Raw genomic sequence first — 250341 nt, 5'->3', positions numbered from 1 at the left:
AAAAGAGGACTGGATATAAGCATAGTGGAAAGTCCAAGAGGTGTCATCCCCAAAAGACATTGTTTGATAGATACTCCAAGGAAAAACCAAAGGTGGGAAAATAACAGTTTTTCAGGGTTTCAAAGAAACCCAGGTGAAATAGGTAAAAGCTTAGATATAGATAGAGAAATTAGATATAGTAATGCATTAAGAAATCGCGAAGTGAATGACTTAAGGGGACCGGCTGATCAAAAGATGAAAATCTTTATTAATTGGGTTATTGCACAGAAATTTATGCCAGGAGTTAAGGACACCATATACATCTTTCCTAACCCAAAAAACTGATCTGCAACCCTTTCATGTTTTGCCCCCCCCCATCTCCCTTTCAAAAAATTGATAATTTTGAAATGACGACTACTCCTATAATAATTGCTCTACATGAATGAAATTAATATGGTGGAAGGAACTTATCCAGACCTTCAAACTAATAGAGAGAAATTTTAGTTAAAGTAATTAGTTTGTGGAATTTTAATTTTTATATCTTTTCCCACCCCGTCCCCCTTGAAATAGGAGGAAAAAAAATTGGCAAAAATTAACCCTTTCAGATATTAAAAAAAACGTTCTATTTCATCAATTAGGCAGATTTAGACATATTATGTGTGAATTTTCATTGAAATTTATTAAGAAGTTATGGAGGAGTAGAAGTTTGAAGGTATAAAACTTAGGTTTTGAGATACGGGCCGTCAAAGTTTTCACTAACTTTGAACCCCTACATACTAATATATAAATAAGAGATATCATGGCATTTCCTTATTTATCTTTTTAGGCTTGAATGTTGATGATATTTAGAATAAAATTTATTCATATTCAGTCATATATGTTGATGTCCAGTCATATAATCCTCTGTCTTCTGGCTCATGGTCCCCACCTGCATTTTAGGCAGGTTATTACATGAGGGTGTCATAGCTTGCTTACTTTGTAATTCTTGCCTTTTCCTAGCTTCTTGAAGGTGTTTGGTTTGCTTGCGAGGACATGGCATCTCAAAAATAGTATAACAGCTTGTCAAATGACAAAAGGATTGATGGTGGCTTGCAGTGGAACGTATCACTCAATTTTTGTCTACTGTTTATCGCTTTCTGAGGCATCTACCCATTCTGGGGTCTATATATAACCTCTGGTACAGAGACAGAGTTGCCAGAAGTCACTAGGAATAGCACTCAATCATTACAAATTATTATTATTTATTGCAATAATATATATATTGTAGTGAACAATACGTATCATAGGGCCGAGATGGGGTCGAGTTGGGGGGAGGAGGGGGTTTATTTGCCATAACTACGATAATAAGGCGAATTTTGATTAAATACTCCACATACAGACTGTTGATTGCCATACGCAGATGTAGAATTTTTTTCCCAGTTTTTCATTTTTTCCCAATTTTCATCGATTCTTGACCAGCTGGTCCCCTTAATGGAAGAAATCATAGATTTAAAATTGGATTACCGAGCTGTACATAGGGAATTGATTACTTTGCATAAGAGTAATGAGCAAACGTTTAAAGAATTAAGTGACCTAAAGAGAGAAATTGAAATCCTCAAAAGAGAAAACGAAAGAATGAAAAATGAGGACAAAAATAAAAATGAAAAAGGAGTTCAAAGAGCAATTACAAGTAGTGACCGGAAAGGTGGAAGAGTCAATCAAAGAAACAGACCTTATTGAAATAAAAAATCAGTGGAAACAAGAACAGGAAAATAAAAAAAATTCCTTTAGAGAAATTTTACAAAAGCAGATGGAGGAAAATACAAAAGAAACAGTTATGAAAGTAATTAAAGAAAAGGAAAATTGGGTGAGAGGTACAGTTGACAAAGGTAAGTGCATTGTGGTCCATGGTATCCAGGAAAAACATGATATGTATAGATACCAGAGGGAAAAAGAGGAGAAGGAAATAACTAAGGAAATTTTGAAAGAAATAAAGGATAAAGGGCAAAATTTTGATAAATCGACAAAATCCACAGGATAGGCAAATATTAAAAAAAAAAAAACATGACCTCTAAAGATAAAACTAAAAACTCAAATGATAGCCGAGGGGGTATTATCGAAAGCAGTTAAATAGGCAAACAGTGAGAAATTCAAACATACTGTATATGGAAACAAAAGGAAATGAGTGATGAGGAAAAAGAGAAAGACAGAGCTCTCAGAATTGAAGCCAATGATAGAAATGAAAAAAGAACAGAGATGGAAAAAATGAGATTTTTTGGAGAGTGCTGGACTTGAGAATGAAGAAATAGTACATAAAAAAATGGAAACTTAAACCAATAAAGAAAAAAAATATGAAACTAAAAGTGGCATACACAGATATCGATGGCATGATCTCTGGAATCAATTAACTAATGACTATCTAGAAATAGAAAAACCTGACATCATGGTAATTGTAGAGACAAAACTGAAAGGACCTCTATCAACAAGCATAGTGGGACAAGGTCTGTACAACCACTGGGTGAAAAATAGAACAGACAAGCAGGGAGGTGTCATGGTATTGACCACAAAGGGTCTAAATGTGACAAAGATTAATGAAGCTCAAGGCAATGTAGAATTAATTACGATCAAAATTGTAAACAAAAAGATGAAAAGCAGAAAATTTGTAGCAGTGTATGTACCACCAAACACACAGGCTTGGTCGTATAGCGAACATTTTAAATTACTGGAAGACACAATGAATGTGCTAAACGAGTTACTGAAAGAGGGTGGAAACATAGTAATCATGGGCAATTTTAATGCAAAAGATATAATCTGGGAAGAAATGATAGTAAAAGGGGAGAAAAACTTTGGAGCAACATTCTACTGGATATGACCATCGAATATACCCTAAAACAATGGGTTAAAGGAAAATACTAGACATAGAAACAATGAGGAACCGTCAAACCTAGACTTAATATTAACTTCTGAACCAGATATTGTGAACAAAATGGAGTATAAAACACCAATTGGAAAGAGTGACCATATACTAATAGAGTTTGAATTAAAAGAACAGAACAATATGGGTAGGAATGATAAACATAGAGAAGGAAGATTAACCCCTTCCATACGGTGCCGCACACGTAGGCGTCATGGACTTAGATCTCGGTGGCAGCAGCCAATGCCAGCCGTACGACGTGTCGTAATAATACTCGCATCATAAAATATAGTCACCGCTTATATTGATCGTTCTCTCTTCACCCGTGAATTCTGATAACCATAGAAAATGCGATTACAAAAGAATTAGAAAGAATGTCATTATGGAGGGGCGACTACAATATATATAATCAAGACGCCGATATGGCAGCCTCGCGAATACACTCGCTCCCCATGACGCCTACGTGTGCGGCACCGTATGGAAGGGGTTAATGTACAACAAAACAGACTTTGTAAAACTAAGAAATTTTTCCAAAACACAAACTGTGATAAATTCTCTAAAGAGGAAACAAAGATGGAAGACTAATGGAACATATTCAAAGAAAAGTACAAGGAAGGAATTGACAAATATGTACCAAAAAAGAAACAAAAAGAGATTTATATAAAGTGTTGGTATAACAAAAGGTATAGTGATGCTAGAGACAGAAGAGACAAAGCCTGGAAAAAATTAAAAAAGACAAAAAAAATCCAAGTGGCAAACATATATAAAACTTAGGAATGAATATGTGAATATACACAGGAAAGAAAAAAGAAATTACAAAAAAGATATTTCAGACAACCTAAACTCTTTTACAGATATATAAATGATAAACATGAAATAGTGAAATTGCATGAAGGAGATAAAGAATATATAGATGACACAGAAATGGGAGAAGTTATGATCAGACATTTCAGGTCTGCAATTGAGAGCTCACAATTTTGGGAAGATGGATAACAAGAAAGATCACCCAAAATGAAAGAAATAAAGGTAACACAAAAAGAAATATGAGACCAAATAAAAAAACCTAGATGTCAGGAAATCACGTGGACAGGATGGAATTACAAATTGGATACTGAAAGAGTGTGTAGACGAACTGACAGACAAATTATACAAGATGATAGAGTTCTCACTCAAAGAGGGAAAGGTACCGCAAGATTGGAAAGATGCAAACATAGTACCAATATATAAAGGAGGAAATAGGGAAGATCCTACAAACTCCAGACCGGTATACCTTACAAGCACAGTAGCAAAAATATACAAAAAAGTCATCAGAAACAGATGGACCAAACACTTGGAAGAAAATAAAATAGTAAACCCTAAACAATTTGGAATTAGAAGTGAAAGATTGTGTACCACAAACCTATTTTGCTTTTACTCGAGATTAACCCCTTCCATACGGTGCCGCACACGTAGGCGTCATGAGGAGCAAGTGGATTCACGACGCTGCCATATCGGCGTCTTGATTATATTTATTGTAGTTGCCCCTGTGTTTTTACATTCTCCCAAATGCGCCCTGAATCCCATTCTCTGTGGTTTTCAAAATTCGCGGGTGAAAGAGAGAACGATCGATATAAGCGGCGACTATATTTTATGATGCGAATATTATTACGTGACGTCATACGGCTGGCATTGGCTGCTGCCCGCGAGATTTAAGTCCCGTACTGAAGTGGTTAATTGAGATAATACAAGAAAAGATGGCTGGGCAGATTGCGCCTTCTTGGATTTGCAGAAGGCATTCAACAAAGTACCACATAAAAAGTTAATAAGAAAAATTGAAATAATAGGAGGAATACAAGGTAAGCTGCTGGATTTGATGAAGGATTTCTTAATTGGGAAAATGTGAAAAGTGTGAAAAATGTGAAAAGTGGCATCCCGCAAGGCTCTTTATTGGCTCCTTTAATATTTGCCATATATATAAATGATATGGATGAGGGAGTAAATTGTTACATGAACTTCTTTGCTGACGATGCCAAATTACTCAAGAGAGTAACCACAGAAGAAGATTGCAGATCACTACAAGAAGACCTAGACAAAATATGGGAATGGAGTCAGAGATGAGCGATGAACTTCAACATTAAGAAATGTAGCATAATGGAATTTGGAAAAAGCAAAAATAGAGTATCAGGTCAATATAGAATTGGAAACAAGTCAAAAAATGTAAATTCAGAAAGGGACCTGGGAGTAATCATCTCAAGTGACTTGACACCTGATAAACATGTCAACAAATCATTTGGAGAGACTTTTAACTTATTAAGATCAATGAAAGTGGCCTTCGACTACATAGATGAGGAGATGGTTAAAAAAATAGTGGTTACACTGATAAGACCTAAACTACAATATGCTGCAACATTGTGGGCACCTAGCACAAAGAAGAGCATAAGAAAATTAGAAAGAATCCAAAGAGCAGTGACAAAAATGATACCAACACTGTCAAATCTGACATACAAACAAAGATTGGAGAAATTACATCTGTCAACACTGGTACAGAGAAGAGAAAGAGGTGATTTGTTGACCATTGACAGAATTAAGAAAGGGATGGAAATTCTCAATAGAGATGGCTTGTTAAAGAGGGACAGAAGAGAAACAAGACATGAAAAGAAACTAAAGAAGGACAGTTACAGAAGAGACCTGAAAAAGAATAGCTTCCCACACAGTGATTGATGTCTGGAACAAACTAAACAGAGAAACAGTGAGTGTCAAAACTATACAGGATTTTAAGAATAAACTGAATGAGATACTAGATGGGTCACTACTAGCATATCTCTCATCCCGTAAAATACAACTAGGTAAAACTAAGTAAATACACACACACACACACACCATACAAGAATTTAAGAACAAACTACATGCTGAGAGATACCAAGATGGGGCACTACAAGCATAGCTCCCTTCCCGTATAATACAACTAGGTAAGTACATACATATATATATATACATATATATAACTGAGAGCTGTGGGTCTCGTTTAAGAGAGCCGTGGAGCAATAGACTGATGGAAAGCACTCCCACTGTAGGAAACCAAAGTGTGGTACAGTATGGTTACGTATCCAAGTGGGCAGGCCTCCACCTGTATGCCATGTGGAGGTCTCAGTACAATGATGTAATGTATGCACAGTACTTTTCCATTATTGACAGGGATTAGGTACTAGAGGTACCTATCAGTATCTGAGAATGTTGATAATGATTTATGTTTGTTAATTTTTTTCTTCCCCTTTTCTATCCTGTCATTCACTCATATGTTATGTGTAATCTATTTAATGTTGATAAGAAATAGATTGGTTTAATGATTAAAAAATTGAATACTTAAATAAATTTTTAAGACAATATTTCTCTCATTTTATCAACACAGTGCAATTGATCAGCATTCAAGTCGATTTTGCTGCAAAAACAATTATCTCCATTGCTATCACAAATAACACTGGTATCTACATTGCTATGTAGTTTTCTAAGACCTTTGATTAAGTTAGGATAAGGATTGCCAAATATTCGATGGGATTTTTAGAATGTTACTATACCAGTGGCAATACCAATTAAATGCATGTACAGTAGAATGATGACAATAGCATGTTAGTGGCAACACTCCCATCTTAGTTTAGCAGAAATTCAAGATGAAAGTATCACTGCTGCCTTGTAAACAAAGTGCATTTAGTTAGTAGCACTGTCACTATTGCCATTAACACATTTTGTACCAGAAACACTGGACTTGTTCATATCACACTGGCATTTGTGGAATAGCTCACTCAACTTTTAAGTTTCTTTGATATTTTGTTCTTTACTTTCAAGATATTTTTCATTTCCTCATAGGTGAACCATTTCTAATTGCAATATCACAGGGGCATGGAGCCATACCAGACATTAAAGCTGAGAAAGTTCAGAATGACAAAAATAGACTAATATTATTGTCAAGAAAATGGGAACATGACATCAGCAACCAGTGATATGGTGCATACTTGCTATGAGGTGGCAAATGCAAATCTTACCAAATGAAAAAAATGTCTATAATTAAATCTGTCAACAAAAACTACAGTCAACCTTTAACATTTGCAGATTTAATACACAGGTTTGATTATTCATGAGTAAGCCAAATATGATGAAGTAAAAGGATTGGTTATTTGCTGGTAAGGCCAGGAATATGAATAAGTGATAGATTTGGCTATTTATGGGTTGACTTGCCCTACACTGCCTGCACATGTTTCTGTGGCACTACCACACACTAGAATTTATTCACAAACATTTAGCTACAGCTATAGAAATAACTGAACTTGGTGACAGCAGGGAAAAGAGAAATAAAGGAATGTAGGTGAGAGGAGGGAGAGAAGGGAAAAAGTAGGGTGAGCCTCTGTATTTACTTAATTATAATTATCTTATTGTGATGCACGAGCAGATCTACTGTATATTCATAAAATCTTGTCCCCTGAATTCTATTTATCATACTTTGCTTTAAATGCATTTATATTTACTTGTACTATATAAACTTTTAGGCCATTCCACTGGTCTATGCATCTGTGCAGAAAATTGTATTTCTTTATATCCTTGGAACATGTAAAAAAAAATTTGTTTGTGACTATGCCCTCTTTAGGTTGTGTTCCTATACCAAGAAATTATCTCAGTCTGACTTATTCTCCCCTTTTAGGACTCTAAAAGCTGCAATCATGTTCCCTTATTTTTTCTTTGGTCATTCAAAGTTGGTAATCCCATTTTTCTAGTCTTTCATTATCTGGTTTATATAACAGGATTGGGATCATTTTGATTTTTTCTAGTTTGATTATATCCTTTTTCTTGTGTGGAGATGATACCATTACTGCATATTCAAGCCTAGGCCTGATTAAGATTTCTAAGAGTTTTTTCATCATTGCTTCATCCATGTAGTGCTTTTTAACAAATTATGTGATTCCCTCATACCACGTGAGAACAAGGGTGATGGGAGAGAATAGAAGGAAAGGTAGTGAGTGTTGGGATGATGAATTGAAGATGGTAGTAAAAGAGAAGAAGCAAGCATTTAGGGATTGGTTGTAAAGTAGGAACCAGGAAACATATGAGAGGTACAAAAAAAAAAGAGAAAGAGAGAGAGAGAAGGCAGAGGAAAGCAGATGTAAAATGGAGTATAATGGAAAATTATGAAATAGAAAAATACTTTAGAATTATACAGGCACTCCTCTAGTCCTCTGGCACTCTCCCCTCCCTTAGGCACACATTAAACAACCTCACTAGCCAATTCACTATAACCATACTTCCTTTTTCAGACACTCCACATGACACCCATCCAACCTAGGTGCTTTAGCAACTTTCATCATCTTCAAAGGTCCTTATACCTCATCTTTTTCTATATCTCTCTCATTTTTCTCTCTCATCACAGTCATTTTCATAGCTCCACCCACTGCCACATTTGACCCCTCTCTATCCTCCACATTCAACAACTCTCTAAATTACTCTACCCATGTTCCTCTTACCACCTGCACTTCCATTAATATGCGTCCATCTGCTCCCTATACCTTTTCCTCTTTATCTGACTACCCCCTCACTCTCATAGTTTCCTTCTAAAACATCTTTTTATTACTTTCAAAGTTTTCTGTCATACACCCTATTTTAAATTTGCTCTTTGCCTCCTTTGTCTTATGTTTCCTTCTCTTCGTCATACCTGTCATATGTTTCCCGAGTCTTACTTTGCAAACAATCCCCTTATGCTTGCTTCTTACCGTCTATTACCCTGTTTGCTTTATCATCCCACCCCTCACTACCCTTCCTTCTATTCCCTTCCATCCTCCTTGTTCCACATGCCATCATTGCACACCATGCTACTACCTCCTTAAAACAAACCCATTCCTCTTTTGCTCCCACCTCTACTCTACCCTTCACCACCTCCCACACATTTCTCAGCCTCTGGTATTCCTTCCCCTTTTCCTTCTCATTATTATTTTTTTTACTTTATGCATCTCTATTTTCAACCTTTTTCTTTTTTCTCCACCTATCCTCCACTCTCAACTTACCTTCCACCAAAAAATTATCTGACACCCCCATTTTCTCCCCTAAGAACATGGATATACAGAACTTTTACAATCTTTCCTTTGGATACCACTACATAGCCCATTAATGCCATATCAACCACATTTCCCTCCACCACCCTTTCCCATGTATACTTACGATTGGCTTTCTTCTTAAACACTGTATTTGTTATCACCAGTGCTCTAAACATCACCATTTCTCTACTATAATATTTACCTGGTATTCCAAACTTCCCTACCACTCCATCTGTTGGTTCATCCCCTACCCTAGAACTTAAATTTTCCCAACATACATTGTCATTCCTCCTGAAACTTTCTAAGCCATCCAAAAAGCCTCCCTTTCCTCTACACTCATCTCACCACCATGCCCATATGCACTTACAAAAACCCAAATCTCCTATCCCAGTTTCACCTTCATCCACATTAACCTTGAAGAAACTTTCTTCCACTCGACATGCTTTCCTATCTCATCACTTACCAGCAGAGCCCCATTCTCATTCCCAACACTCTCCCCACCACACTACCAAAATTAAAATCACCCCTCCCTTTCAACTTGATTCACTCAATGCTGACACATCCATCTTCCTACTCACAAACATACTGCCTATCTCTTCCCTTTTACTCACATCTGTACCACACCCACGCACATTTAATGACCCAAATTTTAGGGTTCTGGTTGGAAATCTCCACCAAACCCTTGTATGCCTTGACTTCTCACAGGATAAGTATACAGAAAGCAGAGTACATAGTCCCATCACTGTCCCACTTTGTCACCTTTTAAAACTTGCATGGGAATCATGATGGCAGAATTCTTTTTTCCCCTTACCACAGGGGACAAGGGAAAAGAAAAAGTATAGTCAAAGAAGTGGTAAGGGGCAATTTCAAAGGAACAGAATAATATAGTACAAAAGTAGCATCATTTCTCATAGACAAATGATGTGAGGCTCTAGTCCGTAGGTGTGTCCTAAAATAGTCCATAAAGCATTGACTGCATGCTACTGTGCAATTAATACTGCAAAATAACATACACTTAATAACCCAGTACAAGGAATATAGATAAGAAACATTATTGTCGCAAGCACTGAAACTTGTGGAACTCCATTGTTTACTGCTCTCTATCCTGACATTATCCTTCACTACTGTCCTTATGTATATTTCTTTCCTCGTATGGTTTGCCAGGCTGTGTGGCAACCATAACATGGATGCACCAGTTCTGGACAAATCAAGATTTTGATGAGTTTTTCATCATCTCTTCATCCACATAGTGAAAAGTCATTTTAATCTTTTGCAGTAGTCTGTACATCTCTCTCACAATCCTGCTGAAGTGTGTGTGTATTTACCTAATTGTAGTATACAGGAAAGGAACAATGTGCATTGGATCTTGTCTCTTCCTCCCCAATTTTTTTCATACATAGCCTCATATTCATGTACAGTTTCAACTTAATCTATATCTTTGATTTCCCGTTTTCATATTTATATTTGAATTCATGTATTGTATGAGCTTTGGCTATATCAATTTCTAAGCTATTCCAAGTATTTATCCATTTGTATGGAAAATGTATTTTTTCACATCCTTTAGGCACATGGTCATTCTTAATTTGTTTCCATGACCTCTCAAAGCCCCCCCATCCTATATCAAGAGATCTCTTCTGTCAGTGCAATCTATCCCCTTTAGTGACCCGAGTAATGTAATCATATCACCTCTTTCTCTTCAACTTTTTAAGTTTGGCAGACCCAGTGCTGTCTTTCCTCATATGGTTTATCTGTCAAGCTAGGGACCAGTTGGTTGCTGCTCTTTGTATTCTCTCAATCTTGCTTATATCCTTCACTCTATGTAGGAACCATATTACTGATTCATATTCCAGTTATGGACAGATAGGGTTTCAATGAGTTTTTTCATCATCTCTTCATCTTTATAGTGAAAAACCACTTTAATCTTCTGCAGCAGTTTGTGCTTCTCTCCCACAATCCTGCTGATATGTCTGTCTGTCAGTGATAATTTAGCCTATAATTAAGTGGCATTTCCTTACTTCCACCTTTGTGAATTGGTACCACATTAGCACTTTTCCAATCAAGCATCGCTATTCCTTCTTCCAATGAACATACAAGACTAAATCTTTACTGCCTTGTTCCCTTCATTCTTTGATTATCTAGTTCGAGATCTCATCAGGTCCTGGAGCATTTGTTACATCCGAGATTGAGCACTTCCCCCACTTCTACATTAATATCTAGCTATGGAATATTTCTTGGTTTTTTGCTCCCCACACTTTCCTCTAAAAAAAAAGTACTCTCTTTTGTGAAGTCCAATTAGAAACTTTCATTCATTATTTCTGCCTGAGCTGACGCCTCTTGAATGACCTCACCACCCATTATTAGCTTGTTGATGACTTCCCTGTTTCATTGTACCATTTATAGACCTGTATAATGGATACTACAAAAACAAGGTAGAATTTCTTTTTGTATTTATTAAGAATAGTTAAAATTCTTTAATGACAGAACTATTAAAAATTACAAATTAGTTTAAACTAAACTTAAAACTATAAATTGGTTTACTCAAAATTAGAAAGCTAGGTTATGGGCTATTGCCGGCAAATAATCAATGATGTTGCTATATGAAGGATATCTTTCTACAATGTTTTTTTATCCATTCAGAAGAGTCAAGATATTTCTTTCTTTGTGGTTGAGATGAAGTACCAGCCAAGTATTGATCTACTTAGACTTCATTATAGTTTTGTTCTTTCTTTGGGCAATCTAAAAACTTCCAAATATTAGGGTGGTGTCCAGCAACCTGTGTCTCAAATGTCCTATGCCATCCTTCAAGCGAATCCTTTGTTTTTGGTAAAGAATGTAAAACTGTTTTTGTAAACATCAATTATAATGAGAACATAGAAAATGAGAACTACTGATGTAGGGTCGATATATTGTCAGGTTATCCAGGACTGACTGAACCGTCCGCTACTGTTTGAACTGTCCGTGTGAGGTTCTGCTCATGTTACATCCTCTGGGTCTCCATTCCTTGATTGCGTATGAAGATGTGGTTCTGGTCCAGTTGTTTTCATTTTTTATATCATCAATATCAACAAGAGGATGGGAGACATAAAATGGACCAGAACCACGTCTTCATATGCAATCAAGGAATGGAGACCCAGAGGATGTAGACATGAGCAGAACCTCCCATGGACAGTTCAGACAGTAGCAGACAGTTCAATGAGTCCTGGATAACCTGACAACAATATATCGACCCTACATCAGTGGTTCTCATTTTTTATGTTTTCATTATAATTGGTGATATTATCATTGTTGAGATTTATTTATATTTTTATTCATTCATCTGTTGTTTTCATTTTCTATGTCATTATTTCTATCATTATAATTGGTGTCAATATTTTTCTTGTTAATTCATCGATATACACAATTCAGCAGTAGTTCTCATTCTCTATGTTTTCATTATAATTGGTGATGTTTACGAAAACCATTTTACATTCTTTACCAAAAACAAATACACTCCTCCCTCGATTTACGAACTAGTTACGTTCTTGAAAAACCGTTTGTGTATCGAATATACTTAAATCAAGCACTTTTTTCCCATATAAACCCATTATATTATGCGAGATAGGTTCTTACAAACAAATTTCATGTCCCTATAAAGTCATCACAACATTAAATATGCATAATCTTGAATACTGTTCTCTGCTAATTACATACAGACACATAAAATATTAATATGCAAAGTAGATAATAATGCTTAGGAGGCACAATGTCACTTGAAATAATGCTAATAATCCACGATTAACCGAGACCAAATGAGTAGACCGAGCAGTACACAACGTTGTTTTGAAAACAATAATAAACTGGGTGGTTGGTTCTTTCTCAGTACGTACGTATCTATTTTCACTTCTTTTTTTCTTTTTTTAACGACATATGGCAGTTGTTTTTTTGTTTTGTTTTTGTAATATTTATGATGTAAAAATAATTTTCTTTTTTAATATTTATGAGCTGAAAATACAGTAATTTTTTTCAACAGGATTTTATTCGTTATGGCAAATTTTTAGTTCGTATTTCGATTTTTGGGACAATTTTTTTGTTTGTTATAGCGAAAATTCGTATATGGAGCATTCTTAAATCGAGGGAGGAGTGTACAATAATTCGCTTGAAGGATGGCATAGGACATTTGAGACACAGGTTGCTGGACACCACCCTAATATTTGGAAGTTTTTTGACTGCCTGAAGAAAGAACATATCATAAAAGTCAAAGTCTATCAATACTTGGCTGGTAGGAGAGAAGGCAAATGCAGAATATGGGATCCAATGTATTTAACATTTCATCCAGCAGGGCTTCTTCACAAATTTCTGAAGAAGCACTGCTATGGGATCCAATGTATTTAACGTTTCACCCAGCAGGGCTTCTTCAGAAATTTCTGAAGCCCTGCTGGGCAAAACGTTAAATACATTGGATCCCATACTCTGCATTTGGCTTCTCTCCTATAGTGCTGTTGCAGTCGCTGCCGCTTTTACACAATACTTGGCTGGTACTTCATCTCAACCACAAAGAAATATCATGGCTCTTCTGAACGGATAAAAAACATTGTAGAAAGATATCCTTCATATAGCAACATCATTATTTGCGGGCAATAGTCATAACCTAGCTTTCTAATTTTAAGTAAACCAATTTATAGTTTTAAATTTAGCTTATACTAATTTGTCATTTTCAATAGTTCTGTCATTACAGAATCTTAACTATCCTTGATAAATACTACAAAAAGAAAATTGACCTTGTTTTTGTAGTATCCTAAATAAAGGCTATGAAAGTAATTATTTCATTATCAAAGATAAAAGTATGCTAAATCAAGGATGAAAACACAACTGAGTTATGTATTTCAAATTAGAATATTTTTGTTTTCTATTTTTCGATGAATTGTCGATGAATTCACCGGATCCCAATTTGCTCTTAAATTCTTGTATTGTTTTTTCACACACTATTGTCTCATCTAGTATGTTCCATACATCCACCACTCTGTGGGGAAAGCTGTTCTTTTTCAGGTCTCTTCTATAACTCTCCTTTTTGAACTTCCTTCCATATCCTCTTGTGTTTCTCTTATACCAATTTAGTAAGTCTTCTCTATCAAGGATTTCTATATCTCTCAAAATTCTGTAGATGGTCAACAAGTCACCTCCTTGTCTTCTTTGTTCCAGAGTCTGTAATTCTAGTTTTGGCAATCTTTCTTCATATGACAGGTTTGATTGTTGGGGCCATCTTTGTAGTTGCCATACTTTAGTGAGATCACTCTGCAGTGACTCACAATCTTCTACAGTGTTCACTTTTTTCAACAATTTTGCATCGTCCACAAAGAAGCTCATATAACTTTCAATTCCTTTATCTATATCATTAATGTATATAGCAAACATTACTGGGGCCAGAACTATTCCTTGTGGAACTCAACTAATCACTTCATCCCAATTAGAGTGTCTCTTATCACCACTCTCATTTTTCTTTCATGCAAGAAGTCTTCCATCCACTTCAGCAGTTTGCCCTGTATTCCTCCTGCAGTTTCCAATTTCATTAGCAATTTTTTATGTGGCACCTTATCAAAAGCTTTTTTCAGGTCTAGAAATACACAATCAGTCCATCCATCTCTTTCTTGTATTACATCTATTAGCCTTGAATAGAAACACATTAAGTTTGTGATGCATGATCATCCTTGTCTAAATCCAAATTGCCTTGGATTTAGTACATTGTTTCTTTCCAGACGCCTTACCCATCTAGTTTTGATGATTCACAAATTTTAGTTATTGTACCTGTAAGAGAGATAGGTCTATAGTTAGTGGGGTCTTCCTTGTTTCCCCCATTATATATTGGTACTCTATTTGCTCTTTTCCAATTTTCTGGAACTTTTCCTTCTTTCAATGAACTGCTTATTAGACTATGTATTTTGTCTGTTAGTTCATTCCTGCATTCTCTCAAAATCCAGTTTGCCATTTCATCTGGTCCATGTGATTTTCTGACATCGAGATTACTCAAGTGATTCATTATTTCATTCCTTGTTACTTCTATCTCTTTCATAGGGGGGACTTTCTCCTCCCACTCGATATCTCTGGGTTGTATGTTCTCCCTCGTAAACACCAATTTAAAATGCTTGTTCATAATTTCTGCCATTTCTATTTCCTCTGTGTATTCAACTTCCTCCTTGCCATAGTTTCTCTAATTCTTGTTTGTTTTTCAGTTTGTTGTTTACATATCTTTACATTTTTCTATGCTATCTTTTTCATACTTTCTCTTTTCTGCTCTGCACACTTGTACATATTCATTTCTATAACTAGTATATATTTTCCATTTTTCAGGTCTTTTGTATTTTTTTCCATTTTATCCAAGCTTTATCCCTTTTGTCTTTTAACTCCCTACATCTTTTGTTGTACCAACACTTTACATATCCTTTTTCTTGTTTTTGTCTTGGAACATACTTTTCCACTCCTTTATAAATTTTTGTCAAAATATTCCATTGCTCTTCTACTGTTGTTTCCTCCTTGTGTATCCTTTCCCAGTCTGCTTTTTTTTTTTAAAGAATTCTCTTATTTAAAAAAAAAAAAAAAAAAAAAATCCATACATCCATCTTCCCTTTCTATATTGTTCCCTTTTTACCATGTATTTTTCCTCATTTACTGTAGTTCCAGTTCAACCAATATGTGGTCACTTTTACTTAATGGCGTCTTATATTCAATCTTGTCCATTATTTCGAGTTCTGATGTAATTGTTAGGCCCAGTCTCGATGGTCCTTCCTCTTTTCTATACCTAGTATTCTCTTGTATCCATTGCATCTTTGTATGTTCTATTATCATATGAAGTAGTACATTCCCCCATAGGTCATCTCCACTTTTTTTTTTTTTTTTTTTTTTTTAAGTTTCTTCTCTAGATTTACTAGTCCGGGGAGGTTGTCATCTCCTCCCTCATTAAATCCATAAAAGCAGTTATCTTCTCTTTCCATTGAGCTGCTATTATCTATATTTCTGCTCTTGACACCTCTGCTTCCTTGTTGTTCCTCATCTGTGTATTCTGCCCCCCGTTTGTTTACACCTCTCCTAAGATCCAGGGCCCGTTTGTCCCCTTCCACATCATCCATTTTCCTCAATAATCCCTCCTATTTCTTCACCTTCCCACTACACCACGAGCTTTCCCCCTTCCCTACTAATACAACAAGGTACTCCCTCGTTGAGATCCACAAAAATTGCACTTCTTTTCCGGAGTTCCAATCATCGCCATGTATCCGACATACGTGTGTGTGTGTGTGTGTGTGTTTACATAATTGTAGTAGTATACAGGAAAGAAGCAATGCTCATTGGGTCCCATCTCCTATTCTCTAATTTCTTTTATTATACCTAGCCTCAAATTCATGTACAGTTCCATATTAATATATATCCATGATTTCCAACTATCATATTTAGCTTTGAACTCATATATTGTTTGAGCTTGGGCTGTATCACTTCCTAAGCTATTCCAAGTATTTATGCATCTACATAGAAAACTATATTTCTTCACATCCTTTAGACATTTAGTTTTAATTTGCTCCCTTGACCTCTTAAGGCCCTCCCATCTTTCATCAGGAGATATCTTCTGTCAGTGTTATCTATTCCCTTTATTAACCTGAATACTGTAATCATATCACCTCTTTCTCATTGATCTTTCAAAGTTGGCAGACCCAGTGCTATTATTCTTTCCTCTTATGGTTTATCTGCCAGGCTGGGGACCAGTTTGGTTGCTGTCCTTTGTATTCTCTCGATCTTGCTTATATCCTTCACTCTGTGTGGGGACCATACTACTGATGCATATTCCAATTTTTTATGGATCAGGGTTTCAATTAGTTTTTTCATCATCTCTTCATCTATATAGTAAGAAACAACTTTGATCTACTGCAATAGTCCATATGTCTCTCCCACAATCGTGCTGATATGTCTGGCAGGTGACAGGTTGACTTTTATCATTGCTCACAAATCTTTCTACTCTTTTGCTTTTGTAATGGATTCACTTCCAAGCAATAGTTTAAAGATGGTCTTTACCACTATTGCGCATTTCAAGTACTTTGCATTTTTTTGTATTGAACTTCATTTCTCATTCTTGGCTCCACACAAAAATAGTGTTTAGATATTTTTGCAATAGTCTACCATCCTCCTCATTTTCCACTCTTCTCTTGATTTTTACATCATCTGCAAATATGTTGGCATAGCTTGTTCCTTCCATCATGTTGTTAACCCCTTCAATACGATGACGCCTACGTAGGCGTCATGAGGAGCAAGTGGATATGCAAGGATGCCGATGTCGGCGTCTTGATTATATATATTGTAGTTGTACCTGCGTGACCCCATACTCTGTAAACTGGCTTCATCATATTTTCTATGGTTATCAAAATTCACGGGTGAAAGAGAACAAGCAATACAGCGGTAACTTTATTTTTTATAATGCGAGTATTATGACGCAACATGGCACGTCTGGCAGCTAATGCTGCCTGCGAGATTTTGGCCCGTATTGAAGGGGTTAATATAGACAAAAAACATTATTGGTGCAAGCATTGAACCTTGTGGAACTCCACTCTTTACTGCTCTACATCTTGACATATTATCCTTTACTACTGTTCTCATGTATCATTCCTTCAAAAACTCTTTCATCAATTCTAGTAGTTTGAATGGATGAATTTTTTTTGTGTGTATGCATGTGGATTGGCAAAGAGCAAGTTTGGAATTTTTAGTTTATTAGAAAATTAAGTTAAGAATAAGTTAACAAACAATTGCCTATAGCAACAAAAAAGACCATGCCATATAGGAAAGTGTGTGGATTGGAGGTAAGCAGGGAAAAACAAAAGGTGATGGGTAGACTGTACTCAACCAACTTCCAAGATAACATTCATGTTACCACCACATCATCTTTGTAATGTTGATCTATTTTCACAAATAAAAAGTTTTAAAGGATTCACATAGTGTTTTCTTTAGTTATACACCTTGAATATATAAATAAAATGGATCCAGGGTGTTGTTTAGAGGAGCAGCAATTATTCTTGTTTTTTTAACATTCACAGGGAGGTCTTCCCCCTAACCTTCATGAGTATTAAAGATTGTATATTTAAAATGAGGGAGCATAGTTCTTAAGAAGCATAAGGAAATTTGCTGGTAAGGCTGGCACAGTTTTATGACTAGTTTTTACTAACTCAACTTTCTAATTTTTCTGAACCACTGTACTCCCAAATCAAGAAGAACTTTTCCTGGAAGTGGGGAGAATCATAACAAAAGGCTTTTGAACACCTCAAGGAACTGCTGTCATCAGATGTCTGGTTTATTAAAATTTGAAAATGTCCATTGGCAAAGTATGTGATGTCTCCAATATAGGAATTGGTGCCATCCTATTTCACATTTTTCCAAATAGAAATGAGTCCCCAGCTTTCAATATATCTAAGATTCTTAGTGAATCATAGCAAAACTATTGTCTGATTCAGAAGGAAGCACTGGTTATCATCTTCAGCCTGAAGAAATTGTACAAATACATCTAGGTCTCTTAATCCAATACTAACCAACAGCCACTTGTGCAGGAGTTTGGGCCCAGGACATAAACCCTCTTCAAGAATTGGCCCAGGACATAAACCCTCTTCAAGAATTGGCCCAGGACATCAAACACCACCAATGCCTGTGGTGGGATTATGTCCTGGGCCCAAATGTCTGCACAAGTGATGGTTGGCAACTGTTGGATTAAGGGACTTTGGTGTAATGCCTAGTGTTATGGGCATACTCAACAAGAGCATATGCTGTTGTCATTATTCAGGATAACTAAGATTCAAATTTTCAAGCTTGCTTTACTCACCAGTCTGGCTGTATGGCGGAGACATGGACAATGAAGAAGAGCCTCTGCATCTTTGGCACCAAATACACTTGAAAAAATCATGGGATATTGCTTGGATGACTATGTACCAAACCAGCAATTGTTATTAGGATAATTTGTGAATGTTAAGTCTAGTTGTAATGGTATGTGGAACCTTTTCCTAATGTTGATCCCAGTTACAGGACCCTTACAGAACTCAAGGCTTAGGCAAGTTGACTTGGCGTTCCGTTATGGCATGAGCATGTGTTTACCCAATTGCATTTACCTAATTGATTAATGTTTTTTTTTTTTTCATTTATCATACCTACCTTGAGTGAAGCGATGTGCCTGCCAACATATGCTCATAACTGATGATGAGTTACTCAAACATATGTTACCCAAACAAAACAATCATTGTTATCAAGGGAGACCCTCATTCATAAAGTCACATCCTTCTTACTACGACATAGTTGTCTAAAAACATCACAAGGCTTTCTGAGTAAGTCGGGTTCAGATGTACACATTAGTACATGTTTCATTAAATGATAGTGTTAGGGTAATTTCATTATCCTGTGCAGCTAGATAAACACGGTTGTAATGAAATATTTTTCCATAAATAGGTTACTGTGTTTACTATGTAGCACTAGGAGACAAAAGCTTATTAAAAGAAAATATCTAGAGGTAGACTGATACACATATTTTCCCATATTTCTATGTTCATTTAATTGGAAACTGATTAATTGTGCATACATTGAATCCTGTCAAAATTGTATTATATTCAGTTTCACTTGACAGCTGAATGTTCACCAACTCTTACTTCTTTTTCCTCTTTCCTTTCTTCCCCTTCCCTTTCTTGCTCTTTTCACTTGCTTTTTTACCCTTGCCCTTTCCTAGTCCTCCCTCCATTTCTTCTTCCAAGTTTCGCAACCGTTTCTTTATTACAGGTGTCTTCAGGAACCAGGTCTTCAGTGCCTCTTCCTCCTCCCTATGGGATAGAAGAAAAGAACAATTTTTATATGTATAGAGTTAGTGTATATCAGTGGGGCTGCAATGCCAGAGCTGCATCTTTTACTGTTATCTAGGCAGAAATAACTTTTATCATAATCTCAGGAATACCATGTATACATTATTTGTATAGATATAACAGAGATTCATCATGCAATAGTTTCTCTTAATTCTTATATACGTGAAAATTAAATTAACAATTGTATTTCCATTGATCTAAGCATATGCTGACAATTTCAGCACCTAAAAGGTGGTACTGTAATCCTGGTGAATATATTTGATGGTAATACAAAATGTAAGGGACAGAAAAATGTAACAAACTGACAGAAAATTTATCATAAAACAACTGTAGGAGTGTGATATGCATACCAAGTTACCAAATGAAATAAGATGGAAGGCCAAAGCTACTCTATATTGAGAGCTAGTGCTGATTAGTGAAAAAGTAAAATTAGAAAAAGGACATACACTCAAAGATGGGAAGAAATAAGAAATGCAAAAACAGGAAACTATCTTGGAATAACTTTCAACAAGAACTTAGATCCTAAGGATTACATAAATGATCTAACAATGAGTGTTCAGTACGGTCAGTGGGCAAATCTGTAAATTGTTGTTAAAGTGAATATTATTTTGTGGAAATAAATATCAGATGTGCTGCTCAGAATGTGCCAAAATGAAATTATATAGACCTCATGCAACAAGGAGAAAATGAAACTGGCGATAGCTAGACAACGAACGAACATATATTCTGAACCCACAATATTTGTCATATATAGAAAACAGAAACATTAGGGAAAAGGTAAGTGATAGGTAGGACTTCGTCAGGGATACGTTATGTCACCCTGGCTGTTCAATTCTTACATGGATTGGGTGGTGTGAGAGGTAAATGCAAGGCTAGTGGGTCAGGGATTACATACATATATATACCAAGGCTTTTTTCCCCCTTACAAGGGAGGTAGCCAAAAAGATTGGAGATGGTTAAAGAAAATGGAGAAAAGTGGGAGATAAGCCAGTTGTTGTTTACTGATGACACTGCGCTTGTGGCAGGATCGGAAGAGGGATTGAGGAAGTTAGTGACAGAGTTTGGGAAGGTGTGCAAAAGGGAGAAGTTGAAGATAAATATGGGTAAAAGTAAGGTGATGAGATGTACAAGGGGAGAAAGTGGCAGCAGACTGGAAGTGAGTATTAAGGGAGAGAGACTGGAGGAAGTGGATAGTTTTAAATACCTGGGTGCGAATGTGGCAGGAAAGGGAGGAGTGGAGGTGGAGGTAGAATGTAGATTGAGAGAAGCGAGTAAATGCCTTGGTGGATTAAAAAGTGTAATGAGAAATAGACATTTGGGAATGTATGCTAATAGGAGATTGTATGAAGGAGTGATTGTGCCGACAGCACTGTACTGGGCAGAACCATGGAACATAAGGGAGGAAGAGAGGAGGAGTTTGAATGTATTTAAGATGAGGTGCCTGAGATATATGATAGGCATTACTAGGCTGGATATAGTGAGAAATGGGGAGGTGAGGAGGAGAACAGGGGTAGAAAGGGAGTTGGGAGATAGGGTTGATGAAAGAGTATTGGGATATTTTGGACACATGGAAAAAATGGGTGAAGAAAGACTAGTAAAAGAGGTGTGGAAGGCAGGTGGAAGGAGTGAACATGAGGGGGCAACCTAGGAAGAGTTGGATGGATGAGGTAAAAGGGGCATTGGGAAAGAGGGGAGTGTCTGTTGAGGAAGGACAGAAGATAGAGGTGAATGGAGAATGGTTGTGCATGGATGATGCTGTGATGCATGAGGTGGAGTGGGTGGGGAATGGGGGGTGAGGGAGTATGTACAAGAAATAAATTGATGCAGCCCAAAGCGATTTCTCCCCATCTTCTCCTTTTCTGCATGAGGGGGGGGGGGTGTCGCCGATTTAATAAAGCGGCCTTGATGTGGATGTTCTGTGTCTTGCGACACTGCTACTGACCCAGGGCAGTGGACAAGATGCAGAGATGAACCGTCATCCAGGAGGTACTAAGATAAGAGGGAAGGAAGAGGGTAGATGGGAGTGGAGTATGTAGGGGATTGAATGGGTGGGAGCGGCTTCTATGTTTTTTTTTTTTGTTTTTTTTTCTTCCCCAGATCATGGAGCAAGCTCAAATTCCTTCAAAACCAAGCTCTCTGCACTGACCCTCCATGAGTCAGTGTGATGAGTCTTGAACAGGTGGGAATTACCTCCCTTCGACTATGGGCAGAGAGGCTATCTTCTGGGAATTGGTTCAGCAATGTGCTCTAGATGGCCCTTATCCAGATTATACACTCCCTATCCCCTGGCAATCTCTATGAACTAGCCTCCAACTTTTCCACCTCAACGGAAGGAAGGCTGGCTGCGACCCAGCACAGTTCCATCACCTCCCAACGAACATGTAATATATGAACAGCCCTGTGAACCCCCTCATGGGAAAGTGTGACGCGGATTTTACAACTGCTGATAGGGTCACCGCGCTATAAAGAGTGACTGACGGAAGCTGCACCTTTTGGACCAGCATGAAAGTTTCATCACCTCCCAACATATACAGGTAGTTCTCGATATATGCGACTTCGATATATGCAAATTGGCGTATATGCGATTCAAGAATTTGCACCACTTTTCGAAATGTGCGGGGATATATTCGAAGATATGCGATTTGACCTAAAAAAAAAATAATAATAAAAATAGTCGCGGCCGATTATTTTTTTCAAAATACCTATTATATATTTGAAGTTGGTGCGCATAAAGCCGTGTGGTAACACTGGCTGCATCAGCTAGGTAGAGCTGGCATCACTGCGGCGTTATCACAACAACAACACCGGCAGCTGTACAGACGGCATCGTCTTAGGCATCCTTCCTGTTTCATAGGCCAAACCATTGTCTTTCTGCAGGTAATTAAGCTTTTTTGATACACAAATTAATTATTTTTTTCACAAACAAATTAATTTTTGATACTTATTACTGCCCCAATTAATTTCGTCAATTTTCACTCTCTGCAAGAATTATCGTTTATTCTCCGCACTGGATAAACTCTAAGCAGTAAGCCTGCCTGTGTATCTCCAGAGCACATCAACAGTCAGTTTAAGCGTAGCAAGCAGTCTGAAATGTGAATTGTAAACAGACTGATTTTTCAAACAGCTGAAGAAAATACGCTTGGCGAAATAAGTGATGTTTACGGTAGCGTCTTTTCCCGAGGTTAATACTTACATGTCAGAGAGTGTTAATGTTGCAGAATATCATGCTCGCTTTGCTCACTCACTCTGTTCTATAAATAAATAAATAAATAAAAAATTAAAAAAAAATCAATCCGAGTTGAGAACGTATCCCCCTTTTTCCCATAGGTTCAATAGTTCGATATATGCGAATTCGTTATATGCGGGGGGTCCGCGGAACGGAACCCCCGCATATAACGAGAACTACCTGTCAATACACAGACGGAGCTGTGAACCCCCTCATGGGGGGAGGGTTGATGGGCGGTCTTTGCCAGGATCTGCTTCCGGACGTTGCAGTTGGCATTCTGTAGCTTGTGTTCTTCCTGACAGTTAGGCTTTTTTGGAGTAACTTCCTTTCTTTCCCTGTGGTTCTGGAAGCATTCCCTTGATTTGTGTGGCCTGCGCAGGCAATACACTTGACTTGGTCACAACAGCACAACTGGTGCTGTCCAAACTGTTGGGACTGGAAGCAAGGAAGCGGTTCTGGGAGGAGGGGAATTAGCTTGAACTTGCCTCAGTTCCCCAGGTTTATCTTTGCAGGGAGCGTTCACTGCATTTCTACTCTGACATGGTTCAGTGCTTTCTTCTTCAGGGCAAGACATTTCCTGGCAGACATAACTTGCTGATGCCGCTTCACTTTGTCCAGCGGGAGCTCCATGGGATAGCCTACCAGGATTGCCCTTACTGGCTTTTCTTCCGTGTTGAGACTGATAAGGAAGATGTGTTTCCCACTAAACATATGTATGCCCTTTAGATATTTGTGTGTCCTCCGGTTGAGGGGAATCAATACATGTTCCTTTTGGAGGATTTGGCCGGACACTGAATCTGGATGCATTGTTATCTATCTCGATGGCCATGGCCACCTTGTAGGCATTGTTGAACTCAACTCTGGTGCTCGGGAGTGAGTAGAGGGAGGAGGGAGGGACACATGAGCCGAGGTCGGATCGAAAGTCGCAGGACTTGAGGGGGGTGTTCGGGGGGAGGGGGTACAGCGGTCTTGGCGCATTCTGCGATGGTCCATGGGTGGGGGAGGGTGTGTGTGAGTAACTTGCATCATTGGAGGTTGAATGGCCGATGCCAGCGGGGCTTTGATACGATCTGTGGTTGGGAGAGAACCTTGGGACACAGTAGCATCTGTGGAAGGAGTGGCCTTCTTTGCCTGTCAGGAATGCTGTGTCATCATCCGTTGGCCCCCATGAGAAACAACCCTTGCACTTATGACTGCATGGTGCTTTAAGTAAGAAATTAACCCATAGTAGTATTCTAATTAATCACCAGCAACAACATGCCCCCAGTACCCCACAATATGTCTATATAAACGACACACACAGATCACAAAACACACTACAATAAACTTCCAAATTACACAAGTCACTAAACTCCCCCAAAATCAAGCCAACACATAAATCAACTGCACTGGTATTTCTACGTTCAGGTCACCACCCTGCCTTAAAACGATACCAACTCAGAATTAGTCTGGGAAAAGACAAGTCTCCCAGATGCAATCACAACACAGAAGACAGATCACCTTATTCTACATAGCTCTATACTTGACCCTTCTAGACAGCAACACAAAATCTCTTCACTGAGTGACTTTTGGTGTGAATCAGTAGCTGCAAGGAGAGCCGAGACAATAGATTGATCATAATGATTTTTCACCAATTACCTACTCACTACTACGGTTGTAATAGACCTCACCTGTAGATAGGTTCAATTTTACTAAGAGGTTCTATGAATTCAGCAGCACACAATGGCATGCGATCAAGTCTTGCAAAGCGTTGTTCTACCAACACCTGCCAAAAGATGAAAAATTGGTAACTGTGGATGTAATAGATTGATCAATATCTACATGAGCTTTAGGACAAAGGATAACTACATGTTAGTGAGATGGATATCAGGGAGATCTACCACCCTAACACCCACCTTCAAAACCTACTAATGCCCATATCTTGGTCTGGAGATGCAGCCCTCGGTAGTTGACATTCTCTGGACCGGACTCAAGATTCCTTTCCCAATCGTCATCAGTTATCCCACCCCAACCCGGTTTTTCTTTATAAGAGCTGATAAATGGTGGTCACTTTGCTCCTCTTCCTCTTGTTAGCTGATGACAAGAAATATAGACATACTAATGCCAAACAAACAATAGTCCAAAACTTCATACCAGACAGTTCTGTGAGGGGTCCAAGGATTGTTTCTAACTACTGTGAGGATCTGGGTTTTTAGTGAAACTTTATCTAACCTGTATACCAAAAGGCTTCTCCATTATAATGGACATGCAACCAACCCCAATCCCTTCCCACACCCATCCAACACCCATTCACCTTACCTTACCGGGGTGCCGTATCGACTTGGACGTTGGCCACCATGGAGCTCCATTCCTGTCTGCACATGGCTCTTCTTAACAATATGGCAATTGTTATTTCTTTTCCTACAGACAGATGTCCTTAATCCATCTATATATTTTCTGCGTGGTCTTCCTCTTGCCCTATTTCTTTCTATTTTTCCCTCTATTAACGTATGTCCTAATTGTTGTTTAATTTCTCATGGCGTGTCCTACAAATTGTAACTGTGTTCTTGATAGGTGTTATCATTTCCCTCTGTGTTCCTATTTGCTGCAGTATTTCTTCGTTTGTATTAAATTCTGTCCATGAAATTTTCAGCATCCTTCACCAAATTCAAATTTCTACTGGGTTTTATGCTGTCTTGCATTTGTTTACTAATTGTCCAAGTTTCACATCCATATAATAATACTGACCAAGTGTAACATTTACAAATATTTCTCCTATTCTCATGTTCATTTTATTGTTAGTTACTAAGTGTTTAATTTTGTTTAGATTATTTTTCGTTATCACTATCCTTCTCTTTATCTCTTCCTCACTTTCCCCATCCCAAGTTAACATGCTTGCTAGGTCATTGAAATGTTACACCTGTGTCAATATTCTTCCTTCTACTTGCATTCTTATCCTTGGACATTCTTGTTTTTTCATTACTATCACTTTTGTTTTCTTTTCATTCACTTTTAGACCTCTGTTTCTACTTGCTTCTACTAGTGCTGTAACTAATTCCTGTAACTGAGCTTCCGATTCTGCGAGTAACACAGTATCGTCTGCGTATCTAATATTATTGAGATTTCTTTCTCCTATTGTTACTCCTTTTAGATGGTAAACATCTTTCATGATTATCTCACTGTATAAATGGGGCAGAAACGTGGAACATAAGAGAAGAAGAGAGAAGGAGTTTGAATGTGTTTGAGATGAGGTGTCTGAGAAGTATGGTGGGGGTTACTAGGCTAGATAGAGTGAGAAATGAGGAGGTGAGGAGGAGAACAGGGGTGAAAAAGGATTTGGGAGATAGGGTTGATGAAAGAATATTAGGATGGTTTGGACACATGGAAAGAATGAGTGAAGAAAGACTAGTAAAAGAGGTATGGAAGGCAGATGTGGAGGGAGTGAACATGAGGGGACGTCCTAGGATGAGGTGGATGGATGGGGTGAAGGGGGCTTTGGGGAAGAGGGGAATGTCTGTTGAGGAAGGAAGGGAGAGGACGGAAGACAGAGGTGAGTGGAGAATGGTTGTATATGGATGATGATGTGACTGCATGAGGAGGAATGGGCAGGGAAGTGGGGGGTGGGGTAGTATGTGTGAGTAAATTTTGACGCAGCCCGAAGGGATTTCTCCCCGTCCTCGCCTTATATGCAAAGGGGGACGGAGAGGGGGGGTCGCCGATTAAATGAAGCGGCCTCGCTGTGGATGTACTGTGTCTTGCGACACTGCTTCTGACCCAGGGCGGTGGGCAGGGTGCAGGGATGACCCGTCATCCAGGAGGTGCTCAGATGAGAGGAAGGGTGGGAGGGGTGTGGAGTGTATTTAGGGATGAAATGGGTGGGAGTGTTTTTATGCCTTTCCCTTTTTGGCTACCTCCCTTGGAAGGGGGAAAAAGCCTTGGTATATGTATGTATGTGATAAATTAAACAGGTCTGGCGACATTACACATCCCTGTCTTACGCCTCTTTTAATCTTTTGCCAATCAGACAATTCTTCTCCTATTTTCACTGCTTCTTCTTTCTTCCAATGGAGATTTGCGATTAACCTTAAATCCTTCCTTCCACTCCTATTTTCTTCAATATCTCCATTAATTCATTGTGTCTTACTTTGTCAAATGCCTTTTCGTAGTCCACGAAACAGGCATACAGATCTTTTTGTATCTCTAACATATTTTCAGCTAGTATTCTTACAACAAAAATTGCATTCCTTGTTCCCTTATCTGGTACAAACCCATATTGTTCATCAGCTATTTCTGGCCTTATTTTGTTTCTTATTCTGTTAGTAATGACTCTTAAGATTATTTTTGTTAAGTGGTTTATGATACTAACTGTTCTATGTTAGCTACATTCTAAAGTCCTAAGTATTTTTGGTATACCTATGAAAACTGACTGGCACATTTGTTCTGTTAATTCCCCAGTTCTATAGACTTTATTGGCTACTTCTGTAATAATTAAGTTAAGGTTAGGAATTGCTAGAGTGACAGGTTTGTGGTGAAGCCAGGGCTATATTATATCACCATGGCTATTGAATTTATACATAGATGGAATACATACATACATATACCAAGGCTCTTTCCCCCTTCCAAGGGAGGTAGCCAAAAAGGGAAAGGCATAAAAACACTCCCACCCACCCCATCCCTAAATACACTCCACACCCCTCCCACCCCCCCTCTCACCTGAGCACCTCCTGGATGACGGGCCATCCCTGCACCCTGCCCACCGCCCTGGGTCAGAAGCAGTGTCGCAAGACACAGTACATCCACAGCAAGGCCGCTTCATTTAATCGGCGACCCCCCCTCTCCGTCCCCCTTTGCATATAAGGCGAGGACGGGGAGAAATCCCTTCGGGCTGCGTCAAAATTTACTCACACATACTACCCCACCCCCCACCCCCCCCGCCCATTCCTCCTCATGCAGTCACAACATCATCCATATACAACCATTCTCCACTCACCTCTGTCTTCCGTCCTCTCCCTTCCTTCCTCAACAGACATTCCCCTCTTCCCCAAAGCCCCCTTCACCCCATCCATCCACCTCATCCTAGGACGTCCCCTCATGTTCACTCCCTCCACATCTGCCTTCCATACCTCTTTTACTAGTCTTTCTTCACTCATTCTTTCCATGTGTCCAAACCATCCTAATATTCTTTCATCAACCCTATCTCCCAAATCCTTTTTCACCCCTGTTCTCCTCCTCACCTCCTCATTTCTCACTCTATCTAGCCTAGTAACCCCCACCATACTTCTCAGACACCTCATCTCAAACACAATGGTTCGGGAAATAAATGCGAGAGTGATGGAAAATGGTTGGAGAGAATGGAAGGAAGTGGGAAGTGAACCAGTTGTTGTTTATTGATCACACTGTGCTTGTGGCTGGGTCAGAGGAGGGTCAAAGGCAGATCGTGACTAAATTTGGAAAGCTATGTGAAAGGTGGAAGTTGAAAGTAAATGTAATTAAAAGCAAGTGTTGGGATGTGCATCAAAGACTCCATTCCCTCCACTCCATCACACCCTTCCCTATTATTATTCCCGACACCCTCTCCACCATCCTCACAAACTAAAAGTTACCCCTCCTTTCAACTTAGTTTCAATAAATCCTAACACACCCATACTCCCTCTCACAAACAAATCACCAATCCGTTCCCATCTAATACCATATGTACCACACCCACGCACATTTAATAACCCAATTATTAGGATTCTGGCTGGAGTCTTACTCCCATATCCTATTATGCCTTGACTTTTCATAGGAGAACCATATAGATAGCAGGATGCATAGTCCCATCAGTCCATCCCAGTTAGTCACCTATAATGACATGTATAGGGAATGGGGGGATTCAGAAGTGGTAGAGTCAGAGTAGTGGTAAAGGATTTTTTCAAGGAAACAGCACAATGGAAGGGCAGCTGTAGTACAAAATTATCATCATTCCTCTATGAATAGAGATTTTGATTCTAACATAGACAAATTATGTGTGGCTGAAGTCCATAGAGGCACCCCAAAAATCCTATATTTCAGATAATTTTGTTAATATAATTTTATTTACCTTGTCAGCTGCATTACATATATGCCCATTTGTATATCCTTCACTGATCCTTGCAAGAGCAGCCACATCCATGGATGGTGTAATTGGAACCTTTGCCTTTGTTATTAAGTGACGCCACAGGTCAGCTCGTTCGCCAAACCCCGGTCGATATACCATTAACATCTTCTGGTATAATGTGGAGAGTGCCTGTAGAAAGAGGTTACAGTCATCCATAAAACACTTAATGAGAGAGCTTAGCACTGATTGCCAATGGGATGGGGACATGCCAGATAAAAGAACTAAATTTCCATCAGGCAATCTTGAGGGTCCCAGCTCTGATTCTATAACAGGCACCAATCAATACAACCACTTTTATACTTTTATGAAACATTTTTGTAATGTGATCAATTTATTACAAACGAAAATCAAGAAATAATGTAAAAATGTTCAGACCGTGCCTATATTTACTGAATATTGGCCAAAATTGTGTTTTTTTTTTATCTATTTTCTAAGAATGGTTGCTCATTATCTGGTCCATTTGGGGTATTTATGATTAAATCATACAATATAGTCATACTAAGTACAAAAATTAAGTAGCAGAGCAAAGCATGAACGTTAATTCAAAAGTTTTAATGGAGACACCTGCTAACAACTAACATTAATGCATGGAAATATGCAGTGCTCATTTTTTAATCCATTCTCTGCACAAAACATTTGTTTTATACATTTTATACTAAACCTGCTAACAATTGGCTTTAAAACATGGAAACATGCAGTGTTAATGTTTTATCCATTCTAATCACAAAATTCAACTATTACACTTCACAACCGGCTTGGAGCCGGCAAAACTACTTTTCACATCGGCAGCTGCATAGTTTGGTACACCTCCACTGTGCCTTCTTGAATGAACATTGTCTTATAGCAATTCTGCAGCCACATTTGACCATTTAACTTAACCATGCTACAGGCAGGTTGGACCACACAGGATGTGCAGTGTGTGATGAGGGCTTTTTGGATTGGAGGAATATTCTCTTGTTTTTTTTTTGTTTGTTTTTTTATGAAGAGTTCAATGAATGCCTCATTTGTAGAGTCCAAGTTGCTCGTCTTATTGTAGATAATCACGGTGAAGCCCTCGAGTAACTGGTATTGCTTGCAATTCATTATTAAAGTTATAAATGGGTGGTTTATGTTGTTGTTGAAGGGCTCTGTGACCTCCACAAAGGCATTCCAAACTTTTCATGCTGATTCCTTTCCCTTGCCAAAGAAAGCAGAAGTTGTGTCTCAGCACGTGAAACTGTGGAACATAGGTAATGCCGTTGACCTATCTTTTTCCTGAGTATGGCATATGGCATGGATATTCATATACATAAAAGTTTTTCCAGTTCCAAAAGTTACCCAGATGGCTACCATCTGATGCTGAGTGGTCAGGAAATGGTACTTTCCTATCTAAATGACAACGACATCTGTGTCGACATTGCGCACCATAGAGGTGGTGCATCCCTTGTCGAGTGCATCTTTCAGGTGAATGACAATCCTTGTGTTAGTTTCTTCACGGTCACATTATGGCACAGAGTGGTCTGAGCATCTGCTGATCACATCTGTGCCTGATATTATGAAGATCTCATTTCTGTCATTTCAGTTTTTGTAGCCTATTTGGTCTGAAAGGAACTGGAAAAGCTCTTCCTTGTTTATGGGATCCCAAATGAAGTTGGGACAGATGCTGGGCACCTTGATTTCTCAAAGACTAAGTGTCAGCACATTGAGGATGCACCTCGGATGGAGGTAAGGGTGTTGACAGGGTTTGAAGGTGAGTAGCAGGGAGATGATTATTTTTCATTTCCATCTTGCAGGGTAATCAATAGCAGGTATCTTTCACTGAATTACATAAATATGAGGAAATCTCTCATATGATAAAATATGTACAGGAAGATTTCAGCGTGTGTATGAAGGAAAAGAGTGGTACGGAACTTATGAGTTTGCTAGGAAAATGGTAAACATAAATGATGCCACCTTTCAACCACCGTCTTTATCACTCTCTTTTTGAAGTAGATACTAAAACATATGTTCACACATTGAATATACATAACCTTAATGTCACAATTCCAAGGAGAATTGGTGAGCCCTAGAAATAAAATTCTGTCATCTGCTCCAATAGTTTTGAGTATCCTAGGAAGCTCTTTGCGCATGCGCCTTGGGTCAGACCGATCTGTTTTTGGTACCTGAAAGTAGAGGCAGGAGATAGGGTTGAGTGGAGAGTGTATATAGATGATACTGTTATACAAAGAAGGGAGAGGTGAAGATGGGGGTACGGGGTGTTCATGTGTGAATGATATTTTGACGCAGCCCGAAGGGATTTCTCCCCGTCTTTTCTTTTTCTGCATGAGGAGACAGAGGGGGGGGAGGGGGTAGTCGATCAAATGAAGTGGCTTTGCTGTGGATATACTGTCTTGCTACATTGCTTCTGACCTAGGGCAATGGGCAGAATACAGGAATGGCCCGTCATCCATGAGGAGCTAAGATGAAACGGGGGAAAGGGTGGTGGATGGGAGTGGAATGGGTTGGAGTAGGCACATGCCTTTGACTTGGCTACCTCCCTTATAAAAGGAAAAAGATCTTGGTATATAGATATAGATAGAAAATAGAGTAGGCAGCAAGCAGCCCCACACTCTCATCACTTTCGTATATAGGTTCATCACCGGCACTATTTGTTTTCTCTTTAGACATACTAGACTTGGGATCATTAAACATATTTAAAAACAAATAGCAGTTTTCTATAATGTACCTTTCCTTACCGCACAGTCAGATTTTTTCTTATATTTCTTAGCATTATACCTAACTATATATATATATATATATATATATATATATATATATATATATTTTTTTTTTTTTTTTTTTTTTACACTTACACTGCTACCATTTTCTGCACTGACAATTTTCTTTCCTTATGCAACCACTTTTCAGAATTTTGGAACTTCAAGATTTGCTTCCAAATCAGTTACTAGCATACTATAAGAATCTGGCAGACTTGCTAACAAATAAACTATCCGATCTTCTTCACTTAGTGGTCACCTATCACATTTAATTCTTCGAAGATTTCAGTTATTAACTTTAAATTATCCTAATAGTTGCAGTATGTTACACCAGGTTTTCTTCCAAACCACCTGTGGATCATTTGGATCTAACCAATACAGCAACAACTTGTCGGTAGCTAACACTATAATGGCCAAGGCCTTGTGCTTCCTAACAACATTCTGTTAAAATTCTCTTAATTTGATTTGTCAGGGGTAGGCTAGGAAAAGGGAAGGATATTTTGGGAGATTTGGAAAAGGCTTATGACTGGGTATACAAGAAGACACTGGAAGGTATTGCAGGTATATGGGATAGGAGAAAAGATGTTAAGAGCAGTCAAGAGTTTTTACGAGAGTAGTAGAGCCTGTGTTAGAATTAGAAATGGAGAGAGTGAGTGGTTTGAGGTAAAGGTGGGACTTCGTCAGGGATGTGTTATGTCACCTTGGCTGTTCAATTTATACATGGATGGGGTGGTGCGAGAGGTAAACACAAGGGTAATGGGCCGGGGATTGGAGATGGTTAAAGAAAATGGAGAAAAGTGGGAGATAAGTCAGTTGTTTTTTTTTTTTTCTGATGACACTGCACTTGTAGCAGGATCAGAGGAGGGATATTAAGGAAGTTAGTGGAGTGAAAGATATTGTGGAGGTGGTAAAAGAGAGGAAGTGGAAGTGAACAGGTAAGCTTGCGCGAACGACTGATGAGCAATGGAGCAAGTGTGTTACTGAATGAAAGCCGGGAGATGAGAAGCATGCAAGAGGAGACCAGACAGAAAGATAGAGAAGTTTGTAGGAGTGACATGGCAGAGGTTATCCAAAACTTGCAAGTCATGGAATGCTATGAAATAGACCTTTGTATTTACCTGGTTGTATTTACCTAATTGTATTTTACGGGAAGGGGAGCTATGCTCTTGGGCTCCTGTCTTCATATCTCGTTTGATCTAGACTGTTTTAAAATTCATGTATTGTTTTTGCACACATTATCTACCTTCTCATCTAACTTGTTCCAAATGTCTATTACCCTGTGGGGAAAGCTGTTCTTTTTTAGGTCTCTTCTATAACTGTCTTTCTTGATTTTCTTTCCGTGTCCTCTTGTATCTCTACTATCCCATTTTATTAGATCCTCTCTATCAATAGTTTCTATGCCTTTCATGATTCTATAAATAGTTATCAAGTCTCTCTTCTTTGCTCTAATGTCTGTAGCTCAAGTTTTGCTAGTCTCTCTTCATATGATAGTTCTGAGAGTGTTGGTGCCACTTTCGTAATTGCTCTTTGTATTCTTTCAAGATCAGTTATACGTTTTTTTTGTACTTGGTGGCTACATTGTCGCTGCATATTTCAATCTTAGTCTTATGAAAGTGACTAGTATTTTCTTCACCATTTCTTCGTCCAGGTATGTAAATGCCACTTTGATTGTTCTTAGTAAATTATAAGTGTCTCCAATTTTTATTAATGTATTTTTCAGGGGACATATTATTCATAATAATGACTCCCAGGTCCTTCTCATTTTCTACCTTTTTAATTTCTTCCTCTCCCAATTTATATGATCCCAATATTCTTTTGTTGCTTCTTCCAAATTCCATTATACTACACTTCTTAATACTGAATTCCATCTCCCTCTTCCTACTCCATTCCCATACATTATTGAGATCACTCTGTAGCGACTCAATATCTTCTACAGTGATCACTTTTTCGAAAATTTTGCATGGTCCACAAAGAAGCTCATATAAATTTCAATTCCTTTATCCATATCATTAATATATATAGCAAACATTATTGGGGCCAGAACCGTTCCTTGTGGAACTCCACTAATCACTTCATCCCAATTAGAGTGTTTGTCTCTTATCACCACTCTCATTTTTCTTTCATGCAAGAAGTCTTCCATCCACTTCAGCAATTTGCCCTGTATTCCTCCTGCAGTTTCTAATTTCTTTCGTATTTTTTTATGTGGCACCTTATCAAAAGCTTTTTTCAGGTCTAGAAATGCACAATCAGCCCATCCATCTCTTTCTTGTATTACATCTATTAGCCTTGAATAGAAACACATTAAGTTTGTGACGCATGATCATCCTTGTCTAAATCCAAATTGCCTTGGATTTAGTACTTTGTTTTTTCCAGATGCCTTACCCATCTAATTTTGATGATTCTTTCACAGATTTTAGCTATCGTACTTGTAAGAGAAACCGGTCTATAGTTAGTAGGGTCTTCCTTGTTTCCCCCTTTATATATTGTTACTAAATTGGTTTTTTTTTTAAATCTTTTTGAACTTTTCCTTCTTTCAATGAACTACTTATCAGACTATGTATTTTGTCTTTTAGTTAATTCCTGCATTCTATCAAAATCAAGTTTACCATTTCATCCAGTCCATGCGATTTTCTGACATCGAGTTTACTCAAGTGATTCACTATTTCATTTCTTGTCACTTCTTTCTCTTTTATAGGGGGGGCTTTCTCCTCCCACTTGATATCTCTGGGTTGTATGTTCTCCGTTGTAAACACCGATTTAAAATGCTTATTCATCATTTCTGCCATTTCTATTTCCTCTGTGTATTCAATTTCTCCTTGTCGTAGTTTCTATAATTCTTGTTTTTTTGTTTGTTATTTACGAATCTTTAAAATAGTTTTGGTTGATCTTTACATTTTTCTATGACATATTTTTCGTATTTTCTCTTTTCTTCTCTGCACACTTGTACATGTTAATTTCTGTAACTGGTATATATCTTCCATTTTTCAGGTATTTTTTCCATTTTATCCAAGCTTTATTCCTCTTGTCTTATAACTCCCTACATCTTTTGCTGTACCAACACTTTACATATTCTTTTTCTTGTTTTTGTCTTGGAACATATTTTTCCACTCCTTTATAAATTTTGTCAAAATATTCCATTTCTCTTCTACTGTTGTTTCCTCCTTGTGTATTCTTTCCCAGTCTGCTTTTTGAAAGAATTCTCTTAATTTTTAAAAAAAAAAATCCACACATCATTCTTCCATTTCGATATATTTTTTTTTTCTTATGTATTTTTCCTCATTTAGTTCCTGTTCAACCAATATGTGGTCACTTTTACTTATTAGTGTCTTATATTCAATCTTGTTCACAACATCATGTTCTGATGTGATTATTAGGTCCAGTCTCGATGGTTCTTTCTCATTTCTATATCTAGTATTCTCTTGTATCCATTGCGTTATTGTATGTTCAATAATCATATCAAGTATTACATTTCCTCATAGGTCGTCTCCACCCTTCACTGTCATCTCTTCCTAGCAGATTTCTTTACAATTAATGTCACCCATTATAACTATTCTTCCTCCATCTTCCAGTATCTTATTTAGTGTTATCCTTGTGTCTTCTAACATATTTTTGTGTTCTTTCTCTTCCCACGAAGCCGTTTTAGGAGGCACATTATTTACTACAAACTTGATGGGATTGAAGAGTGTTTAGTAGGGGAAGGTAAGGACCCTGTAGTTTCCTTAAGTGCCGAGGGCAATGATATAGGTAAGTTAGAGAGTGAGGAATTGTTTGCGCGGTTCCGGGATGCGCTAGACAAGATTAGAAATAGGGGAAGTGTGTTCCGAGGCATAGAGTTGGAGGCATGTGGTATTCCAGGGCTATTGCAATGAATTGTAGGCTGGCAAAACATTGTAAGGCCAATGGGTGGGCATTTGTCAACAACTGGGACCGCTTTTACGGTAGGAATCATCTATTTACAAGGGACGGGGTGCATTTGTCGCCCAGAGAATTTCGGCTCCTTGCTGAGTCCCTTGATCGAGAAGTAGGCATCCTACAGAGTTTTTTCGGGTAGATTACGTGGGAGTAGGGGGGGGGAGTATCGGAATATAGTTTAGACAATAGAAACAACTTAGAGAGGAGCTGTGAAAAGAATCACCAAAGTAGGTGTAGGGAAGATAAACTAAAAGTTTACTATACAAATTGCAGAAGCATAATTAACAAAATTGTTTTGCTGCGAGGTAAAGCATGCGTAGAGAATTTCGATATTATAGTCACAATTTTTGAAATTGTGACACCCGGCTCGCTGTCTCCCCTTCCCATTTTCTCGTCTGATTTACCACCGTTTCGGGCCTTCATTCCCCATACTCGGGGGAATTACCAGAGTCCTTAAGACTTCTAGTAGCTACATCCTGTCCTTTCTCCTCCTCGTTATCCTCTTCAACTGTCATGCCATTTTTGACAATCAATTTCAGTGCCTTAACGAAGGGAGAGACTTCTAATTATCTAGAAACACCCCCCTTTTGATTTGTGTTCTCAGAGCCAAGCTCAACGGTTTTCGCGCCCAAACAAAGCGCCCAAACACACCCCCTGCGCGCTGCCACATATTTGTTTTAAGCTAGGCAATTAGAATAATTAGGATTGTGTCTAACCCGCTCGTGAACAGTGTCTACCTCATGGAACAAATGGAACTGTGTCATCTCCCACATGAACATTATTCGTAGTACCCTTCGCAACTAGGGACGGAGACATAGAACTATTGGCAACGTCGGAAGCCGGCTAGCGGGCATCACGACCTCACATGCCGCGAGACATAGGTCAGTCTACCCATTAAAGTCAATCAGGGAGGTTCGGGCCGCTCACGTCCTGGAGAGCCCAATCGCGCCCTATCCTCCCTCATGTGGTTATTAAGGATTTACATCCTTAAGTGAGCGCTTACGCACTGTGGACTTTCAAGGAGTAATAGCGGGTCAAATCCCCCTCCGAAACTTATCAGGTGGAGTGCTGTGTGTGACATCCCGACCATCATAGTGACTAGAGGCATCCAGCCTCCAGTGAACAAAACATTCGTGTATCAAGGGGTCACGTACGTATCTGTACCCCTTTCCTCGGGACACTGACCTGAAAGGAACTGGATAGCGTACACGAGAAGCCCCCTACGTGTTCAATCCCGCTCCCCCTCCACGAGGCTAATCACAAAGGATGACCCGGGTTCCCGCCGTGATCGACAACAACGATATCCTTCAATAGCAAAAGCATCCTGCCAGAACGAGGAACAGTACCCCATGGAAGTCATCCCCTCACCCAGCAGAGACCCTCTAAGGATAATAGCAAGTAACAAAGAGTATTTAATAGATAGGACCCCTAGATAGGCGCGCAGGGAGATAGGATAGATAGGATGTATGTGTGAATCCAACTGTTAAAACCCTTATTTAATGTCAAGATATATTTCTAGTGTTTAATTATTTAATTCATTAAAACTCACAATAGGAGTTCTGGGTTTCATTAGCCTAGGACGGTTCACTTAATGAGTTGTCCCATCATACCCCTCCCCCCTCTTTGATTTACTCTCACGCTTGCCTTGGAGGGAAGGCGAGTGGTCCCGAGATGTGATACAAATCGCCTGGACTTCGGTTCCCCAACTGCAGCTATCTTCCCCCTCCCTTCATCAATCACTTAAGGTACGTGTTACCCACACCACCTCATCTACCACCTTCTTCCACTGTCCAGGAATTTGCATCAATTATAGCTATTACTGAGTCCTGGATCAACATGGATGATAAACATTTCCTTCAGGAAATCGAAAAAGGAAATAAATTTTTTCACAAGGATAGGGTTGGCAGGAATGGGGGAGGTATAGCATTTTTCGTTAAAAATACAATAAACTGTATTATCAACAATTCGATTAAGGAAGAGGACTGTACGGAATCCATTATTGGCGACTTGTATAGCCCTCCTAACCTCAGCATTGAGCAGACTGATCCCCTGATTTGTGAAATTCACAGAGCATCCCAGTACAAAAACGTTGTGATCATGGGAGATTTTAATTATAGAAACATTGACTGGGAGATAGTCTAGGCTCTAGCGATCATCAAGAAATAATATTTAATATTATCTGGGAAGAATTAAAAAGTACGAATAACGTCCAAGTACCAGACTTCAGGAGAGCAAACTTTGACAATATAAAAACCTATTTGAAATTGAATATGAAATGTCATACGGACATCGCGGACGTTTCGGACATTGTCGAGTCTCGGTGCGTGACCGGGGGTCAGGTTATGGTCAGGGGTCGGGTCACGGAGGGTAATATGCATACCTTGGGTCAGGTCATTTGGGGGCGAGGGCTCAACAGACAGGTCAGCGATTTGGATGAAATGTATAGCAATCTAACTGATTTAATCATTAATGCACAAAATACATTTATCCCCCTGAAGTCAATACGGAAAAATAGTAATACTCCCAAATGGATGATGGACAGATTGAAACATGAGATCGGAATGAAAAGAGGATTTTACGTAAAAATAAAAAACGGGGAAACATGCCTTAGATCAAGATATAACGAAATGGCAAAGCTGGTTAAAAAGAATACACGTGTAGCGAAACGTAATTATGAAATCAAGCAAGATCCAACCCAAAGAGTTTCTTTCATCTCTATAGAACAAGAAATAAAGAAAGAATAGGACCAATTAAAAACTATGAAAATGTCATGAGAGAATCGGAGGATAAAATGAGTGAGGAGTTTAACAATTATTTTCTATCGGTGTTTACTTATGATAAAGTACCTGAATGCGACCCGATTTTCAGAGGGGATGAAGAAAGTAGTCTATCTAATATCAGCATTAGTAAAGTAGAAGTAGTCAAGCAGATTGAAAGACTTAAAACTACAAAATCCCCGGTCCAGACGAAATTTTTCCGAGAATGCTAAAGGTGTGTAAATTTGAAATCTGCGACCAGTTAACTAAAACATTTAATAAATCAGTAGACAATGATTTTATGCCTACTGCTTGGAGGCAAGCAAACATTCCTGTTATTAAGAAGGGAGATAGATCGTCTGTATGCAACTACAGGCCAATCAGTTTGCATCGGTTATAGGAAAAATGCTTGAATCAGTAATAGTAAATAGACTCGGAGAACACATCGAAAGACATAATTCAATTCGTGATTCACAGCATAGTTTCTCTAAGAGTAAGTCATGTGTGACTAATCTTCTATCCTTTTACACTAAAGTATATAAGGCGTCAGATAACAATGATAATTACGATGTTATTTACCTTGACTTTAGCAAAGCGTTCGACAAGGTGCTACACCAGAGACTACTAAATAAAATCAAAGCCCATGACATAGGAGGAAAAGTGTTAGAATGGATTAGAGCTTGGATTAGTAACAGAAAACAGCGGGTCACCTTAAATGGAGTAAAATCTAGGTGGGGCAATGTTAATAGTGGCGTCCCCCAGGATTAAAAGGTCTCCTGTCGGCATGCTCCGCCTTTGTAATCCTTTGTAATCTGTGATGGGAGAGACGACAGAGGTCACTCCAAATCACGCTCCACAGTCCTTATGATATGTCTGTCAGGTGACATATTGTCTTTTATCAACATTCCCAAATATTTCTCCTTTTTCATTTTGTAATTCCATGGAATGATTTATAAGTGTTTTTGCCCCTGTTGTCCATTTATAGTATTTTGCATGTTTTGTGTTAAACTTCATTTCCCATTCTTGGCTCCATGCAAAAATATATCTTTTTGTAATAGCCTACAGTCCTCTTCGTTTTTCACTCTTCTCATTCTGGCATAGCTTGTTGTACCTTCCAACATGTCATTGACATAGACAAGATACATTATTAGTGCAAACACTGAACCTTGTGGAACTCCACTCGTTATTGCCCTCCATCTTGATATCTTATCTTTTATTACTGTCCTCATGTATCTTCCCTTCATCCACTCGAATAGTTTACCTCTTAGTCCTCCAATATGCTTCAATTTTCACATAAGTGACTGTGAGGTGCAGTGTAAAAAAAAATTCTCTATGTCAACGAACACATTACACCCACCTCCTGTTGCACGCCAATCACTCTTGAGTAAAACCTTAAAAGGTTTGACACATGACCTTCCAGAGCTGAAACCAAACAATCTGCCAAATTGTTCATCTTTTCACATAATGTCACTATAACTTAGTGGTGTCTCCTTACTTTCACTTTTATGAATTGGTGTAACATTAGCCCTTTACCAATTGAGCGACGTCTCGCCTCCTTTTAACGAATGTACAATATGACTGTGAATCTTGTCCGCCATTTGTTCCTTACATTCATGTCAAATCCTTAAGCTTTTGTTGTATCCAATTATCTCAGAAGATTGAGGACTCCAATCACTTCTACATTAATATATTCTTATATCTTTATATTTCACTGCTTCCTTTTCCTTAAAAAAAAAAAAAAGAGAGAGAGAGTGAGAAAACTCCCTTGTGAAGACAGATCAGAAACTTTAATTAATTATTCCTGCCAGAACTGAGGCCTCCTCAAAGACCTCACTACCCACTATTAGCTGTTGATTACTTCCGTGCTTCAATTTACCATTGATTAACCTGCAAAACGTTTCCGGTTCATCTTTGCATTTATTTGCAAAATCTCTTTCAAAATCACTTTCTTCCTGTGGGTTCTTATATGGACGTTTCTAGCTTATTAGTAAGATTCTTTTGTTTTCTTGCTTTTTTCTCCAAGCCATATCACTAGCTTTTCTGTTTGTTTGTTTTTTATTATCTATTTATCTATTTCTTTATTAATTAATTTAATTCCTGTATTTATTCATTTATTTATTTACTTATTTATTTATGCAAAAGGGAAGAAATTGGCTGTATTTTTCTGAAAAGAAACATAGTTTGCTGGTGCTGAGTGAAACTAAAATAAAAGGGAAGGGTGATTTTTAATTCATGAGTGTGGTAAGGTGTCAGGAGTGATGAGTGGGCAAGGAAGAGTAAGTGAAAATTGTTAAGAGTGGCGTCTTTGAGGATGTGGGCCAAGTTACAACTGGATGGAAGATACCGGTTTTTGTGAGTGCATACGGACCTGGTAATGAGACAAAGGGAGAAGATTTTTCTTAAACTGGTCTAAATGAGTGTATAAAGGAATGTAAAACTCAATATATGGGGGGGGGGGGCAATCTACATCACCAAAAAGCTAGTCATTTCCTGTCAATGTCGTCGACAACTACACGAGATCACCAAAATCAGAAGACGTCACAGGAACATGGTCACTTTGGTGACCTGCTTTGGTGACCCTGCTCCTGGTAGAACAGTTGTCAAGGAGCTGATCTCTCCAGTCAGGGAAGGTTGAGCCAACAATTATTGTTATTGTCATACATCCTACATTCTACACTGCTTTGGTGACCTGCTTTGGTGACCCTGCTCCTGGTAGAACAGATGTCAAGGAGCTGATCTTCTCTCCAATCAGGGAAGGTTGAGCCAACAATTATTGTTATTGTCATACATCCTACATACTACACACGTACCTTCTTAAGAAACATCCTGTCTGCATTATCAACTAAGACGATGGTGGGTTGAAGTAGACGACCAACCTAAAAGAATTGGTTCACATGAACATTACAAAAGTTAAAAGTAGGATAAAAAAAAAAAAAAGTGAAAATTAGAATGCCAGTGTGCTTATCTTCACGGTGAAATATGAGTATTACTTGTGCTCTTATGTTCTCAGTGTTATCTACAGAGATATGTTTTTCAGCTGTGCAAGCTCTTTTGAACAATACTTATCAAATTAATATTCATGTGGATTCATTTATTTTATGCTATGAACACAAACAACACAGTATACAATCTGAACAATTGTTGCGCCACTATTTAATATCCATTTTTTATTTAGCAAACAAATATTCTGACTTGAACAAGACTATTTCACTCCTAGCTGTTACTAAGTTTGTATGCATAGTCAACAAGTTATAGTCATATGGATTTAGAATATATGGAAGTGTATATATATATATATATATATATATATATATATATATATATATAATAAATATATTATATATATATATATATTATATATATATTATATATATATATATATATATATATACAGGTCGTCGACTTACGACCGAGTTCGATTCCGACAGACAGGTCGTAAGTCGATCTGGACGCAAGTCGGACTTTATATATATACAGTATATATTACCCTTTATATATTATTTTTGTTACTGTATATATATTGTATATTTTGCATACTGAAATAATCTTAGCATATTTGAACTATGTTGTATAATATTTATAACCTTTTCATAATTTTTTCTGATTTTCTTTGGGAAACGTAGCTTAGGCCTAAGCATACTGAATAAAATCCTATCATCTCTGACCTATGATACTAGATACTGTATTTTTTAACATTTTTATTATTTTACCACCAGACCTTCTTTAGGAAACGTATGCATACTGAATAAAATCGTATTATCTTTGAGCTACGTTCTTTAATATTCCTTAACTTTTTTATAATTTTCGTTCGGAAACGTAGCCTAGGCCAACGCATACTGAATAAAGTCCTGTCATCTTTGACCTACAAATACTTTATTGTTTGTTAAAATTAGAATCATTGCAAGGCACAATTAGGAAAATTTCTATTTCAAAACACATTCTTTTCGGTTACGTAGTATACCGAAAATATCGTTATCGACAATAGACTAGGCATAAACAAAGTTTACTGTTACATTTTATAATCGGAACACATAAAAATACAAAATGCTGTACCGAACATATTATTATCGACAACAGACTAAGCATAAAAAAATTACTGTTACATTTTATTAATTGCAAAACAAAAAATAAAATAAATGTAAGGTAAAATTTTATTTAAAAACACATTCTTTTCGTTTACGTACTGTACCGAACATATTTTATCGGCAACAAACTAGCCTAGGCATAAGAAAAAAAAAATTTGCTGTTACATTTTATTAATTGCAAAATATATGAAAATACAAAATGCAATGCAAAATTAGGAAACATTTTACTTCAAACAAACAAAATGAAAGAATATTTAGCTGGCTGAAATGCTGACGCTGCCGGCAGCCTGCCAATACTATCGCACTTGCGTCTCGCGGCGTGCAAAGTAATTGTACTGCACTGCCAGGCATAACATTAAAATTCTGTTACTCTATTAAATGTTAAATATTATTGCACTATCTCGTGGTCGTAAAGTCGATCAGTCGTAAGTCGCATAGGTCGTAAGTCGACGACTACCTGTGTGTATATATATATATATATATATATATATATATATATCGCAGAAGAAATCACTTGAATGCGTGATTCTAGTATGCCGAAAAACCACTTGGAAAATAACAGAAATGAGACCGAGCGCTTTCGTCTATTCAGACATTGTCTATATGGACGAAAACGCTCGGTCTCATTTCTGTTGTTTTCCTAGTGGTATTTATGCATATATATGAGTCTTAGCCTCAGTTTATTTCTGACACTTGCTTCGCAGGTATGCTTGTTCAAAGGAAAAGCCATACCTCCGTAACTAGTAAGGAATAAACTCAGACTAAGTCTCCTGTGTTTCCTACCCCACTTACGTCAACCTGTCAGAATGTCTCAATAATATATATATATATATATACAGTATATATATATATATATATATATATTATAGTATTTCAATCCTTATACATGTACATAGATACAAAGGTGGAGCCCTGGGTATATCAAGGATATGATTTTTTTTTTTTTTTTTTTTTTTTTTTTTTTTTTTTTTTTTTTTTTTTTTTTTTTTTTTTTTTTTTTTTACACGAGTTCAAATTTACGAAAAGAACACACCTTTACACAGATTTCAACTCAGTTTATTTTTCAATAAAACAAAATTTCTATCCCTGATACACCCTGGGCTCCACCTCTACAGTATATCCATGTTCTTGTAATGGAGACTGAAATAATATAAACAAAAAATACTTTCAAGGATTCAAAATTCATAAGACTGTATAACTTGTTGACTATACATAGATGCTAGTAATGACACTTCATACATAAAACACTGCATATTTGCATTCTGTCTAGCTTGCTTGCTTTAGACAAAACACACACACGCACACACACTTTAAACGAACGGACGGCTTAGAGGACGTTCTGAAGAAAAAGTGAAATTTCGTGGATCCCGAAGCAAAGGAAGTACCTATTGTATTTACAGGGTGGGGGGGGAATTGCTCGTGGTGTAGGGGAAAGTGAGGAAAAAGGAGAAGGGGAGGGATTACTGAGGGAAATGGAAGGAAATGAGGAAGGAGAGGACTTGGCCCAGGCAGGCAGACGCCATGTAAACAAAAGAGGTCCCGACCAATTTAGTGACGACGAAATGTCTAACAAAAATGTAAAGATTAGAAACATAGATAAGAACAATTCAATGGAAGGTGAGGATAACAATTTCCAAGGATTTAAAGAGGGGGAGGCGGATACCAACCTCCCCCGACTAGCAAAACTGGAGGAAAGGCTTGAACAAATGACTGAACATTGGGAGGTTAGCTTCGGTAAAATATCAAAACTTGCAGAAAAGTTTGAAAGATTGGAAGAACTAGAGAAGGCGAACAAAAACTTAACTGATGAAATAGAAGAACTAAAAAGACATTTAAGAGAAGTAAAAGAGGAGAATAAAGAATTAAAAAGGAACAATAAAGAAACAATAGCAAAAGAGGCACAGGGGTGGAGAAAGATACAGGAAAATAGTAAAGTTGCATTTACTGATATAATTAAACAGCAAATGAAAGAACAAACTGAAGACTCAGTTATCAAAGTGATGAGACAGAAGGAGAATATTGTAAGAGACTTAGCAGACAAAAAGAAATGTATAATTATATTAGGAATGGAAGAGAAACATAACCCAGATAGAACCTCAAGAATCAAAGAGGAAAATGAAAAAGTAAGCAGTTTACTACAATTAGTTCAGGAAGATGAACCAGAAATAATGAAACAAATCGAAGAGAAGTTCAGACTCGGAAAGTATAGTACAGATAAGACCAGACCAATTAAGATTAAATTCAGGTCACAAACGACGGCAGAGAATATCTTATCCAAAACAGGGAAACTAGCAACAAGTGAACAATATAAAAAGGTATGGATAAAAAGGGAAATGAATAAAGAAGAAAGAGAGGAAGAAAAAAAGAAAAGACTTGAAGCTAAGGAAAAAAACGAGAACAGAACAGAGTCAGAAAAAGAGAGATTCTATTGGAGAGTAGTGAATATGAAACTAAGGAAATTCGACACACAAGAGAAAAACAAAAGGGAAACAGAGAACACAATGGAAGTGGCAGAAAACTAAGAGTGTCTTACACAAATATAGATGGATTAATAACAGGATTGAATGAGCTGAATGATTATTTGAAGGAAAAAGAACCGGACATAATGGAAATTGTAGAGACAAAATTAAAAGGTCCACTACCACCCAACAGTGTAGGACATGATGCATATAATTATTGGATTAGAAACAGAGAGACAAAGCAAGGGGGTGGAGTTATGTTCCTGACTAAGAAGAATATAAACGTGAGGTGTGTCACATATGGAAAGAATACAGTAGAGATGATTATGATCGAAGTGGAAGACAGAGATAAGAAGAGCAGAAAGTTTGTGATAAATTATGTGCCTCCGAAAACAGCTTCGTGGGAAGAGAGTGAACATAAAAGTATGTTAGAGGACACAAAGATAACATTAAATAAGATAATGGAAGATGGAGGAAGAATAGTTATGATGGGCGACTATAATTGCAAAGAAGTCTGCTGGGAAGAGATGACAGTAAAGGGTGGAGACGGCTCATGGGGAAACGCTCTACTTGAGATGATTACTGACAATACAATGACACAGTGGATACAGGAGAACACTAGGTACAGAAATGAGGAAGAACCATCGAGACTAGACCTAATAATTACATCTGAACCTAGAATAGTGAACATGATTGAATATAAAACACCAATAAGTAAAAGTGACCACATATTGATTGAACTGGAACTTAATGAAGAAAAATACATGAAAAGAAATGAACAATATAGAAAAGGAAGAATGATGTATGAAAAAACAAATTTGATGATATAAGAGAATTCTTTCAAAAAGAAAACTGGGAAGAAATATACAAAGAAGAAACAACAGTGGAAGAGAAATGGAATATTTTGACAAAAATTTACAAAAATGGAGTGGAAAAGTATGTCCCAAGACAAAAACAAGAAAAAGAATATGTAAAATGCTGGTACAATAGAAGTTGTAGGGAGTTAAAAGACAAAAGAGACAAAGCTTGGACCAGATGGAAAAAAGACAGAAGGCCTGAAAAATGGAAAATATATACTTGTTATAGAAATGAATATGTACAAGCATGCAGAGAGGAAGAGAGAAAATATGAAAAAGATGTCATAGAAAAGTGTAAAGATCAACCAAAACTATTTTACAGATTTGTAAACAACAAATTGAAAAACAAACAAGACTTGGAGAAATTAAGACAAGGAGGAGTTGAATACACAGAGGAAATTGAAATGGCGGAAATTATGAACAAACATTTTAAATCAGTGTTTACAAGGGAGAACATACAACCTGAAGAGATCGAATGGAAAGAGAAAGTCCCTCCCATGAAAGAAATAGAAGTAACAAAGAACGAAATATTGAAACACTTGAGTAATCTTGATGTCAGAAAATCGCATGGACCAGATGAAATAGCAAACTGGATTTTGAAAGAATGCAGGAATGAACTGGCAGACAAAATACATAGCATAATAAACAGTTCCTTGAAAGAAGGAAAAGTTCCAGAAGATTGGAAAAAAGCAAATATAGTACCCATATATAAAGGAGGAAATAAAGAAGACCCTAACAACTATAGACCAGTCTCCCTAACAAGTACAATAGCAAAAATTTGTGAAAGAATGATCAAAAGTAGATGGGTAAAATATTTAGAAAAAAACAACGTGTTAAATCCAAGGCAATTTGGATTCAGACAAGGACGATCATGCGTCACCAATTTAATATGTTTCTATTCAAGGCTAATAGATATAATACAAGAAAGAGATGGATGGGCTGATTGTGCATTTCTAGACCTAAAAAAAGCTTTTGACAAAGTACCACATAAGAAGTTGCTTAAGAAATTAGAAAATGAAGGAGAAATACAGGACAAACTGCCTAATTGGATGGAAGATGTTTTGCAAAAAAGGAAAATGAGAGTAGTGATAAGAGACAAACACTCAAAATGGGATGAAGTAATAAGCGGTGTTCCGCAAGGAACAGTTCTGTCCCCAATAATGTTTGCTATATATATTAATGATATGGATGAAGGAATTGAAAGCTATATGAGCTTCTTTGCAGATGTTGCAAAACTACTGAAAAGAGTGAACACGGAAGGAGATTGTGAATCACTACAGAGTGATCTAAATAAAGTACAGAATTGGAGTAGGAAGTGGGAGATGGAGTTCAATACAAAAAAGTGTAGTATAATGGAATTTGAAAAAAGCAAAAACAGAATAACAGGAGCATATAAATTGGGAGAAGAAGGAATAAAAAAAGTAGAAAATGAGAAGGACCTGGGAGTCATTGTTATGAATAATATGTCACCTGAGAAACATATAAATAAGATTTTTGGAGAAACTTATAATTTAATAAGAACAATCAAAGTTGCATTTACATACCTGGATGAAGAAATGGTGAAGAAAATTCTAATCACCCTGATAAGACCAAGATTGGAATATGCAGCAACGATATGGTCACCAAGTACAAAAAAATGTATAAAAAAAAATTGAAAGAATACAAAGAGCAATTACAAAATTGGCACCAACACTCTCAAAACTATCATATGAAGAAAGACTGGCAAAACTTGAACTACAGACACTAGAGCAAAGAAGAGAGAGAGGAGATTTGATTGCTATTTACAGAATCATGAAAGGCATAGAAATTACTGATAGAGAGAACCTGATAAAATGGGATGATAGAAATACAAGAGGACACGGAAAGAAAATAAAAAAAGACAGCTATAGAAGAGATCTGAAAAAGAACAGCTTTCCTCACAGAGTAATAGACAGTTGGAACAAGTTAGATGAGAAAGTGGTGTGTGCAAAAACAATACATGAATTTAAAAATAGTTTAGATAAAATGAGATATGAAGACGGGACACCACGAGCATAGCTCCCCTTCCCGTAATATACAACTAGGTAAATACAACTAGGTAAATACACACACGTAGACCGATTGACAGCGAAGATTGGAGTTCCGAAGAAGAAGGGAAATTTTCGTGGATCTCAACAACGAGGAAGTACCTTTTTGCATTTATAGGGAAGGGGAAAGCTCGTGGTGTAGTGGGAAGGTGATGAAAAAGGAGAGGGAGGGATTACTGAGGGAAATGGAAGGAAAAGAGGAAGGAAGCGCACGGGCTCCACCTGACGGGAAAAAAATGTCAACAAAAGGTCCTCAGCTGACGCAGGAGAAATGAATAATTTCAGTAAAATCATTAAGTTTAGAAATATGAATAAGAACAACAAAATGGAAAGTGAAGATAATTTCAATGGATTTAATGAAGGGGGGGATACCAACCTCCCCCGATTAGCAAGGTTAGAGGAAAGACTAGAAAAAATGGCTCAACACTGGGAAAGTAGGCTAGGTCAACTCACACAGATTGCACAGCGAGTTGATAAATTGGAACAATTAAAGAAGGAAAACCAAAACCTAACTAAAGAAGTAGAAGAATTAAAAAACAGTTAAAGGAAGTAAAAGATGAGATTGAGGAATTAAAGAGAAATAATAGAGAGAATAAAGAGTCCATAGCAAAAGGAGCACAGGGTAAGAAGAAAGTCCAAGAGGACAATAAAATTGTATTTAAAGACATAGTGACACAGCAGATGAAAGAACAAACTGAAAATACAGTTATTAAAGTAATGAGGGAGAAGGAGAATATAGTAAGAGACTTAGCAGATAAAAAGAAATGTATAATTATATTAGGGATGGAAGAGAAGTATAACTTAAAAAGGACTACGAGAATTAAGGAGAAAAAAGAAAAGTAAACAATATATTAGAATTAGTTCAGGAAGATGAACCTGAAATAGGGAAACAAATTGAAGAGATGTTTAGGCTCGGAAAATATAGTACAGATAAGACCAGACCAATTAAGATTAAATTCAGGTCACAAACGACAGCAGAGAATATCTTAGCAAAAACAGGGAAACTAACAGACAGTGAACAATATAAAAAGGTATGGATAAAAAGAGAAATGAATAAAGAAAAAAGAGAGGAAAAAATAAAGACAAGAAACTAAGGAAAAAAACGAGAAAAGAACAGAAAAAGAGGAATTCTATTGGAGAGTAGTGAATATGAAAGTGAAGAAATGGATCATAACAGAGAAAAACAAAAGATAATCAGAAAATACAATGGAAGTAGCAGAAAATTAAGAGTGTCTTACACAAATATAGATGGATTAATAACAGGATTGAATGAACTGAATGATTATCTGAAGGAAAAAGGACCGGACATAATGGAAATTGTAGAGACAAAATTAAAAGGTCCACTACCACCCAACAGTGAAGGACATGGTGCATATAATTATTGGATTAGAAACAGACAAAACAAGGGGGTGGAGTTATGTTCCTGACTAAGAAGGATATAAACGTGAGGAATGTCACATATGGAAAGAATAGAGTAGAGATGATTATGATGGAAGTGGAAGACAGAGATAGGAAGAGCAGAAAGTTTGTAATAAATTATGTGCCTCCAAAAACGGCCTCGTGGGAAGAGAGAGAACATAAAAGTATGTTAGAAGACACAAGGATAACATTAAATAAGATAATGGAAGATGGAGGAAGAATAGTTATAATGGGCGACTTTAATTGCAAAGAAGTCTGCTGGGAAGAGATGACAGTAAAGGGTGGAGACGACTCATGGGGAAATGTTCTACTCGAGATGATTATTGACCATACAATGACGCAATGGATTCAAGAGAACACTATGTATAGAAATTAAGAACCATCGAGACTGGACCTAATAATCACATCAGAACCTGAAATAGTGGAAAAAATTGAATATAAGACACCAATAAGTAAAAGTAACCACATATTAATTGAACTGGAACTAAATGAGGGAAAATACATGAAAAGAAATGAACAATATAGAAAAGGAAGAATGATGTATGAAAAAACAAACTTTGATGAAATAAGAGAATACTTTCAAAAAGAAAACTGGGAAAGAATATACAAAGAGGAAACAACAGTGGAAGAGAAATGGAATATTTTGGCAAAATTCTATATAAAAAAAAAGGAGTGGAAAAGTATGTCTCAAGACAAAAGCAAGAAAAAGAATATGTAAAGTGCTGGTACAACAAAAGTTGTAGGTGGTTAAAAGACAAAGGAGATAAAACTTGGACAAAATGGAAAAAAAATACAAAATACCTGAAAAATGAAAAATATATACTAGTTATAGAAATGAATATGTACAAGTGTGCAGAGAAGAAAAGAGAAAATACGAAAAGATGTCATAGAAAAATGTAAAGATCAACCAAAACTATTTTACAGATTTGTAAACAACAAATTGAAAAACAAACAAGAATTAGAGAAACTACGACAAGGAGGAGTTGAATACACAGAGGAAATAGAAATGGCAGAAATTATGAACAAACATTTTAAATCGGTGTTTACAAGGGAGAACATACAACCTAGAGATATCGAGTGGGAGGAGAAAGTCCCCCTATGAAAGAAATAGAACAAGGAATGAAATAATGAAACACTTGAGTAATCTTGATGCCAGAAAATCGCATGGACCAGATGAAATAGCAAACTGGATTTTGAAAGAATGCAGGAATGAACTGGCAGACAAAATACATAGCATAATAAACAGTTCCTTGAAAGAAGGAAAAGTTCGAAAAGATTGGAGGAGAGCAAATATAGTACCTATATATAAAGGGGTAAATAAAGACCCTACTAACTATAGACCAGTCTCTCTAATAAGTACAATAGCACAAATTTGTGAACGAATTATCAAAAGTAGATGGGTAAGGTATTTAGAAAAAAAAACAGCGTGCTAAATCCAAGGCAATTTGGATTCGGACAAGGACGACCATGCGTCACAAACTTAATGTGTTTCTATTCAAGGCTAATAGATATAATACAAGAAAGAGATGGATGGGCTGATTGTGCATTTCTAGACCTAAAAAGAGCTTTTGACAAAGTACCACATAAGAAGTTGCTTAAGAAATTAGAAACTGAAGGAGGAATACAGGGCAAACTGCTTAAATGGATGGAAGACTTTTTGCAAGAAAGAAAAATGAGAGTAGTGATAAGAGACAAACACTCTAATTGGGATGAAGTAATATGAGGTGTTCCACAAGGAACAGTTCTGGCACCAATAATGTTTGCTATATATATTAATGACATGGATAAAGGAATTGAAAGATATATGAGCTTCTTTGCGGATGATGCAAATCTGTTGAAAAAAGTGAACACTGAAGAAGATTGTGAGTCGCTACAGAGTGATGTCAATAAATTATGGGAATGGAGTAGGAAGTGGGAGATGGAATTCAATACTAAGAAGTGTAGTATAATGGAATTTGGAAAAAGCAAAAACAGAATAGTAGGATCATATAAATTGGGAGAAGAAGGAATAAAAAAGTAGAAAATGAGAAGGACCTGGGAGTCATTATTATGAATAATATGTCACCTGAAAAACATATAAACAAGATTTTTGGAGAAACTTATAATTTAATAAGAACAATCAAAGTGGCATTTACGTACCTGGATGAAGAAAGGGTGAAGAAAATACTAATCACTTTGATAAGACCAAGATTGGAATATGCAGCGACGATGTGGTCACCAAATACAATTTTTTTTATAACAAAACTTGAAAGAATGCAAAGAGCAATTACAAAATTGGCACCAACACTCTCAAAACTATCATATGAAGAGAGACTAGCAAAACTTGAGCTACAGATATTAGAGCAAAGAGGAGAGTGAGAGGAGATTTGATAACTATTTATAGAATCATGAAAGGCATAGAAACTATTGATAGAGAAGACCTAATAAAATGGAATGATAGAAATACAAGAGGACATGGAAAGAAAATCAAGAAGGACAGTTATAGAAGAGATCTGAAAAAGAACAGCTTTCGACACAGAGTAATAGACATTTGGAACAAGCTAGATGTGAAAGTGGTGTGTCCAAAAACAATACTTGAATTTAAAAACAGTTTAGATGAAATAAGATATGAAGACGGGACTCCACGAACATAGCTCACCTTCCCGTAAAATACAACTAGGTAAATACAATTAGGTAAATACACACACACACAAATACAAGGAGGGAACTGATGTGTACCAAAGAAGAAAAAAATTGTTTACATAAAGTGTTGGTATAACAAAAAGTGTAGTGATGCTAAAGATAGACGAAAAAAAGCCTGGAAAAGATGGGGGGGGGGAGACAAAAAATTACCAAATGGCAAACATACATAAAACTGAGAAACGAATATGTAGAGATGCGCAGGGAGGAAAAAAGAAACTGAAAAATATATAAAATAGATAAATGCAAAGACTAACCTAAACTATTTTACAGATATATAAATGATAAACTAAAAGACAAACACGAAATAGTGAAACTACGCGAAGGAAATAAAAAAATATATAGATGATGTAGAAATGGCTGAAGTTATGATCAGCCATTTTAGGTCTGTATTTACAATTGAAATCTCACAAAATTGTGATGAAGGACAGCCAGGAAGATCCCCGAAATGAAAGAAATAACGGTGACACAGAATAAAATAAGGGACCAAATAAAAAATCTTGACATCAGAAAGTCACACGAGCCGAATGGAATTGCGAACTGGACACTGAGAGAATATATAGTTGAACTAACGGACAAAATACATAAGATAATTGACTTCTCACTCAAAGAAGGAAAAGTACCACAAGATTAGAAAAATGCAAATATTGTACCAATATACAAAGGAGACAAAGAAAATCCAACAAACTATAGACTGGTATCCCTTACAAGCACAGTAGTAAAAATACGTGAAAAAATATTAGGAATAAATGGATTAAACAGTTGGAAGAGAACAAAATACTAAATCCTAAACAATTTTGTTTTAGAAGTGGAATATCATATACCACAAACTTGATATGCTTTTTCTCAAGATTAATAGAAATAATACAAAAAAGAGGCGGATGGGTGGATTGTGCTTTCTTGGACTTACAAAAGGCTTTTGACAAAGTACCACACAAAAAGCTACTAAGAAATTTTGAAATAATAGATGGAATACAAGGAAAGTTATTGGAATGGATGAAAGATTTCTTGAACAGGAGAAAAATGAGGGTGGTACTCAGAGACAAGAACTCAAATTGGGAATATATAAGTGGAGTCCCGATAATGTTTGCTATCTATACAAATGATATGGATAAAGGTGTGGAATGTTACATGAACTTCTTTGCAGACGATGCGACACTACTAAAGAGAGTAAGTACAGAGGAAGATTACAAATCTTTTCAAGAAGACCTGGACAAAGTCTGGAAATGGAGTCAGAAATGTAAAGTGAACTTCAATGTTAAGAAATGTACCATAATGGAATTTGAAAAAAGCAAAAATAAAAATTCGTGTCAATATAAAATTGGTACAAAGGAAGTTAAAAAAGTCACCTCGGAAAGGGACCTAGGAGTAACTATCTCAAATGACATGACAGCAGACAAACATGTCAACAAATTAGTTGGAGAAACTTTTAACTTCGTAAGATCAATGAAAGTAGCCTTTGACTACATAGATGAAGAAATGGTAAAGAAAATACCAGTTACACTGATAAGACCAAAATTAGAGCACGCTGCGACACTATGGACACCTAGTACACACAGACTTACCTTGCTCACCAGGTGTGTGAGCATGTTAAGGCCTCCCCTTCCTGGATACCGACCCACAATATTGCTCGCTGTCAAATCCATCAGAGTCGCTCCTGCTTCATAGCAGAGAGCCTTTACTAACATACTCTTTCCACATCCCCTGGGTCCACACAATAGAACACTTTTAACTAGAGGTGCCTGGGCATGAACAGCATCAATTCCTGTCGGTGAAATAAAATGTTCATTAAAAATATATGCAGTACTTATCACCAAAACAATAAAAAGAACCTCTGCAAAGTTATGAAGACATCTAAAGATCTTGTTTAGGATAGCACTAGATGATTTTATTAAACATAGATAAAAGGTTCCCAGCATTTTTTTCATTTTTTATACAATGTACAATAATCTACAATTTTCATTTTACTTTATTTGTTTATTTATTTATTCATTTATTATATATATATATATATATATATATATATATATATATATGTATGTATATATATATATATATGTATATATATATATATATATATATATATATATATTTTTTTTTTTTTTTTTTTTTTTTTTTTTGTCATGTAGCTATTAAACCATATATGTTAGATACAGCTCCGATGTGTGTGGAATGTTGACCGAGGGTGTAACAGTGTAAGTGGAATGAGTGGTGTAAAAAAAAAGTGGAAATCCCAAAAAGTGTCACAAGATAACTTATAATATAAGATAATATAAAGATAACATATCCAGACAAAAAGAAATAGAATAAAATAAAATTAAAACAATGTGATAATTTAAAGTGACGTGACATCACATCACATATTGTTGTATGACATAATATGTTATCAAAAATATATATATACGGTATAATTTTACATAAAAATCAAAATAATTGTATTGACTGGATTTCCATGTGCCAAATTTGTGAAGGAACCATGCGGGCATGTATGCTTCCCGCCAAGCCAGGCATTCACGCAACGCCGTTTCTATTACGCTCTCAAAGCGTACGCACGTCTTTGTTGTAGTGCTTTAATTAATAAAAATTAATATATATTTTCCATTGTAATACACTCTCATTAGCCATCCGCCTACACACTTCCGGATTCAGCGCCGATCTGTCTCTGTCTTTCTGAATGACTTTGGTCTTTACGTTCTTCCCTTGGGCGCAGAGTAGATGGCCTCCGACATAGAGACTCCTATGTCCTGGGGTTCATCTGCCTCCTCCGAACAGGTTTCATGCTAGGGAGGAGGGTGAAGTCATTTACCTGCCTATTGATGGCAGGTTGCAGCTCCTTTATTCAGATGGTCTCCAGGATGGCCAGGCGCTGTGGGTCCTTTTCTTTTGCCACAGCTTCGGTGTTATTAACCATATCAAGGTGGCGTCGGTACTAGTTCTAGTGGTGTTGTTTCGGTCCTCCATGTTGCAAGTGCATGGAGATTCATCTAGATAATGTGGTGGTCGTCCGTCTCACGTAGACTGAAAGGGGCTTACAGTCTTCCTCTGCGCATATGGATTTAATTACTGTGTATGATTGAAGGAACTACTGTGGTTCTGGAGCAGAGTTGTTCTTTAAAAGTAAAGAAGAGGTCTTCCTACTCCTGTAAAATATTGTAAAGGATAAGTTGTCACCTTCTTTTCTTGGGATCACATTTATGTGGAATATAATTTTGATCATTTTCTCTTCTTTCTTGTATTTGGTAGATATGCATGTTTTGTAGAAAAAAAAATGTATGGCCCTTCTTGTTCTAATGTAGTGGGATGTGTTTGTACTAGTTGTCGATCACTCCGCGGAGAATGAATTGGACCTCGTGGCTCGAATAGCCGTGGTTGGGGACAAAAAGGGTTAACAATTCATTTAGTCATTTTGCTAATTGGTATGTTGGGCTAGGTATCTGGCTGATGATGGGTCTGAGGGAGTTGTTGGGCTTATATGTTTTTACATTTCCATAACAATAACCAGGTTTCTACCTGGAGAAGAATGACACCATTCTAGAGGATAAGACAAAGCTCTAGCCCATTTAAAAGAACCCTATTCCCAAAATAACCTCGAAGGCAATAACATAATAAATGTCATCAATGCGGTTGCAGGTGGTACAAAAGTTTGCAAATTGTCTGGCAAGTGTAAACCTGGTTATTGTTATGGCAGAGTGCAAATACATGCACCCAACACCCCCTCAGACCCATTATCAGCCAGATACCTACCCCAACATACCAGTCAGCAAAAACAAAACTAAATTAGCTTTTAACCTCCTTTCGTCCCCAACAGATTTAGACTGGCATCTTCTCGCGTGTTCATTGAACTGCGAAAGATGCTCCCAGACAGGGAATCTTAGCTCCTCTGGATGCTGAATACTTGTTTATCAATGTTCCTGTGGATAAGACGATAGATTTTATATACAATAAAGTTTACAGGAGTGGGTCAGCCCCCATTCTTGACATACTCGAAAAAAACTTCTGACCCTGCTTCAGATATGCACCAATGAAGCTCCATTTTGCTCTCCCCATGGGACGCTCTACCACCAGACCGACGGAGTTGCTATGGAATCCCCCTTTGGTGTTCTGTTTGCCTTTTTTCCATGGGAACTGTAGAGGAACTGATTTTTAGCCAACTTGAAAAACCTACCCCTTATTGCAGGTATGTAGATGATATATTTGTAAAAAAAAAAAAATTATTACCCTTCAGAAACTGATATCTTGAAGAGGAGGTTCATGTGTGCGCAGTGTCTGTGTTTCGGCGTGTCGTGGTCTCGTCCACTTCCGTACGGTCTGACTCGAGTGACCGTTGGATCGGTAAACATCACATAGGTGTTTTCTCTCCTTCCTACAGGGTCCAATCCCTTATATCAAAGGTACTTCAGAGGAAACAGCCAGGATAATCCGAGACAATAACATACAGGTGACACACAAACCACTCAAAATTCTGCATCACAACCTAACCAAGGTCAAGGACACGGAAGCTCCCATACAACAGGCGGGAGAGGTGTACCGCCTTAGCTATATGGATTGTGAAGCAGATTACATTGGAAAAATGGAGAAGAAGCTCGCTACCAGGCTAGAAGAACACAAACGGGCAGTTAGACGTAAAGATCCAATTTCGGCCCTTTTCAAACACATCACCGACCACCAACACGACATAGACTGGGAAGGAGCGCAAGTAATACACAGAGACAGTTCCAAGAAAAGAAGATTATTCTTAGAAGCGTGGACGACGAAAGAGGCCAGCATAAACAGGTGCATTGACTTGAACCCAATATACCTAGGCACAAGGAACACGACGACAAACTCAACGTAGGGTGTAATCAGTCATTACTACTTGCGTGAGTGAATTGAAGTACACGCCTAAGTGTTTATAAGGTTGAGTTTATAAGAGTGTGTGACCGTGACTTGTTTGATTCCTTTTTGTCGCATGCGTGTATATTTTATCATGTATTTCATTTCATTGTGAGTTAAGATGTACGGGTGAACAATTGTGACCAGTTGTCCACGTTTTTAAATACACATAAATACGATATGATTGGTTTTCTTTGGTAGTACGTGCGTGTACGTCCGAGTTAATTTTTGTGGCAGTTTAATGTCATTATGGCTTTAAGTTTTATGTGAGGATTGTGAACAGATGTCTTTGTTATGTCACATGTACCTGATACTCGTTGACACGAAACGATTAGGGGGACCCTGGACAGCTCCGGCTGCACTGGCTACCTCTCCCAGTTCCAGCATTGGCCAGTATACTGAATATTTAATCACTGTACCCCCATCACATCCCTCAGGACGGTCCTAGGAGTCTCGTGTTTCAGCTTCTCCCCTTCAACATGGATCCCAAACTTCATATATATATATATATATATATATATATATATATATATATATATATATATATACATATATATATATATATATATGTATGTATGTTAAAGACAGATTGAAAATTTTTAGAAGTTCTGCCATGGGATTAGAACCCTGACCCGTGCGTCCGTAATCACGAGGTCAAGACGCTACCAACCGTGCTACATGTGATGGAGATGGTAGAATATAGATTGAGAGAAGCAATTAAATGCCTTGGGGGATTAAAATTGTAATAAGAAATAGACATTTGGGAATAGATGATAAGAGGAGATTGTATAAAAGGGCTGTTGTGCCGACAACACTGTATGGGACAGAAACATGGAACATAAGTGAGAAATAGTTAATTTATTATTTTTTTAAGGTGAGATGTCTAAGAAATATGGTAGGGGTTACTAGGCTAGGTAGAGTGAGAAACAAGGAAGTGAGGAGGAGAGCCGGGGTGGAAAGGTAGTTGGGAGATAGGGTGGATGAAAAAGTATTAGGATGGTTTGGACACATGTAATGAATGAGTGAAGAAAAATTAGTAAAAGAGGTGTGGAAGGCAGGGGTGGTTGGAGTGAACATGAGGGGGCGACCGAGGATGAGATGGATGGATGAGGTAAAAGAGGCGTTCAGAAAGAGGGAGATATCTGTTGAGGAAGGAAGGGAGAATGATTGTAAATTATATGGATGACGCTGTGATGCATAGAAATAAGTGGGATGGGATGTTAGAGAGTAGTTATCTGTGAATGATATTTTAACGCAGCCCGAAGGGATTTCTCATCATCTATTTTTGTGCATGGCGGGACAGAGAAGGGGGGTCGCCGATTAAATGAAGCGTTCTTGCTATGGAAGTGCTATATCTTGATGCATTTCATCTGACCTAGGGCAATGGACGAGATGCGGGAATGGCCTGTCATCCATGGGGAGCCAAGAAAAGAGGAAGGGAGCGGGGGGTGGTGAATGGGAGTGGAGTGAGTGGAGATGAAATGGGTGGGAGTGGAATTACGCCTTTTGACTTTGGCTACCTCCCTTGTAAGGGGGAAAAATCCTTTTGTGTATATATATATATATATATATATATATATATATATATATATATATATATATACATATATATATATACATACATACATACATACATACATACATACATACATACATACATACAGTGGTGCAGTGCTGCCGAGGCGCTGCTAGGTTGTGGATTTTTTTTTTTTTTTTTTTTCATATTGATTTTCATATTAGATTTTACTTTGGAAATTCGTATGTTTACTGTTGTATTTTAAATGTAATATATTGCAAAGATTATGAAACAGAAGCAAAAAATTTCGAGGACTAAAAAGTAAAATTAAGCAATTCCCTCGTATATATTGCCCTAATGCCAATCTTATGTGTATCGAACCTCTGAAGGGCCTGACAAGAGCTTGCCATCCCTATCATGTTTCTGTATACAGTGAGGAGAAATCGAAGATTTTATTTTGCCATAAAAACGAGATAAAATTGTCCAGATGTATATAATGTGAATAAATAGATTTGTTATAAAATATTTCAAGTATTTGTGGGTAGCATTAAGCCTTAAATGGGTGGAAAGTGTTTAATTTCACAGTGACATGAAAAAATAAAGGATGTCAAGAAATATAGCTTTTTAAGCTGATGAATCTCGGAATAGCTTAGAAGCTGATATGGTCAAGCTAAAATATTAACTGAATTCCAAACTAAGTGTGGCAGTTGAAAAAAAAGAGAGGGAATTATATGTTTAACAACTATCCTGAATATTATATTTTGGTAAATACATTTAGGAATATACTACTAAAATTGTCTATAGTAAGACATTTCGCAGCATATAGAGCAGTGGTTCTTAACCCCTGGGTCGCGACCCAAATTTGGGTCGCCAAGCCATTTTATTGGGTCGCTAAGGGTTTGCAGAAAATAATTATTTTCCCACTACAAATATATTATAATTATATACTGTAATAATTAAAATACATGATGCCTAGTTTTAGAATTCTAAGCAGACCATGATTAAATAATTTTGTTTCTGTAACCCGCTTTTAAAAGCATAATCATATTACTTATAAAGACAATTCGTATATCTATGTAGGCTTGGGTCGCGATGCTTGATTTGTGCAAAAATTTGGGTCGCTGCCAAAAAAGGTTAAGAATCACTGATATAGAGGAAACAAAGCCATACATCTCCTTGGGTTAATAAAAAATAATTCCCAAATTATTCTAAGGATTCTGGATGTAAATAACATAATTAGGGTGCGTCAGCATGGGCAATTGAAAAAATTCAAACTAGTGTAAACTTACCTAAGGGTAGTATTACATATTCTGTCAGGATGTTCTTAATGTCCCCCATGCAGGGCTTCGGCAGTTTTGTTCGAAACACCGTTTCACATCCAATGACATTTATTTGGCCCATCACTTCAGCTAGTTGCACCTGTGGTACCTTCTTGATAATACCTAGAGTGTGTAAAGATAGTCATTTACTAATGCTTACAAAAAAGATAAAACAAATTCTTGTACATACAAATAGAAAATGTATATGAATAAAACTAGTTAAATTTACTCATGAGCATAATGCCATAGATCTCCTTTATAGGAAACCTGCAACCGTCAGAAATCTGGACATAGTCATCGGGCTGGCCCATAGTTCAGTCAATAAATCCATTATCCTGGAATTCTTATGTAGGTGACTTGCAGCCACCAGGAAATTAGACATGGCCATTGTTTAGCCCTTAATTTACTCAATGAAGATATTTTATGTTGTCTGGAAATAGTATAATATAATAAAATACAATGTGTCTCTTCTGTGTGGTGATTCCATCTAAGGAAATTTGTGTCTTTTGCAATGCCAATTCTGTACTGGTACTATTTTAGTATGGGGTGATGGCTTGAACAATGGCATGCTAGTAAAATTCTTGCTTGTCTTAGGAGTGATTTCTCTGGTGAGCTGATTTTTTTTTTTTTTTTTTTTTCTTTTATGGTAAACTATAGACTTTGGCAGACCTTTATGAAGTGCTTGTGCTGTGATCTTATTGCTTATCTAATTGTAGTATACAGGAAAGTGGTTATGCTCATGGGATATTGTTTTCTCTCTCTCTCTCTCTCTCTCTCGCTCTCTCTCTCTCTCTCTCTCATACCTAATCATTTATTTATGGTTCTGGCTTGGACTATATTATATACTTGGTTATTCCAATTTATACATATATACAGTAAACTATATTTCCTTCAAACTTATGGCTTTTTACATTTCCTCATAATGTTTTTCAGTCACAAATCAAGACATTTTCTTTATTAATTCTTTCCATACTCTTCAACTAACACATTGCAATCAAGTTACTCGTCCCCCACCTCTACCTTCATTCCTTCAGTAATGACAAGCCCAATGCTTCCAGCCTTTCTTTGTATGGTTTATCTACAAGTCTGCACTTTGACTTTTCTTGGTCTTTTTATATATATATATATATATATATATATATATATATATATATATATATATATATATCTTTAATTTCACATTCCAATCTAGGGCAGATTATTATTATTATTGTTTCTCTCTCTCTCTCTCTCTCTCTCTCTACGCATGAAGTAAAAAACTGCCTTTATGTTCTTTAATAATCCATTATGCTTTAGTGAGAAAATTTAGGTAAATATTATTAGACAATTTTTTATATTGAAAGGTACCGTACCATACATACATATATATACCAAGGTTTTTTCCCCATACAAAGGAGGTAGCCAAAAAGAAAAAGGCGTAAAATCGTTCCCACCTATTCCATCCCTAAATACACTCCACCCCTTCCATACCTCTTTTACTAGTCTTTCTTCACTCATTCTTTCCATGTGTCCAAACTATCCTAATACTCTTTCATCAACCCTATCTCCCAACTCCCTTTCTACCCCTGTTCTCCTCCTCACCTCCTCATTTCTCACTATATCTAGCCTAGTAACTCCCATCATACTTCTCAGACACCTCATCTCAAACACATTCAAAGTCCTTCTTTCTTCTTCTCTTATGTTCCATATTTCTGCCCCATACAGTGCTGTTGGCACAATCACTCCTTCATACAGTCTCCTCTTAGCATCCATTCCCAAATGTCTATTCCTCATTACACTCTTTAATCCACCAAGACATTTACTCGTTTCTCTCAATCTACATTCTACCTCCACCTCCACTCCACCTTTTCCTGCCACATTTGCACCCAAGTATCTAAAACTATCCACTTCCTCCAGTTGCTCTCCCTTAATGCTCACTTCCAGTCTACTGCCACTTTCACCCCTTGTACATCTCATCACCTTACTTTTACCCACATTTATCTTCAGCTTTCTTCTATCACACACTCTCCCAAACTCTGTCACCAACTTCCTCAGTCCCTCCTCTGATCCTGCCACAAACGCAGTGTCGTCCGCAAACAACAGCTGGCTCACCTCCCACTTTCCTCCTATCCCGTATATCTGCAAAACCTCCCACAGTGCCTTCCTGTCTACCCTGTCATAAGCCTTTTCCAGATCCATAAAAGCCCAAAAAACATCCTTCCCCTTTCCTATAGCTTTCTCACATATCTGTCTTACCACAAAAATCTGATCTACACAACCTCTACCCGTCCTAAATCCTCACTGTTCCTCACCAATTACTCCCTCTCTTCCTCTCCTAATCCTCTCAATCAAAGATCCTCCCATAAGCCTCTTTTCTCTTGTAAAGTGGAACTATGCAGGCACTCCTCCAGTCCTCCGACACTCTACCCTCTCTCCAGCAAACATTAAATAACCTCACCAGCCAGTCCACCATCACTGTACCTCCTTCTTTTAGACATTCTGCGTGGCATCCATCCAGACCAGGTGCTTTACCTGCTTTCATCATCTTAACAACCGTCTTCACTTCATCCTTCCTTATTTCTCCTCCATTTTCCTCACTCATCACTCATTTTCTTAGCATTTCCCACTGCAACTATCTTTCCCTCCCTATCCTCCTTCACATTTAGTAACTCCCTAAAATATTCTGCCCATCTTCCCCTTACTGCCTTCTCTTCCATTATCATCTCTCCATCTGCACCTTTTACCTTTTCTTCTCTACTTGATTCGCCTCCTCTTCCTCTCTTAATTTCTTTCCAAAACATCTTTTTATTACTTTCAATTTTTTTTTTGTCATACTCTTACCCCATTTCACATCTGCTCTCCTCTTTGCCTCCTTTACCTTGTGCTTTACTTCTCTTTTCTTTTCTTTGTACCTCTCATATGACTCCCTCGTCCTATTTTGTAACCAATCTGTGAAAGCTCGCTTCTTCTCTTCTACGACCTTCTTTGTTTCCTCATCCCACCATTCACTACCCCTCCTTCTATTTCCTCCCATCCTTCTTGTTCCACACACCATCTTTGCACACTTTGTGACTCCCTCCTTGAACCATCCCCATTCCTCCTCCACTCCTAGCTTTACTCTATCCTTCACTCCCTCCCACTCCTCTCTCAGCTTCTTCTTGTACTCCTCCTTTTCATTTTCATTTAAAGAGTTCACTCTAAGCACCTCCCTACCTTTTGTCCTTTTCCCCTTTTTCCATCTATCCTCCACTCTCAACTTACCTTCCACCAAAAAATGATCTGATATTCCCCCACCCTCCCCCCTTAGCACATGTACATCCTTAACTCTTCCTATTATACTCCTATCTACCACTACATAGTCCATTAACGCTCTATCTACCACCCTTCCATCCACCACCCTCTCCCATGTGTACTTATGCTTGACTTTCTTCCGAAACACTGTATTTGCTATTACCAACTCTCTTTCTAGACACATCTCCACCATCAACTCTCCACTACGATTCTTTCCTGGAACTCCACATTTCCCAACCACTCCGTCAATTGGTTCATTTCCTACCCTAGCATTAAGGTCTCCCAGTACTATTACAGTGACATTTCTCCCTAATCCCTCTATGCACTCATGAGAGTGCATAACCATGAATATTTTACTGTCATAGGACATTCCCATTTACATGCGGGTTACCATATTCCAACAACAAGAGTAGTTTGAGTCTGATCGGTACCCACCATTAAGAATGAGCTCTTCAAAAAGTGACTCGGTGGAACGGTCAGGTGTCAGGTCCTTCTCTTTCCGCTTGCGCCCCTTTTTTCCTCCTTTCTTAACACGCTTCCTTTTTTTGGCCCCTTTTTTCTCTCCTTCAATATCCTGTAGATAAACAATCATTACTATATGATAGAACATATGAAGTGGATGATTAGGGTTTAGCTGAGTCAAGTGAAAAGGAGGCATCCTATGGAAAAGAGAAAATGTGGTTTTAACTATGAGTCAAGCAATGGTGATGGTGAGGAACAACAGATGTGTAAAATTGAGGGAGAAAATAAAATTGTGTGTGAAGTTAAGAAATTAAGGATAGAGAACAGAAAAGAAGAGAAATAATGTAAAGTGATGGATGAGATCAAAAAGTAATTTTATCGTGTGACATTGAAAGATCATCACCTTAATGGTAGACACAATGTGTGTGCACTTGCCTCTTTAAGTCTCTGTAGTTCATTTCTCATAAGGATGTCCACCTGACGTCTCACCTCATTCTCCACTTCAATTCGCTTTTCAGTCTCAATCATACTGCGGTCAGGGTTTTCCTGCGGGTTGGAGGACAGAGCTCGCGAACTCCATATGTCTGCAAAAAATAGGTTTCTGCCTTAAGAGTATTACATCCAATACTCATTTGCCTGTGACATGCAGTGTTCGTGCTTTATCAATGTGCTGTATCACAATGCAGGTATGTGTGTGTGTTTGTTTTTATTTAACTACCTGATTGTAATTACTTTAGTGTGTATGTGTACGCGCGCACGCGTGTGTGTGTGTATTTAACTAGTTTATTTACCTAGTTTTATTATACGGGAAGGGAGCTATGCTCATGGTGACCCGTCTTTGTATCTCTCAGTATCAAGTATGTGTGTGTGTATATACCTAGTTGTATTTTACGGGAAGGGGAGCTATGCTCGTGATGTCCCGTCTTCATATCTTATTTTATCTATACTGTTTTTAAATTCATGTATTGTTTTTGCACACACCACTTTCTCATCTAACTTGTTCCAAATGTCTATTACTCTATGGGGAAAGCTGTTCTTTTTCAGATCTCTTCTATAACTTTCTTGATTTTCTTTCCGTGTCCTCTTGTATTTCTATCATTCCATTTTATTAGATCCTCTCTATCAATAGTTTCTATGCCTTTCATGATTCTATAAATAGTTATCAAGTCTCCTCTCTCTCTTCTTTGTTCTAATGTCTGTAGCTCAAGTTTTGTTAGTCTCTCTTCATATGATAGTTCTGAGAGTGTTGGTGCTAGTTTTGTAATTGCTCTTTGTATTCTTTCAAGTTTTGTTGTACATTTTTTTGCACTTGGTGACCACATCGTCGCTGCATATTCCAATCTTGGTCTTATCAAAGTGATTAGTATTTTCTTCACCATTTCTTCGTCCAGGTTTGTAAAAGCCACTTTGATTGTTCTTATTAAATTATGTTTCACAAAAAAAAAAAAAAAAAAAAAAAAAAAATGATATGCTTCTCAGGTAACATACTATTCATAATAATGACTCCTAGGTCCTCATTTTCTATTTTTTTTTTCTCCCAATTTATATGATCCCACTATTCTTTTTTTGCTTCTTCCAAATTCCATTATACTACACTTCTTGATATTGAATTCCATCTCCCACTTCCTACTCCATTCCCATACTTTATTGAGATCACTCTGTAGTGACTCACAATCTTCTTCAATGTTCACTTTTTTCAACAATTTTGCATCATCCGCAAAGAAGCTCATATAACTTTCAATTCCTTCATCCATATCATTAATATATATAGCAAACATTATTGGGGCCAGATCTGTTCCTTGTGGAACACTAATTATCACTTCATCCCAATTAGAGTGTTTGTCTCTTATCACCACTCTCATTTTTCTTTCATGCAAGAAGTCTTCCATCCCCTTCAGTAGTTTAGCCTGTATTCCTCCTGCAGTTTCTAATTTCTTAAGCAACTTCTTATGTGGCACCTTATCAAAAGCTTTTTTCGGGTCTAGAAATGCACAATCAGCCCATCCATCTCTTTCTTGTATTACATCTATTAGCCTTGAATAGAAACACATTAAGTTTGTGACGCATGATTGTCCTTGTCTAAATCCAAATTGTCTTGGATTGAGTATGTTGTTGTTTTTTTCCAAATGCTTTACCCATCTAGTTTTGATGATTCTTTCACAGATTTTAGCTATTGTACTTGTAAGTAATTATGTGTGTGCGTGTTTGTGTGCTAACCTACCTAATTACCTACATTAGTTATAGTATACAGGATTGGAGCAATATCTATCATCTAACGCCACTCTAATATTCAAAAAAGGTGACAAAAAGAAACGGAATAACTACAGGCCTATAAGCTTGACTTCAATCGTAGGAAAAATTATGTAAACTATCATCAGAGATGCTATCGAACATCATTTAGAAAGTGTTTGATAAATGATAGCCAGCATGGATTCAGACAAACGTTCTTGCGTGACTAACTCAAACTCTACAACACAGTCATCTCGAGTTATGACATAAGAAACAATATAGATTTAATATTTTTAGACTTTGCAAAAGCTTTTGATACCGTCCCCCACGAAAGACTACTTACTAAATTAGCTTCTAGTTGGACTAGAAATTGGTTGAATGATTGAAAACAGAGAGTTGTTTTAAATGGCAAAACTTCTAGATGGAAAAATGTTACAAGTGGAGTTCCTCAGGGTTCCGTTCTTGGACCACTTTTATTCATAGTATATATAAATGATATACAGTAGACCACGGACTAAAATCTATTGTCTCCAAATTTGCTGATGATACAAAATTGCTCGGAATGGCAAATGATCACTTCAATCAATTTGATATTCAAGAACATTTAAATAAATGACAGCAATGGTATGAAAGTGGATAATGAAACTTAACACAAGTAAATGCAAGGTAATGCACATAGGTAAAAATATAAGTAAGTACAATTACAAGTTATTTGCAAATTCGTTAACAAAAGTGGATTATAAGAGGAATCTAGGGGTAATTATCAGTAACGATCTCAAATCATCTAAGCAGTGTATTTCAGCCTCTGAGAAAGCAAATAAGATTCTAGGACTGATTGTGCGATATTTTGACTTCAAAAGTTCATCTCTCATTAACAAGCTATATAAATCGTTAGTTCGTCCACATTTGGAATATGCTGTTTCCGTATAGTCACCGAATCTCATTAAAGACATTGACAGATTGAAAAAAGTACAAAAGAGAGCCACAAAACTGATTCCAATTATCAAAAATAAATCATACAAAAATAGACTAAAACATATGAATCTGTTTTCCCTAAAAAAGCGTAGACTCAGAGGTGACTTGATACAGGTATTTAAGATTCTAAAGGGGATTGACAACATCATAAGTGACAAAAGGAATGAGAATCCGACAAGAAATAATAGTCTCAAACTGTCAGGAAATAGATTTAGTTTGAAAGTGGGTAGAAACAACTTCGTCAACCGTGTAGTTAATGAATGGAATAAACTTCCTGCAGAGGCAGTGCGATGTAGTTCAGTTCGAAGCTTTAATATTCGTTTAGATAAACATTTAAGCAAGATGCTGTAATGACTGCCATTTATTTTATATTCTTTGATTATTTGTTTGTTATTATTTGTCTGTTTATTTATTATTTGCTTGATTTCCATGCACTATTATTTATCCGCCAGTTTATTATTATTTACTATTTACCTGTTTGTTTATTTTTTTACTATACCTATGTATTATTTATTTTATTTATTATTTTCTTTTATTATTATAATTTATATTCTATTTTATCTATCTTTTTATCATTTATATTTTTTTTCGCATCCTACCTAGTTATGGACTAAAAGGTCTCCTGTCGGCATGCTCCTCCTTTGTAATCCTTTGTAGTCCTTCGTAATCTAACTTATTTCCCAAATAAACACTTCTGTGTACAAATTTATACTACTTGACATATTTTAAGGCTTTTTTTTTTCCGACCTTTTGACAATCTTGTAATGGTAGCATTGAATATTCCTTGTATTTTATACATACGTACTTGTAGAATTGTATATTTATCATTGTATATTGATTTTATTATTGTCATTGTATATTTCTGTGTGCCTTTTTTTTCGTAATCGAACCATACGATTCGTGTATGTTTTCCCGCGAATCTTGACGTCTCTACACCAGTTTTGGTCTTGTCTCCAAGGTAAAAGCACGTATTATCTATGTAGTGCTGTACAACTCTTAATTTATTCACATTCAGTGTTTCATTGGCCACCCCTATATCATGAAATGGTGGTAACATTAAAAACATTTGCTATTGTGTAAACTTGGTGTTTTGAACATTCAAAAGTATTCCAAACGCAAATTTGAACTTTGCAGTGTTGTGAACTTGGAGCCGGCCGGCATATTGCGCTTGTATTTGTGTGTGTGTTTTTTTTTCTAGGTTCTAGGGTTGCAGGATTTAGTAACTTATAAGAAATGATGGTGCTCAGGAACAGTGCATTGGCAAGGTCCGCCACGTGATTTTATTGAAAGACGAATGCCTCGTGGTTCTTCGTGTTCTAGCTTCGTTTGAACTTTTATTTATCGTCATCGTCTTCAGCATTAGTGGAACGCTTGCCTATGGTTGTTGTTTATGGCGATTAACTTGGAGACTGGATGAGGACGGATTACTGTTCGTGCATCTATTAGGAATTTTGCTTCAATTGCTTCCTCACTAACACGTCTCCTCAAGAAGGATACTTCCAATGGCGTGATGTTCATCAGAATTTTTTTTATTCCTTGAAATTTGCACTTACTGAAGCCCCTGTGTTGGCATTACCAGACTATAGCCTTCCCTTTACTATTTGTACAGATGCTTTTGGTACAGGTATTGGATCTGCACTTATGCAGCAAGTAGATGGATGTAGACCCCATATACTTGCATATGCTAGTCACATTCTTAACAAGCCAGAGTCTCGTTACTCTGTTAATCATTTGGAGGCCATGGCAGTGGTGTAGGCTTTAAAGTATTTTCGTGGTATAATTTATCAATTTTTTATATACTATTACAGTCTACACGGACCACACTGCTGTCGCACACATTATCAAAGGCAAAAAGTTTTCAGGTCGCCTAGGTAGATGGTTTCTCACGATTGAAGGAATTTAGCCCAATCCTTAGGCATATTTCAGGAGGTGCAAACAATGTTGCTGACGCACTTTCACGTAATATTCCTGTTGTTTGACCTGTTGTAGTGTGTGATGTAATGCGATAGGTAAACAGGTACTTTTGGATAACAACTTTTGTAACTTGTCTCAATACTTCTACTTGTGTCAAAGCTGATTTAAGCATTTGCACCACCCTTTCAGTTTGTCCGTTTGTAGAAGGTTTGTATGCTGCAGAAGTACGGTGTAGGATTCAATTTTTTCTGGCAAAACTCAAAGCTCTTGCAGTAAACTGAGGCCCGTTTTCTGTAACTGGTATTCCTGGTATTCCTCTTGGGGGACTTTTATAGTTGCAATTGCAGTAGAACTTTTTAATAGGAAGACTTCAGGATATCTGTTGTATGAACCAACTAGTACAAGGTAGGTTTTTCCAGAAACTGGGCCTGTAAAATCATCATGTAATCTTGACCAAGGTTTAGAAGGGAAAGTCCAAGGGTGTACAGGTGTAGCTGGAGGATCAGATCTGAGTGACTCTCATACTTGACAAGAAGAGACAACACCTTCAATCTGCTTGTCCATGCTAAGCTTTCATTTTTGTCATGCCAAGGTGGGTCTCGTGTAGTTCTCGAAGTATATCTCCTTGTAAAACAGGGGGAATGACAACAAAGAGTTCTCACAGCAAACACCATTGTTCAACACTCAGTTCATCTTTACATTGGGAAAATGGTTTTAAGTCTTGGTCATTCTCAGAAGCATTTGGCCATCCCTTTATAGTATAGTGAAGTACCTTGATTAACACAGAGTAGGTAGCAGTTTTCTTTTAAATTTGCTTTTGTGTTACAGTAGTTAATATATCACTCTCTAAGAAGTAGCAGTCAACAAGTTCTCAATCACAAATTACAGCATTACTCAAAGGAAGCCTAGACATCTGTAAGAGGTTGGTAGACAAGTGGGTAGAAAGAAAGGCGAGAAGGCGAAGGGAGTTGCACAAGCTCGCTCTTTGTCTAATGTTTGCAAACAGTTGCTGAGGACCCGATTTCATTGCTGTATGATGTTTATTTTTATTGTGATGTAACAATATGTAAAATAAGTCAGTGTGTGCATTGATTTCAAGATTGCTTGAGTAAGCAGAATTGCATTGGGTTTGTAACAGCTTTTCTGATTGGAGAAAGGGTGGAAGAGAAAATTCAATTGGTTCACGACTGTAAAATCACGCTCTTAGGGGAAGTTCTTATATCTAACAGCAAAGGTCATTGGACTAAAGAAATAATGTCATTGCAGAACTGACCTAGTACCAAAATTGAGTATTCCAGACGGGGGTCCCTTGGCATAACTTAAGGAACAAAGTGTAATAGTATTCAGGAAGAAAAATAAAAATTAAGTTCCGTTCCCCCCCCCCCCCCTTCTTATACAGGGCAATACTAAGTGGAACTTCATTAAGTCGGATGATCGGAAGCAAAGGGGCTTCCTACAGGTGAAAATAGTGACTAATCATACCTAACAAAGACAACAGTGAAATGAAAACATAAAGTAAAAGCACAAAAAGATGGCCCATAAAAGTATTAGTCAACAAGTTATCTATCACAAATTACAGTATTACCCAAAGCAAGCCTGGACAAAATATCAGCATCACTGTGAGCAGCAGTATTTCTGCATTTAATCTTATAATTGAATGAAGCGAACTTCAGAATCCATCTTTGTAACCTGACCGATACCTGTGCTGGAACCGGCTTCTCGGAACTAAATATGGACACTAGAGGGCGATGATCAGTAATGAGAGTAAATGGGCGGCCATAGAGAAATTGTCTGAACCTTTCAACGTCATAAACAATCATGCTACCATTAAAACATAATTGATTCAGGTGACAATCTGTACAGCTAATAAGAGTAAAGGCTAATTCATTAGAAACTAACAGACCTGTGACATACCTTGGTAAACCTCGCAGGTTTGGTGAAGGTTACATAAGAAAGCTGAAGGTCGTAGGGTTACCACCTTGTCTTCCTCCTCTTTCCTCCCCCGTCGCTGTTTAGCTTGTTCCCGTGCTTTCTCACGGTCAGATGCCTGTATATAAAAGGTGGATATGTAATACACACACACACACAAAGAATGAAGCCAAAATAAAAAGTCATGACAGTTCAGGCTTAGATGTTTTTAATTAAAAGGAAAATTAATAAAGTGATGACAATAAAAGTTAGCATGAAATTCTAGATTTAGGTTATGTTTATCTAATTTATTCAATTGCATTTTCATAATTGTAATTTACAGGAAAGGAGCCACACCTGTGTGGTCACGATTCTTTTCCTCTAACTTCATAACTAGTAACGCGGTGAGCCAGCTTTGGCAGTCGAGCCTTGCTGTGGGAGTGCTGTGTTTCGCTGCATTCCTTCTGACTCAGGGTAGGCAGGAAGCAGGGAAGGCTCTTCCCTCAAAAGTTGATAAGATCAAAGAGAAAACAAATGGGTGTTTGATAGATATCGGATGGGTGAAGTGTGGGTGCATGCCTTGGCTAGCTACCTCCCTTATAGTGGAGAAGAGGCCTTTTGGTATATAGACAGATGGCTAGACAAGTTTAGAATTCATTTCTAGTTTTATATTGAGCTATATAATATTCTATTTTTTCCAGAAGTCGATGCATCCATGGCAAGTGGCTGAAGCCGGCAAGCTAGTTAGGCTAAAGATAGCATGACTAGACTATGGTCACATTTTGTGGCCAAGTAGTGGCCAACATGCTGTTTGGCATCTATGACCAGACACTGCACCTGATGTCAAACAACGCGTTGGCCACGGTTGACCCACGCTCACTGACCACTGTTCAGACCCTCGCTACTATGGACCTAACCTGGATTGCCAGCTTCAATACCTCACCAACTAAACCTCCCACAGAAATAGCGTGTCCCATAAGCAATAAATAAATATATAGAATAAAATAAATGAAATTAATAAATAAATAAAAGTAATGTGTGGATAGGAAAATGTCATGTATGCGTCCAGTGTGATTTTTTTTTTTTTTTTTACGCCGTATCCACCTCCACACATCAGGTTGCATACAATAAAAACACCCTGCTCAACAAAATAGAATAAAATCAAGCAAAATTACATATATATTTGAGTCAAGTGAGCATTTTGTTGAGCTACAAGAGTAGTAGAGCCTGAAGTGGAGAGAGCGAGTGGTTTGAGGTAAAGGTGGGATTGCGTCAGGAATGTGTCAGGTCGCCATGGCTGTTCAAAGTGTGCATGCACGAGGTGGTGCGGGAGGTAAAGGCGAGGGTAACGGGTAGGGGACTGGAGATGATTAAAGAAAGTGGAGAAAAGTGGGAGGTGAGCCAGTTGTTTGCTAAGGACACCGCGTTTATGGCAGGGTCAGAAGGGGGATTAATGGAGTTAGTGTCGGAGTTTGGGAAAGTATGTGATAAGAGAAATGTAAAGGTAAATGCGGGTAAAAGTCAGGTGCTGAGATGTACAAGGGAAGAGGATGGCAGTGAATTGGAAGTAAGTCTTAAGGGAGCGTCGCATCGCTTTATAGAGCAGGTGAAATTAAATTTTCAAATACGAGGGTCGTTCCAAAAGTATTGCCTCCCATCTTTTTATTCCGCCCGAGGGGATTGCAAATTGCATTTTTATGATGACTGAACTTATGCACTCATGACCTGAAAGTTTCATCTCTCTGTTGCAGATATAGATGGTGTGACACTCCAAGAAAGCAATCCCTATCATGGACGTGTTTGATGCCTCCATGTTTGGACACATGGAGGCATTACTTTTGGAATGACCCTCGTATGTATTTAATGAACTTAGGTATAATAACCCCTTACATTAGTGTATAATTCCTCAGGGTATAGTGTTCCTCCTATGTATATATAAAGCATGGTGAAGATATAGTGAAGCTCTAATTACCTAATGGGAAATCCTTCCACATCATTCAGCTTGGTATGAAATGAAAGCTTAGAGTCTAGGGAACAAAAATTACTTAATACATTTTATCACACTAATACTTCTGATTTATTATTATTATTATTATTAATTTGTTTCTCTGAATAATTAAAAAATGCTGCAAAATTTTTGTTTCATAAAAAAAAAATTTACTGTAGAAAATAAAGAGCATTATGTTTTCTTTCAAATGAAACAAAAATTACAAAAATCCATAAAGAACAACCGGAAATATTACAACAGAAAGAACAAAAATATAAAATTTACAGGACGGGGGATTTAAATTTTCGCGACCATTTGTTTGATGGTTGCGATGTATAGCAAATCTCCAATTTCCTCTTTGCTGATGAGGTGAGAGTGAGTAGTGTGAGTGGAGGAGGTGTAAGGTGGGCGTGGCTAGTAGATGCTTGCGGAGTGCTGGGTGTAGCTGTGATGCTTTCCTCCTCTTCCTTTTTCCTTCTTGTTTCTTTTTCAGGCACTCATGGGCCTTCTCTATATTCTGTCGCTTCACTCTCTTGTTTCTTGTGAATTTCCCCATGATCACAGCAACAATACAGGGCGAGGAATCAAAATTGTGGCGTACGGTGAGAGCGCCAGGAGCGACGTTACCTTTGACCTTCTCAAGAGTACTGATGCCCTGTCCACTGTCTTTGTCGGGTATGCTGGTGGGAGGAGTTGCCAAATATCTCCATAAACAATTCTGTAGCAAAAAACAAAATAGCTATAGAAATGTTGACGCAATGGGTCTGCTAGAGGTTGCCAACATTTTATCTATTTTATTCTGTATAAAAATAGAAACGAAATACAGCTGTATAACTTTGTATGAGTGTTGCCACATAGAGATTCTTTTGAAATATTTACCTAAAATTCGCTCATGTACCAGATTATTTCGAACGATCGCTGGCGACGCTCCCTTAGAGGAGAGAGGCCAGAGGAAGTAGGGTAGCTTTAGGTACTTGGAGTCGCATGTGGCACGAAACGAAGTGATGGTAGAGGAAAATTGTAGATTGAGAGGAGCAAGTAAGTTCCTTTGGGGATTAAAATGTGTGATGAGAAATAGGCATTTAGGGATGAGTGCTAAGAGGAGATTATATGAAGGGGTGGCTGTGCCAACGGCACTATATGAGACGAGACATAGAATTTAAGAGAGGAAAAATTTAAATCTGTTTATGATGACATGCCTGAGAAGTATGGTAGGGGTTACAAGGTTGGATAGAGTGAGAAATGAGGTTAGAAGGAAATGGGAGATAAAGTTGATGAAAGAGTAGAGATGGTTTGGACACATGGAAAGAAGGAATGAAGAAAGATTAGTAAAAGGTGTGGAAGGCAGAGGTGGGGGAAATGAACATGAGACGGCGACAGAGGATGGAATGGGGTGAAAGAAGCATTGAGCAAGAGTGGGATGTCTATTTAGCAGGAAAGGGAGAAGGCGGGAGTAGGGGTGAGTGGAGAATGGCTTTGTATAGATGATACTGTGATGCAAGGAAGAGAGTGGGTTGTGGATGAGGGGTTAGGTGGTGGTTATGTATAGAATAATATTCTGACGCAGCTCGAAGGAATTTTTCCCTGTCTTCTCTTTTTTCTGCATAAGGGGACGGTACCATTGCCCCCCTGTGCATCCATCCATCTGGAACATATGTATAAAAATGTTTCCAAGAGCAATAAATTTTGAGCAGCCAGTCACGGAAACAATTCCTTAGTGAAGTATTTCCCAAGTGACTTGATAGGCAATACTCTTATGAAGTCCTACTAATCCAACAGCCAAGCCTATCTTGCACTATTCTCCTTATTCCGTTGTAAATAGTGTCTCTGCCTATAAACAGAGTACAAGTAGCTGATAATGTGCATTTGCTTTTCCTCTCTCCCTTCTTGAGTGAACTGAAATTTCTTTAGGTAGTGTGTATTTATGAGGTAAAAACAACACCTGGTTATATAAAGAAACACTTTTCATAATCTCGATTATTTTGTTTTATATTGTGAGCAACGTTGAAATTTTACTATTTTTCCTCCGAAAGTTAAAGCCTTCACTAGGTGGTGATTCAACAGTTACCCTGAATATCACCCCCACCCCCCGCTGTATCCATCAATGTAGAGTAAACTTTGTTAGTCCCACTTTCTCCCATCCTGAATACACTGAAAATCTTTTCAAGGAGGGTATTTTTGAAAGAAGTCATTAATCCTTGGTGAATGGTGGTATAATAAAAGAGATTCCCATTATGTATACACCAAAGTTCGTTTACATGCTTCCTCATCTACCTTACACAAAATTATAGACTGACACACCTACAGTATGGGATACTTACTTTTTTCTCCTCTGCTTTGGCGACGTCTCCTGCCACATTTGGCAGTGCCATAACATCTGGTAAAGCATCTTGGCCTATGCCCAGAACTGTCGCTGAGCCACCGTCATCTTCATCAGGCAAATCTGGAAATTTTCCTGTCAAATTCCTGAAGTAGAGTAGCAAAAAAGAAACGTAAATATATGGTGATGTAGGAGGAAAGGAACGAAATTTGTATGCGCATATGTGTTTTGAAATTCTAAAGGTAATTTTTCATGGTGTGGGGTGTTTTAGTGGTAGTGCTTTTTTCCAGTTGTAGGGTGAGCTAATACAAGATCTCCATAGTTCTCCATTTGATATTATCGAGCTTTCGTCTTCAAAGAGACATCATCACGATTGACAAAATTTCTTCAATATTTAATACAAATGTTGGTACATATAAATTACAAAAATAATAATACAAATATACAGGTATAACAAAAGATATTTAACAAGAGTGTTATTACTTACGTCTAAAAGGGAAGTACAAATGTTAGAGAGAAAGGTTTAAATACATAAACTCCTGTCCGATTTCCCACTGCGGAGTCTAGCTGATCGTCTGAGTGGTGGGGGAGTGGTGGGTGGGAGGGGAGGGGGAGAGGGGACCTCGATATAGTGATGTCTCAGGTTAGCGTTACTATACAACTTAATACTGGATGTTATGTCCGACTGTATGTTTATAGTGGGGGCAGAATCCCTGATGTGGAATGACTAGAGGAGTTTCAACCTTCTGGGGTCCTCGTTGTACGCAATAATTTTAGTACATTGAATTAAGGTGTCTCTGTCAATATTCCGATTATGATATTTTAAGTAAAGGCCCTTGATCGCTCCGTCCTGTTAGTGGAAAGTTAGTCTTCGGCTGAGAGTACATCTGGTGTGCCCGACGTATGTGACATTGCGAGGCGTACAATCCTCGGCTGGACATTTAAATAAGTACACCACGTTGGTTTTAGATGTAAAATCAGCTCGACTATTACAGTTGTTTTTCATCACCATTGAGCAGGTTCTAGGGTTACGGTAGTATATAAGGACTCGGATCTCACAGTTCTCAACTGTCAGAATGCTGTCGTATTTAATTCAACATGCATCAAAGAAAACCTGCTTCCTTACTTCACGAATATATACATATATATATATATATACATATATATATATATATATATATATATATATATGTATATTTCGTTTCTGTTTCCTATCATGACCGACCTCAGAGACGATAACCACTATTTTCCTTCCCTGTGTGGCAGGTGGGTGAGACTGGAAACGTGCCGAGGTACTCATCGTGCAGGCGTCAGGTCAAGACTATGGTCACCCTTTAACACGTCAATAGTCTTAATTCATTTTGTATATTCATATAGGTATATTTTCAATCCAACAAATTCCAATTCTTTTCTAAATAAAACAAAAAATATTTCTATATATCCCATAACAAGAATATATATGTATTGTACAAAGATTATAAATTATTGTATACTAAAAGCAAAGAATTAAGAATTTCGTCACCATTGTTGTACCTAGTATCGGCATTTTCAACCTCCGACCATAACAGGCGTCAACAATAATTAGCAGAAAGCAATACTTAAATAATGATACATGCATGCAAAGGCTATTCTACAGAGTTTAATAAATCTCATCTTCCAACGTGAAGTTTGATGGTTTTCATCTTGGCAGGTAACACTGCTACCCGCTTCTGAGCATTTCCTAACTCTTCCTCTCCTTGACCGTTCCGTCTTTTCGTAGCTCTCCGGGATCCGCACGAATCCTTGCTGGCTCGTGAGATTCCTCGGTCGTCCGGCCCGGCGAAATCTAGTATAAATCTGTCGTTGTTTTGAGTAGTGTAGACCCCGTCCCCACTGGACATACAGCGTGTCATTCCACGCGGCTGTCGCCAGTCGCCAAGGAACTGTGTGACCCCAATAGTTTTGTCCCTTTTGGCTCTTCTGAGCACATATCTTGTGTACCAGGTTGCTTGTCCCCCACCCAGACGTGCAGAATAGAGTCTTCTACTCTGCAAACGAAAAACACTTCCCCTGACGACCCTAATATCGACGCGGATAAGGCTAGGCATGTTTTTCTCCACTCTGACCCAACCCAATTAGACGAACACAATCCCTTTATTCTGAAGAAATCTATGTCTTTTTATACTGATGATATCAACCAGGTTAGGGAAACTTAGAAGCGGAGATCTACAAGTTACCACCAACTCTGGGAAAGCTACACGCGACTTACTTAAGGCCATGAAGTTTCATACCTTCGATATTGCTGCCTCCCTCCATAGGTCACTCAACTCCTACAGAGGAGTAATCCACTGCAGAGATTTGATGACCATGGACGAGTCTGTCTGACATCGTCAAAGAAATGAAAAACGAAGGAATTCTAGATGTCAAATTCATAACGGGACTAGACCGGGAAAAGAACATGCGAGTGAACACGCCCCTTATTATCCTCACTTTCAACTCCACAACCCTCCCTGACCATGTCAAAGTTGGATATATCCACGTCTCAGTACGACTATGTCCCCAACCCTTTACGCTGTAATAAATGTTTTAAATAGGGTCACCTTGCTAAGTTTTGTCATAGCCAAACGATTGTGTGCGGTAAGTGTGCAGGCGAACATCCTACAGATGCCTGCTCTGCAAATGTGTTTCAATGTGTCAACTGCCCCTCTACCAACAAGCATGTGTCCACCTCCCGAGATTGTCCCACCTTCAAAATAGAAAAAGGAATTTGTACCGAGAAAGCAACTTATGGCATCTCTTTCTACGAAGCACGGAAGCGTGTGACAGAAAGACAAGTTACCCCAACTAGTCCCTCCGGAGCAACTCCCTATGCTTCTGCAGAGAAAACGTTCAGAACCATTGAAACACAGACTGTAAGCAAGCACTCCGATAAGGACAAAGTTCTCTACCCACCTAACAAACAAACTACGCACTCGCACCTTCCCCGACTATCTCAGAGCTTCCACTACGTGCAAACGAATATTAAGTCCGATATCCAGCCCAGACCGAACATCGGGGGCAAAACACACCTCTCCCATTAAGGCCAAGAAAGGAAGAAATCGAAGCAAATAAGAAATGAATAAAAGTATAAATAAATGAATAAGATAAAATTAAATATATCCAGTGGAATTGCCGAGGTATTAGAAGTAAAGTAAATGACCTATCTATTTTCAACTCTATAATCAACCCCTCAGTTATATGTCTACAGGGAACATTCCTAAATCCCAGTGTTCAATTGGAGCTGAAAAAACTTTACCATCTATAGGAAGGACAGGTTCGCGCCTGGAGGAGGGGTCGCAGTTGCTGTCAGCGACTGCCTTCCCCAAGCGGAGCTGCCACTATCCACAACCTTGGAGGCAGTCGCTGTCAAAACGAAAATACAGAATAAACTTGCGTCCATCTGCTCCATATATTTACCTCCCGACCAACCATTTCCGCTACAGGAGGTAAATAACCTTACAAGACAGCTGCCCCACCATAAACTCATAGTCGGAGATTTTAACTCCCACCATCACATGTGGGGGAGTGATAGAACATGTGCCCGAGGGGAGCAGATGGAGGCAGTTCTGAACATCAACAACCTGGTCCTCCTAAACACTGGCGATCCCACTCGTGTAGACAATGCTAGGGGCACTTTTTCATGCATTGATTTATCCATATCATCTCCTGCGCTGTCTGACGACATAACATGGACTACGCATGACGACACCATGCTCAGCGATCATTTCCCAGTCATCCTAAAAATAGGGGGTGACCACGTTACGGCTGCTCCAGCCTATGGAGACAACCCACCCCCTCCCTGTCCCAAATTCATCATGACGAAAGCCAACTGGGAAATGTATCGGCGTACTACCAACGTCAACACCACAGGGGACAATATGGATGACAAAGTAGTCAATTTAACATTATCCATTTTGAATTCAACGGCATTTCACAAGCATGGAGTTCCTTGGTGGACATCAGACTTCAGAAAGGCACTTTGCAAGCGGAATAGGGCTTATCTAACTTTTAAAAACAATCCAATTTTACCAAACTTGATTACTTTAAAAGGGCGTAAGCAGAGCCCTGTAAAATCATAAAACAGTCTAAGCAAAAATCTTGGCGTGATATTATTTCGACAATTAACATGCACACCCCTCTAACGCAGATTTGGTCAGCCGTCCGAAGAATTGACGGCAAACATGCACCTACCATAAAGACTTTGACGATAGGAGCCACATCTATAGATACGCCCACCGACATCACAAACATAATAGCAGATACATTTATGCAAGCAATACAGATAACTATTCGCCAACATTCCTACAGCATAAACAAAGACTGGAAGCAGAGCCACTGGTCTTCCGTGCACATACACAACACGAATACAATACTCCCGTCCAACTACACGAGCTCAAACAGGCTTTAAGCTCGTGTAGAGGGACCTCTGCCGGCCCGGATGAGATTAGGTATGAGATGCTCCAACATCTAAATTCAATCTCGCTCAACAAATTACTGGAACTGTACAACGAAATTTGGATTAATCATGACTTCCCAGAAACATGGAGACATGCCCACGTCATACCTATTCTCAAAAAGGGAAAGGACCTAAAGAGTCCTTCCTCTTGTCGCCCTATAGCGCTTACCAACTGCTTTTGCAAAGTATTAGAACGTATGGTCAATAACAGATTAAAATTCATTCTCGAATCTCAAGATTTCATAGTTCCTACCCAATGTGGTTTCAGGAAAAATCGAAGTAGTCTCGACCATTTGGTCAACTTAGAACATGATATCCTTTCAAGTTTCGAGAAGAAAGATATCCTTGTAGCTTGTTTCTTAGGTTTAGGAAGAGCCTATGGCATGGCATGGCGACGTGGTATCTTCAAAAAAACTCTATGCACTTGGCCTTAGAGGGAATCTTCCTATTTTCTATTCAAAACTTTTTACTAGAGCGAACATTCTCTGTCAAAATTCAAGATTGCTTTTCATCGGTATGCATACAAGAAAATGGCGTACCACAGGGAAGTGTGTTGAGCCCCACATTACTTATGTTACTTATTAACGATATTCTACCTACTCCACCTCGGGACCTTAAATACTCATTATACGCTGGCGACGTCGGAATCTGGCATTCCTCATCAAACGCTGGTTTTTCCGGCTCTCGGGTATAACTTGCCCTGAACTCGCTCCAGGAATGGTCTGAGGAATGGGGATTTAAGTTTTCGGAAGTAGTCAACAGTGGTTGTATTTTCACGTAGAGCCTAGGCAGAAATCGATCTGCAATTACATGGAAATCCCATTCCAGTACAAAATTCAACCTTTTTCCTTGGCCTGATACTGGACTCCAGGCTAAACTGGAAGGCCTAGTTGATGCATGCAGCAAGAGACTTAATTTGCTCCGCAAACTAACGGGCACAAATTGGAGGGCAGATAGGAAATCTTTGCTAATGATTTATGAGTCCCTAATTAGATCTAAATTAGACTATGGGTGTCAGACTTATGGTTCGGCACTTTTAATTTAATCTTAAGAAAACAATTACATACTGTCACGTATCCAATGTTCATGTGTTTTCTTTCTTTGTCGTGGCGGTCGTAAGTTGTTGTCCAGAACGCAGTTTTCACACACACACACCTTTATCAGCCAGCTGCGGACCAAGTTTGACACACTCATATTCAACATGGTCAGATCAGCGGCGTCTATTGTTAATGCCCTTGCCCTCGGGTCAAGTAAGCCGTGGCCGTTAGTATTGGGGCGCAGATTTGCCAAGTTGTATTTTTTGGTTATGCACCTTTTTTAGTTTGTGTACTTTTTATTCTATGTAATATAACTAAATTTCCTGCGACTGGTTTTTGTGTATCTCTGTTACCATTTGTCAGTACGCTACGACGTACTCGAATCTTTGTACTTAAATATTTTAATTGTATTCAAATTGTATTCGTATGGTAACATTTTCAATCGCCGGTAGACTGGTGGGACATGTGCTTTATGCATGTCGAGTTGTCAGTTAGTTATTTTATTGTCCTTTTTACTTTGTGTTGGTATTAAAGGTTTTATTGTTACATGCATAATATTTTTGTGTGTAACTTAAGGTTGTGTAAGTGGTTAGACTACTAGGCTGTCATTAAGAGTGGTATAGGGAAATTTTCCTTTTATTGCACCCTTCGGCCTTATGGCTCCAGTGACCCATCAGGTCAATTGGCGAGCCCTTTAAAAGAGAGTCAAACCCCTCTTGCTTGCTGCTTCTTCCTCATCTCGAGTCGAGACCCGGCCATTCTGTACCCTTGCGGAGACTTTTCCCACAAGGTATGTAGTATCAGCCTAGGGTTTTAAAAACATGTAAGTGGGTTTTATAGGAAATACATCCTATGCCTGGTACGAGGTTTTGTTAGGATTGTAGGATCCCCTTTTGAGATTTTTTGAATTGGCGTGTATTCGGGCTTTTGTCAATTCTATTCTATTCTCGTGGGTGACCCTTTTCATCTTTTTCCTCCACCTTTTGTTTTTCCCATTACGTCCGTGTATTGTTACGTTTTTTTTTTTTTTTTTTTTATAGGTTTGTAGGTCACCTTTTGGGTTTCTTTTTTAATGTTGGTGTGTCTCAGGTTTTTACCACTTTTAAGTTTTACGTTTTACCACTTTTAAGTTTTCCGTGTGTGATCTTTGTTTTCTCCCACCGAGCACCGAGTTTTTACACAACGGTCTTTTTAGGGTTAATTTAATCTCACATGATTTCCTTGTCTTCTGATTTTTAAGTTATATTAAAATCATATACTTAAAATGTGATTAAGTTTTCTGTTATAAAAGGGTTTTGTTATATAAATAAATGTTTTAAAACGAAAATCACTTTTACGAACCTGGAAAATAAATAGAATAAATTAAATTTAGATATCTTCTCCTCCCCCAATTCGTAACAACGCCCGCTGGCAACACCAGTGAGACAATCTCCACATCACACATAAACAAAAGGAGCACATAACAGACTGGTCAACATCATACAGAAGCAATAGACGGGAGGAACTCAGCATAGCAAGGCTGAGGATGAATTCCTCCTACATCACCCATCTAGATCCTTATATCACTGGCGTATTTCCTCCCCAGTGCAACATCTGCAACACTACACTATCTATAAGACATACTCATACACTGCACGAAATATAACACACAGCGCCAGGCGCTTATACATCATTGCAGACTCAACAACATTCAGTTAAACGTGACAAATCTTTTGGCCAGTGACTGTTTCCTTATTGACAAAGTAGTGTTTTATTTGCGCACAACAGGACTGTTGTGGAAATTGTAATAGTAAATTAAACCGGATCCCAGGTTCACACCAGATTTAATGACCCCCTCATGGGTCGATAGCCTTAAGATAAAAATATATATATATTAGTTATCAAGTCGCAGACAGACCTATATCCCGATAGGTGTCGCAGACAAAAAAAATAATCTCGCACAAATATGAGATGAAATCACATTCAAACGTTAGCAGCAGACAGTCCGTATTTATACAAGGACAGTCATACTTGCTAGGACTACTCTCTAGAGTTGACTAGTTCTTATCATCCAACGTAAAAATGGATGGTTTCCATCTTGGCAGTTAACACTGCTACCTGCTTCTTGGCATTTCCCAGCTCTTTCTCTCTTTGACATTTCCGTCTTTTCGTAGCTCTACGGGATCCACACGAGTCCTTATTGGCTCCCCTTTTTTAAAAAACTCCCATGCCTTCTCTCCCCACCACTCGTTTCAATCTGGCCACTTCGCTTACTTCACACAGAAGTAACGCAGGCAACCTAGGAGCTGAACTAACATTGACGACCAGCAGAGGAGCCAACATTGGCGACTCTACAAATGCCCCAAATGCCAACAGTTTTCAGCACTACTTTAATGAGTGTCACACGGTAGCCCTTTGATAACTCATCGTCAATCGTCAATAAATACTTGATGTCTCTAAATATTTACTTGAAGGTGATAATTTGGAAGTAATCCTTTTGCAACACTCGCACTTTAGCGGCTGTTAAGCTGTATATAATTCTTTCTGTCAATTTTGGTTCGGAAATATCTTTAGTGTTACTAATAATCTGTAAACAACACTCGGCTTTGTACTAGGTTTAGCGCTCCTCCACATTAATAGCGAGGACTGCCTGTAGGTCCACCTGTAGGCGTCACTCAGGTCAGGTCAAACTAAGGTAGCTGCTTCAAACAGTGAGATGATGAGTGGTTGTGTTTCAGTGATCAGAGCCGAAGAGATACAATCTCTACGTAGTAGAATTGTAGCCTTAGAGAAAACTGCTGAGGGCTTTTAAGAGGAAAATCGAGTTATTAGCTCGAAGGCCCAAAACACGGACGACAAACCATGTTTGGAACCTGGGCGGAAAAAGGTGACAAACAAAACACGGAGAGATGGAAAAAGCCCTTACCAGCCCCGCTTGAATGCAGAAACTCTTTTCAAGGTCTCGCGGGTTTACAAGAAGAAACGAAGAAGGTGCAAGAGAAAAAAGGGTAGGGCAGTCGCTAGATCCCTCCCCACCGGTAAGATTTTGGTTGTAGGGGATTGCCAGGTGAGGTATTTAGGTAGGGCCTTCTGTGACAAAGATAGGAAGCATGGGACCCAGGTGTGTTTCCCCGGGGCGGGGATAGGCGATGTTAGAGATAGGATTGAAGAGTGTATAGTCGGGGAAGGTGTGAAACCCATTGTTTTCTTCAGTGCTGGGAGGAATGACATAGTTAAGTTAAGGAGTGAGGAATTAATTGTGCGGTTCCGGGATCCGCTTGATAAGATTAGGAATAAAGGAGGGGTTCCTGTTGTAAGTGGAATCCTTCCGATGAGTAGAATTGGAGAAATGTCGCATTCCAGGTCTATTGCAATGAATTGCAGGCTGGCAAAACATTGTAAGGACAATGGATGGGCATTTGTCGACAACTGGGATAGCTTTTACAGTAAGAATCATCTATATACAAGGGACGGGGTACACTTGTCACCAAAAGATTTCGGCTCCTTGCTGAATCCCTTGAGCGAGAAGTAGGTATCATGCAGGTTTTTTTCGGGTAGGTTACGTGGGAGTCAATGGGGAAGTAATCGGAATATAGTTTAGAAAATAGAAACAGCTCAGAGAGGGACTGAAAAAAAATCACCTAATCAGGTGGAGGGAGGATAAACTAAAATTTTGCAATACAAACAGCAGAAGCATAATGAATAAAAATAATTTGGGCGAGATAAATCATGGGTAGATTTGAAATTGTAGCTATTACTGAATCTTGGATCAATATGCATGATTGACATTTCCTTCTGGAAATAGAGATAAAACAATATATATATATATATATATATATATATATATATATATATATATATATTTTTTTTTTTTTTTTTTTTTTTTTTTTTTTTACAAGGAAAGGTTTGGAAGCAGGGGGGGTGGAGTAGAAGTTTTAGTTATAGATAAAATAAATTGTATTAAAAAAAATTCCTTTAGGGAAGAGGATAGTACGGAATCTATTTGGGTGGAGATTATAGGCAAGAATAAGAAACTTATTAATAGCGTCCTATATAGACCTCCTAACCTCAGCATTAAGTAGACTGATCCCCTGATTCATGAAGCTCGCAGAGCGTCCCAGTACAAAAACATTGTAATCATGGGAGATTTCAATTATAGAAAACATTGACTGGGATATTTTTGTAGGATAATTTTCTAAAAGAAATTATTACCAATCCTACGAGGGTGTAACCCCTCATTAACCATTAGCAGTGGGGGTGGTGTAGCACTTTTCGTTATAGATACAATAAATTGTATTATCAACAATTCCTTTAGGGAAGAGGATAGTACGGAATCTATTTGGGTGGAGATTATAGGCAAGAATAAGAAACTTATTAATAGCGTCCTATATAGACCTCCTAACCTCAGCATTAAGTAGACTGATCCCCTGATTCATGAAGCTCGCAGAGCGTCCCAGTACAAAAACATTGTAATCATGGGAGATTTCAATTATAGAAACATTGACTGGGATATTTTAGTAGGATAATTTTCTAAAAGAAATTATTACCAATCCTACGAGGGTGTAACCCCTCATTAACCATCACCAACCATACATCACCAACCGTACTACTGACACATATTCCAGTCTTGGATGGAGCAGGGCTTCGATGAATTTTTTCATCATCTCTTCATCCATACAGTGGAAAGCCATTTTAATCTTCTGCAGTATTCCGTAAATATCTCCCACAATCCAGCTGATATGTCTGTCAAGTGACAGGTTGTCTTTTATCAACACTCCCAAATCGTTATCCTCTTTTGTTTTTGTAATGGGTTCACTTCCTAAGGAATAGTTTAAGGACGGTCTTTTGCCCCTATTGCCTATTTCCAGTACTTTGCATTTTTTGGTATTAAACTTCGTTTCCCATTTTTGGTTCTATACAAAAATAGTGTCTAGATATTTTTGCAATAGTCTACCAGCCTCCTCATTTTTCACTTTTCTCATTATTTTTCCATCGTCTGCAAATATGTTGGCAGAGCTTGTTGTTCCTTTCAGCATATTATTGATATAGACAAGAAACATTATTGTTGTAAGCATTGAAACTTGTGGAACTTCACTTGTTACTGCTCTTTATCTTGACATCTTACCCCTTACTACTATCCTCATGTATTTTTCCTTTATATATATATATATATATATATATATATATATATATATATATATATATATATATATGTATGTATGTATATATATATACTATAATAAAGTAGTAGCCTCTGTCTGTTTGTTTGTTTGATCACGAACTCCTCCTAGGGTTTTGCAGATAGACCCCCATAACCATATATATTTTGATACACTATCCTTCCAGGTACTTGGATAACTATATTTCATTTAAGAAAAAAATATTTTGGTTAGGGTTAAGGGTTAAAGTTAGGTGGGTTATGGTTAGGTGAGTGATTATTCACGAACTACTCCTAGGTTTTTGCAGATAGACCCCTATAACCATATATATTCTGAAACCTTATAACCCAAGGTACTTGGAAAACTATCTTTTATTTGTCTGTCTGTCTGTTTGTTTATTTGTTTGTTTGTTCAGGGACTCCTCCTTGGATTTTGCATATAGACCCCCATAACCATATATATTCTGATACCCTATCACTCCAGGTACTTGGATAACTATATTTCATTTTCAAAAAATATATACATTTTGGTTCTAAGTTCTCGCTTTCCTAAAAATAAATAAGTAAATAAGATAAATAAGACCTATTGGGACTTTCGTTCCTTATTTCTGTCTGGGCTGAGGACTCTTCAAAAACCTCACAGTTCATTATAAACTACACCTATTTCAATTTTTTTCTTCCTCCCTGCGAATTCTTGTATAGTAATTTCTAACTTGTTTTATTGCTTCTTCTCTTGCTTCATTTTCCCCAAGCCGCGTCCGTGGCCTTTACTGTAATCTCACACTTTTTGTTAAACCAGACCTGTTTCTGCATTTTCCTTCCACTAGTTTTTGACACATATTTGTTCGTTTCCCCGTTGTAAATGTCAAGAAAGATTTCCCATTCCCCCCTTATTCCCGTAGTATTTATGAATTTTTCTCAGTTTATTTAAAGATTATTTCAACCCTGAGTAATCCACTTTCCTGAAATCGAGTCTCTCTTGCCCGTGTGATTTATTCCTTGGCTCTATTTTATTATTCTCTAGCTAAAATTAAAATTGTATATGGTCACTTTTTGCTATGGGGCAAGGGTAGTTCAATGAACTGATGATGTCTGGCTCTTTGGTTAGTAACAGATTTAATCTTGTGGAAATGTCATATCTTACTTGCGTCACTTCCTTTACCCACTGGGTCACTTTGTTCTTCATTACTATACTTAACAGGTTATTTCTCAATATATCTGCTTTGCCGCTTGCTTCCCATTCCGCCCAGTTGACCTCACTGCAATTGAAATATCCGTGTGTGTGTGTGTGTGTGTGTGTGTGTGTGTGTGTGTGTGTGTGTGTGTGTGTGTGTGTGTGTGTGTGTGTGTGTAAGATATATTCACGTAACCATGCAATGCATTTATGGCCTTACTTTTGAGCAAAGACCCACTCCCTGATGGTATCTTCCATGCTTGTCATCAGTCCCATTGCCTCCTCCTGCAGGATTTTGCTCTTAACCCTCTGCTGCATCTGTTCATACTCTTCTTTCCTTTCCTGTTGCATCCTGTACCGCCCCTCCTTCACCTTCTCCAACTGAATTGCGCAGCTCCAGTTGAGGTTGGGTTCCGGACGCTGTTGGACAAAAAATATCGCTCAGATAAAGTTTAATTTACCTGTTGTATAGTGTGTCCTTACCTAATCATATTTACCAATATAAAAGTGTAAGGTGAACTCATCACTGGTTTTACACCTACAGGGAGGCTTGTCTTAGTGCACAAAGACACCTAAAAACGAGACATGAGGGAAGAGGACATCAATCCTGCAAAATGGGAGTCAATGACTGAAGATCGCAACAGCTGGAGAAGTACAGTGAAGGCATGTGTCCAGAGAAGCAAGGAGAAGAGAGAATAGCATTGAGAAGAGGGAAGAGAATGCAGACAGCAGAGGAAAGAATCCATACCCTCTAAACCTGATGAGGTCTTCAACTGCATCAAATGTAATAGAGTCTGCCAATCAGATTGTACACCCACAGCAAGTGCTACAACTCTACATGACCGATCACGGGGCGAAGTTCCCCTGCCTCCCGAGGCAGACGGACGTCACCAATAGCATAAACTATCACGCTGTTATGTTTATGTCGGCTCCATGTGTTAAGTCCTTCACACATTAGATCATCATTTATTAAAGCACATTGAAGCTTTCCATCCACTCGAATATAATCTTTCCATTGCCATTGCCAATATGAAACTACTCCAGTCTTTTGACACATTCCCCTCCCTTAGGTGTATATTAAACAACCTCACTAGCAACTCCATTATAACAATTTTTTCCTTTCTCAGATACTCCACATGAAACCCATCCAACTCAGATGTCTAACCGGCTTTTATAATTTTAAATTATCGTTTCAGCTTACCTAATTGTATCTACCTAATTGCAATATACAGGAAAGGAGCAACACTCATTGGGTCCTGCCTCCTACTCTCTAGTTTATCATACCTAGCCTCAAAGTATGATAAATTGGAGAGTAGGAAACAGGACTGTAACCTTCCCAGTCTGTTATCCCATCACAATTAGTCCATCACTTTCCTCCTCCACATTTAACAATTCTCTGATATATTCTATCTTCCCTTTAACACCTTTGTTTCCATGAACATCTGTCTGTCTGCACTCTTTATCTTTTATTCTCTACCTAACTCGTCCTCCTTACTTTTTCACTTCCTTCCAAAATATGTTTATATTATTTCTTAATTACCTGTTAACCTCCTACCCCACTGACCATCGCTCTCGTCTGCCTTCTTTCACCTTGCATTTTGTTTCTTCTCGCTTCTTTTTGTATTTTTCATATACTTGGTAATAAAATATTCATAAAATTGCTATTTCCCTTCCATCATCGCCTTCTCCTCTTCATCCCACTATTTGCTACCTCTCCTTCTACTGACTCCCATCCTTCTCATCCTACATACCATCTTTGCACATTTTACCACTTCCTCCTTGAAATGTAACCATTCTTCTTTTGTTTGTTTTTACCCCTACCCTTCACTGCCTCCAACAATTCTCTCAGCATATCCTGGTTTTTTATATCCTCCTTAATACAATCACCAATGCTATTCAACCTATTCACAAGTGACTTCTCAACTCCCAACCATGAGTAGGCCTAAAAGTCAACCTCTCACCTATGTGGACAACCTAACTGTGACAACACAGCACTACAATTACAAAATAGCATCCAAAACACAAAACATTACACCAATAAGTTAGAATTATGGATGAAATAAAGCAGGATGTTTTCTATCTCTCAGAATTCATCGGTGTTGTTTCTGACAACAAAATATTATGATGCACCCAACAGCCAGGCTAAAAGGTTAACTTCTCCCACTGGAAAAAAAAAATAGAATAAAATAAATTATCTGGCATCTCTTTTGATACACACATGACCTTTAGCCCACACATCAAAGACCTCACAGGAAAGAGAAACAAGAAATTGAACATACTAAGAATGGTGGCAGTTAAAGGATTTGAACAGCAGAAAGAAATGATAATTAATCACTTTCCAAACATAAAAATTACACTTATCTATGAATCTACAACATGATACCAAACAATTATGAAAACAAACAAAAAACTCATAAAGAAAAACATATAAAGCCTTACAAATAATAACTGGCTGCCTCAAGACAACCCAATCAAACCTTCACATTCAGTAACCAAAATCCTTCTCATAGACAGCAACTCAAAATTATGACAGACACACAGTTCGATGCAAGAACCCGCAACTCCCCCTACCCCTCACACTACATCACACAGGCACAGCCAACTGAATATAATATAATAACAAGTACATGTACATACTACTAAAAATCTACAAAAATCTGCCCCCAGGATCTCATATATCCATACAAAAACAAATACATATCCAGAGCACAAAACAAATACTCTACAAGAGTCTTCCAAATTCTACACCTCACCAGGTTCACCCAGACATGAATGCGGCTATGAAATCACCCACAAAAGAATTAAGAACCACATTGGCCTAACTGCATTTAGGTCGCCATCCTGCTTTAAAACAGCACCAACGTAGAATTGGCCTGGCAAGAGACCCCAACTGTCCTAAATACAACCACCACACAGAAGGCAAAGAATACCTTATTCTACAGTGATCTACTCTCACCCTATCCAAATGATACAAAATATCTTCTCTGAGTGATTAATTGGCTCAACTGACAGTTATGGCTAGTTACCTTGGGTATTAAGAGACCCACAGAGACACAGAGCAATAGATTGATTGAATATACAGAACATCATGATCATAGCTCTTTTTCTGTATACTGATATCAGGTAAATTCATAATCTATAGGTTGACTTATGAACTATATTTGTGGCCGTGTACAATTTCATGATAGTCAAGGGTTTCCTGTAAGAGAGAATTGGGTCACAGATTGACTGATTGACTATTAAGAGTTATAATATGAATTCTCTCCATAATAAACATTATGTATTCTCCTGGAATAAGCAAACTGAAATAGAAAAATAATTATCAGCATAAAGGGTAAAGCAAACTATGATATAAAAATTGGCATTTCTAGTCAAATATATACTGGACTCCCATACTCTGCGTTTGGCCTCTTTCCTACATTTACTACTGTTTGTAACTTTTAAGTACTCACCAGTCCAAGAAATATTTCCTCCTGCCGGCGCATTTCCAGAACACATTTCCTAGCTAACATCCCCCTTGTATGAGCCTGTATGCAGATCACAGCTTCCTCAAGGGGCATCATCTGTTTCCCACGCCCTCTCTCTCGTTCCTACAATATAGAAGGCAAGTGGACAATGGAAAGGTTACATGAATACTCTTGCACAAAGATTTTTCATGTAACTGCATTGGAAGAATATTCCACTAGAGTTAAAGAAATTTTCTAATTACATAATATTTCTATTTCATAAATTAGACATATAAACTGGTCTATCATACCTCACAAGGCTGTCCATACAATAATGATAATTGTTAGTCTGAGTTTCACAGATTAGAAAACCCTAGCCCCTTTAGTAGCAAACAATGTCGTCGCCACTGTCCTCACTTATGGATACAGCGACTCACTTTGCCCAATTGTTACCTTCTGTCTAGGAGAATCCAACTCTCCAATTCTTTAATATATTTCTTCTGTTCAGATATAGAATACAGCGCATTCTCCGAATTTCCACCAAGAAATCCCCCTAGAGCACGTACACAAGATCCTACGTGAACTTTGCAGTGACGTTGTGATTTCCTTAGTCCAATGATCTTTAACTTTATATTCAAGATCCTCCCCAAACGGCGTGATCTTACATTCGCGACCAAATAAGAATTTTCTCCTCCTGCATCCTTTCATTAATCAGATTCTTTGTTTCAAGCCTTTACGACAATATTGCTTAGAATAATTTTGAGTCTCTGAATAATTCTCATTTAGGTTACAAAGGAATCTCATTTCAGAAATAAGTAAACACATATTCGAGCTTCCAAGCTTAGCTACTTTATCATCTACACAAAGCGGACTCAGGTAGCTCGCTCGGGTTGTTATTTACAAACAATATCTTGTTACCTACACAAATCGGAAAAGCGGCCTCAGGCCGCTCGCTCGGACTGTTATTTACAAACAACCTACCTATAAAATGCAAAACCCGTTTTCTACCCCCTCTTTCTACCCTCTTTTCTACCAACCTCTTACAGGGCTCGGCAGCTACCAGTTGGCCGTCCCGACCAACCTTTTTCTACCAGCCTCACATGGCTCCGGCATACTACAATTCTCATACTGGCAATGGTTGTATTCTCTTTAATCTTTTTTTTTTTTTTTATAATCAATGATGTTAAGCCAGCAATAACTAAGGAGGAGAAAAGAATAATCATAAAAAGAAATATACCATAGTTACTATAATATTTGTTTATGTTTGACCTCAATGGATGTAGCTTTCTTGTTTTAAAAAAATTGTGATTTTTCTGGGAAGGCAATGTTGATATATGTGAGGTATATTTTATCGGTTATATGCACTGTATTCAGGGCGTTAGTAATAGTGGAGACTGTCCCTGCATGTATTTCACACTTGTCAGAAGCCGAGACTGAACCTTCAATTGATTTCAATTTAGAATCTATTTCAAGACAGATAATGGATATTCTGGCTTTGCTTAGAAAAAATAGGAAATGTGAACATCCTATGTTACTATGAGTAACCTGGTTTATAAATATATCTTTGTAGTGACCGTTCTGCATTACATATTCTTAACTAGTAAAGCTTCACAAGAATTTTATAATGCTTCACGGAACACGAAAATAAAAGCACGACACAGGTATAGATTATTGTTTGTAATCTTACAATTCCTAATGGAGATGTTTTTGAAATCTAAAATTATACTTATACATTGCTTTCATGACTGAGCAAGGCTCCAGGTCGCACAGGATTCCAATCCCAGGCATGCACCATACATATTAATATTATAATTCCAGTCTTCGTCTGTAAAAATTGATAGTATTAACATTAAGTTTATATATGATATGGTCAATATATTCCTGATATTCTTCAGAACTCAAAGATTCCTAATAGAATGTATAAAATAGATATCCTGGTTTTTTTTTCACATCAAAAAGAGTTGTTGTCTCAGTCATCGTTGTCACAATTATCATCATTAGTAAATTCTATCATAGTTCTTGTTAAATCATCTACATGTCTAACTGACACTTCCCTAATTTCTATGTGTAAGATCTTGTATTTATTTCCACCCGCAAAATCAATTATTCTATACATACCGGAGTATTTGGGTGAAATTTACTACTGATTGTATGCATCTTGGCCATGACCAAATCGCCTAGTTGTAATTCTATTTTGTGAGCTATTTTCTATTGTTTCTTCATCTCTTGTGAATATTCTTCCATGTATTATCTAACTCTTTCGTGTATGGATTGAAATGTATGTATCCTATTTGAGATGTAATCACCTATATTATACGCTGGCTTCGGTTCTGTAATTAAGATTTCATATGAGAAAATTTTGTCTTCCACATAGATAATATAGTGTGGAGTTTCATCTGTAATTGTATTGGTTTAGTTATTGAGTGCACATTTAACATAAGGAATCCAAGTTATACTATGTAGGCTTATCAAACCTCTAAGACAAGTGATCATTTTCTTATTTAATATTTCTACAACTCCTTTGCTCTGAGGATGATTGAATTTAATATTAATTTTGTTTATCTTAAATAACCTACATAATTCTTCCAAGATTTTGTTGTTAGATTCAGTACCATTGTCTGAAATTAAGATCTTGGGAGTAGTGAAATTACAGATTATTTGTTCATATATTATTGAAGCAATTGTTTTAGCTCTCTTATTTGGAATGGGTTGTAAAATACAAAATGTTGACAGATAACACTGGTCAACAAAGAATTTGTCCCATGTAAAACAACAGCTGTATCTCATATGTTTGTGCATGCAAAATTCAAAAATAATGTCCAGTTTTTTCCATCACCCACAGTTTTTGTGTTTCACGGTATGCTACGATATATGTGTTACGTGGGATAAATTTCAATCAAGCGATTGGCAACACAGTTTGGCAACACTGCGTCAGTGACGAGCACGGTGAAAGGTTTCACCGTGACATTCTGAACATGGAAACCTTGTATCAAGGGAAGTAAAGCTCTTCAATGTTGGCTGATTACTCATTTAATAGTTGTAATTGATTAAAATCTAATATGCTATCACAGAAAAATTATGCCTGATAGAAAATTTCTGAAATCATTTTTGAGATTAGCAGAAAAATTATATCAAGTTCACCTCATTTTGCTTGTGGGACAGTCATTTTAATAAATGTTGTTGACCAGTGTAATTAATGGCAACAAATCCATATTCATGTCCATTTTCAGACATAGGTAACTCTAGCATATCTAAGTAAACTCTTTCCCAAGGTTTCTGTGGTATGGGATATGATAGCATAGAAGCAGGCGTCTGTGTATTTCCTTTTACCTCAACACATTTCAAGCAATTTTCAATATGAAAGTAAATATCTCTCTTCATGTCTGGCCAAAAGTATTTAATTTGAGCTTGTCTATATGTTTTATCTTTTCCTGGATGAGAACTATAATCACTGCCATGAAGTAATCTTAATACCTCTGGAACAAGAGTTTGTGGAATCATCAACTGATTCACTGTGCCCCTGGAAATATCCTTCCCACTTACGACCGTTTTTCTATACAAAAGTCTATTATATCCCTTTGGTAGTTTTGGAGAAATACCTCGTGGGTTCATCAAGTACTGTGCCACTTTTTCCAAAGTCTGATCTCATCACTGTTTTTCATCCCCATCACTTTCAGTTCCCGTCTCTCCGTAATTACTGTTTTAATTCAATTTACTGTTCCCTTTTATGGTATTATATTTCTTCATTCACTTTCCTTCACCAAATCTTCTGTAGCAAGTTAGTAATGTTTCTGGATAGGGTGAATCAAACTGGGTAAAATATTTTCTTCGTTTTTTGTTTTTGTTTTTTCCTCGAATGTTACACTTGGCTGTTAATTTACACCAAGGGACTCCCGCATGGGATCCTCAATCCACTCATTACGTCACTTCTGCTCCGACTTCACTACCTAATTCATCCAATAATCTTTACTTTTACAAATAAGTGCCTTCCCTAAGGGCGTGACTTTTCTCCCATGTACCAATATTTTTTTTTTCTCCTCCTCCACCCTTCTCTAATCAGAAATACCGTTATAACGTCCTAAGAAATACTGCTTACACAAGCAATCTCGATATCAAAGGCAGAAATGGCTTAGTTTACATATAGTCACATCAGCATTAAAATATGTACCCTAGCGGTTGTTTATAAACTTTAGACGGTGAGCGAGATTATGCAACGCCTTCGCTACTTATGTTTACCAAATATCTAACTCGTAAAAATAAAATTCTCGCCACCTACCCCTCTATCTTCCTTACTTATCTACCATTGTCTATCAGCCTCTTACACTGTTCCTTTATTATCAATTATTCATCTAATGTTACTAGTTCATTAATACTGCAGATAAAATTTATCAACCCTGCCGTTGGTTAGCTAATATTCCTAGAGAGTGCATCTGCTGCAACGTTCTTCCCACCTGGAATGTATTCAAATTTAACCTCGTAACATTGAAGTGTAGTAAACCACCTGGCTATTCTGCCTCTAAGATTCTTGTATTTGAATAAGTTCTGAATAGCTGTATGATCAGTTCACACTCTGATTGGATATTACAGTATTATATCTCTAAAACTCTCCAGTGAGTATATCACTGTTAATGTTTTCCTTTCTGTAATGGAACAGTTTTTCTCTGCACTATTACAAAGTCTCGATGTGAAAACTATTGGTTGCAATTTACCATCACTTTCTTGTATCAGTATGCCTCCTAACTGACGCATCAGTACAAAGAATGAACTCTTTATCATAATTAGGAAAAAAGAGAACTGGAGAACTAGTAAGTTTATCTTTCAACTTGTCAAAAGCTTGTTGTTCAGGTCCTCAAATGAACCTTGAATCTTTCCTTAACAAATAAATTAATGGATTAGATATGTCTGTATATCCCTTAATAAAAATTATATGATATCCTGTCAATCTCAAGAAACTTCTAACTTCCACCACATTGTTCGGTACAGGGTAGTTCTTTACTGCTTCTACCTTTGATTTCACTGTACTAAGTCTATGTCTATTTATCTTATGTCCCAAATAAATTACACCGTCTTCCAAACCTTACATTTTTTTCAAGTTTCACTTTCAACCCTGCTTCAACTAATCTTGAGAATACCAAATATAATTTCTTAAAGTGCTTAGTTGTTCTTTGGGAAACTATTAAAATATTATCTAGTAATACACTGGCTGTGTTTCCTAACAATCTAGCTAGTACTGTATTCATTAATCTCATATAAGTTAATGGACTGTTACATAAACCAAATGGCATTCACTTGAAAACGTAGTGCCCCGTTGGTGCAGAAAATGCTATATAATATCGAAAATCTTTATGCACCTCGACCTGCCAAAAAGCTGATGTGATATCTATAGTGCTAAAATACAGATTCTCGGTTCCCAAACTACGAAGTATATCTGCTATTACCGGTAACGATAGTCGATCAGGTATTGTCTGTTTATTCAATTCCTTTTGTCAATAATGGATAGTAGTAAGATGAGACTGTACGATGCAGGATTTTCAGGTGGTTTGTTTGACTTCAAGATTGGGATTATGTGAGCTCATCCACATATGTTTATTATTTTGTTGTATAACCAGTAGTTGAAAATTTTAGTTAAAGCTCTTATTTTTGTTTGGCCAAGGTGTTTGAGGTGGGTGTTTGGGATCTTCTCTGTGCCTTCAGCTTTGGATTTTCTCTCTCTCTCTCTCTCTCTCTCTCTCTCTCTCTCTCTCTCTCTCTCTCTCTCTCTCTCTCTCTCTCTCTCTCTCTCTCTCTCTCTCTCTCTTCTGTATATTTACTGGTGGAAGAGGGAGGGGGTTTCAGTGTCAAATTTGATTTTTCATGTTTCTTTCATCATTATCCTATTTTCCTATTAACTGAAATTCAATCTAAAATGCTTGTTGACTTCTAGGGTTAGTCATTTTTTTAGCCTTTCAATGTGGAAAACACTATTGTTCATATTCTATTGTTAGAAAATTCCATTTAAATAATGCTAATGTTGCTATGCAAATTAATCAGTGAAAGGATTGACAAAATTAGCTATAAAAAGCAGCTCCTTCAAAGGAATGGTATGTACAATTGATACTAATTAATTTGTTTTGTGGTCATACCTCCATATTAAACACACATCAACAATGACCTATCTTATGGATTTTGTTCCAGCTAAAGGTGGGTAATTTCATTCAACTGAAGTGTTTATTGTTAGTGTGTGGTGATGGCACAACAGTCCACCTAGCGGGTGGCAAGAGCGTGCTGTATGCAAAACGACAACAACCTTCCCCACACACCTCCCGCCCCAGCCAGTAAAAAAGGCAGTAGAAACGACATCTCGGAGTTAGTAAGCCCACGAGCTGCCGCCTGCCCTGACCTCCCCTCACTGTCTATAAGTTTTGATGATGATGCCGGGCCATACCCAAACTCCCCTAATGTCTATAAGTCCTGATGATGCTGCCGGGCCAGACACTAAATCTCCTGCCTCTGTAAGACCTGTGCTGCCGCCGGGCCAGAACCTAAGTCCTGTGCTGCTGCCAGGCAAAACTTCCTTCACTCTATAAGGTGCACAAAGTCCTGTAGCTGCCACCGGGCCGCGTCCTTTTCACAGTATTGTAAGACCTTACGCTGTTGTGGGGCATCACACTCTTTCCCTCTCATGCACACGAGTTCAAATATAAATATGATAATTGGAAATGAAAGATATTGATTAAGTTGGGACCGTACATGAATTTAAGTCTAGGTATATTAGAAAATTAGAGAATACGAGACAGGACCCAATGAGCGTTACTCCTTTCCTGTTTACATTCGGTAAAAGGTAAATACACAAAGTCCTGTTGCTGCTGTCAGACTGTGCACTAAAATCTTTCTATCTTCTTCAAGACATCGACTAGCGCCAACTGTGGATACCCCGGAGTTGTTGAGAAGGATCTGCAGGACGACGCCCCAGGGGAGATGCCGTGACAGCTAATACCCATCAGCCACACGCCCACCCACCAAGTACTAGTGGCATAAGACGCCCGCCACACCCACTGACCAGAGGACTCGCCTAGGGACCCCCGGCTTACCGCCACTCCAGTCCCAGCAGACTCTACATCTACGTTAGGTACCCCATGGGACCCCACACCCATAACGCTCACCTTATAAACCTTCCGCCATCTCTGGCGAATGCTATTTACCGTTAAAGGGTAGAGTTTTACCTGGTGGTATTCTAGTTAAGTGTATTTGGCTTATCAGCTTAACTATAAAGCCTACCAATATTTTTTGTAACTATAATTGCCAAAGTTAATAGAATTCTTCTTTCTAATGGTAGAAAGTGATAGCCAGGGCTGGCAAAAAGGTTAAAAAGTACGGCCCTTAATGTCAGAATGGGAATATTTCCAACAGCTAGTGTTCCCCATTAAATGTGCCGGCATTACATGTTTGTAACTTATGTAGATTGCACTTCCTATTGTAATAAAGATATTTAGTATTTGTCGTGTATTTGGCTGTCTTCCCCTCAACCCCCACGCCTAACAATTAGTATGCAAGGGGCCTTGGTCAGTCAACCAAGGCCCCCTTTAGCCCAGAATTCATCCATCAGCTATGTAAAATTGCCTATCCAGAGCCCAAACAAAGTCCATATAATACATCATTATACTGAAGAAGTTAATAGAATACCTACCTACATCTTACTCCTACTTACCAGTTTTGCAAGCAGGTCTCTGCGGTATTCCACCTTCACCCGGCCTTGCCTCGCTCTCTCATGCCTCTGGAGGATCACAATGGCCTCACTTACAGTAAGAGAAGGAAGATCTTCAGTTTGTGTGCCATAAAAACCTGTCCGCTTCAAACAGTCATCAATGAAATCATCTCTCTGTAAAATACATAACTAAATAAATACATAAATAATTACAAGTGCACATCTAGTACATTAAGAATACATCAAAAAAGTAATGCAAAAATGTGTATATACTGTAATTATATCATTCCCATAGACAATCAAGACAAAGTAAATAATGCTATAGTATGGATGGCGAAGAATAATGGGCGTGTATTGACTAGCACATTTAATTTTGGACAAACTAAACCATATGAGAGGTACAAAGAAAAGAGAACAGAAGTAAAGCATAAGATAAAGGAAGCAAAGAGGAAAGCAGATGTGAAATGGGGTAAGAGTTTGACAGATTCTTTTTAAAGTAATAAAAAGATGTTTTGGAAGGAAATTAAGAGAGGAAGAGAGGCGAGTCAAGCAGACAAGAAAAGGTAAAAGGTACAAATGGAGAGATGATAATGAAAGAGACAGCAGTAAGAGGAAAAATGGGCAAAGTGTTTTAGGGATTTACTAAATGTGAAGGAGGATAGGGAGGGAAAGGTAGTTGAAGTGGGAAGCGCTAATAAAAGGACAATAATGAATGAGGAAAATGGAGAAAATATAAGAAAAGATGAGGTAAGAGCAGTTATTAAAATGATGAGAGCAGGTAAGGCACCTGGGTTAGATGGGAGTCACGCGGAGTGTCTAGAAAAAGTGAGTGGACTGGCTGGTGAGGTTGTATAATTTTTGTCTAAAATAGGGTAGAGTGCCGTAAGACTGGGTGGGTGCATGTATAGTTCCTCTTTACAAGGGGAAAGGGGACAAGTGTGAGTATAGTAGTTTCAGAGGAATCAGTGTGAGTAATTGATGAGGAACAGTGTGAGTTTAGGACAGGCAGGAGTTGTGTGGATCAGATTTTTGTGGTGAGACAGATATGAGAAAAGATAAGGATTTTTTTTTTTTTTTTTTTTTGAGGGGGGGCTTTATGAATTTGGGAAAGGCTTCTCACAGGGTAGACAGGAAGGCACTGTGTGAGGTGTTACAGATATATGGGATAGGAGGAAAGCTGTTAAGAGCAGTCAAGAGTTTTTAAAAGAATTGTAGAGCCTTGTTAAAATTAGAAATGGAGAGAGTGAGTGGTTTGAGGTAAAGGTGGGACTTTACCAGGGATGTGTTATGTCGCCTTGGCTGTTCAATTCATACGTGGATGAAGTGGTGCAAGAGGTAAATGCAAGAGTAATGGCCAGGGGATTGAAGATGGTTAAAGAAAACGGAGAAAATGGGGGATAAGCTAGTTTTTGTTTACTGACGACATTGCGCCTGTGGCAGGATAAGAGGAGTGACTAAGAAAGTTAGTGACGGTGTTTGGGAAGATGTACGAAAGAAGGAAGTTGAAGATAAATGTGGGTAAAGGTGATGAGATGTACAAGGGGAGAATATGGCAGCAAATTGGAAGTGAATATTAAGAGAGAGAGACTGGAATAAGTGGATAGCTTTAAATACTTGGGGGCGAATGTGGCAGGAAAGGGAGTGGAGGTGGAGGTAGAATGTAAATCATTCCGTGGCCTCACCCGCGGAGATTGGGAAAATTACGCCTCTCCTAACGCCATTGTTGAGATGCTGCTTAACCTCGGCCCTCCGGTGCTTAGGGACCGAGGCAATAGTATGACAAATGTGTGCTTGAACGTCCTCCAGCTAGTGTATGTGATGCGGCGCTCCCTCCATGACAGGTAGTGGATTTCTGTCAGTGTTAAATGTTGTCGACGAGAACTCCCTCAGCAACCATTCCTCGAGCAGTTGCAAAGGCAGAGAGAGGTCTGGGAGGAGAGCAACCGGAAACGTCTTCTGTCACTTTCGCAGCGGCGATGGTTGGCGGTGGGTGTGGGAAGCTGTTGTACACCTGGCCTAACTCATTACAGGCGGTGCACGAGAGAAAAGGCGCTCCAGTCTTGACAAAGTGCACCTCTTCCAATGCTGAGCGCCCTGGGAGACTGATGTGGCAGGGCGCAGCTCCAAGGCTGGCCAGTGGGATCTTGGCTAGGTCTTTGAGTCCAGACCGACGCTGCAACAGTGCAGGCCGGAGACCAAACGGTGACGTTAGGGCCGAGCCAGCTACACACAAATGGGCTCCCGTGTCAGCCATCACTGTGGTGGAACACAGCTGACTACCCGCCTGTGTCGTCAGCTGTACTTGCAGAAGTGGCTCCGGGGCGATACTGCGGCGCAGACGGTTACACTATTTACAATATTGCCAGTCCCATACTTTCTGAAGCTCCTATACCTTTTAAAGTGATCAGGCTTCCCGCATGCTACACAGATGGAATGCTATGCTGGGCAAGAGGCTTTGTTAGGATAGTTTCTGTACCCACAAGAACTACATGACTTCTGGGTGACAGTAACCTTGTTACGCGAAGTGGCTATCACAGGCTTGCGTGAAGTGACGTCAACATCGCTGACGTCATCGGCGTGACGTCAGTTCCCACTATTTTGCGTTCTCGCGTATTTTTTCACCATGTATCGAGACAACGTCAGGTTGGGCCGCCTCATATGAAGCACAGAAGGATATAAGGCTCTCCAAATCACCAAATGTATGACACTCTCTAAACACTTCCTGCTTTAGGGCAGAATCGCCCAAACCTACCATCACTTTACACAGGAGTGTATACTCTAAGAGGTCACACTCACATTGGGGACACTGAAATTTACAACCCATGGTGCGCTGGGCACATCGCACAAAGAATCCACTCATAGGCTCATTGATAGGCTGACAGACACGAGAAAATCGATGCACAGAGCACGGTCCTCCCGATGGTGCCCAGCGCGTCCTTCGTATACAAGGCCTACTTCTGGCCTGTTGTGAACTTGACGTCCAGGACACGTTGTAGGACAGCAACACTGCGAATGTGGAGCACAGCTTCTTGGTCCTGCCATCTTGAAAGGGACAGTCAAGCTTCCACCGGGCGGAAGGACAGCAGCTCCACCTGACCCCGTTATGTGTCAGTAATCCACTTGTTTTACGGTGCGTGGTATCCCCTGCAGAGCCTGGGGACGGGGGTCCAATTGTCTGAATGATACCCTAGTGCCGTGGCTACATTGAGGAGCCCCCCTGGAACTATCAACACACTTCTTTGGTCCTCTATTCATGTTAGGACAGGTGGAAACGAGCAATAATGTATCAGAGACAATGAATAAGATGCCAATGCCTGAAGAACAAAGGAAAATTCTGCTAATGTCGAGAGATAATGGAAAAGGATGCTAATGACCCAAAGAAATAAAAAATCAAAGATCACGACATCACCATCTCTAATACACTTTTCACGCACCTCTTTTAGGAGTCCTTGTCTTTCTCTTCTGATGTAAGCAGGAATGGGCACCTCCAAATCTGCAGGTGTCAGGTTACGTTCCCACATAATATCATCGCAGTGTTGAATGTCACTCAGATCCAAGGCCACAATCTCATGCTGGGAAGGTAGTGTTAATCCTTTGATATACTGAAGTGAGTATTTCCCAAATTGAATAAAATTATGCATTATCAGCCAGAACAAAAATCATAAATGCAATGACTCATTCAATCTATCACCCCAAATCTCTCTTAAACAATTGCCCCACAATTCACTCAAGAAAAAAAGTGTTGTCTGGGTCATGCAAGTGTAGGGCAGTGTAATATATATATATATATATATATATATATATATATATATATATATATATATATATATATATATATATACACACATTATAACACCCCCAAGCCACTTTAATTCTAAGCCATCAAAGGCCTTCCAACGAGGCTATCAAGCGAGAGATCTCTTGATAGCCTAGTTGGTAGGTCAATGTCGCACTTGTCATGAGGATGCCGGGTTCGAGTCCTGGGCAGTGCCACATTTCAATTCTCAGCATGCTGGCCTTTGATGGTTTAGAATTAAAGTGCATTGTGGTTGTTAAAATGTATGTCAAATCACTGGGACCAATTCACTGTTGTACATATATATATATATATATATATATATATATATATATATATATATATTTATATATATATATATATATATATATATATATATATATATATATTAGGCGACTTCATCAGTGAGAGAAATCAATTAGACTTAGAAGTAAACAAAATAATAGCTGTAGGAAACATATCTTACCATACGCTGTCATCCGCAATGAATAGTGGGACTATTAGCAGAAAAACTAAGCCAAGAATATACAACATTGTGATAAAACCAACACTCCTGTACGGTAGTGAGACATGGACACTGACAAGACAAAAAGAGAAGAGACCGAAAATCCTCGGCCCTGTATATGATGAAAAAAAGGAGTTGTTGTTGTTGTTGTTCTTGTTCATGTTCTTGTTCATGTTCTTGTTGTCATTGTTGTTGTTGTTGTTGTTGTTGTTATCGTTGTTGTTGTTGTTATTGTTGCTGCCGTTTCCTAGATTGTCTGCCCTAGTAGTCCCGTCTCCCTGAGGAACACCGTGGTTGGAAAGGGGTTTTACCACAAATACTGTTGTTGGTGTGCATGATTGTGTACAATGCAGTATGGGCTGATGTGCTGCATCTTGGATAATTATCTACGATGCGGTCATCCAGTCTCTTCTGGTAGCATTAAAAGGTGCTGAATGGTGGCCGCGCTACAGTCTGGCCAGATGGACTCTGTCCTTTCAGAAGAGAGAAGATTCAGATGGATGGATATCAGGGGGTCTGGCATGCAGCAATGTATTGTCTCTCAGTCTGTTGATAGAGTGTAATGGTGGCATAGAATATTCCTTGTGTGTTGTACATACGTATTTGTAATATTGTTTATTATTGTATATCTAATATATTATTATGAGAACCAAGTGTTCATATTAAGCGCGTATGTTTTTCCCGCCAAGTCTGAGCTTGGTGGCGTGGCTTGGCGTCGGAGTCAGTTTCGATTACGCCTTGAGAGCGTACGCACGTTTTTTGTCTGTAGTGCTAAATCATTTATATATATATATGTATATATATATGTATATATATCTGTATATATATATATATATATATATATATATATATATATATATGCTTCGATTTTGTTTCATTAGCCACCCGATACATAAAATGGTCTTGCTGTGGTCAATTGTTTTTCTCGTTTGTTCGGTGGGGTCACCGAGTGGTGGTGGCCGAGCAATATAATGATGGCATAGAATATTCCTTGTGTGTTGTACATACGTATTTATGATATTGTTTATTTATTATTGTACATTTAATGAATTGTTGTGAGAACCAAATGTTCAAATTAAGCGTGTATTTTTTTCCCGCCAAGTCTAAGCTTGGTGGCGTGGTTTGGCGTCGGAGTCAGTTTCGATTACGCCTTGAGAGCGTACGCATGTTTTTTTTTCTTTCTGGTGCTAAAAAAAAAAATATATATATATATATATATATGTTTGAATAGCAAGAATTTTTTTTATGTTAAGATGGTTTGTTAATGAGATGTATGATAATGAGATAGGCGAATGATGTTTAGGGTTCTAGCACAGAACTTTACACTTATCATCTTTATTTTATGTTCTATAGGAAGGATCTTATTTTCTGTGTGCAGATGAACTGTTAGTTTTGGTCCATCTCAGTGCTTTATTTTGTATTTTTTGTAACGTGGTTGTATTTGCTTTGCTGATTGTTGGGAACCGAACCATATTGTGGAAGTATAGAGGGGTTGTTCTTATGCATTGTTTAAAGACTAGTCTCTTACTGTTATCTTTCTTATTAATTTTCACTGTCAGATCTTTGACATGTAGGCTGAAGGTCATATGAGTATCAAATGTTAGACCTAAAATATATGGCGCCCTTCTCCAATGTAAGGGTTTGGCCTTTAGTTTCCCTGTCGGGAGCTTTTTTATTTATGCTTGTCTGGATTATCTAATGTGACTGATGATTTCTGGGGTGAGGCTTCTGTTTTGTTATTTCTGAGTAATTTTTGTTCCTTGGGTGTGATTGACTTATTTTGTAGTTTTCATTTTGGATTATGGTAGTTAAGTCATCTGCATAAGGGAATACATTAGTGTTAAGTTTTGGGCCAGGGGTTGAAAGGTCACTTTGAATGGATGGGGCGGCATAGGTAAGAGTATTGCTCCTATAGATACTATATCTTATATCCTTTTTTTTTTTTTATAAAAAAGAGAAAAAGAGAAAATCTGGGTTATTCTGCAATGTTTCCCTAGTAACAAATTGGTTGACCAATTTTTGTCTTTGTTATAAATATCTGTTTCTATGATTGTTTGTAGTATACCTCTGGGAACATTGTCAAATGCCTTGTTAATGACAATAGGTACTGAAACTCTCCTTTATGGTGGGGTTTTCTTGTTGAATCCCTCCAGCACTTTTTAGGAAATGTTTGTGAACAGTTTGCTCATGGAGTAACCCTTTTTTAATCCATGTACTTCGGGGAAGGTAGGCAATTTTGTTATAATTCTTTCTGATACCAATATTTCCATCCGCATGGTAACTAGTAATAAAATTGGCCTGTATGAAGCAGGATCTTCAGAAGGTTTATTCGGATGACATTTGGGGGATCAAGAACAATATGGAGTTTGAGGATTAGTCTTGGAGAGGTTGTTTTGTGTTTTGTGTATGTATTTAACTAATTGTATTAGCCTAATATAGGAAAAGAGCATAGTCCCTCACTTTCCAATTATGATATATGGCTACAAATTCACATATAGTTCCAACTTCTGTTATATCTCTTTGTACTCCAATTACACTGGCCAACAAATAAAAACAAAACAAAATCTGGTATGGAAATTTTTAGCTTTTCTAGACTAATTTTGGGTGCTTAATCTAAATCTGGTCTCAGAATTGCTCTATCACATCACATTTTTAACCTATCACCATACCCCATTTTCCTGTAATTTTCTGCAAGTATTACCTTTTCACTTTTCCTCATTTCATGCAAACTGCTTCAAATGTTTTTACGCGTCCTTACATACATATATTTTTTTTACTTTGTTTTTGTTTTCCTTTGCGTCGCCAAAGAAAATGTGAGACAGTTGATTTTTGAGCTGCAGCGAAAGGTTAGGGTCGCTCAATGTTGTTTTTCTTATATAGACATCTTGTTTGTTATTTTTAGATAGCTGTGCAATATACAGACAAATTCAAGTATTTAGGAGCCCTTGTAACGGAAAGTAATGAGATGGACATTGAAGTAAATGAAAGGACTGCAGCAGGAAACAGATGCTATCATGCTCTCTCTACTATCATGAGAAGCAGAAAGATTAGCAAGAAAAGAAAAATGAGGACATACAATATTGTAATTAGACCAACAGTGTTATATGGTTGTGAGACTTGGACATTGACCAAACAAAGAAAAATAAAACATGAAGTCTTTGAAAACACCATTATTAGAAGAATTCTGGGCCCAGTGTATGATGCAGAATCGGGAGAACGGAGACGAAGGCACAATAGGGAAATTAGAGAACAGACAGGACAACAAATGTTGCATAATGTCGCAAGTGGGAGAAGGGCAAGGTGGGCCGGTCACTGTGCCAGGATGGAGCCAACAAGATGGCCAAAAATGGTGATGGAGGGAAGTATAAGGAGTAGACACCCCCATTGAAGACTTAGGTACCGGTGGAGCGATGGAGTGACGAATGACGTGGCCCGCATTAACCCTGACCTACAAAATTGGAAGGAAACAGCGGAGGACAGGTTGGTCTGGAGAGGCATAGTGAAAGCGGTGAAAGGACTGCAGTCCTGATAGCCACTGGTGTAAGAGTAAGTATTGTTATGTTCCCCCAAGGTCCCTGATTCTCACTGTTTTTTCCATATTACTACTCCATAATTTAAGTCAGCCATAAGAGTTACATTCTTAATTTTTTCGATTGACCTTTCCAGTTTCTTATCAATCCTCTGTACTATTGTTCCATGATCTTGATTTTGGAGGGATATATGCATGTCATGTCTCTTTTTCCATCTCCTTCAATCGTGATTTTTATATCCATTATCTCGGCCATTCCTTCTCCCAATTCCACTCTAACCTTTATGCTTCTTTTCACCTCTACTATCACGTCACCTTCCAATTTTCCCCTCCTGTCCCCTCCTCCATATGTTGTAATTTCCTTCTTGCACCAGAGCACCAATGTTTCTATTAAGCTTCGTTATTGCAAAGCACATTGGCCCTTTCTCCGTTAGTCATTTATTTATAATTCTCCTGATATTAACCCGTTTATATTTGTATAGATTATATCTAGTCATTTTACTTCTCTCCTTTTCTTTCTCCTCTTTTTTCAGACAACCCTAATCTCTGAACTATCACTTTTCAGTAAAACTCTTTCTTTTTTCTTAGCTTCTTCTACCAATCGTACTATTTTCTCCCTCTCCTCCTATGAGGATCCCTTCTTACCCAGACATCCTTGAATTTGTCTAGTTTCCATGCCTTTTTCATTAATGTAATTCACCCACCGTACATTGCTATTTGATTTTTACTTTCATTAGCCTTGCAGCTCCTTGTACATATCTACCTAAACTATATTTTTCTCTATTTCTTAATGCATGCCTTCCTCAATCCCCATTATTGAATTATTATTTGTACTATTTCATTGGCTCTCCATCTTGTATTTCTCGTTTTCTTCTTATACTTCTTATATTTCTTTTTCTTCTCCTTCTTCTTCTTCTTCTTCTTCTTCTTCTTCTTCTTCTTCTTCTTACCGGGTAAGGTAATTACGGTTTAACAATTCATTAGGAAGTCTGAGAACTTACTTGGTAGCGCTCTCAGACTAGTGGGTCTGAAATAAGGTTGAACTTGAAGGCTTCTGATGTGAAGACGTAAAAAAGTCCCTTGCCGACAGGTTTTAAGAGTGGTCTGTCAGGAACCAGAGCTCTGGGTGATCTGCTGTTCAGACCCGACGATAGTGTCCGTCTTCGGCGGGACTCTTACGTGTTCGAAAAAAGCTCGAAGCCACGGGTTAACTTTTACTTTATGTGATTTCTCAAAGTTTCCCGATTTATCAAACCAAAATTACTTCATAGATTTAATAAATAAAAGGGAGGGGAGTTTAATCGTATCTTATTTAAAGTTACGATAGGCGTGGTTCGAAGTTTCAGGGTAGGCTCCTGAATCGAAAGAAAATAACACCTCGAGGGAAAGTTCCCGAACCGAGGTAAGCACTAATATTCCCAATAATAATTACCACACGGGAAATGTTCCTCCTGCCAATCTACCACTATGTTACATTTCCGTTTGTTTACCACTTCTCTTGTCAAAGGTTCTCTACTTTTAATTACTCAGCGGAAGGAAGGCTGACTACGACCCGGCACGGTTGAGGCCCATTGTCCTTGAGGCCATAGGGTACATCACCCCCTCCCCACACACACATACACACCAACAGCAAGCTTGACGTACTACACAGACGGCTCAGTGCAAGATCTAAATATACCAGGTCTGACCGCTTGAGCAGTTCTGCGCAGCTTCTGACGTCATTTGGATGTTTCCGTTTTCTCTTTGTGAAACACCGAAGAAAACTGTGAAACGCTAATGAAGACTGGAATTATTATATTTCCCCCCAACCCTGTTCTCTCTCTCTCTCTAGCTCATTGCTATTATCAGTGTGTGTGTGTATTTACTTAGTTGTATTTACCTAGTTGTATTTTACAGGAAGGGGAGCTATGCTCGTGGTGTCCCGTTTTCGTATCTCATTTTATCTAAACTATTTTTAAATTCATGTATTGTTTTTGCACACACCAATTTCTCATCTAACTTGTTCCAACTGTCTATTACTCTGTGAGGAAAGCTGTTCTTTTTCAGGTCTCTTCTATAGCTGTCTTTTTTTATTTTCTTTCCATGTCCTCTTGTATTTCTGTCATCCCATTTTATCAGATTCTTTCTATCAATAATTTCTATGCCTTTCATGATTCTGTAAATAGCTATCAAATCTCCTCTCTCTCTTCTTTGCTCTAGTGTCTGTAGTTCAAGTTTTGCTAGTCTCTCTTCATATGATAGTTTTGAGAGTGTTGGTGCCAATTTTGTAATTGCTCTTTGTATTCTTTCAAGTTTTTTTTTATACATTTTTTTGCACTTGGTGACCATATCGTTGCTGCATATTCCAATCTTGGTCTTATCAGGGTGATCAGAATTTTCTTCACCATTTCTTCATCCAGGTATGTAAATGCAACTTTGATTGTTCTTATTAAATTATAGTGTGTGTGTGTGTGTGTGTGTGTGTGTGTGTGTGTGTGTGTGTGTGTGTGTGTGTGTGTGTGTGTGTGTGTGTGTGTGTGTGTGTGTGTGTGTTTTATGAAAAGGGGATATATCGTCGTGTGTGCTTATATGTGTACATGTTCACATGTGTGTGTGATTCATCTTGGTCTTTTGGATCACGTATTGGACTCGTGATCGACAGCTATTTCCCTCCCGGAAGAGAGCTCAGAGCTCGTATGTCCGATCTATGAACTTACACGCACACATATCTCCAACTCCCCGCCCACGAGAGTTGGAGTAACGACTCGAAACAAAGCGAGACTGAAAAAAAAAACATCCCGAATAGGATTCGAACCAGGTACCGCCAATATCTTTCCATTGTATGTCAGACTCTCAGCCAATTGCGCCACCGAATTCTTGAATGTTTTGGTTGTGTGTGTGTGTATTTATATAGTTTTATTTTACGGGAATGGGAGATATCATCGTGTGTACTTATATGTGTACACGTTCACATATGTGTGTGTGTGTGTGTGTGTGTGTGTGTGTGTGTGTGTGTGTGTGTGTGTGTGTGTGTGTGTGTGTGTGTGTGTGTGTATGTGTGTGTGTATATGTGTGTGCGTGTATTTTATTGGAAGGGGATATATCGTCGTGTGTGCTTATATGTGTACATGTTCACATGTGTGTGTGATTCATCTTTGTCTTTTGGATCACGTACTGGAATCGTGATCGACAGCTATCTCCCTCCCGGAAGAGAGCTCAGAGCTCGTATGTCCGATCTATGAACTTACACGCACACATATCTCCAACTCCCCGCCCACGAGAGTTGGAGTAACGACTCGAAGCGCAGCGAGACTAAAAAAAAATAAACTTGGGCTGGTTTCGAATCAATTATCGCCTACATCTTGACTTTGTAGGCCTGACTCTCAACCAATTACGCCACCGAGAAATTTGATAGTGTGGAGAGTATTTGTAAAATTCTATTTTACGGAAAGGGGGAGATATCGTCGTGTGTACTTACATGTGTACACGTTCATATATATATATATATGTGTGTGTGTGTGTGTGTGTTTTATATACTTGTATTTTACGGGGAGATATCGTCGTGTGTGCTTATATGTGTACACGTTCACATGTGCGTGTATTTGCAGGGAAACGATGAAAATTAACATTTGGCTTAATTCCTCTTTGGTTTGAGCCACAACCCTTTATGGTACAATAAGCCATATTGTCAAGATCTATATATACCGGTATATATAGATCTTCATTGTCAGAATATAACTAATTGCGTGGAGCGGTGCGAGCGGAGGAAGCGACACTTCCCGTACGACGAGCCAGCTACAACTAACAGCAACGGGACGTGCTAAGCCCACTTTGAGCAGCCAGGTGATGTCACGGGCCCGCTGCGCCAACTCTCTCGAAATTCGGTCGGAAGTGGTTAGACCTGGTATATCTAGATCTTGGCTCAGTGGACCTTCTCACGGGAAGGTGTGGCGCGGCTTTTACAACCGCCGAGGGGCAACCGCGCTATGGAGAGTGAGTGACGGAGGCTCTACTCTTCAGACGGAGCTTACTGCCATCTCCAAGGCCCTGGTCCACGCTTTCTCCGCTGGGCAGGGAGTAGTCGTCATCCACACAGAGTCAATGGTGGTATTAACGTCGTTCGGCCCATGAAGACAAAAGACGACGTCTACTTAACGACATCAATCTAGCACTCGGTACAGATTCCGTACCAGCATGGAAGGTCTGCAACATTTTGCTGGATCCCCAGTCACGCCGGGATTCCAGGAAACACTATTGTAGATTATTCTGCCAATGCAACGACGAGGTTCAGCAACATTACACTGCCCTTGGCACCCACGATCACACAGACTAAGAGCGTCACTATCAAGATGGACAGAGTAATGTCCAGGGCCAACCACGACAGCAAACTCCGTACTTAGGAATCAGCGCTGTGTTACTTCCTCGTCACTGGGTACGAGGCAGTCCACCTGCCTCCGGGTAGAAGGGCGGAATTTATCGTCCACAGGACTCGGCTAGCATATCGCTGTGGGTGACAAGTGCTAAGCGCGGGAAGAGACAATCACAAACGCTGCAAATTTTGTAGAGCCGAGATGCAACCACCCCTCCACCACTACCTGCTAGAGTGTAGAGCCACGGGCACCCTTCGCCTGGGACTCAGCCCGCTGCTCACTGCGGATGGTGGGACGCGGCACCTAACTGTCTACCCTTCCGAGGCAACCCTCAGCCTCTTAAGGGCACACCCTCCCCCCGGCAACGCCTGCGGCTGAGGGATAACGCCTCCCCGCCCCCGAGATCAGGGTGTCGCCGTCAAAAACAGTGGCATCGCATGGACAACGGACCGTGTATATAAACTGTTCCGGACCACCTGCAAGGTCGAGGTCCGAGCGGGTACCAGCCCCGCAAATCAAGAAAAAAGAAAAGATGCACTGTAGGGCCTTTAAATGAATAATCACTTACTTTGAGTTCAACAATGCGTCCTAGTGTACTGTCAAGGAGATGACGCAACAATTGTCGCTTTTGAGGCTGCACCAGAAGATTGTGACAAGTGTCCAGGTTCCGCGCCACACAAAGGTAGCTCACATACGTGTTTCGCAAATGTCGAATCAATTCACCCTTTTGCTGTAAGACAAAAAAGGGTATCTTTGTCAACATCAATATATTTCTACATCTACAACATACACAAAACCCTCATAAATGCAACAAAACTCACCACATCAATATACACAGATTACACTCAATTAGGGACGATAAAGCGCAATACAAAGAACATCATTCTGGCACCTGTTGGCACCCTCCCCCCCCCCCAAAAAAAAACAGGAAATGATAAGACAAACAAATAACAAACAAAAATTAACATACAAAATAAACATCTACATGCCATTAACAACAATACCTTCAGAACGCACCCCACAACTTCAATCCCTCAACATCACAAACAACATTGTGGGTTACAACTTTGACACGCATCATCATCATCCATGGTTAAACTTACAAACGTCAGATCAAAAACGTAACTTTCTAGACCAACTACATTCTCTGAATACATTAAACTCCAATAAATATCTGTGCGAATGGTCACCGGAGGCGACCGTAATGTAATCGGTAAACATCCCTGCCCGGGCAGTGAGAGGTCCCGGGTTCGATTCCAAAGCGTTGCCAGCTTTCCAGTGACGTTACCTATCCAAATTGACGCAGTGATTTCGATCCAAAAGCAGAGCAGATTCTCGGACCGGCGGAGACCCACAGAATGGCGATGTGCGAGTAGTTAATAGAGGCGACGGTGATGTTGTAAGCACGCCTACCCAGACAGTGGGAGGTTCCGGGTCCGATTCCAGGGCGGTGCCAGCTTTTCAGTGTTCCTCCCTATCCAACAGAATCCAACAACTCAACCCCGTCAACATAATCAACAAGCAATATCTTCAAACATAGTGCACAACTATGAATATCATGAAATAATATGTAACCTTTCTTCTAATTTCTACTGAATAAAATAACTACAGAACTAACAAAATCAATATGTAATGCCAAAGTTTTTCCTATACATTTTTGTATTGTTCGTAGTGATGTATGTAAGATCTATGGATGAAATTTCAGTAGGTTAATTTGAATTAACTGTGAATCATGGGATATACCCTGCCCCACCTCCCCTCTCTCTCTCCGGGCCTACGTGACCGACGCGCAATTTTTCCAATTAACGACAGTCCCCCCCCTCCTTTCCCTCTACCCCTACCGCACCCTCCATCTTCGCCCCAAAACTTACCCACAAGCGTGGTTAGCATAAATGTCCGAACCCGAGAAGACAGTTCTACGCCTCAGGTTATCCGCATACAAAGAAAAAGAAAACTATGTAGTTTCCATAATGTCGGAATTATGTACGCCCCTGTAAATACTCCAACTAAATCAAATCGACCTAGATAGGCAAATGAAAAAAGGTTAGGAATATTAACTCACGGTCCAGAGAGGAATCGAATACCAGTCAGGGTCTCGGGGTACTGGAATGTGATGGAAGGCTTTGACAAGGTCGATCCGGGAGTATATGCGAGTTCCTGCAAGGTGTGAGGAAAGCTCCTGTATGTTGGGAACTGGAAACCTACCCATCACAGTTCGCGAGTTGAGGGCGCGGTATTCACCGCATGGTCTGATGTCGCCGTTGTTTTTGGGGACAATGTGGAGCGCCGACGACCAGTTACTTGAGCCTGGGCGAATAACGCCTTAACGCATGGGGACTTCAAGTTCTGCCTTGGCTAGTTTGAGGCGTTCTGGAGCTAGACGACGGGCCTTGGCGTAGACTGGAGGTTCCGTATTCTCTATGTAGTGCACTACGTGGTGTTTCACGGTCATGGTCGTGGAGTAAGGTTGTGTCAAATTAGGGAAAGACCTGAAGAGAGAAGCAAATTTGTTATCGGCACTGATGGTATAAAGCTGGCTACTTACTCCGGTTGTTGGTCTGACATTGGATGAAATCAATGTAAGGGGATCGTGGAGCTTGCGATTTTTAATTTCGATCAGGAGATCAAAGTGGGTAAAAAAAAAATCGGCTCCAAGAATTGGTTGGGAAATTGCTGCAACGTAGAAGGTCCACTCGAAGGATCGGCGAAGGTTGAGTTCTAGCTGAAGTGTCTTCCTCTTGAAAACAGGTATCTTGGTGCCATTAGCTGTGTAGAGGTAAGACGTTGGCGGCAGCGAGTGCTGGGTTGCTGTGGCAGGTAGGACAGTGAGACTGGTACTGACGCCATGAAGTCATCAGTGAGCGTGGCTAGTTCTTGGAGTGAGAGCTTGTTCTTGGCGCTGAAGAGGTTGCCTGGATGTTTGGTGGCAGGCACTATAGAATAGGTGGAGTAAGGTGAATTGGTCGAATGTAGTGCATTTGTCTCCGAGCAATCGCTTCATGCGTCGCAGCAAGTCGGACGGATTCTCATTTCCGAGTTCTTTGGAGAGGAGATCCTGCAGGCGTGTAGATTCGGAAGAATCGAGACGGGCCAGAACTGCTTGCCTCAGATCCTCATATGGGGTATTGGATTTAGGTGCCTTGGAGATGGTGTCCGAAACCAGGAGGAGTACGTCACGTGGTAAGAGGCCGCAAGCATGTGAAAACTTTGTTAGGCTGGTGGTAGTACCTGTCAGAACACTTAGTTCGCTGCGATATGTTCACCATTACGCACACTCGGGATGAACAATTCCGTGCTCAGTGCTATCAACTGGTACTATTCCTAAAGAACAGCTATCATCCATAAGAATGGCTAGGATATTCTAAGCTTATTGTATGACTGATCTCTATTAAAAATGCCGACGATACTATGTACAACAATGGCAGGTGACAGTCACTTTCATTGCTAGAGTAAGAACCATACCAGGTTCCGATTTTTTTTCTTCTTTTTTTTCTGCGCTCAGTAATGATATAATCAGTTACGCTGTGGAGTAGCATTCTGATGTACCCCAGATTGAGGTTTTGCGACGACTGGGTTTGATTATTTGAAAGACTTCACCGTGACGAATTATTAGTTCTATGATAGTTACAAAGGCGAAGTGAATAAAAGCCTTGGTCATATGCTACTCCTCACAGGTGGCGCCGGGATCTGGGTGAAACGAAATATATCGGACGGTAGATGACAATCACTTTCATTCCTAAGGTATGAGACCAAACCAGGTTACATCTCATTTGTACACTCAGTAATGGTGTAATAGGTAACGTGATGGTGTAGCCTTCTGATGTACCCCGGGTCGAGGTTTGCGACGACCGGGTTTGATTATTTGAAAAAACTTTACTGTTACGAGTGTTCTATGACAGTTACAATGGCGAAGCGAATAAAAGCCTTGGTCATATGCTACTATACCTCACGGGTGGTGTCAGGAGCTGGATGAAACAAAAAATATCGAACGGCAGATGGCAATCACTTTCATTTCTAGAGTATAACACCATGTCTTATCTACGCCCAGCGATGGTGTAGTCGGTTGCGTGGTGGTGTAACAGTACCCCGGATCGAGGCTTTTCGACGACCGTGTTTGATTATTTGAAAAACTTCACCGTGGCGAGTGATTTGTTCTGTGACAGATACAAAGGCGAAGCGAATAAGAGCCTCGGTTATATGCTACTATACCTCAAGGCTGGCGTCGGGATCTGAGTGAAATGAAATATATCGGACGGCAGATGGCTATCACTTTCATTCCTAGAGTATTAGACTATACCAGGTTCCAGGTCTTTTGTACACTCCGTGATGTTGCAATCGGTAACGCGATGGCCTAGTAGTCTGATGGATCCCAGAACAAGGCTTTGCGACGACCGTGTTTGATTTTAATTAGATCAGTTAGATTGCTATACATTCCATCCAAATCGCTGACCTGTCTGTTGAGCCCCCGCCCCCAAGTGACCTGACCCAAGGTTTGCATATTACCCTCCGTGACCCGGCCCCTGGTCATGACCTGACCCCTGGTCATGTACCGAGACCTGACCCGTATATCATTTCATATTCAGTTTCAAATAGGTTTTCGTATTGTCAGAGTTTGCTCTCCTGAAGTCTGGTACTTGGACGTTATTCGTACTTTTTAATTCTTCCCAAATAATATTAAATCTTATTTCTTGATGATCGCTAGAGCCTAGACTATCTCCCACTTTTACGTTACTCTTTAGGTGCTAATTATTAATTAAAATTAAGTCCAGAGTATTTTCTCCCCTCGGATCAGTCTGTACATGACGCCAATAACAATTTTCTTATACTTGCTTATAATCTCTACTCAAATAGATTCCGTACAGTCCTCTTCCTTAATCGAACTGTTGACAATACAGTTTATTGTATTCTTAACCTGCTAATCCTATCCTTGTGAAAAAAAAAACTTATATCCTTCTATTTCGATTTCCGGAAGGAAATATTTATCAGCCATGTTGATCCATGATTCAGTAATAGCTATAATATCAAAATTCTCTATCCATGCTTTACCTATCAGCAAATCAATTTTGTTAATTATGCCTCTGCAATTTGTATAGTAAACTTTAAGTTTATCTTCCCTCCACCTGCTTTGGTGATTCTTTTCACAGTCCCTCTCTAAGTTGTTTCTAATGCCTAAACTATAATCCGATACTTTCCCCCCTACTCCCACGTAATCTACCCGAAAAAACCCTGTAGGATGCCTGTAGGATCCCTTGTATATAGATGATTCCTACCGTAAAAGCGATCCCAGTTGTTGACAAATGCCCATCCATTGGCCTTACAATGTTTTGCTAGCCTGCAATTCATTGCAATAGCCCTGGAATGCCACATGCCTTCAACTCTATGCCTCGGAAGGATTCCATACATCAGGAACACCTCCCTTATTCCTAATATTTTCTAGCGCATCCCGGAACCGCGCAAACAATTCCTCACTCCCTAACTTACCTATGTCATTGCCCCCCCCCCCAGCACTTAAGCAAACGACAGGGGCCTTACCTTCCCCTACTAAACACTCTTCAATCCTATCTCTAACATCTCCTATCCCCGCGCCGAAGAAACACACCTGCGTCCTATGTTTCCTATCTTTATCACAGATGGCCCTGTCTAAGTACCTCACTTGAATGTCTCATACAACCAAAATCTTACCTGTGGGCAGGGATCCAGCGTCTGCCCTTCCCTTTTTTATCTTGAATTTCCTTAGTTTCTTCTTCCTCTAGACCCGCTAGTGCTTGAAACGAGTTCTTGTAATTGAGTGGGGCTGGTGAGGACTTTTTTCCACTTTTCTGCATCTTATTTGTCACCGTTTTTCATCCAGGCTCCAAGCTAGTTTTGTCTTCCGTATTTTGGGCCTTCAAGCGGAGAACTCGATTCTCCTCTTTAAGGCACTTTACAGTATCCTCCAAGGCTTCAATTCTACTAAGTAGAGATTGTACCTCATCGGGGCTGAATACGGCAACACAACCACTCACCATATCACTATTTGAAGCAGCTACCCGGTTGACCTGACCTGAGTGACGGCTACTGCTCAACCTTTGAGTACCACTACAAAGTCCATTATTGCCCTATCAACCACCCTTCCCTTCACTGCCCTTCCCCATGTATACTTATGCTTGACTCTCTTCTTATATTCTATTTGTTACAATTAGATAATTGTCTAAACACATCTCCAACTTCATCTCTCTACCAAGATTCTTACCTGGTACCCCAATTTTTTTTTACTACTCCTGTATACACCACATTAACCACATCACCACGTTCCCATGCACCATGCGGGCAACGTCACATTCACCCAGACATCGTGGCGCCACACTTCCGCTCCGAGCCACAGTGCGGCGACTGCCGAATCAGCAATTTAGCAAGCGCACAGAGGCGGACTCACACACAGACACACGAACACACACCAATAGATGCAGTCAATCGCCAATTCGGAATAACACACGGCAACACAATAGTAATCAACCCTTCCCCCCTGGATATATTATGTATTGTAGAATGGGATATAGGTAGTAATTATGAACCAAGAACAAACTTGTAAAGGGCCAAACACTCCGACTAAAAATCTTGACAAGGTGACTGAGAGCACCTCAAAATTCAGCAGACTCAGCATTTCCGGAAGACAAAACCGGACTGCACGAGTCAAGGAGCAGTCGGTGTGTGACGTGCCCTAGTGAAGAATTGTGTACAGAAACTGTGTTATAATTTATTAATAAAGGAGAAAAATTCGAATAGAGTGAATTACCACGTAGCACCTTACGCCGCTACATTGAATTACCACGTAGCACCTTACCTCCGCTACATTGGCGGCAGCGGTGCTCCCACGCTCTGAATAGAAACGCCGTCCTCAGCCATACAACCAAGGTTACACAACCAATCCAACTGGCGAGCGGTGCTTCCCATTTCTAAACTCCGAAGAGTCAAGCCTACTTTACACCAAGAAACACTGGTTACACTCGTGCCTACCACAGAAGGCCGAATAAAATCTTCAGCCATTCGAGCCACGCCTACCACTCAGAAGGAGCAGACCACGGTCAACGAAGAAGAAATCGTTTGCTTCGTCAGCAAGCTTCCAAGCAAACGACACGTCTACCCACTACCCCTCCACCTGTAACGGAATGGGTGTAACGGTATCGTTACATGATCTCCACCGAGGGTTACTTGCACACACAAGATGTAACGGGGTCGTTACATCATCTCCAGAAAGTGGTTACTTGGTACACACCTTTTAAGTTTTGTTCTTTATTCGTTACACTCTTTGAAACTTAGATACACAGTTCTACACAATCTTAACACTAGGGCACGTCACAAGAACCGACGCTCCTCCGGGTCTTGCCAGAGAGTTTTCCTCTCCGGAAGTGCCGAATGGACAAGTTCTTGAGTTGCCTTTAATCGTGATCTTAACAATAATCTCTTGTTAGTCTGTTGTCCCACATGGGTGGGGCAACTGCATTAATTACGTATTGATGTCTACTACCATACATATTAATTATATATCCAAGGGAGGACCGTCAGTATACGTAATATCGTATGTCAGTACTGGATGGCTACTAGATGTATACACCACTTATAAAAGACGAGTAATATAACCCCAGTCATATGACCCACTTCCTCACTCACTGTCCACCACAAGCATCAAACGCCAACTCAGCATCACGAGGCCCAGTGGGATGCACAAGTCCCTGACACATCAATCCTTTAGCTTCGCGACAACGGCCAGCAGACACACACACACGAACGCACACTTATAAGTGTAGTCCACCGCCAGGCATGGCAATTACGAAAAACAACATAACAACGAGCTTCTCCCCTTTGGATACACATATATAATAAGTTTAGAGATGTACAGCTGCACAGAAAACTATCGTTAGTAAATCACGCTAATCATTTTGACACAAAACAACGAAACTATTTGAGACAAGTTGAAGTCTCCATCGGAAATAAGATTATCATGTCATAGTGAATCCATATGAACTCCGGAACTATTATTCGATTCATATTCATTCAGAAGGAATTCGAACAATTTGAACCCCAGAAATACCAACCCTTCGGTATCATAAGGTTATGTTCATTAGCGAATGTTTCGACACCCCTACTAACGATAGTTTTCTGCGTAGCTGTACCTATACGTAAACATAAGAATTAGGTTGTAAGAAACTATAGGCTCCCGTTAATCATCATGTAAGCACCATCGTCGGCATCCGACCTATTGTATGCGTCAGCGTATTTCTGAACAAAACCGAGACGCACGGCCGAAAGAGCGGGTCGGTGATGTACTTGAATACTGTTAGTGGTGATGTTAAGGTGTAATAAGACTGTTAAATTCAAGGAAATAAAGTGAAGAAAATAAGACATACTGTTTGATGTGTCCAGCTGGGCCCTGGGAACCCTACGCACGGATACATCCAAACGAATGGTGGCAGCCACAGTACCCCCCCCCCCCACATCTCCGAAGAGAATCGCCTGTCTCCAAGCAAACACGTCTGAGTAAGTCCCCCACGCCACACGACTCCATTCGAGCCGGCGAAACCAATACGACTACACCTCCCAGTTCCAACCGCTCCCTCTGCCAGAGTCCAAGCGAATACTCGACCTCTTCACACCAACCGTTCCCTCCCAGACGCACACAACCTGAATCACCCAGTGTTATTCTAGTACGCTACCACCGACCCATCTACCGTCAACCTACTGACTACAGGTAACATAACAAATTTCCTCAACTTACTTCCACTTAATTCCAATATATCCCGTGATAATACACAATACATTATCCATCACTCTCCATCCCTGATACTGCCTGTCTTCTTTTTTTACGAGAACATCTACGAGGCACTACCCTCATCAAGAGATATTTCCACACACCGCTCATCTCTCCCCAGTACCCTATTTATATGGTGACGTTACGCCCCTCCCAACGCGTAACTACAAACAAGTCTACGGACCGCCACAGCCACACCTGACGGACCGGAAGCATATCGATATAATTATCGATAACCAGGAATATACCCATAAAGGTACCCTATGATTACATAAATATAACATATGGACCTATAGTGATTTAATAATTCAACAACATTATCTTATTATAAAACTAAGCTACTTAATTAAGTTACACAACTAAGTTAAAATCATTTTTGCATACTTCCATCTTATACTGTACCAATTTATTATTTAAAAATACTGTATTTTAAATATATCTCTCAATAACTATTATAATCACATAATTTTTTGCCAATATCAAATAATTCTTCTTCACAATATTTTCTATAACCTTTTACAACGTATATCCTATATACATACATATATATATATATATATATATATATATATATATATATATATATATATATATATATATATATATATATATATAAATCAAATACCAATTTCACATATTCCTAATACCATTTCATATTTATAGATATGCAATAACTTTACTAGATTTGACTATTACATAATATCACATTCATATGTATTCTTACAGTTAAGTAATTCTTGTCTAAACTATATATATATTTATATATACAATAACCGTTAATTGCTTTCACTACGTACCACCCATTTATATTCTACATAGAACTTAGACATTTTTATAAATGTAACTTACCTTTCACAATTACTACTGTTAACCAGCTATATATGTACACATATAATTATTATTATACTATAATTTGCACAATATATAACCCATGATTATTATTGTCATAATTACATTTTTACCATTTATATTTATATGTTCTTATATGTAACCCATATACAAATGTTGACATCCCATAACCCCCCCTCCCTTATTTAAGCATAACATATTACCCTTAGTTACTATATACCTATTATTCCTATTTTAACTATTTTTTCTTAGACTACAAATCAAACCTAACTATTGACTAATACATACTATTAACTAATACATACTTCGACAAACATGGCGACTGGAACGAGAAGTAAAGTCATTCAAAAGATGCATAGCGTCCTGTCAAGATCCAAAAAGGAAAAACACTGGATTAAAAGTCCAACTAGGAAAGTGTAAATTCCTACAGACGGAACTCACCTTCCTAGGACATAAGGTAGATGCCAGAGGTATCCATACCAACACAGACAAGATAGAAGCTATAAACAAATTCCCAACACCCAAAGACACAACCCAAACTAGAAGCTTCATAGGTCTTGCATCATACTACAGACACTTTATCCGAAACTTTGCTGATATCGCTTCCCCTCTGACCAAATTCACAAGGAAAGGCGAGCCATTTCAATGGTCAGAAGCAGAACAGCAAAGTTTCGACACTCTCAAACACGCACTCACCACAGCCCCTGTACTAGTTTTCCCTGACATGAAGAAGGAATTCCTTCTTTACACAGACGCCTCCTCTGTAGGAATAGGCGCAGTCTTACAACAAAAAGACGACAATGGCAAAGAGCACCCCATAGCCTACGCAAGTAGAGTCCTCAACAAGGCTGAAAGTAATTACTCCACAACACACAAAGAAGGGTTAGCTATCGTTTGGGCACTCAAACATTTTAAACATCTCATTCTAGGGTACAATATAAACATCTTTACAGACCACCAACCCCTAGTTTACCTTTTCAACACAAAAGACCTCCACGGGAGAATTGCTAGATGGAAAACCACCTTACTAGACTTTGATCCCAAGATAACATACTTAGCCGGAAAAGCTAATGTAGTGGCAGATTCCTTGAGCAGACAAAACCACATCAACCCTGTCACCCAAACCACATACATACCCATGCGAGAACTTAGGGATGAAACAGACAGTGACCCAATATGGTCCCCAATAAAACAACATCTCATTTCACAAACCCCCTTACACTCCCGACCACCTGTCCCTATTGAGGAACTCAAACTGGTCGACGGAGTCATAAGGAGAACCATTAACACAAGAGAGGTTACTGTTATCCCCAGAGCCCTTGTCCCCAAGGTCCTACACATATTGCACGACAGTGCAATGGGAGGCCACTCGGGCAGAGATAAGACACTAAACACTGCTAGGCACACATACTACTGGCTTAACATGAAAAGAGATATAACCACACACATAGATTCTTGTGTAACTTGTAACCAATTCAGAGGCCCTGACCCGAAACAAATACACATTAAAGACATCCCACTCCCTGCTGAGCCATGGGAAACACTTGGCATTGACCTACTGAAAATGCCAACGAGCCATCAAGGTTCCAACTATGTACTCACAGCAGAGACTGTAGCCAAAGCCCTAGTCAACAATATCTTTTGTAGATACAACATACCACACACAATGTTATCTGACAATGGCTCAGAATTTAAAAATCAGGTGATGCGCGAAATAGCACACCTGTACAACATTGACCAAACATTTGCCACTGCATACCACCCACAGGGAAACGGTCTGACTGAGCGAACAAATCGCAAGGTCCTAGAGATTCTCAGACCCTTGGTCAACGACCTCATGGACAGTTGGGAAGATTGGCTACCACAGGTACAAGCCAGTATCAATAGCACAGTCAATTCCACAACAAAGATGTCCCCACATGAGATCATTTTCGGCCAACCAATGCGCCTACCCTACCAAATATTCAACCAACCAACCCCCACCCCTATACAACCTAGAAAACCTCGCACACTGCATCAAAAGAGGTATGCAAACCATTTACAAACAAGTTAGAGCAAACCTGAAAGAAGCCCAGGAGAAGACAAAGACAAAACAACACAAACGGTCAATTCCACTTGACATAGCACTTGGTGACTCAGTCATGGTAAAAGACTCAAGTAGGACAAACAAACTCAAACCCAAATTCCTAGGCCCCTTCACAGTCACAAGTTCACTCCCTAACAATGTTTTCCTACTAACAGATCCTTCCGATCACACCACCTTCACCATACATGGAGAGAAGTTGAGAAAGGTCAAACTGAACCTCGACCCAATCTCACCTCCCATCCACAACCCACCTACCACAGACACACACCAATCACCAAAACGCAAGTCTCATCCCATGACTCTGCGTCGACGCAACTAAACATGCACTCTAGCTCTCGCCCCTGAAGATGCAGGACGTCATGTATCTATCAGTGGAGGTTAAAATGGCCCATTTCCAATAAGAACTCCTTTCCGCATATCTATTGAAACTTCTCTACTTCCTTCCGACCAATATAACCTTAGCGAGAGTCAGATAAACATATCCTTAGTCATTCAGACACTGCCCCTTTTTCCACAGATGAAAATCTCTACAACCCTCTCACTCCTAGTCTTTCTTTTCATCACAATAATAATAATCATATTCTGTTGCACGAAGTAAAACCTTCCATAACCTTTCAACTCCCATTCCCGATTTACTGTAAACCTAGATTAAGTTTATGCTGTGTCTCACCCACGTTCATGAATATTATAATATTCTTTACGGGAAACCATATATATATCTATTGTGATTGCCAACAAGTGCGATGTGTCACACCACACTACCCATAGAACTGGGTTGGACAATGACATTCCCTACAGTGTTGGTACTAAAACACATGAACGCCATAACAGTTAGAAAGTGATGTGACACACCAAACTGACCATAGAACAGTGTTTAGAAAATGACACCCCCCCCACAGTGATAGTGTTAAACCATGAAAACCATAACATTTAGAAAGTGATTTCAACAGTGTTATCAAATATATAGTCAAACCTTCATATGATATTTAATATAACATGTAATCTGGTGAGACACAACGTTACACTTCTGAGACACAACATCGCTACCCTTAATTACAGTTCATGATCCCCCTTGGGACCTCAGATTCACTTCAACAACACAACACCCCCCCCATCTTCACATTTTAATCCCACAGGATTTTGTGTCTCTGAATTTTTTCTCGATGTATTACCCATATGAATACTTTTGTAAACCATGTAACCTAGGTGCCGGGAGCCACCTAACCCCAGGGGGAGAGCGATATGTATACACCACTTATAAAAGACGAGTAATATAACCCCAGTCATATGACCCACTTCCTCACTCACTGTCCACCACAAGCATCAAACGCCAACTCAGCATCACGAGGCCCAGTGGGATGCACAAGTCCCTGACACATCAATCCTTTAGCTTCGCGACAACGGACAGCAGACACACACACACGAACGCACACTTATAAGTGCAGTCCACCGCCAGGCATGGCAATTACGAAAAACAACATAACAACGAGCTTCTCCCCTTTGGATACACATATATAATAAGTTTAGAGATGTACCTATACGTAAACATAAGAATTAGGTTGTAAGAAACTATAGGCTCCCGTTAATAATCATGTAAGCACCATCGTCGGCATCCGACCTATTGTATGCGTCAGCGTATTTCTGAACAAAACCGAGACGCACGGCCGAAAGAGCGGGTCGGTGATGTACTTGAATACTGTTAGTGGTGATGTTAAGGTGTAATAAGACTGTTAAATTCAAGGAAATAAAGTGAAGAAAATAAGACATACTGTTTGATGTGTCCAGCTGGGCCCTGGGAACCCTACGCACGGATACACTAGATTGATCGCGTGTGTTCGTGTGTGTGTGTGTGTAGTCGTTTGGTGCTTGGGAGTGCCAGTCACACGAGCACGAAGTGTTGAGTCGGCAAGTTTGAGAGGAGCGCTTAGCTCAGCGAGCTTTTGGCGCCTGGCCGTCGGGATAGTGTGGTGCAGGCGGTTGAGTGGGGGGTGAGTGGAGGTGAGTGGGTTATATGACTTATTGATATACTCACATGTATATGAGACGTATACACACCAACCACTCCCTTCGAGACGACAGTCTGAATTCTAAGATTGCATCAATCTTAGAATCGGTGGTGAAATCGAAGGCTTTCGATTATAAACCACCTGGTGGCAGAAAACTACCATAGTCTCTGTAGACAGATGTCTACAGTGACACCTCTGTCAGAATAGAAGAATCTGTCAACTCTATCACCATTCAAGCACCATAACACCAAGTACACAATTCCGGGCAATCGTCGCAACCGACTCCAACCACCTAAAACCCATATCAAGGTAAATATTGTAATTCCTATCCACCCTTCATACCATTTTATTATATTAATAATTCCCGTCTACCCCTGAAATCCCCCTGATACTCGCTTTCTCTCCCATTCCATGCGAGCACCATACACCTAGACTTCATACGTCTAGATGTACCCAACCACAAGCAGCCTCACCTGGAGGTAATTGCCCACCGTCAAAACAAACCAATCTACGGACAGCGACAGCCCCACCTAACGGTAACTACACAGCTGTCTACACTTACAACTTTGAGTGTCCAAGGTAACAGTGCTATATAATATAATTGTACATGCATTAATTTTTATAGATTTCACTATGACCTTGTTATATATATTGTACCTACAAGAACTTTCATATTACCCTTTTATGTATATTTACAATTTTATGACATTATTATTACCCTGTTTTACATACATTGTATCATTTTGATATGCATTTTATCAGTTAAGTGATTCTTGTTTGCATTATACACATTTTTATTATAATATTCTATATATTACCCATTGATGACTTATATCTCTCCCCTTATCTAACTATAACACACTATCTTTTAGGTAATGCATGCATCCCTAGTTAGACACTAACATGGCTTCAGGAGCGAGATCCAAAGTCAAGAATTTAATTGATTCATTCCTTTCTCAATCGAAAGAAAAGAAACCCCCCAGTGACATCGATCATTCCACACCTAAAGTAGATTCTACAATTATTCCCGAGAATAACGTTGACAACCCACACTTAGAATATGTCCCATTCCACGAAGAACTGCTTGACGCAAACCAACCACTCTTACCCCTCAACCCCCTCCCCCACACCTCACCACAACTCCAAGTTGCCCCTCATGTAGACCCCCAACAACAACCCCCAAACCCCACAACCCATGTATACGAGAACTTAGCCTGCCCTTCTCCACACCAAACGTCAAGCCAAACATCCTTCACCTCAAACCCCTACCCAAATCCATCGCAACATCCTCACCCACAACTCCCATCACAACATCCTCACCCACAACTCCCATCACAACATCCCCACCCAACCCAACTACCAACCAACCCACATACATCCCAACACCAACCTACAATAGTCAATAACTACCAGACTATCTCCCCTCTAACCAAAATCCCCACCTTCTCTCAAACTAGCGGACTCTCCATCACTGACTTCCTAACGGCATGTGACCTTTTTTTCTCTAAAAATCCTAACTACTCTAACTTAGAGAAGATAAATCTATGCCGCCAGAATATACAAGCCTCAGATGAGCATAGATCCACGGCTCGAATGCTTGATAACCTTATTGCTGGTGGAATCACATACAATGAATACAAATCCCATCTGTTTAATGTCTTTCAGAACAAACAAACAAACAACATTAACTTTCTCCTCACATTTCTAAACAACACTAGAACTCAAAAACAGACTAACATCAAAGACAATGTTGCCAATGCAATAAAAGAAATTAGGGAAAATCTAGAAAACCAAAGCCCTTGGACCTTCACAAACATCTCAGGAAAAAAAAGCAATGACATTAGAAAACCTATACACATTACTAGAGATAGGCCTTTATCTTTCCCAACTCCCACCAAAGTGTCAAAAAGAAGCAGCTAGAAGGGATTTAAACACCAGAAACCCATTAGCTTATAATTATATCTTAGATATCACCAACGCTTGCAACATTTCCCTCTCCGACCAGCACCATTATGCTAGACTAAATAGCCTTCAGTCACACCAGGCCCCTAGCCCCAATACAGCACAACCATCAACCTGGTGTTCCTACCATCTTTCAACAGCTCACAACACCAGAGACTGCACACAAAAACAACAAATACAAGCACAAAACCGCACTACCCCTTGCTCAGTTCATGGAACAACGACTCACACAGATGCCCAATGTAGAGCACAGCAACACCAACAACCACAGACACAACACCGCACTACCCCTTGCTCAGTTCATGGAACTACCTCCCACACAGATTCCCAATGTAGAGCCCAACAACAAAACCAATCACCCACGCACCCCCCCCACACCACTCAACATATCAAGACCAACACGGCCAGGTAAATACTGCAACCTACACAAAACCACAACTCACTCCAACGAGGAATGCTCTCAACAAAGATCACAACCACATCCTCATCAGAGAACAAACAGACCAGTTACGGCATCACAACAAACACCGTACTCCCACAGAACGTCAAACTCAACACACACAACTCAACACCGATTGGGGGAACGTGTACCAGCCTCACGCACCAGACCACCATAGGAACGTCCGACCCACCCCACAACTATATCACTCTAAAGGTAACACTAGATCAAATCAGTGTTGACATGATGGTTGATACAGGCACAAACCTGAACCTCATCCCCAGAGCTCTCTAATAATCACTTAATGACCCACCCCAAATCCAGTACTCCAACACAGAAAGCCTACTGATAGAAGGAAGTACCATATCACTTCATGATATGATAGACTTAGATATATAAATTAACAAATCTAAGGTAGGCCTCACATCCTTCCACTTAGCAGATGCATGGAGTCTCGACCACCAAGGGATAATAGGTTTAAAGTCCCTACGAGAATGGAAGTCCATCATCAACTTAGATACCAACAAAATATCCTTCCGAGATGAAAATGACAACTCCAAAATCCCTGAAACACCCGATCCAGACACACAACCTCTTTCATGTCTATCTGGCTTAAATAACCCCACTCCAACTAAGAGCTACTCATTCCGTCCACCACCTTATGTCACCTCAAAGGCACTGATGTCTAACACAGTCATCATACCCCCTAGACATTCAATAACAGTCCCACTTTATATACCCGGAGCAATCGAACATCAGGATGTCATAATTGACCCAGATACGTCAAGAGTTAACAACATATCCCTCGAACCTTCATGGGATTTAGTGTCAGAAAATAAACACACCCTAGCTATGTTAACAAATCTCTCCGACCAACACCGCAAAATCAGAAAGAACACAAACATTTGTTCAGTCCACCTCCATAATTCCCCAATCCAAGAACCACTCCCACAACACATCAACACTGTAGGACAAACACAAAACCTCACCCCTATCCACCCCAACCAAATAACAACATCAGCCAACGAAGAGATACGTAACAAGCTACTAAACCTCCTCCAAAGGAATAGATCGGCTATCGCCTTAGAAGGCGAACCTCTAGGCAAATGTGATATAACTAAACACCACATCCAAATCCCCCCCAACACCACCCCCTCATACACCCCCGCTTACCGCATACCCCACAGTAGGAAAACACAAGTAAACAACAGTGTGCATGATATGTTACACCAAGGTGTAATTTCTCACTCAGATTCCCCTTGGAACAGTCCCCTCTTCCTAGTCCCCAAGAAAGACGGAACTCTACGCCCTGTTGTAGATTTTAGGAAAATCAATCACCTAACTCAATCTGACCCACACCCACTACCTGCCATGCAAGATGTCTTGCAATCTATAGGAAACGGGAATTCTGTGTTTTCCACAATTGACCTTAAGTCAGCCTTCTGGCAAGTGGAACTGACAGATGAATCAAAACCCGTAACTGCATTCTCCACAGATAAGGGACATTTCCACTTCGAGCACATGCCCTTTGGCCTTAAGAATGCCCCCTCAACCCAACAGAGATTAATGAATCGCATTTTCAGCGATATGATAGGAATCTCATTATTCGTCTACTTAGACGACCTCATCATCTATAGCCCCACACAAACTGACCACCTCCATATACTAGAGATTATCTTAAAAAGACTAAAAAGCACGGGATTGAAAATCCAACTAGGAAAGTGCAAATTCCTACAGACGGAACTCACCTTCCTAGGCCATAAGGTAGACACCCAAGGCATCCATACCACCACAGACAAAATAAATGCCATAGCAAATTTCCCAACCCCCAGAAACGCAGATGAAACAAGAAGTTTCGTAGGACTAGCCTCATACTATAGACACTTCATACAAAATTTTGCACACATAGCATCCCCTCTCACCAAATTCACAAGAAAAGGCGAGACATTCAAATGGTCTGAAGCGGAACAGACAAGCTTCGACACCCTTAAACATGCTCTTACCACAACTCCTGTCCTAGCCTTTCCTGACATGAAGAAAGAATTCCTTCTTTACACCGACGCCTCCTCTAAAGGAATAGGCGCAGTTCTACAACAAAAGGATGAAAACGGGAAAGAGCACCCCATTGCATACGCAAGTAAAGTACTAAATAAGCCTGAAAGTAATTATTCAACAACCCACAAAGAAGGACTTGCATTGATATGGGGTTTAAAACATTTCAAATATCTCATACTAGGATACAAGATAAACATCTTTACAGACCACCAACCCCTAGTCTACCTCTTTAACTCTAAAGACCTACATGGCAGAATTGCTAGGTGGAAAACCACCTTACTAGACTTTGACCCTAAAATCACATACTTAGCTGGAAAAGCTAACGTAGTAGCAGACTCACTAAGCAGACAAATTCACATATCAACCTTAACAAAAACAACCTGTATTCCTATGCAAGACCTTAGAGAAGAAACAGACAAAGACCCGACATGGTCTAAAGTAAAACAACATCTACTTTCAAGAACACCCTTACAGTCCCGACCACCTGTCCCTATAGAGGAACTCAAACTGGTCGACGGAATCATAAGGAGAACCACTAACGACAGAGAAGTTACTGTCATCCCCAAAGCCCCAGTTCCCAAGGTCCTACACATATTGCACGACAGCGCAATGGGAGGCCACTCAGGCAGGGATAAGACACTGACTACTGCTAGGCATTCATATTTTTGGACACATATGAAAAAAGACATAACCACACATATAGACTCATGTGTCACTTGCAACCAATTCAGAGGACCTGACCCCAAACAACTCAATATCAAAGACATCCCACTCCCTGCTGAACCATGGGAAACACTTGGCATTGACCTACTTAAAATGCCAACGAGCCATCAAGGTTCCAATTATGTACTCACGGCAGTCGACTATCTGTCAAAATACACAATCCTAGTTCCACTACAAGACAAAACAGTAGAGACTGTGGCCAAAGCATTGGTTAACAACATATTCTGCAGGTATAATATACCAAGACAAATGCTGTCTGATAACGGTTCTGAATTCAAGAACGAAGTAATGCGCGAAATAGCACATTTATACAACATAAATCAAACCTTCGCCACTGCCTACCATCCACAAGGGAATGGACTAGTAGAACGCACTAATAGAAAAGTGCTTGAAATCCTCAGACCTTTGGCCAACGATCTTTTGGATAGTTGGGAAGATTTGCTACCCCCGCTACAAGCCAGTATCAACAGCCCCCTCAACTCCGCAACACAGATCTCACCCCATCAGATCATATTTGGCCAAAGAATGCGGCTACCCTACCAAATCTTTAACCAACCCCCACCCCCCTTATACAACCTAGAAAACCTTACACAATGCCTAAAAAGAGGCATGCAAAGTATATACAAACAGGTCAGAGAAAACCTCAAAGCAGCCCAAGAAAAAAACCAAAACCAAACAACACAAACGATCATCTCCACTCAACATAACACTTGGAGACACAGTCATGGTCAGAGACTCTAATAGAACTAACAAACTCAAACCCAAGTTCCTAGGCCCCTTCACAGTCACAACCTCACTCCCCAACAATGTTTTCCTATTAACGGACCCTTCCGATCACACAACCGTAACCATACACGGAGAGAAATTAAGAAAAGTCAAACTTAACCTAAACGCAACCCCACCTCCCAACCAGAACCCACCCACCAGACTAACAAATAACCCAACCAAGCGAAATTCCCATCACATGACACTACGTCAACGCAACTAAAACATACACTTTAGCTCTCGCCCCTGAAGATGCAGGACGTCATGCATTCCTCAGTGGAGGTTAAAATGGCCAACATTACAATAAGAACTTCTTTCCGCATATCTATCAAACCTTCTCTACTTCCTTCCGACCACTATAACCTTAGCGAGAGTCAGATATACATATCCTTAATCACTAAAACAAAAACTCCATCCACAGGATGCAACCACTACTACTACCCCATCCTAGCATTAACTATCTTTCAAGAATCTATTCTTATCCACATACCTATGGACCCGATCAAGAGATCCTCCCTTTGGGAAATTTACCCCTTTCCCTACCCTTACCAAAACCGCACCATGACCCTCAACCTGCCAACCTCCACCATCCTAAAATCAACTGATGGACAATGGATAACCCTTACCTCCCCAGAAACCATGGCAACCTGCAAGACAGCACGTCCAAACTTCTATATCTGCCCAGCTTACCCATTCCATTTCCAACTAACCAAATCCCAACCTTGCCTCTCAGAACTCACAACACCCAAAGTCAACCTTTCCGAGACATGCGACTTTCGCTTTTCGGACAACACTCAAATACACCACATCCACGTAGGAAATAAACACTTCATATTTCTTCCCCACCCCACAATAGTATCCGTAATATGCCTACACAAACCACCCTCCCATCATAAGATCAACGGCTCTATCACCCTACCAGACACCTGTCACATCTATATGATGGACTCAATGCTCCTACCTAACCAACTCCACTACCAAGGCACTCTAAACACCACCCACAATCTAGGTCCCATAACCCAACTAATACTCCCACCCCTCCCTAAGATCCCCGATACCATCCTCCCAAATGAGATAGACATGGTACGTCTCCTAAACAAATCAACTACCCTTGATATACTCTTTAGATCTACACTATAAAATCTTACCTATGCCTCCACTGCCCTCTCAACCTTAATCATAATTTTTATGATAATAATAATAACAAAGTACTTTTGCATGAAATAAGTGCTTGAAAAAGAATTTCCCAAATTGCTGTAAACCTAGGATAAGTTTTACCTTGTGTCTCACCAATATCTTAACATACTACAGTGCCATACAAACTCACAGATAAGAGTTTCTCAGAAAACACAGATAGTGCCATACAAACTCACAGATAAGAGTTTCTCAGAAATGATATATAAGTGTCACACAAACTCATTGATAAAAATTGAAAATATATATAAATACTGGTGAAACACAACCTTATTCCCCATTAAGAGACACAACATCACATACCCATTATTTCTTGTTCAACATGTCCTCTTGGAACCCTCATAATCAATTCAACATCACACACACCCTTCTCCACATATAACCACCCAAAGATTTTGTGTCTCTGACTATATAACTATATATATATATATATATATATATATATTATATTTGTTAACCATGTACCATTAGGTGCCGGGTGCCACCTAACCCCAGGGGGAGGGCGATATGTATACACCACATTAACCACATCACCACGTTCCCATGCACCATGCGGGCAACGTCACATTCACCCAGACATCGTGGCGCCACACTTCCGCTCCGAGCCACAGTGCGGCGACTGCCGAATCAGCAATTTAGCAAGCGCACAGAGGCGGACTCACACACAGACACACGAACACACACCAATAGATGCAGTCAATCGCCAATTCGGAATAACACACGGCAACACAATAGTAATCAACCCTTCCCCCCTGGATATATTATGTATTGTAGAATGGGATATAGGTAGTAATTATGAACCAAGAATAAACTTGTAAAGGGCCAAACACTCCGACTAAAAATCTTGACAAGGTGACTGAGAGCACCTCAAAATTCAGCAGACTCAGCATTTCCGGAAGACAAAACCGGACTGCACGAGTCAAGGAGCAGTCGGTGTGTGACGTGCCCTAGTGAAGAATTGTGTACAGAAACTGTGTTATAATTTATTAATAAAGGAGAAAAATTCGAATAGAGTGAATTACCACGTAGCACCTTACGCCGCTACATTGAATTACAACGTAGCACCTTACCTCCGCTACACTCCATCTATTGGCTTACCCCCCAACCCTAGCATTCAGATCCCCAAACACTACTTCATTGACATCCCTCCTAAAATTCTCTAAACATTCATTTAAAATTATCAAAAAATCCTCCCTCTCCTCTTCACTTTTCTCAGTACCAGGTCAATATGTACTAACAAAAACCCTTATCTCCCATCCCAGTTTCACCTTCACACACATTAACCTTGACGACACTTCCCTCTATTCCTCCACGTGCTTCTCCTTTATCACTTACAAACAGAGACACTCCTTCTCTCCCTCGTCTCCTCATCACTCCCAATACTCTCCCCACCACTCTCCCTTTCATCTTAATTTCGCTTAACAATATCACAGCCTCTCTCCTTTTGCTCTCATCTGTACTACCACCACGCACATTTAATGACGTAGATTTTAGGGTTCCGGTTGGAGTTCTCCTAGAACCTCTTATGTCTTGACTTTTTCATAGGATGAACATAATGTGAGCAGGATCCCTAGCCCTCCACCTCCACCACCACAGGGAGACGTAGAGTCACAGAAGTGGTAAACGACAGTTTCAAGGGAACAGCATAAAGAAGGGACAGATGTAGAATAAAAGTAGCATCATTCCTCTGTGATTAGAGATTTTACTCTAAAATAGATCATGTTGGCTTCAGCCCATAGGGGCGTCCCAAAAATTTTCCTAAAATATTGACAGCATGCTACAATGCAACAACCACTGCATGATAACAAGCAACATGCAATCAATACCTCAGTACGGAATAATATATACCAAAGCATTATCAAAACTTCATTGTTCATTGATTATGTAAACTTAAGTATTTAGACTCATAAGAACACCCACATCATTTATCTTTGTATACATCTAAGTAGAATAAACTTAGTTAAATTCTACACTACATGCAGAATGCCAGTCCTGCTACGAGGGTCGTTCCAAAAGTAATGTCTCCTGTTTTTTATTCCACCCAAAGGGATCTGAGGGGATTGCAAATTGCATAGTTGTGACGACTGAACTTATGCACTCATGACCTGAAAGTTTCCTCTTTCTGTTGCAGATACTGATGGTGTGGCACTCTAAGAAAGCAATCCCTGTCATAGACGTGCGTCAGAAGCAGAGATGCGTCATTGAATTCCTCCATACAGAAAAAATTGAACCAATCAACATTCACCGGCGCCTGGTGAACGTTTACGAAGCCGATGCAGTTTATGTCAGCACAGTTAGGAGATGGGTTCGTCGATTTCAGAGAGGCGACAGAGATGTGCTGATCGGCGGATAACGGTGAATGGAATGCGTGTAGAGTTGGATATGGGTGTCAGTGCTCTGGAAACGATGTTGTCATCCCTAGGATACAACAAAGTGTGTGCTAGGTGGGTTCCACGAATGCTCACGCAGGACCAAAAGGACCACCGACGGGATATCCGTCACCTTCGGTACGAAGACGAAGGTGGCGGATTCTTGGACCGCATCATCACTGGTGACGAGACGTGGTGTTACCACTACGAGCCGGAGTCCAAACGACAGTCGATGGAATGGCACCACTCACACTCCCCAGCAAAGAAGAAGTTCAAGACGCAGACATCTGCAGGCAAAATGATGTGCACCGTCTTCTGGGACAGGAAAGGCGTCATCCTCCTGGATTTCTTGAAACCAGAGGCGACTGTCAACTCTGACCGTTACGTTGAAACGTAGGCCAAGCTGAAGGCCCGGATTGCCCGTGTAAGGCCAGAGAAAAGGGAAACATTCCGTTTGCAACACGACAACGCCAGGCCACACACAAGTTTGAAGACCGCGGAATGTGTGACAAAGTTCGGCTGGACGGTGCTGCCACCGTCAGACTTCCACTTGTTCGGACCTCTGAAGGACGCATTACGTGGGCAGAGTTTCCCCCGACAACAACGCCGTAATCGCAGCCGTGAAAAAATGGACCGCCTCGGCAGGCCCTGACTTTTACGACTGAGGCATCAAGGCTCTCGTTCATCGCTGGCAAAAGTGCATTGAGAATGGTAGTGACTACGTAGAAAAATAAATTCTGGAGCACAAAAGGTCGCTCGTTTTAATGGTGCCACTCCCGTCTTCGTAGTTCTTCAACTTTTTGAGTTAAAAATAGGAGGCATTGCTTTTGGAACGACCCTCGTATAATAAAAAATTATGGTCAGGTTTGTATAGTGCTCCGTACTATGTAGGTATAAAGACAATGGAAAGTTAAAGTATGGTATGATATTCATGAATGTGAAAAAATAGAAAATAAAATCCTAACAGCAAGCTCTGACTTCCACAAACTCCTACTGTGATCTGAACAGCTACTTTCTGTATATGAACTAAATTCATGGCAGCACTGGTTTGGTCTTTCTTTCAACAAGTGAAGGTAACAAATAATAATGCATGCAAGTTTTGAGAAAAAAAAAGGATATCTCTGCTGTGGTCTAACGAAAAAATTAATTATACAGGCTCACATCATGATGGAAAGCAGCTTCAGTTCCTTGTTCACTTTCCAACACCCGGGTGAGGTGGCTCTGGGTCGCACCCCATAGGTCATTGTACGTTCTGTGAAATAGATAAGTATATAATTACAGTTGTGATTGTGGTATGGTGCTATGAGGGGCCCTGGCGTTCGACACGAGCAGGGCACCATAGGGTTACAAGAACTAAAGGACTCTGTTACGGGCACAAGGCCCTCATTGATTGAATATGTAGGACGTGGCATCGCCTTCCTTCTACGCAGGGAGTACGACGTTGCCCCCACGTCAGTCTATAGCCGTCTGTCTTACGGGGAGCATGTAGCTCTCCTATTGTGGTTCTCTTCTGTACGCTTAACGTCGCAATAAAGATCCCAAACATCCCCCCGCGTTTCTGTTGCATACATAATAGTGCTCACCTATTTGATTGTCAAATAGAATTACATGTGGAATGGAAAATATAAACCTTTACCAAAGTGTGTAAAGCAACGGAATACCACTCCTGAAATTTGCTTTGCACCACATACAGTTGGAGCAAGGCCTAGATATATTCAATAAATTCCAACTGGGGATCCACATAGATTAATTTAACTCACACAAACTAGAAGATATACTTTCGATAAAAGAATTGTTTTAATACAACTACTATGAACCAATGACGGATGCCTGCCAGTGGTCCTACAAAATGCCGTCCAATGCTTGATAGCATTGTGTATCAATTTCAACTGTATTTCCTCCAGCTTTTCATATAAGAGGACTGACAACCAGCATGTGCACCCATTCTCCTATTACTAGAAGCCAATGACGAAGAAGCTGTCACACACAAACACAACAGAGACCTATCACAGGGCGAGAGGACCAATCCCAACCATTGTAGAGCTGTAAACTATCAGTTAATGAAACTCAAGGTAATAATTATTATAACAAAACTATTATTCAGTCTTCAATATTGTAACTTATTTATTCATTCCCCACAATGGTCCCAGTATTCCTCAGTATCCCTTACAAGGTAGGTGGCAGAGTCAAAAAATATACCCATCATTCATCCATCCAGACCCCATTTGTTGGCCCTTCCATCTTAGTTCATTATAGATAAAGGTGTATTCCCTGTATCCCACCAAGACAGCACTTTAACAGCAAGTCCTGGCAGCTGAAACTGGTTTATATTTATCGTTTTATTTCATGGCGACCCCCCCCACACACACACATGAGAATTTACAGAGAAGACAAGAAAAATATCCTTTTGGGCTGTGTCAATTTCTCATCCATTCACAAAATATTTTCCCTCTCCCTTCCTTGCTCAACAAACATTCATCTTGCGCACAAATACTCTTTTCAACCTGCTCAAGGTGAATGTGGTGAGGAGCCTATGCCAGAAGCCACGTAAGTAAGCCAAAGCCTTCAACTTTGCCTTATGTGCTTGGACTATTGGACATCCCGTCCAGCACCTCAGTGTTGATCTTCCCCTCAAATTTACTCAATCCTCCTCCGCCCTTCACTTGTTTTGTTAACTTTCCCATTAGTTCTTTCTATATATCCAAAATATCCCAGTATTCTTTGATCAACACTAACTGTAACCGTTACTAACCATCACAAACCACGCACGTGATCCACACACATGCAAATGGTACTCGCCTTGAGCAAGACCTGTAATCTTTGCAAACCCAATCACTTTCCCAACCCAAAACATGTGACTCAGATCATAACGGGATGCCCCACAATGTCGCCACACAAAGATACCTAATGTCACCAGACAGACTCATTGAACTCTTTCTCATACCTACCCCAATTACATTACTGTAAGTTAACATACATACACGATATCCAACTAAGCCCATCAACCATACGACTAACCCCTATATAACGGAAACAACACCAATGCCTATAATTGATAACTAACACGTCTCACAGATGGCAACCCACTAATCCCCTTTATTATCGGACAGCTGTATCACAGAGAGACATCTACCCAGATCGTGAGCCTGCAGAAGGGGACTCCCCAGGAGATTCCCCAGGGCAGTGCTGAGATCAAAGCCCGGCACCAGGAGTGTTAGGTCAAGGACCTAATTGTACAACAATGTTATCCCAGATCATATTCTTGATGAAACGAAGAAAGTCCACCAGAGACTTTACCTCACCCGCAAACCACCATTGCTTGTATGTATCATAAATACTGGTTACACTAATTGCCAGTTCTCTTTCCACTCCCGCTATTTCACCTCCATATTTTTTCTCAGTTCATCCTCATAACTCCTACAATGCTTTCTAAATATTTAATATCAAACAAATTTGGGTTCCTCCTTCCTACTTACTTCAAGTCCCAGATCTCTGCTCCATACAGTGGCGTGGACACAATAACCCCTTCATACAATCTTCTTTTTGCATTCTTGTGACATTTTTCATCACCCACATTTTTTTTTTTTTTTTTTTTTTACTACATGATTTAACTCCCTCCCACTTCATGTGACCCTAAATAATTAAAGTTATCCACTTTCTCCAACCTCTCACCTTTTAAACTCATCTCCAACTCCCTGCCACCTTCATCCCTTATACTTCTCATCATCTTACTTTTGCTCACATTTCTTTCCACTTTTTTACTCTCATATATCCTACTAAAATCTGCCATCAACTACATCAGTCTCTCCTCGAGTCAGTTTTATCCTGTTTTCACACAATTTCAACATCGTTTGCAATTCAAATTATGTTGACAAATGCAATTGTCCAACAGAAATATTTATATTTTTATCAAATCATTTTAATTCTAGAGTATTGATTCTTAAACAGAGGCACTTGGCTACGTTCAGCCTGTTCTTTGATTCTCTCTTGTAAGAGACCCGAGCCTCACAGGAATCTGGAAACAAACACCAGTTCAGCCTAAAAATTACAAGTTGGATGGAATTTCCTTCACGTTGAATGGGTTCCTCAGGGTCAAACCGTCAATAAGGAATATCAACCTTACTGTTCTGTAAAGTTTCAGGGAGAAGATGAGGAAGAAGAGGCCTCAGCAGTGGAGGAGTGGTCAGTGGTGGTTCCACCAGGACAATGCCCCATGCCACAAGTCAACGCTGGTGACCACCTGAATGGCCGACAGGGGAATGAAAGTGGTACAATACCCACCCTACAGCCCTGACCTAGCCCCTTGTGACTTCTTCCTGTTCCCACGCATGAAAGACAGCCTCAGAGGACCCAGATTCCAGTCAACAGAGGAGATGAAAGAGGCATCGGAAAGTTACCTGAAGGGACTACTGAAAAAGGACTTTGAGGAGGTCTTCCAGGATTGGGAGAGACGCATGCAGAAGTGTGTAGATGCAAGAGTCAATTATTTTGAAGGAGACAAAATTTTGTAAGCTTATGAAAATAGTGTCTCTCCTGACATTTTCTCATTACTTATTGATTGTAGTGTTATATGTATATATATATTGAGGCATTGTGACAGATTGGTGAAGGTGGGTGAGGAAGACATAAATCAGAATCCAAGTTTATTTCTTACTAGTTTCGCACAAATAGGCTTCTTCAGAGAAATAATGAGTGCCAACACATTATTTCTCTGAAGAAGCTTATTTGTGCGAAACTAGTCAGAAATAATCTCGGATTCTGATTTATGTCTTCCTAACCCACCTTCACCATATATATATATATATATATATATATATATATATATATATATATATATATATATATATATGTATATATATATATATATATCTTTTTTATGTAACTCTCACCAAACGTGCTAGAAGTTGCTTGGGATAATGTTGATTTCAACTCGTTAGTTAGAGTTTTTTGCGCTCGTACATAAATATTGTTTTTGCTTCAATACAGGAAAAAAACACAACAATCCAATGTCATTCGATGACATTGTATGCGTGCCTGTTGGTGCAAATCCCTATGTGAATGTGTATGTGCGTCTGTGCTAGCTAGTATATGTGTCTACATGTGAGTTTATACATATGTACGTATGCTTGAGTGTCTGTTCAGCTGTGCTTCAGTATGTGTGTGTTCAGTCAGTTAATGCTGTAGCGCGTTCGGTGTGTGTGATTCACCTTGGTCTTTTTTTCACCTTGGTCTTTTGGATCACGTGTTGGACTCGTGATCGACAGCTATTTCCCTCCCGGAAGAGAGATCAGAGCTCGTATGACCGATCTATGGGTAATGTTATGACCTTACACGCGCACACACACACCCAACTCCCCGCCCACGAGAGTTGGAGTAACGACCCAAAGCGCAGCGATACTGAAATAATTTCAGCCCTGGTCAGGATTCGAACCAGGTACCGTCGGTACCGTCATACTGATAGTCTGGAACTCTACCAACCACGCCACCGAGAGAGAGAGAGAGAGAGAGAGAGAGAGAGAGAGAGAGAGAGAGAGAGAGAGTGTGTGTGTGTGTGTGTGTGTGTGTGTGTGTGTATGTGTGTGTGTGTGTGTGTGTGTGTGTGTGTGTGTGTGTGTGTGTTTGTGTGTGTGTGTGTGTGTGTGTGTGTGTGTGTGTGTGTGTGTGTGTGTGTGTGTGTGTGTGTGTGTGTGTGTGTGTGTGTGTGTCATTAATTGGCAGGGTGATATATCTATATGAAGAAAATATCAGTTCACCTTTACATATGTTTACAGATGATGTTGAGCTTACATAAAGTAATTGGAAGTTATAAATCAGCTGAACTCCAGAACTATTCATATAACCTACAACAATGGTTTGATACTTGGTTGATAAGACTGCCCTACCAGGGGTTTCTCACTTCCCACTTTCTGAGAATGGGATGGTGAGTTAGTGGTTAGGTGCAAGTGAGGGCTATAAAAGTGCTTGAAGCTTCAACTTGGACATTAAGATTATTCTGAATGCTGACATCTAAACCTGCCAACTTTAAAAGACTGACATTGTAGGGATGACATGACAGCTGTCAGGCGCGGATCCAGGAATGTTATTGGGGGGGGGGGGAGCGAACCGATAACCGATACTTCACACACGCCAATATTTCAACCCCAAGAATAATGCTGTTGGCTTGGAGATTGGTCCAGAAACCTAAGTCTGTTTTGCTCGTAATTGTATGTTAAATCATATATAATTCACAAATATAATTCAAATCATAAATTTGCACTAAAAAGTGTTTATTCAAGGAGAATCAAACTCGAGATGAGTGAACAATGGTAATGGACCATTACCATTGTTCTTCATACTCGGGGCGTTGGGCCCCCTGAGCCACCCCCTTGTATCCGCGCCTGACAGCTGTGGAAACATCTTAGTGTCTACAAGCAAAAATTGTTTCTACCATTCACACCGTTGGACGGACCTAACCCCCAACATAATGCACAATTATTTCAACACTACCCCAATGTTGGTATACATAGATCACAAAACAATGTTTTTACTTTAAATGTAGAAATTTGTGGAATGGGTCCCAACAGAAACAGCAGAAGCTGTAACATTTCACTCATAAAAATCGCTTAGATGCGTATTGTAAAAATGCAGAACGACCTGTCTATCATGCTGCCACCCATAATTATCTGCTGACGGTCAACTTGAATATTCAAATGAAGGAATGTGTAATATCTTAAACAATTATTTTAGCTCGGTATTCGTAAACGAAACACCTCAAAGTGAACTCCAAACTGAAACCTGTGAAAAGTCTAGAAATATAACAAAAGAAAAAATTAAAAGGTGTATAGATAAACTCAAAGTTAATAAAACACCAGGGCCTGACGGTTGGCATCCAAGAATCTAAGGAAATTAAAAATGAGATTGTTGTTCCATTAGAAATTATTTTCAAGAAATCCATCATATCCGGAGATGTCCCTAGAGAATGGAAGCTAGCTAACGTTACTCCCATATTCAAAAAAGGTGACAAAAAGAAACCAAGTAACTATAGGCCTATAAGTTTGACTTCAATCGTAGGAAAAATAATGGAAACTATAATCAGAGATGCTATCGAACATCATTTAGAAAGTAACCGTCTGATAAATGATACATGGTTTCAGACGGAAACGTTCTTGCGTGACTAACTTACTCGAATTCTACAACACAGTTATCTCGAATTATGACAAAAGAAACAATATAGATTTAATATATCTAGACTTTGCAAAAGCTTTTGATACCGTCCCACACGAAAGACTACTTACTAAATTAGCTTTACACGGAATAAGTGGTAGCCTATTAGGTTGGACTAGTAATTGGTTGAATGGTCGAAAACAGTTGTTTTAAATGGAAAAACTTCTAGATGGAAAAATGTTACAAGTGGAGTTCCTCAGGGTTCCGTTCTTAGACCACTTCTATTCATAGTATATATAAATGATATAGACCACGGACTAAAATCTACTGTTTCCAGATTTGCTGATGATACAAAATTGTGCGGAATTGCAAATGATCACTTAAACCAATTAGATATTCAAGAAGATTTAGATAAATTACAGCAATGGTCTGAAAAGTGGTTAATGAAATCCAACACAAGTAAATGCAAGGTAATGCACATAGGTAAAAATAACAGTATGTACGATTACAAGTTATTTGGAAATTCGTTAACAAAAGTAGATAGTGAAAAGGATCTCGGCGTAATTATCAGTAACGATTTCAAATCACCGAAGCAGTGTATATCAGCCTCTGAGAAAACAAATAATTTTCTAGGACTGATAGCGCGATCTTTTGACTTCAAAAGTCCATCATTCATTAACAAGCTATATAAATCGTTAGTTCGTCTACATTTGGAATATACTGTTTTCGTATGATCACCAAATATCATTAAAGACATTGACAGATTGAAAAAAGTACAACGGTAAGCCACAAAACTGATTCCAAATATCAAAAATAAATCATACGAAAATCGACTAAAACATATGAATCTGTTTTCCCTAAAAAAGCGTAGACTCAGAGGTGACTTGATATAGGTCTTCAAAATTCTAAAGGGAATGGACAACATCAAAAGTGACAAAATTTTCACATTGAATGAGAATCAGACAAGAAACAATGGTCTCAAACTGTCCGGAAATAGATTCAATTTGGAAGTAGGCAGAAACAACTTTGCCACCCGTGTAGTTAATGAATGAAATAAACTTCCTGCACAGGTAGTGCAATGTAGTTCAGTTCGAAGCTTTAAGAATCATTTAGATAAACACCTAAGCAAGATGCTGTATTGATTATATATTTTTTTTATTATTTGTTTTTGCTTTGTTATCATTTGTCTGTTTCATTTTCATTTATTATTAGTTACATGTCAATTTATTATTATTTACTATTTACCTGTTTGTTTATTATTTAACTATACCTATGCATTTATTTATGTATTTTATTTGTTATTTACATTATTATAGTTTTTATTTATTAATTTATTATTATTATGATTTTTTTCGCATCCGACCCAGATATGGACCAAAAGGTCTCCTGTCGGCATGCTCCGCCTTTGTAATCAAATATTAGTCATCACCATATAAGTGCGCAGCATAATGATCTCGCACGACTGGGCTTTGGGATGTATTTAAGTGTAAGTGTAGATTTGACAAAATTACTGCACCTACCGGTGAGACATGGGTCAACCATCGATGATGATGCGTGATAGGACGCTGTTACCATGGCGACCGTTGAAGGCGACATAATAAATTATCAATTTATTTCAGTATACAATAATTTTACAAGCAATTCAAGACAACAACTAGTACAAATTAATGATTCAACAAACGTAAGAAATATAGGCAGAGTCACTGGTAAAAATATATTAAATACACTTTTTTATTTGTATTCAAATATAAGTACTTCGATAAACATAGTTTTATAAATATTACCTAATTTTTGAGAGGGGTATAATCTACCATGTGGTAGACTTGTGGTGAAAAAATAAATAATGTACAGGAGTCATTTGGAACGTAATCGAACACAAACTTCACTGAGTATTTCCCGCCAAAGTCCATCCTCCTCAAGAGTCAAGACTGGATGAAAACAAGTTGTAGAGGAGGTCATTACAGCACGCGAAGTTTTAAGATATATTAATACGTGTTTCGTATATTTTGCTTATTGGCAATCCGGATAATCATATTGTCTCGTACTAAGTTGGGCCAATAAGGTGTTGTTTAATATGTATGTTAAAGTCCGTACAATGGATGGCAGCCAGTCTGCTGTTCTGACTATATCCAAATTAACGAATGTGGAAGCTTTTCGAGTTATGGTTGAAGAAAAATTTCAAGTAGAGCCAGATCGACAACGACTGTTCTATCGTGGCAAACAGGTATGACAAGTAGATATGTGACAATAATTGATTGTTAGAATATATAGTATGCATTTAGAATTTGTATTTATTCGGGGTGGCACAAAAGTCACTGAGGGATTTTGATTATTAATATCTGACTAATTATTACAAGTACATGTATGGAATTTTAATACAGTACAGGAAGATTGTCTCAGTAACTGAATTGTGTCTCTCATGGTGTAAGAAGTTTTCCCATCTTGCTGGAACCACCTATCCAGACCCAATTATATTATGATTATTGGGTCTGGGACGAGGATTTATTGAAATTATCACATAACATATTACATACCCTTCAATGACTCGGGCCATCCTGTAGTAGCTCATTTTCCTTGCTCAGATGTACAGGTTAGTATGCCTCAGTTGAATATTTGAAGTTATGTCCATTATTTAATTTGTAATGAATGTTTATGAAACTTTAACTTAAGCTATTGCACTATGTAGATACGGCAACGCACAAAAACTAGTGCAGCGCCACCGTCATGCTGGTACTGTTTACAACACCATATTTTGCAACCCGTTGGATTTTGTTTGGCTTAGTTCGAATACTTTGAGCATTCAGTGCATGCGCAGGATATTCAAATTATCTTGTGCAAGTGTATGCCCGATTCTTCAAAAGCAAATATTTACTGACAATTTATAGTTTCACCCAACCAATGATTTTGATGTGGCTTATGTGTTTCAGGTGAGAAATGTTGTGATGTGAACGATGGTGTACATAATTTCCGTCGCAAATGCGTACTTTTCAAGTAATTAATTATTGAAGTTATGTACTTATGCCTACATCTCCCCAACGATCTCGGGGGGGGGGGGGACCTGTGGGAAATTGGGGTTTTTGGGTGGGGAGCACTAATAAATCGAGTAAGGCGCGATGCAAAACAGGTATTAAATGAACAAGAACACATAAAAAAAACAAGAATTTCACCTTTGAGGCTTTGGATTTTATTGATTATTTCTAAATTGACAACAGTTGCCATGGCAACATGATAGTGTTAGTAAGAATGGTATACATACTTGCAGTATACAGGCCTGGGGTTGCATCTAAGTCTATCTTAGCTTACCCAAGAAATGACTAAGCTTGTCTCTAGCCTAAAACCTGCTACAACCATGTGCTACACAGTTCTAAACTGTACTACATTCATTCATTCCAGACGGCAGTACTAGATCTGAATTAAAGGCTGAACTGATGGATATGGCTAGTTTCCAGGGGGCACTGGTCTCTTGTAATAGAAAAATGTGACAATGGATTGATTACAGTGCTGATCCAGTATATAATCTCACTTTATATATTTACTTTTTGAAAGTTATTATTATTTATATATTTCCTTATTTTTCACTTTCAGATGGAGAATGGGCACAGCCTCTTTGACTATAACATAAATGTGAATGATGTTATACAGCTGATGATTAAAGCTCAGCCACAAGGATCAAATACAAAAGTAATGCATCCAAAAAAATCAGTTAAAGAAACTAAAGTTAGAAGCAACAGTGACAAGGAAAATGTGCAATCAAATAGTCAAACAAAAGATGAAAGGACAAGTGCATTCTATCACATAGGTGACTTAGTTGATGCCAAAGACCTCTATGATGGCACATGGTGGGAAGCCAAAATTGTTGACATCACCTCTAACCCAGAAGTGAAGTTTGTGGATGCAGTTGAAGATGGAATGCTGTATCACGTTGTATATGAAAGGTAAGAGTAATATCATTTTTTTCTCTTATCTATGCGCATCATCTTGTCTTAAAAAATCTTACGTACATACATACATATACCAAGGCTTTTTCCCCCTTACAAGGGGGATAGCCAAAAAGAAAAAGGCATAAAATCATTCCCACCCATTCCATCCCTGAATACACTCCACACCCCTCCACCCTCCCTCTTATCTTAGCACCTCCTGAATGACGGGTCATCCCTGCACCTTGTCCACTGCCCTGGGTCAGAAGCAGTGTCGCAAGACACAGCACATCCACAGCAAGGCCGCTTCATTAAATCGGCGACCCCCCCTCTCCGTCCCCCCATTGCATAAAATGAGAGGACGGGGAGAAATCCCTTCAGGCTGCGTCAAATTTTGCTCACACATACTACCTCACCCCCCATCCACCCGCCCATTCCACCTCATGCAATCACAACATCAACCATTCTCCATTCACCCGTCTTCTGTCCTCTCCCGTCCTTCCTCAACAGACATTCCCCTCTTCCCCAAAGCCCCCTTCACCCCATCCATCCACCTCATCCTAGGACGTCCCCTCATGTTCACTCCCTCCACATCTGCCTTCCATACCTCTTTTACTAGTCTTTCTTCACTCATTCTTTCCATGTGTCCAAACCATCCTAATATTCTTTCATTAACCCTATCTCCCAGCTCCTTTTCCACCCCTGTTCTCCTCCTCACCTCCTCATTTCTCACTCTATCTAGCCTAGTAACCCCCATCATACTTCTCAGACACCTCATCTCAAACACATTCAAACTCCTTCTCTCTTCTTCTCTTATGTTCCATGTTTTTGCCCCATACAGTGCTGTTGGCACAATCACTCCTTCATACAGTCTCCTCTTAGCATCCATTCCCAAATGTCTATTCCTTATTACACTTTTTAATCCACCAAGGCATTTACTTGCTTCTCTCAATCTACATTCTACCTCCACTTTCACTCCACCTTTCCCTGCCACATTTGCACCCAAGTATCTAAAACTATCCACTTCCTCCAGTCGCTCTCCCTTAACCCCTTCCATACGGTGCCGCACATGTAGGCGTCATGAGGAGCAAGTGGATTCGCGACGCTGCCATATCGGCGTCTTGATTATATTTATTGTCGCCCCTGTGTTTTTACATTCTCCCTAATATGCTCTAAATCCCATTCTCTGTGGTTTTCAAAATTCACGGGTGAAAGAGAACGATCGATATAAGCCGTGACTATATTTTATGATGCGAGTATTATTACGACACGTCGTACGGCTGGCATTGGCTGCTGCCCGCGAGATTTAAGTCCCGTAGTGAAGTGGTTAATGCTCACTTCCAGTCTACTGCCACTTTCACCCCTTGTACATCTCATCACCTTACTTTTACCCACATTTATCTTTAGCTTTCTTCTATCACATACTCTCCCAAACTCTGCCTCCAACTTCCTCAATCCTTCCTCCGATCCTGCCACAAGCGCAGTGTCGTCTGCAAACAACAGCTGACTCGCCTCCCACTTTTCTCCATTTTCTTTAACCATCTCCAATCCCTTGCCCACTACCCTTGCATTTACCTCTCGCACCACCCCATCCATGTATAAGTTGAACAGCCAGGGCGACATAACGCATCCTTGACGAAGTCCCACCTTTACCTCGAACCACTCACTCTCTCCATTTCCAATCCTGACACAAGCTCTACTATTCTCTTAAAAACTCTTGACAGCTCCCAGAAGCTTTCCTTGTATCCCGTATATCCTAAATATTACAGATGTTGGCAAGGGAAGTCAGGACTCAAAATCTTTTGGTCCCTGGTGACCTACTAGGGTCTGAACTTTGCATGGTTTTCAATCTTCCCATGACTATTGTGCATTGATAATTGCACAGTAGGCACCAAGCCTCTGGCACAGATTTTAGCCTTTACAGATTTCTATTTTGACCAACTTGTAGATATCTCTTGAATAGTATGTATATGTAATAATTGTTCTCTATGTAGTAATTATTCTCCATATAGTAATTGTTCTATGTAGTAATTACATACGTAGTTAGACCTACACATTCCTGAGCACTTATGCTATAAAACCTTATGCCACTACCTCTACTTCATACACACTACACCCATGTGTTGGTACCATATGTGTAGTAAGAAGTAATGTTTCTCAATGGGGTGAATTAAACGTAAATTTTCTTCTCCATTTCTTCTGAATAATATTACACTTCTACAACTTAGTACACTTGAGGACTCCCACCTGGGATCCCCAATTCACAAAGCCAAGTCTGCTCCAATGTCACTACATAATTCATCCAATAACTTTGACCACTACAAATAGATACCTCCCCTAAGGTCATGACTTTTCCTCCATGCACCAATAATTTCTCTCCACCCTTTTCTCCAATCAGAAAGACTGTTACACAGTCTCAATACTGCTTACACAAGCAATCTTGTCACGAAGCAGTCTGGCTTAGCATTTACATTTTGTCATATCAGCACCAATATCGATACCCTAGCTGGTTTTTACAAACTTTAGACGGTGAACAAGATTATGTAACTCTGTAACTCTGTCGAGGTTATTGTTTTCAAAACATCTAACTCATAAAAATGAATTTCTCACCACCTACCCCTCTATCTACCTACTTGTCTACTAGTCTACCTTAATCTACCAGCCTCTTACAGTATTCCATAAGTATTTTGTGTATTTTGCATAGTGTCCCTTTGCAATTTTACATGCAGGTTCCTCAGGTACAAGTGTTTCCCATACATCACTTGTACCATTATTCCCATATATCCAATATTCTTATCTAAATTGTTACAACCACAATAAACCTGGCAATAAAAGGTGCCTCAGGTAGTCACTGCTAACCTCTTGTAGTGGCCAGTCATGGCTAGTTTGACAGAATAAAAATTCTACTACATACATGGTTTTTCACTTATCCATGCAAATTCCTTGCTACCACAGATATATACACATTCTAAGCAACTTCGATTTGCATGATACCAGCAATGCCATAAATATACTGTATCTAATGGATCTATACAGACGTTCAACCTCTACAATTTCTACACCTGGACACTCCTATGGTCTCCACATTGCTTACCCAGATATTCCTAGACATCCCATAGTATCATGTCTGAGAGTGACATCATGACTACCTCCACACATCAAGTCACCACGCCATCTTCACCAGCAGCAGCAGCAGTCTCCTTTTCCACCACACCGCTGCATTCAGCATTTACAGCACCCTTCCCTGTAGTAGCAGCTGTTACAGTACGTCCCCCACAACTTGACAAAGTGTCACCAACAAGGTGGTTTTTGTTGCAAAAGTTGCAATTCACTCTAGCCAACATCACTGTCCCTGCCACAAAGTTCCACCATGCACACACTCCCAACTATGATTAACCCAGGCACTGATTTCTGTCTTTACAAGGTTTCCACCAGAACTGTTTAACCTCCTCTCTCCGGGGCACACGCACGTCTGGCTCAGCCTTAGCTGCCCGACGTGCGATGTTGCGTCCTAATAATCGCATTATAAAAAATAGTCAGTGCTCAATCGTTCATTCTCTTTCACCCATGTATTTTGATAACCATAGAAAATTGATGAAGCCAGTTTAGAGAGAATGGAAATTACGTAGGTACGACTACAATAAATATAATCAAGATGCTGACGTCGGCATCATTGAGTACCCACTTGCTCCTCATGCCGCCTACGTAGGCGTCACCGTTTGGAAGTGGTTAATGCCCTAGTGCATCAAAACCACATCATGTATAGGCCGGCGACCTTCCTACATGAATTGAGTAGGATCAGTATGCAACTTGGAGTCGACAATGACTTCATGCATCTCAAATACCTTCACTTGGTGCAGAGTGACATTAGACCTCTTCTTGTGACATGGTGGTTACATAGATGAGTTGGCCTGTGTCACCGAGACACTGCTGGCTCAAGACATCTGCAACAGGAGTGTTAGTGTGTCAGTGGTGAAAAGTAGACCAGTGTTGAGTGCCCCCAAATGACAATAGTATGGTAGCATTTCATAGTGGTAACACACACACAATGGTTTTGCTTCTAACCTTCCCATAGGACTTGTACCATTTCTTGACAGTCAGCAGCTATAAATCTGCCAATACTATCTGTACTATTGTAGTCAAGCTAACTCAAAGATGGTGCTTGCTTTCTTCCACTTGGAGTGGTATTTTTCCTTATTCATGCCCCAGGTCCTCCATCTATGATGTTGGTAAACACAATGGGCAGTCTGTAGAAGTATCTTTTAACCACTGGACTGCCACTTCTTGTAAGTGCCTCTATAAGTTGCATACACATATATGTACCAAGGCTTTTTCCCCCTTACAAGGGAGGTAGCCAAAGAGAAAAAGGCATAATACCATTCCCACCCATTCCATCCCTAAATACACTCCTCCACCCTCCCTCTATCTTAGCACCTCCTGGATGACGGGTCATCCCTGCACCTTGTCCACTGCTCTGGGTCAGAGGCAGTGTCGCAAGACACAGCAAGGCCACTTCATTAAATTGGCAACCCCCTCCCCCTGTCCCCCCATGCAAAAAAGGAGAAGACAGGCTACGTCAAATTTTTCTCACACATACTACCTCATGTATCACAGCATCATCCATATACAACCGTTCTCCATTCACCAGTCTTCTGTCCTCTCCCATCCTTCCTCAACAGACATTCCCCTCTTCCCCAAAGCCCCCTTCACCCCATCCATCCATCTCATCCTAGGACGTCCCCTCATGTTCACTCCCTCCACATCTGCCTTCCATACCTCTTTTACTAGTCTTTCTTCACTCATTCTTTCCATGTGTCCAAACCATCCTAATACTCTTTCATCAACCCTATCTCCCAACTCCCTTACCACCCCTGTTCTCCTCCTTACCTCCTCATTTCTCACTCTATCCAGCCTAGTAACCCCCATCATACTTCTCAGACACCTCATCTCAAACACATTCAAACTCCTTCTCTCTTCCTCTCTTATGTTCCATGTTTCTGCCCCATACAGTGCTGTTGGCACAATCACTCCTTCATACAGTCTCCTCTTAGCATCCATTCCCAAATGTCTATTCCTTATTACACTTTTTAATCCACCAAGTCATTTACTCGTTTCTCTCAATCTATATTCTACCTCCACTCCACCCTTTCCTGCCACATTCGCACCCAGGTATCTAAAACTATCCACTTCCTCCAGTCGCTCTCTTTAATGCTCACTTCCAGTCTGCTGCCACTTTAACCCCTTGTACATCTCATCATGTTACTTTTACCCACATTTATCTTCAATTTTCTTCTTTCACACACACTCCCAAACTCTGTCACCAACTTCCTCAATCCCTCCTCTGATCCTGCTACAAGTGCAGTGTCATCCACAAACAACAGCTGGCTCACCTCCCACTTTTCTCCATTTTCTTTAACCATCTCCAATCCCTGACCCACTACCCTTGCATTTACCTCTCACACCACCCCATATATGTACAAGTTGAACAGCCAGGACATAACACATCCCTGACGAAGTCCCACCTTTACCTCAAACCACTCACTCTCTCCATTTCTAATCCTGACACATGCTCTACTACTATAAGTTGCAAGAACTACAAATTCCTTGTTGATACTGGTTCACAAGTATCCCAGTTACCTTATGACTCTGATCTCATCTTAGACTGATAGATGTATAGAAAAACAAAATTAATAAAACACCAGGGCCTGACAGTTGGCATCCAAGAATCTTGAAGGAAATGAAAAATCAAATTGTTGTTCCATTAGGTGGGGGGGGGGGGTGTTGTATCCAGAGGTGTCCCAAGATAAAAAAAGGTGACAAAAAAAAACAGTGAACTACAGGCCTATAGGCTTAACTTCAATCATAGGAAAATTGATGGAAACTATCATCAGAGATGCTATCAAACCCCATTTACAAAATAACTTTAATAAATGATAGCCAGCATAGATTTAGAAGGAAACATTCTTGTGTGACTAACCTACTCAAATTCAACAACAGTCATATAAAATTATGACAAAAGAAATGGTATAGATTTAATATTTCTGGACTTTGAGAAAGATTTTGATACTGTCCTGCATGAAAGACTACTTGCTAAATTAATGGTAGCCTATTAAGCTGGACTGATAATTAGTTAAATAATTGTAAACATGTTTGTTCTAAATGACAAAACTTCTAGATGGAAAATTGTTATGAGTGGAGTTTCTCAAGGTTCTGTTCTTGGTCCACTTCTATTCATAGTATTTATAAATGATATAGATCACAGACTGAAATATATAGTTTTCAAATTTGGTGATGATACAAAAATGTGCAGATTGGCAAATGATCACTTAAACCAATTAGATATTCAAGAAGATTTAGGTAAACTAGAGCAGTGGTTTGAAAAGTGGCTAGTGAAATTTTACACAAGTAAATGTAAGGTTATGCACATGGGTAAAAATAACTACCGTATTTTACGGCTTACAAGACGCACTTTTTTGCCTAAAAAATAGCCTGAAAAATGCTAGTGTGTCTTCCAAGACGAATGTATTGTAAGGCAACACCCAGGCTCAAGTGAGCTTGGACACTTGACCGATAGCGACCTGGATTTGTATGTTGAGTCATTACACTATGATGTTAGCTTAAGTACTATTTAATTCAACCTTTTATATGATGTAAACTCAGTACTTAGCTGTTACAAGTATTTCCAATACCAAAATCTTTCCTGGAGCCTACTCGGCGTGTGGAGAAAACAGGCCGTTCCCTCGTCTTATAGCAACACACATACACACGAACACACGCACTAGGCAGGTGCCTTTATCAGTTACCACCAGGCTATTACACATGTCACAAGATTTTTTGTCCTGGAAATTATCACCCATGGCTAGTTCATCAAACCAATATAGTTATACTATCGCATACAAGCTACAAGTTGCACGATATGCCAAAGAACACTGTAAAAGAGCAGCAGAAAGACACTTTGGACCACCGCCTACCGAAAAAATTATTCGGCAGTGGAGTTTTATGTCTACATACATATTTAAAAAAATATATATATATATTTTTATGAAAATAAAACCACCCTTGGACAATGAAAAATGTATAGTATATTTACTAATCACCGACTAGTATCATCGCCATACAAACAAAATCAGACAAGTGGTTTCGCAATGTAAACAATACGTCCAATACGTGTTGTCATTGCTTCTTATGTTTTTGTGTTCAGTGGTCGGGTATATGGTGAATGTGTTCTTGTATGAGAATGACCTTTTTTTTTTTTTTTTTAATATATATATATATATATAGAAACAAGCCCATCGGCTACGCCGGGGGGCTTCGCCTTCGGCGCGGGCCTGGGCTACGCCCCTTTTTAGGAAAATAGAATATCAAAATCATATTGCTTTTTATTTCTTGTCAACATCTAGCTGTTCTCGCAAGTCATCTATATAGGCAATTTGTGCTGGTGTTAAATTTCCGTTCAAAACACCCTTTATATATATATATATATATATATATATATATATATTTCCTTTTTTCCTTTAATAACTTTTTTTTTTACTTGCTTTTCTTGTTTCAAAACTTTGCGAATTGTTAAATCTTTTGCTTTGGCCTCTCTCCATTCCTTTCTAGCCTCCTTCTTCTTCATTCGTTCTTCTTCTTCTTCGAGTTCTTCTTCTTCTTCGAGTTCTTCTTCTTCGAGTTCTTCTTCGAGTTCTTCTTCTTCGAGTTCTTCTTCAAGTTCTTCTTCTTCGAGTTCTTCTTCTTCTTCGAGTTCTTCTTCTTCACCGCAGTTGGCGGTGTAACCGATTTACCCCCAAACACCTCTCACCTCAGGAAAAAGAAATAATTGTAAAAAAAATTTATTTGTAATAATTTCTTTCAAATATTAGGGTGTGTCTTCCAAGATGCAGCGTCTTACAAGCCGTAAAATACGGTAAGTTTGATTGCAAGTTATTTGGAAATTCATTAACAAAAGTGAATAGTGAAAAGGATCTTTTTGTAATTATCACTAATGATCTCAAAGCATCTAAGTAGTGTATTTCCACATCAGAGAAAGCAAATAAGATTCTAGGACTGAATGCATGATCTTTTGATTTAAAAGTCCATCTGACATTAACATACATATACCAAAAGCTTTTTCCCCCTACACGGGGGGTAGCCAAAAAGAAAAAGGCATAGAAATCACTCCCACCCATTCCATTTCCTATATATTCCATTCCCCTCCACCCTCCTCCCTCCCTCTTATCTTGGCACCTGGATGACGGGTCATCCCTGCATCCTGTCCACTGCCCTGGGTCAGAAGTAGTGTCGCAAGACACAGCACATCCACAGCAAAGCCGCTTCATAAATTCGGCGACCCCCCCCCCCCATCTCCGTCCCCCCATGCAGAAAAGGAGAAGATGGGGAGAAATCCCTTCGGGCTGCATCAAATTTTTTCTCATACATACTTCCTCGCCCCCCATCCCCCACCCACTCCCCCTCATGCATCACAGCATCATCTATACACAACCCCTCTCCATTCACTCCTATCTTCTGTCCTCTCCTGTTTTTCCTCCACAGACATTCCTCTCTTTTGTAATGCCCCTTTCACCCCATCCATCCATCCATCTCATCCTAGGACACCCTATCAAATTCACTCCTTCCACCTCTGCCTTCCACACTTTTTACTAATCTTTCTTCTCTCATTCTTTCCATTTGTCCAAACCATCCTAATACTCTTTCATCAACCCTATCTCCCAGCTCCCTTTCCACCCCTGTTCTCCTCCTCACCTCATTTCTCACTCTATCCAGCCTAGTAACCCCTATTATACTTCTTAGACATTTCATCTCAAACACATTCAAACTCCTTTCTTCCTCTCTTATGTTCCATGTTTCTGCCCCGTACAGTGCTGTTGGTACACTCACTCCTTCATATAACCTCCTCTTAGCATCCATTCCCAGATGTCTATTTCTCATTACACTTTTTAATCCTCCAAGGCATTTACTCGCTTCTCTCAATCTACATTCTACCTCCACCCCATCCTCCCTTTCCTGCCACATTCGCACCCAAGTATCTAAAACTATCCTTTTCCTCCAGTCTTTCACCCTTAATGCTCACTTCCAGCCTGCTGTCACTCTCTCCCCTTGTACATCTCATCACCTTACTTTTGCCCACATTTATCTTCAGCTTCCTTCTTTCACACACCTCAAACTCTGTCATTAACTTCCTCAATCCCTCCTCTGATCCTGCTATAAGCGCAGTGTCGTCAGCAAACAACAACTGGCTCACCTCCCACTTTTCTCCATTTTCTCCTTTTCTTTAATCATCTCCAACCCCTGACCCACTACCCTTGCATTCACCTCTCGCACCACACCCATCCATGTAAAGATTGACATTAACAAGTTATATAAATCCTTAGTCGTCCACATTTGGAATAAGCTGTATCTGTATGGTCACAGAACCTCATTAAAGACATTGACAGATTGGAAATAGTACAATGGCAAGCCATAAAACTGATTCCAAAGGACTCCTTCAATAATTTGAAGCAAACCTTGCTGGACTACACCTCACTTATACCAACAGACTGTCAACTCGCAACTGATGGTTCAAACCTAGCCGTTAGTGCCACCCTGTATCAAGTCATAGACAGTGAGCCAATGCCCCTGGGTTTCTACTTGCTAAGAAAATCTTGGACACACAATGTACGTACTCTACCTGTGACCAAGAACTATTGGCTGCTTATCTGGCAGTTTTGCATTTTAACTCCCTCGTTGATGGACATACAGTTACCCTATTCCTTAACCACGAACCTCTAGTTGCATCTTTAACCCCAAGTCTATTTCTAAATCTGACAGACAACGACAACTCTGTCATCTGAATATGTTTCCTAAGCTGAGTACATTCTCGGTGACAACAATGTCGTTGCCGTTTGCTGATACCAATGTGCTGTTTCACTCGATGTCTGACATGAGTGGTATCACAGAAGGACAGGAAAATGACAATGAATTGGAAACTTTTGAGTCTAAACTATCCAAGTTCATCTTGCCCACTAACTCAACACTGGTGTGATACCTCTGCTAAGACTCCTCACCTTTCATTTCATTATCCTTACAGGATAATGTAATCTCTTCCTGCATAACCTTTCCCATCCAGGTGTCCAGTGAATGTCGTACACTACCTTGACCATACCTGCTTCATGGCCTTCACTCATGCCCTAAAGTTTGGATGAGACTAGGGAGAATCCATAAGAGTAAAGGCTATGTACTCTGGTCCTTATGGCATCCTCCATCGCTAACCCAAGTACTTCATTCTTAGTCCCTCAGGACAACACCTCAGTTTCAATAGATTGAAATTGGCTTTTCTTCCTGTCACTAGATAAACTCTGTGTCACACAGCTGACATCCCTGAGACCAACACTCAACACATCACTGACTATGCCACTTAGTGCATGACTGCCATCACCCATTGAAGGGCTCTGCCACATGCAGCTGATGCCTCAGACATTGCCCTTGGTTCCTCTGTTACCTCTTCCCCTTCTTCCCTCTCCCCTCCTCTCCTCCAAATGCTTGAGTTTTGCAAAATTTAGGCAGTGACCTGATTAGTTGCAAGAAGTGGTGCAATCAGAATTGCGGAGTCATATTCGGAGGTTTTAGCTGGGAGTCGGAGTCGGATTTCTAACAGTACTAGGAGTCTGAGTCGGAGTCAGAATTTTTCATCCGACTCTGACCCCTTAAGTCCAAAATAAAATTATTTTTTTAACATGGTTTCCCAGTTTGGTTTTACCAGTTGCACAATTTAGCATTTTTTGTATGGTTTTGTTTTTATTTTTGGAGGCAATAGTGAGTGTGTGCAGTGTATATGTGGTCTCTCCAGATGGAAACAAAAAACAATCCATCAATAATAATAAAAAAAAAAAAAATACACAATACTGACAAGCTATCGTTGTCAGTCTGGGTAAAAGTGTCTGTGGTCATGTATTTGTAGTTGTTTTCTGTAAGGAAAGTGAAACTATATATATATCATAGTTTGTACTATACTGCAATGCTTCTACTTCAACATATATAAACATCAATTTGTGCTGCCACCATGCGATAGCATTGTGTACTACTAGTACTAACTAATGTAAACAGACAACAGCTGCAGATTCTAGAACTCCATCATGTACACACATACATGACAGTGTAGACAATAGTAAATATCCACTACGTATGCACTATGCACGTACGTCTTCATGTATGTAAAAGTCAATGGAAGTGTTTTTGTGTGGTTTACTGTTTTGTAGGAGCTATGTCATGCTGGGATAATGCCCTGAGATAAACTTTGACCAGTCTCAAGAGGCCAGATAGGAATGACATTAGAGCATATGTCACAGCATTTGATAATGACTGAAAAGGGGAGGAACAACAGCAGCTATGAACAGTGTGCACAGGGGAAGGTTGTTTCTCTTTCCTGAACTGATTCCTGGTTTTTATTATAACATGGTGAAATTAATTCTGCAGTAAGTACTAGGTAGGGCATCCTCCATTAACCTTTCCTCATCATGATTTGTCACATTTTTTCCTGATATTGTGATAGAAGGTTTATGAGAATGGACAAATGAAATATCATGATTTTTGGGGGGGGGAGGGGAGGGGCACAAAGGAAAAGGAAAATATATAGCTTGAAGTGGCAACTCTGCCATGACAGATTTGAAAGTGCTCATAAGCTGGTAGATGATCATGAGCATAAATAATACCATTATATGTTTGATATATGAATGTTTATACGAATATACGTGCTTGTGTGCATATATAGGTACTCCTCGTTTAACGACGACAATTGGGACCAGCGCGCCGTCGTTAACCGAATTGGTCGTTAAGCAAAAGTGTATACATATACGTACATGTACTGTATGTACAATGTCCAGCAATACATGCATCTTTATTTTCGTGTATTTTCCCTCTTTTATACAGTACATTAAAGGTTTATTTACGGTGGTTAGGTTCCTAAAATTACCGTATATGACCAAATCCGCGTATGCTGACATTCCATATTGAATATCGGGGTATTTTTTTAGTTTCGACCATGGGCGCAATATAACAATAGAAATTTAATTATTAATCTTGTAAATTAAAATGTATCAACATAATATGCAATTTTGTGGGTGGAAATGAAAGTAAAAAATACCATGCTACAAGAAAATATGCTAATGAACGAAGTCGTCTGCCAACGTCTCTCACGACGACGACAACGAGGACGAGCCGGATGACATTTAATTTGCAGGTAATGATTTATCAAACACAGGTTAGGTTAGACGAATTTATCATCCTTTCATTTCTTCGACATCGGCATCTATCATAACAAACATGGTGTACCATTCGTCCGACATGACTTCGTTACTTACGAAATTTGTTTTAGCACCTTTTTTTTTTCCGCTCACAAAATTGCATATTACGTTGATACATTATAATTTACAAAATTAATAATTAATTTTCTAATGCTATATTGCGCCCTTGGTCGAAACAAAAAATTTACCACTACCGGTATATACTGTACCCCAGGTAGTTTTTTCAGCTTGCAGGAAGGTAATGTAGACCTAAGCTTCAGAACACTTTACCTCACAGGTAATATCCACCGTACAAGTTCATTTATAACATCATACAAATTTGCCTCAGCCAACTTAATTATCGTACACGACGTCATAACTTCGGGAGATTTACGTTAAACGAATGTCATAAAGCCCGTCGTTACTCCGAGTTGTCGTTAAACGAGGAGTACCTGTATATATATAAAGCTGGGTGAGTGTATATGTGAGTATATTTATCATACAAGTGAATGTTTCACGTAAAAAATAATATACAGATGCTTCTCTACTTACGTTCATTCATTTTACATTTTTTCGATTTTACGTTTGAACTGACTAGAATTTTTTTTTTTTTTTTTAAGTGAATCTTTGAGTTTGGCGCGCTCTCCGTAGTACGAGACATTCAAACGATACTTACACATGACGCTGGGTCCATTGTTTACATGGCACAAACGACAGACTGAAGTGCCTTGCCTCCTCCTCCTCCTTCTCCTCCACCATCTTACTTTATGTTGCTTGAATTTAATTTATTTGAAATTAATGTTATTATTTTTCAATGTTATGTTTATAATTAATGATTTAGGGGTGTTTTATAAGATACGGTAATAGAACTTATGGATGTATAGTACAGTATGAACGGTCATACATTACTTACGTTAATTTTCACGTTACGTTTGGCCCTTCGGAACGTAACTAAAACATAAGTTGAGGAGCGTCTGTACATGAAAAATATTTATAAAATGCTTGTTGAATAGGTGTGGGAGGCTGGTATATGGATCTGCAGAATAGATTTCCACATAGGGGTCAAGGAGTTAAGGAATCGGGAGTCGGAGAAATCAAAGGAGTCTGAGTCGGTATCCTAGGAATTCTAGGAGTTGGAGTCGAAGTCGGACCGTATACCATCCGACTCCTCAACCCTGGGTGCAACATTGAGATAAATAGCTAATATATCAGGAGAGACCAACTGATGAGAAGTTATTTTTCTAGAATCTAGCTGAGAAGTTGTTGATCAAAGGTAGACACATTTTTAAAATGGACATAATTTTGATAAGACACGTCAGAAAAATATAGAAACATAGGCATGAAATAGGGGAAAAAAAATAGAAAATTCAAACTTACACCCATTAAAAAAATGCTAATTACATAATCAAAAATATATATAGGATGTGATGTTGCACATTTTTAAGAAAGCAGAAGCTCATGATGTCAGTCATTGCTTATACCTGGTCACCTCCAGGCTATGAAACCTACACACCACAATGGAAATAAAGTTTCCTTTTCATGCATATTCTTATAACATGAAATTTGTATGGAATATGACACCACCACCCCTTAAAAACTGATGCATTGGGACAGATTATGTGCTATATCATGGTCTTTTCTTCTGGCGTGATGTGTTTGTAAATTATAAGCTCGTAACATAAGACTCCATTGAGTCGGGTGTTGGTTAGATTTGCCAGCTGTAACCAGATGATGAACCACCAGTGGGTTGGTCTCTGTGGAGATATAATTCCATAGAAGGATGAATGTATGGTTCAAAATGTTTGATACCCTCTATTACTGCTAAACATTCCATCTTGATTACAGAGAAGTTTCATGGAGATTTACTTAACATCATGCTGAAATACACAACATATAATAGTCTATCAGTGATCTGCATCAGAGCAGTTCTTATGATACATTACTTGCATTGGTGAATAGTTGGAAGGGTTTGGAACAATCTAGAGCTTGCAGGACAGGATTATGCATCAACAAGAGTTTTAGGTTTTGAAATTCATTTTGACATATAGATGGCCATACAAATTTTTTATCTATTTGTAATACAGTGGCCACAAAAAGATTATGCACTAAGGATTCTTGGACAATAAAGCTCAAAAGTACAACTTGTATGTGTTTTATTTTCACTTTAGAGCTACACTTAGTATTTAGTCATGTTTCCATCGAAGGAGTGAGGTTGACAAAGTAGGTGCTGCCCATAGTGACCCAGAGCTTCTTCACTGCCTCCTCCAGGTCTGAGATATTGGTGGGTTACTATTTCTCCAGGTTCTTCATCACATTCCAGGTATTTTCCATTGGGTTGAGGACAGGGGAATTGCCTGGCCACCCTAAATACTACTTTTAGAATGTTTCTTGCCAATCCATTGTCCTCTTTATCTCTCAGGAACCATACATACATATACCAAGGCTTTTTTTTTTTCCCTTACAAGGGTGGTAGCCTAAAAGGAAAAACCATAAAATCATTCCCACCCATTCCATCCCTGAATACACTCCACACCCCTCCACCCTCCCTCTTATCTTAGCACCTCCTGGATGACGGGTCATCCCTGCACCTTGTCCACTGCCCTGGGTCAGAAGCAGTGTTGCCAGACACAGCACATCCACAGCAAGACCGCTTCATTAAATCGGCGACCCCCTCTCTCCGTCCCCCCATGCATAAAAGGAGAAGACGGGGAGAAATCCCTTCGGGCTGCGTCAAATTTTGCTCTCACATACTACCTCACCCCCCCCATCCCCCCACACATTCCACCTCATGCATCACAACATCATCCATATACAACCATTCTCCATTCACCCTGTCTTCTGTCCTCTCTCGTCCTTCCTCAACAGACATTCCCCTCTTCCCCAAAGCCCCCTTCGCCCCATCCATCCACCTCATCCTAGGAGGTCCCCTCATGTTCACTCCCTCCACATCTGCCTTCCATACCTCTTTTACTAGTCTTTCTTCACTCATTCTTTCCATGTGTCCAAACCATCCTAATACTCTTTCATCAACCCTATCTCCCAACTCCCTTTCCACCCCCGTTCTTCTCCTCACCTCCTCATTTCTCACTCTGTCTAGCCTAGTAACCTCCATCATACTTCTCAGACACCTCATCTCAAACACATTCAAACTCCTTCTCTCTTCCTCTCTTATGTTCCATGTTTCTGCCCCATATAGTGCTGTTGGCACAATCACTCCTTCATACAGTCTCCTCTTAGCATCCATTCCCAAATGTCTATTCCTCATTACACTCTTCAATCCACCAAGGCATTTACTCGCTTCTCTCAATCTACATTCTACCTCCACTTTCACTCCACCTTTTCCTGCCACATTTGCACCCAAGTATCTAAAACTATCCACTTCCTCCAGTCGCTCTCCCTTAATGCTCACTTCCAGTCTACTGCCACTTTCACCCCTTGTACATCTCATCACCTTACTTTTACCCACATTTATCTTTAGCTTTCTTCTATCACATACTCTCCCAAACTCAGTCACCATCTTCCTCAATCCCTCTTCCAATCCTGCCACATGCGCAGTGTCGTCCGCAAACAACAGCTGGCTCACCTCCCACTTTTCTCCATTTTCTTTAACCATCTCCAATCCCTGACCCACTACCCTTGCATTTACCTCTTGCACTACCCCATCCATGTATAAGTTGAACAGCCCGGGCTCCAGGAACCAACTTGGGTTATGTTTTTCCATTACAGCATATATTACTACACACTTTATTTTTGTCTACTGTATCTCCTACTAAATTTTCTTGATTACCTTAATGACAGCATCTTTGGCCTTCTGCATTTGCTGATGAACTATTTCTTTAAAAGTTATTTTGTTTTTCTTTTTCCCAATCATTTCTGAACTGTTGCAAATTGTCTTCTCTTGCTTTTTCCTGCTTCAATGGCCATTGCTTGTATCTGTTCGTCCACCTCTTTCCTTATGGTCTCGTTGTGTTTTCATTATTTTTTAACCTCTCAGTTTCACTTTTTAACTCGGCCAGTTCTTTTTTTAGTGCACTTAACTCTTCTTTTATTTCCTCATTTACTTTTTAAATCACTCTTTATTTAAGTCTTCATTTGTCTTCCATAGATCTTCAGTTTTCCACCTTGGCTATTGTGTGGGTGGGTACTAATTGGCTCTGTATCTGAGTGATAGCTTTGTCCTTGTCGAAGAATTTCCTGGAGTGTTTGCCTAGTGCGATACCTGGTGTGAAGGGAATTGTACTAGCATTTTGGAGAGTAATTGAAAGTATGCCATGAGTGAGAATATATGTTCCAATGAAATTTTGTCTGATGCCCAGTGAGTTGAAGCTATTTGACCGTGTTTTCTTTTGTATTTACAGTCATCCCTCGTTATTCACGGGTTTTTTACCTGTGGTTTTGACTATTCACGGATTTTAATTGAAAAAAAATGAAAGAAAAAATAGATTTTGACCCATTGTAAAGCCACTAATGCATCCTGCGGCCCATGCTGCCTGCATGGGCCGCGGGCAGCATGACCTGCCACTCAGTTCACACATGTTCTTTAAGGTGAATAATCGCAGAATAATTATTTTTTCCATAGCTGTTCATTCATCAGTTTCCTGTTGATCAGTACCAAATGTTCCCCAATATCAGCAATAGCTTCTCCAAAAATAGCAAAAAACTAGACCTATGTTCAATTGTATCATTCAGAGCGCCAGTGCATCAACACAGTGGGCATAGCCTATCGACCAGTCATTGGCCGCGGTTGACTGTCAACTGTGCGCACCGAGAAGTCGAGAACAACAGCAGTGGTGAAGTAGTCAGCTGGAGTGATGCAATTATTTATTGGTTAATAAATGTGTTGTTGATATTTGTCTTTGAAGTATTTCCTTTTATGCCATGCATTAAAAGTTGGATTTTAGCAATGAAGGAGGGTAAGAAATACAAGATATGAAGTCAGTGAGTGAATGGCCCTATTATGGGCCATATTATATTATTCTTAGTTTATTGTTATTAGATTATATTTGTTGACCGCTGATATATGAGAAGTGAATTTATTATAAGTGGAAGGCATTTAAAGCATGTTTCAACTGTTAGAGAAGTGTGGCTAGAATGAAGTACAAGAGTGCGAGTTTTGGCAGTGATATTCCGTAGATTTTCAATCATTTTATCAAAAAGTGTATTTGTGGTTTTAGCCATTCATGGGGGTTTTGAGAATGTATCCCCCGCGAATAACGAGGGATGACTGTACCTAGTAGTTGTATCTTACAGGAAGGGAACTACGCTCGTGATGTCTCACTTTGTGTGGGCCATGATTGTAAGTTTTTGCCAAAGAGTATAGTGGGAAAGTGCTCCAAGTTGCTTGAATGCAGCAAAGGACTTATTTAAGTGTTCTACGATTTCCTGATAGTCTGAGGTTTCCTCAAATCAGACTGAATGATGTCACCAGCTGATGTATATTCTTATCCATTCTGGTTGTTAATATGGATATTTTACCCTTGTCTGTGATGTTTCTTCATGTTATCTCTGATTCAAGCTCAGAGAGGAAATTCTGTACAGGAATGTTCTTGCTGTTGAAGAGAGGTAGTGCTGTCTCATCCTTGACTAAGGTGATAATGTTTTGTGTTGTCATGGTGTTTTGAGTAGGAGGTAAATGTTCTAAAGAGTTGCTAGAAGGGACATGTTTGGTGTATTTGAATTGAGCGTAGAGCAGCTTCGAATGCAGGGTCAGTATGTCAAGTCAGAGGGCTTTGGACACATTTACTAACAGAGAAAAAAAAATCAAAAAGGCTCTTGCTCCTAGGTGATAATGAGAACTGAAAAATATCTACTTACTCAAAATTATACGGGGGGGGGGGGGGCGCCACGTTTGGATTTAATTGTATTTACTTAGTATCTTACAGGAAGGGGAGCTATTCTCACTGTGACCAGACTTTGTATCTCGCAGTGTCTAGTTTGCTCTTAAATTCGTGTATGGTTTTTGCACGCACTATTGTTTTATCCAGTTTATTCCAGATATCCACCAATCTGTGTTGAAAACTGATTTTTTTCAGGTCTTCTATACCTATCCCTTATGAGTTTCTTATTATGATCCCTTGTATTTCTCTTATCCCAGTTTAGTAAGTGCTCTCTATCAAGGCCTTCTGTTCCTTTCATGATTCCGTAAATGGTCAGTAGGTCGCCTCTTTCTCTTCTTTGTTCCAAAGTCGGTAATTTAAATTTTGCCAGTCTCTCTTTATATGACAGGTTTGAAAGTGTTGGAGCCATTTCATGGCTGCTCTCTGGATTTGTTGAATTTTCTTTATATTTTTTTTTTTGGTACTGGATGAACATAGTGTTGTAGCATGCTCCAGTCTAGGCCTTATTAGTGTGACTAGAATTTTTTTTAACCCGTTGTCTAAATAGGTAAAAGCCAGCCTTATTGATCTTAGCAAGTTGTAAGACTCTACGACAATTTTTTTTTATCTTTTTATCAGGGGACATGTCATTTGAAATAATTTACTCCCAGATCTTTTTCAGATCCCACTTTCTTTACTTCCTTGTTTCAATTTTATATTGTCCTGATATATATATATATATATATATATATATATATATATATATACAGACGCTCCTCAACTTACGTTCCGAACGGCCGAACGTAAGTTGAAAATGAACGTAAGTTGTTACTGTACTATACATCCGTAAATTCTATTACCGTATCTTATAAAACACCCCTAAATCATTAATTATACACATAACATTGTAAAATGATAACATTAATTTCAAATAAATTAAATTCAAGCAACATTAATTGAGATGGAGGAGGAGGCAAGGCATGTTCAGTCTGTCGTTTGTGCCATGTAAACAACGGACGCAGTGTCATGTGTAAGTATCATTTGAACTACGGAGAGTGCACTAAACTAAAAGATTTTTTAGTCAGTTCAAACGTAAAAACGAATGAACGTAAGTAGAGGAGCGTCTGTATATATATATATATATATATATATATTTTCCAAACTGTATTATGCTACATTTCTTAATGTTGAAGTCTACTTCCTACTTTTGGCTCCATTTCAAAACCTTGTTTAGGTCTCTGTAGTGATTCACAATCTGTTTCAATAGTCACTTTCCACAGCAATTTAGCATTATCTGCAAAGAAGCTCGTGTAACAATCCACATCTTTATCCATGTCGCTCGCATAGATAGCAAACATTATTGGAGTCAATACCGATCCCTGTGGGACTCAACTAATTATCTCCTCTCATGCTGAACTCTTTTCTCTGAGTACTACTCTCATTTTTCTACCATGCAAGAATTCCTCCATCCAGTTTAGTAAAATATCTTGTATCCCTCCTCTTTTTTTTCTCTCCTCTCTCTCTCCCTCCCTCCTTCCCTCCCTCCTTCCCTCCCTCCCTCCCTCCCTCCCTCCCTCCCTCTCTCCTTCCCTCCCTCCCTCCCTCCCGCCCTCCTTCCCTCCCTCTCTCTCCACAATATCTTGTGTTCAAGAAAGTTTTTTTTATGTTGATGCCATCACTGTTAAATTGTAAGATGTGGATGTTGCTTTACAGGTTGGGGTACAGGTGGGGAAGGTAGGAAGGTGGGAGTGAGATTATGGGTGGGCATGAGGAAGAGGTCCAGATGTTTGTGTGGTGTTTTATGTCAACAAGTGAGGTGGGCCCAGGTTTTGCATAGATTCCATTGAACTGAGCCCTTTGTTTGGCAGCTCAAGGTGATGGGTTTGGAACATATTGGACAGGTGTAGTTTGTGATGGGTGCAGGGTTGCTCTCTAAATCTTTGGCTAGTAGAAGAAGGATGATTGCCAGAGAATCACCCTTTGAAGTAGATTTTCTTCTTCTTCTTCTTCTTCCTAATTCTTCCTCTTCTTCTTATTCTTCCTCTTTTTCCTAATTCTTCCTCTTCTTCTTCTTTGTAATTGAAGTTGCTCCCAAGGATCTGTGCCACCCACAGGGGTGACAAGGTCTTCTTGAAGTGGTTTGACCCTAACTCCTTCCATGCTGGGGGTTAACGGTGGTGCCAGGACATACACACCACCACACACCAGGACCTGCCCATGGAGTTGTAGCTCATGGTCTCCATCTATCATAATGTATTTTAATTTCACAAGTGATTTTAACTGTATATATTCTGTATTTCTCCCTGTCTCTATACTTTGCCTTTTTTCTTTTAAACAGGTATGAAGATGAGGCTCCATCAGCAATCAGGTTGAAGCATATTCGCCCAAGAGCTCACACAATTTTTAAATTAAATGAGCTCAGACCAGGAATGCTTGCTCTTGTCAATTACAACTTAGAAAACCCAGAGGAAAGAGGATTCTGGTATGATTGTGAGGTTTGTATTCATTATTATCAGTGTTAGATAAAAAAAATATTGGCATTTAAAAAAAAAATATAGGATTTTTATTATATATTATAATATATTATAATAGCTTCTTTACCCCTAGGTAAAAAAAGTACCCAATTCCAAAGAGAAAAAAAAGTTGGTTGTTACCATATTTGTTGGAGCTGAGGAAACACCCATGGAGGATTGCCATATAAAATTTGTAAATGAAATAATGAAAATTGAAAAGAATGTCAAATTGACAGAACGGGAAGACATTCACTTGGAAACACAAGGTTCACCAGTGAAAAGTATGATCTTTTTCTCTTTTCTTATTCTAATACATTGGTTTCCTATAGTACCATCAAATTGTTATATATTTACATTGGTTTCTGGTGTTTGGTAAGAAATGTTTAATGCTCTTGATTGGGACAGGGAAGAATGCCCCAAACTGCAGTCATTGCAAAGACCTCCCACAACGTAGATGCAAGGAATGTGGCTGCTATGAGTGTGGTAAGAAGGATTCTCCAGACAAACAAATCATGTGTGATGAGTGTGACATGGCCTTTCATATTTATTGCCTCTCTCCTCCATTAGAAAGCATCCCTGATGTAGAAGAATGGTAAGACATTTGTAGGATTCACTGTATGGCACAGAATATCAGGTATAGACAGCATATATTTCCAGTGTCATCGGTTTCTTTCCTTAGCTTGCCATTTTGAGGGCATTTCTTTTACTATGAGATGTAAATACTTAAGTTTATGTTAAGCACTTCTCTGCAGGTACTGTCCCCATTGTAAGAATGATGACTCAGAAATTGTGAAAGCTGGGGAGAAATTGAAAACAAGCAAGAAAAAGGCAAAAATGCCTTCTGCCAAGGGTACTTCAAGGGATTGGGGCAAAGGTTTTGCCTGTGCAGGTAGACAGAAAGTTTGCACCATTGTACCTAATGACCACTGTGGACCCATACCTGGTGTGGAAGTGGGAATGCTCTGGAAGTTTCGGATGCAGGTAAGACTATTGTGTACTTTTTTGTGCTGAGGTATTGACTACACAGTTATGTGCTGTCAGTATGAAAGATGCACTCATAAGCAAATTGGATAGTTCCTGATTAATCCACCATACCTAATTGGCTTATACCAATTAACTAACCAAATATATGGAGTCAGAAGTGGGAAGTGAACTTCAATATTAAGAAATGTATAATGGAATTTGGAAAAAGTAAAAAAGAATATCAGAACAATATAAAATATTTGCAAAGTAAAAAAAGTTGGTTCCAGAAAGGACCTAGGAGTAATCATCACCAAAGACATGTCCCCAGACAAGCATACATACATATACCAAGGCTTTTTCCCCCTTTCAAGGGAGGTAGCCAAAAAGGGAAAGGCACAAAAACACCCCCACCCATCTCATCTCCAAATACACTCCACACCCCTCCCACCCTCCCTCTCATCTGAGCACCTCCTGGATGCAGATAAACAAAATAGAGAAACCTACAATTTATTAAGATCAATAAAGGTGCCATTTAATTACTTGGATGAGATAGTAAAGAAAATACTAATCACACTGATAAGACCAAAATTGGAGTACAATAAACCCTCAATATAATGGATCTTGATATACCAGATAGCTGATATAACAGACAAAAAAAATCTGACCAGACAAACCCTTGATATAACAGATTTTCATCCATTATAGCGAGGGGTCCTCAGTTATAATGGATCTTCAGATATAATGACACACCGGTCCCCATATCATTCATTATATCAAGGGTTTGCTGTAATTTCTAATCCTACTAATTTCTAATACTGGACAAACTTCAGGATATAACGGATCTGTCCAGTATTTCCATCAGATATAACGGATCTTCGGATATAACAACATACCTCTGTTACTATATCATCTGTTATATCAAGGGTTTACTGGACACTGCGACACAATGGACACCCAGTACAAAAAAGAATATAAGGAAAATAGAAAGAATCCAAAGAGCAATGACAAAGATGGCCTCAACACTTTCAAAATTGACATATGAGCAAGATTGTCTAAACTGGAACTGCCAACCCTGGAACAAAGAAGAGACAGAGGTGATCTATTGGCCATTTACAGAATCATAAAAGGTGCAAAGCCCTTGACAGAGAAGACTTATTAAAATGGGAGAAAAGAAAAACAAGGGAACATGAAAAAAAAATCAAAAAGGACAGTTATAGAAGAGATCTTAAAGTTTTCCACACACAGCTGTGGATGTCAGGAACAAATTGGATGAAACAATAGTTTGTCCAAACACCATACAAGAATTTAAGAAGAAACTAGATGTTGCAAGATACAAAGATGGGTCACCAGGAGCATTGCTCCCCTTCCTGTGTAATACAACTAGGTAAATACATATATACATGTGTGTATTTACCCTAGTTGTATTATATGAGAAGAGAGCTATGCTCCTAGTGACCCTTCTTTGTATCTTTCAGCATCTAGTTTGTTCTTAAATTCTTGTATAGTTTTTGCACACACTGTTGCCTCATCCAATTTGTTCCAGATATCTACCTCTCTGTGTGGGAAACTATTCTTTTTCAGATCTCTTTTATAAATATCCTTTTTGAGTTTTTCATGTCCTCTTGTTTTTCTTTTATTCCACTTTAATAAATCATCTGTCAAGGACTCCCATCCCTTTCATAATTCTGTAAATGGTCAGTAGATCTCCTCTTTCTCTTCTTTGTTCCAGTGTTGGTAGTTCCAGTTTGGACAATCTTTGTTCATATGTCAATTTAGAGAGTGTTGGTGCCATCTTTGATGTTGCTCTTTGGATTCTTTCAAATTTCTTTATATTCTTTTTAGTACTGAGTGTCCATAGTGTTGCAGCATACTCCAATCTTGTTCGTATCAGTGTGACTAATATTTTCTTTATCATTTCCTCATCCAAGTAGTCAAAGGCCACTTTCATTGATCTTAGTAAATTGAAGGTTTCTCAGACAATTTTGTGTATATGCTTATCGGGTGACATGTATTTGCTGATAATTACTCCTAGGCCCCTTTCCAAGCTAACTTTTTTTAACTTTGTAATAATTTTGTATTGTCTTGATATTCTATTTTTACCTTTTCCAAACTCATTATACTACATTTTTTTATGTTGAAGTTTACTTCCTACTTTTGACTCCATTCCCAGACTTTATCCAAGTCTTTCTGTAGTGATTCACAGTCTTCCTCTGTACTTACTTTCTTTAGTAGTTTTGCATCATCTGCAAAGAAGATATAACATTCCACATCTTCATCCATGTCATATATATGGCAAACATCAGAGCCAATATAGAACCTTGTGGGACTTCACTTGTCATTTCTTCCCAGGTTGAGTTTTTGTCTCTAAGTACCACCCTCATTTTTCTCCTTGTTAAGAAATCTTTATTTTGTGTGGTACTTTATCAAATGGTTTTTGTAGATCTAGGAAAGCACAATCCACCCATCCATCCCTTTCTTGCATTATTTCTATTAGCCATGAGTAAAAGGAAATCAAGTTAGTGACACTTAATCTTCCCTGTCTAAATCCAAATTGTTTTAGATTCAGTATATTATTTCCTTCCAGATGTTTAATCCATCTAATTTTAATAACTTTTTCATATATTTTTGCTATTGCGCTTGTAAGGGAGACTGGTCTATAGTTAGTTGGAATTTTCATTGTCCCCTCCTTTATATATTGCTACAATATTTGCATTTTTCCAATCTTGTGGAACCTTTCCTTCCTTGAGTGAGTAATCATTTATCTTTTATATTTTATCTGTTGGTTCATCTGTACATTCTTTTAATATCCAATTTGCAATTCCATCCAGACCGTGTGATTTTCTGACATCAAGGTTCTCTATTTGGTCCCTTATTTCTTTCTGTGTCTGCTATTTCTTTCATTGAGGGGGATCTTTCTGTTCTTCCTCCCAATTTTGTTTAATCAACACTTCCAAATCTTTCTCATATTTTGCCCTTGTAATGGGTTCACTTCTCAAGGAATAGCTTAAAGATGGCCTTTTGCCACTCTTGCCCATTTCCAGTACTTAGATTTTTATTATTATAATTATTATTATTGAACTTCATTTCCCATTCTTGAATCCAGGCAAAAATAGTGTCTAGATATTTTCGAAATAGTTTACCATCCTCCTCAATTTTCACTCCTCATGAGTTTTGTGTCATCTTCAAACATGATGGCATAGCTTCTTCTTTCCATCATGTCATTGACTTAGACAAGAAACATTATTGGTACAAGCACTGAACCTTGTGGAACTCAGCTCATTCCTGCTCTCCATATGGACTTCCTTTACTACTGTCTCATTTATATTTCCTTCAAAAAAATCTTTCATCCATTCTAGTAGTTTGTCACTCAGTCCTCCAATAGGGTTCAATTTCCACATAAGTTGACTGTGAAGTAATTTTTTTCTTCTGATATATAGCTCATAAATACCTGCCAAATTCTTGTGCACAGTATCGGATGCCTAATGTACAATCCATCAAATTACATACATACATACATATACCAAGGCTCTTTCCCCCTTCCAAGGGAGGTAGCCAAAAAGGGAAAGGCATAAAAACACTCCCACCCATTTCATCCCTAGATACACTCCACACCCCTCCCACCCTCCCTCTCATCTGAGCACCTCCTGGATGACGGGTCATCCCTGCACCCTGCCCACCGCCCTGGGTCAGAAGCAGTGTCGCAAGACACAGCACATCCACAGCAAGGCCGCTTCATTTAATCGGCGACCCCCCCTCTCCGTCCCCCCTTGCATATAAGGAGAGGACGGGGAGAAATCCCTTCGGGCTGCGTCAAAATTTACTCACACATACTACCTCACCCTCCATCCCCCCATCCATTCCACCTCATGCATCACATCATCCATATACAACCATTCTCCACTCACCTCTGTCTTCCGTCCTCTCCCTTCCATCAAATTACTTGCATTATTAAATATAAAGTCACTGCTGTATTAGTTGTTCTATTTCACTCTGATTAATAATAAACACAGACGTGATCAAACCCATTCACAGAATTCGGGGGTCACTCAACTACAACTATAAAATATAATCAAAATGCCAACACTGGTATTCTTGTATACCTACTCATGCCTCATGACGTTTATGTAGGCACCATCATATTGGCTTAACCGAAAAAAGGGTATTATAAATGGATATTTATGGTAGTTTAGGTATTGCATTGTTGCTGTGGTGATAATTTGTTCAAGAATTGTATGATTTTGTGTGTGAATGCAGTGAAACAATGTACATAATGAATAGGAGTCATCATTCTTCACTTTTTAATATCTTTCTAAGGGTTATATTGTATGAAGTTCTACAGGTGAAACTTGTATGATTTTATAGCTGAGTAAAACTGTAATAGAAATTGTTAGTCGTGCATATAAGTAGAATTTGCCAGTAGATGGCAACTGCACAATGGTGATTATTGATTTAGAACAATAAAACTTCAAAGTGATTCCTTCAGGTTTCAGAAGCAGGGGTACATAGGCCACCAGTAGGAGGAATCCATGGTCGAGACAACTGTGGTGCTTACAGTATTGTACTATCAGGTGGTTATGAGGATGATGAAGACTTTGGTGACTCATTTACATATACAGGATCTGGAGGTCGTGACTTGTCTGGTAACAAGCGCACAGCAGAACAATCATGTGATCAATTGCTGACCCGTATGAACAGGTATGTATCTAAAAACAGGGTAATGCTTGTGGGCTCTGGCAATCTTTTACTCTCCAATTTATTATATCTGACTACATTTACATACAATTCCAATTATTCTCCAATATATGGCTATATTTGATTGGCTGGTGAGCTTGTGTGTGCCACAGGAATGGAATACTTGTATAGTTTCATTTCACCAAGGAAAATGGAACAACTAATGTACTTTTAGAAGAATCGGTTTGTTGAGTGTAGTTAGGAAGGCATGTCGGAGGGTGTTAAGGGAGCGCTGGAGGTGCTTATAGGCGAGCGTGTTATAAAAGTTGTTCAATTTCTCTGGTGAACTTATGTATATTTACCCTTTACAATAGAGAATTATTGCATACTAAATTGTTTTAGTAATATGGATATGTTACTTGTAATTAATAATAATATATATATATATATATATATATATTTTTTTTTTTTTTTTTTTTTTTTATGATAGTATCTGTGATCATGGAAGTATCCATAGGCATAGGTAATCAGCCTACTATGTAGGAAATGAAAGATTAGAGTCTTGGGAACAACTTCCATAAAGCAAATTTCCTCTCTTTTTTTTTTTTAAGTACTCAAAACTTTAGTGAAAATCTGCTTGGATAAATGAAACAAAAAAGAGTAAGTTACAGTTTCCTTTATTTTTGCTATGGAAATTAAAGAATGACTTTCTCATAAATTTGAAAGAATGAATAAAATCGGACAAATAGAAACAGAGATATGTCTATCTAAATAACAAAAAAGTTGACTTTTCAGGAGAGACATTGAAAGTTAAAGGGAATGCACTAACATTAAATTACAGTTTCCTTTATTTATTTATTTATTTTTGCCAAATTAAAGAATAACCATTTCTCTTCAGAAATTTGAAAGAATGAATAAAATGGGACAAAAAGAAACAGAGATAGGCTATCTAAATAACAAAAACATACTTGTTAGGAGAGGCATTTAAATGCCGCACGGACATTTAAAGGGATACACGGACATTAAGTTATATTTTCCTTTATTCTTTTATTATTGATGTGCAAGAGTGAGATACTTGCCAGATGTCGCCAATAATTTATCTATTTCATTTTATATATAAGAACAGAAACGGAATTGAGATGTAATTTTTGGTCGAAGTGTTACCACTATTATAGAGAATCTTTTGAAATGCTTATCTGTTGGAAGAATAAAAAAAAATTATACAATCGCGTGCATGAATAGCATGAGAATATGACGTCACCCTGCTTTTACACTTCGACAGCTACTAAAGTCTCTCCTTTTAGCATCGTTCTGTGGGTTTAGTCAAACTGCCAGATACCTCCATATCAAGCTGCCAGATATCTCCATAGATATTAATTGCAGTAAAAAAACAACTGGCTATCAAAATTTTGACTTATTTCAAATGTTATTTATGCAATGGGGTTGCCAGAGGTTGCCAAAAATTTATCTATTTTATTTTATATATAAGAAAAGAAACGGAACTGAGCTCTAATATATGGTTTGAGTGTTACCACCATCATGGAGAGCCTATTGAAATTTTTACCTAAAATTCGTTCATTTTCCATAATTTTTCGAGTTTTCGCGTCCATGGCTCCCTTAATTGAGAGGATCAGTTGATCAATCCATTGCCCCAGGTCTCTTGGAGAAGAGCCATGGCCTCCAGGAAACCAGTAACAAAGTCCAGTCAGGACCACAATTCAGAGAAAATATTGTATTGTCTGAGGATAATCAGTGTGGGGCATTGTAGGATAAAGTTTTCTCTACTGTGTGGTGGTTATATCTGAGGCAGTTCGAATCTGTGGCCAGGCTTATTTTGTGTTGGTACACTCCCATTAGATGGGTGTCACGCAGTGTCCAAAAAAGGAAGGTACAGTGATGGTGGACTGGCTGGTGAGGTTGTATAATGTTTGTCTGAAAGAGGGTAGAGTGCCACTGGAGGTGCCTGTATAATTTCACTTTACAAGGGAAAAGTGGACAAATGAGAGTAGTAGTTTCAGAGGGATCAGTTTGTTCGAGTGTAGTTGGGAAGGCTTACGGAAGGGTTTTGATTGAAAAGATTAGGAGAGGAACAGGGAGTACTTGGTGAGGAACATAGTGGGCTTGGGAAAGGTAGTGGTTGTGTGGCTCAGATTTTTGTGGTAAAACAGACATGTGATAAGGCTTTAGCAAAGGGTAAGGATGTTTTTGGGCCATTATGGATTTGAAAAAGGCTTATGACAGGGTAGACAGAAATGCCCTGTGGGAGGTATTGCAAATATATTGGATAGGAGGAAAACTTAAGAGTTTTTATGAGAGTAGTATAGCCTGTGTTTGAATTATAAATGGTAAGAGTAAATGGTTTGAGGTAAAGGTGGGACTTGGATTAGATGGTACAGGAGGTAAATGCAAGGGTAATGGGCTGGGGATTGGAGATGATTAAAGAAAATGGGAGATATGCCAGTTGTTGTTTACTATGCACTGAATGGCCTACTAGCTCCGGCACTTGGCCTTCAAGTAAAAAATTTCATAAATCAATCAAACAGTCAGTCAGTTGTTTACTGATAACACTGCTTGTAGCAGGATCAGAGAAGGGATTAACCTCTTCAATGTGAGTCAAATTCTCGCAGGCAGCATTAGCTGCCTGATGTACAGTGATGCATCACAATACTGGTACTATAAAATATAAAGTTACAGCTTATTACTCATTCTCTTTCACTGAATTTTAATAACCACAAAATATGAAGAGGCCAGTTCACAGAATATGGGGGTCAATCAGCTACAACTCCAAAATATAAGATGCTGATGTCAGCATCATCATATACCCATTTGCTCCCCATGACATCTACGTAGGCATTGTTGTATTGAAGAGGGTTAAGGATGTTAGTGATGGAGTTTGGGAATGTGTACAAAAATAGGAAGTTGGTAAATGTGGGTAAAAGTAAGGTGATGAGATGTACAAGGGGAGAGGATGGCAGCAAATTGAAAGTGAATATTAAGGAGAGAGACTGGAAGAAGTGGTAGCTTAAGATATTTGGGTGCGCATGTGATAGGAAAGGGAGGAGTGGAGGTGGAGGTAGAATGTAGATTGAGAGAAGATTTAAAAGTATGATGAGAAATAGTTGTGGGATAGAACACCATGGGATTTATGTAGTTATTTACATAGTTGTATCTTACAGGAAGGGGAGCAATGCTTATGGTGTCCCGTCTCTATACCCCCGCTGTGTCTAAATTGTTCCATACATCCACCACTCTGAGGAAAGCTGTTCTTTTTCAGGTCTCGTTTATAACTCCTTTTTGAGCTTCCTTCCATGTCCCCTTGTGTTTCTCATATTCCAATTTAGTAATTCTTCTCTCTCAAGGACTTCCATACCTCATGATTCTAAAGATGGTCAACAAGTCTCCTCTTTCTCTTCTTTGTTCCAGGGTCGGCAACTCTAGTTTTGACAATTTCTCTTCATATGACAGTTCTGAAAGTGTGGGGGCCTCTTCATAGTTACTCCTTGGATTCCTTCAATTTTCCTTGTATTCTTTTTAGTACTGAGTAACCATAATGTTGCTGTGTACTCCAGTCTTGGCCTCATCAGTATGACTAGTATTTTCTTCACCATCTCTTCATCCAAGTAAGTAAATGCCACTTTTATTGACCTCAGCAAGTTGTACATTTCTCTGACAGTTTTGTTTATCTGTTTATCAGGGGACATGTCCTTTGTGATTATTACTCCCAGGTTTTTTTCAAATCCCACTTTCTTTACTGCCTTTTCACCACTTTTACATTGTCCTGATATCCTGTTTTTACTTTTTCCAAATTCCACTATACTACATTTCTTAATGTTGAAGTCTACTTCCCACTTCTGACTCTATTCCCAAAGTTTGCTCAGATCTCTTTGCAGCGACTCAGTCTATTTCAGTGCTCACTTTTCTCAGCTTTGCATCATCAGCAAAGAAGCTCGTGTAACTCTCCACACCCTCATCCGTGTCATTCACATAAATAGCAAACATTATTGGAGCCAGTACTGATCCCTGTGGAACTCCACTAATCACCTCTTCCCAAGTAGAACTCATATATCTGAGCACTACTCTCATTTTTCTTCCATGCAAGAAATCCTCCACCCATTCCACCTTGTACCTCTCCCATGGTTTTCAGTTTTCTTAGTAGTTCTCTATGTGGCACTTTATGAAAAGCTTTTTGTATGTCTAGAAAAGCACAATCAGCCCATTCATTCCTTTCCTGTATTATATCTAATAGTTGTGATAAATACAGATCAGAGTTGTGGCACATGCTCTTCCATGTCTGAATCCAAACTGTCTCAAATTTAGTATGTTGTTCTCCTCCAGATGTTTTGTCCATCTATTTTGATAACTTTTTCACAATTTTTGTCTACAGTACTTGTAAGGAAAACTGATCTATAATTTGTTGGGTAGACATTGTTTCCTCCTATATACATTGGTACAATGTTGGCCTTTTTCCAGTCTTCTGGTATTTTTCCTTCCTTAGGTGAGATATATGTTTGTAATAGTGTAGGTTGTTTTCTTTGTGTTTAGACTGATTGTTTCAGTTATGGTGTCTGATTGTCAGGTATCTTGTTTTGTTGGAGAAGAGTATGATATGTATTTGTAATACAAGTCCACCTTTGAGTTATCTCCTCTTATTGTTGTGTAATTGTGAAGGAGGGTATTTTTTGTGGTGTCAGTTTTGTATTTTGCATACATGCTGCATGTTGTATTTGTATAGGAAGTGGAGCAGTTCTGAGTGAGTCCAGTGATGTTCATCTGTAGTATGTGGTGGTGTATTTTGAGAATGGTATGATGTTGTGTTCTTGTGTTATGAGTCCACCTTTGTGGTTTGTGTTATGGTCTCAAATTGTGTAATTTGTGAAGGAGGGTATATATATATATGAAGATAAATGTGGGTAAAAGTAAGGTGATGAGATGTACAAGGGGTGAAAGTAGCAGTAGTCTGGAAGTGAGCATTAAGGGAGGAAGTGGATAGTTTTAGATACTTGGGTGCAAATGTGGCAGGAAAAGGTGGAGTGAAGGTGGAGGTAGAATAGATTGAGAGAAGCGAGTAAATGCCTTGGTGGGTTAGAAAGTGTAATGAGGAATAGACATTTGGGAATGGATGCTAAGAGGAGACTATATGAAGGAGTGATTGTGCCAACAGCACTGTATGGGGCAGAAACATGGAACATAAGAGAGAAGGAATTTGAATGTATTTACCTAGTTGTAATATACGGGAGGGTAACTATGCTCATTGACCCGTCTTTGTATCTCTCCGCATCAAGTTTTATCTTAACCACTTCGGTACGGGACTTAAATCTCACGGGCAGCAGCCAATGCCAGCCGTATGACGTGTCGTAATAATACTCGCATCATAAAATATAGTCACCGCTTATATCGATCGTTCTCTCTTTCACCCGCGAATTTTGAAAACCACAGAGAATGGGATTCAGGGCGCATTTGGGAGAATGTAAAAACACAGGGGCGACTACAATAAATATAATCAAGACGCCGATATGGCAGCGTCGCGAATCCACTTGCTCCTCATGACGCCTACGTGTGCGGCACCGTATGGAAGGGGTTAAAATCATGTATAGTGCTTGCACATACCGTTTTATTGTCTAATTTGTTCCATGTGTTTATCGCTCTGTGTGGGAAACTGTTCCTTTTCAAGTTTTTTCTATAACTATCTTTTTTCAGGTTTTTTTTCATGTCCTCTCGTTTTACCGCTGTCCCACACTAACAGGTCGTTCCTGTCTAAAACTTCCATTCCTTTCATTATTCTGTAGATAGTCAGCAAATCTCCTCTTTCTCTTCTTTGTTCCAGAGTTGGTAGGTTCAATTTGGATAGTCTTTGCTCATATGTTAGTTCGGCAAGAGTTGGTGCTAGTTTGGTTGTCACTCATTGTAATCTTTCTAGTTTCTTTATAATCTTTTTGGTACTGGGTGTTCAAAGTGATGCTGCATACTCAAGTTTTGGTCTTATTAGTGTAGTTAGTATTTTCTTTATCATTTCTTCATCCATATAAGCAAATGCCACTTTGATTGGCCTCAATAAGTTGTAGGTTTCTCCGAATATTGTATATGTTTATCTGGTTTCATGTCCTTTCCAATCATCACTCCAAGATCTTTTTCAGAGTTTGCTTTTTTTCTTTTTTCTTCCCCAATTCTGTAATCTTTTGATATTCTGTTTTTACTCTTTCCAAATTCCATTATACTGCATTTCTTTATATTAAATTTTACTTCCCTGTTTGAGATGAGGTGTCTGAGAAGTATGATGGGGGTTACTAGGCGGGATAGAGTGAGAAATGAGGAGGTGAGGAGGAGAACAGGGGTGGAAAGGGGGTTGGGAGATAGGGTTGATGAAAGAGTATTAGGATGGTTTGGACACATGGAAAGAATGAGTGAAGAAAGACTAGTAAAAGAGGTATGGAAGGCAGATGTGGAGGGAGTGAACATGAAGGGGCGTCCTAGGATGAGGTGGATGGATGGGGTGATGGGGGCTTTGGGGAAGAGGGGAATGTCTGTTGAAGAAGGACGGGAGATGACAGAAGACAGGGGTGAAAGGAGAATGGTTGTATATGGATGATGTGATGCATGAGGTGGAATGGGCGGGGGGATGGAGGGTGAGGTAGTATGTGCAAACAAATTTTGACGCAGCCCAAAGAGATTTCTCCCCGACTTCTCCTTTATGCATGGAGGACGGAGAGGGAGGGTCGCCGATTTAATGAAGCGGCCTTGTTGTGGATGTGCTGTGTCTTGCGACACTGCTTCTGACCCAGGGCAGTGGACAAGGTGCAGGGATGACCCGTCATCCAAGAGGTGCTAAGATAAGAGGGAGGGTGGAGGGGTGTGGAGTGTATTCAGGGATGGAATGGGTGGGAATGATTTTATGCCTTTTCCTTTTTGGCTACCTCCCTTGTAAGGGGGAAAAAGCCTTTGGTACATGTATGTATGTATATATTTAAGTATATTTTGGCAGTGAATTGTCTTGTAGGCATGTGTTGTTAAAGACCAGTGCTAAGTCAGTTTCTACAGTCTTCTTAGTTGTTTTCTCTTATATGTTTCTTGTATTCTGGGGGAAGATTAAACACGAGTCTACTGAGATCCATGGTATATTGACACTAATTATATAAATACATTGGTGAGCTTTCGGTTGTTACATACAACCATCATCAGGCAAGTAAATTGAGAGGAAAAGGTCCATGTCAAATATGCAAGAGGGGTTATGAGTTGGTAGGGCTTTTATGGTTAAAATTGGGGGAATTAGGAGAGGTTCGTGTCAGATCAGAAGGACTTGTTAGGGGAGGGGGGCTGGGCAAGGTTAGAGTCAGTTGATGTTGTGTCCTATTGTCCAGGTGTGATGGATTCTTTGTTTAGGAATAGTGTGTCTAATGTGTTTGTTTATATGTTAACCCCTTCAATACAGGCCAAAATCTCGCGGGCAGCATTAGCTGCCAGACATGCGATGTTGCGTCATAATACTCGCATTATAAAAAATAAAGTTACCGCTGTATTGCTTGTTCTCTTTCACCTGTGAATTTTGATAACCATAGAAAATATGTATGGGGGTCGCGCAGGTACAACTACAATATACATACTGTATTTTCCGGCGTATAGTGCGCGACTTTTTTCCGTTGGAAGGGCCTAAAAATGGGGGGTGCGCGTTATTCGGTGGTGCGCATTATCTACGGCCTACGATAAAAATTCTGCGGCTGTGTGTGTAATTTTTTTCACAACAACGTGACGATGTTGGCCGTCACAAAGTCGGGACGGCACACTTCTCCGTGACGTTCCGTGAGAACAAGAAGAACAGCCATGGTGACATGAAAGAATACGCCAGCATGGGCTATATAAATATTTGGTATAGGTAGGTATCTATCGAATCTTATTTTTCATGTTTAAATAGGCCTAAACACCATGAAACATGATCAATATTCATGATATTTGCCCATGTTCACAGCATCCTAGTTTGAATTTTTATGTTGGTTTTGTTGCTTCACTTTAGGTACGGTACAAATTCCGTTGCGGCCATTCATAAACTCGTGTCAAACACTTGACTACAACACCCTCTTTCGGGAGTCATATTAACTAAACGTCACCTCGATGAGAGACTGTCCTATTTCACCACTGTCATTGTAGGTTCAAAGCTAAAACGAAACAGTCTGTAGTTTGTTTCAGTATTAAATAAAAAATGGTAAAGACGAATTACTTCCTCAAGATATAACATGAAAATTTTCTGTAAAAAATCCCGAAATTTTTCTGTATATTTTACTTTCAATAAACTTTTTTTAGATCATATTTTCAACAAACTATTTAAGCTACAAAGTAATAAGGGACCAACGCACAACATGAGTCATATACCGGTACATGTAGTTCCGACTTTTTCTTAGTTGTGTATTGATTGATGCCTAAACTGACACTTAATTTAGTGACAAATCAACAGTTTTCCCAGCGGTGGCTCTAGCCAATGAAAAATACTTCTCCATGTAACCTCGTTCACTTGATACTAAGTAATTAATTGCCGTTATTTCATTTGTTTATTTTTACTAACATTAATTATCGTAGTCTATGCAAATATTTGGGATCCGTAAAACAGCACTGGTACCAACATCATGAACGTTGGCCGTTTTAGCTCACCCGGAATACGCGAGATCAGGGCCAAGATTGACAGTTCTATTGCCAATCTAGCCTACACTAAACACCCTCTTGCGAGAGTTTGTTAAACTAAACGTCACTTCAGTAAAGACACTTATGAACCGAAACATAGTTGCTGCATGGCGATAAAAACTTGTACACGGTGATAAAAACTTGTAAGATGAATTATTCCCTCAGGATAGTAAATTACAATTTTTCTGTAAAAATCCGAAATTTTTCATAAACATTTTGTATTCAATAAACTTTTCATGGCTCATATTTCCCACAAAACAATGGACCAACGCAAGCAGGAGTCGCATACATGCAGTTCACGAGCTTTAGCCACCAGTGACTTTTCCTGGCATGCGCGTTATACGTCGGTGCGCGCTATCTGTGTACTGAGATAACGAAGTGCATGGGTGCGCATTATAACCCGATGCGCATTTTAAGCCGGAAAATACGGTAATCAAGATGCCGACATCGGCATCCTCGCATACCCACTTGCTCCTCATGACACCTACGTAGGCGTCATCTTATCGAAGGGGTTAATGATTGATGCGTGTTGTGAAATGTAAACTTTCTCAAGAATGTGTAACTTTTTGTGATTGTTACAGCATTTGAGTATTTTGCTATTAACTAAGTCTTGTCTTGTGGGATTTCTGTTGTGATATTGATTCATGTGTTTTTGTGTGCATTGTGAGCCTCCTGCTAAGTGAAGTAGTGGTGACACCAATGTAATTCAGGTTGGGTAGAAGTTTATAACTTTCTTCAGGACAGGAGTATTGTCATACCATATTCGCTTACTTTCAGGGTGTTGCTATCATTACACCTGGACAAAAACCCCTGGACAATAGGACACATAACGTCAACTGACGCTAACCTTGCCCAGCCCCCTTCCCCAAAAAGTCCTTCTGATCTGACACAAACCTCTCCTAATTTCCCTCAGTTTCAACCATACAAGCCCTGTCAACTCATAACCCTTCTAGCATATTAAAATGGAACAGAAGAGAAACAAGAGGACATGAAAAGAAACTAAAGAAAGACAGTTACAGAAGAGACCTGAAAAAAAATAGCTTCCCACATAGTGATCAATGTCTGGAACAAACTGAATGGAGAAACAGTGAATGCCAGAACTATACACGATTTTAAGAACAAACTGGATGTGGAGAGATATGAAAAAGGGGCACTACGAGTATAGCTCTCGTCCTGTAAAATGCATACATACATACATATACCAAGGCTTTTTCCCCCTTACAAGGGAGGTAGCCAAGAAGGGAAAGGCATAAAATTATTTCCACCCATTCCCCAAACCTTAGGGTGCTGGTCCGAAAACACCCAGACCCTCTTATGCCTTCTCTTTTTTTTGTAGGAATGTCCCCTGTGGGGCTACAAGGAGAAAGATGCCTAGTCCCAATCCGTAAAATGCAACTAGGTAAATATTTGACATGGAGCTTTTCCTGTCAATTTATCTGACTTAGGAGGAGAACAGGTGTGGTAAGGGAGTTGGGAGATAGGGTGGATGAAAGAGTATTGAGATGGTTTGGACACCTGGAAAGAATGAGTGAAGAAAGACTAGTAAAAGAGGTATGGAAGGCAGATGTGGAGGGAGTGAACATGAGGGGGCAACCTAGGATGAGATGGATGGGGTGAAAGGAGCTTTGGGGAAGAGGGGAATGTCTGTTGAGGAAGGATGAGAGAGGACAGAAGACGGGTGAATGGAGAATGGTTGTATATGGATGATGTGATGCATGAGGTGGAATGGGTGGGGAAATGGGGGTGAGGTAGTATGTGTGAGAAAAATTTGATGCAGCCCAAAAGGATTTCTCCCCATCTCCTTTTCTGCATAAGGGGACGGAGAGAGGGGGTCACCGATTTAATGAAGCGGCCTTGCTGTGGATGTGCTGTGTCTTGCGACACTGCCTCTGACCCAGGGCAGTGGACAAGGTGCAGGGATGGCCAGTCATCCAGGAGGTGCCAAGATAAGAGGGAGGGTGGAGGGGAGTGGAGTGTATTAGGGATGGAATGGGTGGGAATGGTTTTTATGCATTTTCTTTTTGGCTACCTCCCTTGTAAGGGGGGAAAAAGCCTTTGGTATATGTATGTATGTTTAGGATGTGCTTACGTGTTTGTGGGTGGAGTGTTGTCATGTATTGGTCATAGGTCAATTTTGTTGTGTATTCATTTGTGTTGGCAAATGTTTTATATGTTAAGTGGCACCAATAGTAGCATGTGGTGGTGCATTTGATGAATGTTTGTGCATAGTTTATAGGTTTAGAGCACGTGGACTAAGTGTAAGGGTGGTTTCAATGTAGCTGGCTATTAGAAGAAGTGGGAGGACAGGTTGTAGTGTACCGACATCTTTATGTGAAAAATGGGAATGTAGGAAATAGAGATAGTTGGGAGTTGTGTGGGAGAGTAAACAAGTGACTCAGGCCTGGTCAGGAGGCCAGGTCTGGCCTTCGGAGCTGTACCTCCTTGAGGTCATGGTGGAGTGTTGTGTCCATTTGGTATTGGCTGCAGTACTTGGATGTCTACATTCCATCTTCTTAGGGTGGTGTCATCCTCTTTTTGCCTTCTTGATGCATGGTGTAAATGCTTGAAAGATGGACACTTCAGCACCACACAAAATCTTCACACAAAAACACACACATACACAGAATTTGAGTCTAGATATGTTAGAAAATTAGAGAATAGGAGACAGGACCCAATGAGCATTGCTCCTTTCCAATATACTACAATTAGGTAAATACACACACTTGGATCACTAAACTCAATGAAGCGGCCTTCCTGTGGATGTGCTGTGTCTTGCGACACTGCTTCTGACCCAGGGCAGTGGACAAAGTGCAGGGGTGACCTGTCATCCAGGAGGTGCTCAGATAAGGGGGAGGGTGGAGGGGTGTGGAGTGTGTTCAGGGATGGAATGGATGGAAATGATTTTATGCCTTTCCCTTTTTGGCTACCTCCCTTGTAAGGGGGAAAAAGCCTTGGTATATGTATGTATGTATGTATGTATGTACTAAACTCAATACTACACCAAAATCCTCACACATCTAGGAAGAACCACACTGGCACACGTGTTCAGGATACCATCTAGCACACAGAGGATACAGAACATCTTGTACTACAATGCACCACATTACTATTCCCCAGAGAACAATACACTTTGTCTTCCCTGAGATACTTCTAAACCTGCCCAAAAGTCAATATTGTTACTTGAAGGCCGCAGATCTTTGGCAAGAGAGACCAGGGATAACAGATTGATTGATTGATCTTAAAGGGCTTGCTTAGTGATCCGAGTGTGAATATATTGTGTGGTACAAGTCATAGGTTGTTGTAAATGTTTGAGTAGTATGCTGCTGGTGCATTTTCAAGCTGCATTCTGTTCTCGGTGCTTGAGAGATGTAGTGTGATGGGTGTATGGTGTTGACAGTTCTGTCTTGGAACTGTTCCTGTTATTTTCATGTGGTGTTTTATGGGGGAAGATTTTAGTTTCTGTATGCAGGTGCCTAATCAGGGTAGATTTAGTGCTCCATTATGTAATATTTTTATAAGTTGCATTCATTGTCCCATTTGTTATTTTTGAGCAATTTTTCTAGTTTATGAAGATTTGGGTGCTCATTGTTACAATATTTTATTTACTCTATATCTATTAAAGCATGTTTTCCCATTTTGCAGAGCTCTTGCACTCAACTGCAATGTTCCATTGAATGAGGAAGGAGGTGAAGCAAGTGAATGGAAAAATGGCAAACCTGTACGTGTAGTAAGGAACTTCAAGGGACACAAACATTCTAAATATGCACCAGAAGATGGCAATAGGTGAGGAAGGTTTTTTCTTCAATTTCATTATTCATGTAGGAAAGTGTTACCAACAAGGTGCCAACAGATATGACAACAGTGGTAGGAATTATATATAGATAAAACATTTGACAGTCTCGAGTGTTGTTTCATCAAAAATTATGATAGAGACAGACATTCACATCAAGGAATTGCTGACTGTATCCTTTTACAGCAACCATATATTGGGACCAAAAATTGTACAATGGAGTCCCAAACCCTACCCTGAAAAAACACACACATGTATAGATATATATACATATACCAAAGGCTTTTTCCCCCTTACATGGGTGGTAGCCAAAAAGAAAAAGGTATAGAAACCACTCCCACCCATTCCATTTCCTATATATTCCACTCCCCTCCATCCTCCTCCCTCCCTCTTATCTTGGCACCTCCTGGATGACAGGTCATCCCTGCACCCTGTCCACTGCCCTGGGTCAGAAGCAGTGTCGCAAGACACAGCACATCCACAGCAAGGCCGCTTCATAAATTCGGCAACCCCACCCCCCTCTGTCCCCTCATACATAAAAGGAGAAGATGGGGGAGAAATCCCTTCGGGCTGCACCAAATTTTTCTCGTACATACTTCCTCGCCCCCCATCCCCCACCCACTCCCCCTCATGCATCACAGCATCATCCATTCACAATGGGAAGCACTAAGAAAATGAGAGTGTGGAGTGAGAAAAATGGAGGGGAAATAGGGAAAGATGAAGTGAAATCAGCTACTAAGTTGTTTAGAGCAGGTAAGGCACCTGGGTTGGTTGGATGCCATGTAAAAAAAAAAAAAAAAAAAGAGGTACAATGATGGTGAACTGGTTGGTGAGGTTATTTAATGTTTGCTGGAGAGAGGGGAGAGTGCCAGAGGACTGGAGGAGTGCCTGTATCATTCTGCTTTACAAGGGAAAGGGGGACAAGTGTGAGTACAGTAATTTCAGAGGGATCAGCTTGTTCAGTGTAGTTGGGAAGGCTTATGGGAGGGACTTGATTGAGAGGATTAGGAGAGGAACAGAGGGAGTAATTTGTGAGGAACAGTGTGGGTTTAGGAGAGGTAGGGGTTTTGTAGATCAGATTTTTGTGGTAAGACATGTGAGAAAGCTATAGGAAAAGATAAGGTAGTTTTTTGCTTTTATGGATTTGGAAAAGGCTTATGACAGGGTAGACAGAAAGGCACTGTGGGAAGTATTGCAGATATATGGGATAGGAGGAAAGCTGTTAAGAGCAGTCAAGAGTTTTTACGAGAGTAGTAGAGCTTGTTTTAGGATTAGAAATGGAGAGTTAATGGTTTGAGGTAAAGGTGGGACTTCATTAGGGATGTGTTATGTTGCCCTGTCTGTTCAATCTATACATGGATGGGGTGGTGCGAGAGGTGAATGCAAGGGTGGTGGGTCAGGGGATGGAGATGGTTAAAGAAAATGGAGAAAAATTGGAAATAAGCCAGTTGTTGTTTGCTGATGACACTGCTTGTAGCAGGATCAGAGGAGGGATTGAGGAAGTTAGTGACAATGTTTTGAGGAGGTGTGTGAAAGAAGGAAGCTGAAGATAATTGTGGGTAAAAGTAAGGTGATGAGATATACAAGGGTAGAGAGTGGTAGCAGGCTGGAAGTGAACATTAAGGGAGAGAGACTGGAGGAAGTGGATAGTTTCAGATACTTGGGTGCGAATGTGGCAGGAAAGGGAGAAGTGGGGGTGGAGGTAGAATGTAGATTGAGAGAAGCGAGTAAATGCCTTGGTGGATTAAAAAGTGTAATGAGAAATAGACATCTGGGAATGGATGCTAAAAGGAGGTTATATGAAGGAGTGATTGTGCCAACAGCACTGTATGGGGCAGAAACATGGAACATAAGAGAGAAGGAGTTTGAATGTGTTTGAGATGAAATGTCTGAGAAAGTATGATAGGGGTTACTAGGCTAGATAGAGAGAGGAGGTGAGGAGGATAACAGGGGTGGAAAGGGAGCTGGGAGATAGGGTTGATGAAAGAATATTAGGATGGTTTGGACACAAGGAAAGAATGAGTGAAGAAAGATTAGTAAAAGAGGTGTGGAAGGAGTGAATATGAGGGGGGTGTCCTAGGGTGAGATGGATGGATGGGGTAAAAGGGGCCTTACGAAAGAGAGGAATGTCTGTTGATGAAGGACGGGAGAGGACAGAAGATAGGGGTGAATAGAGAAGGGTTGTGTATGGATGATGCTTTGATGCATGAGGGGAGTGGGTGGGGGGTGAGGAAGTATGTATGAGAGGTAGTTTGACGAAGCCCAAATGGATTTCTACCCATCTCCTTTTCTGTATGGGGGACGGAGAGGGGGGGGTCACTGAATTTATGAAGCGGCCTTGCTGTGGATGTCCTGTGTCTTGCGACACTGCTTCTGACCCAGGGCAGTGGACAGGATGCAGGGATGACCCATCATCCAGGAGGTGCCAAGATAGGAGGGTGGAGGGAAGTGGAATGTATGGGAAATGGAATGGATGGGAGTGGTTTCTATGCCTTTCTCTTTTTGGCTACCCCCCATGTAAGGGGGAAAAAGCCTTAGGTATATATATGTAGATATTTCCAAGTATTTGAAGGAAGGGATATTCAGTTGCCATTTCCTGCTGTTAAGTTAAATTTTGGAATTACAGATATGATGGTATATACAAGGTGGTGAAATACTGGAAAGAAAAAGGAAAAAGTGGCTTCAGTGTGTGGCGTTACTTACTTCGACGGGATGATCCAACACCTGCCCCCTGGACAAAGAAAGGCAAAGAAAGAATTGCAGAACTTGGTCTTTGCATGCAGGTATTTATGAATTGTATCTAATCAGTACTTACAATAAGGTGGCAAATATTTCATTGCGATTTGAATTTTAAGAAGGATCTAATATTTGTCTATAACCATATAAGACATCTGGGAATGGATGCTAAGAGGAGGTTATATGAAGGAGTGATTGTGCCAACAGCAATGTACGGGGCAGAAACATGGAACATGAGAGGAAGAGAGAAGGAGTTTGAATGTGTTTGAGATGAAATGTCTGAGAAGTATAGGGGTTACTAGGCTAGATAGAGTGAGAAATGAGGAGGTGAGGAGGAGAACAGGGGTGGAAAGGGAGCTGGGAGATAGGGTTGATGAAAAAGTATTAGGATAGTTTGGACACATGGAAAGAATGATTGAAGAAAGATTAGTAAAAGAAGTGTGGAAGGCGGAGATGGAAGGAGTGAATATGAGGGGCCGTCCTAGGATGAGATGGATGGATAGGGTGAAAGGGGCTTTACAAAAGAGAGGAATGTCTGTAGAGGAAGGACAGGAGAGGACAGAAGATAGGGGTGAATGGAGAAGGGTTGTGTATAGATGAGGCTGTGATGTATGAGGGGGAGTGGGTGGGGGATGGGGAGTGAGGAAGTATGTATGAAAAAAAAATTGACGCAGCCCGAGAGGATTTCTCCCCATCTTCTCCTTTTCTGCATGAGGGGATGGAGAGGGGGGTCGCCGAATTTAAGAAGTGGCCTTGCTGTGTCTTGTGACACTGCTTCTGACCCATGGCAGTGGACAGGATGCAGGGATGACCCATCATCCAGGAGGTGCCAAGATAGGAGGGAGGGTGGAGGGGAGTGGAATATATGGGAAATGAAATGGGTGGGAGTGATATCTATGCCTTTCTTTTGGGCTACCCCCCGTGTAAGGGGGAAAATCTTTTGGTATATGTATGTAGGTACCTACTAGGACTAGGTATAATGAAATGACTAGACTGGTTAAAAAGAACATGGGCAGAGCAAAATATAACTGAAATTAAGGTTGCCAGTCAATCAAAGGCATCTTTCATCTATACAGAACTAAAAGTAAGGTAAAGGTAGGCCCACTTAAATCTGATAAGGAGATTTTGATAGATAAAAAGTAAAATGAGTGAGGCATAAATATTTTCTCTCAGTATTTACAAGAGAGGTTAGATATGGCACATGATTACAAAATGATCTTTAGTAGAGAAGAGATACAATAACTTGCATAAGCATTTGCAAGGAATATAGTCAAACAGATAAATAGACTTAAAGGTCAACTGAGAAGATTTTCAAAGAGGTGCTGAATATTTGCTAGATTTATGGCTTAGTCACTTTTTGATAAAATATGCAAAAATAAATCCTAATTATTACATACATATACCAAGGCTTTTTTCCCCCTTACAAGGGAGGTAGCCAAAAAGGAAAAGTCATAAAATCATTTCCACCCATTCCATCCCTGAATACACTCCACACCCCTCCACCCTCACTCCCATCTTAGCACCTCCTGGATGACAGGTCATCCCTGCACCTTGTCCACTGCCCTGGGTCAGAAGCAGTGTCACAAGACACACCACATCCACAGCAAGGCCGCTTCATTAAATCGGCGACCCCCCCTCTCCATCCCCCCATTGCATAGAAGGAGAAGACGGGGAGAAATCCCTTCAGGCTGCGTCAAATTTTGCTCACACATACTACCTCACCCCCCATTCCACCACCCATTCCACCACATGCAATCACAACATCATCCATACACAACCATTCTCCATTCACCCCTATCTTCTGTCCTCTCCCGTCCTTCCTCAACAGACATTCCCCTCTTCCCCAAAGCCCCCTTCACCCCATCCATCCACCTCATCCTAGGACGTCCCCTCATGTTCACTCCCTCTACATCTGCCTTCCATACCTCTTTTACTAGTCTTTCTTCACTCATTCTTTCCATGTGTCCAAACCATCCTAATACTCTTTCATCAACCCTATCTCCCAGCTCCCTTTCCACCCCTGATCTCCTCCTCACCTCCTCATTTCTCACTCTATCTAGCCTAGTAACCCCCATCATACTTCTCAGACACCTCATCTCAAACACCTTCAAACTCCTTCTCTCTTCTTCTCTTATGTTCCATGTTTCTGCCCCATACAGTGCTGTTGGCACAATCACTTCTTCATACAGTCTCCTCTTAGCATCCATTCCCAAATGTCTATTCCTCATTACACTCTTTAATCCACCAAGGCATTTACTCGCTTCTCTCAATCTACATTCTACCTCCACCCCCACTCCACCTTTTCCTGCCACATTTGCACCCAAGTATCTAAAACTATCCACTTCCTCCAGTCGCTCTCCCTTAATGCTCACTTCCAGTCTACTGCCACTTTCACCCCTTGTACATCTCATCACCTTACTTTTACCCACATTTATCTTTAGCTTTCTTCTATCAGAACCTTCCCAAACTCTGCCACCAACTTCCTCCATCCCTCCTCCAATCCTGCAACAAGCGCAGTGTCGTCCGCAAACAACAGCTGGCTCACCTCTCACTTTTCTCCATTTTCTTTAACCATCTCCAATCCCTGACCCACTACCCTTGCATTTACCTCTCGCACCACCCCATCCATGTATAAGTTGAACAGCCAGGGTGACATAACGCATCCTTGATGAAGTCCCACCTTTACCTCGAACCACTCACTCTCTCCATTTCTAATCCTGACACAAGCTCTACTACTCTCATAAAAACTCTTGACAGCTCCCAGAAGCTTTCCTCCTATCCTGTATATCTGCATAACCTCCCACAGTGCCTTTCTGTCTACCCTATCATAAGCCTTTTCCAGATCCATAAAAGCCCAAAAAACATCCTTCCCCTTTCCTATAGCTTTCTCACATATCTGTCTTACCACAAAGATCTGATCTACACAACCTCTACCTGTCCTAAAACCACACTGTTCCTCACCAATAACTCCTTCTGTTCCTCTCCTAATCCTCTCAATCAAGATCCTCCCATAAGCCTTCCCAACTACACTTAACAAGCTAATCCCTCTGAAACTACTACATACACACTTGTCCCCTTTTCCCTTGTAAAGAGGAACTATACAGGCACTCCTCCAGTCCTCTGGCACTCTACCCTCTCTCCAGCAAACATTAAATAACCTCACCAGCCAGTCCACCATCACTGTACCTCCTTTTTTCAGACATTCTGCATGGCATCCATCCAGACCAGGTGCCTTACCTGCTTTCATCATCTTAACAACTGCCTTCACCTCATCCTTTTTTATTTCTCCTCCATTCTCCTCACTCATCACTCTCATTTTCTTAGCATTTCCCACTGCAGCTATCTTTCCCTCCCTATGCTCCTTCACATTTAGCAACTCCCTAAAATATTCTGCCCATTATTACACAATGTCATAAAAAGGCCTATCAAAATATCAGTAGTAGAGAAACTTTTCCTTCACCAATCTTCAGCAGTTCTCGTAAGGCTCGATTGGCTGTGGCGTCACTCATGCTGTTTACATTCTGATGCATGTACTATAAAATCCCATGCTGTGCTGTCAGCTTAACCACTTCACTCCGGGCCAAAATCTCGCAGGCAGCATTAGCTGCCAGACATACGATGTTGCATCATAATAGATAGATAGACTTTATTTGGCAGTGAATCAATGTACATGAAGTGCAAATAATGACAAGAACACATAGTTCGGAATAATAAATGCAAAATTGCCAAGTATAGCACAAAAAGCATGTACGCTTATTTCCATTGTGGTCCTCATCAGATTGTTATTCTACACTAAGTCACACAGACAACATATGTAGGGGGTTAAGGGGACCAGAGACAATCATGGGTAATACCAGTCAGTACACATATGAGATATAAACATTGTTATAGTTTTGCTAATACTACTAAAATGTTTGTACACAGGAATATTGAGACCAATAATTTGAGCACCATCACAAAAAGGAACATTGCATTAAGCAAAGGAACAACAAAATAATGTTAAATTGTAACAAAACAGTATGAGTGAGTACTATATCGGAGTAGTACCATTAATGATATACTGCATTATTCTACAGCTGTATCAACATGTATGAGTGAGTACTATATCAGAGTAGTACCATTAATGATATACTACAAAGAGAAGTAAAGCAAAAGGTAAAGGTTGCAAAGAGGAGAGCAGATGTGAAATGGGGTAAGAGTTTGACAGAAAATTTTGAAAGTAATAAAAAGATGTTTTGGAAAGAAATTAAGAGAGGAAGAGGAGGCGAATCAAGTAGAGAAGAAAAGGTAAAAGGTGCAGATGGAGAGATGATAATGGAAGAGAAGGCAGTAAGGGGAAGATGGGCAGAATATTTTAGGGAGTTGCTTAATGTGAAGGAGGATAGGGAAGGAAAGATTGCTGCAGTGGGAAGTGCGAAGAAAATGAGAGTGATGAATGAGGAGAATGGAGGAGAAATAAGGAAGGATGAGGTGAAGGCAGTTGTTAAGATGATGAAAGCAGGTAAGGCACCTGGTCTGGATGGATGCCATGCGGAATGTCTGAAAAAGGGAGGTACAGTGATGGTGGACTGGTTGGTGAGGTTATTTAATGTTTGTTGGAGAGAGGGTAGAGTGCCAGAGGACTGGAGGAGTGCCTGTATAGTTCCTCTTTACAAGGGAAAAGGGGACAAGTGTGAATGCAGTAGTTTCAGAGGGATTAGCTTGTTGAGTGTATTTGGGAAGGCTTATGGGAGGATCTTGATTGAGAGGATTAGGAGAGGAACAGAAGGAGTAATTGGTGAGGAACAGTGTGGATTTAGGACAGGTAGAGGTTGTGTAGATCAGATCTTTGTGGTAAGACAGATATGTGAGAAAGCTATAGGAAAGGGGAAGGATGTTTTTTTGGCTTTTATGGATCTAGAAAAGGCTTATGATAGGGTAGACAGAAAGGCACTGTGGGAGGTTATGAAGATATACGGGATAGGAGGAAAGCTTCTGGGAGCTGTCAAGAGTTTTTATGAGAATAGTAGAGCTTGTGTCAGGATTGGAAATGGAGAGAGTGAGTGGTTCGAGGTATAGGTGGGACTTCGTCAAGTATGCGTTATGTCACCCTGGCTGTTCAACTTATACATGGATGGGGTGGTGCGAGAGGTAAATGCAAGGGTAGTGGGCAAGGGATTGGAGATGGTTAAAGAAAATGGAGAAAAGTGAGAGGTGAGCCAGTTGTTGTTTGTGGACGACACTGCGCTTGTGGCAGGATCGGAGGAGGGATTGAGGAAGTTGGTGGCAGAGTTTGGGAAGGTTCTGATAGAAGAAAGCTAAAGATAAATGTGGGTAAAAGTAAGGTGATGAGATGTACAAGGGGTGAAAGTGGCAGTAGACTGGAAGTGAGCATTAAGGGAGAGCGACTGGAGGAAGTGGATAGTTTTAGATACTTGGGTGCAAATGTGGCAGGGAAAGGTGGAGTGAAAGTGGAGGTAGAATGTAGATTGAGAGAAGCGAGTAAATTCCTTGGTGGATTAAAGAGTGTAATGAGGAATAGACATTTGGGAATGGATGCTAAGAGGAGACTGTATGAAGGAGTGATTGTGCCAACAGCACTGTATGGGGCAGAAACATGGAACATAAGAGAAGAAGAGAGAAGGAGTTTGAATGTGTTTGAGATGAGGTGTCTGAGAAGTATGATGGGGGTTACTAGGCTAGATAGAGTGAGAAATGAGGAGGTGAGGAGGAGAACGGGGGTGGAAAGGGAGCTGGGATATAGGGTTGATGAAAGAGTATTAGGATGGTTTGGACACATGGAAAGAATGAGTGAAGAAAGACTAGTAGAAGACGGGTGAATGGAGAATGGTTGTATATGGATGATGTGATAGCATGAGGTGGAATGGGTGGGTGGATGGGGGGTGAGGTAGTATGTGTGAGCAAAATTTGACGCAGCTCGAAGGGATTTCTCCCCGTCCTCTCATTTTATGCAATGGGGGGACGGAGAGGGGGGGTCGCCGATTTAATGAAGTGGCCTTGCTGTGGATGTGCTGTGTCTTGCGACACTGCTTCTGACCCAGGGCAGTGGACAAGGTGCAGGGATGACCCGTCATTCAGGAGGTGCTAAGATAAGAGGGAGGGTGGAGGGGTGTGGAGTGTATTCAGGGATGGAATGGGTGGAAATTATTTTATGCCTTTTTCTTTTTGGCTACCCCCCTTGTACATACATATACCAAGGATTTTTCCCCCTTCCAAGGGAGGTAGCCAAAAAGGGAAAGGCATAAAAACACTCCCACCCATTTCATCCCTAAATACACTCCACACCCCTCCCACCCTCCCTCTCATCTGAGCACCTCCTGGATGACGGGTCATCCCTGCACCCTGCCCACCGCCCTGGGTCAGAGGCAGTGTCGCAAGACACAGCACATCCACAGCAAGGCCGCTTCATTAAATCGGCGACCCCCCCTTTCCGTACCCCCTTGCATATAAGGAGAGGATGGGGAGAAATCCCTTCGGGCTGCATCAAAATATACTCACACATCCTCCCCCACCCCCCACCCCCCTGCCCATTCCTCCTCATGCAATCACAACATCATCCATATACAACCATTCTCCACTCACCTCTGTCTTCCGTCCTCTCCCTTCCTTCCTCAACAGACATTCCCCTCTTCCCCAAAGCCCCCTTCACCCCATCCATCCACCTCATCCTAGGATGTCCCCTCATGTTCACTCCCTCCACATCTGCCTTCCATACCTCTTTTACCAATCTTTCTTCACTCATTCTTTCCATGTGTCCAAACCATCCTAATATTCTTTCATCAACCCTATCTCCCAAATCCTTTTTCACCCCTGTTCTCCTCCTCACCTCCTCATTTCTCACTCTATCCAGCCTAGTAACCCCCACCATACTTCTCAGACACCTCATCTCAAACACATTCAAACTCCTTCTCTCTTCTTCTCTTATGTTCCACGTTTCTGCCCCATACAGTGCTGTTGGCACAATCACTCCTTCATACAGTCTCCTCTTCGCATCCATTCCCAAATGTCTATTCCTCATTACACTCTTTAATCCACCAAGGCATTTACTCACTTCTCTCAATCTACATTCTACCTCCACCTTCACTCCACCTTTTCCTGCTACACTTGCACCCAAGTATCTAAAACTATCCACTTCCTCCAGTCGCTCTCCCTTAATGCTCACTTCCAGTCTACTGCCACTTTCACCCCTTGTACATCTCATCACCTTACTTTTACCCACATTTATCTTTAGCTTTCTTCTATCACATACTCTCCCAAACTCTGCCACCAGCTTCCTCAATCCCTCCTCTGACCCTGCCACAAGCGCAGTGTCGTCCGCAAACAACAGCTGGCTCACCTCCCACTTTTCTCCATTTTCTTTAACCATCTCCAATCCCTGACCCACTACCCTAGCATTCACCTCTCGCACCACCCCATCCATGTATAAGTTGAACAGCCAGGGCGACATAACGCATCCTTGACGAAGTCCCACCTTTACTTCAAACCACTCTAATCCTGACACCCCCCTTGTAAGGGGGAAAAAGCCTTGGTATATGTATGTATGTATGTACAATATTCTACATCTGTAACAGCATGTAGTTATAGTGAATGCTACACTGCAGCTAGGGTCAGCTATTAATTAAATCTAACATTTAACCTGGATCTCAGGACGGAGTGGGCAGTTAGTATGAGCACTAGGGAGTAGTACATTATAACCTGAAGCACCAGAGGTAGGGTACAGGGGACCAGTACTCGAATGAGTAAAACAACAAGGAGAACGAGGAAAAAGGTCAGATCATAACTGTTCTCGGACCCTACCTGAGACATATACCATATTATGACTGGCAAAACAAAGGTGGAAACCAATTTGTAACCATCAATCATTGTTATACTAAACTAAACTTCTGAAGAACAAAAAAGGGGGGGAGGTCAGAACAGTTATGAGTGAACGCAGATTTGGATGGTATTACTCATGGAATCAGGTATCCCTCACTAAGCTAGTAGTACACAAAATCAAGGCTCTCTGTCCATAGCCGAGACATATAGTAACCCTTGACTTTTTTCTTGAAGGTAACCTTGCTATTTGACTTCTTAATGGACACAGGTAGTGAGTTCCATAATTGAGCACCTGTGAAGTGAAAACTGTTTTTGGTTAAGGGACCTGCATGAGGTACAATAAGAGACTTTTGACTGTTCCGGGTTCGGTTCTCAGCCGATAATGTGAAATTACAGCTTGCATATGAGGGAGCAGAATTATGAACGGCATTGTAAACCTGGTTTAGTTTCAGCTGCTGGACATGATATTTTACAGGTAACATTCCTACCTTGCTAAATTCTTTAATACCAATATGACTATGTTGAGGTAAATTTAGTATGAATCTAATTATCTTATTTTGTGTAACCTGTAGCCGGGACTGGTTTTCCTGCTCAGACTACTGTACCAAGAGCTACAAGCGTAATCAAAGTGATGTAACAAGGCTGAGACCAGAACACTTGGATATAATCTTATCCGTTATGGCATTCCCTGAGAGGGACTAATGGTATTCCAAGATAGGTTACCTCTTGTTTAGACTCAGAGACATTAACCCCACATCTGACCTGTACATCGCTATGCTTCCTGAGGTTGGGTTTTGATGCGAAGACAATACTTTCCGTTTTACCAAGGTGTAAAGACAGCCTACTATGAGCCAGTCCTGGACCGATGACAGTTCGACACTGTTTCTCCTCTACTTCAACAATTAGAGCGAAGTCGTCTGCAAATAGCAGTAACTTACAGTTCACCGCACCTGACATGTCGTTAACCACTTCTCTCCGGGCCAAAATCTCGCGGGCAGCATTAGCTACCAGACGTACGATGTTGCGTCATAATACTCGCATTATAAAAAATAGTCACCGCTTATATCGATCGTTCTCTTTTTCACCCGTGAATTTTGATAACCATAGAAAATGTGATGAAGCCAGTTTAGAGAGTATGTCAGTTACGCAGGGACAACTACAATATAATCAAGACGCCGATATGGCAGCCTCGCGTATCCACTTGCTCCCCATGCCGCCTACGTAGGCGGCACCGTATGGAAGGGGTTAATATAGACCAGGAACAGTAGCGGTCCTAGAATTTAACCTTGTGGTACACCACAAGTTATCTCTCTGTCATCTGAGCAGGCTTCATTTACCTGTACTAGTTGTTTGCGACCTGTAAGGTAGGACTTGAACCAGCCAATATTTGCCACTCCTAATGTCTGAAGTTTTTTTAATAAAATATCATGGTCCACTGTATCAAATGCCTTTTGTAGATCCAACAAGACTAAACCCGTGTAATTACCTCTATCGCATTCCTGTTTTATCAGATCGTAAAGGTATATTAACCCCTTCCATACGGTGCCGCACACGTAGGCGTCATGAGGAGCAAGTGGATATGCGAGGCTGCCATATCGGCGTCGTGATTATATTTATTGTAGTCGCCCCTGCGTTTTGACATTCTCTATAAACTGCCCTTAATCACATTCTCTATGGTTTTCAAAATTCACGGGTGAAAGAGAGAACGATCGATAGAAGCGGTGACTATATTTTATGATGCGAGTATTATTACGACACGTCGTACGGCTGGCATTGGCTGCTGCCTGCGAGATTTAAGGCCCGTACTGAAGAGGTTAAGCTGGTGTCTGTTGAGTAAGTCGTTCTAAAACCAGATTGCATACCGTATAGTAGATTACATTCCCTGAGGTAGGTATCTAACTGATTGTATACGATACGTTCCAAAACCTTGCATTATAAAAGATAAAGTCACAGCTGTATCGATCGTTCTCTCTTTCACCATGAATTTTGATAACCATAGAAAATATGATGAAGCCAGTTTACAGAGTATGGGGGTCACGCAGGTACGACTACAATAAACATAATCAAGACGCCGACATCGGCATCCTCGTGTACCCACTTGCTCCTCATGACGCCTACGTAGGCGTCACCATATGGAAGGGGTTAATCAGTAATTTGTTGTATTTCGTGTGTTAGCAAGGTTTTATCAAATATTCAGATCGAAAATGGTTTATTGTGTTGCCGCAAATTGCAACAGTGATTCGACAAAACTTTCTGCTGAGGATGGACTTCATTTTCATTCTTTTCCCAAAGATCCTGTTTGCAAAAATGACTGGATCATTTAGTGCAGATGGCATGAGTCATGGAAGCCTGAATTGAAAGTGAAACTCTGAAATATATATATATATATATATATATATAAAACAGAACACTCGGGACCCTGGCCTTGTCAACAAGCATGAAGGCCAGGGTGAAATATATCCAACATGTCTGCACAAGCCCATTGACAATAAGGAATGGCTGAAAGAAAGTAATAAACCCAATTTGCACAGTCAAAAATTTTATGAAATTTTCATCCTCCTGTACAATGTAATAAAATTTAAGTCTTTGACAGTGTGAACCTGGCATTTCTTGTAAATTATGATATAAAATGTAGTTAAGTGTTTGACAAGGAACTGGTTGACGTAAAATAGTAGCTACTACCGACACAGCACCATGTTTTTAACTTTGCACTTGCCTCATATATGTACATATGCTTAGCAATCGTGCATCATGCAACAGCCTGCTTATCATCTTGCTTTCAGGTGCAAAAGCACACAAAGAGTTTGAGCTCATAGTAACACAGAATGCTCTCAAGGATATTGGTCAGCTCTCACCTTGTCAACAAACATCATTGCTGGAATCATAAGGTTGTGTGCTTCTTTGCTCCCAAGTCCCAGTATTACTATTATTATTATTATTATTATTTTTTATTTTTTTTTTATTTATTTTTTTTTTTTTTTCTCTCAATGAAAGGAAGGCAAGTGCATATGTGACATCAAACATCTCTTGATGTGATTTCACTACAGTAATTCAGGCACAATGGGGCTGAATTCATATTGAGGATAAAATGCATGCATGGTGATTGAAAATTATCATTAATTTTCCACTCTCAGACTACTACTTGCTGCCCTTCATTTTAATAAAAATTCATTTAAAAAGTAGAAAATTGAAAAAATGGAGAGGTGCAACAAGTTATATTTTATCCCAAAGCCAAAGCAGGTGTTCAAATGGCGAAGGAGAAGGTTGATCTAATATATGGTGAATGTATGAAGAATTGTGGTACATATTGCATCCAAACTGTGAAACTGCAAAGAACTTCCTACTGGAGCAATGTGATAAATCCAAAATTAATAATTGCCTAAAAAATTCTGTTCTGATATGACAAACTAAACAATAAAATGTACATACATATACCAAAGGCTTTTCCCCCTTATAAGGGAGGGAGGGAAGAGGGTGGAGGGGAGGGGAGTATGATAGGGATAGAATGGATGGGAGTGGTTTTTATGCCTTTGTTTTTTGGCTACCTCCCTTATAAGGGGGGAAAAAGGCCTCTGGTACATGTATATATAAGGGAGGTAGCTAAAAAATAAAGGCATAAAAGCCACCCCAACCCATTCCATCCCTAACATCACTCCCCTCTACCCTCTTCCCTCCCTCATATCTTGGCACCTGGATGACAGGTCATCCCAACATCTTGCCCACTGCCCTGGGTCAGAAGCAATGTTGCAAGACACAACACATCCACAGCAAGGCTTCATTAAATTGGCCAAAAAAAAAAAAAAAAAAAAAACTTTTCTGTCCCCTCATGCAGAAAACAAGAAGACAGGGAGAAATCCCTTCGGGCTGTATCAATTTATTTCTCATATTCCCTCACCCCCCATCCCCCACTCATTCCACCTCATGCATCACAGCATCATCCATACACAACCAGTTTCCATTCACCCCTATCTTCTGCCCTCTCCCATCCTTCCTCAACTGACATTCCCCTTTTTCTCAATGCTCCTTTTACCCCATCCATTCATCTCATCCTGTTCGCACAATCACTCCTTCATACAATCTTCTCTTAGCATCCATTCCCAAATGTCTATTTCTCATTACACTTTTTAATCCCACAAGGCATTTATTCGCTTCTCTCAATCTACATTCTACCTCCACCCCCACTCCTCCCTTTCCTGCCACATTCACACCCAAGTATCTAAAACTCCACTTTCTCCAGTCTCTCCCATAATACTTTCTCCCCTTGTACATATCATCACCTTACGTTTACAGACATATACCAAAGGCTTTTTCCCCCTTATAAGGGAGGTAGCAAAAAAAAAGCAAGGCATAAAAAATCACTCCCACCCATTCTATCCCTATCACACACTCCACTCCCCTCCACCCTCTTCCCTTCATGCCCCTCCACCCTCCTTCCCAACCTGTCACTAGCTTCCTCAATCCTTCCTCTAATCCTGTCACAAGCAGTGTTGTCAGCAAACAACAACTGGCTTATCTCCCACTTTTCTCCATTTTCTTTAACCATCTCTAATCCCTGACCCACTACCCTTGCGTTCACCTTTCACACCACTCCATCCATGTATAAATTGTACAGCCAGGACAACATAACACATCCCTGACAAAGTCCCACCTTACCTCAAACCACTCACTCTCTCCATTTCTAATCCTAATACAAGCTCTATTACTCTCATAAAAACTCTTGACTGCTCTTAACAGCTTTCCTCCTATCCCATGTATCTGCAAAACCTCCCAGAGTGACTTCCTATCTACCATGTCATAAGCCTTTTCCAGATCCAAAAAAGCCCCTCCCAATAAAAAACATCCTTACTTCTTCCTACAGCTTTCTCACATATGTCTTACCAAAAACATCTGATCTACATAACCTCTACCTGTCCTAAACCCACACTGTTCCTCACCATTTTCTCCCTCTGTTCCTCTTCTAATCCTCTCAATCAAGACACTCCCATAAGCCTTCCCAACTACACTGAATCTGATCACTCTGAAACTACTACACTCACACTTGTCCCCTTTTCCCTTGTAAAATGGAAATATACAGGCACTCCTCCAGTCCAGTGGCACTCTACCCTCTCTCCAACAAACATTAGATATCCTTACCAGCCAGTCCACCATAACTGTACTGTTTTTTTTTTTTTTTTTTTTTTTTTTTTTTTTTCTTCGGCCATTCTGCATGGCATCCATCCAACCCAGTTGTCTTGCCTGCTCTCATCATCTTAACAATTGCTTTCACTTCATCTTTCCTTATTTCTCCATTTTCCTCTCTCATCACAGTCATTTTCTTAGCACTTTTCACTGCAACTACCTTTCCCTCCCTATCCTCCTTCACATTTAGCAACTCCCTAAAATACTCTGCCCACCTTCCTCCCACTGCCTTCTCTTCCATTATCATTTCTCCATCTGTACCTTTTACCTTTTCCTCTCTACTTGATTCACCTCCTCTTCCTCTTTTAATTTCTTTCCAAATAATTTTTTATTACTTTCAAAATTTTCTGTCATACTCTTACCCCATTTCACATCTGCTCTCCTCTTTACCTCCTTTATCTCGTGCTTTACTTCTCTTTTCTTTACTTTGTACCTCTCATATGATTCCCTCATCCTAATTTGTAACCAATCTTTGAAAGCCTGCTTCTTCTCTTCTATAACCTTCTTTGCTTCCTTGTCCCACCGCTCACTACCCCTCCTTCCATTTTCTCCCGTCCTATATTTTTCCACACACCATCTCTGCACACCTTATGACTCCCTCCTTGAACCATCCCCATTCCTCCTCCACTCCTAGTTATACTCTATCCCTCACTCCCTACCACTCCTCTCTCAGCTTCTTCTTATACTCCTTCTCCTTTTCTTTCTCATTTAAGTTCACTCGAAGTACCCCCCCTACCTTCTGCCCTTTTCCTCTTTCTCCACCTATTCTCCACTCTCAGCTTACCTTCCACCAAAAAATGAGCCACTCTCTCCCCTTAGAACAGTACAGAAAAAGACTGAATCACCTTAGACCTGGACAAAGTCTGGGAATGGAGCCAAAAGTGGAAAGTGAACTTCAACATCAAGAAAGGGAGTTTAGAAAAAGTAAAAATAGAATAACAGAGTAATTATTAACAAAGACATGTCACCAGACAAACATATTAACAAAACAGTCGGGGAAACCTACAATTTACTAAGGTCAATGACAAAGATGGTACCAACACTTTCAAAATTGGCACATGAACAAAGATTGTCTAAACTGGATCTACCAACCCTGGAACAAAGAAGAGAAAGAGGAGATCTATTGGCCATTTACAGAATCATGAAAAACATGGAATTCCTTGACAGAGAATACTTATTAAAGTGGAATAAAAGAAAAACGAGGACATGAAAAGAAACTCGAAAAGGATAGTTATAGAAGAGATCGGGGGGGGGGGGGATAGATTTCCACACACAGTGGTGGATGTCTGGAACAAACTGGATGAAACCATAGTATGTGCAAAAGCCATACAAGAATTGAAGAACAAGCTAGATGCTGAAAGATACAAAGACAGCATTATGAGCATAGCTCCATTCCTATATAATACAACTAGGTAAAACTAGTTAAATACTCGCACAGAAAAACCTGGAGACTAGACACTGAAGCAACAGACTTTAACTATGGACAAATTCTAGCGGAAATGTGGCAATACTGGACGGTTCTGGTACTTCAGTTTAGTCTGGTTCACATGCTCATAAATGCACTTAGGGCTACATTGCTCAACGTTCTTTTAGATAATACCAATATTATATTAATAATGTACCAAGGTTGGCATGGTTGTATAATGTGTACTTGTGGGCATACTAATTACAGACAACTCCGATAATATATATATATATATATTTTTTTTTTGACATAAATTGTGACAGTTTATAATTTCTGTAATTAAAAAAAAAAAATGGCCGCATCCTTATTGAGATAATCAAGGTGTGATATATTACTACCAACAACTCAACACAATATTTTAGATGCCATGAGCTGCCTCGTAACTTGTGTTGTTGGTCAAGTCAGCATATCAGAAATCTTAATATCTCAATATTGACGTGGCATCATGCTTTCAAAGTGGCAGGTATGATATGGTACAATTATTAACTTGGGAAAAAAAAAAAAAGACAAGATGGGAGTTGACCATAGTAACAGAACTGTCTCCTAGCACTAAGATTAAGATGTATTAGCCCTAGTCCTGCTACTCAACATTCAGGATAGGTGTGCCCTCAGACTTCCATTAGTTTGTCTTCCACAACAGGGAATGCTTATTACCGTCCGGTACCATCAGGACACAGTGTTACCGTTTAAATAGGTCATAGTAAAGACTGACAAATAACTCAAAATAACCTACAAGCAGCATATGAATTAACATAATGCTTGTTTTGTGGTGAAATTTATAACTGCTACATCTTGTATGTAGACACCATAGTGGAGATGGGTTGAACGCAAATTTTTGTGTACGTGTATTACTCCAGTCAAAATACAAAAAAAAAAAAAAAAAAAAAAAAAACTACTCTGAACAAATTCCAAGAAAGCGTTTTTTAGTATTACATGTAGGGAAAAACATACTAAAAATTTACCAAAATAGTATTACCACAAAGGGTCCAAATGTGACGTCAAAGAATATGGCCGCCAAAGCTATAAAATGTTAAAGGCGACTCGCATTTCAGTGTCTGTCATATTTTTGTTTATAAGGCGACTCGCCTTTCAGCGTCCATCATATTTTGCCATTCCCACCGACCAGCTTGACTAACACTGTAACATCTATCCCCAATTTGATAATAATAATAAGTTCGATAATAATATCTTATATAAATATTGTAGCGGATGTAAGGGAATACCATTTCGCAAAACACTCGCCGAAACATAAAATTCGAGCCCTTGCCATTTCTCGACGCCATTGACCATCGGGTTGATGTATTGTGGGAGATGTCTTTACGCTTCAGACAGCCTGCACCGAGCTGGAATGGAATGATGCACATGCTACATAAAGACTGATCATCCGGGGTCGTCTTCGGTAATCTTCCTGCCCATTATTGACATGTATTCCGGAGACAAGTCATGCATCTTCTCCACTCTTGAGTATCTGTGTAACCTTGCTGATAAACACCGGTCCGCTGCAGTTATTACATTCGATCAGCCACTCTACTGGAAAGCGTCAAAAATCAAACACGAGGTGCCTGAAAACAGCCCGGTTCAAGATGTTGTCCTGATGCTCGGGAGCTTCCACACATTGATGAATCTCATGGGTGCCATAGGAACGTTGATGGATGGGAGTGGAATCAAAGAGTTCTTCTTGGGAACAATTTACGGTGACAATGCTGTGTAACACATCATGACTGGAAAGGCAGTTCAGCGTGCAGTTCATGGCCATCTCCTCCTTGATCAGTGTCTTGCACAACAAGTTGCAGACAAAGTACTTTGCGACCATCCCAGATTTGCAGACCTGTTGCAAGAACTTGAGCAGTTGTATGCTCGGACACTGACGGGACAGTGACTTGAATTCGGTCATCACTTCTACCTGCCTTAGTGAAATTGTCCACCAAAAGAAATGAATTATCCGCTCACTCTTGCACCAGTAAACTATGGCTGAATTACCAACAGATGGTAGGAATTGCAAGGGAGCTTATGGAGGCCGATCATACAGGATCCTGGCTGATGCACCTTCATGCTGTAGCCAAATGTTTGCCCATTTTTGCAGCTGCTGGGCATGGGAACTATGTGAAGTCCGCCTACCTTTACCTCCAGTCAATGACCACTCTGGAACATGATATGCTGTCAGTGTTCCATAGACTTATGAATGGTTTGCATGTTGTGAGGCATACTGATCAGTACTGGGCAGGCCTGGGTTGCGACCTAGTCACCGAGCAAGCTCTGATGCGCTCCTTAAAAACTGCAGGAGGACTCACCAGAGGAAGTGGAATGTCCGAACATCAGAGGGCCTTGTGGACTCTGTGCCAGTGTCCTCTTCCTACAGTGATGCAATACAGGGTTTCACTCGCCAGAGCTTTGTCACCAGTGAACAACACAAGGAGGCAAGAGCGTCAAGGACGAGAAGAGATCGTGAAGACCTGGAGAAAATTGCAGATAAACTCAAGACCTTTTCACCTTTCTCTGATGAAGGTCTCTTCACAACATTATCACCGGTGTCAATGCAAATAAGGATGTGAATGTCCATGACCTGTTTACCATTGGCAGAGAAAGAGTGGCAATAATGGAGGGTTAATCACTGTTTTCCGTTTCGTACAAGCGGTCTATGAAAGCCAAGACCCTGGCATCTAGTGTGGCAGTTGACGTTGCTAAGGACAAAACAATAGACCTCGCTCTTTTGTTCCAAAGATTTTTTGTGGTGTCTCAAACTGCTGATCTTTCCCTTGATGAGGTGATGGCCTATGAACTTTCACCATACCCACCATCCCTCTTTGAGGCAAAACATGTTACGCAAACCAAACAAAGCATAACTGATGGCTGCTATAAAAGAACAGAGTTCAGATGACGCAGTACTTAAGGATGTACCATAAGTGGAATATAACGTTCTTGACGGAGGTTCTCTTCTCCATCGACTGAAGTGGTCAGAAGGAAAGACATATTGTTCAATCACTGACGACTATGCATCTTTCACAGTAAAGCACTATGGTAAGGCTACGATAGTATTTGATGATTACATTGGAGGACCAAACACTAAGGACATTACCCATCAGAGACGCCGCCAAAATCGAACAAGTAACAAAGTGAACATTGCTGAAGGAACAAAATTTTTCGGAAAAAAAGGATGATTTCCTTTCGAATGTGGAAAACAAACAGTCTTATCAATCTCATTTCACAACACATGAAGGACAGAGGTTGCCACGTAATACAATCAAAGGGGGATGCAGATGTGGAGATTGTTAAGGCAGCAGCAGTGTCAATCTCATCCAACAAAAGTACTAGTGTCATTGGCAAAGATACAGATCTATTGGTGTTGTTACTTCATCACGCGTCAACCAGCGATGATGACAAGCTTTATTTCTACTCGGATAAAGGGAGTCCTGCAACAGTATACGACATTAAGGTCATGAAGAAGTTGCTTGGATACGATGTCTGCAGCAGTCTTCTGTTCCTGCATGCATTCACAGGATGCGATACCACTTCTGCGGTTTTTGGAATGGAAAAAAAATCCGCTCTACACAAGGTTTTGAAGGGATTGAAGACGCTGGGTGTAAAGCAATGGTGGCATTGTTCGGGGACAAACCTGGAGACAATATGTCTGCAATGAGGTATTCTAGTCTCTGCTAAAAAGTTGGTTCAGCCAAAAGCTTTGTTACACCTGAACGACTGCCACCGACCTCCTCTGCAACGAAGTATCATGCCCTTCGGAGTTACCTCCAAGTGATGCTTTGGATGGACAATGGTGAGGCCATGGACACTACTGAATGGGGATGGGAATTGCAGAACAACAGTCTAGTTCCAGTGATGATGGATACTTCACCTGCACTAGAAACACTTCTGAAAATAATTCACTGCAACTGTTCTGGTGGTTGTAGTACACTTCGGTGCACTTGCAAAAGACACGGACTTATCTGTTCACAGGTATGCGGACCATGTCAAGAAGGGCATTGTGACAATATGAGTGAGGAAGCAGTGTCTGATGATGAAAATAGTGACTATTGAACTGACACTGTTATTCAGTGATGAGGTATGTCTTAAAATGCAGTGTATTCAATAATCTTTAGAAATGTACATGTATGTCATGACCTCGCCTGTCCATGTAGTTAGTATAAAACTTTGTATAAAAATTATATCAAAATATATAGTATAAAAAATGCAAAATACAAATTATATCAAAATATATAGTATAAAAAATGCAAACTCTTCTGTAAGCAACAGCTACAGCTTTGAAATATGGAAATATTGGTTATTTTTAGTGCGATGGCTGTCATCGTTTTATGACGTCATAGTTAGGACCTTTGTGGAGATCAATTTTTGGTAAACTTTTAGTATGTTGTTCTCCACATATAATAGTAATAAATAAAATCATAAAACGCTTTCTTGGAATTTCTTCAGGGTCAAACCGTATTTTGACTAGACTATATGTAACTCGAGCATACAAATATATAAGAAAAGTTGCACTGAACTTATACTCTTGATGGAGCAATCGGTAAAGTCATCGCTTGTCACGCGCTAGCACAGGTTTGAGTCCTTGGCTGTACCACATTTCAGTTTCTGCATGTTGGCCTCCTCAAGTCTCTCGATGTTGATGGCTTAGAATTAAAGTGAATTGTGGTTGATAAAAATTTATCTGTTCACTGGGACCCATTCAATGTTGTAAAAATACTTTCCTGCATTCAAATATTTACCAGTTGTACTATCATAGTGGAGATGGGTTGAACTAAATTTTGTGTACACGTAACTTGAGCACACAAATGTACAAAAAGAGTTGTGCTCAACTGGTATCTCTCTTGATGGAGCAATCAGTTAGTCACTATCACTTGTCATGTGCTAGCACAGGTTTGAGTTATTGGCTGTACCACATTTCAATTTCTGCATGTTGGCCTCCTTGAGTCTCGATGTTGATGGCTTAGAATTAAAGTGAATTGTGGTTGATTATATATATATATTACCATATCTTTAAGCTTGAAAGTATGTGGCCATGTCAATATCGAGATAGATTTCAGATACGCCTTGGATATGATGATCCGACAGATAATGTGAGCTACAAGGCAGTTCATGGCATCTCAAAGCTCTCACTGAGTTGTCAGTAGTATATCTTATCTTTGATTATAGACCCCAAGTTCATATAGAAGCGTGTGGGACAAACTAAACTTAAGCTCCGAAAATGTCCCATTGTTGCCACATTTCCGCAGGTATTTTCATAGTTTGGTCAAAATCTGTTCTCCAGAATTTGTCTGTGTATAATAATAATGATGATAATTTTTTGTCAAATTATTTGAATCTCCATCATGTTTTATTTTCCATATAACCCCTACCATGCTTCTCGTACATTTTATCTCGCATTTAAACTTTTCCTCTCTGCTTCTCTTGAAATTCGAAGTCTACACTCAGCTTTGTTTCTGTTTAGCTGCCTATTTCTCATTAAGCATTAACTTTTACCTTCCACTCTTTTTGCTAGTCTTACTTCACTAAGGTCTTTCATAATGCCTAGATCACTGTATTCTTTGATCAACTTGATCTGGTAGCTTCCTTTACATCCCTGCTCACCCATGTAAATGCCACCATTCTTCAGAGACCCATTGAAATTTCTCCTTATATTCCAAGTTTGCCCTGTACAGTGTCATAGGCACAACCACCCTTTCACTAATTTTCTATTTGCATTCATCCCCAGATACCTTTTTTCTCATGAACCTTTCACACACATACACCCATTCCTCTATTACCTGCTGCATGGTACCTTAATTACCCAAGACTGTCCACTTACTCTAGTTTTTTTCCCCTTAAACTTGCCTTGAAGTCATTGCCACCCTCACCCTTTACATTTACTTTTCAACCTCAGTCATCAACTAACAACTGGCTTACCTCCACTTTCACTGACCAAGTGTGATCATATACTACTTCCTTGGAAATGCTGAACAACCCTGGTGCAGCCCAGTCACCACTCCCAACCCCAGTACAAGCTCCAAGACTCATGGCAAAGCTTCAGGCTGTCTTTGCAAATTTTCTCTCATCTATCTGTAACACCTACAATATATATATATCTTTTCTAGAACCATAATGTTACTTCTCATGCCTTGATTCCAAATGTTTGATATACACCCTTTAAATTTCCCAAACCAGCACAGAATAGGCCACTAAATCAAACTTCGTATATACACAACCACCAGATGACACCAAGCATTTCATTCTACACTATTCCTAAACAACCAATGGGCTAATCCAGCTGTTGCTCAATATCTAGTAATTGTAGGTCTACAAGTGACCTGGGGCAACAGATTCTATCCTTTCTTGTTTATCTTTCTCGAGCACTTGAAAATATGTTCACCTCACTTAAGAAATGTTGCATACATCACAGTAGGATCCTTTTCTGTCATTCCAAAGTATGTGTACACTTCATTCTGTTTTTAATTACTTCCAATAATTCACCTCATCACTTCCACTTGCCTTCAGCAACTTACCAAAACTATTCCTACTATGGCAAGACTTGTTTTGATTAGTAACTTTTATTATTTAGTATCCAGATGGCTACCTGGAGGCAATGCAAGAGAAGCAGGGAAGTGGGTCCGACAATGAGGATTCCAAGAAAAGGAAGAAAAATGCCTATTCCAAGGAAAAGGAAGAAAATCAGGTAATTATGTTTATATCTGAATGTTATAGATGCACAGTTAATTTGAGCACTTGTCCAGGCAAGAATAAGTAGTTTAGTAATGCAGGATATTTTCTCCTCAAGATTGCGGGAGGTCCTCCAAAGAAGAAAAAGAAGGGTTCATACACAATTGAAGACGACATAATGGCAGCCATTGAGAAGGATAACCAGAATGCCAAAATGTGGAACGAGTGCTTGGAGTTTGTTGACCTGGGAAAATCGGTAGGTTTGGAAACACTTAAGGACCTATGTTTTGTTTTATTTCAAAAGTAAGTCTGCAAATTTTGCTTCATGTATGATCATGAATGAATCAGGTGTACAAAAGCCAATCATATGTAAGTATACAACAAAATAAAAACTGACAAGCTTGATAAATAAGTGAGATTTGTCTAGTCTTGGTGTGAACAGTAAATACAAATGAAAATTACTACTTTGGAAGCTTGGTATACATAGTTCTTCAATACAAACTGAAAAGTAAAGATTGCATCCTCAGAACAGGATAGAAAGGAATTGGTCAATTCCAGTGATTTGGAATGCAACCAAACTTTAATTTTAATGCACCTTTAATTCAGGTAAATTTTAGTAATAATAATAAACATTTCATTTACAGCAGTTCCTCAGCCAAGTGGAAGACAGATTTTTATGTATATGTTGTCAGGAAGTGGTATGCAAGCCAGTGACCACATCTTGCCTACACAACGTTTGCTACGCATGTCTTCTCAGATCTTTCAAGGCTGAAGTCTACTTTTGCCCTGCATGCCGTCATGAATTGGGGAATTCTTACGAGATGAAGGTCAATACAAGTCTTTCTAAAGCACTGCTGCTTTTGTTTCCTGGCTATGATGCAGGCCGGTAATTGTGTGGTAATTCATTTTTCACTTTATCAGTTTTACGGCTTTATTTTAGGAAGTTAATTAAATCACAATTTGCTTCACTTTCTCTTTTATGTAAATTGTCTTTGATTAACCTGCATCGTACATGTGCCCACACTCCCATAAGTAGCTTCCCTATACTTAAATTTTATTTAAGTTTGCCAGATTCACAAGTGTTCATCGAAAGCACTTTTTACACACCGAAGATGCCTCAATATACCCCTAGATTTGTACAATGTGTTGATTAGACAGACCAAACTGTACATCATTTGTAAATTGGACAATAAAATTACAAAAGTCCAGTTGGTTTTTCTCTATTGTGTTGAGTACAAAAAAGTGGCAAGCCTTTGTCAGAATAGGCCATGACAAGCATGAGAACAAGTATCACACCTAGCAGACAAAACCGGTTGACATATGTACACAGTAACATTGCCATGTCTACTCTGCCAACCACATTAAACAATTTCAAACAGATATTTACAAACAGAAGTTGCTTTGGGTAACACAAGAAAAATTACGTGTTATCAAGTTCATAAACTGAAAACAAGTACTAGCAGAGCTTTGACAGATAGCAACAGAGAGAGAGAAGGGGGGGGGGTTTCTTGTCTATGTCCTAGTGTCAAATGGTGTTATTTCAAAGATCTAGCCACTAGGTCGAGATACTAGATCCATCACTGCCTTTGCACAAGAAACATAGGCTCTGTATTTTGCAACGTTTAGAGGAAATGTATGCAAGATTGGAACAACGGAGAACTCTTAGGCATAGGGGAACCCAACCGCATCACAGCCGGGCTGGGATCCTGTTCTGAATATGCTGCTGCCTTCACCAGACTGGTCTCTTGTGGCAAGCAGCAGATCGAGCAAAACTCGTTTTTACCCAAGGCTTGGGAAATCACGCTCATCATCCATCTTAGGAGCTTCCTGCCTGCCGCCACCACCCTGCCTACCTCGCCCGGCAGGACGACCTTCGCCACGCTCTCCACCACGCTCACCACGCTCCCCACGGCCTTCCCCACGGCCTTCACCCCGACCAACAGGTCTGCCCTCGCCCCGCTCACCTCTTTCCCCACCACCAGGCCCACCTCTTCCACCACGGCCTCGTCCTCCTGGTCCACCACGACCTCGACCTCGACCCCTTCCCCGGGCAGGAGAATCTGTAAACTGGAAGTCTATATCAAGTAACACCTTCCGCCTTCCATGTTGCACTTCTTCTTCCTCTTCGTCATCCTCATCATCTTCCTCCTCTATTTTCTTCTTGAGTACGTAGGTTTTTTTCCATTGGGTCTGGTTCTCTCCTTCACCTGGTTTACGCAAGTTGAAAGTGGGTTTTGACCTCTGTCCCTGCAGCGCTTTCCACTCATCGAGGGTCATTTCCTTTGGGCCTTCCTCTTCCTTTGGGGCAGCTTCTTCTTCCCCATGGCTCTCTTCAGTCTGTGGAGGAGAGACCTACACAATAATTTTTATTGAAATACAAGTCCCTTACAACAAATGATAATGTAATTTTAGATTATGTCCCTCATTCAGGTTTCACTACATGAAAAACCTGCAATCCCCACAAGCAGCTGGCAATGGTACTTGGGACCTCCAAGGATCTTTCTGGTGAGGTAATTTGGACCATTATCAGTGTTCGATTGGTGTGGGAGTTTCTATACATCAGGAGAGGGATAGGGCTGTTGCTCCCCTACAGAGTGAAGAGCTGTAATAATGAAAGTTTGGGGGATCAAGTTTTGAAAATTGCCTGCTGGGCACAAACTTCATCCTGTCATTAGTCCCCAGTACATACATACCTTCATACTTTTCACCCACCCCACCCCTTAAGCTCTATTCCCTTCAAGCACAAGAATTGTTTAACAATCTTCCATCTCAAATATTTCATGTAACAAGGCATAACTGAAAATCAAAGCTATTAACCATGAAATTACCAACACTGGCTTCAAATACTTAACCACTTCCATACGGTGATGCCTACATAGGCAGCATGAGGAGCAAGTGCCGACGTTGGCATCTTGATTATATTTATTGGAGTCGTACCAGGCTTCATCAATTTTCTATGGTTATCAAAATATACGGGTGAAAGAGAACGAACGATTGAGCACTGACTATTTTTTATAATGCGATTATTATGATGCAACATCACACGTCGGGCAGCTAATGCTGCCAGACGTGCGATGTGAAGAGGTTAACAATATCTTAACCACTTCAGTACGGGACTTAAATCTCGCGGGCAGCAGCCAATGCCAGCCGTATGACGTGTCGTAATAATACTCGCATCATAAAATATAGTCACCGCTTATATCGATCGTTCTCTCTTTCACCCGCGAATTTTGAAAACCACAGAGAATGGGATTCAGGGCGCATTTGGGAGAATGTAAAAACACAGGGGCAACTACAATAAATATAATCAAGACGCCGATATGGCAGCGTTGCGAATCCACTTGCTCCTCATGACGCCTACGTGTGCGGCAAGTGGATTCGCGACGCTGCCATATCAGCGTCTTGATTATATTTATTGTAGTCGCCCCTGTGTTTTTACATTCTTCCAAATGTGCCTTGAATCCCATTCTCTGTGGTTTTCAAAATTCGCAGGTGAAAGAGAGAACGATCGATATAAGCGGTGACTATATTCTATGATGCGAGTATTATTACGACACGTCGTACGGCTGGCATTGGCTGCTGCCCGCGAGATTTAAGTCCGGAGTGAAGTGGTTAAAGTATAATGGGAAGTAGTTTCTCAAGGTGGAGACAACTTCTTATGTTCCTTGACAGGTGACAGAACATTTCTTAAAACCCAGCTTCCTGGATACTGCAGTTTCCAATGTACCATTTGCCTCTCTTGTGGGATAACCACAACTCCCAGTTAACCAGTAACTAGGTTGACCCACAAGTAACTAAGTAAATGTTGCCTGGGTACTGAGAAGCAAGCAGTGTAAGATGACATGTAGTGATTGCATGCAATGCATTATCTATGGCCATTCCAGGTTTGTACTATTTCAATGTTAGGGGAAGACCTGAACAATCAGATGTGGGTCTTGAATTCCAAGTAGGAACTAAAACAACTCCAGATCTTGCTGATAAATTTATATTTCTATGCTTGCTAGATGAGTGGGCTAGAGTATCACTACTTGCAAGATTGGACCAACGGAGAACTCTTAGGCATAGGGGTACCCAACCGCATCACAGCCGGGCTGGGAGGTGACAGCAGAGCTGAACCAAAGGCCTCTATCATTAAATTCTACAGTACAAAGTCAAAAGATAAGGGGGAGTGATGAATGGTTGTGTATAGATCAGTGGTTCTTAACCTGTGGGGAATGGCAGAGTTGCCAAGTGGGGAATGACCGGTTGGACAGAAGAACCCCTCTTTTTTTTTTAATCGATGTGTGTTTGTTTCTGGTGTCTTCTTCTTGTCACATTTCGTGAATTTGTTTCCACCCACAAAATTTAATACATTACATCCAAATGTTGTCTTACTTTACAAATCACAACCATTTACAGACTGTTTTAATAACAAAAACAACCAATATATGAGGTTTTGTAAGTCATGTTTGGGTAAAAGTGACAACACTGTATACTTACGTACTAAACACTGCATGGGTTAAAATCGAATTTGTCAAAGACCGATGCTGTGGTGGGAAATGGAGAGTTGGCTCGCTAAAAAGTGGGGAATTGGAGAAAAAAGGTTAAGAACCCCTGGTATAGATGATGCTGCAATGGATGAGGGTTAATGTGTGAATGATGTCTTGACAGCCTACAGGGATTTCTCCCCATCATCTCGCTGCATGAGGGGATGGAGAGTTTATGCTCAAGATGAAATGTCTGAAGCATTGTAGGGATTACTAGACTGGATAGTGAGAGCAGTAGTGGAAAAGGAGTTGGAATATAGAGTTTATGAAAGAGTATTGGGATGGTTTGGACACTGAAAGAATAAAAATTGTGGAAGGCAGAGGTGGATGAAGTTGAACAGGTGGGGGTGACCAAGGATGAGATGGATAGTTGAGGTAAAAGGGTATATCCTGTAATTGATTTCAGTGCATTAATTCCAGGTGGATGTATTGTATGCAATGCAAGAATCTTTAGTGTGTGTGTGTGTATTTACCTAGTATTATACAGGAAGGGTAGCTATGCTCGTGGTGACCCGTTTTTGTATCTCGCAAGATCAAGTTTGTTCTTAAATTCTTGTATTGTGTTTGCACACACTATTTCTTCATCCAATTTATTCCATATATCTATCACTGTGTGGGAAGATGTTCTTTTTCTGGTCTCTTCTGTAGTTATCCTTTTTGAGTTTCATTGCATGTCCTCTTGTTTTTCCTCCGTCCCACTATTAGTGCTGTTGATATAGAGGCATGGTATGTATTTGTGAACAGATGCCCAGTTGGTCAAAAGTGTGGCTGTAGATTGGTTGGGGCTATTTATAAGTATTTGTAGTAGTAAACCAGGCGTTGAGTGTGTTTAGGTATGGTTGTAGTATTTCTACACCTATGTATTTCAGTTGTTAGTTGTGGGTATATTGTGCAAGTATTATCTCTTCCATACAATGATGCCAACGTGGGTGTCATGAGGCACAAGTGGGTATATGTAGATGCTAGCGTCAGCGTCTTGATTACATTTATTTTGTCATAGTTGAGTGACCCCTGAATTGTGTGAACTGCTTTGATTATGTTTTCAGTGTTATTATATACTCGGTGAAAGAACAAGTAATACAGCAGTGACTATTTTTAACATAGTACTGTGTTGTACATCAATCATTGTACCTAAGGCAACCAATACTGCACACGAGGGGTTAAAGAATGGGGTACAGCACTGAGCTCTGTGGTACTAAGTTCTTAAAATTTCTGGTGTGCGATGATTGGCAATTACACAATACACAGGTATTTCTGCCTGGAAAATAACTGGCCACCCATATTTTGATATTAATGTACACATGTTAAATATTTTTTTTGTGAGATTGTGCCTAAAGTGATGCTGACAAACTTTTAATGCTGTCAAGGAGTGATGAAAGATTAGTAAGAGGTATGGAAGGAGCAAACATGAGGGGGCGACCTAGGTTGAAATGGATGGATGGGGTAAAAGCTTTGGGGAAGAGGGAATGTCTGTTGAGGAAGGAGAGAAGACAGGTGAATGGAGGATGTTATGATGCATGAGGTGGAATGGGTGGAGGAGAGGTTGTGTGAGAAAAAATTGATGCAACCCGAAAGGATCTCTTCCTTTTCTACATGGGGGGACAGAGAGGGGGAGTCGTTGATTTAACCCCTTCCATACGGTGCCGCACACGTAGGCGTCATGGACTTAGATCTCGGTGGCAGCAGCCAATGCCAGCCGTACGACGTGTCGTAATAATACTCGCATCATAAAATATAGTCACCGCTTATATCGATCGTTCTCTCTTCACCCGTGAATTTTGATAACCATAGAAAATGCGATTACAAAAGAATTAGAAAGAATGTCATTATGGAGGGGCGACTACAATAAATATAATCAAGACGCCGATATGGCAGCCTCGCGAATACACTCGCTCCCCATGACGCCTACGTGTGCAGCACCGTATGGAAGGGGTTAATGAAGTGGCCTTGCTCTGGATGTGCTGTGTCTTGCGACACTGCTTCTGACCCAGGGCAGTGGACAAGATGCAGGGATGACCCGTCATCCAGGAGGTGCCAAGATAAGAGGGAGGGTAGAGGTGGAGGGGAGTGGAGTGTATTGGGGATGGAATGGATGGGATTGTTTTTTGGCTACCTCCCTGACCTAGATATGGAACAAAACGTCTCCTGTCGGGATGTTCTGCCTTTGTAAAAGATTATACGACTTACCCACGGACATCCTATGTTGTGAGTCTCAAATCAAATTAGGTCCCTCAATGTGATCTCCCATTGTATTAGCTAGTATAGATTCATATGTTTTACCTATAACTGATGTCAAACCGATTTGTCTGTAGTTGTTGTTGTCGTTCCCTAGACTGTCTGTCCAAGCAGTCCCGTCTCCCCAAGGAATGCCACAGCCGAAACTGGGTTTTCCCACAAATCCTTTATAGAGTGTATGTTGTGTTGTTTGCATGCATGATTGTGTATAATGTAGTCTTCCATTATGTGTTGTATGGTATGGGGTGAAGTGTTACATCCTGGGCAGCTGTTCACTATGCGGTCATCCAGCCTCTTCTGGTAGCTTAGAAGTGCTGGGTGGTGGCCGCACATCAGTCTGGTCAGGTGGACTCACAATGCGGTCATCCAGCCTCTTCTAGTAGCTTAGAAGTGCTGGGTGGTGGCCACACATCAGTCTGGTCAGGTGGACTCTGTCCTTTCGTGGGAGAGAGGATTCAGAAGGGTGGATATCAGGGGGTCTGGCATGCTGCAGTGTGTTGTCTTTCAGTGTGTTAACCTCTCCAGTACGGGCCTTAAATCTCGCGGGCAGCAGCCGCTGCCAGCCATACGACGTGTCGTAATAATACTCGCATCATAAAATATAGTCACCGCTTATATCGATCGTTCTCTCTTTCACCCGTGAATTTTGATAACCATAGAAAATGTGATTAGACAGTTTAGAGCTAGTATGTAAAAACACAGGGGCAACTACAATAAATATAATCAAGACGCCAATATGGCAGCCTCGCGTATCCACTTGCTCCTCATGCCGCCTACGTATGCGGCACCGTATGGAAGGGGTTAATGGAGCAGTGAGTGATATGATTATGAATATGTTTCTGGAGGTGGTATTTGGTGGTTGTGAAGGAAGAGAAGAGAGTATCTGTGTGTGATACAGGTCTTTGGGTGTTGTTTTATTGTTTCTTGGTGTGTGTGGGTGTTCTGCTATGTAGTGTAGGGGGTGTGATGTGTTTGTGGTGGCTGCGGCAAGTGTTTGTGTGCCTCTCATGTCGAGGTGGTCCTCGACTTTGAGGACTTTTGTTTCATGGTGTAAATGGTCTGTAGGTGTTGTATTTGTGCAGCCTGTAATTGTTTTTAGGGCTTTGTTTTGTATGATTTGAAGGGTGTGGTGTGTCTCACTGAGATTAGGAGCCTGTAGTTGAATATGATGGTTTAACATCACACACACACCCCTATCGGCTAGGATGGTACCCCTCACAGAGGGCTTAGTAGCATGGAATTTAATAAACCATGCCCTTGGTTCAACTTCACCGGTGGCAGGATTCAAACCCCCCTCACCTCGACCTTTGCCAAAAGTAACAACACCCTAACCCATTTCTGAGAACATTTGCTTATCCCTGGCAACAGGCACAAAACCAATACCTACAGACTAAATTCTGTTAACTACTTGCTGTTATCTTAACCCCTTCACTCCGAGCCAAAATCTCACGGGCAGCATTAGCTGCCAGATGTGTGATGTTGCATCATAATACTCGCATTATAAAAAAATAAAGTTACCACAGTATTGCTCGTTCTCTTTCACCCGTAAATTTTGATAACCATAGAAAATATGATGAAGCCAGTTTACAGAGTATGGGGGTCATGCAGGTACAACTACAATACTGGAGTCCCTCAAATAACGCAGGGGTTAGGTTCCTGAAATTACAGCGTATGACCAAATCCGCATATGCTGACTTTCCATATTAAATACCGAGAACCGTACGTGTGTGTGCGTGCGCGTGTATGTGTGTGTTTGTGCGTATATACGTGTATGTGGCGTATATGCATGTGTATGTGGTGTATATACATATGTGTGTGTATGTGGCGTATGTATGTGTGTGTGGCATGTGTGTATGTGTGTGTTCACATGTACAAGTAAACATGTATGTGCGTGTCTGCATTCATATTTGTGTGTACACGCACACGCATTCACAACATACACTGGTTGTCTAACACGTGTCTACGTGTATATGTCTGTTTTTGATCAACCAAACCACCACCGCCAGTAACAACAAGAACCTCATAAGAGAAATTAAGACACGACAAGCCCAGTCATTATCAGACTTATTAGTTGTGTTCCAAACGAAAGCAACATTACACTTCAACAGATTAGGGCGGTACAATTTCATGACAGCACGGCGCAGGTGGTGGAAGCGACAAGCTAAAGCTTGTTGGCTACCCCCCTACCACCCTCTCCTCCCCCCCTCCCTCCTGCATCAGTACCCGGAGGTTGACACGTAACCGCAGGCAGCCACCCACGGCTATCCCCTCGCCCCACACCCTTGTTTGAGCAGTTCCCAGTGTACATAATGACCGCGTTATGTGAGGATCGACTGTATATGGTAAAATAGAAAGCAGTCACCACAAATGTTTGCGATGTTGCCGCGTGTGTGCGTATGCGTGCCCGACTTGGCGCAAATTTTAAAATGGTTCTCTACATTTGAGATGGTTTTGAAATAAAATCCGCGTATGATTGAATCCGTGTTATTCGAATCCTCGTTATTTGAGGGACTCCAGTATATTTAATCAAGACGCCGACATCGGCATCCTCGCGTACCCACTTGCTCCTCACGACGCCTACGTAGGCGTCATCGTATCGAAGGGTTAAGTAGAAAAAGATGAATACCATCATGCTTTTTTTGCCTATCCTCCTAAGTAGTTGTCCTACCTCCCCTGTAAAAGTAACAGCTCTACCCTTTCACGATACCCTTAAAGCCAGGATCTTTTCAGCTCCCCCCTCATAATCCATAACCTCAAGCACTTGTATGCTTGTGGTCCGGGACAATATTGTAATGTCTACTCAAGATAACTGAACAGTTAACAGAATTCATTAAGTCTGTAGATACTGGTTTTGTGCCCGTTGCCAGGGATAAGCAAATGTTATTCTGGTTCTCAAAAACGGGTTAGGGCGTCGTTACTTGTGGTGAAGGTCGAGATGAGCGCGGTTCGAATCCTGCCATCAGCAAAGTTGAACCAAGGGCATGGTTCATTAATTTCCACACTACAAAGCCCTCAGTGAGGGACACCATCCTAGCCTCCCAATAGGGTGTGTGTGTGTGATGTTGAACCATATCATATTCAACTACAGGCAAATCGGTTTGACATCAGTTATAGGTAAAATATATGAATCTATACGAGCTAATACAATGGGAGATCACATTGAGGGACTTAATTTGACTTGAGACTCACAAAATGGGTTGTCCATGGGTATGTCTTTTAATCTCTTTTTACAAAGGATTACAAAGGCAGAGCATCCCGACAGGAGACGTTTTGGGCTGTTGTAATAAGTGTGAATCTGAGAGGGGAATGTTGAATAAAATCATAATTAACTGATCTTCCTGTATTTTCTTTTACCCAAAAGCCAGGAACTTTTCAGCACCCCCTCGTACTTCATCTGGCTGTCCATGAAGTGTGCATAGTCCAAGTCTATGGAAAGTCTTACGTTGGATAATGTCAGGGATTGTCTATGCAAAATTATTTACAAGTGCTAACTTATTTATTTGAGGGTAAGGTGACTTGTAGTGATTTTAATGTTTGTGTTGACAAATGTTTGCCAATTCAGTGTTTGTGTTCATGTATTGTTGATCTCAGTGTTAAAGGTCATTTGGTCTTATGTTAGAGATTGGAGTGAGGATGGTGCGTTTGAGTGTGTTGCGGTGTTTGTAGGCCCTGAATTTCTGGTGTGAAGTTTGTGTTGTGTGATTCTGTTGCCTCTGGGGATGTATTTCTTGTCTGCATTTTGTATGGTTGTACTGCAGGTGTGCACAGCAGTGTACGTCTGTGATTGGTGTGCCAAGTGTCTTGAAGTAATAGTGTTTTGGTGGTGTAGAATGGAAGATGACCAGACCCAAGAGCTCCACCTAAAATTAGGTTACTTGTTAAACAACATGTGGAAATAAAGGCGATGTCAGGAGAGGAGGGGGTGGAGAGGATTGATGGGGACAAGTGTGCGTATTTATGGATGTTGTTCATGTCTGTGACTGGGATTGTGGATATACCAGGCTGACAACTTGGTTTTAAAGTTGCCATCCAGAATAAGGTTGGGGATGAGGGCAAGTTGCTTGATAGTCTTGAAGTTGTCGGGAAGGGCAATTACTGGGGGTGGGAGTGTACAGGCTGACTATTGTGATTGTGGATTTGTTACCCATTAGGACTTTGATCGATTGCATTTTGTCAGTGGGAGGGAGGAAAGTTTTGGTAGTGGAGCTTGAGCCCACTTCCTCCAGTCTCTCTCCCTTAATGCTCACTTCCAGCCTGCTGTCACTCTCTCCCCTTATACATCTCATCACCTTACCTTTGCCTACATTTATCTTCAGCTTCCTTCTTTCACACACCTCAAAGTGTCACTAACTTCCTCAATCCTGCCTCTGATTCTGCTACAAGCACAGTGTCATCAGCAAACAACAACTGGCTTATTACCCCACTTTTCTCCATTTTCTCTAACCATCTCCAACCGCCTACCCTTCCATTCACCTCTTGCATCACCCCATCCATGCAGTACCTCCCACAGTGCCTTCCTGTCTACCCTGTCATAAGCCTTTTTCAAATCCATAAAAGCCCAAAAAAACATCCTTACCTTTTCCTCTAGCTTTCTCACATACGTCTTACCACAAAAATCTGATCTACACAACCCCACCTGTCCTAAAACCACACTGTTCCTCTACTAATCCTCTCAAGATCCTCCCATAAGCCTTCCCAACTACACTCAAGAAGCTGATCCTTCTGAAACTACTACACTCAGTATGAACATAGTAGTTTTTAAAGAAGTCTTCATGAAATAAGGAAGGTGTATGGTTGTTAGGATAATAAGGGGGAGTAATTGAGGTGGAATAGTGTAGGTTTTGGAATGTACAAATTTGAAGTTTCGTTCAATTAAAGCAATTGGGAGACTAATCAAGTAACTATGTAGAAATACACATTACCAAAAGACTAATGCAAGGTGTAAAATACTATATACTTTAGTTACCTTCTCAACATTTTCTGCTGACGTGTCCAATTCAGTCGACTGTTCAGCATTCAACTGCTGCTCAATTTGATCCTTGTCTGATCCCCAGTTGTATGATCCTGATCCTTCTCGCTTGTCCACAGGCTTCACTCCACTGGTCACCATTCCACTTTGCCTATCGTATTCTCTTTTCCCTCTACCGTCAGGTCCTCCAATACCACCACTGCCACCACGTCCTCTTCCACCGCGACCTCTACCACGACCCATGCCACGTCCTCGGCCTCTGCCACCTTCACCTTCAAATCTGCAAGATTAATGTGCTATTAAGTATCCAATAAATTCTACAAAGTACATAAAAAATCTGGACATAATTTTTCATTACACACACAATTTAAGGGGGCCGTCGCGCTCGAAAACAAACTTCGTCAATTATGATCGGAATTTCGCGAATTTTTAATGTTATATATACATATACCGAGATGTTCACCACCAATTTTCATATCATTTGGTTAAAAAACAATGAAGTTATTAAAAAAATATATAGTTTTTTGACCAATTACAAATTTTCTATCTCATTTATCCATTGACTGAGCATGCTGAAAAAATACCACAAATGCTCTATAGCAATACCTAAAAAATCATCGTAAGGTTTTTAGAATTTCCTCTTAGTTTAGGAGAAAGAATTTTTTTAAAGTGTCGTGTTTTTTTAATGCAATATATCGACTTCTATAAAAAAAAAATAATAATAATAAATAAATAAAATAAAAAGTTTGCAAATTTATTCAGATTTCAAATTATCCAACCCCCATTAAAATCGGACCAGTAGTTACAAAGGAGATAGAAAAAATGTAGAGAAAAGGGTAGTTTTGAGATATTGAGCTTTGAAGTTCAAAATACCTTTCCCTGCATTTTTTTATATATTTCATTTAGATTTTTTTCTCTGCGACAATCTTCATGCATTCTATATCATTCACATATTATAAAGTATAGCTGGTACCTGGTCCCCCTTTTTACGAGGTATTAGGAGTTGAGAAGCTGAGAGTTTCAGGAGGAGGCGCCACCTCCCTCATTGTCGCCAGGTTCGCTTACTAGAAAGCTCTCGGCTGGAAATCGGAGCTGAACGAAAGTTCTCTCTTCCTCTTTCTGGTCTTTGGTTCCCTTTCCGTTCTGTGTCTTTGTCTTGTTCCTCAAGTGCTTTTGTAATGATGGGATTGACTCCAACCAAGTGAGAAAGAAGATGATGGGATTGACTCCAAGTGAGAAAGAAGATTATGTGGCCTTCCAAAGTTATGATCAATGACGAAATGCACTTTGAGCGTTTTATTTGAGGAGGCACGTGATGGTACGTCACGCATGCTCAATGTTTGCCGGGACGTCATTTGAGAAACGAGGATAGGAAGGGTACAGGAGTGGGATAAACGCGCAATCAGCTTTAGCGAGCACATGTGCGCCCAGCCACACTGCTATGAGTCATCTCCAGTAATAACCGAGGCAGAAATACACTCTTTCTCCATAATTTGATTCAGTTTCTTAGCTTTCATGAAACACACGTTTCTTCTTCGATTGTTTAGGCATTCTTGAAATGATTATAGCTTCAAATAAAATTAAATAAAAGTTCTCCAAGGAGCGACAATTCGCTTTCTCCCCCTACTCACAATAATTCGCTCATTTCACTAACGAGCGAACTGATCCCTGTGTAGGACATGTTTCCAGCTAGTCTATACTAGTGAATAACAAAATACATAGCATTTGTGCCATTTTTATTGCGATGAAACTTAGTCGAACATATGTGCAGCGGTGTACTGGGAAGGGGGGGGGGTCAGAAAAATAGCCATAACTCCTTTATTTTTTTGTATTTTGCTGAAATATTTCAGAACTGGCTTGCCAAAGGTCACTAGATGACGGAATTTTTTTTCTCGAATATTTGGATTTTTTTCGGAAATTTATTGCGACGGCCCCCTTAACCACTTCACTCCGGACTTAAATCTCGCGGGCAGCAGCCAATGCCAGCCGTACGACGTGTCGTAATAATACTCGCATCATAAAATATAGTCACCGCTTATATCGATCGTTCTCTTTCACCTGCGAATTTTGAAAACCACAGAGAATGGGATTCAGGGCACATTTGGAAGAATGTAAAAACACAGGGGCGACTACAATAAATATAATCAAGACGCCGATATGGCAGCGTCGCGAATCCACTTGCTCCTCATGACGCTTACGTGTGCGGCACCGTATGGAAGGGGTTAAAAGGAGACTGAACACCTAGAATCATGAAATTTTAATCCAAAAATCGACTTTTACATATGGGCATAAAATCATCCTTAAAGCAAAATATGAACTTTTTCTTCCCCAGTGTAATGGGAGTTTGAGTTTACAGGGCCCGGGAGGAGTGTCACTTTAAATGGCTCACGCAAGAATAGGCCCTAAATAAGGAAGTGATAAGAAAATGACCTTGGTGAGTGAGGAAAATGGAGGAGAAATAAGGAAGGATGAAGTGAAGGCAGTTGTTAAGATGATGAGAGCAGGTATGGCACCTGATCTGGATTGATGCCATGCAGAATGTCTAAAAAATGGAGGTACAGTGATGGTGGACTGGCTGGTGAGGTTATCTAATGTTTGTTGGAGAGTGTGTAGAGTGCCGGAGGACTGAAGGAGTGCCTGTATAGTTCCACTCTACAAGGGAAAAGGGGACAAGTGAGTGTAGTAGTTTCAGAGGGATTATCTTATTTCAGAGAATTAGGAGAGGAACAAAGGGAGTAATTGGTGAGGAACAGTGTGGATTTAGGACAGGTAGAGATTGCGAGGATCACATTTTTGTGGCAAGATATGCAAGAAAGCTATAGGAAAGGGTAAGGATGTTTTTTAGGCTTTTATGGATCTGGAAAAGGCTTATGACGAGGTAGACAGGTAGGCACTGTGGGAGGTTTTGCAGATATATGGGATAGGAGGAAATCTTTTAGGAGCTGTCAAGAGTTTTTATGCGAGTTGTAGAGCGTGTATCAGAATTAGAAATGGAGAGAGCGAGTGGTTCGAGGTAAAGGTGGGACTTCATCTGGGATGTGTTATGTCACCCTGGCTGTTCAACTTATATATGGATGGGGTGGTGCAAGAGGTAAATGTAAGGATTGTGGGTCAGGGATTGGAGATGTTTAAAGAAAATGGAGAAAAGTGGTAACCTTAATAACAGCATGCTGTAGTGTTATTTCCCTAGAGACACTCCTGAAAAGTGGGCACCATCAGTGTGGCTCTCATTACTGATCTAGCTACTGCCTGGTCTTTTCATTGGAGTAAGATTATTCCAGGCATACACTAATCCCTCCAGAGGCTTACCTTAGGCTTGGCTAGATGTGCTTGTGTTCCATTTGCAACCCAACCCCCAGCATAGTGGTCTTGCTGAATTCTCACCCCACAAAACGCGCCACTTATGATTGCAATACACTCGTGCATAATTTGCTCTTCCATGCCCCTGCCCACCATGAAGCCCAGGGAGGGTATACATTTGTGGATACACATTAACCCTATAGCCCCAGGGGTCATGGGAGTATACAAGTACCCACCACCTTCACACCTGGGGTAATACAGTTGCAGACTGCATGGCATCCATGCAGTAGTTGCTCGACTCAGGGTGGCCTAATCCATAGATTCATGTCGTGCAGCCCAGGCAATTTGCCTCCGAGCCAAGAGGGGCCACCTCGTCTGGCCTGAATAATAGGACCAAACAGGCATGTTGCTTGTCCAAGGGTGACTCCTCATTGCAATCACCACACTGGGACATTGTTCAACTTCCAGGACTCCAGGACTCCCATTTCCAGTCCCTGCAAGGATGCTACCCATGGCAAATATGTGGGTTTCTGATCCATAATGGAGTTGGATGGGCATTGGTTCAAGAGTTCCTCTGCCTTTCCGATCTATTTTCTATTCAATCTATTTATTATTATTATTCCCCCACCATCTGAACAACCAACATGCATTTCTATCTCATGGGTGACCAGTGGGGGAACCAATTTAATTGCCAACAATCCTACCATGTTGATGGTGACACTGGGTTACATTGTACTAATAGGACAGTTGCCTAACCTGACACACAATTAATATACTAAAACAGCTTCTTTCCCTTCAAATGGGAGGTTACCAGTCAATGCAAACACCCACCCTCCATCTATTTGTTTCTTTTAAAAAATCTCTTAGCTTCTTGTGGATGAAGGGCCACTGTACCCCATGTATTGCCTGGGTCAGAAGCAATCCAGCAAGATATTCCTATACCTTACCAGTAGAGCATGAAAACAAACAGGATGTGACTTGCACTGCAAAGGATTGATTTATGGGGGCCTGCTATGGTTAAAACGTGGGTCTGCACTCCTCAGTGAGTGAAGAAGTATCAGAGGTTTTGTGTGACTGTAACAGTTCAAACGGTCTTACCGCGCTGGCGGACCACCATCCTTGGGACCCTCTCCTTCTGGCCGGTTACGTCTGTTGTTTCGTTCTTCACGGTCTGAGAAACGAGTCCTTCCTTCAGTGCTGCGAGGAGTACGTGTCTGGACACCTAGATTAGAAAAAAATTTAAATGTAGTATTAGTACACATTTCCTATAGCCTCTTTGCCCCCTTTTCTGAGGCTTCCAAAGTCAATGCACACATAATATCAGCTTTGCAACTTGAGGATAAAGGGTCATTCCTATCCCCATGGTACACTTGGGCTGAGGTAATACAGACAAGCAGTGCTGCCACAGCATGACCCCAAGCAAATTTATTTACTCTGCCATTACATCCCCCCCCCACATCAAAGAGTCCTTCATATATTCACAATCTACAGTTTAGAGAACATCCAGCAAGTAGTTCTGTATGGTCAATACATCTCTTCATAAATTTGAGGTCATTCCAATCATCAATCAACCCATTGCCCCAGTCCTCTAGCAGAACAAGTTTTCCAGGTAATTGGCAATAGAAACTGGGAAGGCCACAAGTCATTAACCACTAGAGTATGAGTCAAATTCCCATACTGCCTATCTCTTCCCTTTTACTCCACATCTGTACCACATCCATGCAAGACCCAAAGCAAATTGATTTACTCTACCATGACATCCGCCCCCCTCCCCCATCAAAAGAGTCCTTCATATATTCACAATCTATAGTTTAGAGAACATCCAGCGAGTAGTCCTGTATGGTCAATACATCTCTTCATAAATCTGAGGTCATTCCAATCATCAATCAACCCATTGCCCCAGTCCTCTAGCAGAACAAGTTTTCCAGGTAATTGGCAATAGAAACTGGGAAGGCCACAAGTCATTATCCATTGACTGAGCATTCAGAAAAAAATACCACAAATGCTCTATGGCAATACCTAAATAATTATCGTACAGTTTTTGGAATTCCCTCTTAGTTTAGGAATTTTTTTACATAAAATACAATATATAGACTTCTATCACTAAAAATGAAAAAACATGATAAAAAAATTACAAATCTATTCAGCTTTCAAATGATCCAAACCCCATTAAAATTGGCCAAGTAGTTATGGAGAAGATAGAAAAAATGTAGAGAAAAGTGTAGTTTTGAGATATTGAGCTTTGAAGTTCAAAATACATTTCCCTGAATTTTTTATATATTTCATTTAGATTTTTTTTCTCTGCGCCATCTTCATGCATTCTAATGTTATAAAGTGTAGCTGGTACCTGGTCCCCCCTTTTAGGAGGTATTAGCAGCTCAGAAGGCGAGGGTTTCAGGAGGCACCACCTCCCTCATTGTCGCCAGGTTCGCTTACTAGAAAGCTCCTGGGTGGAAATCGGAGCTGAACGATAGTTTTCTCTTCTTCTTTCTGGTCTTTGGTGTCCCTTTCCGTTCTGTGTCTTTGTCTTGTTCCTCAAGTGCACTTGTAATGATGGGATTGACTCCAACCAAGTGAGAAAGATTATGTGTCCTTCCAAAGTTATGATCAATGACAGTCGCTCGTGACAAAAAGCACTCCGAGCGTTTCAGTTAAAGAGGCACGTGATGGTACGTCACACATGCTCAATGTGTCAAGAGGTGCCAAGATAAGAGGGTAGTTAGAGGGTGGAGGGGAGTGGAGTGTATTTAGGGATGGTATGGGTGGGAATGGTTTTTATGCCTTTTTCTTTTTGGCTACCTCCCTTACAAGGGGGAAAAAGCCTTTGGTATGGTATATTTAAAATCAACTGAAATGGACATATTTTGAAAACTGCCCTGAATCATACAAACACCCATAACAGCATTTTCTTGGTGTTTTAGGTAACAACTCAGGTATTTTGAACGTTTCAACAGATCCACTCAAAATACAGGCAATTCCTGCTCAGCCTGGGATATTTTAATTGTGCAAACCTATGCAATATACCATTAAAATATTAAATATTAATTTTGTAAATTATAATATATTAACATAGTTATTTTCTTGGCAGGGGAGGAAAAAAAAAAATTGCTACAAGCATATCTACTAATGAATGAAGCCACTAGGATACAGTTTGGATCCCATGCTCATCTGTCCAGTCCAGTCAATGTCAGACGATGGCTTCACGTTGTGGACCAGGTATTCGCCAACTACAGGAGACTTTAAAAATAAGCTGTTACAAAGACAATGGGGCTTCCTTGGTGTTTATGAGAGAACACTGGGTTCTGCCATCATCTGCTAATTGCTCGAGGTATAATAATAATCAGGCTGTCAGCATCCATGATGATGACTTGGATGATCTTTAGAATTTGAGGTACTGAATTACTAAATATAGGTTACATACATACATATACCAAGGCTTTTTCCCCCTTACAAGGGAGGTAGCCAAAAAGGAAAAGGCATAAAATCACTCCCACCCATTCCATCCCTGAAAACACTCCCCACCCCTCCACCTCCCTCTTATCTTAACACCTCCTGGATGACGGGCCATCCCTGCACCTTGTCCACTGCCCTGGGTCAGAAGCAGTGTCGCAAGACACAGCACATCCACAGCAACGCCGCTTCATTAAATCGGCGACCCCCCCTCTCCGTTCCCCCCCATGCATAAAAGGAGAAGACGGGGAGAAATCCCTTCTGGCTGCGTCAAATTTTGCTCACACATACTACCTCACCGCCCATTCCACCTCATGCATCACATCATCATCCATATACAACCATTCTCCATTCACCCTCAACAGACATTCCCCTCTTCCCCAAAGCCCCCTTCACCCCATCCATCCACCTCATCCTAGGACGTCCCCTCATGTTCACTCCCTCCTCATCTGCCTTCCATACCTTTTACTAGTCTTTCTTCACTCAGTCTTTCCATGTGTCCAAACCATCCTAATACTCTTTCATCAACCCTATCTCCCAACTCCCTTTCCACCCCTATTCTCCTCCTCACCTCCTCATTTCTCACTCTATCCAGCCTAGCAACCCCCATCATACCCCTCAAACTCCTTCTCTCTTCCTCTCTTATGTTCCATGTTTCTGCCCCATACAGTGCTGCACAATCACTCCTTCATACAGTCTCCTCTTAGCATCCATTCCCAAATGTCTATTCCTCATTACTCTTCAATCCACCAAGGCATTTACTCGCTTCTCTCAATCTACATTCTACCTCCACCTTCACTCCACCTTTTCCTCCCACATTTGCACCTAAGTATCTTAAACTATCCACTTCTTCCAGTCGCTCTCCCTTCATGCTCACTTCCAGTCTACTGCCACTTTCACCCCTTGTACATCTCATCACCTTACTTTTACCCACATTTATCTATAGCTTTCTATCACATACTCTCCCAAACTCTGTCACCAACTTCCTCCATCCCTCCTCCAATCCTGCCACAAGCACAGTGTCGTCCGCAACCAACAGCTGGCTCACCTCCCACTTTCTCCATTTTCTTTAACCATCTCCAATCCCTTGCCCACTACCCTTGCATTTACCTCTCGCACTACCCCATCCATGTATAAGTTGAACAGCCAGGGGGACAAAAACGCATCCTTGACGAAGTCCCACCTTTACCTCGAACCACTCATTCTCTCCATTTCTAATCCTGACACAAGCTCTACTACTCTTATAAAAACTCTTGACGGCTCCTAGAAGCTTTCCTCCTATCCCATATATCTGCAAAACCTCCCACAGTGCCTTTCTGTCTACCCTATTGTAAGCCTTTTCCAGATCCATAAAAGCCCAAAAAACATCCTTCCCTTTTCCTATGGCTCTCACATATTTGTCTTACCACAAAGATCTGATCTACACAACCTCTACCTGTCCTAAATCCACACTGTTCCTCACCAATTACTCCCTCTGTTCCTCTCATAATCCTCTCATAAGCCTTCCCAACTACACTTAATCTAATTCCTCTGAAACTACTACACTCACACTTGTCCCCTTTTCCCTTGTAAAGTGGAACTATACAGGCACTCCTCCAGCACTCTACCCTCTCCCCAGCAAACATTAAATAACCTCACCAACCAGTCCACCATCACTGTACCTCCTTTTTTTAAACATTCTGCATGTCATCCATCCAGACCAGGTGCCTCACCTGCTCTCATCATCTTAACAGCTGCCTTCACTTCACCCTTCCTTATTTCTCCTCCATTTTCCTCACTGATCATTTTCTTAGCATTTCTCACGGCAGCTATCTTTCCCTCCCTATCCTCCTTCACATTTAGCAACTCCCTAAAATACTCTGCCCATCTTCCCCTTACTGCCTTCTCTTCCATCATCTCTCCATCTGCACCTTTAACCTTTTCTTCTCCACTTGATTCATCTCCTCTTCCTCTCTTAACTTCTTTCCAAAACGTCTTTTTATTACTTTCAAAATTTTCCGTCATACGCTTACCCCAATTCACATCTGCTCTCCTCTTTGGCTCCTTTACCTTTTGCTTTACTTCTCTTTTCTTTGTACCTCTCATATGACTACCTCGTCCTATTATGTAACCAATCTGTGAAAGCTCACTTCTTCTCTTCTACAACCTTCTTTGTTTCCTCATTCCACCATTCACTACCCTTCCTTCTATTTCCTCCAGTCCTTGTTCCACACACCATCCTTGCACACTTTGTGACTCCCTCCTTGAACCATCCCCATTCCTCCTCCACACCTAGATCTAATCTATCCTTCACTCCCTCCCACTCCTCCTTCAGCTTCTTCTTGTACTCCTCCTCCTTTTCCTCTTCATTTAACGAGTTCACTCTAAGCACCTCCCTACCTCTTGTCATTTTCCTCTTTCTCCATCTATCCTCCACTCTCAACTTACCTTCCACCAAAAAATTATCTGATATTCCCCCACCCTCTCCCTTTAGCAAATATACATCCTTAACTCTTCCTATCATAATCCTATTTACCACTACATAATCCTGTCATTTTCCTCTTTCTCCATCTATCCTCCACTCTCAACTTACCTTCCACCAAAAAATTATCTGATATTCCCCCACCCTCTCCCTTTAGCAAATATACATCCTTAACTCTTCCTATCATAATCCTATTTACCACTACATAATCCATCAACGCTCTATCTACCACCCTTCCATCCACCACCCTCTCCCATGTGTACTTATGCTTGACTTTCTTCCGAAACACTGTATTTGCTATTATCAACTCTCTAGACACATATCCACCATCAACTCTCCACTACGATACTTTCCTGGAACTCCACATTTCCCAACCACACCATCAATTGGACCATTTCCTACCCTAACATAAGGTCTACCAGTACTATTACATTGACATTTCTCCCTAAATCCTCTATGCACTCATTTAAATCTATCCAAAAGGCCTCCCTTTCTTCTACACTCCTCTCACTGCCCAGCCCATATGCACTTACAAAGACCCACATCTCCTTTCCCAGTTTCACCTTCATCCACATTATCCTTGAGGAAACCTCCTTCCACTCCACTACACGTTTACCTATCTCTTCACTTACTAGAATAGCCACCCCTTCCCTACCTCGCCCTCTTTTCACTCCTGATAACCTCCCACTTACAATCCCACTGACACTCACCCTTCCCTTTCAACTTAGATTCACTCAAAGCCAACACATCCATCTTTCTTCTCACAAACATACTACCTATCTCTTCCCTTTTACTCTCATCTGTACCACATCCACGCACATTAAGACCCAAACCTTAGGGTGCTGGTCAGAAAACTCCCAGACCCTCTTATGCCTTTACTTTTTCGTTTAGGAATGTCCCCTGTGGGGCTACAAGGAGAAGGATGCCTAGTCCCAATCCCCCATACATATACCACGGCTTTTTCCCCCTTACAAGGGAGGTAGCCAAAAAGGAAAGGCATAAAATCATTCCCACCCATTCCATTCCTGAATACACTCCACATCCCTCTTATCTTAGCACCTCCCAGATGATGGATCATCCCTGCACCCTGTCCACTGCCCTGGGTCAGAAGCAGTGTCGCAAGACACAGCACATCCACAACAAGGCCACTTCATTAAATCGGCGACACCCTCTCTCCGTCCCCCCATACATGAAAGGAGAAATCCCTTCCAGCTGCATCAAATTTTGCTCACACGTACTACCTCACCCACCATCCCCGCCCATTCCACCTCGTGCATCACAGCATTCATATACAACCATTCTCCAATCACCTGTCTTCTGTCCTCTCCCTTCCTTCCTCAACACATTCCCCTCTTCCCCAAAGCCCCCTTCACCCCATCCATCCACCTCATCCTAGGGCGTCCCCTCATGTTCACTCCCTCCACATCTGCCTTCCATACCTATTTTACTAATATTTCTTCACTCATCCTTTCCATGTGTCCAAACCATCCTAATACTCTTTCATCAACCCTATCTCCCAACTCCCTTTCCACCCCCGTATATGTTAGGTTAGACTAAGTTATCATGCTTTCATTTCTTCAACCTCTGCATCAAAAACACTGCCAAGAAAATTGCACATTACATTTATGTATAATTTACTATTGTTATATTGCATAGGTACAACTAAAAATTTACCCAGCCTGACAATTATAAATTCCAACTCAAATTCTTTTATCTATATTTTAGGTTTTCATAACTATAACTTACAAAAGAGAGGAATGTCTGTGGAGGAAGGACAGGAGAGGACAGAAGATAGGGGTGAATGGAGAAGGGTTGTGTATAGATGAGGCTGTGATGCATGAGGGGGAGTGGATGGGGATGGGGGGTGAGGAAGTATGTATGAAAAGTTTTTTTTATGCAGCCCGAAGGGATTTCTAACTGTCTTTTCCATATCTTAATTTGGGGACGGAGGGGGGTCGCCGAATTTATGAAGCGGCCTTGCTTGTCTTGCGACACTGCTGACCCAGGGCAGTGATGACCCGACATCCAGGAGGTGCCAAGATAGGAGGGAGGGTGGAGGGGAGTGGAATATATGGGAAATGAAATGGGTGGGAGTGATTTCTATGCCTTTTTCTTTTTGGCTACCCATGTAAGGGGGAAAAAGCCTTTGGTATATGTATGTATAACTATGGCCTGTTTATGGGACATTATAAAAGCTGGAACATCCCAGAAACATGTCTTGAGGCTATGTGTAGGTATAAATAGGGTAGAGATTTACTCAATTTCCAAGTTGTCATTTTCCTTCCAGAATCAGTCTCTGACAGTGAACAAGATGTGCCCCATCAAGCAATTTGTTTACATCTCACATTTTATAATTTAAATATGATTCCAGTGCTCAAATGCTAAAAATCGCTAGCAACCCCTTGTATATCTGGTAAATAAAAGGTTTTTGGTTATTACACCAACTTTTTCTAAGAAACTATTTCAGAATGATATAATTAAAAACCAATAAAGATGTTACCAAATTTTTATAATTTTAAATTACCTGGCTTATTTTATGTGACATGTTGCCGATGTTTATCTTACTTCCTGCAATTTTTTTTTTCTTTATGAGGACCACAATGGTAACAAGTTTAGCATGCTTTACTTTATCCTTTCAATTTTATGCAGTGTATCTTTATATAATTCACTCCCAATAAATCCAAACCAATGCCAATGTGAAAACAGAAACTGCTAGAATTCTTTTTTCTATTCACCTAGCATACCATCTAGGTCTATGTAATACGCCAACTGAAAGCACCTACCAGCGTCTCTTATCAAAGTGAAGATTCAGTAAGTCTGTTCTTGATCCAAGGTGATCGAGTGAACATTAAGGATATCAGCACCTGTCTGTCTGTTATTTGAAGCAAGGGAAATTTTAAGCAACTGACACCTCATTCATCCCACTTCATTATTGATACTATAAATATTTTATTCTTGGAGGTAGAGTAAGCAGATCATGTGACCATCTTTTGGCAAAGGCAGAATGTCTCATTTTTTTTTTAAATCTAATCAAATCAAATCAGCAAATCATTAATTCCAATACCAGTACACTAGTAGGTACTAAGAGTGCACACCTACATGATATATCTAAACAAAATATTCATTTTGTAAACTAAACTCCATCAATCCAACCTGTCAAGTCTTACATTTTTTACACAAGTCTTGCATAATTTCTATGATGTCCAAATATTACTTTTTTACACAAGTTGAAAATCTTGTGCTTTTCTCAGCATGCATTGTACGAGTTTTTTTTAAACAATTTGAAATAAATTCCCTCAGCAAGTCAACAAGAATGACAATGAAAAGAATCAGAAATCCTGCTTTACCAGTTTTTGGCAACAATTTGGTATCGACAACAGCTGACCACTTCACCGATTTCATATGTAATATGCTCCCAGACTCAAAAGCCACTTAAGCCTTTGCCTGCAAAGTACTGTTTTTCATGTGTTCACACTGTGCCATGTATTTACATTGAGTTTCCATTCCCCATGTTTTGAAATATTGAAAAAACTCTTGCTTTACTTCCATTTTACACACAAACTTATGGTCTCTAATACATAGTCTTACAGCAAGACAACAGTAGCTTGACAGGTATGCACTTTTCCCATCAGGTATACCTAAAAACCTTGCCAAAAATTACACACCACTGAACAGAGCAAAGACACAGGCTTCAAGACACTATGTTTGTCATCTGTCTAGTCCTGTACAATAATAATAATCCCTGCCTATGACAACCCTGATGACCTCAGCTGTGAAGTCAAAATGCAATAACCAAAATCCCTGGGTAAAATTTTTATTGTGCACACTTACATGATATAATAAAAATTATTTATTAATTTTCTAAATTATAATAGGTCAATGTAATGTGCGATTTTCTTGGTGGAAATCAATAACAAAAAAGCTGCTGAAACCTATTTTACAATTAATAAAATCCTGGCAGCTGAATGATACACCATGTTTGTTTTGATAGATATTGAAGTCAAAGAAATGAAAGAACAGTAAACTACTAAGTATTTCAGCGGCTTTGACCCATCGTCTTTCGCTCATATTTCCGAAATAACCATTCACATCATCAGTATGATATATTAGCACAACCTAATTCACACCCAGCCATAATTTTTGACGTTAGAGTGCATTTACAAGTGTATTTAATTACGGCGTTTACTCTTGATATTAAGTGTGTCGTAGCCGACACCCGTGAAGTAAATCGAACAAGTGAAGTCGTGACATCATCACAAACTACCTCGTGTATCCCAACTTCACTTGTTCGATTTACTTCACGGGTGTCGGCTACGACACACACAATATCAAGAGTAAACACCGTAATTAAATACACTTGTGAATACACTACGTCAAAAATTATGGCCGGGTGTGAATTAGGCTGTGCTAATATACCATGCTGATGTGAATGATTATTTCGGAAATATGAGCGAAAAACGATGGGTCAAAGCCGCTGAAATACTTAGTAGTCTTCTAACCTAACCAATGTTTAATAACTCCATACCTCAAATTCTAAAGATAAGCCAGGTCGTCTTCATCACAAATGCCAACAGCCTGATTATTACTGTACCTCGGGCAATTAACAGATGACAGCAGAACCCCATGTACTCTCAAAATCCAAGCCATACTGTCTTTGTAACAATGTTTATTATGTCGCCTAGAGTTGGAGAACACCTGATAGCTACTGGACTGGCATGGCGTCCAGACCATATCCTAGCGGCTTCGTTCGTTAATGAATTTGCTTGTAGCAAGATTTTTTTATTTATTTCCACCAAGAAATCGCATATTATGTCAACGTATTATAATTTACAACATTAACATTTAGTTTTCTAATGCTATATCGCATAGGTGTGCACAACTAAAATAATATCAATCCTTGTCTTGAGAAAATTTATGGTAAAAGTTTGATGGCTCATTACTTTTTTGCTACTTGTATCATCTTGTTGTATGGCAACCCTGGGGATTTGCTTGAGAACCTGTTGATGTATGGTGTCTGATTCCCCATAAAATATTAAAGTGAATGCATTATGCCTATAGCAAAAGTTGCATTCTGATTTAATGTGTTCTGTCTATTTATGGCAATGTCCTCTAGGGAAATGCATAGTAGAGATTGGACTAGACCAACTTACTTCAATTAATTTGTCTTCCAAAACAAGGTTTCTCAAAGCTTGCCATGGGCGTAATATAGCAATAGAAAACTAATTATTAATTATGTAAATTAAAATGTATCAATGTAATATGCAATTTTGTGGGCGGAAATGAAAATAAAAAATACCTTGCTACAAGCAAATATGCTAATGAACAAAGTCAGTAGCATAGGATTGGGATGCCATCTTGTCATCTGTCAACTGACGACCTCGATACTTCCAACAGTACCTCGCCAGGTACATTTTCTTGAAGGAATGTTATGGAACGGAGATACATGCATTCCTTCAGGCTGCAAGAACTTTGTATACCCCGCAAGCTGAGAGAGTGGTTGAAAAGTCCGCCAATGTCTCTCACGACGACGATGAGGACGAGCCGGATGACATTTAATTTGCAGGTAATGATTTCTTAAACACAGGTTAGGTTAGTTTAGTTTATATTAGACGAATTTATCATCCTTTCATTTCTTCAACATAGGCATCTATCAAACATGGCGTACCATTCATCCAACACAACTTCGTTACTTACGAAATCCGTTTTAGCACCTTTTTTTTATATTTCCGCTCACAAAATTGCATATTACATTGATACACTTACAAAATTAATTAATTTTCTATTGCGCCCATGGTCGAAACTAATAATTTACCTATTCTAGTTCCCGCCAATAAGAATTTTTTTTGGTGCATCTTGATTTACAAATAAAGGTAAAATTTTAGTTGTGCACACCTACACGCTATAGCAATGGAAAATCATTGATTTTATCAAGTATAATAGATCAACAATGCAAATTTTCTTGGCGGAAACCAATAACATTAAAGTTGCTAAAATATAGCTTCTAACAAATGAAGCCGGAGCAGTTGAATATGCCATGTTTGTTTAGATAGGTGCTGAGGTCGAAGAAATGAAAGGATGATAAATTAGTATATTCTAACCTAACCTAACCAATGTAATTTGGTGCCTAAAATTCTAAAGACCATCTGGGTCATCATCATGGATGCCGACAGCCTGATTATATTATATCTAGATGATGGCAGAACCCCCATGTTCTTTCATATAGTCCAAGCAAGCCCTATTGTCTTTGTAACAGCACTTAACATCACCTGGAGTTGGAGAACACCCGGTCTACAACTTGAAAGCAATTGTCTGATAGTCACTGAACTGGCATGGTGTCTGTACCATATCCTTGCGGCTTCGTTCATTAGTTTTGTTTGTAGAAAGTTTCGTTTATTTCCGCAAAGAAAATTGCATATGTTCACGTATTGTTATTTACAATATTAACATTTAACTTTCTAATGCTAAATCATGTAGGTATGCACAACTAAATTTCCAAATAAATATCTAATTTTCTATTGATATCATTTAGGTGAGCACTTAATTTTTTACCCACTAACCTAACTAAAAATATCTGAACAGAACCATTTATATCCCTTAGGATGAAAAAAAAATCCATTTAATCTGATTATTGTATATTTGCCTTACTGTCATCACTTTTTATAGTCAACCAATAAATTTGCACATTCCAGTGGGAGTTGGGGATAGTCAGCCCAGACTTGCTAAGTATATAATAAAAATCAAATAAAAATAGAAACTAACAATATCCGTTTCAACAGATATTGGCACCACAATTGACTTTTGTAACTTTGTATGGGAGGTTGAGACTAAAGTAAATTGGATGAGCAAATTTGGTTATGTGGGGCATGCACCTGTATTACTACTGCCCAACATACCATTCAACAAAAAATATTTTTCAAATGCAAAAAAAGAAAATTGAAAACTAAGCTTGCATGGCACTGAAATAGAACATGAGCAACCCTTTCCTAAATGGTATCAGACCCAGGTAGTGTACAATGAAGTCCAGGTCATCACACATGTGAAGGGTCATACCTATTTATAAATTCATGGAAGGTTGAATGTTTGCAAGTTCATTCAAGTTGGTCTTATATTCACGAAAGTCACTAGCTATTTTAACAATACGTCAACAATTACTCCCAATGTTGCCCCCTGGAATGCTCTTCAAGATCACAGCAATAAGACAAAGTCTTAAAGCTTTGGAAGCTTATGTCATATGTGTAGGGATGGGGGACAAGAAAACCTCTCATTCCCTCAATAGTTTTGCTAATTCCATCAGTAAAGTGATCTTAATTTCTATTGCATAATACGACAAATTACACCTTGCTATTGGACAACCAAAAAGTACATCACTGAACTGGAATGATATAAACAATCGAAGGTAACCTGAAAAGGTTAACGGGTACAACTTTTTCACCTTGATTCCTTTCCGCCCTATAAAACTATTGCCCGATTCTATCAATTTCGGCTAATAAGTATGCTAACATTAAATAACTACTAAAACCTTATACCGTACTACTCGCACCGGCATGACACCTAAATATAGCTCTTCATACCTCCCTCTCCCCAAATCACACTTTCGTAAACCCAAACTGTACAGCCATCACGTCTTGAACTATCATGTACAATTGCGCTGTGACAATGAATTTCGTTTGCTAATAGTTTGTACATAGTTTAGAAAGGAGATTTACAGCAAGACCAGGTACAACTACGTATCGGCGCGCGCTCAGACAAAGCGCGGGTTGTTGCGCACGTGCGATGGCGGCCAATTGTTTATCACACTATTCAATACATTTCAGTTGAAGTGCAAGGGCACACATTTCATATAAGAATTTAGATAATATTACTTACCAGAGGAGTTCGTCTTATCGGTGATCTTAGCAGTCGTTTCAGTTTTCGTTGTTTTCTTCAGAACTGTTCCCTTGGATTTTGTGCCCTTCCCCTTGTTTTCCTTCTCAGCAGTCTTATCCTTTTTCTGTTCTTGGTGTTGGTTAAGTATGTCCATTGGGTCTACATCATCATCGTAGAAAAGTTCGTAGCGGTTACGAACCCCTATGCCGTAAGAGTTCTCCATGTTCCTTTTGATCCCCTGATGGCGAGGATATTATAAGATTTTTTGGCTGTTCTTCAGCCTTCCCTTCTACCTCTCATTCAATATGGCGTGAAGCAACTGACGATCCACGAGGAGTAAACATCAAGTACAGGCGTCTCATGTTGTCTGAATTTTCTGGACTAAAGTACAGAGTAGCTCTTTTAATTTAACCTTATTAAAAAAATCAATGTACTTTATATGTCATTGTTGAGAACTACATATTTCAAATAGATATATCATAGCCTATGCACCTGTAGTTGTTGAACAATACTACAGCTCACCAGGAGAAAACCAATTGATACTTTGGTATAGAATATATCTAGTCTTATAAATGAGGACACTTCTCAGTAATGGATGTGCAATAGTTTATACTTATGATTTCTTGTGATGCGCGGTGTTTGTAAATGTTATGTATGCTAAATATGCGAAAATTAAACGATATAAGTGCGCACTATTTGGCATCTTTTCCACCAATGAACGCTCAAAGAAAAACCCGCGAACAATTTGATTTGTTTTGGCGCTTATTCGCTGAGAAATGCGCGGTAAACCTGTGGACTAGGAGTAAGCAGACATGTCTGAAAAGTGCAGTGAAAATATTCAACATTCTACGCCGAAACGACATCCAAGTGGTGTTTATTCGGGGATAGGATTCCCTGGTAGCCCTCCTATGAAGGATAATACATTGTATCCATGGAACTGGGGTGAGAACGCTGGAAAAGTAGAATTAAGAAGTCCTTGCAGTGTTGCTGGTGCTTGCGATAGCCCTGATGCTCGGGCTCTCGAAGCCAAGAGAGGAAGACCCCGTGCTGATGCTATTACCAACCTCATTATTGAAGGATCACAGTCTCCGAGTAGTATTAAGTGCCACATCTGCAATAGAGTTTTCCCCCGTGAAAAGTCTCTACAAGCTCACCTCAGAACACACACAGGTAAGCATCAAAGTGTGGGTCATTTAAAAGTCCTTACGCCATTTTTAAACAGCGGATAAGTGAATGTTTCACATATATTTAAGATGTCCATGTATTTTATCCGCAAATAGCGGAGTAAAGAATGTGTAATTTTATGCAAGTTAGTATTAACTATTTAACTACCTTAAAGTAGGTCAGGTTATAGACAAGGAACATTTCGCGCCAGTGTGACGTCAGTTATTAGGCTCAACGAATTTAACGACAATAGATCAGAGTCGTTTGAAAATCACTTTTAGAACATCTTGGAATATATTTGATCATCCAATAAGAGGCGAGTTGTTATTAATTAATTATGGCTGTATTAAATCTGAATTGCAACGAGAAATCTGTAATGTAACAGTGGTGTGGTTTGTTTCAGACCTCGGTCGCTTCTTTTGGGTGGTGTTAATGTAAAACATGAACACCACAAAGCATTGAAGAAGCTGTAGTATCACACATGAACTTCAAATTTACTACAGCAGAACTTAAATTCGTAGAAAGCTCGAGTGTAGTTAAAATTGTATTGGCTTGTTACTTTTGACAATGTCTGGGTGCGGTCTTTGTTTCACTAACATTCTTCCGTGAATTTGGGGAGAATTTAAATAACCACCATGGTTGTTCTGTCATTAAATGGATGTGGGTTTCTTAACAAAAAGCGCGCGCTTTTCTCCCGCCAAAACTATGACGTCACTACCACGTGATCCGCGTTTTACATTCCAATCCATTGTAAATATAGGTATTGTCCTTGTCATTTATTTGAGTTAAGTTAGGTTGAAGTCATTTTTACCCCTGGTGAGGTCCGTGCATTGGGTTTGTTCAAGGAACCTGGGAGTATTGTCGAGACCCCAAAATCAGAGCCTTCATTAGACCATTTAACACAAATTTTCTTGTATGTCTTATGACTTATTGTTGGGTATTTTCGTCGTTCATAATGTGTATGCATTGTAGTCTTAACATTTCTAAAGTTATAAAATATTGTGAAGATCATCTCTTTTATGTTTGTTCGTTCTCCACAGATCATAAAAGGCACGCTAGTGGTAAAATAAACAAGCTTTGATTATTCCAGTATTTTTCGCTTCTTTCGTTTTTGTATTTGAAATGTATTTTTCTATGGATTTGACAGTTAGGTTGGGGGTTATTGGACAACGTAAGGTTCATGTTGAATATCGTGTTTGCGTGATTATGAAGTTTTGGCACACCTTGTATTCGTTTGAACATCCATTGTCAAAACCAACTTGGGAATTAGATTTCTTTTTTGTGATGAGGTATTTTGAGGTAACTCCACGGTGCTGGTAGATTATTGGTGGTAGCTGTCTGTGGTTCAGATGCATGCAAAATAGGTTCATCTGGAAGCTCCCAATTAGGAACTAGTTTAAAGCTCTCTTGAAGAATTTAGTACTACACCTGGTCAAGTCCCAGATTCTTCTTGGTAGTTTGGATCCCTCATGTGTAAAACTTAGTGTGAGGAGGGACCTAAATCATTGTGTGACACTTTAGGTATTCCTCACCTGCAGGTTCTCTTATGTCTTTGATGATACTGTTCCCTGATGCTCATGAGGTTGGGCACTTGCCTCCAATGTTTTCCACATATAAATGATGGCATACCACTTTACACTGCATTGAGTAAAGTTCCAATTTTTTCAGTCTTGTCCAGTAATTTTTTGTGTTGGTATATAGTTTTTGAGTGAACACACTTTAATTTGTTCAAGTTGTTCATTATCACAGGTTTTGTTTGGTAACCATACTTGACAGACACTAAGGTTTTAAGAGCACAAGTAACTTCCATATAGATATGTGTTTAGGCAATAGAGTTTTGAAAGTACATAAAATCCTGCCTACTGCTGGTTTGCAGTCATTATAATATTTTCTATGTGCTTTTCTAAGGTTAGTTCATTATTGAGTTGAATGCCAAGGTCCATTATGTTATCCTCATGATTTTCCTGTGCATTGGCATAATATGGCATAACTTTAAATTTTCAATAATTCCATATTGAATCTGCTAAAAAAAAAAAAAATTCCTGTTAAATTTCATATTGATTTCTCATGCCCAGTCGGTTATGGAATTAAGGTATTTGAAGTTTTGCTGTATGTGCAGGAGACTACAGTAGATATGGGTGTCATCAGCAAAGACACTCCTGAATACCTGATATCTTTGTCTCCAAACATTATAACTTCTTCAGTACAAGTCAAATTCTTGTGGGCAGCATCAGCTGCCTGATGTACAGTGATGCATCACAATACTTGCATTACAAAATATGAAGTTACAGCTGTATATCTTGTGCTCTTTGAATGTTAATAGCCACAAAATATGATGAGGCCCATTCCCAGACTATGGGGGCTCACTCAGCTACAACTACAAAATAAATATAACCAAGACACCAACACTGGTCCTCATGTACCCATTTGCTCATGACCCCTACATAGGCGTCATCGTATGGAAGGGGTTAATAATAGTAAGGGTCCAAACACAAATACCTGAGGGGGGCGGTATCAAACATGGGAACTATCAGACATAGCATCATTGAAGTGGACCACCTGGACCTGCTTGCTTTTGTGTAAGAAACTACAACCAAATACTTATTTAAATTTCTAATTCTTAACATGTCTTGGATGGATGTGGTCTACAATATCAAACATTGGCAGAATTGAGGTAACCTACATTGATGCCCTTTTTGATAGACAAGTAGTTTGACAATACTGGAGCTGTTGTGAAACATGACTGACCACCACAAAAACAGTGTTGTCCTTTGTTTAATTTGTTATTGCACTCCGGATATTGGACAATCTTTCCTTTTCCTCAGTACTTTACATTGTCTTTGTAAAATGAGATTAAGACCACTGGTTTGGTTTTTTGGTTTATTGCTTGAACCCCCCCTTGTACATTGGAGCAAATATAACTTTCAGTAGGTCACTGATTACCCAGTTTAATTACTTTATAACTTGTGGAAGGGCCCTACAACAAAATTGCAGGTATATTGTATCCCCATCTGGGGTATTGGCTGCATGTTGTTATGGCAAAGTAGCATGCAGTTGATACTTTAGGGTCTATATGGGGTGCCCCTACAGACCAGAGCCACACATCATTTTGTCTGTGATAGAGGAAAACTCTGCTCACAGAGAAATTATGAAACTTCTATTACTGCTGTCCTGGACCATTTCTCTGAATTTCGTTTCCTTGTTTCGCCTACCCTGGAGGAGGAGTGCCTGTATAGTTCCACTTTACAAGAGAATAGAGGACAAGTGTAAGTGTAGTAGTTTCAGGGGGATTAGCTTGTTAAGTGTAGTTGGGAAGGCTTATGGGAGATCTTGATTGAGAGGATAAGGAGAGGAACAGAGGGAGTAATTGGCAAGGAACAGTGTGGATTTAGGACAGGTAGAGGTTGTGTAGATCAGATTTTTGTGGTAAGACAGATGTGTGAGAAAGCTATAGGAAAAGGTAAGGATGTTTTTTGGGCTTTCATGGGTCTGGAAAATGCTTATGATAGGGTAGAGAGGAAGGCATTGTGGGAGGTTTTGCAGATATACGGGATATGAAGAAAGCTTCTAGGACCTGTCAGGAGTTTTTACGAGAGTAGTAGAGCATGTGTCAGGATTAGAAATGGAGAGAGTGAATGGTTCGAGCTAAATGTGGGACTTCGTCAGGGATGTGTTATGTCGCCCTGGCTGTTCAACATGTACATGGATGGGGTGGTGCGAGAGGTAAATGCAAGGGTGTTGGGACAGGGATTGGAGATGTTTAAAGAAAATTGAGAAAGTGGGAGGTGAGCCAGCTGTTGTTTTCTGGTGGCACTGCACCTGTAGCAGGATTGGAGGAGGGATTGAGGAAGTTGGTGACAGTTTGAGAAGGTGTATGAAAGTTGAAGATAAATGTGGGTAAAAGTAAGGTGATGAGATGTACAAGGGGTGGAAGTGAGCATTAATGGAAAGCGACTGGAGGAAGTTGATAGGTTTAGATGCTTGGGTGCAAATGTGGCAGGAAAGGGTGGAGTGGAGGTAGAATGTAGATTGAGAGAAGCAAGTAAATGCCTTGGTGGATTAAAAAAATGTAATGAGGAATAGACATTTGGGAATGGATGCTAAGAGGAGGCTGTATGAAGGAGTGATAGTGCCAACAGCACTGCATGGGGCAGAAATATGGAACATAAGAGAGGAAGAGAGAAGAAGTTTGAATGTGTTTGAGATGAGGTGTCTGAGAAGTATGATGGGGGTTACAGGGGTGGTAAGGGAGTTGGGAGATAGGGTTGATGAAAGAGTATTAGGATGGTTTGGACACGAAAAGAATGGGTGAAGAAAGACTAGTAAAAGAGGTGTGGAGGGAGTGAACATGAGGGGTCATCCTAGGATGAGATGGATGGATGGGGTGAAGGGGGCTTTGGGGAAGAGGAAGACGCAGCCCAAAGAGATTTCTCCCTGTCTTCTCCTTTTCTGCATGGGGGGACGGAGAGGGGGTGTCACCGATTTCATGAAGCGGCCTTGCTGTGTCTTGCAACACTGTCTCTGACCCAGGGCAGTGGACAAGGTGCAGGGATTACCTGTCATCCAGGAGGTGCCATGATAAGAGGGAGGGTGGAGTGGACTGTATTTAGGGATGGAATGGGTGGGAATGGTTTTTATGCCTTTTTCTTTTTGGCTACCTCCCTTGTAAGGGGGAAAAGGCTTGGTATATGTATGTATATTGTATGGTCCAGCAGCAAAGTTTGGATTAAATTCTTTCATACCAGCCTCATCTTTTACTGTTAAAGTAGTCTTTGTTGATATTGTTGGTAAGTTTTCTAAAAAAAGCTAGTGGTTAGGGCATCAATGATGTTCTCTGGTGGTGTGCTGAACACTCTTGTACTGTAGTCACTGTCTTGGCAATGTGTGTCAGCCTTTACAAGCTGCCCATTGTGTATTATGAGGGTACCTATGCCTGCTATTGTTTTTATTTTCTGTTTTGCCAAAACTTATGGCACATTAAATCAGATTCTTCATTGAGTTCTTTAACCTATTGTATACAATGACACCTTTGTATGTCATGAACTGAGTGGGGTATACAGGGATGGCTTTGGATTCCTGAGTATATTTTTGTAGCTGTAGCTGAGTGACCCTCCATATTCTGTGAACAGGCTTGATTACATTTTCTGTGACATTTATTCAGGGTGAAAGAGAACTAGTATAATGGCGGTAACTTTATTTTGTAATGCACATATTGTGATTGTACATCATGCAACCTTACATGCACATGATTTTTTGACCTGTATTGAAGAGCTTAAGTGTTTTACAAAGCAAGTTATGTACTGATTGCATCAGAATTTGGGGGTCTGTACATAACACCCACTGTACAGGTTCAGTCTGCATAACTAAGTTCATTTGCTACATTAGTGTGTGATGCTACTACTTGTATTTCTGAAGTTAGGTCATTCCTTGTATATAAAGCCACTCTTTCATGGTTTCTGCCTTGTTAGTTTGAAAATGTACATATCTGACTATGTTCAATTCTCCACCTACTATGTTACTATTGTGATGGGTTTCAGTGAGTGTTATAAATGTGGTTCTTATCCCTTGATATATCTAAGGTGGAAGACGTTGGTTTATTTGATAGTCCTTGCATGATGCAAAGCAATAACAATTCTAACATCCTCCCCTGCTGTCCATGTATAGAGGTTTGGGAAAACCAATACTCTATACATGGTCCTTTGGGGGGGAGGGGTCAAAGATAGAACTCATGTGTACATTGCATTGGTGTGGGACTTTCTATGTTATAAAACATAGAAGACATCACTCATTGATAAATCTTGAGATCAGCCCAGTTTTTGTAGATTGGCAGTGGGGACAGTACTTCCTGATGTCCATTTTAATAGGATCACCTTGTGCAGGTCTTATGCCCCTTAGAATTTCAGCCAAATTTTAAATCTTAAGAGATAGTAGTTGTAAAGTACTGAAAGTCAATATAGGTACACCACCTTTAGTGTAATACTAAGGTCTTCTGCAAAATTCCTGAAAGAAATGACGTAACAAATGGTAAAATTCCAAATTATACAAACGCATATTTAATATGAAACTTGCATTGGTCATGAGTACCATTCCATTAGGCCGGCCATACACTATCATGTACACCTGACAGGTACGTCTGAACAGTCACGCCTGTCAGGTATACCTGATAGTGTATGGCGGGAAAAACTAGCCTCTCAGGCGACCTGACAACTTATGAAAATTCGATCAGTTGTCAGGTCGCCTGAGATAATAAGGAGAGAAAGTACAACTCATCTTCTCGAGAATCCATGGCATACCCGACAGGCGTAACTTTTCAGGCATACCTGTCAGGTGTACATGATAGTGTATGGCCGGCATTAGGAGGGGTGGGTATTTTTCAGATGGGGGAGGGGGGAAGAAGTGAGTAATGTGTTTGCACAATGCTGGAATAGGACCCAACAGAGACCCTGGAGTGACAATAAATACAGATACCATCTATAAGGAATGTGTAAATATAATCATAGCTACAGCTAAAAGTTGTTGTTGTTGTCGTTCCCTAGACTGTCTGTCCGAGCAGTCTCGTCTCCCCAAGGAAGGCCACAGCCGAAACTGGGTTTTCCCACAAATCCTTTATAGAGTGTATGTTGTGATGGATCTTCCATACAATTATAATTACGTAAGCATCATGGGGTGCAAGTAGGTATGTGAAGATGCCGTCGTTTGTATATTGATTATATTTATTTTGTAGTTTTAGCTGAGTGACCCCCATATTCTGTGAACTGGCTTGATCATATTTTCTGTGGTTATTAATATTCAGAGTGAAAGATAATGAGTAATGCGGATATAACTATTTTATAATGCGAGTATTGTGATGCATCATTGTGCATCAAGCAGCTGATTCTGCCTGTGAGAATTTGACTCACATTGAAGAGGTTAAGATGAAGCCTGCTTGACCACAATCTGAAAGAGCCTTGTACTACCCAGACTCGAATACTGCTGCCAGCTGAGGAGCCCCAAAAGCACAGGAGAAATTGAAGAAGTAGAAGGGATGCAAAAAAAAAAATAAGTTACACCTGCTAGATAACCTCAAAATATTGGGAGACTAGATATTTGAGTTTTATTCAATTTCACTGTTAGGTGTCTCATTGAGGCATGGTTGTCTAGAGTGAGTAGTATCACTGATACTTTCATGGGACATCCATTCCAGTGTTATTGAGCCATTGTTCTATTTTGTCCATATAAGTTGGAGTCTGCTAGAGACCTGGGGCAAAATGTGTTGATTGATTAGGAGCTATTTCATATTATATCGGGTAATTATAGTTAGGTAAGGACTTGGCATAGTTCTGGATCTGGTGGTTGGAGACCAATTTATTATGTTTTGTAAATATCATTAGGCGAGAACTTTGGTGTAGTTTTGGATCAGGTGGTGGAAGACCAATTTTGAAGATATTGAATAATATAGATGATAGTATTGCTCTTTAGGGGCCTCCATTGTATAACATTTTAGTTCCAGAAATTTGTTTATTTAGTTTTTTTCTATGCTACCTGCCAGACAGGAATTTTAACCATTGTGGATGTTTGTCTGTAGATCTTTATTGTGTCTTGGAACTTCAAAATGTCTTTGTCCATTGATACCATGACTGTACTTTCTGGTAGTGCTTTCTTGTTAAATCCTTCCAGTAATTTTGAGAATAAATCACGTATACAACAAGCAAGAATAATCACCATTTTGAAAGAAAAAGACAAGGTGTATTGTGTATGATCATGAGGTGGAAAACCTAAACCACTTTCTACTCTTTCCAGTGTGACAATATTTTTTAAAAGGGGAAACAAAAAGGTAGAGGATGGGTACATGCCTTGGCTACATACCTCCCACATAAAGAAGCCTTTTGGTATATGGTCCAGCATATGAAAAAAATGTATCTTCCAAGAGTAAATAAAGGAGAAGTGAAAACTAGGGAATACTCTTTGAATAGAAAAATAATATATATAAAATGAGACTATTGAAGATGGAGAAAAAGAGAATTATGGGGTAGCAAGAATAAACAAAAGTGATGGGGAAGTACTTTTAGAAAGGCATACACTTTTGAGCATACACATCTGCATCTGAACCATCAGGGCCTCTTGCTTGTGCAACAAAGTAGCCCCACTTAAACTGAAGATAGACTTAATATATCCTGTTATTCCCTGCTGTATTTCATAGCTTTTAAGGTTTTCATGATTGATCCCTGTTTAAAGTTGCTCTCTTTTTTTCTCTCTGTCTCTCCTAAATGTAGTATACAGGAAAGGAGTAATGATCATTGGGTACCGTCCCCTTATTCTTTATTTATTTATTATTATTATTTTTATCATAATTGTGTGTCTATGTATATTGGTAATGTTTTTCTCAAAACCTTTTCCTTTGACCTTAGGTGAGAGACCCTATCAGTGTGATTACCCAGGCTGCACCAAAGCTTTCACCCAGAGTGGTCAGTTAAAGACACATCAGCGACTTCACACGGGGGAGAAACCTTTCGTTTGTTCAGCATCAGGTAAGGTTTAATTTCATGTTAGGGTGTTGGAGGGTTGGAATATTTGATCAATTGTAATGCTTAGACCATGGAATTACCCATTTGCTTGTAAGGTTTAAACTAAACGTTGATTTGAACAATACTGTGCAGCAATGCCTTAAGAGTCATAATGGAGTGTAGTTGTTGTTGTTGTTGTCGTTCCCTAGACTGTCTGTCCGAGCAGTCCCGTCTCCCCAAGGAAGGCCACAGCCGAGACTGGGTTTTCCCACAAATCCTTTATAGAGTGTATGTTGTGTTGTTTGCGTGCATGATTGTGTATAATGCAGTCTTCCATTATGTGTTGTATGGTATGGGGTGAAGTGTTACATCCTGGGCAGCTGTTCACAACGCTGTCGTCCAGCCTCCTCTGGTAGCTTAGAAGTGCTGGGTGGTGACCGCATCGCAGTCTGGCCAAGTGGACTCTGTCCTTACGTGGGAGAGAGGATTCAGAAGGGTGGATATCAGGGGGTCTGGCATGCAGCAGTGTGTTGTCTTTCAGTGTGTTAATGGAGCGGTGAGTGATATGATTATGAATATGTTTCCGGAGGCTGGTATTTGGTGGTTGTGGAGGAAGAGAAGAGAGTATCTTTGTGTAATAAAGGTCTTTGGGTGTAGTTTTAATGTTTCTTGGTGTGTGTGGGTGTTCTGCTATGTAGTGTAACGGGTGTGATGTGTTTGTGGTGGCTGCAGCAAGTGTTTGTGTGCCTCTCATGTCGAGGTGTTCCTTGACTTTGAGGACTTTTGTTTCATGGTGTAAATGGTCTGTACAAAAGAACACAAATACATACCTCATCTCTACATCAACAACACTCTAATACCACACACAAACACACCGAAAATTCTTGGTGTAACATACGATACATCCATGTCTTTCAAACAACACCTCACAAACATAAAAAACAAATGCACACCTAGACTTAACGCACTTAAGTCAATCACTGGAACAACATTTGGACAAAACAAAGAAACTAATATAACAATATACAAACAATGTATACGCTCAGTGATGAATTATGCGAGTCCTGCATGGGCTCCTAATCTCAGTGAGACACACCACAACACCCTTCAAATCATACAAAACAAAGCCCTAAAAACAATTACAGGCTGCACAAATGGAGTGTAGTAGTGGTAGTGTGTGTATATACATCTGGAAGCACATGTGATTTGTTCATACATACACCAAAAAGCCTTTTCCCCTTTGAAGGAAGAGGTAGTCACTTGATTAGAGTAGACCCATCCAGAGACCTGTTCATTGTTTCTTGTGGATGAAAGGTCATCTGTGTTACACACACACACAGGCTTCTCCTCTACAAGGAAAGTCACCAGTCAAGGCATGCATTCACTTACATCCATCTCTTTGCTCCTTATGGATGGAATGTCATCCCTGTCTCCTCCCCACTGCCCAGGTCATTCATAAGCAGTTCAAGACTACATCCATAGCAATGACACTTCACTTACAAAAACAAAACAAAAAAAAAGTGTATGTGTACATATCAATATAACATTTCCTTGTAAGACAATAATTTAAAATTTGAAAATTGCAGGGTGTACGTCACGGTTCACACATGCCAACAGACATTGTGCTGAGCATCCTTATGCTACCCTCAAGAGAACAGCAGACAGTACAATCAGCCCCCAAATTACATCAGCAGAATGTACAGATGAGGTAAGGAACATACCAAGAACTGCTATCATACATGTGTGTTGGCTAGATGTCTGCATGTAAGTTGTTGCCTGCTTAACATCACTCTTTCTTAGCCATGCAGTAGATGTTTCAGTCAGATTTCTTGCAGGATACTCATAGTTCCCAGGTAACTGGCATTGACCACTGTACAGACCCATAGGTCACTCAGGGAAGAAATAGTGTGGGTTATTGTAGGATGAGGGTGCTCAGTGTCCTGTCTGATGGCATCTAGGGCAGTTTGTAGCAAGCCATCTTCTTTGTTTGTATTGTGATAGTATTGGATGTTGTCCAGATAGGAATCACGGTGTGGTTCTTGCCTCTCTTAAGATGGATTTTTATGTTGGGCTGATTGTGGTTGGATTGAGTCTTGTAATATCTGAAGATGAGAGAGGGGGGGGGTGAAAGGGTGATGGGTGGGAGTAGGTACATGCATTTGACTTTGCTACCTCCTTTATAAAGGGGGAAAAGCTCTTGGTACATAGAGATAGGTGTTAGGTTATAATGTTAGAGTATTATGGTGCTGGTGTGGCTTGTTATGCTCATTTGGTTGTACTTGGGTGATGTGATGACATTGAAATGCAGGTATTGGGGTGGGTTTTTTGTGTACCTTGTAAATTTTCTTTATTTTGTATTATTATTTATTTTATATATATATATATGTGTGTGTTTTTTTTTTTTTTTTTTTTTTTTAAGTTTGTAGTTTCCCCCTTATGAGGAGCAGAAAGCTCTTGGTAAATAGATAGTTTGTAAGATGTCCATTTTGCTTATTGGGAACAGCTGTGGAAACATAGTTAAGGGTGGTTCTCGTTAATTGTTTGTAGACACTATTTTTGTTGTACAATCATGATTTCAATTTATTGTAGGTTTGTTAATTTTCACTGTTAGGTCTTTGACATACAAACTGAAGATCATATGAGTAAAACCTGGAAGTTCCTTTTTCAATGGAATGGTTTGGTTAATTAATTTCACCTTTCATTTTCTTGGACTGACATGCTCAAAATGAGTATTTAGAGATTTGTGGTTGCCTGGATTTAAAAGAAAAATGCCAAACCCTTCCATTGGAAAATAATTTTTAATTTGTACAGAAAAAAAAATATTAACAGGATACACCGAAGTTAATTTAGTGAATCATGATAGCTGTACTAGCAAGAATGAATAAAGGATTGCCTGATTCATTTCAGATGTTCTTTATCTTCACAGGTTTTGCTGTGGTTGGAAAAATACCGTCAAGAAAGGACTGAGCGAACCCCAGCAAAAGCACGAAAAGCTAAACGGGAACTGGAAGGAACTCCTGAGACACCCAGTACTCCATCTGATAATGATCTCATGTCCCCACCCCCTGTGAAACGGACAAAGTCACGACGTGGTCTAGGACCTTTAATGGAACAACATCATAACACCAGTCATGGTGTTCTTAGTAGTTTGAGAACAAATGATGAAGGCTTTGTTACTCACAAGGAAGGGGATGAGAATGCATACCTGTCACATCCCATAAATTCTACAAGTAATTTGGACAGTGGGACTACTTTTGCTTATCCAGGTGATGAGAATGTGTATGGGGAATTCCATCAGAGATCTTCTCAATCCCATCGCACAGCCCTTTCATCTCCTGCAAGAGCTCGTGTTTTAAGGAACACTGAAAATTTGCAGCCCATCCCAAGAGAGTACAACGTTAATTACAGAGGGAGCTATGACAGTATGGATGGTATTAAGCCTCTTGCAGAAGTTGAAGATGAGCTTTACAGTGTATGCCAGCTGGAACGGTCAAATCAGTATGTCAGTCATGAGCCCTTGCCCCAAACTCTGTTTGAACCTGAAGTGTGTCTCTTGTCTAGTATGGAGCAGTCAAGTGCAATTACTGCAAGACCTTACATTGTTACAGAAGAAAATGTTCAAGAAGTCCATGGTTATGTGTCCTGTGACAGCTCACAATCACAGAATATAATTTGTACTGAAGATTCTTTGCCACATGAAATTCTTGCTGTCCCACTATCAGAGGATCCAGTTAAGCTAGAGAACTTTTCATTGGATACTTCTATTGATTCCACCCATGAAGATGCCTTAGGCCCCTCCCAAAGTACAGACACACCTACACAAGCAGAAGAAACCTGGAGAATGCGTCAACCAAAGAAGAGATGGCTTCATGAAGCAAGACTGGAACAGGGAGAACTGCAGCCACATGATGAGTCAAGAGAGCTGAACAGCACTCGAACTTCAGTTCTTGTCACTCCATCAGTTGTTACTGGACATGTTTCATCAGATACTGTCATTACCCAAGTTGGTGAAACAAAGGACAAGTGGATGGGTGCCATGGCTCTGATTCAGTTGGCAGAGGCGTCAGAAGATACAAGCCAGCCACTTAATCTCTCCACCCCCAAGTATACAGCTCGTTAAATTTCTGATGTTATGCTATGCCATGGCCTGTGGAAAGATTTTGCTTCTTTGTGTTACAGATTGGTCTTCATAGGCACTTCTGCAAATATGATAGCATATATTATACAAATTTTATATATATATAATATAATACAGAGCCTCCACCCCTACAGTTGATTACATTGTATATGTATGCTTTATTGCTTCTGTATATTGGTGCTTATAGTTCATACATATGTTAATGTAATATCCAGTTCAATATAGACCATGTCTCCCAAATAACAATAGCTTTCAATTTCGTTGTTCAGCTCTGCCCAAATGTCACTAGTCTTTTTTTGCAATCCAAAAGTCACAGCAACTTCTTGCAAATTGTGACAGTTTTGTCCTGCCCTCCCCACATGCTAAATGAATTATTGCTTTTGTAGAACAGTTGTCAGTATAGAGCTTAACATAGTGCTGTATGTAGCGTTACCATATATTTTAGGTCACAATTAGTTGATAGGGTTCTTTTGAAATCCTAGTTTGCTGCAACTTTATTTTAAGGACCAAATGTACCTGGACTGACAGACCCTCGCCTGCTTTGTTTACAAATTGAGTTTATTAGAGATTCATTTAAATTGGTTATATCAAAGGGTCTATACTGATTTATTTATGCTAAAGGTTACTCTGTAAATACTAATGCATAAGGTAGTCTTAATTTGATAACTAGATTTTTATGAACCAGTCAAAAATTATGTATGGAATTATAAATTGTTAAAATTATATTATTTGAAAGTATTTTGCTTTATTTTTATTTTTCAACCTTATAAAAATTACATTTATATTAAAAGAGGTAGAATCCTTACCTACTGTGAATACCATTTAGGTCTTGAAGCCCTCTCCATAACACTTACCCAAGAAGAGGAAAGCAAGCTGAATAAAAAAAAAAATAATAATAAAAACATTAAAAAAAATCTCCGCCTCATAATGGTGCCCCTTTGGTTGATTCC

At 39.7% G+C, this 250341-nt stretch overlaps 4 protein-coding genes across 5 annotated transcripts; 2 read left to right on the top strand and 2 right to left on the bottom strand.

Moving 5' to 3' along the window:
* Positions 1-18458: 18458 nt before the first annotated feature.
* LOC143034100 (IQ and AAA domain-containing protein 1-like) lies at positions 18459-137010 on the bottom strand. The gene is made up of 19 exons (XM_076200043.1): positions 136893-137010; positions 136697-136712; positions 134382-134472; positions 110553-110714; positions 101240-101377; positions 97809-97979; positions 90128-90265; positions 86896-87095; positions 74855-74999; positions 70553-70685; positions 63956-64104; positions 63494-63632; positions 59759-59911; positions 53647-53846; positions 41327-41392; positions 31123-31254; positions 29057-29242; positions 24669-24763; positions 18459-19733 (listed from the first exon to the last, which is right to left on the bottom strand). Exons 1-19 carry the CDS (start codon positions 137008-137010, stop codon positions 19562-19564), a joined length of 2604 nt encoding a protein of 867 aa, XP_076056158.1. The 3' UTR covers positions 18459-19561.
* A 5244-nt stretch (positions 137011-142254) lies between these two features.
* On the top strand, positions 142255-208404 carry LOC143033801 (E3 ubiquitin-protein ligase UHRF1-like). Its single transcript, XM_076199296.1, has 12 exons — positions 142255-142587; positions 143949-144298; positions 164695-164851; positions 164964-165150; positions 165275-165461; positions 165622-165850; positions 170316-170527; positions 182813-182953; positions 185587-185743; positions 206702-206815; positions 206918-207055; positions 207444-208404. Exons 1-12 carry the CDS (start codon positions 142438-142440, stop codon positions 207687-207689), a joined length of 2268 nt encoding a protein of 755 aa, XP_076055411.1. The 5' UTR covers positions 142255-142437; the 3' UTR covers positions 207690-208404.
* On the bottom strand, positions 207077-235937 carry LOC143033803 (intracellular hyaluronan-binding protein 4.S-like). Of its 2 annotated transcripts, none has more exons than XM_076199299.1 (4): positions 235607-235937; positions 222928-223051; positions 218527-218809; positions 207077-209136 (listed from the first exon to the last, which is right to left on the bottom strand). In XM_076199299.1, the coding sequence occupies exons 1-4, from the start codon at positions 235827-235829 to the stop codon at positions 208579-208581; spliced, it is 1188 nt and encodes a 395-aa protein (XP_076055414.1). In that variant the 5' UTR covers positions 235830-235937; the 3' UTR covers positions 207077-208578. The 2 variants fall into 2 exon arrangements, with proteins under 2 accessions (XP_076055414.1, XP_076055413.1); XM_076199298.1 differs by having other exon boundaries at positions 207077-209151; positions 235607-235935.
* Positions 235938-236069: 132 nt separating this feature from the next.
* LOC143033802 (uncharacterized) lies at positions 236070-250129 on the top strand. The gene is made up of 4 exons (XM_076199297.1): positions 236070-236776; positions 245158-245277; positions 246840-246961; positions 248180-250129. Exons 1-4 carry the CDS (start codon positions 236419-236421, stop codon positions 249371-249373), a joined length of 1794 nt encoding a protein of 597 aa, XP_076055412.1. The 5' UTR covers positions 236070-236418; the 3' UTR covers positions 249374-250129.
* Positions 250130-250341: the final 212 nt, after the last annotated feature.

This window comes from Oratosquilla oratoria, chromosome 16, assembly GCF_046742065.1.
Source record: "Oratosquilla oratoria isolate Oo_2021 chromosome 16, ASM4674206v1, whole genome shotgun sequence".
Taxonomy (NCBI): Eukaryota; Metazoa; Arthropoda; class Malacostraca; order Stomatopoda; family Squillidae; genus Oratosquilla; species Oratosquilla oratoria.
Note: the sequence above shows the minus strand (reverse complement) of the source record. Positions and strands in the feature narration are given on the sequence as shown.

Bases quoted from the DNA above. Each gene is read 5' to 3' on its own strand.
- LOC143034100 (XM_076200043.1), bottom strand. From the start codon at position 137,010: ATGGCAGATTTTAGTAGGATATATGAGAGTAAAAAAGTGGAAAGAAAT. The intron at 110,715-134,381 runs GTGAGCCTGTAT...TTTGTCTTACAG, and splicing joins AAGCTGCTTTCCATCATGAT to CAAAAGGGTGAATTGATTCG. The intron at 90,266-97,808 runs GTAAGTAGGAGT...TCTATATTGTAG, and splicing joins GAGACCTGCTTGCAAAACTG to GAACGAGAGAGAGGGCGTGG.
- LOC143033801 (XM_076199296.1), top strand. From the start codon at position 142,438: ATGTATGTTAAAGTCCGTACAATGGATGGCAGCCAGTCTGCTGTTCTG. The intron at 164,852-164,963 runs GTTTGTATTCAT...CTTTACCCCTAG, and splicing joins GATTCTGGTATGATTGTGAG to GTAAAAAAAGTACCCAATTC. The intron at 165,462-165,621 runs GTAAGACATTTG...ACTTCTCTGCAG, and splicing joins ATCCCTGATGTAGAAGAATG to GTACTGTCCCCATTGTAAGA.
- LOC143033803 (XM_076199298.1), bottom strand. From the start codon at position 235,829: ATGGAGAACTCTTACGGCATAGGGGTTCGTAACCGCTACGAACTTTTC. The intron at 223,052-235,606 runs GTAAGTAATATT...TTTCTAATCTAG, and splicing joins CGATAAGACGAACTCCTCTG to GTGTCCAGACACGTACTCCT. The intron at 209,152-218,526 runs GTAACTAAAGTA...ATTATTGTGTAG, and splicing joins CAGCAGAAAATGTTGAGAAG to GTCTCTCCTCCACAGACTGA.
- LOC143033802 (XM_076199297.1), top strand. From the start codon at position 236,419: ATGTCTGAAAAGTGCAGTGAAAATATTCAACATTCTACGCCGAAACGA. The intron at 236,777-245,157 runs GTAAGCATCAAA...CTTTGACCTTAG, and splicing joins TCACCTCAGAACACACACAG to GTGAGAGACCCTATCAGTGT. The intron at 246,962-248,179 runs GTAAGGAACATA...TTATCTTCACAG, and splicing joins CAGCAGAATGTACAGATGAG to GTTTTGCTGTGGTTGGAAAA.